Raw genomic sequence first — 281,876 nt, 5'->3', positions numbered from 1 at the left:
CTCTTGTATTCCCTACTGATTGAATCCCTGGACTAGTCTAAAACACGCTTCCAATCTCAATGGCAGAGAGATCTGAGTTGCACCTTAACGAGGGATCAGTGGAAGCGAATCTTCACCTTGACACACAAATCATCAATCAGCTCGCGATTTCAGGAGCCAAGCTATAAACTGCTTTCTCGGCGGTATACGGTCCCAGCTCGCCTACACTCTATATTCCCAGATGCTAGTCCCATGTGTTGGACATGTGGGGAGGAGGAGGGTGACCTACTACATATTTTCTGGACCTGTAAACTCCTTTCTCCTTTCTGGGGAAAAGTACTACTAGTGATTAGTAAATTCACTGATCTTATTTCAGACCTTGACCCAGCATTCATCCTTCTCCATCACAGCAACATCCCTTTAAAAACATATAAAAACTCAATACTGAGACACTTGATCACGTCTGCTAGAGCATGTATTCCCTTGCTATAGAAAAGTAACAATATCCCGACAATCACACTATGGTTCTCCAAAATAAATGAGATTATGCTAACGGACAAACTCACCTCCAGGATCAATAACTCCCATGATAAATTTTATAAAACATGGTTCTACTAGAGTTTAAATCTTCCGCTGAAAACCTTGACCTCATAGGGGAAAGCTAAGTCTATACTTCAGGAGCCTCTCTGACGTTACCCTAACCCTCTTACCCATACATCCCTTCCCCCACTTCCCTTTGTCTTTGTGTGTACTTGTGTTTTTGGTTTTAACTACTCGTTTTTTCTTTTATAGCCCTTATTTGTTAATCCACATGAATATGTAATGACTTAATATTTAAGTCAGAGTCACCACGCTGGTATATCCTAAAACACATTGAACCAATGTTCTACCAGCGACTCTACTTTGTATTGTGTTTACTTATTTCATTTTCAAATTTTTGGAAATACTGGTTATTGTTATGGTTATGTAGTCGTGTTTGACCTACTACTTGTTGCACAACTAGTACCCGGTGTTTGTATTTGTATTTCCTTTTCAAAACTTAATAAAGATAAATTTGTAAAAGGATAATCAAGTCACATTGCGTTTGATATTTGTTTCTTGAAAAAAAACTCGGTGAAAGTTTTCCGCCCAGTGTAGAAGCCTTTTTGGATACAAAACTCAAACAAAATATGCAAAAGAATTTACAAAGTCTGGAGGAAGGATCTCAGACATCAAAAAAACTAAGTTTGAAAGAGATATCAAAGACTACGAGTCAAATTCAATTTACACATGCAAATGGAACAAACCAAGAGCTACTGTTCTGAAATACAGGTCACACAATAAATTCAAAGGAAATAGAGAAGAGCGGAGGTCAGCTTCACAAATCCTAATGTGTCCATGGGTTCCTCTAATTATAATTCTCTGAGGACTAATCTGATGCATCAGTGGGATCAACTAAAGACAGACAGAACAAAAATAAATTCTCAAGTATTCCCCACAATTCAGAACAAAACAACGGGCGGGCAGAAAGTACAAACGTGCCCGGACATGTGCGTTCCATGCCGGAGTGCATCACGGTCTCCTATCTGCGAATGTGCATGTCCGGAAGCATGCGTTCCACACCGGATCGCATAATGGATTTGGATTGCATTCCACCAATATAGAAAAGTCCTCTCTCTGAGATCAGCATCATGGGAGACTAAAAACAAGCATTGCACATCCTCCCATCATACAATAGGCGTGTAGATCTACTTTATAACAACAGAAAATATGGGATGGTGGCCCACAGTAAATTCCTAAATGGTCATATTTGACCCCTATTGCATAATTAGAGATACACAAGGATCACCACACTTGTTAGTTACTAAATAGTATATGTGGGATATAACTGATAAGCAATAATTCTGATATAGAAGCTCAGATATCTCGATGAAGTACAACAATATGTGATCCCCATTCACAAGGAACTGAGTAGCAATGGGTAGAGTATAAAATCCTAAAATGTAATCCAGAATGGGGCTGTATTCATACAAAACAGGCATAGGAAATTTGCTCATTCAGTCCCTTAGAGGCTCGTGAATCCAGTCTGGAAATCCACTCACTTTCCTTTTTGAGGATACATCTATTGTGATCACCTCCAATCACATTGGGTTTAACCATCTCAATGATACAAAAGGAGATGTCTCCGGTTTCACATCTATGTACACTGTTCATGTGCCTCGCTAATGGGGTGTCGTGACCATGGTGTATATCGCCCAACTGCCCCCCACCCTCCTCCTAGACTCCCTCTTGGTCTTGCCTACATAATCTAGGGGGCAGGTGCATGTGGCCATATACACAAGTACTGAGGTTTTACAGTTGGAATAATCCCTCTGAAAAAAGTTTTTACTCATGGAGGAACTTGAGAAAGATTTACATAGTCTCATCCAATTACATGTACAACATTCTCCACATCTAAATAAACCGCAGAGAGTCTTCTATCTAGCCAAGTCCCCTTGGGTGCAGGTTTTTTGTAGAAAATATGCACTAAATGGTCTCTAATTGACCGATCCCTTTCTGAAAGTTATTGTGGGAGTAGATCCCACAGCACCCTCAGGTCCGGGTCAGCCACAAGTATATCCCAGTGTTTTCTGAGGATATTAACGATACGGTCACTCTGATTGTCATAAGTTTTTCTTACTCATGTTATCCCATCTTTTTCTTGGTCTCTTGGTTAGGTATGGAGGAGTGTCTTTCTCTCCCATTTTTCTGCAAACGATGATGCGGAATCCAAAATGTACCAGTAGTACCCTTTTTTTCCTAAATCTGGTGTTCAGGTCTATTGCCTGTATATTAAAATCTGTGACATTATGGCAGTACCTTCTCAACCATAAAAATTGGCCCATGGGTTTTCCTCTTTTTATGGGGTTGGGGTGGTGGCTATCACACTTCAATAGTTTATTAGTGCTTGAAGGTTTATGGTAGATGAATGTCCCTAGGGTCCCATCCCGTTTTTTCTTGATTGCAACTGGTAATAATTAAACTCAGATGTAAATTTCAGGCCGACTCTATTGATGTTGAGTTTCCTGACAAATTCAAAAGATTGTTCATTCGTTCCTGACCAGATGATTAAAATGTAGTCAATATATCTATACCGCACCCCAATAAATGGATGCCACCACTTATGATCATCCCTGAATATTGTGGTTTCCTCCCACCAGCCCAGGAATAGGTTAGCATACGAGAGAGCCCAGGGGCTCCCCATCGTAGTACCCCTGAGATGGTGCAAGTACTTCCTGTCAAAAAGAAAGAAGTTATGAAAAAGACAAGAGTGAATTTTAGAAGATCCTATATGAAGTCATTATGTCTGCTACACTCTATTGACCTCGATTTCAAGAAATGTCTTACTCCTCTGATACCATCCTCATGCGATATACAAAGCCTCGATATCTAGTAAGGCCTGCTCCCCTACATGCATGTATACATGCTCGAGGGTCTACATGAAGGGGAGCAGGCAAAGGTAAAACCAATCCCAGAGGGATTATTCCAACTGTAAAACCTCAGACAGTATTGTGGGTACACTGTGTGGGCATCATACATCCTGCATAAGGGGCATAATGGGGGCATTACACTGTGTGGGGGCATCATACATCCTACATAAGGGGCATAATGGGGGCATTACACTGTGTGGGGGCATCATACATCCTGCATAAGGGGCATAATGGGGGCATTACACTGTGTGGAGGCATCATACATCCTGCATAAGGGGCATAATGGGGGCATTACACTGTGTGGGGGCATCATACATCCTGCATAAGGGGCATAATGGGGGCATTACACTGTGGGGGCATCATACATCATGCATAAGGGGCATAATGGGGGCATTACACTGTGGGGCAGTAAAGGGGTCCTGTACTATGGGAACAATACGTTTCCTCCTTCCTGTCTCCATAGTTGGGTCGTATGTATCTATTACAGGAAACAGAACAAAAACCTTATGATTCTTATAAAGAGGCAACACAAGACCCCAAAAGAGTCTCGGTGCTGAAGGGGTTAATGCCCCCTGCGCCCAGTAATGGAGTCTCCACATACCTCCACCTGCAGAGCCGCCACCACATATATGGCTGCTCTGTGCGCACAGGAGCTGTGATGAAGTCACAGGAGGGGAGGAGTCAGGGGTCACATGATCAGGGGCCTCAGTGGATGCAGGACTCTGCTGTGCTGGTTGTCATGGTGCTGGATGAGCTGAAGTTTATGTGTGGGGTCAGGAGGGGTTTACAGTGTGGATGTAGCAGAGCCGCGTGTGTACGAGGTGTACGGAGCGGAGCCGCGTGTGTACGAGGTGTACGGAGCGGAGCCGCGCGTGTACGAGGCGTACGGAGCGGAGCTGCGCGTGTACGAGGTGTACGGAGCAGAGCCGTGTGTACGAGGTGTACGGAGCGGAGCCGTGTGTGTACGAGGTGTACGGAGCAGAGCCGCGTGTGTACGAGGTGTACGGAGCAGAGCCGCGTGTGTACGAGGTGTACGGAGCGGAGCCGTGTGTACGAGGTGTACGGAGCAGAGCCGCGTGTGTACGTGGTGTACGGAGCAGAGCCGCGTGTGTACGAGGTGTACGGAGCAGAGCCGCGTGTGCACGAGGTGTACGGAGCGGAGCCGTGTGTGTACGAGATGTACGGAGCGGAGCCGTGTGTGTACGAGATGTACGGAGCAGAGCCGCGTGTGTACGAGGCGTACGGAGCAGAGCCGCGCGTGTACGAGGTGTACGGAGCGTAGCCGTGTGTGTACGAGGTGTACGGAGCGGAGCCGCGTGTGTACGAGGTGTACGGAGCGGAGCCGCGTGTGTACGAGGTGTACGGAGCGGAGCCGCGTGTGTACGAGGTGTACGGAGCAGAGCCGCGTGTGTACGAGGTGTACGGAGCGGAGCCGCGTGTGTACGAGGTGTACGGAGCGGAGCCGCGTGTGTACGAGGTATACGGAACGGAGCCGCGTGTGTACGAGGCGTACGGAGCGGAGCCGCGTGTGTGCGAGGTGTACGGAGCGGAGCCGCGTGTGTACGAGGCGTACGGAGCGGAGCCGCGTGTGTGTGCGAGGCGTACGGAGCGGAGCCGCGCGTGTGTGCGAGGCGTACGGAGCGGAGCCGCGCGTGTACGAGGCGTGCGGAGCCGCGTGTGTACGAGGCGTACGGAGCGGAGCCGCGTGTGTACGAGGCGTACGGAGCGGAGCCGCGCGTGTACGAGGCGTACGGAGCGGAGCCGCGCGTGTACGAGGCGTACGGAGCGGAGCCGCGCGTGTACGAGGCGTACGGAGCGGAGCCGCGCGTGTACGAGGCGTACGGAGCGGAGCCGCGCGTGTACGAGGCGTACGGAGCGGAGCCGCGCGTGTACGAGACGTACGGAGCGGAGCCGCGCGTGTACGAGACGTACGCAGTGGAGCCGCGCGTGTACGAGACGTACGGAGCGGAGCCGCGCGTGTACGAGGCGTACGGAGCGGAGCCGCGCGTGTACGAGGCGTACGGAGCGGAGCCGCGCGTGTACGAGGCGTACGGAGCGGAGCCGCGCGTGTACGAGGCGTACGGAGCGGAGCCGCGCGTGTACGAGATGTACGGAGCGGAGCCGCGCGTGTACGAGATGTACGGAGCGGAGCCGCGTGTGTACGAGGCGTACGGAGCAGAGCCGCGCGTGTACGAGGTGTACGGAGCGTAGCCGCGTGTGTACGAGGTGTACGGAGCAGAGCCGCGTGTGTACGAGGTGTACGCAGTGGAGCCGCGTGTGTACGAGATGTACGGAGCGGAGCCGCGTGTGTACGAGATGTACGCAGTGGAGCCGTGTGTGTACGAGATGTACGGAGCGGAGCCGTGTGTGTACGAGGTGTACGGAGCGGAGCCGCGTGTGTATGAGGTGTACGGAGTGGAGCCGTGTGTGTATTGAGCGGAGCCGCGTGTGTACGAGGTGTACGGAGCAAATTTATGCCTGTACGGAGCGTAGTCGTGTGTACGAAGTGTACGGAGCGGAGCCGTGTGTGAACGAGGTGTACGCAGCAGAGCCGTGCGTGTATGAGGTGTACGGAGCGGAGCCGTGTGTGTACGAAGTGTACGGAGCAGAGCCGTGTGTGTACGAGGTGTACAAAGCAGAGCCGTGTGTGTATGAGGCGTACGGAACGAAGCCATGTGTGTATGAGGCGTACAGAGCGGAGCCGTGTGTGTATGCGGTGTACGCATGTATACGAGGTGTACGGAGCGGATCCACACGTGTACGGAGCGGAGCCATGTGTGTACGAGGTGTGCGCAGCAGAGCAGCGTGTGTACGAGGTGTACGCAGCGGAGCCATGTGTGTATGGAGCGGTGCCGCGTGTGTACGAGGTGTACGTAGCAAATTTATGCGTGTACGGTACGGAGTTATGTGTGTACGAACTGTTCGGAGCGGAGCCGTGTGTGTACGAAGCGGAGCCATGTGTGTACGACGTGTACATAGCAGAGCCGTGCGTGTATGAGGTGTACGGAGTGGAGCTGTGTATGTACGGAGCGGAGCTGTGTGTGTACAAGGTGTACGGAGCTGAGCCATGTGTATGCAGAGCCGCGTGTGTACGAGGTGTACGGAGCGGAGCCGCGCGTGTACTAGGCGTGCGGAGCGGAGCCACGCGTGTACGAGGCGCGCGGAGCGGGGCGTGTACGAGGTGTGCGGAGCGGAGCCGCGCGTGTACGAGGCGTGCGGAGCGGATTCGCGCGTGTACGAGGCGTGCGGAGCGGAGCCGGGCGTGTACGAGGCGTACGGAGCGGAGCCGCGCGTGTACGAGACGTACGGAGCGGAGCCGGGCGTGTACGAGGCGTGCGGAGCGGAGCCGGGCGTGCACGAGGCGTACGGAGCGGAGCCGGGCGTGTACGAGGCGTGCGGAGAGGAGCCGGGCGTGTACGAGGCGAGCGGAGCCGGGCGTGTACGAGGCGTGCGGAGCGGAGCCGGGCGTGCACGAGGCGTACGGAGCGGAGCCGGGCGTGTACGAGGCGTGCGGAGAGGAGCCGGGCGTGTACGAGGCGTGCGGAGAGGAGCCGGGCGTGTACGAGGCGTGCGGAGCGGAGCCGGGCGTGTACGAGGCGTGGGGAGCGGATGCTGCCCCTCTCCAGGAGCGATCACAGCAGCACGGCATGAGACGTTCTTGTACTGCACAGACTGTCCTGACAGAACACAGCTCGTCAGGACATAGCCCCGACCTCCAGCGACAGCCGGACAGTCCCATTGGATCGGGGACGGTTGGGGGGTTTCTGTATATAAGTTGTGTGTGATAATTGTAGAATTATTAATGTCTTAGCATAAAAGGATGGACCTGGGTGCTTGTGCCGGGGTCCACATGCATGGAGGGGTTGAGGCGGTGCTGGCTGTATTATGCAGACGGCATCTGCCTGTAACAGTAGTAACCAGAAACTACTAGAAACTCTGCACCAAAATGAAGCAAATCCTTATTCTGGGGACTTCGCCTTGTACGTTACACCCCCGGATCCGGTACAAGCCGGGCAGATGTTCTCATTCATGTCATTTTCTGCTTAAGGTTCTGCGGTTTTCTGGCCAACTATAAAAAAGAAAAAGCGTAAAACAATATTTGTTTCTGCTGCATTGACATAAGTACAATCTTTCATAACATATAAATCTATTACACGTCGGGTCAATGCTGTAAAGGACAGTAAAGTGCCATGGTTGTGGTTTTTGGGTCTCTCTACTTCCCTCCCAAAAATGCAATCAGAAACTTGTAACTACTGATCTCTCCACAAGAGAAAGCCGACAACTCCATCAATGGGATCATTTTATAAAATTAGGTCTTCGCAAGATGAAAATGGTCTCACAAACCACATTTTTTTTAAATGTTCATAAAAAAACCCAAAACAAACAAAAATAATAACCTTTGATTTTTTTCCCCATTTTTCAATACTTTATGTGCTGAATTGAATGTTGTCATTCCAAAGAACAACTAGTCCCACAAAACACAAGCCCTCCGTCTATGTGAATGAAAAAACAAAGTTATATTTTTTGGGAAAAAGGGGAGGAAAAAAACAAAAAATTGCTCTTGTCAGAATAATGTAATTGCTATATATATATATTTTTAAAATTTAATAATTTTACCCCAAAACTGTGATCTCTTATAATATTATGATTCTTCATGCGAGATTAATCATTAGTCTGTAATAAATCCAAACATCTGGAAGATGTAGAACAATATATCTGTGATTCTCTTCTGCCAGGATAAGCGCGTCCTGTCTGTCCTTTCTGTGATGGAGAAAACGCTTGAAAGATTCAGAAAGTCCGATGAGTTTTTGGAGCTTATTGTAAAGGGCCTTAATGACGACCTGGGAAAGAAACCACCAGAAACAAAGGATCCCACCAGGTAAGTTCTAATGATCCCATCTGATAAAATGATCAGCTTTATTTCCATGGGATTGTTCTGTAGAAGAGATGGGACCTGCAGCATTTTGATCCTGAACTTCACTATGTATAGATGTAGCAAAGCTTCATGTGACAATTCACACAGCGCATTGATAAACTGTCTCAGAAGGTTAGCTCTCATAACAGAATTAACATCACTTATAGTGGAACTAAACTTACAATTTGTTTTCAGAATTGTGAAAATTATGGCACTTTGCAAAGCACTTCATTAGTTTCTTTGGCGTCATATCCATAAAATGATGATATTAAAGTGGCCTCCAGACCCTGCTTTTCCCCAGTGCAGGAGCTTTGCTGGGGTCCTAAGAGATCAGGGACCCCAGCCCCAAAGTACATGTTTCCCCATATAACCTCCCTGTCACTTAAAAGAGGATTTATACATATATAATTACAGTATACCACTGTTACTAATCTAAAATACACTATACAAAGACCAATATTCCCAAAATTACTACTATACAAGGCCAAAATGATCCTGCTACACAATGTCCTCTACCATCACCACCACACAGTGAGTTCATATATGAAAGAAGACCCCGCAGGGTAAAAGACCATCAAAGGAGTCCAGGGAGTATAAAATCTATCATATTTATTCAGCAATAGAAAAATAGGATGATGGGGGAAGGGACACAACACATATGTGATTGTTAGACATGTAAGCGAAAAAAAGCCAGGCACGCAAGGAAGGGGCCATTCCAGGTATAATGACTGTCTATAGTATCATCATGGGTGTACTAAAATATCCCAAAATAGACACCGCATATATTCCACTGGGGGCAACAGTCATCATATGCAGGTGCATCTCACTAAATTACAATATCATCAAAAAGTTAATTTATTTCAGTTCTTCAATACAAAAAGTGAAACTCCTATATTATATAGAGTCATTACACACAGAGAGATCTATTTCAAGTGTTTATTTCTGTTAATGTTGACGATTATGGCTTACAGCCAATGAAAACACTAAAGTCATTATCTCAGTAAATTAGAATAATTAACAAAAAACACCTGCAACGGCTTCCTAAGTGTTTAAAAATGTCCCATAGTCTGTTTCAGTAGGCTCCACAATCATGGGGAAGACTGCTGACTTGACAAATGCCAAGAAGGCAGTCAGTGACACCATCCACAAGGTCCCAGAGTTCCAATTTTCCTTTGGAAATCAAGGTCCCAGAGTCTGGAGGAAGAGTGGAGAGGCCACAATCCAAGCTGCTGGAGGTCTAGTGTGAAGATTCCACAATCAGTGATGGTTTGGGGAGCCATGTCATCTGTTGGTGTAGGTCCACTGTGTTTTATCAAGACCACCGTCTACCAGGAAATTTTACAGCACTTCATGCTTCCCTCTGCCGACAAGCTTTTTGGAGATGGAAATGTCATTCTCCAGCAGGACTTGGCCCCTGTCCACACTGCCAAAAGTACCAATACCTGGTTTACAAACAACAGTATCACTCTGCTCAATTAGTTAGCAAACTCACATGACCTTAACCCCATAGAGAATCTATGGGGTATTGTCAAGAGGAAGATAAGAGACACCAAACCCAACAAAGCAGACGAGCTGAAGGCTGCTATCAAAGCCACCTGGGCTTCCATAACACCTCAGCAGTGCCACAGGCTGATCGCCTCCATGCCACATTGCCGCATTGATGCAGTAATTGATGCCAAAGGAGCCCCGACCAAGTATTGAGTGCATGTACTGAACATACTTTTCAGTAGGCCAAGACATTTTTCAAGCTGATGCTATAAAGTATTTTAATTTACTGAGATAATGACTTTTATGATTTGATTGGCTGTAAGCCATAATCAGTGGCGTACCGCCAATGGTGGCAGGCCACACCACTGCTATGGGGCCCGTGAGCCTCGGGGGAGCGAGGAGGATAGGTGAGTATTGGGGGGGTGAGAGGTTGCGGCGGAGGAGCGGGCACACGCACTAGCGGCTCCTGTAGCTACCACGTGTGCCCGCTGTTAAAGGGACATGAATATTCCCTCTTCTCCACTTCCATGGGCGTGGAGAAGAGGGAATATTCATTCTCTTTAGTAGCGGGCACGGAGGAGCGCTGAGCCATGGCTCCTGCTTACAGTGCCCGATACTAAAGAGAATGCATATTCATGCTTGTCAACGCTCATAGTCCCGGCGTGGAGAGCAGTGACTATGCCGGCAGCAGCAGCAGCTCACCTCGACAACTGAGAGCGCGCGCTACTCAGATACCAACATGAGCTGCTGGCCGACAGAACACAGCAGCTCTGGAGCAGAGGTGAGGAAGGAAGGTGAGTATAAGTGTTTATTTTTTATGTGTGCAGTGATGGGGGGGTGAGGAGGCCATACATACCAGGATTGGGGGATGAGGGGGGCCACACATACCAGGATTGGGGGATGAGGGGGCCACACATACCAGGATTGGGGGATGAGGGGGCCATGCATACCAGGATTGGAGGATGAGGGGGCCACACATACCAGGATTGGGGGATGAGGAGGCCACACATACCAAGACTGGGGGATGAGGAGGCCACAGATACCAAGATTGGGGGACATGGAAGCCATACATACCAGGATTGGGGGATGAGGAGGCCACACATACCAGGATTGGGGGATGAGGGGGCCACGCATACCAGGATTGGGGGATGAGGGGGGGCACGCATACCAGGATTGGGGGATGAGGGGTGCCATGATGCATACCAGGATTGGGGATGAGGGGGGCCATATATACCAGGAATGGGAGATGAAGAGGCCATGCATGCCAGGATTGGGGGATGAAGAGGCCATACATACCAGGATTGGGGGATGAGGAGACCATTCATATTAGGATTGGGGAATGAGAAGACCATGCATACCAGGATTGGGGGATGAGGGGGGGCCATGCATTCCAGGATTGGGGGATGAGGGGTGCTATGCATACCAGGATTGGTGGATAAGGGGTGGCCATGCATACCAGGATTGGGGGATGAGGGGGGCCATGCATACCAGGATTTGGGGATGAGGGTGCCATATGTACCAGGGATTGGGGGATGAGGGGTGCCATACATACCAGGATTGGTGATGAGGGAGCCATACATACCAAGATGATGAAATTTTCCAGTAGCTGCTGCATTTCCCACCCTAGGGTTATACTCAACTCAATACGTTTTCCCAGTTTTTTGTGGTAAAATTAGGGGCCTCGGCTTATATTCGGGTCGTCTTATTTAAAACATACAGTATTTTAAAATCAGTGAGTACGTGGTGCCCATAATACTGCAGGACTGTGTGGTGCATTATACTATATGGGGGCTGCATTTTACCCTTTTGGGTGTGAAATATACTGTATGGAGGACTATGGGGAGTGCATTATATTCTATCGAGGACCATGGGAAGTTCATTATACTATATGGAGGATTTTGGAGAGTGCATTATACTATATGAAGGATTATGGGTGGCATATTATACTATATGGAAGTCTATGTGGGGCCATTATGATATTTTGAGGGCTATATGGGGGGCCGTTATACTGTATGAAAGCAATTATACGGTGTGAAGGTTTGTGTGGGGTCCATCATACTGTATGGAGGGCTGTGTGGGGTCCATCATACTGTTTGGAGGGGTGTGTGGGGCCATCATACTGTTTGGAGGGGTGTGTGGGGCCATTATACTGTTTGGAGGGCTAGTGCGGGCCATTATACTGTATGTAGGCCCATTATACTGTATGGAGGGCTGTGTGGGAGTCACAGTTGGGGGAATCATACTGTGTTAGGGTCACCATACTTTGCCTTGGGAGTTGAAGTGGGGTACAATAAGGTCATTATACTGTTCATGTAGAGGCTAATGTGGAGGAATGCACCATGGGGGTATCATACTGTGTTTGGGGGGCACTTTTATTGGCATCATACTTCATGGGGGCAATGAAAGAGGGATCTAGGACTTCAGTAGGAGGAACATTAGAAAAGCGAAGTAAAGGCTGGAAAGTTGTGAGATCGGCTCTTCTGTGACACAGACAAATATTTCTTTATTTTTTTGGTGGGGGGGTCCAATTAGAGCTTCTGCTATGGGGCCTCATGATTTCTATGTGCGCCCCTGGCCATAATCATCAACATTAACAGGAATAAACACTTGAAATAGATCACTTTGATTGTAATGACTTTATATAATATATGAGTTTCATTTTCAGCATTGAAGAACTAAAATAAATAAACTTTTTGATGATATTCTAATTCAGTGAGATGCACCTGTATATATAAGGGGTGTGGGTGCCATCATACTATAAGGGGCTATGGGAGTCATCATGCTATATATAAGGGGCAGTGGGGCCATCATATTATATAAAATGGGGAGTGGGTGCCAGAATACAGTTTATAAGGGGCTGTGGGGCCATCATACAGTATAAAGGGAGCTGTAGGGGCCATAATATAGTGTACAAGTGGGTGTTGGGGCCATCATACAGTATATATTGGGCTGCGGGGGCCATCATACAGTACTGTATATATGGGGCTGTGAGGGCCATTATACAGGATATAGGGAGTTGTAGGGACCATCATGCCAGTTATAAGGAGTTGTAGAGACCATCATACAGTGCATAGGGAGCTGTGGGGACCATCAGACAATGCATAGGGAGCTGTGGGGACCATTATGCAGTACATAGGGAGATGTGGGGACCATCATACAGGGCATAGAGAGCTGTGGGGACCATCATACCGAGCATAGGGAGCTGTGGGGACCATTATGCAGTGCGTAGGGAGCTGTGGGGACCATTATGCAGTGCGTAGGGAGCTGTGGGGACCATTATGCAGTGCATAGGGAGTTGTGGGGACCATCATACAGAGCATAGTGAGCTGTGGGTTCCATCATACAGAGCGTAGATAGCTGTGGGGACCATCATACAGTGCATAGGGAGCTGTGGGTTCCATCATACAGGGCATAGGGAGCTGTGGGGACCATCATACAGACTATAGAGAGCTGTGGGGACCATTATGCAATGCATAGGGAGCTGTGGGGACCATCATACAGTGTGTAGGAAGTTGTGGGGACTATCATACAGTGTCTAGGGTGCTGTGGGGACCATCATACAGTATCTAAGGAGCTGTGGGGACCATCATACAGTGTATAGGGAGCTGTGGGGACCATCATACAGAGCATAGGGAGCTGTGGGGACCATCATACAGTGCATGGGGGAGCTGTGGGGATCATCATACAGTATCTAAGGAGCTGTGGGGACAATCATACAGTGTGTAGGAAGTTGTGGGGACTATCATACAGTGTCTAGGGAGCTGTGGGGACCATCGTACAGTATCTAAGAAGCTGTGGGGACCATCATACAGTGTGTAGGGAGCTGTGGGGACCATCATACAGTGCATAGTGAGCTGTGGGGACCATCATACAGTGCATGGGGGAGATGTGGGAATCATCATACAGTATCTAAGGAGCTGTGGGGACAATCATACAGTGTGTAGGAAGTTGTGGGGACTATCATACAGTGTCTAGGGAGCTGTGGGGACCATCGTACAGTATCTAAGAAGCTGTGGGGACCATCATACAGTGTGTAGGGAGCTGTGGGGACCATCATACAGTGTATAGGGAGCTGTGGGGACCATCATACAGAGCATAGGGAGCTGTGGGGACCATCATACAGTGTCTAGGGAGCTGTGGGGACCATCGTACAGTATCTAAGGAGCTGTGGGGACCATCATACAGTGCATAGTGAGCTGTGGGGACCATCATACAGAGCGTAGATAGCTGTGGGGACCATCATACAGTGCATAGGGAGCTGTGGGTTCCATCATACAGAGCGTAGATAGCTGTGGGGACCATCATACAGTGCATAGGGAACTGTGGGTTCCATCATACCGGGCATAGGGAGCTGTGGGGACCATCATACAGTGTATAGGGAGCTGTGGGGACCATCATACAGAGCATAGGGAGCTGTGGGGACCATGATACCAGTGCATAGGGAGCTGTGGGGACCATGATACCAGTGCATAGGGAGCTGTGGGGACCATCATACAGTGCATAGGGAGCTGTGGAGACCATCATACAGAGCGTAGGGAGCTGTGGGGACCATGATACAGTGCATAGGGACCTGTGGGGACCATTATGCAGTGCATACGGAGCTGTGGGGACCATTATACAGGGTATAGGGAGCTATGGGGATCATCATACAGTGCGTAGGGAGCTGTGGGGAATATCATGCAGTGCGTAGGGAGCTGTGGGGACCATAATACAGTGTGTAAGGAGCTGTGGGGACCATCATACAGTGTCTAGGGAGCTGTGGGGAACATCATGCAGTGTATAGGGATCTGTGGGGACCATCATACAGTGCATAGGGAGCTGTGGGGACCATTATGTAGTGCATACAGAGCTGTGGGTACCATCATACAGGGTATAGGGAGCTATGGGGATCATCATACAGTGCGTAGGGAGCTGTGGAGACCATCATACAGTGTCTAGGGAGCTGTGGGGACCATCATGCAGTGTATAGGGATCTGTGGGGACCATCATACAGTGCATTGGGAGCTGTGGGGACCATCATACAGTGTATAGGGAGCTGTGGGACTATCATACAATGTACAGGGTGCTATGGGGGCACTCAGGACATTATTTCTTTTAAATGGGTGCATCATCAGAAATTTCTTCTTTCACCACCCCGAAATCATCGTCCATAGACTTGAAGAAGAACTTTGTAGTTGGGTGTAGTTTGATTGTGGCTTTAAGGGGGCATTATTACTTAAAGGGGATACTCAACGGTATTTGTTGCTTGGAGGGAACACTTCAGATATTGAAACTTTCATAAGAGCATATCTGGCATTATTACTTGCTAGGTAGCACAGTGGGGTCTTTACTACTTTCTATGGGACGCTATTATTTTTATAGGTCCCTTCTATCTGGCACACAGTCTTTGTAGCATTAATTGGTGGAGGGTAATCATAGTAATGACATAATTTTTGAAGTATTGAGGTTACTATTCCACGTCGGAAGAGCAGGCAGCATGGGGAGGTTGTGCAGGGTGGGAATAGATGGGGACGGTGCTGGAAATGTGAGAAGTCAGATGGTCTTTGTACAGTGTGTTTTTTATGTAGAGGCAATGGTCATATCATAATACTATGTACTCACTGTGTAGTGTTGATGGTAGAGGACATTGTGTAGCGGGATTATTATTGCCTTGTATAGAAGTAATTTTGGGAATATTGGTCTTTCAGTTGTGTATTTTAGGTTAGCAACAATGGTGTACTGTAATTATATATGTATAGGTCCTCTTTTAAGTGGCGGGGAGGTTGTATGGGGAAACACCTACTTTGGGGCTTTGGCCCCTGATCTTTTAGGACCCTAGCAACGTCCCGGCATACAAGGGATATCGGGGGGCACAAAGTGTTCTGGACGTTTCCTTTACAGTATGAAGCATTTTCCACACAGTATCCTTCCTCTGTAATATACTCCAGGACTGGTGAGGCGCACTGTCGCTCCCTATTTCGCCATAACTCGGCCTCAGCTCTGCAGTGCTGATCAGCAGGTCTGCTTACTTGTTCTTCGGTTTCGCGCACTATGTCTTCCACTACTGGCGCCCTTGAACCCTTGCACTCATGACGCCCACTAGTACATCATATTCAGTGCTGCTTTGGGGTCCGTAACTCGGCGTCCAATCCAAGGACCCTTCTCTGTAAGGCCACTCTGTCTCATCGGTCCTAAAAAGTCGGGCGCACTTCATGGCCGCCTCATATAGAATGAATGGAGCAGCATTTTAGCATGCGGACCACCGTTCCAATCTAAAGGGGATGACGGTTCCTGTAGATTGGAGCTTGTTTTCATTGGACAACCCCTTTAATTTTTCACACCCTGTTTCTGCATTTAAGTCTATTTTTTGGTAAATATTCGATGACCTGGTGTAATTTGTGATGTGTTGTTCTTCACCTGAGGTTGTATTCACCTCATTTTATAACTTCTAAGGACCAGACTTTTTTTTAATATATCCTGAATAGAACACAATAGAATTGTATGGAAAACATTATTGTGTTCTTCACAATTCAAGGCAACGTGTCCTTATGAGATCTTTTTCTTGAAGGTATATGGCCCTCAGGTTCTTTATCACCATGCAATCTGAAGAGCCAACTTAGACTAAGAGTGGCCACCACTGGGCGTACACCATGGTGCAGCAAGGGCTAGCAATCTGTCCCTCCAATTGTGTGGGTACTTATTGCTTAGGGAATGTCAGTCCAATTCTTCTTTTTAAGAGGGTTCACTGTCTGTGCATCTCTGTGCCCGAAGAATATTAACCTGGTGTTACTGTATTACTGCTGTTCCAAGTGGCAAGCACATGGTTCTCTTAGAGACAGTGCCCTTGTTTAAACCCAAGTAGACTTGAATTGGAAAGGCCCCTGGTCTGGACCAGGACTCTGGTTGTGGACGGTGATGGCGGCATGCACGGTTTCTATGTACGTGTCTGTGTGTAGTCAGAAAAGAATTTCAGTGGTGGCCTAATAACTGCAAGGACTGACGGAGGTGTTGGACAAAGGTAAATGAGTGGCTGCAGAACGGTTGGTAAATGTGGCCACTTCATGGGAATATTGGCCACTGATGACTGAGGCCTCCCTCCTGGTTTGGTCCTGGAGCCCCCCGGCCACTTGTTGAACATCTTTCCTGTTTTTTCCTGTTACACAAGACCCTGTGTCTCCTGTATTCTGCGGCTGCGTCCCGTTCTTCAGTCTTCTTTCTGTAGCATAGTGTGTACGACGTCCTGGATACAATGTTACTGCTCCATCACAGACTGAACCCCAGAACAATTGTCATGGAATTTGGTACCAGAGTTCTCTCTGTGTATGGAGCCCCCATATTTTGTGATTACTCTTATCATTCTCACTGTGGAAGGTGAAATCCAGGAAAAAAAAACACACAAAACAATATATATATATAATTAATTTTTTTATTGAAATAGCAATAAGCAACATTGTAATGAAAATATTACTGGCCCTTTAAGAAATTAAACTATGGTCACAGTCACTCTCAGATTGGCCCCGGTGGAGACCACACAACGAGTTGCGGTCATTGGGGACCACCTGAGAGTCATTGGGACCCAAAGATCCAGAAGAAGGCAAAGAAACCCCCCAAAAGAATTCTGATTCAGGGGGGAAAAAAATTCCTTCCTGACCCCATTTCTGGCGATCGGATATTTCCCTGGATCTCGTGTATCCTGCTGCATATCGCTGTATATAACATAGGCTTACGTCATGTGAACAATGGCCAAATAGCTGTTGGCTGAGAACTCGTCCTGTATGATAAAATCTGCGATGGAGGTTCCTAATACGGCTTCCAACGAAGATGTGACATCATCCAAATGTGTATAAGAAGTAGCGAGTGATAAAGGAGACAATGGCTGGTAGGTAATAAGTCATTACCTGTCTGCCAATATCTTCTTCTGGAAGACTTCAAGATATCATCTATTACATATTACATATTATTCTGAAAGAGCACCATGTAATACCACATGTGTCCTGGAGAGGCCACTACGTCCAGCAAAACACAGCTGATTGCTGAGGGTGTTCACTGCCAGACCCCCGACTATCAACTGATCGCCTGCAAGTCCTCATTTGGGGACAGGAGTTGTTCACACTTGGCATATTTTGTGATTCATGAGGGGGGGACAGTAGCCGGATATAGACTTTTTCTATAAAGTCAGATTAAAGGGGTTTTCAGGAATGTTTTTATGTAATATATAGGAGGTTCCCAGTGGTAGAGAAAACACCCAGAGCTTTACTTTCTCCTGCTGCTCCAGCTCTGGATCTTCAGCGCTTCCTGTGCTCTATTGTGACAGGCTGCAGGGGTGATGGCTCAACTTCAGCACACATCATTGCTGCAGCCAATCACTGAGCTTAGAAGCTCTGTCAGCATGGCCCACTGAGCCAAGTGATTGGCTGCAGAGCTGCAGTCATGATGTCACCCTTGAAGCCAGTGACTAAAGATCAGCGGCAGCGGTGAAGTGCTGGAGCTGGAGCAGGAGGTAGTAAAGCTTCATCTGTTCTACTTAAGTGACGATTTATAGGATTTATATTTAAGTGATGAAAAATAATTTGCTTGTGTCGCCACTTTCCGAGATCTGAAAGCCGCGGCGTTTTCATGTTTCGGGAATGGGGCTGCGTGAGGGCTGGTTTTTTGCACCACAAACTGATGGTTATATTGATATCATTTTGGGGTATATACAATGTTTTGATTGTCTGTTATTATATATTTTTTCCTTGTTGCAACGACTGAAAATCTGTAATTCTGGCATTTTATGTAATGTTCTAGTTTCGCCGTTTACTAAATGGATTAATTTATTTTATATTTTGATGGATCTGACTTTTACAAACGCAGCGATACCAAATATGTGTATTTTTTAAATGTTTTATATTTCTTAATTTTTAATGGGGGAAAACTGGGATGATTTGAACTTTTATACTTTTTTAATTTTTTTTTACTTTTCACTGTATTTGTTCGTCTCTTTAGGGGGCTTGAACCTGCGATCATCTGATTGCTTGTGCTATATACAGCATTGCTATACATAGCAGAGATCACGGTCTCCTATGAACACTAGCAACAGGCTGGCTGTCACAGGAATCCAGTGATGACAGACACAGGGATCTTCAGTGATCAAGTCACGGGTGCGCCAATGAAGAGATGGAATGGTGCACCCCCTTCTGGCGCACATTAAATGCCGCTGTCACACACTGATAGCAAGATTTAATAGGCTAACTGTCGTGGGCAGAGCTCCGCTCAACCTGCGACTGTTAGAGGCATATGATTGCTGAATAACACAGCCATCATCTGCCGAGAAAGATGCAGACTCGGCGTGTGAGCCTGCAAGAAATGCGGGGAGCAGAATTATGACGGATATAGTCCTTCATAAGTTAAGATGCATTTCTTAGTTAAAGAGTGACCGTCATTAACTGTATTTTCTAGACTATATGACGCACTTTTTAACAACAAAAAATCTTGCTCAGTATTGTGTGCGTCCTATAGACCAGAAGCAGCGTCCTATCAAGTATGCTTATCATGTGTCTGGCACCTGCCGGAGCAGATTTCAGCTGATCGTGGGGGTGCCAGGTGTCAGACCCTCCGATCTCATACTGATCAGCTATCTTACAGATAGGTCATCAATTCTTAAGTCCCAAATAACCCTTTAAGGGGACTGGGAATGAAATCACCACCAAGGCACCAACAGAATAATAAATATGTCCTTGTATAAACTGTTGGTTCATTATAAGTCTACACAATGCAGAAATGAATGATTTATACAGGGGCATCTTTATAAACTCATTACACAGTGGTATTTCACAATGGTGGTGGTTTAGGGGCCTGAAATGAAGTGATGGGTTACCTTTAATAAATCCATGAACATTCACACACATACACACTCACCTCAACACACACATACATACACACACAGACACAAATACACACTCACCTCTATACACATACAATAAACACACGTGCACACACCCCTTCAGTGCTGCAGTGCTCGGTAGACAAACACACAGACCAGGGACACACAAACCATCACACAGCCACCCCGTTATTGATGGGGTCACAGACACACACATCTTCAGTGCTGGGGTCACAGACACACATCCCTTTGGTGCTGAGGTCACACAAACAGAAACAGACACACACCTTCAGTGCTGGAGCCACACACACAGCCCTTCAGTGCTGCATTTCAGGGGACATGTACACGTGTGCCAAACACACGTGCACACACCCCTTCGGTGTTGCAGTGATGAGGAAACAAGCACACACCCCATTAGTGCAGGGACACGCAAACCATCACACAGCCTCCCCGTTATTGATGGGGCCATAGAGACACACATCTTTATTGCTGGGGTCACAGACACACATCCCTTTGGTGCTGAGGTCACACAAACAGACACAGACACACACCTTCAGTGCTGGGGCCACACACACAGCCCTTCATTGCTGCATTTCAGGGAACAAGTACACGTGTGCCAAACACACGTGCACACACCCCTTCAGTGTTGCAGTGATGAGGAAACAAGCACACACCCCATTAGTGCAGGGACTCGCAAACCATCACACAGCCTCCCCGTTATTGATGGGGCCATAGAGACACACATCTTTATTGCTGGGGTCACAGACACACATCCCTTTGGTGCTGAGGTCTCACAAACTGACACAGACACACACCGTCAGTGCTGGGGCCACACACACAGCCCTTCAGTGCTGCATTTCAGGGGACATGTACACATGTGCCAAATACACGTGCACACACCCCTTCAGTGCTGTAGTGTTGAGGACACAAACACACACCCCATTAGTGCAGGGACACACAAACCATCACACAACCACCCCTTTATTGATGGGGCCATAGAGACACAGCCCTTCATTGCTGGGGTCACAGACACACATCCCTTTGGTGCTGAGGTCACACAAACAGACACAGACACTCACCTTCAGTGCTGGAGCCACACACACAGCCCTTTAGTGCTGCTTTTCAGGGGACATGTACACGTGTGCCAAACACGAGAGCACAAACCCTTTCAGTGCTGTAGTGTTGAGGACACAAACACACACCCCATTAGTGCAGGGACACGCAAACCATCACACAGCCTCCCCGATATTGATGGGGCAATAGAGACACACATCTTTACTGCTGGGGTCACAGACACACATCCCTTTGGTGCTGAGGTCACACAAACAGACACAGACACACACCTTCAGTGTTGGGGCCACACACACAGCCCTTCAGTGCTGCATTTCAGGGGAAATGTACACGTGTGCCAAGCACACGTGCACACATCCCTTCAGTGCTGCAGTGTTGAGGACACAAACACACACCCCATTAGTGCAGGGACACACAAACCATCACACATCCAACCCTTTATTGATGTGGTCACAGAGACACCCTTTCATTTCTGGGGTCACAGACACACATCCCTTTGGTGCTGAGGTCACACAAACAGACACAGACACACACTTTCAGTGCTGGGGCCACACACACAGCCCTTCAGTGCTGCATTTCTGGAGACATGTACATGTGTGCCAAACACACGTGCACACACCCCTTCAGTGCTGCAGTGTTGAGGACACAAACACACACCCCATTAGTGCAGGGACACACAAACCATCACACAGCCACCCCTTTATTGATGGGGCCATAGAGACACAGCCCTTCATTGCTGGGGTCACAGACACACATCCCTTTGGTGCTGAGGTCACACAAACAGACACAGACACACACCATCAGTGCTGGGGCCACACACACAGCCCTTCAGCGCTGCATTTCATGAGACATGTACACTTGTGCCAAACACACGTACACACACCCCTTCAGTGCTGCAGTGTTGAGGACACAAACACCCACCCCATTAGTGCAGGGACACACAAACCATCACACAACCACCCCTTTATTGATGGGGCCATAGAGACACACCCCTTCATTGCTGGGGTCACAGACACACATCCTTTTGGTGCTGAGGTCACACAAACAGACACACACCTTCAGTGCTGGGGCCACACACACACCCCTTCAGTGCTGCATTTCAGGGGACATGTACACGTGTGCCAAACACAAGTGCACACACCCCTTCAGTGCTGCAGTGTTGAGGACACAAACACACACCCCATTAGTGCAGGGACACGCAAACCATCACACATCCACCCCTTTATTGATGGGGTCACCTAGACACCCTTCATTTCTGGGGTCACAGACACACATCCCTTTGGTGCTGAGGTCACACAAACAGACACAGACACACGCCTTCAGTGCTGGAGCCACACACACAGCCCTTCAGTGCTGCATTTCAGGGGACATGTACATGTGTGCCAAACACACGTGCACACACCGCTTCAGTGTTGCAGTGATGAGGAAACAAGCACACACCCCATTAGTGCAGGGACACGCAGACCATCAGACAGCCTCCCTGTTATTGATGGGGCCATAGAGACACACATCTTTATTGCTGGGGTCACAGACACACATCCCTTTGGTGCTGAGGTCGCACAAACAGACACAGACACACACCTTCAGTGCTGGGGCCACACACACAGCCCTTCAGCGCTGCATTTCATGAGACATGTACACTTGTGCCAAACACACGTGCACACACCCCTTCAGTGCTGCAGTGTTGAGGACACAAACACACACCCCATTAGTGCAGGGACACACAAACCATCACACAACCACCCCTTTTATTGATGGGGCCATAGAGACACACCCCTTCATTGCTGGGGTCACAGACACACATCCCTTTGGTGCTGAGGTCACACAAACAGAAACAGACACACACCTTCAGTGCTGGGGCCACACACACAGCCCTTCAGTGCTGCATTTCAGGGGACATGAACACGTGTGCCAAACACACGTTCACACACCCCTTCTGTGCTGCAGTGTTGAGGAAACAAGCACACACCCCATTAGTGCAGGGACACGCAAACCATCACACATCCACCCCTTTATTGATGGGGTCACAGAGACACCCCTTCATTTCTGGGATCACAGACACACATCCCTTTGGTGCTGAGGTCACACAAACAGACACAGACACACACTTTCAGTGCTGGGGCCACACACACAGTCCTTCAGTGTTGCATTTCTGGAGACATGTACATGTGTGCCAAACACACGTGCACACACCGCTTCAGTGCTGCAGTGTTGAGGACACAAACACACACCCCATTAGTGCAGGGACACACAAACCATCACACAGCCACCCCTTTATTGATGGGGCCATAGAGACACAGCCCTTCATTGCTGGGGTCACAGACACACATCCCTTTGGTGCTGAGGTCACACAAACAGACACAGACACACATCTTCAGTGCTGGAGCCACACACAGAGCCCTTCAGTGCTGCATTTCAGGGGACATGTACACGTGTGTCAAATACACGTGCACACACCCCTTCAATGTTGCAGTGATGAGGAAACAAGCACACACCCCATTAGTGCAGGGACACGCAAACCATCACACAGCCTCCCCGTTATTGATGGGGCCATAGAGACACACATCTTTATTGCCGGGGTCACAGACACACATCCCTTTGGTGCTGAGGTCACACAAACAGACACAGACACACACCTTCAGTGCTGGGGCCACACACACAGCCCTTCAGTGCTGCATTTCAGGGGACATGTACACTTGTGCCAAACACACGTGCACACACCCCTTCAGTGCTGCAGTGTTGAGGACACAAACACACACCCCATTAGTGCAGGGACACACAAACCATCACACAACCACCCCTTTTATTGATGGGGCCATAGAGACACACCCCTTCATTGCTGGGGTCACAGACACACATCCCTTTGGTGCTGAGGTCACACAAACAGACACAGACACACACCTTCAGTGCTGGAGCCACACACACAGCCCTTCAGTGCTGCATTTCAGGGGGCATGTACACGTGTGCCAAACACACGTGCACACACCCCTTCAGTGTTGCAGTGATGAGGTAACAAGCACACACCCCATTAGTGCAGGGACACGCAGACCATCAGACAGCCTCCCCGTTATTGATGGGGCCATAGAGACACACATCTTTATTGCTGGGGTCACAGACACACATCCCTTTGGTGCTGAGGTCACACAAACAGACACACACCTTCAGTGCTGGGGCCACACACACAGCCCTTCAGTGCTGCATTTCAGGGGACATGTAGACGTGTGCCAAACACACGTGCACACACCCCTTCAGTGTTGCAGTGATGAGGAAACAAGCACACACCCCATTAGTGCAGGGACACGCAAACCATCACACAGCCTCCCCGTAATTGATGGGGCCATAGAGACACACATCTTTATTGCTGGGGTCACAGACACACATCCCTTTGGTGCTGAGGTCACACAAACAGACACACACCTTCAGTGCTGGGGCCACACACACAGCCCTTCAGCGCTGCATTTCATGAGACATGTACACTTGTGCCAAACACACGTGCACACACCCCTTCAGTGCTGCAGTGTTGAGGACACAAACACCCCATTAGTGCAGGGACACACAAACCATCACACAACCATCCCTTTTATTGATGGGGCCATAGATACACACCCCTTCATTGCTGGGGTCACAGACACACATCCCTTTGGTGCTGAGGTCACACAAACAGACACAGACACACACCTTCAGTGCTGGGGCCACACACACAGCCCTTCAGTGCTGCATTTCAGGGGACATGTACTCGTGTGCCAAACACACGTTCACACACCCCTTCTGTGCTGCAGTGTTGAGGAAACAAGCACACACCCCATTAGTGCAGGGACACGTAAACCATCACACATCCACCCCTTTATTGATGGGGTCACAGAGACACCCCTTCATTTCTGGGATCACAGACACACATCCCTTTGGTGCTGAGGTCACACAAACAGACACAGACACACACTTTCAGTGCTGGGGCCACACACACAGCCCTTCAGTGTTGCATTTCTGGAGACATGTACATGTGTGCCAAACACACGTGCACACACCCCTTCAGTGCTGCAGTGTTGAGGACACAAACACACACCTCATTAGTGCAGGGACACACAAACCATCACACAGCCTCCCCTTTATTGATGGGGCCATAGAGACACAGCCCTTCATTGCTGGGGTCACAGACACACATCCCTTTGGTGCTGAGGTCACACAAACAGACACAGACACACACCTTCAGTGCTGGAGCCACACACACAGCCCTTCAGTGCTGCATTTCAGGGGACATGTACACGTGTGCCAAATACACGTGCACACACCCCTTCAGTGTTGCAGTGATGAGGAAACAAGCACACACCCCATTAGTGCAGGGACACGCAAACCATCACACAGCCTCCCCGTTATTGATGGGGCCATAGAGACACACATCTTTATTGCCGGGGTCACAGACACACATCCCTTTGGTGCTGAGGTCACACAAACAGACACAGACACACACCTTCAGTGCTGGGGCCACACACACAGCCCTTCAGTGCTGCATTTCAGGGGACATGTACACTTGTGCCAAACACACGTGCACACACCCCTTCAGTGCTGCAGTGTTGAGGACACAAACACACACCCCATTAGTGCAGGGACACACAAACCATCACACAACAACCCCTTTTATTGATGGGGCCATAGAGACACACCCCTTCATTGCTGGGGTCACAGACACACATCCCTTTGGTGCTGAGGTCACACAAACAGACACAGACACACACCTTCAGTGCTGGAGCCACACACACAGCCCTTCAGTGCTGCATTTCAGGGGACATGTACACGTGTGCCAAACACACGTGCACACACCCCTTCAGTGTTGCAGTGATGAGGAAACAAGCACACACCCCATTAGTGCAGGGACACGCAGACCATCATACAGCCTCCCCGTTATTGATGGGGCCATAGAGACACACATCTTTATTGCTGGGGTCACAGACACACATCCCTTTGGTGCTGAGGTCACACAAACAGACACAGACACACACCTTCAGTGCTGGGGCCACACACACAGCCCTTCAGCGCTGCATTTCATGAGACATGTACACTTGTGCCAAACACACGTGCACACACCCCTTCAGTGCTGCAGTGTTGAGGACACAAACACCCACCCCATTAGTGCAGGGACACAGAAACCATCACACAACCATCCCTTTTATTGATGGGGCCATAGAGACACACCCCTTCATTGCTGGGGTCACAGACACACATCCCTTTGGTGCTGAGGTCACACAAACAGACACAGACACACACCTTCAGTGCTGGAGCCACACACACAGCCCTTCAGTGCTGCATTTCAGGGGACTTGTACACGTGTGCCAAACACACGTGCACACTCCCCTTCAGTGTTGCAGTGATGAGGAAACAAGCACACACCCCATTAGTGCAGGGACACGCAAACCATCACACAGCCTCCCCGTTATTGATGGGGCCATAGAGACACACATCTTTATTGCCGGGGTCACAGACACACATCCCTTTGGTGCTGAGGTCACACAAACAGACACAGAAACACACCTTTAGTGCTGGGGCCACACACACAGCCCTTCAGTGCTGCATTTCTGGAGACATGTACACGTGTGCCAAACACACGTGCACACACCCCTTCAGTGCTGCAGTGTTGAGGAAACAAGCACACACCCCATTAGTGCAGGGACACGCAAACCATCACACAGCCACCCCATTATTGATGGGGTCACAGACACACACATCTTCAGTGCTGGGGTCACAGGCACACATCCCTTTGGTGCTGAGGTCACACAAACAGACACAGACACACACCTTCAGTGCTGGGGCCACACACACAGCCCTTCAGTCCTGCATTTCAGGGGTCATGTACACGTGTGCCAAACACATGTGCACACACCCCTTCAGTGCTGCAGTGTTGAGGACACAAACACACACCCCATTAGTGCAGAGACACGCAAACCATCACACATCCACCCCTTTATTGATGGGGTCACAGAGACACCCCTTCATTTCTGGGGTCACAGACACACATCCCTTCGGTGCTGAGGTCACACAAACAGACACAGACACACACTTTCAGTGCTGGGGCTACACACACAGCCCTTCAGTGCTGCATTTCTGGAGACATGTACATGTGTGCCAAGCACACGTGCACACACCCCTTCAGTGCTGCAGTGTTGAGGACACAAACACACACCTCATTAGTGCAGGGACACTCAAACCATCACACAGCCTCCCCTTTATTGATGGGGCCATAGAGACACAGCCCTTCATTGCTGGGGTCACAGACACACATCCCTTTGGTGCTGAGGTCACACAAACAGACACAGACACACACCTTCAGTGCTGGAGCCACACACACAGCCCTTCAGTGCTGCATTTCAGGGGACATGTACACGTGTGCCAAATACACGTGCACACACCCCTTCAGTGTTGCAGTGATGAGGAAACAAGCACACACCCCATTAGTGCAGGGACACGCAAACCATCACACAGCCTCCCCGTTATTGATGGGGCCATAGAGACACACATCTTTATTGCCGGGATCACAGACACACATCCCTTTGATGCTGAGGTCACACAAACAGACACAGACACACACCTTCAGTGCTGGGGCCACACACACAGCCCTTCAGTGCTGCATTTCAGGGGACATGTACACTTGTGCCAAACACACGTGCACACACCCCTTCAGTGCTGCAGTGTTGAGGACACAAACACACACCCCATTAGTGCAGGGACACACAAACCATCACACAACAACCCCTTTTATTGATGGGGCCATAGAGACACACCCCTTCATTGCTGGGGTCACAGACACACATCCCTTTGGTGCTGAGGTCACACAAACAGACACAGACACACACCTTCAGTGCTGGAGCCACACACACAGCCCTTCAGTGCTGCATTTCAGGGGACATGTACACGTGTGCCAAACACACGTGCACACACCCCTTCAGTGTTGCAGTGATGAGGAAACAAGCACACACCCCATTAGTGCAGGGACACGCAGACCATCAGACAGCCTCCCCGTTATTGATGGGGCCATAGAGACACACATCTTTATTGCTGGGGTCACAGACACACATCCCTTTGGTGCTGAGGTCACACAAAAAGACACAGACACACACTTTCAGTGCTGGGGCCACACACACAGCCTTTCAGTGCTGCATATCAGGGGACATGTAGACGTGTGCCAAACACACGTGCACACACCCCTTCAGTGTTGCAGTGATGAGGAAACAAGCACACACCCCATTAGTGCAGGGACACGCAAACCATCACACAGCCTCCCCGTAATTGATGGGGCCATAGAGACACACATCTTTATTGCTGGGGTCACAGACACACATCCCTTTGGTGCTGAGGTCACACAAACAGACACAGACACACACCTTCAGTGCTGGGGCCACACACACAGCCCTTCAGCGCTGCATTTCATGAGACATGTACACTTGTGCCAAACACACGTGCACACACCCCTTCAGTGCTGCAGTGTTGAGGACACAAACACCCACCCCATTAGTGCAGGGACACAGAAACCATCACACAACCATCCCTTTTATTGATGGGGCCATAGAGACACACCCCTTCATTGCTGGGGTCACAGACACACATCCCTTTGGTGCTGAGGTCACACAAACAGACACAGACACACACCTTCAGTGCTGGAGCCACACACACAGCTCTTCAGTGCTGCATTTCTGGAGACATGTACACGTGTGCCAAACACACGTGCACACACCCCTTCAGTGCTGCAGTGTTGAGGAAACAAGCACACACCCCATTAGTGCAGGGACACGCAAACCATCACACAGCCACCCCATTATTGATGGGGTCACAGACACACACATCTTCAGTGCTGGGGTCACAGGCACACATCCCTTTGGTGCTGAGGTCACACAAACAGACACAGACACACACTTTCAGTGCTGGGGCCACACACACAGCCCTTTAGTGCTGCATTTCTGGAGACATGTACATGTGTGCCAAACACACGTGCACACACCCCTTCAGTGCTACAGTGTTGAGGACACAAACACACACCCCATTAGTGCAGGGGCACACAAACCATCACACTGCCACCCCTTTATTGGTGGGGTCACAGGCACACATCCCTTTATTGGTGGGGTCACAGACACACATCCCTTTATTGGTGGGGTCACAGACACACATCCCTTTATTGGTGGGGTCACAGACACACATCCTTGTAGTGCTGGGGTCACAGACACACTTCCCTTTAGATCTGGGGTCACACAAACCTTCAATGCTGTGCCTACACACACACTCACATGCACGCACACCTACCTTCTTGCTGAATCCCAAAAAGTCTTCTCAGTTGATAATTGCCGGACGTATGATAGTTACTCCACAGATCTCAGAGCAGCCTTGAGGAAGGTCAGGAAGAAAGAAAACAATGCAGCTAATAATCATCTGGAAATATCATGGGGATGAGGACACAGTCCATACAGCACACACTGCAGATCTCTTCCTGATCCTACTCTGCTGTTTGTGCTGTGACACAATGCTGTGCAGCCAGTCCTCCTCCCTTTCCGATGTGACCCGATCCCCAGCGTTCAGTGATGAGCTACTTACCTGGACTGGTCCTCTTCAAGCTGTGACACAAGATGGCTCAGGAATAGAACTTTGTACATTCTGTAGCAGTTATGATGTCATGTGAGGTCTATGATGTCATGTTCTCGGTGCTGTCATGTGCTTTGTGATGTCATCATAACGGACACTGCTGTTTTATGTATCAAGTTTACACTTCAGGAAATAAATTACTAAACAAAAAAGTCACAGACTGCAAATATCCCACAGCCCCATGTTATAATTCATGACAGCTATTTAAATGAACCTTTATTTTAATCCATATAACCTACTGCTATATGAAAAAAACCTCGAGACCTGAACTGGAATTTAAATTGTCGTGCATGCAGCATGTAAGAGCATGTTCACACATGGCCACTAACCAGAAAAGAACTAAGACAGAAATACAATACACAAACACCCTGCAGTAAATAAATAAATCGCAATAGTGCATGAAAATAATAAAGCGTACTTAGTTAACATAATTTTGATCTAAATAATGCGAAAGCCATTCCGCCTCGTAACGGTGACCCTTATGGGACAGTCCTAACTCTAATATTTAAAACTTTACCGTTATTTGTGTATTGTGTTTCTGTCTTTGTCTTCTACTGCTATGTGAGTTACAGGAAAACACTGGACTAAAATCAGTGACTGCGGTGGATTCCCCAATAAAATGTACATTTTATTTCCTTAAATAACATTTTCCTATACATACCTTACCTAATAATTGTGACATTTTGTGGAGCGTGCCAAATATTACCCTCCATTTAAAGTCTGCCAGCTGTGTTTTGTTGAACCTATTCACACTTGGTCGCAGACCAATACCACACTACAAGACCACTGCCTAAAACCGTGATTTATACAGCTGACATGTGCCCTCAACAGCCGCGGGTGGAATCGCGATCCACTTGCGGCTGTTAACATGTTAAATGCTGCTGTCTGTAGCGTCGGCGTCCCTGCCTCCTGCTAGGCAGGGACGCCGTTCCCCTCACCTCTCCGCTCCGTGCCCAGCAGCTTCCTCCCGCTCTGCTGGCAGCGCGCGCTGCTTCCCGGCCTCTGTGCTTAGGGCACGCGTGCGCGCGCGCTCTCCCTCTCTTAAAGGGGCCGCGCGCACCATCCTAAGGAGTCCCCGGCCAATGGCCGGAGGACCTCACCATATATAAGGCACCTCCTCCAAAATGGAGGTGCCCGAGCAATGTTGTTGCAAAGCCTTTCAACTCTGCTTCAGCCCTCAGGTCCCGTTACCAGATACCTGCCAGTTACCTGCCAGATCTCTGCTTGATACCTACCTGATTCCTGTCTATCTGCTTGCATTCCTGCGGTCCGACAGTCTGCCTTCCAACACCTGTCAGTCTGTCTATGGATCTGCCCGCCCGCTCACTTGGGAGCGCTCACCTGCTACCTGCCTGCTAGCCTACCTGGAGGCTCTGCCGTCACTTGCCGTGACCACCTGCCTGTCCAGAGACTCCTGCCCGCTCACCTGCTACCTGCCTGCTAGCCTACCTGGAGGCTCTGCCGTCACTTGCCGTGACCACCTGCCTGTCCAGAGACTCCTGCCCGCTCACCTGGGAACGCTCACCTGCTACCTGCTTGCTAGCCTACCTGGAGGCTCTGCCGTCACTTGCCATGACCACCTGCCTGTCCAGAGACTCTTGCCCGCTCACCTGGGAGCGCTCACCTGCTACCTGCCTACTAGCCTATCTGGAGGCTCTGCCGTCACTTGCCGTGACCACCTGCCTGTCCAGAGACTCCTGCCCGCTCACCTGGGAGAGCTCACCTGCTACCCGCCTGCTAGCCTACCTGGAGGCTCTGCCGTCACTTGCCGTGACCACCTGCCTGTCCAGAGACTCTTGCCCGCTCACCTGGGAGCGCTCACCTGCTACCTGCCTGCTAGCCTATCTGGAGGCTCTGCCGTCACTTGCTGTGACCACCTGCCTGTCCAGAGACTCTTGCCCGCTCACCTGGGAGCGCTCACCTGCTACCTGCCTGCTAGCCTACCTGGAGGCTCTGCCGTCACTTGCCGTGACCACCTGCCTGTCCAGAGACTCCTGCCCGCTCACCTGGGAACGCTCACCTGCTACCTGCCTGCTAGCCTACCTGGAGGCTCTGCCGTCACTTGCCGTGACCACCTGCCTGTCCAGAGACTCCTGCCCGCTCACCTGGGAACGCTCACCTGCTACCTGCCTGCTAGCCTACCTGGAGGCTCTGCCGTCACTTGCCGTGACCACCTGCCTGTCCAGAGACTCTTGCCCGCTCACCTGGGAGCGCTCACCTGCTACCTGCCTGCTAGCCTATCTGGAGGCTCTGCCGTCACTTGCTGTGACCACCTGCCTGTCCAGAGACTCTTGCCCGCTCACCTGGGAGCGCTCACCTGCTACCTGCCTGCTAGCCTATCTAGAGACTCTTATCCTGCTGTCACTTGCCGTGACCACCTGCCTGTCTAGAGACTCTTACCCTGCTGTCACTTGCCGTGACCATCCGCCTGTCAAGAGACTGTCCCCGTCACTTGCCGTGACCTCCTGCCCTTCTACCCAGAGACTGTCCCTGTCACTTGCCGTGACTACCTGCCCGCCTTCCCTGGGAGCCACCCGCTTCCTTACAAGGACTGCCCCTTTGTATAGTTGCTCTGAGGTTCCACCTCCCAGACCCGTTACACTGTCAATCTCTGACAGCGGCATTTAACAGCGCCGCGCCAGAAGCGCGTCACTTACCCCGCCCATCTGTGACCCCGTCACGTAATCGCGGGTCACTGATGGGTGGGCATGACAACCCTGGGTCTGCAGCAGACCCCAGTGATTGTCATGTACTGACGCTATGAGCGCCACCTAGTGGTCGACGCTCATAGCACAGGAGCATTTCTGCTACATAGAGCTGATCTGCTCATCCCCTGTATGTAGCATAGGTGATTGGACAGTTGCTGTTTCTAGCCTCCTAATGAGACTATAGAAGCAAGCAAAAAGTGTAAAAAAAAAAATGTTTTTAAAAATATAAAAAAAATTAAAAATATATAAAAGTTTAAATCACCCCCCTTTCGCCCCATTCAAAATAAAATTTAAAAATACCACCCACATACACATATTTGGTATCGCCGTGCTCAGAATCGCCCGATCTATCAATATAAAAAAAGAATTAATCCGATCGGTAAACGGCGTAACAAGAAAAAAATTCTAAACGCCAGAATTACGTTTTTTGGTCGCCGCAACATTGCAATAAAATGCAATAATGGGCGATCAAAACATCGGATCTACCCCAAAATGGTATCAATAAAAACTTCAGCTCGGCGTGCAAAAGATAAACCCGGCCCCAGATCCCGAAAAATGGAGACGCTACGGGTCTTGTAATATGGTGCCATTTTATTTTTTAATTATGGCACTTTGCAAAGCACTTCATTAGTTTCTTTGGCGTCATATCCATAAAATGATGATATTAAAGTGGCCTCCAGACCCTGCTTTTCCCCAGTGCAGGAGCGTTGCTGGGGTCCTAAGAGATCAGGGACCCCAGCCCCAAAGTACATGTTTCCCCATATAACCTCCCTGTCACTTAAAAGAGGATTTATACATATATAATTACAGTACACCACTGTTACTAATCTAAAATACACTATACAAAGACCAATATTCCCAAAATTACTACTATACAAGGCCAAAATGATCCTGCTACACAATGTTCTCTACCATCACCACCACACAGTGAGTCCATATATGAAAGAAAACCCTGCAGAGTAAAAGACCATCAAAGGAGTCCAGGGAGTATAAAATCTATCATATTTATTCAGTAATAGAAGAATAAGATGATGGGGGAAGGGACACAACACGTACGTGATTGTTAGACATGTAAGCGAAAAAAAGCAAGGCACGCAAGGAAGAGGCCATTCCAGGTATAATGGCTGTCTATAGTATCATCATGGGTGTACTAAAATATCCCAAAATAGACACCGCATATATTCCACTGGGGGCAACAGTCATCATATGCAGGTGCATCTCACTAAATTACAATATCATCAAAAAGTTAATTTATTTGAGTTCTTCAATACAAAAAGTGAAACTCCTATATTATATAGAGTCATTACAGAGAGATCTATTTCAAGTGTTTATTTCTGTTAATGTTGACGATTATGGCTTACAGCCAATGAAAACACTAAAGTCAATATCTCAGTAAATTAGAATAATTAACAAAAAGCACCTGCAACGGCTTCCTAAGTGTTTAAAAATGTCCCATAGTCTGTTTCAGTAGGCTCCACAATCATGGGGAAGACTGCTGACTTTACAAATGCCAAGAAGGCATCAACAAGGTCCCAGAGTTCCAATTTTCCTTTGGAAATCAAGGTCCCAGAGTCTGGAGGAAGAGTGATGAGGCCACAGTCCAAGCTGCTGGAGGTCTAGTGTGAAGTTTCCACAATCGGTGATGGTTTGGAGAGCCATGTCATCTGCTGGTGTAGGTCCACTGTGTTTTATCAAGACCAAAGTCAGCGCAGCCGTCTACCAGGACATTTTACAGCACTTCATGCTTCCCTCAGCCGACAAGCTTTTTGGAGATGGAAATTTCATTCTCCAGCAGGACTTGGCACCTGTCCACACTGCTAAAAGTACCAATACCTGGTTTACACAACAGTATCACTGTGCTTGATTGGTCAGCAAACTCACATGACCTTAACCCCATAGAGAATCTATTATAGAGAATCTATGGGGTATTGTCAAGAGGAAGATAACAGACACCAAACCAACAAAGCAGACGAGCTGAAGGCTGCTATCAAAGCCACCTGGGCTTCCATAACACCTCAGCTGTACCACAGGCTGATCGCCTCCATGTCACGCCGCATTGATGCAGTAATTGATGCAAAAGGAGCCCTGACCAAGTATTGAGTGCATTTACTGAACATACATTTCAGTAGGCCAACATTTCGGATTTTAAAAACATTTTTCAAGCTGATGTTATAAAGTATTTTAATTTACTGAGATAATGACTTTTGTGATTTCATTGGCTATAAGCCATAATGAGTGGCGTACCGCCAATGGTGGCAGGCCACACCACTGCTATGGGGCCCGTGAGCCTCGGGGGAGCGAGGAGGATAGGTGAGTATTGGGGGGGTGGGAGGTTGCGGCGGCGGAGGAGCGGGCACACTCAGTAGCGGCTGCTGTAGCTACCACGTGTGCCCGCTGCTAAAGGGACATGAATATTCCCTCTTCTCCATTTCCATGGGCGTGGAGAAGAGGGAATATTCATTCTCTTTAGTAGCGGGCACGGAGGAGCGCTGAGCCGTGGCTCCTGCTTACAGTGCCCGCTACTAAAGAGAATGCATATTCACGCTTATCAACGCTCATAGTCCCGGCGTGGAAAGGAGTGAATATGCCGACAGCAGGAGCAGCTCACCTCGACAACTGAGAGTGCGCGCTGCTCAGATACCAACATGAGCAGCTGGCAGACTGAACACAGCAGCTCTGGAGCAGAGGTGAGGAAGGAAGGTGAGTATAAGTGTTTATTTTTTTGTGTGTGCAGTGATGGGGCCACACATACCAGGATTGGGGGATGAAGAGGCCATACATACCAAGATTGGGGGATGAGGGGGCCATGCATACCAAGATTGGGGGATGAGGGGGCCACACATACCAGGATTGGGGGATGAGAAGGCCACACATACCATTCTTGACCCCATTTCTGGTGATTGGATATTTCCCTGGATCTCGTGTATCCTGCTGCATATTGCTGTATATAACATAGGCTTATGTCATGTGAACAATGGCCAAATAGCTGTTGGCTGAGAACTCGTCCTGTATGATAAAATCTGCGATGGAGGTTCCTAATACGGCTTCCAACGAAGATGTGAAATCATCCAAATGTGTATAAGAACTAGCGAGTGATAAAGGAGACAATGGCTGGTGGGTAATAAGTCATTACCTGTCTGCCAATATCTTGTTCTGGAAGACTCCAAGATATCATGTATTACATATTACTGTGCATATTATTTTGAAAGAGCACCATGTAATACCACATGTGTCCTGCAGAGGCCACTACGTCCAGCAAAAAACAGCTGATTGCTGAGGGTGTTCACTGCCAGACCCCCGACTATCAACTGATCGCCTGCAAGTCCTCATTTGGGGACAGGAGTTGTTCACACTTGGCATATTTTGTGATTGATGAGGGGAGGACAGTAGCCGGATATAGACTTTTTCTATAAAGTCAGATTAAAAGGGTTTTCAGGGATGAGGGGTGCCATATGTACCAGGATTGAGGGATGAGGGGTGCCATACATACCAGGATTGGTGATGAGGGAACCATACATACCAGGATTGGGGGATGAGGGGGCCACACATACCAGGATTGGGGGATGAGGGGTGCCATACATACCAGGATTGGTGATGAGGAAGCCATACATACCAGGATGGTGACATTTTCCAGTAGCTGCTGCATTTCCTACCCTAGGCTTATACTCAACTCAATACGTTTTCCCAGTTTTTTTGTGGTAAAATTAGGGGCCTCGGGTCGTCTTATTTAAAACATACCTTATTTTAAAATCAGTGAGTACGTGGTGCCCATAATACTGCAGGACTGTGTGGTGCATTATACTATATGGGGGCTGCATTTTACCCTTTGGAGTGTGAAATATACTGTATGGAGGACTATGGGGAGTGCATTATATTCCATCGAGGACCATGTGAAGTTCATTATACTATATGGAGGATTATGGGGGGTGCATTATACTATATGGAGGATTTTGGAGGGTGCATTATACTATATGGAGGATTATGGGTGGCATATTATACTATATGGAAGTCTATGTGGGGACACTATGATATTTTGAGGGCTATGCGGGGGGCCCGTTATACTGTATGAAAGCAATTATATGGTGTGAAGGTTTGTGTGGGGTCCATCATACTGTTTGGAGGGCTGTGTGGGGCCATTATACTGTTAGGAGGGCTAGTGTGGGCCATTATACTGTATGTAGGCCCATTATACTGTATGGAGGGCTGTGTGGGAGTCACAGTTGGGGGAATCATACTGTGTTAGGGTCACCATACTTTGCCTTGGGAGTTGAAGTGGGGTACAATAAGGTCATTATACTGTTCATGTAGAGGCTAATGTGGAGGAATGCACCATGGGGGTATCATACTGTGTTTGGGGGACACTTTTATTGGCATCATACATCATGGGGGGCAATGAAAGAGGGATCTAGGACTTCAGTAGGAGGAAAATTAGAAAAAAGAAGTAATGGCTGGAAAGTTGTGAGATCGGCTCTTCTGTGACACAGACAAATATTTCTTTATTTTTTTGGTGGGGGGGGTCCAATTAGAGCTTCTGCTATGGGGCCTCATGATTTCTATGTGCGCCCCTGGCCATAATCATCAACATTAACAGAAATAAACACTTGAAATAGATCACTTTGATTGTAATGACTTTATATAATATATGAGTTTCATTTTCAGCATTGAAAAACTAAAATAAATAAACTTTTTGATGATATTCTAATTTAGTGAGATGCACCTGTATATATAAGGGGTGTGGGTGCCATCATACTATAAGGGGCTATGAGAGTCATCATGCTATATATAAGGGGCAGTGGGGCCATCATATTATATAAAATGGGGAGTGGGTGCCAGAATACAGTTTATAAGGGGCCGTGGGGCCATCTTACAGTATAAAGGGAGCTGTAGGGGCGATAATATAGTGTACAAGTGGGTGTGGGGGCCATCATACAGTATATATTGGGCTGCGGGGGCCATCATACAGTACTGTATATATGGGGCTGTGAGGGCCATTATACAGGATATAGGGAGTTGTAGGAACCATCATGCCAGTTATAAGGAGTTGTAGAGACCATCATACAGTGCATAGGGAGCTGTGGGGACCATCATACAGTGCGTAGAGAGCTATGAGGACCATCATACAGTGCATAAGGAGCTGTGCGGACCATCACACAGTGCATAGGGAGCTGTGGGGACCATCAGACAATGCATAGGGAGCTGTGGAGACCATCATACAGTGCATAGGGAGCTGTGGGGACCATCATACAGTGTATAGGGAGCTGTGGGGACCATCATACTGTGTAGAGGGAGCTGTGGAGACCATCATACAGTGCATAGGGAGCTGTGGGGACCATCATACAGTGCATAGGGAGCTGTGGGGACCATCAGACAATGCATAGGGAGCTGTGGAAACCATCATACAGTGCATAGGGAGCTGTGGGGACCATTATGCAGTGCATAGGGAGCGTGGGGACCATTATGCAGTGAATAGGGAGCTGTGGGGACCATTATGCAGTGCATAGGGAGCTGTGGGGACCATCATGCGGAGCATAGGGAGCTGTGGGTACCATCATACAGAGCATAGGGATCTGTGGGGACCATTATGCAGTGCATAGGGAGCGTGGGGACCATTATGCAGTGCATAGGGAGATGTGGGGACCTTTATACAGGGCAAAGGGAGCTGTGGGGACCATTATGCAGTGCATAGGGAGCTGTGGGGACCATTATGCAGTGCATAGGGAGCTGTGGGGACCATTATGCAGTGCATAGGGAGTTGTAGGGACCATCATACAGAGCGTAGGGAGCTGTGGGGAGTATCATACAGTACTTAAGGAGCCGTGGGGACCATTATACAGTGTATAAGGAGCCGTGGGGACCACCATACAGTGTATAAGGAGCCGTGAGGACCATCATACAGTGCATAAGGAGCTGTGGGGACCATTATGCAGTGCATACGGAGCTGTGGGGACCATCATACAGGGTATAGGGAGCTGTGGGGACCATTATGCAGTGCATATGGAACTGTGGGTACCATCATACAGAGCATAGGGAGCTGTGGGGACCATTATGCAGTGCATACGGAGCTGTGTGGACCATCATACAGGGTATAGGGAGCTGTGTGGATCATCATACAATATACAGGGTGATATGGGGGCACTCAGGACATTATTTATTTTAAATGGGTGCATCATCAGAAATTTCTTCTTTCACCACCCTGAAATCATCGTCCATAGACTTGAAGAAGAACTTTGTAGTTGGGTGTAGTTTGATTGTGGCTTTAAGGGGGCATTATTACTTAAAGGGGATACTCAACGGTATTTGTTGCTTGGAGGGAACACTTCAGATATTGAAACTTTCATAAGAGCATATCTGGCATTATTACTTGCTAGGTAGCACAGTGGGGTCTTTACTACTTTCTATGGGATGCTATTATTTTTATAGGTCCCCTCTATCTGGCACACAGTCTTTGTAGCATTAATTGGTGGAGGGTAATCATAGTAATGACATAATTTTTGAAGTATTGAGGTTCCTATTCCACGTCGGAAGAGCAGGCAGCATGGGGAGGTTGTGCAGGGTGGGAATAGATGGGGACGGTGCTGGAAATGTGAGAAGTCAGATGGTCTTTGTACAGTGTGTTTTTTATGTAGAGGCAATGGTCATATCATAATACTATGTACTCACTGTGTAGTGTTGATGGTAGAGGACATTGTGTAGCGGGATTATTATTGCCTTGTATAGAAGTAATTTTGGGAATATTGGTCTTTCAGTTGTGTATTTTAGGTTAGCAACAATGGTGTACTGTAATTATATATGTATAGGTCCTCTTTTAAGTGGCGGGGAGGTTGTATAGGGAAAAACCTACTTTGGGGCTTTGGCCCCTGATCTTTTAGGACCCTAGCAACGTCCCGGCATACAAGGGATATCGGGGGGCACAAAGTGTTCTGGACGTTTCCTTTACAGTATGAAGCATTTTCCACACAGTATCCTTCCTCTGTAATATACTCCAGGACTGGTGAGGCGCACTGTCGCTCCCTATTTCGCCATAACTCGGCCTCAGCACTGCAGTGCTGATCAGCAGGTCTGCTTACTTGTTCTTCGGTTTCGCGCACTATGTCTTCCACTACTGGCGCCCTTGAACCCTTGCACTCGTGACTCCCACTAGTACAGGGGTCTCAAACTCGATAGAGTAAATGGGCCGCACATAAAAAGCAATTTAAGCTGGCGGGCCGCATTCCTTTCCAATTTAATACAGTACAAAATTATAGTTAAACAATTATTTATCTGAACTACTATAACAATTCTACATTACTGTACTATAATACTGCTAGGTTTAAACTTAACGGAAATTTGCAGGCTTACTCCACATGCTTATTTTAACAATCCAGTTTTCCACTTCAAGTGTCGCAGAATTCAGTCTGGCTGCTCAGTTGGCCGCGTTTGCCAGATACGAGAATGTCAAGATTGGGCTTGAAATCATGAGTGTCGGCCAATCGCAATGTTGCACGAAGATGTTCATCTGTAAGTCTTGACCGTAATGCTGATTTGTTCAGCTTCATTGAAGAGGAAAACTGTTCGCATACGTATGTACTTCCGAACATGACCATGATCCTGGCAGCGGCTTTAAGAAGATTTGGAAATTTTTCTCGTGTGACAAACCTATAGAGATCTGGAACAGCAATGTCCATATACTTCTGTTTAAGAACAGCGTCGCATTGCAAGTCCACAATCTCCATCTGCAGATCTTCTGAAACACAAGCAATGTCTACCGCAAACGGAGTGGCGAAGAGTGGAAATTCAGCTTCAAGATCCTGAAACTCATGAAAACTTCTATCAAACTCTTGTAGTAACTGAGAAATTATATTGGAAGAGTAGTTCAAGCGTTCGGGTTCCGCTCGTACCAGCGACTGCATAGCTGAGAAATGAGGCAAATTGCCAGACTGCAGCTGCTGGGCCACAAAGACAGCTACATCTGATTGCTTTTATACCAGCAAACATCATTGTAATCATCTGCTTTGGGCCCCGGAGCTTCAGGTTGAGTGCGTTGAGGTGTTCTGTGACATCTGTTAGAAACGCGAAGTCAGATAGAAAAGCTGGGAAGGAAAGTTGGAAAGCGTCTTTATCTTTCACGGCCATAAAAATCTATCTCCTGCCTCAAAGCAAAAAATCTTTTCTACCCTCTTCTCCGACTCAACCATCTGACCTCGGTATGATACAGCAAGTCTCCATATTCACTGTCCATATCAGACAGGAATGAAGTGAACCGCCTATGGTCAAGACCTCTTGCCCGTATAAAGTTACCAGTCTTAACCACAATGTCCATAACTTCTTTCATTTGTACACTTTTTCCGCACAGCGCCTCCTGGTGCAGAATGCAGTGTATAGCACTGAAAGGACCTGACAATGAACGCTGGCCTCGTTTTGCTTTCAATAATCCCACAACACCAATGTTTTCAGAACACATTGCTGGTGCCCCATCCGCTACCACAGGCACCAGTTTATCCCATGGCGGTCCTGCTGGGTTAATACAACCTTCAAGTTCTTTAAAAATGTCTCAAAAGGTCTTTGTGCCTTTAATTAGTAATAAATCCAATAATTCCTCGGTTATGTTTAGGTTTTCTTCAACCCCACGAATGAACACAGCACAGTATGGAGTATCTGTTACCTTCAGTAAATGGTCGTGAATGTTTTGCTCTCATGTTACTGAGTACAAAACTCGCTTTTCCAGAAGCTTCACTTGACCCGTTAATACTTGGGAAGAAGTTTCGCTGTTTTTGAAGAGACGCTTTCAGCTGCTGAAGCTTTTCCTCTCAGTTTGCCAGACATTGCTCCATACTGTCCTCCATGCTGCGTCATGTAATGTCCACGCACATTGTAGTCCTTAAGCTGCGACAAACTGAAGACAAATCAGACTCTGGGCTCTCTCTCCGACCTCTGTGACAAAATATAAGTTTCCCCACTTTTCCTGAAATATTCGTTTTTCATCAGCAATCTTGAGCTTTTTTGATGACGATGCCATTTATGATGTTAAACTGGTGCTCTGTGTATTGAAAAATATGTCTGTTAGCAACTCCGTCCTGCTCCCATAGAAATGCATAATAGTCTGTGGGCGTATGCAGAGTATGGACTATAATGGTGCTGGCAGAGCGAACATCTGCTCTGTCGTGCATCGCCTACTTGAGGCAGACACTCGGACATAGTAGACTGCGTCCAGTAGGTGTATATGTGGCGCCCCTGAGGGTTCGGTCGCCACAGAGGTATTGCACCTCATCCACAGGTGTGGTATCTCACTCTCAGGTAAGGAAGGAGTATGGCTCAGGACCCTAACACTACATCCACTACACCACATTTCCGGGGGACAGGGCGACAATGCTCCTATAGGTGAGCGCAACTGTCCCTGATCCCTGGCTGGAGTGGGGAGGAACCACTAGCGAGGGGGAACTAGGTAGTGGATGGGTGGAGGACGTAGATCCTGGGAGCACTGGAGTAGGAGCATATAAAATATTGAACCATCTTAGATCAGGGTTCGTTCAGTCAGAGGAGGAGAGTGTAGGAGCAGGGGCTCTGTAGGAGCTCTGCTCCAGAGGCGGGCCTAGTCAGGAGGCCTGAGCCTGAAGGAAGAAGGAGAGGAAAGAGGGAGCAGGAAGGCTCCAGGAAAGGAACCGAAGGGACCCCAGGGGTACGGGCCATGCAGCTGCCACCCGTACGCCCGCCGCTGCCAGGAGGTAGGGGGGTCAGGCCAGAAGAAAGGGAACCGGATCCCTCAACCAGCGGAGACTACAGGGCTCAACTGGGAACCGGAGGCTGCAGCACTTTAAGTACAGCAGGCCGCTCACACCAGCCACCAGGAAGGTAGCCACATAGGGCCAGGGGATGGAACACACTTCGCCCGCCAAGGCCCGAGGACACTGGACAGAGGTGCCGCTAGGTGTGAGGTACAAGGAGAGAGGCCAGAGAAAGGTACACAGAACGGGGTCCTGATAAGTGCTCTGGGGATACCTGAGGGTGGACTGAGTCCCTCACTGAGTACGCATAGCATGACGTGGGAAGCTATGATCTGCAGTATAACTTGGAAACTGACAACCGTGAGTAAAGACCCTGGGACTGCATCATCTTGTCTCCGTGTTTCTTACCGCTCCGGCACTCACTGCACTGGGACGCCCCGCACAACCACCATCATTCACCTGCACTGCCCTGAAGCTACACTCTTCCTGTGGGAAGTTATACTACACTTGCTGCACATACCACCAGCTTCAGTGGACTGCTCCGCAGCGGCGGTTCTCCATAACCGCAATCCACAGGTGGCGTAGTCGGACTATACATCACCTATACACATAGACTGCCACTGGTTTGACCGCCCTGGGTCACAGACCGGGTCGCCGCCACGGTGACTACGACCCCCAGCATTTACGAGGCCCGGATCCGGGTGCCCCACGGCCCAGGGGGCGCGTCAACTTTGGGGTAGTCGGCAGGATACGTAACCCACCCGTTACCATCGGGTATTGTGTGCCTAAGAGACTGTGTTTTCTACTGAATGTGGCGTCCACCCCTGAAGAACGGACGCCATTATGTGTCAGCCAAACAACAACCAAAGGTCACCTCCCATCGTGGGCCAGGTCCCAGAATGGCGCCAAAAGCGGAGCCCGCCCCAACCAGCAGTGATCATGTATGTGGATCTGTCCATCGAAGTGGGGGGGCTGCCCTTGGAGGTGACCGACAGCAGACTGCCCTGGAACCGCCCCCGAAAGGGGAGGGGAGGCCAGAAAACTGAGAGACAGGGTGTGGTCTGGACCAGTCGAGGCAGGCCGCACCCGGGAAAGGAGATGGACCGTGGCAGCTCCGGAGACCCTGCCAACGCCATGCTGCTGGCCGAAGCACCTTATACCCTGGAGGAGCTGGTGGCCAAGCTCCCCGGGAGGATACCGAGTTCCTCCGCGCCGGCATGGAAGATCTGGGCCGGAGGATGGCGAGATGCCATCGCGGACTGGAAGAAGGAGATGGAGCAGAGGATAGCGGCCCGGCAGCCAGCGACGCTGCCCAGCACTGGCAGCGCCCCAGCCTCCGAGGACCGGGATCAGGAGACCGCGTCTGACGCAGGAGCGGCCGAAGGAGCAGGTAGGAGAAGTCCTCCTGTGCCGGACGCTGTAAGCGTCGACCTGCCCCTGGGCCCCCTGGTGGAGTCGCAGATCCCGGGCGTCACCGAAGCAGCCCCACTCCCGACGCCAGAGCCAGGCTCTTTAAACCAGGGCGAGACCGCCACGTGCTCGCTATGCGCGTACCAGGACGCGCAAGTTCCAAATGCCCTCCAGACCCCGGAACCAGCTCCAGCCACCAGCGACGCCGGCCCGCTCCTAGGTCCGTTGCAGGAGCCGCCCCCTCCGACACCCGAATGGGTGTACGGGCACCCCCCCTGGGACTGGTCCATGGAGGACCAGCGGCCTTCACTCCTGTCCGCTCCACAGCCCGCCGCCGCCGCTTCTCGGTACCGGAGGAGGAGGCTTAATTTGAGTGGGAGCACTCAGGGGAAGATCTAATGGGGTTCTCTCAGGAGACCAGGGCAGCTGCAGCACGCAGCAAGGAATTCTGCCACCAACAGCTGCTCAAGTTTGAGAAGGAGCGGAAACAACGGCGTGAGTGATGGGCGCAACTTGAGGCCAGAAATCTGGAAGAGAAGGCCCGGACCGGCCATGACAAGAGAGGCTCGTGGTCCGAGAATTACTGGGACCGTGGTGAAGTTTGACTTGGACGCGGGATGGGGGTTCATCTGGGACCCGCCATCAGACACGGACCTCTTCGTAAACAGAAGGGACGTGGAGTCCCGCCTGCCAGAGGGACACCCAGATCGAGACCTGTATCCCGGGGCACCGTGTCCTACACCAGGCACCGAGGAGTCAGGGGCTGGTATGCCCTACATGTCCACCGGGTGGAGACAGAGTCCCACCATGCTGAAGAACCGGCTGGGTCAGCACGTGATGAACCAGAGTCTCCCCACAGGGAGCACCATTACTGAGTACAGTAGGTGGAGCAAGACTTTAAAAATTTAAATAAGTTACCCGTCAGGGTATGCAGAGACGCTGCGAGTTCAAGTTTATCCAGTTGCCCAGAAGGGTGTAATCAAAAGTTGAAAGGTTTCAAAGTTTCATTTAAAGTTACCTGGAACGGGTCCAAAGACTAACCGGCTGAGGACTGGGAGCAGCCACTTCTTGTAAATAGTTGCACCTCTTCAGGTGCCCCTTATTGGTTTTATAAGAACTACAACGTATACCTCAGAACAAAAACCCGTTGGAGGTGGCCGAAGACGAGGTCCAGCATCTGGATCATCTAAGCCCTGCAGCCACCCCAGGGCCTCCGTTGAGGGTTTGGGACGGGTCCCTCATGTTCCTGTTTGCAAGTTGGCACTTTATTGAGAAATGGACACCTGGTTGCAGACATCACTGTGACCGGTTGACCAAAAGTTTAACTTGAAAATGTGTTGATATGAAGAAAGTTTATTACGGAAGTGTTTTATACGCGAAAGAAATGTTTATAATGTCTAATATATGTGAAGAAATGTTTTATATGAAAAGTTTTATATGCAGAAAATGTTTTATAAGATATCAGAGAAACAGAGTTCCAGAATGCCTTATGTGTGAAAGAAAAATGTTATTAAAAGTGCATTTATAATGTTTTGATAACTAGTAACTTTAAAAGAAAAAGAGCCTCCCATAAAGGGAAGAAGTATTGTTTTATGGTCTTATATGCGGATGCATCCTAAAAGTTTGCATGTCCTAATTTACCCTGTCTTTTACTCTGTTCCAGCCCGCGGACGTGCTGTGTTTTACCAGGGGTGTGTGTGGCGCCCCTGAGGGTTCGGTCGCCACAGAGGTATTGCACCTCATCCAGAGGTGTGGTATCTCACTCTCAGGTAAGGAAGGAGTATGGCTCAGGACCCTAACACTACATCCACTACACCACATTTCCGGGGGACTGGGCAACAATGCTCCTACGGGAGAGCACAACTGTCCCTGATCCCTGGCTGGAGTGGGGAGGAACCACTAGAGAGGGGGAACTAGGTAGTGGATGGGTGGAGGACGTAGATCCTGGGAGCACTGGAGTAGGAGCATATAAAATAGGGAATCATCTTAGATCAGGGTTCGTTCAGTCAGAGGAGGAGAGTGTAGGAGCATGGGCTCTGTAGGAGCTCTGCTCCAGAGGCCTGAGCCTGAAGGAGGAAGGAGAGGAAAGAGGGAGCAGGAAGGCTCCAGGAAAGGAACCGAAGGGACCCCAGGGGTACGGGCCGTGCAGCTGCCACCCGTACGCCCGCCGCTGCCAGGAGGTAGGGGGGTCAGGCCAGAAGAAAGGGGACCGGATCCCTCAACCAGCGGAGACTACAGGGCTCAACTGGGAACCGGAGGCTGCAGCACTTTAAGTACAGCAGGCCGCTCACACCAGCCACCAGGAAGGTAGCCACATAGGGCCAGGGGGCGGAACACACGTCGCCCGCCAAGGCCCGAGGACACTGGACAGAGGTGCCGCTAGGTGTGAGGTACAAGGAGAGAGGCCAGAGAAAGGTACACAGAACGGGGTCCTGATAAGTGCTCTGGGGATACCTGAGGGTGGACTGAGCCCCTCACTGAGTACGCACAGCACGACGTCATATACGCCCGAAAATGATGCACGACAGAGCACACATTGAGTCTGTCAGCACCATTATATATTCTATGGCCCTCGTCGGCACATACGTCCAAATCCCATTTTATATTGGTTCGGACATAAGCCCCGAAGGGACCAACGAACATGGGGAAGAACACAATGTGAAAGGGGCCTCAGCAATATATGAGGCTGCTGTGTTCTGCCCATACATCGCTTAGTTCACTGCCAGAGCAGTTTTCAACTGAAAAAGGGATGTGTCGGGCGCCCGCACCCCACTGATCTCATATCACTGATTTATTCAATGAAATGGCCATTTAATCATTAAAGGGGTTTTCAGACAATTTTATTTTGATGGCCTATCATGAGGACAGGTGATGGATATCTGATTGGTGGGATGCAACATCCAGCTCCCCCCACTGATCAGCAGTTCCCGGTGCCCGTGGTATGTGCTCACTTGCGGAGCGGAACTACACAGCTCCATCAACTGCATAGTGACCACGGCTGGGCACTTCATATCCACTCTTATTGAATAGGCGTAGATTTGCATTACCCAGTTGCAGCCATTATAAAGGATAGCCCATCAATATAAAAGCAATGGCAATCCCTTTAAGTCCTGCAGAATCTCTTTATGTAGTTTCTCACCATAGCAATGCCATACATGTCAATATTAAAGAGAACCTGTAATGTCAGAAAACGCTATTTACCTGGAGATTTAGAGTCAATCTGCAGGTAAATATCTTTACAATGCTACATGGCCGTGTTACTGTAAGTGCAGCTACCAGGAAAGAATTAACTTATTTCCTCCCGGGAGCTATGGGCTTTCAGTCATAGTAGTTACATTCATCGCTCACAGCACTGCTCACCATACTGTAAGCACGCCCCAGAACTTTTGATTTTCTCCGCACAGATGCGCTGCACACTGAGTTGGCAACCCAAGTGCTGGAGCGTGCTTACAGCAACTACTCATAGTGTAGTAAGCAGGCTTAAGCAACTCCTTGCATGACTGAAAGCCGATGGCTCTTGAAAGAAATATAGTTCAGTTTCCCAGTAGCTGAACTTTTAGTAAAGCAAACAGGAAACGTTATAACACTATTTACCTGCAGATTATTCCTGTATCTGACGTTTTCAGCTATACCATTTTTGGTATATGGGTTTTTGATAATTTTATATTCTATTTTCTGACAGTATGATGGAAAAGCTCCATTTTTGGTGCGTTTATTATTTTTTATTCATCATGAGGCTATGATCACACGTTACGTTTTTGCAGTGTTTTCTCTGCAACCAAAATTTGCTCTTGCTTATAAGGGCTCTTTCACATGTCAGTATCTCCAGTATGAGTGGTGACAGTTTCCACACGTGCTGGAGACATCGATACACGATGAATGAATTGGTCTGTGCACATCTCAATGTGTTTCCACAGACCATGTGTCAGTGCGCTCCACGGGGAGAATGAGCGGCTTCGGAGCTGCGCTCAGTGAGTGACAGGACACGGCTCCTGAGCTCAGCTCCGGAGCCACTCATTCTCCTCGGCTCCTCGGCGTCAGAGGATTACAGCGGGGGACACCTAGGAGAGGTGAGTATATGGATTTTATTATTTTATTCTTAGTTTTACACAGGGACACAGCTGGAGCAGACACTACCACTACCCTCATCCTTGTCCCTGCTGGTGCTGATTGCAGCGCAGGCAAGGAATCATGATGAGGGCCGCGTTCAGCATCCGGCGCTTGGGAACAGCGCTAACTGTACGCTGATTCTCAGGCGCTGGTATGTGTGATCCTGATGTGGCACATGGGTCGCACACGGATGCAACATGTAAAACGCACACGGACACGGATATCTCCGGTAACCGAAATATATGCGAAACCGGCCTGAAAAACAGGTTTTGTGGCTTTATTTGGTGGAGATTATAGGAATCTACAGTACGTTTAATAAAGTCAGTTTTATTCACCAAAAAACTGCAAAATCAGTGTTTTCCCACTTTCTTATTGCTATGGGTGAAAAACGCTGCAAAAACGCTCTTGTTCAATGTCCCCGTTGGGGCATACGTTCGAACCCTACAAGAAAACGGGATACGGATAATTGTGCCTACAGGGCCATAGACTGTAATGATGCCGGCAGAGCAAACGTGCGTTGTGCATAATTTTCTGGAGTGCATGCCTACAGGAGGCGGACACTCAGACATAATAGACTGCATCTGAATGTCTGCTTCCAGTATGTGTACACTTCCGAAAATGATGCCGGCAGAACGCACGTTCGCTCTGTCGGCGCCATTACTGTATATGGCACCATAGGCACATATGTCTGAATCCTGTTTTGTGGGGGGGTCCGGATTTATGCCCCGATGGGGACATTGAGCATAATGTGAAAGCACAGTAAGCCAGGGATATGGTACAGATTTAGTTTAGTAGCAGAATACTTTTATTTCATATTTTATTTAGATTTTTTTTTATGTAGCTTTTAACTTTTACTTTATAGTCACTGATCTAATATCCTGCAATACTTCTGTACTGCAGAATATTAGGTCTGTCTGTCTTATATTGACAGTTCACATGTAGGACCCTGCATATTCCAGGCCCCAAAGATGGCTAACCCAAAGCCCATTACTTGGCCTCAGGTTACCATAGGCTTAAGAGTAAGACCCTCCCCTGAAATAGCCATCTAGATGCCGCTGTCACAATTGATGGCGGTATCTAAAGGGTTAAACGGCCGCGATCGGTGTTAATACCAATCGTGGCCGTTAAAGTAGGTTGTCAGCTGTGATGTACAGCTTACCTCAGCGCATGATAGTGTCGGCTCTGCATGTGAGCCGACGCTATCATCTCGCTGTACACGTACAGCCACAGCGTATGTCACCTGCAAAATCCAGCAATGGGAGGGAAAGTCACGCCTCCACTCTCTGTGCGCTGGTGTGATGTCATCACACAGCGCCAGAGGGATGTCATAACGCAGGGCCACAGCCACTACGGAGCGGCGCACTCCTCCTCTCTGCTAGGGTCAGACATGTGGTGCACTGCGGGCCGCAGATGCCTGCCTCAGGGGCCGCATGCTGCCCGCGGGCCGCGTGTTTGAGACCATTGAGTTAGCCGGATGTAACGCACAGACAAACACATACCCTCTAATCGTATGTTACTTTGTCTACTGACAAGGGTAACGGACACATATAGGCCATTATGCTCTGCGGTGTGGAACACATAACTACGGGAATGCGCAGTCACGGGTACGAGTGGCGCGGCGGCAATCAGTTTATCTGGTGTTTCAGTGTAAAGCACGTCACTTCCAGACATGCACACTAGGGGATGGACATTATCGGACCTCTAGCTCATGAGAAGTAGCGCAGGCGCAGTACATTATTGTAGACAGACTCCATTCTATATGTCCTATGACAATTCACCTTTAGGAATGGGAATGGGTTTCCTAGTCTGGGGAGGGGTTTTAGATGAAGTGGGATATTTACACATGGACATATGGCTATTAGGCACACTATGCTGAACATCATGAATTATCATCGCTGTATCAAGCCTCCTGATGAACACGTTGAGGCGGATTATTGAAACATTCTCTGATGAGTACCATACCCTTTCCTTTATATATACCCTGAGATATATTTGGTTTTATTTAATGTATCAGTGTATTTTTTGATATACACTACCGTTCAAAAGTTTTGGGTCATTTAGAAATGTCATTATTTTTGAAAGAAAAGCACATTTTTTTTCTATGAAACTAACATTAAATGAATCAGAAATACACTCTATACATTGTTAATGTGGTAAATGACTATTCTAGCTGCAAACGTCTTGTTTTTATTGCAATATCTACATAGGTGTATAGTGGCCCATTTCCAACAACCTACACTCCAGTGTTTTAATGGTACATTGTGTTTGCTAACTGTGTAAGAAGGCTAATGGATGTTTAGAAAACCCTTGCACAAGTATGTTAGCCCAGCTGAAAATGGTTTGGCTGATTTGAGAAGCTATAAAATTGACCTTCCTTTGAGCTAGTTGAGAATCTGGAGCATTACATTTGTTTGTTCTATGAAACTGTCAAAATGGCCAGAAAAAGAGAACTTTCATGTGAAACTCGACAGTCTATTCTTGTTCTTACAAATAAAGGCTATTCCATGCGAGAACTTGCCAAGAAACTGAAGATTTCCTACAACAGTGTGTACTACTCCCTTGAGAGGAGAGCACAAACAGGCTCTAACCAGAGTAGAAAGAGAAGTAGGAGGCCCCGCTGCACAACTGAGCAACAAGACAAGTACATTAGAGTATCTAGTTTGAGAAATCGACGCCTCACAGCTCCTCAACTGGCAGCTTCATTAAATACTACACGCAAAACGTCAGTGTCAACGTCTACAGTGAAGAGGCAACTCCGGGATGCTGGCCTTCAGGGCAAATTGGCAAAGAAAAAGCCATAGCTTAGAGTGGTTAATAAAAGGAAAAGATTACTATGGGCAAAAGAACACAGACATTGGACAGAGGAAGATTGGAAAAAAGTTTTATGGGCAGACGAATCAAAGTTTGAGGTGTTTGGATCACACAGAAGAACATTTGTGAGATGCAGAACAACTGAAAAAATGCTGGAAGAGTGCCTGATGCCATCTGTCAAGCATGGTGGAGGTAATGTGATGGTCTGGGGTTGCTTTGGTGCTGTGAGAGATTTGTACAAGGTAAATAGACTATCACTCCATTTTGCAATGCCATGCCATACCCTGTTGTCAGTGCTTCATTGGAGCCAATTTCATCCGACAACAGGACAATGACCCAAAGCACACCTCCAAATTATGCATGAACTATTTAGGGAAGAAGCAGGCAGCTGGTATTCTATCTGTAATGGAGTGGCCAGCACAGTCACCAGATCTCAACCCCATTGAGCTGTTGTGGGAGCAGCTTGACCGTATGGTACGCAAAAAGTGCCCATCAAGCCAATCCAACTTGTGGGAGGGGCTTCAGGAAGCATTGGGGGGAATTTCTCAAGATGACCTCAGCAAATTAACAGCTAGAAGCCAAAGGTCTGCAATGCTGGAATTGCTGCAAAGGGAGCATTCTTTGAGGAAAGCAAAGTTTTAAGGAGAAAATTATTCTTTTTAATGAAAATCATTATTTCTAACCTTGTCAATGTCTGGACTATATTTTCTAATCATTTTTCAACTCATTTGATAAATAAAAGTATGAGTTTTCATGGAAAACACAAAATTGACTGGGTGACCCCAAACTTTTGAACGGTAGTGTACATCTATAGATATAGACATGAAGTTCAAATCAAAAGACAATTTGAGGTATAAATTTCCACAATAAAGCAAGTCTTGTGTGTATAAAGTCTTATTGTGAAGGATGTGTTCTTGTTAATCTCTGAGACTATTGGAGCTGAACAGAAGCTTCAGGCCGGAGTCACACTACACGTAGACAAAATTGTCCCAATTCTCACTGATGAGAGTCGCACGAGTGATCTCCTTATGGTAATCCGTGTGTAATGCGATTGCAATGCGATCATGTGATAGATTGTCACCCATCATCAGAATGCAACGCGTTTTTTTTTCGCTGCAACTAATTCTCCAATCATTTACAGGACCATTTACAGTGTTCTATGCTACAGAATGATGATAATGTATCTATAAAAATCGGATGCCACATGGATGGTCCGTGTGGCGTCCGATTGTTTCTCACACCCATAGGCTTGTATTAGCGAGTCTTGTGCGATATACGCGTACAATCACAGCACGAACTCCGAATACGCCTGAGAAACAAAAAGGTGATGTGAGCTGCCCCATAGAATAACACTGGGCCGAGTGCTGTGCGATGTTTTATATGTTATACGGTAGTGTGACTCCAGCCTTACCTGACATATCTGCTTCTAGAAGGATGTGACATGAAAGGAGGAAGAGCAGCACAATCCTGGTGTTCTGGATGAAGGACTTGTACACGCAACCAGCTAAACACTGATAAAGAGAACAAGTAAGAGGAGCAGCCCTCCAGGGAAAGTACTGACAATGTCTGACTGTATTCACACAGCTACAGAGGAATTTATTCACACAGACACAGAGGACTTTATTCCCATAGATACAGAGGACTTTATTCACACAGATACAGTTGTGCTCAAAAGTTTACATACCCCGTAGAATTTTTCCTTTCTTGGCCTTGTTCCAGAGAATATGAACGATAACAAAAAAACTTTTTCTCCACTCATGGTTATTGGTTGGGTGAAGCAATTTATTGTCAAACTACTGTGTTTTCTCTTTTTACATCTTAATGACAACCAAAAACATCCAAATGACCCTGATCAAAAGTTCACATACCCCAGTTCTTAATACCGTGCATTGCACCCTCTAACATTAATGACAGCATGAAGTCTTTTGAGGTAGTTGTGGATGAGGTTCTTTATTTTCTCATATGGTAAAGCTGCCCATTCTTCTTGGCTAAAAGCCTCCAGTTCCTGTAAATTCCTGGGCTGTCTAGCACGAACTGCGCTCTTGAGATCCCCCCAGAGTCCCTCAATGATATTGAGGTCAGGAGACTGAGATGGCCACTCCAGAGCCTTCTATTTGTTCTGCTGTAGCCAATGACTGATCGACTTGGCCTTGTGTTTTGGGTCGTTGTCATGTTGGAAAGTCCAAGTACGTCCCATGCGCAGCTTCCGGGCTGATGAGTGCAAATTTGCCTCCAGTATTTGCTGATAACGTGCTGCATTCATCTTTCCTTCAACTTTTACCAAGTTTCCTGTGCCTTTGTAGCTCACACATCCCCAAAACATGTGATCCACTTTCGTGCTTTACAGCAGGAATGGTGTTCCTTTCATCATAGGCCTTGTTGACCTCTCTCCAAATGTAACGTCTATGGTTGTGGCCAAAAAGTTCAATTTTGGTCTCATCACTCCAAATTACCTTGTTCCAGATGTTTTGAGGCTTGTCTCTGCGGTTTGGCGTATTGTATGCGAGATACTTTGTTGCATTTGCGCAGTAATGGCTTTCTCCTGGCAACTCGACCATGCAGCTCATTTATCTTCAAGTGCCTCCTTATTGTGCATCTTGGAACAGCCACACCGCTAGTTTTCAGAGTCCTGAATTTCAGCTGATGTTATTTCTGTATTTTTCTTTGCATCCAGGACAATTTTCCCGGCAGTTGTGGCCGAAATTTTCGTTGGTCTGCCTGACCGTGATTTGGTTTTTACCTGATTTTTAGCCCCTGATTTTCCATTTGTTAATCACATTTTGAATGCTGCTGACTGCATTATCAATTCCTTGGCTATCTTTTTGTATCCCTTTCCTGTGTAATACAGTTCAACTACCTTTTTCCCGTAGATCTGTTCACAATTATTTTGCCTTCCCCATAACTCACAATCCAGAAACGTCAGTGGCTGGATGAAAGGTGCAAGAATCTGTCTGGATCCCAGATACTCACTCAGCTTTTATGCACACACACTGATTACAAGCAAACAGGTCACAGGTGAGGATGTTACCTTTAGTAGCCATTCAAACCCATTTGTGTCAAATTCTGTGTATGTTATCAGGCCAAAAACACCAGGGTATCTTTCTTCTCTGCTAGATTCCTAAAACTTAATATGGATAAAACTAAATTCATCATCTTTCCACCATCTCACTCAACCCCCCATCTGACCTGTCCATCAAAGTCAATGGCTGTCCACTCTCCCCAGTCCGCAAGCTCGCTGCCTTAGGGTAACCCTTGACTCTGATCTCTCCTTCAAACCTCATATCCAAGCCCTTTCCACTTCCTGCTGACTCCATCTCAAAAATATTTCCCAGATTCGCACATTCCTCAACCCTCTGTCAATCCTTTCATATATGACATATATGTCAGCACTGTAAAAATACTTCTGAACATTCCATAAATGGGAAGTTTCAGCACTGAAATTTCAAGGCAGAGAAAAGGTGTATAGGCCTATTCGGGGGGAAGGTGGGGGGGGGAGTTTAGAGACCATAGACACAAACTGCTAAATAGGGAATCATATTGGATTTTTATGTTAGAAACCCGAGTACCCTTTGGATTGAATCTCAGGCAGGATCTAATACTACAATATTAATAACAGTTATGTTTACAGCTTCGACATGGTATATCGCTCGTTTTTATATTTATTCTGTATTTGTATCACAAATATTTTTATTTTTTCTACATGCCAATGATACTATCTCCCGCATCTGCGCATTCCTCAGCAAACACTCTGCAAAAACACTAGTGCATGCCCTCATCATCCTCCGCCATGACTACTGCAACTTCCTGCTCTGTGGCCTCCCTTCCAACATTCTCGCGCCCCTCCAATCTATCCTAAACTCTGCTGCTCGACTAATCCACCTCTCCCACTGCTATTCCCCGGCCTCTTCCCTTCACTGGCTCCCCATTGCCCAGAGACTCCAGTTCAAAACCCTAACCATGGCATATAAAGCTATCCACAACCTGTCTCCTCTATACATCTGTGACTCCCGGTGCTAACCTGCACGCAACCTCCGATCCTCACAAGATCTCCTTCTCTACTCCCCTCTTATCTCCTCTTCCCAACAATCGCATGCAAGATTTCTCCCGTGCATCCCCCCTACTCTGGGACTCTCTACCCTAACATATCAGACTCTCGCCTACCGTGGAAACCTTCAAAAGAAACCTGAAGACCCCCCTCTTCGACAAGTCTACAACCTGCAGTAATCAAAAGAATGGTCTATTCTCATCAGGTCCATATCCACAGGTGTACACCACCAAAGCAATCACGTTAGGTAGGGGAAGGGGAAAGTAGGAAAAGTGTGGATATAAAGAAATTTTTAAAATTCATAAACTTTATTAATTTATTAAAATCCTTTAAATATAAAATTGCTCATGCATCTATAGATGCATGTAAGGTAACCATCTATTCGGTATAAAGATGGTACCCACTAATAATTTGTATAATTGCTCCACCTGACATCCATACTGAGGCTATTCCAATATATGGGGATATCACATACAGTGCCTACAAGTAGTATTCAACCCCCTGCAGATTTAGCTGGTTTGATAAGATGCAAATAAGTTAGAGCCTTCAAACTGCAAACGAGAGTAGGTTTTATGAACAAAAGCATAAATCTTACAAACCAAAAAGTTATGTTGCTCAGTTGAATTTTATTAAATTTTAAACATAAAAGTGTGGGTCAATTATTATACAACCCCTATGTTTAATATTTTGTGGAATAACCCTTGTTTGCAATTACAGCTAATAATCGTCTTTTATAAGACCTGATCAGGCCGGCACAGGTCTGTGGAGTTATCTTGGCCCACTCCTCCATGCAGATCTTCTCCAAGTTATCTAGGTTCTTTGGGTGTCTCATGTGGACTTTATTCTTGAGCTACTTCCACAAGTTTTCAATTGGGTTAAGGTCAGGAGACTGACTAGGCCACTCCAACACCTTGACTTTTTCCCTCTTGAACCAGGCCTTGGTTTTCTTGGCTGTGTGCTTTGGGTCGTTGTCTTGTTGGAAGATGAAATTACGACCCATCTTAAGATCCTTGATGGAGGAGCGGAGGTTCCTGGCCAAAATCTCCAGGTAGGCCGTGCTATCCATCTTCCCATGGATGCGGACCAGATGGCCAGGCCCCTTGGCAGAGAAACAGCCCCACAGCATGATGCTGCCACCACCATGCTTGACTGTAGGGATGGTATTCTTGGGGTCGTATGCAGTGCCATCCAGTCTCCAAACGTCACGTGTGTGGTTGGCACCAAAGATCTCGATCTTGGTCTCATCAGACCATAGAACCTTGAACCAGTCTGTCTCAGAGTCCTCCAAGTGATCATGAGCAAACTGTAGACGAGCCTTGACATGACGCTTTGAAAGTAAAGGTACCTTACGGGCTCGTCTGGAACGGAGACCATTGCGGTGGAGTACGTTACTTATGGTATTGACTGAAACCAATGTCCCCACTGCCATGAGATCTTCCCGGAGCTCCTTCCTTGTTGTCCTTGGGTTAGCCTTGACTCTTCGGACAAGCCTGGCCTCGGCACGGGAGGACACTTTCAAAGGCTGTCCTGGCCGTGGAAGGCTAACAGTAGTTCCATAAGCCTTCCACTTACGGATGATGCTCCCAACAGTGGAGACAGGTAGGCCCAACTCCTTGGAAAGGGTTTTGTACCCCTTGCCAGCCTTGTGACCCTCCACGATCTTGTCTCTGATGGCCTTGGAATGCTCCTTTGTCTTTCCCATGTTGACCATGTCTGAGTGCTGTTCACAAGTTTGGGGAGGGTCTTAAATAGTCAGAAAAGGCTGGCAAAAGAGATCTTTAATCCACACATGTGAAGCTCATTATTCTTGGTGCCTGAACTACTTCTTAATACTTTTGGGGGACCAAACAGAATTCTTGTGGTTTGAGGGGTTGAATAATAAATGACACTCTGAATTAACTTTTAACGTTTTAAAAAAAAAAAAAAAAAAAAAAATTCGCTGCAGTGCATTTCCCACTTCCAGGCTGATCTACAGTACAAATGTCACAATGCCAAGTTAATTCCGCATGTGTCAACCAGCTAAATCTGCAGGGGGTTGAATACTACTTGTAGGCACTGTACAATTGACCTCTGTCCTATATTAGAGGGACTGGACTGAGGTGTCCTAAATTTGTCCTACACTACATTAAGCCGGATTTATTAGTGGGTACCATCTTTATACCGAATAGATGGTTACCTTATATGCATCTATAGATGCATGAGCAATTTTATATTTAAAGGATTTTAATAAATTAATAAAGTTTATGAATTTTAAAAATGTCTTTATATCCACACTTTTCCTACTTTCCCCTTCCCCTACCTAACGTACAACCTGCAGTAACCCTCGCTCCACCATGCCGCTGCACGACCAGCTCTACCCTCACCTACTGTGTCCTCACCCATCCCTTGTAGATTGTGAACTCTCACGGGCAGGGTCCCCTCTCCTCCTCTACCAGTCGCTGACTCGTTTTTGTTCAAATTATTGTATTTGTTGTTTGCTATGTATACCCCTTTTAAACATTAAAAATGAGAGAATGTTTTAAGGCATTTTATTACTTTCTGCAAAGAAAAAAAGTTTACATACATTTCATTAGTATTTGGTGCCATTGCCCTTAAACTGAATGACTTGGGTCAAACGTTTGGGATCTCCTTCCACAAGCTTCTCACAATAGTTGGTTGGAATTTGGGCCCATTCCTCCTAACAAAACTGGTGTAACTGATCCAGGTTTGTAGGTCGCCTTGCTCGCACCTGCCTTTTCAGATTTGCCCATAAATTTTCAATAGGATTGAGATCAGGGCTTTGGGTCATTGTCTACTTGGAAGACCCATTTACGCTCAAGGTTTAACTTCTTGGCTGATGTCTTGAGATGTTGCTTCAGTATTGCCACGTAATCTTCTTTTCTCATTCTATCATCTATTTTGTGAAGTGCACCAGTCCCTCCTGCAGCAAAACAACCCCACAGCATGATGCTGCCACCTCCGTGTTTCACAGTTGGGATGGTGTTCTTAGGCTTCCAAGCTTCTCCCTTTTTCCTCCAAATGTAACGATGGTCATTAGGCCCAAAAAGTTCTATTTTAGTTTGATCTCCAAAAATTAAAGGAGTTGTCTAGCAGTTTTTACTGTGGCCCAAATATCCCGCAATGTATTTACCCTGTTCAGATAAGGGTTTTTGTAAGGGTTTTGCTCGCAGGCATGATGTGACCCCCGGTTGCATCCGGCTCTTCCTTCCACTGATGTCAGATCAAGTGAGGCGCGACATCAGTGACATGGTCCCCACGGTGGATGCTGGGCTGTGGGCAGGGTTACACCATACGTCACACCCAGCATCCACTGCGCGCTTACCCAATGAATGAGGATATGGAAATCATGCAGTAGATGCTGGGTGTGACACACTGGGTAACCCTGTCCACAGCCCATCACTCACTGGGGAGCGCAGCACTGAGTCACGCCCGGAACTTGACGTGACATCAGCGGTCAACAGTGGAGAGGTCAACAAAGCCTATGAAGAACAACAAAGGATATTTACAAAAACCCTTATCTGAACAGGGTAATTATATTGGGGGGCATTTGAGCCATAGTAAAAAGTACTTCCCAACTTCTTTTAGGTCTTTGTTCCTGTGTGTATTTGCAAACATTAATCTGGCCTTTTTTTATGTTTCTTTTGGAGTAATGGCTTCTTCCTGGCTCCGCTCCCTACACCTCATACACAAGCGTCTCTGCTTCGTACACCTCATACACACACGGCTCCGCTCCGTACGCCTCGTACACACACGGCTCCGCTCCGAACGCCTTGTACACACGCGGCTCCGCTCCCTGCACCTCATACACATGCGTCTCTGCTTCGTACAACTCGTACACACACGGCTCCGCTCCGTACACCTCGAACACGCGCTGCTCCGCTCCGTACACCTCGTACACACGCGGCTCCGCTCCGTACACTTCGTACACACGCGGCTCCGCTTAGTACACCTCGTACACACCCGGCTCCGCTCCGTACACCTCGTACACACACGGCTCCGCTCCGTACACCTCGTACACACACGGCTCCGCTCCGTACACCTCGTACACACATGGCTCCGCTCCGTACACCTCGTACACGCGCGGCTCCGCTCCGTACACCTCGTACACGCGCGGCTCCGCTCCGTACACCTCGTACACGCGCGGCTCCGCTCCGAACACCTCGTACAGGCATACCTCCCAACTCATGAAGATCAGAAAGAGGCAAATTTTGGCCACAACCCAATCGACACCCATTTACCATTATCTTTCTCTCCTGGCAGGAGCAGTTGTCAGAGGGGCGCTAACAGCGAGGGAAATTCAGCCAGATGGCCGAGACTGCAGTGTGTAGACCCAAATCCAGGACTGTCCACTGTATCCCGGAGAGTTGGGACTAGAGATGAGCGGATGGATTCCTGAGTCTCTGGTCCAGTGTCCAGGTCAGTGCTACCTGGCCTTTTTTAATGTTTCTTTTGGAGTAATGGCTTCTTCCTGGCTCCGCTCCCTACACCTCATACACATGCGTCTCTGCTTCGTTCACCTCGTACACGCGCGGCTCCGCTCCGTACGTCTCGTACATGCGCGGCTCCGCTCCGTACGCCTCGTACACGCGCGGCTCCGCTCCGTACACCTCGTACACACGCGGCTCTGCTCCGTACACCTCGTACACGCGGTTCTGCTCCGTACGCCTCGTACACGCGCGGCTCCGCTCCGTACGCCTCGTACATGCGCGGCTCCGCTCCGTACGCCTCGTACATGCGCGGCTCCGCTCCGTACACCTCGTACACGCGCGGCTCCGCTCCGTACACCTCGTACACACGCGGCTCTGCTCCGTACACAAGCGGCTCTGCTACATCCACACTGTAAACCCCTCCTGACCCCACACATAAACTTCAGCTCATCCAGCACCATGACAACCAGCACAGCAGAGTCCTGCATCCACTGAGGCCCCTGATCATGTGACCCCTGACTCCTCCCCTCCTGTGACCTCATCACAGCTCCTGTGCGCACAGAGCAGCCATATATGTGGTGGCGGCTCTGCAGGTGGAGGTATGTGGAGACCCCCATTACTGGGCGCAGGGGGCATTAACCCCTTCAGCACGGAGACTCTTTTGGGGTCTTGTGTTGCCCCTTTATAAGAATCATAAGGTTTTTGTTCTGTTTCCTGTAATAGATACATACGACCCAACTATGGAGACAGGAAGGGAGGAAACGTATTGTTCTCATAGTACAGGACCCCTTTACTGGCCCCACAGTGTAATGCCCCCATTATGCCCCTTATGCAGGATGTATGATGCCCCCCACACAGTGTAATGCCCCCATTATGCCCCTTATGCAGGATGTATGATGCCCCCACACAGTGTAATGCCCCCATTATGCCCCTTATACAGGATGTATGATGCCCTTATGCAGGATGTATGATGCCCCCACAGTGTAATGCCCCCATTATGCCTCTTATGCAGTATGTATGATGCCCCCACACAGTGTAATGCCCCCATTATACCCCTTATGTAGTATGTATGATGCCCCACACAGTGTGATGCCCCCATTATGCCCCTTATACAGTATGTATTATGCCCCCACACAGTGTAATGCCCCCATTATGCCCTTTATGCAGTACGTATGATGCCCCCCACAGTGTAATGCCCCCATTATGCCCCTTATGCAGTACGTATGATGTCCCCACACAGTGTAATGCCCCCATTATGCCCCTTATGCAGGATGTATGATGCCCCCACACAGTGTAATGCCCCTATTATGCCCCTTATGCAGGATGTATGATGCCCCACACAGTGTAATGCCCCCATTATGCCCCTTATGCAGGATGTATGATGCCCCCACACAGTGTAATGCCCCCATTATGCCCCTTATGCAGTGTGTATGATGCCCCCACACAGTGTAATGCCTCCATTATGCCCCTTATGCAGGATGTATGATGCCCCCCACACAGTGTAATGCCCCCATTATGCCCCTTATGCAGGATGTATTATGCCCCCACAGTGTAATGCCCCCATTATGCAGTATGTATGATGCCCCACACAGTGTAATTCCCCCATTATGCCCCTTATGCAGGATGTATGATGCCCCCACACAGTGTAATGCCCCCATTATGCCCCTTATGCAGTATGGCAGTATGTATGATGCCCCCACACAGTATAATGCCCCCATTATGCCCCTTATGCCGGATGTATGATGCCCCCCACAGTGTAATGCCCCCATTATGCCCCTTATGCAGGATGTATGATGCCCCCACACACTGTAATGCCCCCATTATGCCCCTTATACAGGATGTATGATGCCCCCCACAGTGTAATGCCCCCATTATGCTCCTTATGCAGGATGTATGATGCCCCCCACAGTGTAATGCCCCCATTATGCCCCTTATGCAGGATGTATGATGCCCCCACACAGTATAATGCCCCCATTATGCCCCTTATGCCGGATGTATGATGCCCCCCACAGTGTAATGCCCCCATTATGCCCCTTATGCAGGATGTATGATGCCCCCACACACTGTAATGCCCCCATTATGCCCCTTATACAGTATGTATTATGCCCCCACACAGTGTAATGCCCCCATTATGCCCTTTATGCAGTACGTATGATGCCCCCCACAGTGTAATGCCCCCATTATGCCCCTTATGCAGTACGTATGATGTCCCCACACAGTGTAATGCCCCCATTATGCCCCTTATGCAGGATGTATGATGCCCCCACACACTGTAATGCCCCCATTATGCCCCTTATACAGGATGTATGATGCCCCCCACAGTGTAATGCCCCCATTATGCTCCTTATGCAGGATGTATGATGCCCCCCACAGTGTAATGCCCCCATTATGCCCCTTATGCAGGATGTATGATGCCCCCACACAGTGTAATGCCCCCATTATGCCCCTTATACAGGATGTATGATGCCCTTATGCAGGATGTATGATGCCCCCACAGTGTAATGCCCTCATTATGCCCCTTATGCAGTATGTATGATGCCCCCACACAGTGTAATGCCCCCATTATGCCCCTTATGTAGTATGTATGATGCCCCACACAGTGTGATGCCCCCATTATGCCCCTTATACAGTATGTATTATGCCCCCACACAGTGTAATGCCCCCATTATGCCCTTTATGCAGTACGTATGATGCCCCCCACAGTGTAATGCCCCCATTATGCCCCTTATGCAGTACGTATGATGTCCCCACACAGTGTAATGCCCCCATTATGCCCCTTATGCAGTACGTATGATGTCCCCACACAGTGTAATGCCCCCATTATGCCCCTTATGCAGGATGTATGATGCCCCCACACAGTGTAATGCCCCCATTATGCCCCTTATACAGGATGTATGATGCCCCCCACAGTGTAATGCCCCCATTATGCTCCTTATGCAGGATGTATGATGCCCCCCACAGTGTAATGCCCCCATTATGCCCCTTATGCAGGATGTATGATGCCCCCACACAGTGTAATGCCCCCATTATGCCCCTTATACAGGATGTATGATGCCCTTATGCAGGATGTATGATGCCCCCACAGTGTAATGCCCCCATTATGCCCCTTATGCAGTATGTATGATGCCCCCACACAGTGTAATGCCCCCATTATGCCCCTTATGTAGTATGTATGATGCCCCACACAGTGTGATGCCCCCATTATGCCCCTTATACAGTATGTATTATGCCCCCACACAGTGTAATGCCCCCATTATGCCCTTTATGCAGTACGTATGATGCCCCCCACAGTGTAATGCCCCCATTATGCCCCTTATGCAGTACGTATGATGTCCCCACACAGTGTAATGCCCCCATTATGCCCCTTATGCAGTACGTATGATGTCCCCACACAGTGTAATGCCCCCATTATGCCCCTTATGCGGGATGTATGATGTCTCCACACAGTGTAATGCCCCCATTATGCTCTTTTTGCAATAGGTTTGATGCCCCCCACGCAGAGTAATGTTCCTACAGTACCACCATCCCCCCACACACAGTATAATGTTCCCATAGTATCGCCTGAGGTCCTGCAGTTGGAATAAGTCCTGAGGTTTTACAGTTGAAATAATCCCTCTGGAGTTGGTTTTCCCTCTGCCTGCTCCCCTACATGTATACCCTCGAGCATGTATACATGTATGTAGGGGTGCTGGGCTTACTAGATATCGAGGCTTTGTACAGTAATATACTGCATGAGGATGATATCCGAGGAGCATGAGATTTACCAATTATCCTTATGGTAGCATGAGACGGACTCTACAACCCACAGAAGTTGATCAGGTAGTGCAGCTCATCCAAGATGGCACATCAATGCGAGCTGTGGCAAGAAGGTTTGCTGTGTCTGTCAGCGTAGTGTCCAGAGGCTGTAGGCACTACCAGGAGACAGGCCAGTACACCAGGAGATGTGGAGGGGGCCTTATGAGGACAACAACCCAGCAGCAGGACCGCTACCTCCGCCTTTGTGCAAGGAGGAGCACTGCCAGAGCCCTGCAAAATGACCTCCAGCAGGCCAGAAATGTGCATGTGTCTGCACAAACGGTTAGAAACCGACTCCATGAGGGTGGTATGAGGGACCGACGTCCACAGATGGGGTTGTGCTCACAGCCCAACACTGTGCAGGACGCTTGGCATTTGCCACAGAACACCAGGATTGGCAAAGTCGCCACTGGCACCCTGTGCTCTTCACAGATGAAAGCAGGTTCACACTGAGCACATGTGACAGACGAGTCTGGAGATGCCGTGGAGAGAGAGACACACACACACACACACACACACACACACACACACACACACACACACACACACACACACACACACACACACACACACACACACACACACACACACACACACACACACACACACTGCTCAAAAAAATAAAGGGATTCAAGTCTGGGGAACGGGCGGGCCAGTCCATAGCTTCAATGCCTTCATCATCTTGCAGGAACTGCTGACACACTCCAGCCACATTAGGTCTGCTATTGTCCTGCATTAGGAGGAACCCAGGGCCAACCGCACCAGCATATGGTCCGACAAGGGGTCTGAGGATCTCATCTCGGTACCTAATGGCCGTCAGGCTACCTCTGGCGAGCACATTCCAAAGAAATGCCACCCCACACCATTACTGACCCACTGCCAAACCGGTCATGCTGAAGAATGTTGCAGGCAGAAGATCGCTCTCCACGGTGTCTCCAGACTCTGTCATGTCTGTCACATGTGCTCATTGTGAACCTGCTTTTCTGTGGCAAATGCCAAGCGTCCTGCACGGTGTTGGGCTGTGAGCACAACCCCCATCTGTGGACGTCAGGCCCTCATACCACCCTCATGGAGTCAGTTTCTAACCGTTTGTGCAGACACATGCACATTTGTGGCCTGCTGAAGGTCATTTTGCCGGGCTCTGGCAGTGCTCCTCCTGTTCCTCCTCGCACAAAGGAGGAGATAACGGTCCTGCTGCTGGGTTGTTGCCCTTCTATGGCTCCCTCCACATCTCCTGGTATCTGCTCCATGCTCTGGACACTGTGCTGACAGACACAGCTACACTTCTTGCCACAACTCGCACTGATGTGCCATCCTGGATGAACGGCACTACCTGAGCAACTTCTGTGGGTTGTACTGTAGACACCGCCTCATGCTACTGTACCTCTAGGGGTGAGAGCAATCGCAAAATGAAAAAGTGACCAAAACAACAGGCAAAAAGGATGAGAACAGAGAGATGGTCTTTGGTCACCACCTGCAGAACCGCTCTTTTATAGGGAGTATCTGGCTAATTGCCGATCATTTCTACCAGTTGTCTGTTCCATTTGCACAACAGCAGGAGAAATTGATTCACAATCAGTTTTGCTTCATAAGGCTATGTGCCCACGTTGCGGAAATGAAGCAGAAAATTTCTGCTTCATTTCTGCATGTCCTCTCCCGGAAAAACGCATGCGGAATTCCGCACGCGTTTATTGCGCGTTTATCGCGCGTTTTCCACATGCGGAATTGCCTTGCGTTTTTAATGCATTGCACAAGGCAATTCCGCATGCGGAAACGCAAAATTAATGGACATGCTGCGGATTTTTGAACGCAGCATAAACGCTGCGGAAAAATCCGCAGCATGGGCATAGAACTTGCGGATTCTCATTGGGGACAATGGGATGCGGATTACCAAGCATTTTACAAGCGTTTCCGCTGCGGAAAATCCGCAGCAAAAACGCTTGTAATCCGCAACGTGGGCACGCAGCCTTACTGGACAGGTAGATTTCACCGAAGTGTTATTGACTTGGAGTTACATTGTGTTGCTTAAGTGTTCCCTTTATTTTTTGAGCAGTGTGTGTGTATATATATAATATATTTACCTATTTTTATTGATCATATTAAAATTGTACATATATATATCGTGCAAGACAAATTTGTTTTGCATCAGGTTGGAGATGACTACGGAATTGCACCCAATTCCACAAATTATATACTATTATCCAAATGATCAAAGGTTCATTATTATGCCATCAAGTTTAGTTGATTTGATAATCAGAATTATACTATATCAAATAATAAAGGAGATTATTTATGAAAAATTCTAAAGTGACTAGTGCATCAAATAGATAACAATTGATCATATCATATACTGTGTATAAAAATAATAAATAAACGATACAACAAAGATACCACCTATAAAGTACTCTTGTGCCATATTTCGATATGAAATTGATATGACAAGATTGATAGATTATTAATTACTAGAGATGAGCGAATGTTTTGATGTTCCGGTTCGGCGAATAAACCTGTAACATCAAAAAATTGTTCGGGCTCCTGATCACGGACACGAACATGGCCCGAATATCTCTGGTTTCCCGCGCTGTCATCTGCGTGACATTGTGGGAATCAGGGCCTGTGATTGGCGGTAATATAGCTACCACCTGACACAGCGCTGCAGGGACTATACTGACAGCTGTCAGTGTGATACCCACAGCTTTGACAGTGACCCGCGGTAATATAACTACCGCCGGTCACAGCACTGCAGGGACCATACTGACTGCTGTCTGCGTGATCCCCGCAACTGTGACAGTCTCCCGGGGTAAAAAAGCTTACCGAGGGTGACAGGCGCCGTCTGATGGGGCTACTACCCCCATCATCCGGCGCCTCCTGTCATTGTAGACGAGCACCGCTGATGGGAGAAGTAACATCTCATCAGCGCGGTGAAAGTAAAATTTAAAAAAGTTAAAATATTTAAATAAAAATTATAAACGCATATACTCACCTATGACTTACCTGCACCTTGACCCCGATGTTCTCGTCCCCTGTAAAAAATTAAAAAACACCATATACTCTCCTTACAGCTAATCCTCGAAGCCCATCATCACCTGCAATAAAGGTAAAATAATAAACCAACCTCAATCTCACCTGTCTGCCACAGTCCATATAGCGAGGGTCCCACGACGATCTCAGTGATAGACCAGCCACATCCCGAGATATTTATACTCTCCAATCTGCGTTCTTTTTTTAAAGCTACATACAAATGTGCTCACCATCTTTTTATACAGATAATCACCAATAACATTTCATAAAAATATCACATGACCCGGAACAATTTACATACAGAATTATTAAAAAAACATGTCACTTGATCCGAGGCAACATACATATATGATCATTTATGCAAAAAACATACAACGTATATTAAAAAACTCTTTCAGTACAATGTTTTTAGAACAGACTAAATTATCCTTTAATAATGGAACATTATTTCTCTTTGCATGTTTAGTCCATTTGGATGGCATGTATTTAGGTGGAACATCCAATATGCCACACTATCTAGTAGGCGTTCTTCAAATCACCTCCTCTGGGATTGGGAAAGAGTTTTTCAATACCATACATAAAGCTGAGAGATATCTTTGCTATGGATCTGAATAAAGTGTTTGGAAGCATAAGAAACATTTCTATTAGATTCATTGACATTGAATATATCAGCTACAGTTAGGTCCATATATATTTGGACAGAGACAACATTTTTCTAATTTCTGTTCTAGACATTACCACAACTAATTTAAAAAAAAAACAATTCAGATGCAGTTGAAGTTCAGACTTTCAGCTTTCATTTGAGGGTATCCACATTAAAATTGGATGAAGGGTTTAGGAGTTTCAGCTACTTAACATGTGCCACCCTGTTTTTAAAGGGACCAAAAGTAATTGGACAATTGACTCCAAGGCTATTTCATGGACAGGTATGGGCAATCCCTTCGTTATGTCATTCTCAATTAAGCAGATAAAAGGCCTGGAGTTGATTTGAGCTGTGGTGCTTGCATTTGGAAGGTTTTGCTGTGAAGTAAACATGCGGTCAAAGGAGCTCTCCATGCAGGTGAAACAAGCCATCCTTAAGCTGCAAAAACAGAAAAAACCCATCCGAGAAATTGTACAATATTAGGAGTGGCAAAATCTACAGTTTGGTACATCCTGAGAAAGAAAGAAAGCACTGGTGAACTCATCAATGCAAAAAGACCTGGGCGCCCACGGAAGACAACAGTGGTGGATGATCGCAGAATAATCTCCATGGTGAAGAGAAACCCCTTCACAACAGCCAGCTAAGTGAACAACACTCTCCAGGAGGTAGGCAAATGAATTCTGATTTATTCAGAGCCATACTGTGTGCTCAGATCCAGCCAAATGCAGCCAAACTGATTGGTCGTCGTTTCATACTACAGATGGACAATGACCCAAAACATAAAGCCAAAGCAACCCAGGAGTTTATTAAAGCAAAGAAGTGGAATATTCTTGAATGGCCAAGTCAGTCACCTGATCTCAACCCAATTGAGCATGCATTTCACTTGTTAAAGACTAAACTTCAGACAGAAAGGCCCACAAACAAACAGCAACTGAAAACCACCGCAGTGAAGGCCTGGCAGAGCATCAAAAAGGAGGAAACACAGTGTCTGGTGATGTCCATGAGTTCAAGACTTCAGGCAGTCATTGCCAACAAAGGGTTTTCAACCAAGTACTAGAAATGAACATTTTATTTACAATTATTTCATCTGTCCAATTACTTTTGGTCCCTTTAAAAACAGGGTGGCACATGTTAAGTAGCTGAAACTCCTAAACCCTTCATCCAATTTTTAATGTGGATACCCTCAAATGAAAGCTGAAAGTCTGAACTTCAACTGCATCTGAATTGTTTTGTTTAAAATTCATTGTGGTAATGTCTAGAACCAACATTAGAAAAATGTTGTCTCTGTCCAAATATATATGGACCTAACTGTATATGTTCTGCTCTGCATTTTTTTCAATTTTCTTGCAGTACACCCCACGTACAATTTCCTGCATTCTTTGCATTCAATTCTATATACAACATGATTACTGTTGCAATATTTATGCAGCTGTGAACGTTAAACTGATGTGTATTCTCCTTATTGGAGAAATTTTTTGAGACCTGAACTAAATTACTCATGCCACAGCCATTTTGACCACATTTAAAAAATCTTTTGCAATTTAGCCATGCATGTCTTTGTCTCACAGTATTGGATCTCTTTGGGGATAAAATGTCTCTTTGCCACAATTGAACACCCTGACTTCAAAATCTCAGATATGACACTGTCATCATGCAATATGGACAAATATTTATTTATTATTTTTTTAATCTGATTAAATTGTAGACTAAATTTTAAAGCTAATGCTGGTTTCATTATCTTTTTTTCATCAGTTTTACTCTCAGAAACATCAATTAGTTTTTCTCTGTCTCTTGTAGCTACGATCCTTGAAGCTCTGTCCAGAGTCCAGGGTGGGTAACCTCTCCTAATTAGTACTGCAGTTAAGGCCCTGTCACACATAACGAGATCGCTAGCGAGATCGTTGATACGTCACGGGTTTTGTGACGCAACAGCGACATCGCTAGCGATCTCGCTACGTTTGACCGGTAGCAACGATCAGGCCCCTGCTGCGAGATCGTTGATCGTTACAAAGCTCCCTGGACCATTCCTGGGTCGTTGCACTCCCGCTGGGCAGTGTGCATCGCTGTATTTGACACCTAGCCAACGACCTCGTCCAGCGATTCAGAACTGAGACACGTAGGCGTGTATAAATTGGACTATTCCGCGCCCCTCGTCCCCGATTGGTGGTCGCTACGGCGTTCTCATTTCCGGACGCGCATAAAGAAGGCAACAGAATAGCGATTCCGTCCTTTGTTTCTGACCTCGTGCTTTATTGCAGATCCTACCAGAGTTCTCCGGGCTGCTAATATCCGTTCATTGGACTAGTGCTGATTTTTGCGGATCATTGCAGCGTTCTCCAGCTGTGACTCCGCTTTGAACATATCAGACATCTTTAGTAAGGTAGGTATTGTTTGAGGTCTCAGATGCGTTTCCATTTTTATTCTTTTATCACATTTACTAATTATCTGTTATCTTTGCTTTTCAGGGAGGGAGGGCTTGGCTTCTATTTGTATATATATATATGTATGCTTTTGCATGGGCAGATATTTTAGGGGTCTCATGCACATGCACCCACATAGTGCATTTTCTGTCATGCTCACTAACAGAATGGAATATGGTTTTCCATGATATTTTTTATATACAGTTTCAATACTTGTGTTAATTGTTTTGTTGAAAGTGTTCTCATCTTTTCATGTTATGTTTGCAGTTTGCACATCATGGACGACGGGCAGTGTGCTATTGTGGTTGCTGCATTGCTGGTTGAGGAAGCTCGGCGTCAAGATGAGGCACGAGAGCTACAGAGGCGTTCCAAACGAAAGCGTCGCATGTGGACCAGAGAGTGGCTGCAGAAGAGGTCTGAATTGTCCCACATGCAACTTGTAAGAGAGCTTCAGGAGAAGAATCCTCATGATTTCCGCAACTATCTGAGGATGTCAGAGGAATCTTTTAAAGAGTTATTGGAACGAGTTACGCCACGTATTCAACGGAAGGATACAGCGATGCGTGCTGCCATTCCGGCAGATGAAAGATTGGCAGTCACACTGAGATTCCTGGCCACCGGACGCTCACTCCAAGACTTGCATTTTTCTGCAGCCATTTCCAGGCCCATGCTCAGTGTTCTAATCCCGGAGACATGTAATGCAATTTACCACAGTCTACGTAGTTACATACAGTTTCCCAACACGGAGGAGGAATGGAAAAAGATTGCCTCTGATTTTGAGCAGCTGTGGCAGTTCCCTAACTGTGGTGGGGCTTTGGACGGGAAACATGTCCGAATCACTCAGCCACCAAATAGCGGATCCTATTTTTATAATTATAAGGGCTATTTCAGCATCATCATGATGGCCCTTGTTAATGCCAATTACGAATTTATAAATGTAGATGTTGGCATGAACGGCAGGGTTTCTGATGGTGGTGTTTTAGAGCACACACTTTTTGGAGAGCGATTGGACAACTGTGACCTACACTTGCCTCCCAACTCAGAGACTACAGGTAACCTTAATTTTGTTTTTGTCGGCGATGAAGCCTTCCCACTTCATCCCAATCTTATTAAACCGTTCCCCCAAAAAAGTCTTACCCAGGAAAGAAGAATTTTCAATTATCGTTTGTCAAGGGCACGTCGTGTTGTCGAAAATGCCTTCGGTATCATGGCCAACCGCTTCAGAGTTTTTCACACGCCAATTAACATGAAGCTTACATCAATAGACTGTTGTTTTGGCCTGTTGCACACTTCACAACTTTCTTCGTCGACGTGATGCAATTATGTACTGTCCGCCTGGCTTCGTGGACTCTGTGGACCTAGCCAATGGGGAAGTGGAGCTCGGTGAATGGCGTTCAAACGATCCTGCAATTGCAGGCCTTCAACCAGTGGGATATGGCAGAAACACCCAGGATGCGAAAACCAGCCGCGACAACTACTGCCAGTATTTTAACGGTCCTGGTGCTGTTACTTGGCAACATCAGAACTTATAGTGGGCAACTACTGACAATTATACACTACTTTCAGTTTTGTATTGATTTGTGTAATAAACTGTGTTTAACTTTGCAAAAGATTTGTTTATCATTGTTTCAATAGTAAGGGCCCGTATACACATACGTGTACTCCAGGGGCGGACATAGGAATCATGGGAGCTCATAGCAGAAGTTATAATTGGGACCCCCCCACAAAAAAAAAAAAAAAAAAAAAGAAAATAATTGTTGGGGACACAGAAGAGCAGATCCCACAACCTTCCAGCCTTTCTTCCTTTCTGAACTCCTAAATTACTCTTTCATAGCCCCATAAAAATGTGATGCCAACAAAAGTGTCCCCCTTAACACAGTATGATACCCCGATGGTGACTTCCTCCTTTTTAGCCTCCACATGCACAGTGTAATGACCCTAATGTATCACATGAGCCATGTATGAGGGAGGTGGAGTCGGAGTAATGGAAATTGAGGAGTCGGTTTGGCTTATCGACTCCGCAGCCCTGTATACCAGGATGGGAGAGCACACAGTATAATGCAGCCCCCCATAGGGTAAAAGGCAGCCCCAGTCCTCCAGTATTATCAGTACTGACTGATTTACAAAAATATATAAATACATACTTACTACTCCAGAATGGGGGAGACTGCTATGGGGTCCGCTGACTCACGGGCCCCCTACGGCCACGGGCCCCATAGCAGTTATGTGGCCTGCCACCAATGGTGGTACGCCACTGTTGTACTCGTATGTATACATCCATATACACATCCATATACACATACATATTCAGATACATAAAAATCTACACCCATATCCACACTTATATACAGATAACCAGATATACACACACATACTCACAGACACAGAAGTATGCATACCTACATAAAAATATAGATACATATTTCTACATAAAACCACCTAAACACCAGTATTCCTGTGTGACCGTCACAATAGAGACACTGCTGCGTTCTACAGACGTCGCATTATCAATACAGCGTCTCTAGTCCGACACGCTAATAATTCAAGTCACAATAGGGTTCTCTAATAAACCGCGGGTTTATTGGCGACGTTCATGCGTCGTGGGCGTGGTTACCGACGTTCATGCGTCGTGGGCGGGTCTAACGACGTAGTTGCGGCCTAGCTTATTAAGAGCATTATGGCATCCAGGGTCAGGGCATCTCCTTGGGGTAACGCTGAGGTGTGCTACCTTGTGAAGCAACTGGATGCACTTGATTATGAGTGCCGTGTGCACTCTGAGCATCCAGTGCTCCATAAGCGGGCGGTGCTGCAGAGGATCGGTCGGGGCCTGGTCCAGAGATTTGGGGTGCAGCGCTCTGCTACACAAATCCGGAAGAAGCTGGCGGACTTGAAATATAGGTCTGCCGACCGAATCGTCAGCATCCGGTCACGGACCCTGCCCCGCCGTGGTGAGTGGTTTTAAAATATGTTAGCACAATATATGGCAGCACATTAGTTACAACTGCAATTACCTTAGGTATCTAATGTTATTTGTTTTCCAGCACCTGCAGCCCCAGAGCCCCCAAGGGAGTCACCTCCAGCCCTGGAGCCCCAGCAGCACTCATCTACCGGCTCGCCAGCATCACTCCGTGATATAGGTGCAGCTTCATCTTTCGGTAATGCTTTCACATAAAATACAGTCCATACAACTTGGAAAGTATAGGGCTGTCATGTACTATTAAGTGTTGTGTCTTTCTCTAGCCGGTGGTGCCAGGGGATCCGGGTGGTCCTTAAGCTCGTCATCATCCGAGCAACCCGAAAACCGTAAGTGTTAAATACCAAACATGTACCTGATAGGCTGTGTGCCCACGATGCGTTTTTTAAGGCGTTTCTGCAGCGTTTTTGCTGCTGTGGAAACGCATTAAAAGCGCATGGTAGAAGGTCTGCCATGTTCCCCAATGATAATCCGCTGTGCTGTGCACATGCTGGCGAAATTTCCGCTGCACATTATCATTGCGGAAAAAAACGCAGCACTACCAATTATTTTGCAGAAGGGGGTTTTTTTGCGCCGCCATTGACTTGCATTATAATGCGCCAATTCCGCAATACTGCATCTGTACTTGCGTAATTAGCGCGTTCTAATGTGTGGATGGTACCCGGGTGTGGTGCATCGTGGGCACATAGCCTTAATTTGATGAATGTACAGAATTATTGGACTTAAGTTTAACTATTACCTCCGTAGAAATCCCAACACTACAAGATCTCCTGGCGTCACAACGGAGACTGAGTGAAGAGATCCACCAGCACGGAGTGATGCTGGCAAGATTTGTGGCAGCCCATGAGCGTCACGGCAGCCAGTAAATTTTTTTTTGTTATGTAGTTGATATTTTTTGGTTGGTTATATTTTTTATATTTTTATAAAAAAAAGTTAAAGTTTATATCCACTATTGTCTACACTTTGTTGTGTATCTAATCCTATCCTGTGTGATACTGCCTGACGAGTTGTGTTATCTAATCCTATCCTGTGTGATACTGCCTGAAGAGTTGTGTATCTAATCCTATCCTGTGTGATACTGCCTGAAGAGTTGTGTATCTAATCCTATCCTGTGTGATACTGCCTGATGAGTTGTGTATCTAATCCTATCCTGTGTGATACTGCCTGACGAGTTGTGTATCTAATCCTATCCTGTGTGATACTGCCTGATGAGTTGTGTATCTAATCCTATCCTGTGTGATACTGCCTGATGAGTTGTGTATCTAATCCTATCCTGTGTGATACTGCCTGACGAGTTGTGTATCTAATCCTATCCTGTGTGATACTGCCTGACGAGTTGTGTATCTAATCCTATCCTGTGTGATAGTGCCTGAAGAGTTGTGCATCTAATCCTATCCTGTGTGATACTGCCTGAAGAGTTGTGTATCTAATCCTATCCTGTGTGATACTGCCTGACAAGCAGTGCGGGGGCAGGAAAGCCCACTCCAAAGTCGACTTTCACACCCTCCTGCTTATTGATGTTATCAGCTGAAGTTGTGTGGGGGCAGGAAAGCCGTCTGAAGTCGGCTTTCATTGCCGCCTACTTATTGATGTTATCAGCTGAAGTTGTGTGGGGGCAGGAAAGCCGTCTGAAGTCGGCTTTAATAGCCATCTGCTAATTGATGTTATCAGCTGAAGTTGTGTGGGGGCAGGAAAGCCGTCTGAAGTCGGCTTTCACAGATGCCAGCTAATTCAAGAAGAAGAGAGAAGAGGAAAGAATAGGAACATAGTATGAAAACTAGAAGGAAGACCTAACATGTTGATCCAGAGGAAGGCAAAAAAAAAACATGCTCCGTTTTGGGGAAAAAAATTCCTTCCTGACTCCACATACGGCAATCAGACTAGTTCCCTGGATCAACGCCCTATCAAGAATCTAGTATATACAACCTATAATCTGAGTCAGACTCATGGTGCATGGTATGGCAGATCATTGCCAAACCATGCACCATGACTATGACCCCAAAGACTAAAAGAAGGGAAGTAGGAAGAGGAGGGGAAGAAGACCAGCTGTGAAGAAGACCAGAGGACACAGGGAGAAGACAGAAGACAGGTGATAAAGCCTGGAGCCGGAAGAGGAGAAGGGGAGGAGGTGATCACCAGTGGAGAGCAGGGATGGGAATAGAGGGTAGGGAATGGAGGGGAGGGAACGGAGATTGGGAAGGGATTGGTGGGCAGGGGAGAGGGGTCCCACCCTCGGGAAGAGGTAAAGCAGAAAATAAGGCAACAAAAAATTTTTTTTATTTCAATCAGGGTGAGATCAGAGGGCAGGGGTAAAGTTAAAAAAAAGGACAATAAACTTTTTTTTTATAAACAAACAAAAATGTGAACAATTAACAATTTAAATAAGTATTAAATTAACAATATTTACAAAATGATAACAAAAATTGAAATGAAACATCACTACAGTTCTTCATATCGATTACCTGTATTTGTGTATCCATGCCTGGGGGAAACAAAAGAATCAGAACACATGGGATACTGTGGGGGGGGGCAAGGCTTTGTGGATGCCGGATCCTCTGCACTGGTGTGCTGCGAAGTGGGTCCGGCTTATGGGTCCAAGAATGTTGTTGAAAATGGCCAGGGTCGATCAGAGTATGTACAGTAGAAGTTTCATTAAGTTCACCGGCTGCCGCTTTATTTAAAGTCTCAAACATGACCCTTTCTGCGTGCGCCCTCTGTCGGTCATCCAGCCTCTGTAGTCTCTCGCCAGCAAATGTTGCAAAGTTGTCCCGCTTGGCCTGGGTCTGCAGCAGTAGAATCTTGTTCGCCAGAGATATTAGATCTGGCGATGGCGGCAAGCTGGCCTTTCTTTTCCTTGATTTTCTTTGTCGCCGAGGCACAAGGTCTTCACTTGTAGAGGCTATAGGGTCTTCATTCGCCGATGCCATAGGTTCCTCATTTCTTGACAGCACACTCGCCTCCTCCATACCACGTTCCGTAGCCGAGATGTCGTCATCTTGCCGATGGTGCTGTGGGAACACAAAATTAAAGTTAAGATTTGGTTACAACATCCATCAGGTATGTTATGACCAGCATGGGTACACGTGCACTAAAAAACAAATATGAGGGGCGGCTAAACTATGGCATGTACATTGAAAGTATAAATGCTATTTACAGGGAAGCAAAGAAGGTACTTACATCTTCAACAGGGGAGTCAGTCCGGATGTCGGGGTCTTCTTCCGGGGTCGGCCGCATCGTACACTCTCTTCGCCGAGGTAGCTCCTGGTCACGGGTGAAGGCAAGCAAGTCATTATACCATAATGTCGGCACATAAACCTCATCTGTGCCGGTACCTGACTTCTTTGACTTCTCCACCCGGTTGAGTTCTTTCTTATATACGGTGCGTAGACCCTGGATCTTTCTCTTCACCAGCTCTTCATCCACCTTCTCATTGGGGCCATGCCTTTTAAAGAGGGCAATCAATTGCTGGTATGCCTCCCTCTTTTTCTCTCTATTGCAGTAGTCTGTTGATTTTATTTGCCAAAGGCATGGCAGGGAGCGGTAGAGGTCAATCATTTCCCTCACAAACTCTTCACTTTTGAAAGCCATCTGAAAAGGATAGCATACAGTGAGCATACATGAAACATTTTAAAACATAGTAAAAAGTACTGCACACCATTTATTGACTCCCTTAAAAATGGCCTCCAATGTATAAGCAAATGTATACTTGTATGGTGTGGCAAAAATCCACTAAAATAACTTACCACGTAAACAAAGCAATACAGCTGCCTGAAGAACCCAAAAGTCGATGTTGAGTCACAGCTAAAGAAAATCCACGAATGAATGGAATCACAGCAGTAGAACGCAACTAGGATCCAAAAATCAGGACGCTGACAAGGCTTCAACAAATCCCAGATGGACGAATCTTGCCCGGAGAACACTGCTACGATCCAAAAGCAGAGCGCAGATAGGAACAAAGGAACGGAATTGCCGCAACGTCGCCTTTTTTTAAACCCTGCCGCCAATCAGAACGCAGTAGCGTCCACCAATCGGAGATGAGTGGGCGCGGAAAGGTAATTTTATGCACGCCTTTCTGACACAGTACAGTCCCTCAAAGTGTGGATCGTTGAGTGTGGATCGTTGAAATAGCTGCTGTGTGAAAGCGTCCCAGCGACCAACGAGATCGTTAGTTAGATCGCTGGGGCGGCCGAAATCGTTGGCAAGTTCTACATGTTTGACGGCTCCCCAACGATCTCTCCAGCGATCTCAAAACCGTGACGTAGTAACGATCTCGCTAGCGATCTCGTTATGTGTGACAGGGCCTTTACCCTTGAATGAAACTGGACACAGTCCTTTTTCATCATGATACATGGAAATAACAGTCTTCAGATTAAATATCCATTGTGTTCTTGTTGGCCAAAAACTTATAGTCCTAACTCTTACACAATTAGAGAGTGAAAAATTGCATGTTTCTAAAAAATAGACCATTCAGGTGCCCCTTTAATCTTGCACAACCAGGAATAACATACCACCGAAGCTGAACAAACAGTCTTGAGTTTGGGATATAAGTTGTGAACATGGGAAATGTTTCAGGCTATAGTGTTTATTGTGGTCGTGTCTGGTGTGACAATAAAAAGGGAACACTAGAAGGGGATATTAAGTATATGCAAAAAATAGACCCTGAATGTGTGAAGTACCTTGATAAATGGCATAAAAAATTTAGATTTTATGATGAACTTACTTTGACAAAATGTGAAAATTTGGTACAAGAAATACAACAATGTAATTAGAAGGAGCAAAGAAAGTATGGTCTTGCCAGTGTGAATAAATGGGTGAGTGAAGCAAGAAAAAGAGAAAATGGTAGACAAAAGAAAAAACAGGAAAAAGGACTGAGATGATGCCCTTGTGTGATAAGGAAGATGTATGGCTGCGAATAGACCCCCACCTTATCACGCTTCCTCTCCTGCCCCGCAAGTGCAACCACCCTCTGCTCCAGAGACTGGAGACATTCCTCCTACCATAGAGTTAACTCAGACCGGGGATTTAAGTATTCCAGACCTGGATGTAGTGTCTCCTATAAGGTTAGACTATAGTTTGACCCATAGTAGTACTATCTATAGCCATTGGAGTGTGACTAGTCCCAAACTCCTTAGAATAGATGAGGCACAGAGTTACCCCATGATTGAGGTCCCCAATGGTCAAGGAGGAATGGTCCATGTGTACAGACTTTGGACTGACAAGGACATTATAGATGCCACTCAGAATATTCCTTACTAGTGATGAGCGAGCATGCTCGCCACTGCTCGGTACTCGCCCGAGCATCTCAGTACACAAGATGCTCGGAGCTCGCCGAACACTTTATAGATGCTCGGGCGGGAGCTCGGGTCCCCGTCCTGCATGTTTGGCGCTATTTAGAGCACCAATCATGCTGAGATTATCTGCTACTCACTGTAATGTCACAGCCATGGTGGTTTTGGCATTACAGTGATTGCCCAAATCGATGGGAACAGTGCTCACAGTGAAACATGAAAAGCCGGCAATTCAGCAGCGGTATACATTGGTACCCGACAATTTAGAACAGAAAGAATAGAGCATCACACATGGATTAGATAGATAGAAACATGTCAGTCACATATATAATAAGTACAGTGACAGTGTTGGTTACTGTAGTTGTCATTTAGTGTTAAAATAAAGGATTTATTAAAAAAAAATTGGCGTAGGGTTCCCCATAATTTTAGCCTCTAGCGGAGGTTAAGCAGACGGCTGGGGCAGATGTTTGAAGCCTGGGAAGGGTGTAATACCCACGGAGCTTCCCAGGCTACTAATATCAGCCCCCAGCTGAATACCTAGCCTTTACTAGCTATTAAAATGGGGGACGCCAAAAATAAAATGACGTTGGGTCCCCCCTATTTTAATAGCTAGCAAAGGCTAGGCAGCTGGGGGCTGATATTAATAGCCCAGGAAGGGTGCCATGAATATTGGCCCTCTCCCAGGCTAGAAACACCAGTTGTCAGCCGCCCCAGAAATGGCGCATCCATAGGATGCGCCAATTCTGGCACTTAGCCTTGCTCTTCCCACTGCCCTGTAGCGGTGGCAGTGGGGTAATAGGGTTGGGGTTGATGTCAGCTTATAATGCCAGCTGACATCAAGCCCAGGTTAGTAATGGAGGGGTGTCTATAAGACACCCCCATTACTAACCCTATAGTGAAAGCTTAAAAAAAAACACAAATACCCAGAATAAAGTCCTTTAATTGAAATAAAGACACAATTCTTTAATGTTGTAAATTAGACTCTACTTATCGTCACGCCCATTCCAGCTGAAGCCAACGATCTCCTGCAATAAAAGTACAATAATAAACCAACCTCATCCTTACCTTTCCATGGTTCCCAGGGCGGCTTCAGCTCTGCTACATTGACATGACAGGCTGGATCGCAGCAGAACTCTCTGGCTGTGACGGCATCCAGATGATCCGAGTTCATGTCCAATGAACTCAGCTCACCTCATGCACGTCACTGACAGCGTGGGAGAATTCTCCTGCGCATGCGGTGAGGGCAAATGACGTCACCGCTTGAGCAGGAGAATTCTTCCACGCAGGGACGGCATTGAGATGGCAGGCTGGATGGTAGCAGAACGCTGCCATCCAGCATGCCATCCTTCAGAGACACTGAGGAGCGCAGGCACGTTGTCAGAAAATACTGCCATTTCTGGCCTCCATTAAAAATTTCCTTTAGTGTGTAAGTGAAGCAATTCACAGCAGTTTACTGTTCAAACTACTTACCTACAGGCCAGGTATTTAAAACTGTGTTTTCTGCATCACACAGATTAAATATACGTTTTCAGAAAATACTGCCATTTCTGGCCTCCATTAAAAAAAAAATTTCAGTGTGTCAGCAAAGTTTTTGACACTGGTTTGCTGTTCAAAATAGTTACCAACAGGCCAGGTATTTAAAACTGTGTTTTCTCCGTCACACGGATCACATATACGTTTTTAGAAAATACTGACATTTCTGGCCTCCATTAAAAATTTGTTCCAGTGTGTCAGTGAAGCAATTGACACCAGTTTGCTGTTCAAAATAGTTACGTACAGGTCAGGCATTTAAAACTGTGGTTTGTCCGTCACACGGATCACATATAAGTTCACTCCAAATTCAGTCATTTGTCGTGAGCGTGGAAGATATTGTCCTCCATTTTAAATGGGCAAGGCACGTGGCAAGGGACGGGGAACTGGACTTGATGGTAATGATGGTGCATGCAGAGGCCGAGGCCGTAGGCAAGCTGAAATTGTGCCACAACAAACACTCACATCTGTTCGCTTGACCTTCCTGTCCCAATTAATAGGGGACTGCAGCACACCACTACTGAACCCAGAGCAGTGTCAAAAGGTTATTGGTTGGATAGCAGATAATGCTTCCAGTCACTCAGCCACCACCACCTTGTCTTCCACATGGTCAAGTCTCAGTAGCTGTGAGTCTGGACCGAATATTCCTCACCCTGAACCTCCTTCCTCCCACCATGCCGAGTGCCCAGAGACAACTGATCCCACACTTGGACACTCCGAAGAGCTGTTTACTTTCCCATTTATAGATTCGGGCCTCTCGCCCGGTCCACTTGAAGCGGCGCAAGAGGAGATCGCATGTAGCGATGCTCAAATATTTGAGCAGCCACGGTCACACGAAGGCGATGGTGGGAAAGTGTCACAAGAGGTGGACGATGATGAGACACAATAGGCAGAAAGTCAGGATTAGGACCAGAGTGCAGAAGTGGAAGATGAGGTGGTGGATGATATAGTAACTGACCCAACCTGGCAGGAGGACATGCAGAGCGAGGACAGCAGCACACAGGGAGAGGGAGGCAGAGCACCCCAACAGGCAGGAAGAAGCAGTGTGGTGGCCGCAGAAAGAAGGCAGGCAACCGTGGCAGGGGTGGCAAAACGACCAACCTGACCACCAGCAGCATGATCAGGCACATGGCAGAAAAGCACCTGACTTTGCAGGCCGAACCCCAGGGTCCAGGAACAGTGTCTGCGGGTGGCACCATTGCTTCTTCCGCTGTTGTGCATGCAAGCCAATCCCCTGTCCATGGTGCATGCGAAGATGCCTCCTGCCCTGCACCTGTCGTTGCACACTCTCAAGTAGCAGCATCAGGTAGCACGTCCACGTCCTTGTTCGATTGCAGCGTTCAGTTGTCCATACCCCAGTCTTGGAACGCAAGCGCAAATACGTAGCCAACGCCCCACAGGCCACAGTACTAAATTCCCACATTTCTCGACTGCTTGCGCTCAAAATGTTGCCTTTTAGGCTCATGGAGACGGAAGCATTCCGCAACCTGATGGCGCGGCCGTCCCTCAGTACTTGGTCCCGAGCCGCCACTATTTCTCCCGGTGTGCCGTCCCCGCATTACACAAGCACGTGTCACAAAACATTAGCCATGCCCTCAACAACGCAGTTACCGGGAAAGTCCACCTAATCACGGACACGTGGACAAGTGCTTGTCGGCAGGGATGGTACATCTCGCTGACGCAAATGGGTTAACATAGTGGATGCCGGGACCCAGTTGGACCTTGGGACGGAACACGTCCTCCCGACGCCGAGGATTGCGGGCCCTAGGTCAATCAGGGTTGCCCCCACAGTCTACAGCTCCTGCACCTCATCCTCTTCAGCCTCCTCCTCCTCTTCAGTCTCCATCTCCGAAATGACCACATCAGTCACAAGCTGGAAGCACTGCAGCACTGCCTCAGCCAAGCGGCAACAGGCTGTGCTGAAGCTAATATGCTTAGGTGACAAACCGCACAATGCTGAAGAGTTGTGGACAGCTCTGAAAGAGCAGGCAGATCTGTGGCTGACACCGCTGAACCTACAGCCAGGCATGGTTGTGTGTGACAATGGCCGGAACCTGGTGGCGGCTCTGAGGAGAGGCGAGCTCACACACGTACCATGCCTGGCCCATGTGCTAAACCTCATGGTTCAGCGGTTTCTCAAATCCTACCCGGAGCTGCCGGATCTGCTTATTAAAGTACGCCGCCTGTGTGCCCATTTTAGAAAGTCACCTACAGCTTCCGCCGCCCTTGCCGTGTTTCAGCAGCGTTTGCAGCTTCCGGCTCACAGACTGGTATGTGTTGTCCCCACGCGTTGGAACTCTACACTGCAGATGTTTTGTGAGCAGAAGAGGGCAGTTGTTGAGTACCAGCATCAACAAGGCCATCGGTATTCAGTTCAGACTCCAAACATAAGACCTCAGGAGTGGACATTGATGTCAGACATATGTACCATCCTTCAAAACTTTGAGGACTCCAACAAGATTGTGAGCGGCGATGATGCCATAATTAGCGTCACCATCCCGCTTCTCTGTCTTCTGAAACACTCTCTGCTCACAATCAAACAGGATGCATTGAAGGCGGAACAAGCTGAGATGGAGCAAGGAACCATACAGGGTGATTACACACAGCCCAGCCTCATCTCATCCCAATGTGGATTTGATGACAATGAGGAAGAGGAGGAGGAGGAAGAACAGGAGCTAGTTTCATGCACTATAGATGGTACTACCTGCACAGCTGTCATACCGTCTGTTCAGCGTGGATGGCCAGAGGACAGAGAGGGGGAGGAGGAGGAGAGCATGGTCAGTCATCCTCTTGGTGAGGACACGGAAGTCTTGCCTGTTAGCAGTCTGGCACGCATGGCTGAGTTTATGTTGCGCTGCCTTTCCCATGACCCTCGCATTCTCAAAATTTTGGGTGACAGTCATTACTGGTTGGTCACACTTCTAGATCCATGCTACAAGGAGAACTTTATATCTCTTATTCCTGAGGCGGACAGGTCTACAAAAATGGGGGCAGTACCAGAAGGCCCTTGTTGCGGAAATATTAAAAAAATTCCCATCTGAAAACGCTGGCGGCAGAGGTCACAGTTTGTTGGACAACCAAGAAGTACAGGCGAGAGAAACACAAATGTAATCCAGCAGAGGCAGGGGAACACTGTCAAAGTTCTGGGACAGTTTTTTCAGACCCTTCCATCGCACAGGCCCCAAGTGCAGGGTACTTTCACAAGGAGTGCAAAGTTTGGGAAGATGCTGAGAGAGTACCTTGCTGACCGTACCAACGTCCTCCGTGAATCCTCTGTGCCTTTTAATTATTAGGTATCCAAGCTGGATACGTGGAATGAACTGCCTCTCTATGCCTTGGAGGTCCTGGGCTGCCCTGCCGTTAGCGTTTTATCAGAGCGGGTTTTTAGTGACGCTGGTGGAATTATAACTGATAAGCGCATCCGCCTGTCAACTGGAAATGCTGACAGGCTGACTGTTATAAAAATGAACAAGGGCTGGATTGGGCCAGACTTCTCAACACCACCGAATGATAGCAGCGTAACATGAACTCAAATTCAGTGTCTTTGTTTGGGAGGTGTATTCCCATGCACCTCCTCACACCCACACATGGGTATACGCTTCCTAATTTTGGCTATTTGCTCTTGTCCTCCTCCTTCTCCTCAACCTCCACCACCATATCACCAGGGTGACCGTGGTCAGTGATGCAACACCCACATAATTATTTTAAAGGTTGTTTATGCCCGTAAAAAAAAAAAATTATACAGTATGTTCATGTGTTTTCTTACTAAGACCCTCCTCTATGTCTCTTCAAAGGGGTATTGGGTTGCGTCCAAATTTTTGGCAGCCTTTGCAGTCACTGCATACGCAATAACAGTATAGGAGACATATAATAATGGGAACAACAAAACATAGCTGGCTGATGGCTCTCTAACAATAGCGAGGGCCGACTGATGGCCTTTTAAGAATAGTAAGGGTCGTCTGATGGCCCTATAAAAATAGGCTTTATGACTTTCAGAGTCCCTCCATCATAAATAAAACAGGATGTGTCTGATAATATGTCACACACCACATTGCCAGATAAGGTTGTAAAATGTTAAAATGACATTTCCCGGTGAATGCATTTGTCTTAAAAAATAACGTAAAAAAAACCCAAACAATAGGATCATTCTTTAGTATAAAAGAATTTTAACCCCAATATTTAACCCCAATATAATCACATTGTTCAGCTCCTGCACCTCCTCCTCCATCTCCGAAAGGACCACATCAGTCACAAGCTGACAGCACTGCCTTGGCCAAGAGGCAACAGGCTGTGCTGAAGATAACATGCTTAATACTTAGGTGACAAATCGCCCAGCGCTGCAGAGTTGTTGAAAGCTGTAACACAGCAGCCTGATCAGTGGCTCTCACCGCTGAACATACACCCAGACATGGTCGTGTGTGACAATGGGCGGAACCTGGTGACGGAGAAATGACAGCCAGAGTAGATACAGTTTCCCTCTATGCCAGTCCTTTCACCGAGCTAAAGAATATGGCTGTGGTGAAATACAACTCCCACCAAGAAGCTGTTTCAGATTGAAAAACACTGTACCCACCAGAGGATTTGATTCTGAGGGCTCACCTTTCTCCCCCGCTCAAGAGCCCCATAGCAGCTGCAAAGTTAGCACTATCATGAACTCTCCTGAGGTAGAAGCCAGGGCACACCAGAAGATTCTCTGGTGGGACCGTCCAACCCTGACGAGAAGCAGTCCTGGCTAAGAAAAGTGTGGGGAAGGTTCCTGGACACTCTATGGCTGCTATTTTATGTGGATCGGACGTGCTTGTGCATGTTATTTCTCAAACCGCATTGCAGATCAGGCCATTGTCCAACTCTGTATTCATCAAATTAAATGCGCAAAGAAAGATGTTTGTGTGTCAAAGCACCACCGACAAGTGCGAGTTGATGTTGGATGGGCTGCCATTGCTTCTGCAACAAGCTGCATTAGAGAACTTCCTGGGAGAAATGACACCCAGGGTAGATATGATTTCCCTCTATGCCAGTCCTTTCACCAAGCTAAATACAACTCTCAGCAAAAAAAAGCTGTGTACTGGCTCCGTACCATCCCTGGCCACATTTACCTGTCCACGTGTTTGTGGTTAGGCGGTCCTTCCCAGTAAGTGCACTGGGGAGGGCACGGGTAATGTTGTGGGACCCGTGCTTGTGGAAGGCGGAGACTATACCGGGAGAAATAGTGGTGGCTGGGGACCGAGTATGGACACCCAGCTGCCGCTGGCATGAGATTGTGAAAAGCTTCTACCTCCATGAGCCTAGAAGGCCATATTTCAAGTGCAAACAGTTGCCCAGAAATCTGGCAGTTTAGTATTGTGGCCTGTGGGTGCGTGGGTGGCTGCATACTTGCGCTTGCATTCCAAGCAACAGAAAACTAAGCAGATGGTGGCCTCTATCATCATCATGGCCTCATCTCGGGACTATGAACTCTCCTGAAGAAGCCAAGGCCCATCGAAGGAGTCTCCGGTTCTCTGGTGGGCCCGTCCAACCCTGCCGAGAAGCAGCCCTGGCTAAGAAAAGTGTGGTGAAGGTTCCCGGGCACTCTATGGCTGATCCATTTAATGTGGATCGGACATGCTTATGCATGTTATTTCTCAAACCGCATTGCAGATCAGGCCATTGTCCAACTCTGTATTCACTGTATTCATCAAATTAAATGCGCAAAGAAAGATGTTTGTGTGTCAAAGCACCACCGACAAGTGCGAGTTAATGTTGGACGGGCTGCCATTGCTTCTGCAATAAGCTGCATTAGAGGACTTCCTGGGAGAAATGACACCCAGGGTAGATACGGTTTCCCTCTATGTCAGTCCTTTCACCAAGCGAAATACAACTCTCAGTGGTCCTTCCTAGTAAGTGCACTGGGGAGGGCACGGGTAATGTTGTGGGACCCGTGCTTGTGGAAGGCGGAGACGATACCGGGAAAAATAGTGCCGGCTGGGGACAGAGTATGGATAACCGGTTGCCGCCGCCATAAGATTGTGGACAGCTTCTGTCTCCACGAGCCTAAAAGGCCACATTTCAAGTGCAAGCAGCTGTCAAAAATATGGCAGTATAGTATTGCAGCCTGTGGGAGGGTGGGTGGCTGGCTGCATACTTGCGCTTGCATTCCAAGGAATGGGGTAGGGACAACTGAACGCTGCACTGTGACAAGGACGTGGACAGTGATTGTTGCAAGTCTGCAACGACAGGTGCATGGCGGGAGGCATCTTCGCATGTGCCCAGGATCACTTATGATGGGCACACTTTTAGGCAGTGACCTGGGAGTCAGAAATGCTTCCAGAGGTCTTCCCCATGCTGTTCCCATGTCTTTTCAGCACTGTATGCATGTGTCTGATGATGTGTCACACGCCACATGGCCAGATAAGGTTGTAAAATGTTAAAATGACATTTCCCAGTGAATGCATTTGTCTTGGTTGAAAGCAATTCAAAAGTGCAAAAACGCTACGTGTGAACATAGCCCAAGGTGTGGAGGAGTATTTTTGTTTTTGGTTATTTATTTTGCCTTATATACAAGTCATTACCCTGGAAAGGAAGTTCCTTAACATATTTCCCAGTAAAATACATTTTGGTTTCGTTTTTGTATGTTTTATTGTGAGTCCGTAAAAGTGGCGTAATACCTCTGACAACATTGTTTACAGCAGTGACCTGGGAGTCAAAAATGCTTGCAGGGGTCTTTCCCATGTCATTTGAGCACTGTTCCCATCGATTTGGACAATTTTTAGACCCTCTGCAGACCGCCGGGGGGAGCCGCCTGAAAAATACTCGAGTTTCCCATAGACTTCCATTGGACTCGTTGCTCGGATCGAGCACCCGAGTATTCCAATTTGCTCGACCCGAGCAACGAGTACCCGAGCATTTTAGTGCTCGCTCATCACTAGTCCTTAATGATTAATTTCTTACATTCTAGAGTTTTCTTACACCAAACTGTGGAGTAGTGAGAGACAAGGATGGTGAGAGATGTAACCAAGATATTGCAGCTATGGAGAAAAGATATCAAGGAAAATGAAATCCATCAATGCTTCCAGATTATTGTTGCATAATTTTAAGAGATGATCCGATACAGTAGTACAAGAAACAAGCAAAAAACAGTTGTCACTGAATGAGGACTAATTTTGTAGTGCAATTTCTGTAATTGTTTAAAATTTGCAATAGGGTTTAGACAGGTTTTAGTTATTTGAATTGTTTCTAAGTTTTCTCTACATAAATATCAGAAAATTGGCATAATAAAATATTCTGCATCTGTATATTTACAAAAATAATAATGTTTCAAAGTATTGAAACTTTTATCATTAATTATATGCAGCAGTAAAAGGAAAACTCATTGTTCAATTTAAATTCAGGTCAAACTCATTAAGAAATGGCACAGTTCATAACGGAACCTGACAACTTTTAAAAATATGTAAAACAGTGTTACATGATCTGAAAGGTCCATGAGCTAGGTTCTTCAGCTGCTCAGTCAGGACGTGCAGCCTCGGGACAGGTCCCGATACCTTCCTCTCCTCCTCTGCACCAAACAGATAAGTGTTGGGCTTGAGGAGAGAGCAGTTCTCTCACTGATCAGGAAGGACATGGTCTGATTGTTCTCGGTCACAGGAAGCTATCTCCAGTCTATAGGATACACTCACTTATTAGCAAGAATTTTTCTTGCTAAAAGTGTGTCTTTTCAAGTAAAACATTTTCCACATTAAGGATATAAAAAAGGCTTCTCCCCTCTGTGACTTCTCTGATGTATATCAAGATGCGCTTTCCGGTTAAAACATTTCACACATTCTGAACAGGAAAAAGGCTTCTCCCCTGTGTGAGTTCTCTGGTGACTAAGAAGATGTGATTTCTGGTTAAAACATTTTCTACATTCTGAACAGGAAAATGGCTTAACCCCTGTGTGAGTTCTCTGATGTCTAACAAGATCTGATTTCTGGTTAAAACATTTCCCACATTCTGAACAGGAAAAAGGCTTCTCTCCTGTGTGAGTTCTCTGATGTCTATCTAGATCCACTTTCCGGTTAAAACATTTTCCACATTCTGAACATGAAAGAGGCTTATCCCCTGTGTGAATTCTATGATGTTTGATAAGACTTGATTTCTCTGTAAAATATTTCCCACATTCTGAACATGAAAAAGGCTTCTCTCCTGTGTGAGTTCTCTGGTGCTTAACAAGATTTGATTTCTGGTTAAAACATTTCGCACATTCTGAACAGGAAAAAGGCTTCTCCCCTGTGTGAGTTCTCTGATGTGTAACAAGATCTGATTTCTGGTTAAAACATTTCCCACATTCTGAACAGGAAAAAGGTTTCTCCCCTGTGTGAGTTCTCTGATGTTTAACAAGAACGGATTTCTGGTTAAAACATTTCCCACATTCTGAACATGAAAAAGGCATCTTCCCTGTGTGAGTTCCCTGATGTCTATCAAGATGCGCTTTCCGGAAAAAACATTTCCCACATTCTGAACAGGAAAAACGCTTTTCCCCTGTGTGAGTTCTTTGTTGATTAAGAAGACTTGCTTTCTTGTTAAAACATTTCATACACTTGAAACAAAAAAATCTATTCTTTGCTGTGTGAATTTTTTGATGTTTAAGAAAAAACTTTTTGAGGGGAAAATTATTTCCATATTCTGACCGTGGAAATGGCTTCTTAGCTTTAGGATTAGTTTGCTTTTTAATGCTTATTTTGTGACTTTGATTTTCCTTAGTAGTTAGTAATGAATCAGAAGATAGGACCTGTTCCAAATGATCAGATGACAGATCTTTACTGTGAAGGGATGATGGTATATTTGGAGTAATAGCATTCCCTTCAATTGCATGCTGTGAGATCTCAAGCTCATCTGATTTGAAAATTGAAGATGTCAGCTGTCCCTCTGATCTTCTAGTACAGTCATCTAAGTAAAAAAAATAAAATTTGAATAAAATATTCTTGAAATTTATATTTTTGAACATTTCTACTTAAACTGTTGGTACAAATGGCAAGTTATGTAAAAATTTTGAATCATTCACCAAGACAATGACAGTTCACAGTCTAATAGAAAACGTCATAGCATGAACCAGTAGAGCTTGGTGTTCAACTGTTTGTTCATCATGCTTCCCAAATATGAAATATGAGAAAATGATACCAATAAAAATTTCTACTCATCTCACAAAAAACAAGCCCCCACTCAGGTCCATCATCTGTCAATGGAAAAACAGAGGTTTCCACATTATTAGTGGCTCAAAAACTCTTAAAAAGCCACATGGCTTCCATAAACCAATCCAGCAAAATCTGCTCTTCCAAAGTTAAATTTGCTCCCTACTTAACTCAAATGTAAAGCACTACACCCTACTAAAGCTCATGCATAATGCCAGAAGCTGTCTGATACAGCATTGTTCTCCGCTGGTTAAGTCCTCTGTGTTCAGCTCCCGTGTTGTGTATTTTCTTCTTCATTTCTTCTTGTGATCCCAGCCCATTTACTGACTACTATTGTGTCTTCTGAATTTGTATTTTTTCTGCCCTCCTGGTTCTGATTCGGTAACCTGACTATTCTTCTTGTAATCTCACACCACAGAACAGCAGGCAACACCAAGTCCAAGCCTAGGGGTCTTTGTGTAAGTATAGATCCATGTAGAGGGGTGTGATGAAAGCCGGCCGGTGGGTGCAGCTCTCTGGCGCCCCCTTACCTCTTAGGTCAGTCAAGGTACTGCACCTAGAGAAAGTAGTGCCAGGAAGCTGCAACCAGCGCAGGGAACACGGTAGAGTGTTCCCTTCAACGTCACTAAACCGTAACGTCACTACACAGCACAACTCGCTAGCGCCCTCTTAGCCTCAGGTCAGTCAAGGAACTGCACCTAGGATAAGCGGTCGCCAGGGAGACTGTCCTGTAACCTACTGGGTATCGGGGCCCTCTGTAGTGAGGGCGGTATATATATCTTCCTTGGCCGCGCCAGGAATATATATATCTGAACCTCCGACCGTCACTACCAGCCTTCCCCAATCCCCAGTTGGTATGCTGCCACCAGTCCCTATTTTAGATATACGCCCAGTCCGTGAATGGGCCTATATCGGGTCAGGAACCAACCCTGGGTAGCGTTTTTGGCTTGAGCCGAGCTCACACGGACGTGCGTTCGTTATGCAGAATAAAAGGCAGGCCCACAATTACTTGAGGTAATTGATTATAATAATACACTAGATACACGATATACAACTAAATATACACAGGTATAAGGTCAGGCTAAACTATACAACAATGGAATACAACACACAGAATCACCCAAGCATATCAGTTACCGGTTTCTTGATTCTCTTGTGACGCAGGGAGAGGATTCTGCGGTCGCAGGCACGGTTCTTTGTTACAGGCTGAGGCCTACCACCGCATGGTCAAACTGCTCCTCCCCTTGGTGGCCTCAGCTGGTGCTCAGATGTTCAGCACCCCACTCTTGGGTCAAGACTCACTTGTCTCTTGTCTGTCCTGCTATCTTACCTGCCCCGTCCCGCCCACTGCTGGTGAGGTCAGCTGGCTCAGTCTCCACCCTCAGGTCTAACTTCGATCAGAAGCCCAAATTCTAAGGAACCCAATAACTTCTTCTGGGATGGTCTCAGGATACCCCCAGGGGTTCCCATGGATTCGGGCCGCCGTAACCGACCTTTTGATATCAATTATGATACCATACGGTCCTCAGGAATGGCTCAGCGCTATATCTTGGCTTCCAGAGCACGTACAAACGTCTACCGCGGAGGCTTGTGTGCGCAATGGCTCCGGGACGCCGTGATATTTTTTTATTGGCCCATCCCACGCAACATGCGTGTACTTTTCATGTTTCTATATCTTATGCCTCCATGCTTGTGACAGACAAAGAAACTAGTCCTATGGGACAAATGGTCAGGTACAGATAGACGAAGCACCCCCCCCTGCTGGCTGTGTTTCCTCTCGAAGTCTTTGAAGCTCCTAGCATTCAAGTGTTAAGTAGGCCCCGGGGCTTCTTATCTTACAGGAGCCTGGATGGGGGGAAACTATCTAGTTGACGTTTTAACAGAAGGTCCCAAGGGTGGGGGCTGCTGAAGTGTGGCCATCCCTGGATATGATTTATCATTACCAAGATGGCGGCTACAGGTTCATCACACCTCCCCCTATACGAGGGCGCGAGGGGGTAGCACATTCCTGTGTTCCCCCGTGCGTCCTTCTGCACCCTCCCCTTGCCGGGATAACCCGTCAGCGTTACCGTGGTCACGGCCTCTTCTGTGGCGAATGGAGAAGTGGTACTGCTGGAGAGCGAGGCTCCAGCGTAGCAACCTGCCATTCGACCCAGAGACCGTGTGTAACCAGCTGAGGGGGTTGTGGTCCGTCTCCACGGTGAAATGGCTCCCGTACAAGTAGGGCTGCAGACGCTGCAGGGCCCATACAATTGCCAGGCATTCTTTTTCCACCGTGGAGTAAGCCTCCTCCCGGGGCAGTAGCTTCCTGCTCAGGTACAAGACAGGATGTTCCTGGCCTGTCGTGTTGACCTGACTTAGCACAGCACCGAGGCCAAAGTCACTGGCGTCGGTCTGTACCACAAACGGCCGGTCGAAGTCGGCAGCTTGCAGTACAGGGGAGCTACTTAGGGCGGCCTTGAGTGCCCCGAAAGCTGTCTCGCAGGCGACTGTCCAGTCGACTGCGACGGGCAGCTTCTTCTTGGTGAGGTCCGTCAGGGGCTTGGCCAGGGTGCTATAGTGTGGGACGAACCTCCTATAGTACCCGGCGGTCCCCAAGAAGGACATCACCTGCTTTTTGGTCCTAGGAGTGGGCCAGGATGCGATGGCATCCACTTTCCCCGGTTCTGGCTTCAGAACCCCCCCGCCTACCCGGTGACCCAGGTAGAGGACCTCACTCATGCCCAGCTGGCACTTTTCCGGCTTGATGGTCAAGCCTGCCCGGTGGATCCGACCGAGCACCTGCCGCAGGTGCTCTAGGTGATCCTCCCAAGTGGGACTGAAGACTGCAATATCGTCCAAGTACGCAGCCGCGTACCCTTCAAGTCCCTCAAGCAGCGTATTGACCATCCGCTGAAAAGTGGCAGGGGCATTCTTCATGCCGAATGGCATCACTGTGGACTCGTACAGTCCAAAAGGGGTGATAAAGGCAGAGCGTTCCCTTGCCGCGGGGGTCAGAGGAATCTGCCAGTACCCCCGGCTCAGATCCATGATGGTCAGGTACTTAGCCCCGGCCATCCGATCGAGCAGGTCATCGATGCGTGGTATGGGGAACGCATCGGTGGCCGTTACAGCGTTGAGCCCCCGGTAGTCCACGCAGAACCGTGTAGTTCGGTCCTTCTTTGGTACGAGGACTACAGGCGAGGCCCACGCGCTGCTGGATGCCTGGATCACCCCCAGCTTCAGCATCTCGTCTATCTCTTGGCGCATGTTTCCCTGCACCTCGAAAGAGACCCGATATGCTGAACGCCGGATCGGCGGGTGATCGCCAGTGTCCACGTCGTGGACAGCCATCTCAGTCCTTCCGGGCAGGCTGCTGAACAGCCCCCGGAAGGGGTGCAGGGTGGTCCCCAGCTGGGACCGTTGGTCCTCCGTGAGCTGGTGGCCAACCCCCACATCCTCGATGGACCCACCCGCCTTGGCTTGGGTGAGCAGATCCAGGAGGGTTTCTACCTCTCCTTCCTCGGGAAGGTTGCACACTGGGTGGGCAGTCGCTTCCCGCTCATGATGAGCCTTCATCATGTTCACGTGGAAGGCCTTCCTCCTTCCACGGGCGTGATCCAGGGTGACCAGATAGGTGACGGCGTTGAGTTTCTGGTGCACGAAGTAGGGACCTTCCCAGGCTGCCTGAAGCTTGTTCTGTGGTACGGGGACCAGTACCCACACCTTTTGACCCACCTGGTAGGTCCTCTCACAAGCATTCTGGTCGTACCACCGCTTCTGGTCGGCCTGGGCCTGGGCCATATTGTCCTGCACCAGCTTTGCCAAGGCCATCATCCTGTCCCGGTGGCGCACGACATACTCGATGACCGACACCTCGGGGGTGGCCAAATCCCCTTCCCATGCTTCCTTCACCAGAGCCAGGGGGCCCCATACCCGTCGCCCGTACAGGAGCTCAAAGGGGGAGAACCCCGTTGAGGCCTGCGGAACCTCCCGGTAAGCAAATAGGAGGTGTGGGAGGTAACGCTCCCAGTCTCTCCCGTGGGAGTCGACCAACATCTTAAGCATCTGCTTTAAGGTGCCATTGAACCGCTCACACAGGCCATTAGTCTGTGGGTGATACGGGCTGGCCACCAGATGTTGCACCTGCATTTGCTTACAGAGGGACTCCATCAGCCGCGACATGAACTGGGTCCCTCGGTCGGTGAGCATTTCTTGGGGGAAACCCACTCTGGAGAAGATCTCCAGTAAGGCGGTAGCCACCTTGTCGGCCCGAATGGACGACAAAGCTACCGCTTCCGGGTACCGGGTGGCATAGTCCACTACCGTGAGTATGAAGCATTTCCCGGAGTGGCTGGGAGTGGACAGAGGTCCAATAAGATCCACAGCAACCCTCGAGAAAGGCTCTTCGATGATTGGCAGAGTTACCAGTGGGGCTTTGGGGCGCGGCCCCGCCTTCCCCACCCTCTGACAGGTGTCACACGAACGGCAGTAGGCACCCACCGCGGCTCCCATCCCAGGCCAGTAGAAATGCTGAGCTATCCTGGCCTTGGTTTTAGCGATCCCTAGGTGTCCGGCCATCGGAATCTCGTGTGCGATCCGCAACAATTCCGCCCTGAACGGATAGGGTACCACTAACTGTCGGTCCCTGGGCCACGCCTCCGGTGAACCCTGCTGGACCGTTACCCGGTACAGCCGTCCCTGGTCCCAGACCACACGCTCGCAGTCCGACTCCATGGGAGGCTGTGCCGCCTGTTCCTTGAGAGCTTTCAGGCTGTCTGCTTCCAACGCAGCCTGAAATTCCTGACTTGATGTGGCCAGAATCGACGAAACTGCCACATCCTCTGTCAGCCCCTCCGGGCATGTCACCTGGCCGCCGTCTGACCCGGCAGACACTTGGTCAGAAGTGGGGAAGCCGTCGGACCTCTGCAAGGCTCCTTGGGCTCCGGCGCTCCCACTCCTGGTGACAGCGGCTATGACCGCTGTGACCGTGGGTAGTGCCTGCTTCCCCTCTGTTTCTGACCAAGCCGCCCGATCAGGCAGGCTTCCTAGGCCTTTGGACATCTCGGATGTGGGGAACTCCTGCCCTGGGGTCTTACCTGGCGGCTCCTCTCTTGGGACACCCCCACCCCCCATGGCCTGTTCCTCCCCCTGCAGTGGGCCTATACTCAGCAGCCTGGATACCCCTGGGAGCCCTACACTGCCGGTAGCTGCCCCCCTCTCCATCCCTGAGCTTCCCTCTACAGAATCCTGCCCGCCCCCTCCCTCACCGGAGGACAAGAGGTCACGGCACGCCGGCTGAGCACCTCTGCGGGCATCCCCACACTCCCCACCTGCTTTCACTAACCCTGTTTGTGTTGTGTCTGTGCAGGTGTTACCCTCAGGTTTCACTCCCTCCTCCTCAGCAGGACGCACACTACATACAACATGGTTGGCATTAGCAGCAGACAAATCAATACACTCTTGGGGGGCCGAACTTGGGGGTTCAGAGGGTACATACTGCGATACTAGACGCCCCAAGTCGGTCCCTAATAAAACATTTGCGGGAATATTTGGCGTTACTCCCACCTCCCGCATCCCCCTCCCGGCACCCCAGTCCAAATACACCATGGCAACGGGAAGTGCCGGCTCCACGCCTCCAACCCCGGAGACGGAAAGAGTCTTTCCTGGTACCAAGTCCTGGGGGGACACCACCTCAGGCCGTACCAGTGTTCGTTCAGCGCCAGTGTCCCGCAGTCCCATGACCGCAGAACGGCCTATGGTGACGGGTTGGATGTTGTCCAGGGACCTACCACCACCCCCTCCCACACACAAAACATTGGGCGCTCTCTGGGACTGGGATGGGGTCTTTTGGCGCTGGGGACACTCAGCCCTAAAGTGTCCTGGTTTGTTGCATAGATGACAACGTCTTACGTCTGGTCCTTGCCTGGAGAGGGCAACAGGGGGATACACCCCTTGTGTTCTAGGGGCCGGGGAAACAGGGGCATGACTGGGCTTACCCCCTCTCCAGGTGCTGCTGGCAGACTTCTTCAGCTCAGGCGTCCTGTTATTGGCATACTCGTCTGCCAGGGCGGCTGTAGCAGAAGCCCCTGTTGGTTTTCGGTCACGGAGGAACTGTCGGAGGTCCTCTGGGCAGTTCCACAAGAACTGCTCCGTGACGAACAGTTCCTGGACCTCCTGGCGGGTAGTAAGCGCTAGACCCGAGGTCCAGTGCTCTGCGGCTCTCAACAGCGCCCGCATATGATCGGTCCAGGTGTCCTTGGGGCCACGCAGCAGGCTCCGGAACTTCTGGCGGTACGACTCGGGAGTGAGGTTGTACTGCCGGATCAGGGCCCGCTTGATGCAGTCGTAGTTCTGTACCTCCCCGGCAGGTAAGTCCCCCAAGGCATCCAGGGACTTACCCCTCAAACGGGGGGTCAGGTATCTGGCCCACTGATCCCGGGCCAGATGGTGCTGAAGACAGGTCCGTTCAAATGCCACCAGGAAGGAGTCCAGGTCCCCATCCTTCTCCAGTAGAGGGAAGTCCTCAGCTCGGACTTTGGACGACTTGGTCTCCTGATGGGTTGGTTGCTCTAGCGGAAGCCCCCGCTGGGCCAGGTCCAGTTGGTGCTGGCGCTCCGCAGCTCGCTCTGCACGCTCCGCAGCCTCCCGGCGCTCTGCAGCTTCACGCTCCGCAGCCTCCCGGCGCTCTGCAGCTTCACGCTCCGCAGCCCGCTCCGCAGCTTCGCGCTCCTCCTCCGCTGCCTTCTCTGATGCTGCCAGGAGGGTTTTGTAGACGGCATCGCCATGAGACTGGAGACTTGCCATAGCCGCTTGTAAAAGGGCTTGTGATCTGGACAGGCTGGGCTGGGTAGGTGGTGGGCAGCCCACTGCGGGACCGTATACTGGGGACTGGCTCTCTGAGGTGCCCGGGCTGGACTCCTCCTCGCCATGAGTAACAATGTCCTCCCCTCCTGCCACACGGACCGTAGCATTAGCCTCCTGCAGGGTCTTGCTCCTGGTGCCGTCTGCCATCTTGGTAACCGACACCGCTGCAACCCTGAGTTTGCACACACCTTGTTATACTTTTAGCCTGACCGTCTAACGTTGGGCTGACCTTAAGACTCCAGCAGTGGAAGTTACCACTGGCAGTCTTTAGTGCCTGGGAGTAGGGGTCCCACAACACTATTATTCTGCAATCCCACCGCTCTGCCACCAATGTGATGAAAGCCGGCCGGTGGGTGCAGCTCTCTGGCGCCCCCTTACCTCTCAGGTCAGTCAAGGTACTGCACCTAGAGAAAGTAGTGCCAGGAAGCTGCAACCAGCGCAGGGAACACGGTAGAGTGTTCCCTTCAACGTCACTAAACCGTAACGTCACTACACAGCACAACTCGCTAGCGCCCTCTTAGCCTCAGGTCAGTCAAGGAACTGCACCTAGGATAAGCGGTCGCCAGGGAGACTGTCCTGTAACCTACTGGGTATCGGGGCCCTCTGTAGTGAGGGCGGTATATATATCTTCCTTGGCCGCGCCAGGAATATATATATCTGAACCTCCGACCGTCACTACCAGCCTTCCCCAATCCCCAGTTGGTATGCTGCCACCAGTCCCTATTTTAGATATACGCCCAGTCCGTGAATGGGCCTATATCGGGTCAGGAACCAACCCTGGGTAGCGTTTTTGGCTTGAGCCGAGCTCACACGGACGTGCGTTCGTTATGCAGAATAAAAGGCAGGCCCACAATTACTTGAGGTAATTGATTATAATAATACACTAGATACACGATATACAACTAAATATACACAGGTATAAGGTCAGGCTAAACTATACAACAATGGAATACAACACACAGAATCACCCAAGCATATCAGTTACCGGTTTCTTGATTCTCTTGTGACGCAGGGAGAGGATTCTGCGGTCGCAGGCACGGTTCTTTGTTACAGGCTGAGGCCTACCACCGCATGGTCAAACTGCTCCTCCCCTTGGTGGCCTCAGCTGGTGCTCAGATGTTTAGCACCCCACTCTTGGGTCAAGACTCACTTGTCTCTTGTCTGTCCTGCTATCTTACCTGCCCCGTCCCGCCCACTGCTGGTGAGGTCAGCTGGCTCAGTCTCCACCCTCAGGTCTAACTTCGATCAGAAGCCCAAATTCTAAGGAACCCAATAACTTCTTCTGGGATGGTCTCAGGATACCCCCAGGGGTTCCCATGGATTCGGGCCGCCGTAACCGACCTTTTGATATCAATTATGATACCATACGGTCCTCAGGAATGGCTCAGCGCTATATCTTGGCTTCCAGAGCACGTACAAACGTCTACCGCGGAGGCTTGTGTGCGCAATGGCTCCGGGACGCCGTGATATTTTTTTATTGGCCCATCCCACGCAACATGCGTGTACTTTTCATGTTTCTATATCTTATGCCTCCATGCTTGTGACAGACAAAGAAACTAGTCCTATGGGACAAATGGTCAGGTACAGATAGACGAAGCACCCCCCCCTGCTGGCTGTGTTTCCTCTCGAAGTCTTTGAAGCTCCTAGCATTCAAGTGTTAAGTAGGCCCCGGGGCTTCTTATCTTACAGGAGCCTGGATGGGGGGAAACTATCTAGTTGACGTTTTAACAGAAGGTCCCAAGGGTGGGGGCTGCTGAAGTGTGGCCATCCCTGGATATGATTTATCATTACCAAGATGGCGGCTACAGGTTCATCACAAGGGGTTAAAGGATGATGGGCAAAACTTTGACTATAGACAATAACACATCTAATGAAAAGATAAAAAAAAAAAAAAAAAAGAGTAACTAGTGGTGAAACCTATCTAGGATAATTAGAGTAGCTACTGGCAATTTAAACTATAGTAAGGGCCAATATTTTCTGTCAGATGAGTATCAAGAAGAAATATACATTTAATGAGAACTTTTTATAATAGTGCAGAGCTGAAGTGTCTTAAATTAAGAACTCGGGCATTCGGAAGAGACAATGGAGACCTTTTTTGAAAGACTACCTGGGAGTTACAGACTCACATAAGTGAGGCAGGCCAATCCCACCACAATCAAACTATCATACATAATGAACTTGTAAAAAAAAAAAAAGACAATAAAAAAAACACGTTACATCCCCAACAAGAATGTATGTTTGGGGGAAGGGGGAGGACTCCAACACTAAACCAGAGTTGCACTTATTTATGGTAGACCGTTGGAGCTACTATGAGTCCTGACCATAAGAGTAGAGAAAGTATTAGTGCTCCCCATTTCAGGATAAATTGCATCTAAATTCTTTAGGATCGATAATATAATTTATGACGTGGAGTGAATCCATGAAACCAGGGCTCGAGTCATGCCAACTTATCTCCTGCAGGCATGAGTAAATTTTATTACAGCCATCAGCCACTCACAGCTTAGAGATATATCATGGCACAGGTGTAATGTTTTTTGTATACTTGATCTATTTGAAGTTATTTGGTTTAAAAACAAATTGAAAAAAGTCAGGGTAAAGGGAAACTCTGTTGTTATTCTACAGAAATTCACACTCGGCCCTCACTGCACGTTTAATGTTGCCGATCATAAAAGCGAGGTTTGGTCATAAAGACTGGACCTGGTCTTGTTGGAACCATATGAGCACATTCAGCCGCACAGAATGGAGAGAAGGTAGATTCATCTAATAAGATATCAGGATTCTAGGAAGCAGACAGCATCATCACCCTCCACTTTCTCCTACAGGCTCATCATAATATTTTTCTTCAAGTGATTTTCTGACTTGTCAGCACATTCTACGTACGCTGTCATTTAGCTTTGTAGTTTACAGACCTGGGCAGGTAAAAGTCAGGATCTTCTAATTTCAGTTGGAGGTGGATCTTCCAGGTTGTAAGTTGTATAGAAAAGGGCTTTCAATGCCCAAAGTCATTTGAACAATTTTTGGTGGAAGAGAAGGTTTTGGTCTAGATCCAAAATGGTGGTCACACGATTGTGATATGGCCAGCCTACATGACCAGTAAACCATCCACAGCCTGTGACTGAGAAGAATCTGTGACTTCTCTTCATTTAGTGGTTACTACTCACCTGGGTAGTCATATGTAGGAATCTCTTCTTTACAGAGGTCATCACCCCTCACATATGTCTCTGTAGTATTAATATGGAACAGATCTTCATCCTGAAAAAAATATTGTACAAGTCACAGACAGATGGAGAAGTCACATCTATGATCAGCACTAATCCTGCCATCTCCACCGTTCTCATTACACAAGTATAAACCATATAATACTGGAGGATAAACCAAGATAAATAGGGGAGATCTCGTGACACCTTCTCTCCATCTACCTGATCCTGAGGAACATTGAGATCTTCTTGTTTACAGTCCTGTGGAAGAAGAGGATGGGGACATCTCTCTGGTGTTGTCCTCTTACTGGATAGATCTGGAGGAAACACATACAGGAACTGAATTCATTCTTTACATACAGATAATTATAGGCTGTGTGTATTCAGTCCTGTCTATTACCTGGTGATGTGAGGGGCTGGGGAACCTCTATCATGATGTCCTTGTACAGATCTTTGTGTCCTTGTAAATACTCCCACTCCTCCATGGAGAAATAGACGGTGACGTCCTGACACCTTATAGGAACCTGACACATACAATGACAGAGTTATCCCCCAATCCCTTCATAGCTTTACTATAAAATGTCTCAGCATTCCCAGCAGTGTCACCTCTCCAGTCAGCAGCTCAATCATCTTGTAGGCCAGATCTAGGATCTTTAGGTCATTCATGTTCTCATGTACCAGGTGATGAGGTGGAAGCCCTGTGATTGGGCTCAGGGTTCTTCCTAATCCCTCAGACACATGGTCCTGACAACGCTCACTAGAGGTCTTCTCCATTATTGTGTAGTCCTGTTCATGGAGAGACACATTAATAAATCTCACTACAGACCTTTCCAGAGTCCTCACCTCTCCAGTTCTGTCCATCTTTCATTGCCATAGATAAGAATGATGTAATGTGGCATAATCAGAATCTCTCACCTCTCCAGTAAGCCAGAAGAGGATCTCTAGGGTGATTTTTAATATTTTCTCAGCCATCTTGTCTGTGTCCATAACTATCTTTGATGGGTAAATCAGAAAAACTCTAATATAGAAGATATTCACTGAGAGGATCTAATATTGTAGAGACCTAAATGAGAAGTTGAGCAGATGTAACATCAAAAAATCCTGTGTACTAATACAATTACTGGAGATAATAAGGGAAACATTTGAGATTTATTTTTTACAGTATTTAGATTTCGTCTTTACATATTCTAATAAAACCTATATATTTTAGGCCACAGACAGCAAGCAGTTTCTTCCTTGCAGTCAGCAGCTGAATACTTTTCTTATAGACTCATCTACCTTATTGCTAATTCTTGTCTCATTTACTGACACTGGAATCAGCATTAGCAATACTGCAGGAGATATTAATTACACATGACATGAGAAATAACTACTTCATGATGAGGACGACATCTTCATCTTCTACTACAGCTCCAGAAACATATTTAGCCAGAGTCTGTCACAAACTACATCCCCAACGGCCGTCTATATATTTCCTGTCTTTACCGGACTGTCATCTTCTAACAAGTTAGAGCTCAGGTCTGATTCACACACAGAAGTTTGAGGCATTTCTAAAAGCTTGTTTGTTTGCACAAATACCGTGGACAAAAATTATTTGATAGCAGTCTCACCAAGACAGGAGTTATTTGATGCCAAAGTCTCCATGTACAGTGTTTTATGAAGTCTATTTCTGGCCTTAGGCTGTCTTATATTACAAGAAAAATTCCATAAAAAAGCAGATATTAACATTTTGTTAATTATTTTAAAACAAATGTTTAACATGTTAAAAAGTAACTCTTTTGGGCACCAGAACATAGATGTGCACTGCAGGGATGGCACAGGTGCGGCTGCTACACAAACCCTGGCAGTTTAACCACTTGCTGCTGTCAAGAGCAAACATGGCATCTAAGATGGTTTGACAGAGTTCGGCTGAGTGCCCCTCCTCTCCCAAGTACTTGATAGTATGGGGCTCCCTAGTTACTACGATACTTAAATAACCAATAATGGTGTCTGGGCCCGCAATGTAGAAATGTCTATTAGGATGGGCCTGAGGCAATGTCCAATAAGTTACTTTTTAATGCCCCATACACATTACACTAAAGTTGCATGAAAGCACTGATTTCCGGGGTTCGGTAGACTATATACATTATTTGGTGGCCTCCCAACAGATGATGTCAGGGCAGAGAAGGATCTGGCATCCTGAATTTCAGAGGCTAATCCGTTTGTTCTTCCTGCAGATAATCTTCCAATAGAGGAGTCTGGAGGTGACTTTCTCATATAGACCACAGGAAAGCTGGAATATTTGTGTGTACGGAGAAGTCAGAAGAGATAGCAGTCTGCCAAATGACCGCTCAGCCAACACTTATCTCGTGTATGGGGCCGTTAGTATTACATACATACAGCTGACACCTATCGGGTGGCAATATTCCCTTGTTCTCCTGTGTGCCCATCTAGCTCAGAATGAGGGCTCCCAGACAGTATGATTGCCCCCCCCAATTCCTGATATTTAAAAACAAACAAAAAAACACACCACACACACACACACACACGGCTAAATGGTGGATCAGGGACCCTTCAACTCCCTGATTCACTGTTCTATTCAATGGTATCACCATCATGGGAATGTGGATATCACTGAAATTGTGATGATGGGTAAGGAGAGCGTGCTCGGTGCCGAGCCGTCTCAATTCATAAGCACCATACAGGCCGCATGGGCGGCCACTATGGATGATACGGTCTTACCAACTATTGTGTGGCAAATATCTTATAGATACTGGGTTCATTATTATCTGAACCAACAATGGGGCTAAGTGAGTATTCATTCATTAGCTGTGGGGTACTCCGTGGGGTAGATGGTACCATATTGTGTGTGAAGGGGACAATACTGTGGGAACTCCCCCCTAAAATAAAATACTAAACCTTTTTTAAATATATGAATTGAAAACTGGGACTAACAACATATATATTTACTTATACTAAAAACTAGCAAAATTACCTGCTGAATGGCTTGTTGTGGATGTACATAAACAGATGTAAGCAATGATGCTGCTGAACAATTGAAACAGTCACTACTGTACCCTATCCTGTACCTAAACAAAGCTGATATTGCCTAGCTGCCGAGGTTAGCACCCTAAGGAACGACAATGGCGCCCCCGCTCACTGGTGGCTGTCCTTCAGAAGCCCTAGTTAACTCTGACATACAGTTAGGTTCATATATATTTGGACAGAGACAACATTTTTCTAATTTTGGTTCTAGACATTACCACAATGAATTTTAAACAAAACAATTCAGATGTAGTTGAAGTTCAGACTTTCAGCTTTCATTTGAGGGTATCCACATTAAAATTGGATGAAGGGTTTAGGAGTTAACATGTGCCACCCTGTTTTTAAAGGGACCAAAAGTAATTGGACAGATTAAATAATTGTAAATAAAATGTTCATTTCTAGTACTTGGTTGAAAACCCTTTGTTGGCAATGACTGCCTGAAGTCTTGAACTCATGGACATCACCAGACGTTGTGTTTCCTCCTTTTTGATGCTCTGCCAGGCCTTCACTGCTGTGGTTTTCAGTTGCTGTTTGTTTGTGGGCCTTTCTGTCTGAAGTTTAGTCTTTAACAAGTGAAATGCTTGCTCAATTGGGTTGAGATCAGGTGACTAACTTGGCCATTCAAGAATATTCCACTTCTTTGCTTTAATAAACTCCTGGGTTGCTTTGGCTTCATGTTTTGGTTCATTGTCCACCTGTAGTATGAAACGACGACCAATCAGTTTGGCTGCATTTGGCTGGATCTGAGCACACAGTATGGCTCTGAATACATCAGAATTCATTCGGGTGCTTCTGTCCTGTGTCACATCATCAATAAACACTAGTGACCCAGTGCCACTGGCAGCCATGCATGCCCAAGCCATCACACTGCCTCCGCCGTGTTTTACAGATGATGTGGTATGCTTTGGATCATGAGCTGTACCACGCCTTTGCCATACTTTTCTCTTTCCATCATTCTGGTAAAGGTTGATCTTGGTTTCATCTGTCCAAAGAATGTTCTTCCAGAACTGTGCTGGCTTTTTTAGATGTTTTTTTAGCAAAGTCCAGTCTAGCCTTTTTATTCTTGATGCTTGAGTGGCTTGCACCGTGCAGTGAACCCTCTGTATTTACTTTCATGCAGTCTTCTCTTTATGGTAGATTTGGATATTGATACTCCTACCTCCTGGAGAGTGTTGTTCACTTGGTTGGCTGTTGTGAAGGGGTTTCTCTTCACCATGGAGATTATTCTGCGATCATCCACCACTGTTGTCTTCTGTGGGCGCCCAGGTCTTTTTGCATTAATGAGTTCACCAGTGCTTTCTTTCTTTCTCAGGATGTACCAAACTGTAGATTTTGCCACTCCTAATATTGTAGCAATTTCTCGGATGGGTTTTTTCTGTTTTTGCAGCTTAAGGCTGCGTTCACACATTGCGTATTTTCGCGCGCTTTTTTGCGCGTGCTTTTTCAAAATACGCAATGTGCCTTGTGTCTGCCAGCAAAGTGAATGGGAAATTCACTTTGCCGTTCAGACACTGTGTTATTTTACGCAGCGCGAAAGCGCAGCTGCATAAAGAATTGACATGTCAATTCTTTACGCAGCTGCGTCCTGCGTTCTCCTCCTTATGCCCATTATAAGTGATGGAATTACGCAGCGGTGTTCACACACTGCGTAATTCCATAGCTTTTTTACGGAGGCGCAGGATGGATACTCACCTATCCAATGTCAGGGGAGAGGCGTCCGCTCCGGTCCGCTCCAATCCCGCGCTTCCAGCATCTGCCGGTGAGCCGATCAGCTGTTAGCTAACCGGCTTGTAACCGGACGGTCAGCGGATTACAAGCCGGTCAGCTGACAGTCTGCTGATCGCTTCACGGCAGATGCTGCAAGCGCGGGACGGAGCAGACGCGTCTCTCATCCATCGAGTAGGTGAGTATCCATAGTCTGTACATACACTGCTAGGGACACACACACACACACGACACATAGACACACAGGACACATAGACACAGACAGTACACACACGACACACAGATACAGACAGTACACATGTCACACTGAAATGAAGTGTGACATTACACATGTCACCCTTCATTTCACACTGCGTTTTTTGCTGCGCTTTTTTATGCAGTGTGTGAATGGAGGTGCTTTTTTTACCTGCGTAAAAAAACGCAGGTAAAAAAAGCAGGAAAATACGCGATGTGTGAACGCACCCTAAGGATAGCTTGTTTCACCTGCATGGAGAGCTCCTTGGACCGCATGTTTACTTCACACCAAAACCTTCCAAATGCAAGCACCACACATCGAATCAACTCCAGCCCTTTTATCTGCTTAATTGAGAATGACATAACGAAGGGATTGCCCACACTTGTCCATGAAATAGCCTTGGAGTCAATTGTCCAATTACTTTTGGTCCCTTTAAAAACAGGGGGGCACATGTTAAGGAGCTGAAACTCCTAAACCCTTCATCCAATTTTAATGTGGGCACCCTCAAATGAAAGCTGAAAGTCTGAACTTCAACTGCATCTGAATTGTTTTGTTTAAAATTCATTGTGGTAATGTCTAGAACCAAAATGAGAAAAATGTTGTCTCTGTCCAAACATATATGGACCTAACTGTATATAAAAAAAAAATGTCTCAAGGTATATACAGGGTGGTCCAAAAGTAGGTGGACAGAAAGTGTAATAAGGTTATGAAGGGGGAGAGTTATCAAGCATGGTGTAAAGGGAAACTGGCTCAGTTGCCCTTAGCAACCAATCAGATTCCACTTTTCATTCCTCACAGACTCTTTGGAAAGTGGAAGGTGGAATCTGATTGGTTGCTAAGTTATCTAGTTTTCACAGATAGATCTCCCCCAAATCTGTTTTCTTTTCAGATAATTCAGATAACACATAATGGCTAATAATTTAAATACAGATCAAAGAAAATGGATTTTAACAGAGTATTGGAAATCTCAAAATGCTGAAACCGTTAGAGCAAATTGGGTTGAAACATTGGGTACCCAAGCCCCAAAGAGACAAACCATATACCACATTCGTGACAAATTCAATGCCACTGGCTCAATCCTTAAAGCTCCAAAAACTAGTCGACCCAAAACAGTCTGTACAGAAGATAATAAACAACTTGTTGCTGAAACATTTGTTCAGAGTCCAAAAAAGTCCACAGAAGAGCCTCTTTGGAATTGGGATTTTCATGAGCTTCTATCATGCGAATCCTGAAATCTATTGGGTGGAAAGCTTATTGTCCACGTCTAATTCATGGTTTATTGAAGGATGAACCAGACAGGCGGCTACAATTTAGTGAGATTATGCTTAACGAAATTGAAGAAAATCCAGTAATTTTAGATAACATTATGTGGAGTGATGAAGCTTCTTTCAGAATATCCGGCCATATTAACAGACATAATTGTATTTACTGGTATAATGAGAACATGCATTTAACATTAGAGCAACAACTAAATGAGCCTGGTGTCAATGTTTGGGGTGGTATTTCAAGTTTTGGTGTTTTTGGACCAATATTTTTTGATGGAACAGTCATAGGAGATAAGTATCTCGAAATTCTAATAAATCAAGTTGTTCCCCAGTTACAGCAACAGCCTAATTCAAATGACCTTTATTTCCAACAAGATGGGGCACCTCCACATTATTCAAGAGTAGTCCACGAGTATCTTGATGAAACATTTCCTAATAAATGGATTGGCCGAAGAGGCCCACTTGATTGGCCGGCACGTTCACCAGACTTGACCCCAATGGATTTTTTCTTTTGGGGAGTACTCAAGGACAAAGTTTATAATCGAAAACCAAACAGTGTCAGTGATTTGAAAAATTACATAAGAGATGCATTTCAAGAAATTAATACCCAAAGAGACTTGTGCAAAAAAGTTTGTTGAAGCGTAAGAGGCGACTTCAAAGCTGTGCAAATTGTAATGGAAAACAGTTTGAGCACCTGCGTTGATAAAATTTAAGGGCTTTTGTATTATTGTTCAGAATATCTAATTGTCAATGTTATGCTTGTGTTAGTAAATATAATTTTATATATAAATCAAAATAAATGTTATTATTTTCTGTCCACCTACTTTTGGACCACCCTGTATAAAGGAAAGGGTATGGTACTCATCAGAGAATGTTTCAATAATCTGCCTCAGCGTGTTTCCCCAACAGGCTCATTGGGCTTCATACAGGGATGATAATTCATGATGTTCAGCATAATGTGCCTAATAGCCAGGTGCCCATGTTTAAACATTCCACTTCATCCAAAACCCCTCCCCAGACTAGGAGACCCATTCCCATTCCTAGAGGTGAATTGTCACAGGATATACAGAATGGAGTCTGTCTACAATAATATACTGCACCTACGCTACTTCTCATGAGCTAGAGGTCTGATAATGTCCATCACCTAGTGTGCATGTCCAGAAGTGACGTGCTTTACACTGAAACGCCAGATAAACTGATTGCCGCCGCGCCACTCGTACCCGTGACTGCGCATGTCCGTAGTTATGTGTTCCACGTGGGAGAACTTAATGGCCTATATGTGTCCGGATCAACACCCTTGTCAGTAGATAAAGTAACATAAGGTTAGAGGGTTTCTGTTTGCCTGTGTGTTGCATCCGGTCACCTGTTTACAAGGGAATAATGGGGCATCATACATACTGAAAAAGGGGCATAATGGGGGCATTACACTGTGTGGGGGCATCATGCATACTGCATAAGGGGCATAATGGGGGCATTACACTGTGTGGGGGCATCATACATACTGCATAAGGGGCATAATGGGGGCATTACACTGTGTGGGGGGCATCATACATACTGCATAAGGGGCATAATGGGGGCATTACACTGTGTGGGGGGCATCATACATACTGCATAAGGGTCATAATGGGGGCATTACACTGTGTGGTGGCATCATACATACTGCATAAGTGGCACAATGGGGCATTACACTGTGTGGTGGCATCATACATACTGCATAAGTGGCACAATTGGGCATTAAACTGTGTGGGGGGCATCATACATGCTACATAAGGGGCATAATGGGGGCATTACACTGTGTGGGGGGGCATCATACATACTGCATAAGGGGCATAATGGGGGCATTACACTGTGTGGGGGGCATCATACATACTGCATAAGTGGCACAATGGGGCATTACACTGTGTGGGGGCATCATACATACTGCATAAGGGGCATAATGGGGGCATTACACTGTGTGGGGGGCATCATACATACTGCATAAGTGGCACAATGGGGCATTACACTGTGTGGGGGGCATCATACATACTGCATAAGGGGCATTACACTGTGTGGGGGGCATCATACATCCTGCATAAGGGGCATAGTGGGGGCATTACACTGTGTGGGGGCATCATACATCCTGCATAAGGGGCATAGTGGGGGCATTACACTGTGTGGGGGCATCATACATCCTGTATAAGGGTCATAATGGGGGCCTTACACTGTGTGGGGGCATCATACATACTACATAAGGGGCATAATGGGGGCCTTACACTGTGTGGGGGCATCATACATCCTGCATAAGGGGCATAATGGGGGCATTACACTGTGTGGGGGCATCATACATACTGTATAAGGGGCATAATGGGGGCATTACACTGTGTGGGGGCATCATACATCCTGCATAAGGGGCATAATGGGGGCATTACACTGTGGGGCCAGTAAAGGGGTCCTGTACTATGAGAACAATACGTTTCCTCCCTTCCTGTCTCCATAGTTGGGTCGTATGTATCTATTACAGGAAACAGAACAAAAACCTTATGATTCTTATAAAGGGGCAACACAAGACCCCAAAAGAGTCTCCGTGCTGAAGCGGTTAATGCCCCCTGCGCCCAGTAATGGGGTCTCCACATACCTCCAGTTGCAGAGCCGCCACCACATATATGGTTGTTCTGTGCGCACAGGAGCTGTGATGAGGTCACAGGAGGGGAGGAGTCAGGGGTCACATGATCAGGGGCCTCAGTGGATGCAGGACTCTGCTGTGCTGGTTGTCATGGTGCTGGATGAGCTGAAGTTTATGTGTGGGGTCAGGAGGGGTTTACAGTGTTGATGTAGCAGAGCTGTGTGTGTATGAGGTGTACGGAACGGAGCCGCGTGTGTGCGAGGTGTACGGAGCGGAGCCGTGTGTGTACGAGGTGTACGGAGAAGAGCCGCGCGTGTACGAGGTGTACGGAGCAGAGCCGGGTGTGTACGAGGTGTACGGAGCAGAGCCGTGCGTGTACGAGGTGTACGGAGCGGAGCCGGGTGTGTACGAGGTGTACGGAGCAGAGCCACATGTGTACAAGGTGTACGGAGCAGAGCCGCGTGTGTACGAGGTGTACGGAGCAGAGCCGCGTGTGTACGAGGAGTATGGAGCGGAGGCGCGTGTGTATGAGGTGTAGGGAGCGGAGCTGCATGTGTACAAGGTGTACGGAGCGAAGCCGCGTGTGTACGAGGTGTACGGAGTGGAGCCGCGTGTACGAGGTGTACGGAGCAGAGAAGCGCGTGTACGAGGTGTACGGAGCAGAACCGCGTGTGTACGAGGAGTACTGAGCGGAGCTGTGCGTGTACGAGGCGTACGGAGCGGAGCCGCGTGTGTATGAGGTGTATGGAGCGGAGCCGTGTGTGTACGAGGTGTACGGAGCGGAGCTGCGCATGTACGAGGCGTACGGAGTGGAGCCACGCGTGTACGAGGCGTACGGAGCGGTGCCGCGCGTGTACGAGGTGTATGGAGCGGAGCCTCCTGCCGGGCAGAGACGCCGTTTCCCTCACCGCTGCAGTCCCAGTCTGGCGTCCTCCAGCTCCCCTGCACCTGCTGCTGCTGTTCCACGCACCGCGCACAGCTTCCCGGGCACTGTGCTTACGCCGCGCGCTGTCCTAAAGAGTCCCCGGCCAATTGCCGGAGGACCACTCCTATATAAAGCACCTCCTCCAAAATGGAGGTGCCTGTGGAAGGTTGTTGTTTGTGTGCTAACACTGTCGTCAGCCCTCAGGTCCCGCTGCCTGTCAGTCCTGCCCGCCAGCCTGTCTGTCGGCCGTGCCTGCCAGCCTGTCTAGCAGCCGTGCCCGCCAGCCTGTCTGTCAGCCGTGCTCGCCAGCCTGTCAGCCTTGCCCGCCAGCCTGTCTGTCAGCCGTGCCCGCCAGCCTGTCAGCCGTGCCCGCCAGCCTGTCTACCCGGATCACTTGTCAGGCCACCTGCCGTGCTCCCCAACCCATATCACCCATCTGGCTACCTGCCGTGCCCGCCTGCTTGCCAACCCGGATCACCTGTCAGGTTACCTGTCGTGCTCTCCCTCTGTACCTGTCAGCTTCAGCCATCTGACCCGTGGGAGTCGCCTGCTCTCACACAAGGTCGGTCCCAGTGTGGCACCTGGTCCACCTGCCCGGTCCCTCCTTCGTTCACGGAGTCGACTAGGCCGCCGTGCGACCAAGGTCGGTCCGAGTAGGCACTTAGTTACGCCCCTTTGGTCCCTCCTTGCATCCCAGCATAGAGGTTCCACCACCCGGATCCATAACAGTTTTCACAGGCCATGGAACCCGGTGGCTCCCAGGCTCCTTCGCTCTCTGACCTGTACCAACAGGATACTATCCTGTCCTATCTGCGGACAGTCAACTCCCTTCTGGACGCGCTGTCCACCCCTACTGTGTCCGCCTCTATCCAAGCGGCACCCGCTCCAGCGGCACCTCACCCTGGGCGCTGTAGACCCTGGCTCTCTGCACCTCCACGTTTTGGTGGTGATCCCGTACTATGTCAGGGCTTCATAAATCAGTGCACGCTGCAGTTTGAACTCCTGACACACCAGTTCACCTCCGACAGGGCCAAGGTGGCTTTCATCATGTCTCACCTCACCGGAGAGGCGTTGGCGTGGCTTAACCCTCTGTGGGAAAGAGGGGATCCTCTGGTGTCCGATCTTCAGGCTTTCCTCGCGGCCTTCTGGAAGGTGTTCGATGAGCCCGGACGAAAATCTCTTACTGCCTCCTCACTTCTCCGACTCTGCCAAGGGAGTCTCACTGTGGGCCAGTATGCCGTACATTTCCGAACCCTCGCATCTGAACTTGTCTGGAGCAATGAGACCCTGGTGTTCACCTTTTGGGAGGGCCTTTCGGACGGATCAAGGATGAGCTAGCCGGTCGTGACATACCTCCCTCCCTGGACGACCCAGTGTCATTAGCTACCCAGATTGACATTCATTTCCTGGAACGCACTAAGGAGATGAACCGTGAGAGGAAACCTCCGCGCCTTGCTCCCGTCCTCCAAAGTCCAGTCTCGCAACCTGCACTCCCCCGGGTGTCTTCTCCAGAGCCGATGCAAATTGACCAAGTCAAGATGGTCAAGTCTCGCCAGGAGACCCGTCGTGCTGAGGGGAGTTGCTTCTATTGTGGCAATAATTAGCATCTTATCCGCTCTTGCCCGGTGAGACCAGGAAACTCCAGTGTCTAGAACTGCTCGGAGAGGTCGTCTTAGGCAAGAGTTTTTCCTCTCTGCCCTTGACTCTGTCCGTTTCCGTTACCAGTGGTGAGACCCGCTTTTTTGAGACTACCCATCTTGATTCCGGAGCCGCTGGGAATCTCATCCAACAGGCCGTTGCGCAGCATTTTCAGATTCCTACCATACGTCTGGCGGACCCTTTAGCAGTCTCCTCTGTGGATGGAAACATTCTCCCTGAAACCATCTTGCTGGTCACTGAGCCGGTAACTTTTCAGGTGGGAATTCTGCACTCTGAGAAGATCTCCTTTTACGTACTGTCCGGTCTCTCTCCTCCCATCTTGCTTGGCCTGCCTTGGTTACAAAGACATGAGCCCGTCCTGAACTGGAGCTCGGGAGAGGTGCTCCGTTGGGGTCAGGAACGCCATAAGATCTGTCTGGTTCCAGTTCGTCCTGCTCAACCCCTGTCTACTCCGGCTAACCTACCTGGCCTGCCAGCACCCTACTGGTCCTATGCGGATGTTTTTGATAAAAAGGAGGCAGAGACACTACAACCTCATAGGCCGTATGATTGCCCCATCGATCTAATACCTGGTGCTTCACCTCCTCGCGGGTGAATCTACCCCTTGTCGCTGGCCGAGACCCGTGCCATGTCTGAATATATCGAAGAAAATCTTGCTAGGGGATTTATCCAGAAATCCACCTCTCCGGCTGTAGCAGGATTCTTCTTCGTCAAGAAGAAGTACGGCTCTCTTCGTCCTTGTATCGACTATAGGGGCCTCAACCAGATTACCATCAAGAATAAGTACCCCCTGCCTCTCATCTTGGAGCTGTTTGACCGCCTAAAGGGCGCAAAGGTCTTCACTAAACTCGACCTGCGTGGGGCGTGCAATATGGTCCGGATACGCCAGGGAGACGAGTGGAAGACTGCATTCAACACCCGGGATGGTCACTACGAGTACCGCGTGATGCCTTTCGGTCTCTGTAATGCTCCAGCCATCTTCCAGGAGTTAGTAAACTATATCTTTCGAGACCTCCTGTATTCCTGCGTGGTGGTGTACCTGGACGATATCTTGGTGTTCTCCCCTGATCTGCCCTCTCACCAGAGGGATGTTCGTCAGGTACTGCTGAGGCTCCGGAAGAATCGCCTGTATGCTAAGTACGAGAAATGCCTCTTTGAGCAGACCTCACTGCCATTTCTGGGGTATATCAACTCGGAGACCGGACTGCGGATGGATCCCCAGAACATGTCTGCTGTCTTAAAGTGGCCCCGACCGGAGGGGTTGAAGGTTATTCAGCGGTTTCTGGGATTCACTAACTATTACCGCCTCTCCATTCCTCATTTCTCCTCCCGGACAGCTCCCATCTCTGCTCTTACCCGTAAGGGAGCAAATCCCAGGGAGTGGTCTCCTGAGGCAGAGAATGCCTTTATCTCTCTTAAACAAGCCTTCTCCTCAGCTCCTGTGCTACACCGTCCTGATGGCAATAAACACTTCTTCCTGGAGGTTGATGCCTCTTCCTGTGGAGCCGAAGCAGTGCTCACCCAGAAATCCTCGTCCCGGCGAATGGTGACCTGCGGCTTCTTCTCCAAACTCTTCTCTCCGGCCGAGCGTAATTACTCCATAGGAGATCGAGAACTGCTGGCCATCAAATTAGCGGTGGAGGAGTGGAGCTACTTGCTTGAGGGGGCTCTGCACCCGGTGGTCATCTACACTAACCATAAAAACCTCATTTATTTGCAGACCACCCAGAGACTTAACCCTCGTCAGGCCAGATGGTTTTTGTTCTTTGCTCGATTGTGCTTCAATCTCCATTACCACCCAGCAGACAAGAACATTAAAGCCGACGTTCTATCCCACTCTTTTCTGTCTTCCGAACTGGAGGAGGAGCCTCTACACATCATTGATCCCTCCAGAATAATGACTATTGCTCCATTTGACCTGTCTCATCTACCTCCTGTTAAGACCTTTGTAGCGGCTCAAGATCAGAAGAGGGTCTTACTCTGGGGCCATTCATCCAAACTGGCTGGCCATGCCGGCCAGAGGAAGACACTTCTGCTCATTGCCCAGCACTATTGGTGGCCCACCCTGCACAAGGATGTTGCGGATTTTGCCTCGACTTGTTCCTATTGTGCCCTTAACAAGATACCTAGGCACCTTACAGCCGGTCACCTCTTTCCTCTTCCCGTGCCTTCCGCTCCGTGGCAACATATTGCAATGGATTTCATCACGGGTCTCCCTGTATCGGCCGGTTGTACAGTCATTTGGGTGGTCGCCAACCGCTTCTCCAAGATGGCTCACTTCATCCCTCTGCCTGTTCTTCAGTCTTCACCTGTGCTGGCTAAGGACTTCATCCGTCAAATCTTCCGTCTCCATGGCTTACCCCTCCACATTGTCTCGGACCGAGGAGTTCAGTTCACTTCTCGCTTTTGGAGAGCCACGTGCAAGCTGCTGGATGTCTCTTTGGATTTCTCTTCAGCCTATCATCCTCAGTTCAATGGTCAAGTGGAAAGTATCAATCAGATCCTTACCAGCTTTCTTCGGCACTTTGTCAACGCTCACAATAGCGATTGGGTTGAGCTCCTGCCCTGGGCCGAGTTTTCCTATAACAACCATGTGAGTGAGTCCTCTGCTAAGTCTCCGTTTTTTATGGTCTACAGTCAACACCCCCGGATTCCGTTTCCCGTCTCCGCTGCAGTGGACAATCCTGCCACGGAGTCTCTCGTCAGTGAATTTTCTGTTATTTGGCAAGACACTAGATCTGCGCTTCTTCAGTCCTCCGAGCGGATGAAGAAGCATGCTGATAAGAGACGTATGGATCCGCCTCAATTCCGTCTGAGAGACAAGGTCTGGCTTTTCTCCAAATATGTCCGTCTCAAGATACCATTATATAAGTTGGGTCCACGGTTCATCGGTCCGGTCGAAATTCAGAACCAAATAAATCCAGTGGCTTGCAAGCTGAAACTCCCGGCCTCCTTACGGATTCCCAACTCCTTTCATGTGTCTATCCTCAAACCTGTTGTCCTTAATTCTTTCTCTGACGATCCAGGTACCTCTCCAGCTCCAGTCTCCGCTGAGGACGTCTTTGAGGTAGAGAACATTTTGGCCACCAAGAGGGTAAGAGGAAAGACTTTCTTTCTTGTGGATTGGAAGGGGTTTGGAGGTACCTGTGCAAGTTTGTTGTTTGTGTGCTAACACTCTCCTCAGCCCTCAGGTTCCAGTGCCCGCCAGCCTGTCTGTTACCTGTGCCCACCAGCCTGTCTATCACCCGTGCCCGCCAGCCTGTCAGCCGTACCCACCAGCCTGTCAGTCAGCCGTGCATGCCAGCCTGTCTGTCAGCCGTGTCCCGTCAGCCTGTCTGTCAGCCGTGCCCGCCAGCCTGTCTGTCAGCCGTGTCCCACCAGCCTGTCTACCCGGATCACCCGTCTGGCTACCTGCCGTGCCCGCCTTCTTGCCAACCCGGATCACCCGTCCGGCTACCTGCCGTGCTCTTCCGCTGTACCTGTCAGCTTCAGCCATCTGACCCATGGGAGTCGCCTGTTCTCACACAAGGTCGGTCCCAGTGTGGTACCTGGTCCACCTGCCCGGTCCCTCCTTGGTTCACGGAGTCAACTAAGCCGCCGTGCGACCAGGGTCGGTCAGAGTAGGCACTTAGTTACACCCCTCTGGTCTCTCCTTGCATCCCAGCCAGAGGTTCCACCACCCGGATCCGTAACAATGTCATGTGTTTGGAAGCTTCTCAGACACACCTGTGGATGTATTTTAATGCACACCTGAAACACACTCCCATAATGCTGCACAAAGAAGCAAAGTCTAAAGAAATCAGCCAAAATACCAGAAAGAGAATTGTGGACTTGCACTTGTCTGGCTCATCCTTGGGTACAATTTCAAGATACCTGAAGGTGCCTTGTTCATCTGTACAAACAATTATACGCAAGTACAAACAAGATGGGAATGTCCAGCCATCATACCGCTCAGAAAGGAGATGGGTTCTGTGTCCCAGAGATGAACGTGCTTTAGTCCAACATGTACATATCAACCCAAGGACCAAAGCAAAAGACCTTGTGAAGATGATGGCGGAAGCTGGCAAGATTGTGTCAATATCCACAGTGAAACGAGTACTATATCAACATGGGCTGAAAGGCCACTCTGCCAGGAAGAAGCAATTACTCCAAAAGAAACATAAAAAAGCCAGATTAATGTTTGCAAATGCACACAGGAACAAAGACCCTAATTTTTGGAGACGTCCTGTGGTCTGATGAAACTAAAATTCAACTTTTTTGGCATAATGACTATTGTTACGTTGGGAAGAAAAAGGGAGAAGCTTGGAAGCCTAAGAACACCATCCCAACTGTGAAACATAGGGGGGCAGCATCATGTTGTGGGGTTGTTTTGCTGCAGGAGAGACTGGTGCACTTCACAAAATAGATGGCATCATTAACAAAGAAGATTATGTGGCAATACTGAAGCAACATCTCAAAACATCAGCCAGGAAGTTAAAACTTGGGCGGAAATGGGTCTTCCAAATGGACAATGACCCCAAGCATACTGCCAAAATGGTAACAAAGTGGCTTAAGGATAAGAAAGTCAATGTTTTGGAGTGCCCATTACAAAGTCCTGATCTCAATCCTATTGAAAATTTATGGGCAAAGCTGAAAAGGCAGGTGTAAGTAAGGCGACCTACAAACCTGGATCAGTTACACCAGTTTTGTTAGGAGGAATGGGCCCAAATTCCGACCAACTATTGTGAGAAGCTTGTGGAAGGATATCCCAAACGTTTCACCCAAGTCATTCAGTTTAAGGGCAGTGGTACCAAATACTAATGAAATGTATGTAAACTTTTGACTTTGCAGTAAGTAATAAAAATGCCTTAAAAACATTCTCTCTCTCTCTCATTATTCTGGCATTTGGCAAATATAAAAAATTATGATAATCCTAATTGACCTAAAATGGGAAAGGTTTATTTTTATTTCATGTCAGATATTGAGAAAAACATGCATATGTGTCTTTTTATATAGTGTATGTAAACTTCTGATTTCAACTGTATATATTGTATCATGTGCCCCCCAAAAATCTGCACTTTATTCCTCGTTTTTGAGTTAGTTACTCAAATATATACCGCTGATGTCAATACAACGCATTTTTTTATTCTAAGGCCCCGGTCCCACTATCAGTATTCGGTCAGTATTTTTTCTCAGGATTGGGGGATAAATGCAGGAATTGGTGACTTGTTTCTATTATACCTTTTCTCTGATTGTTCCTCACCTCATTTAGTCTCACTCCTGAGAAAAAATACTGACCGAATACTGACCAAATACTGATAGTGGAACCGTGGCCTAAGATCGCTAGTGTTTCTAGTTAGGTAAGGATGAGGTTGCTTTATTATTTAACTTTCATTGCAGGGGACATTGGCTTCAGCTGGAATGGGCATTATGGTAAGTAGGGTTTACTTTAGAACACTAAAAGGTCTCTGTGTTTATTTCAAATAAAATATTTTATTCATGGTGCTGTTGTACACTGCTCAAAAAAATAAAGGGAACACTTAAACAACACAATGCAACTCCAAGTCAATAAGACTTCTGTGAAATCTACCTGTCCAGTTATGAAGCAACACGGAATCAATTTCTCCTGCTGTTGTGCAAATGGAACAGACAACTGGTAGAAATGATCGGCAATTAGCGAGATACCCCCTATAAAGGGGTGGTTCTGTAGGTGGTGACCACAGACCATTTCTCTGTTCACATCCTTTTGGGCTGTTGTTTTGGTCACTTTTTAATTTTGCCATTGCTCTCACTCCTACAGGTACAGTAGCATGAGGCGGTGTCTACAGTACAACCCACAGAAGTTGCTCAGGTAGTGCAGTTCATCCAGGATGGCACATCAGTGCGAGCTGTGGCAAGAAGGGTAGCTGTGTCTGTCAGCACAGTGTCCAGAACATGGAGCAGATACCAGGAGATGTGGAGGAAGCTATAGGAGTGCAACAACCCAGCAGTAGGACCGTTTCCTCCTCCTTTGTGCAAGGAGGAACAGGAGGAGCACTGCCAGAGTCCTGCAAAATGACCTCCAGCAGGCCACAAATGTGCATGTTAGAAACCGACTCCATGAGGGTGGTATGAGGGCCCGATGTCCACAGATGGGGGTTGTGCTCACAGCCCAACACCATGCAGGACGCTTGGCATTTGCCACAGAACAACAGGATTGGCAAAGTCGCCAATCGCACCCTGTGCTCTTCACAGATGAAAGCAGGTTCACACTGAGCACATGTGACAGAGTCTGCAGACGCTGTGGAGAGCGATCTGCTGCCTGCAACATCCTTTAGCATGACCGGTTTGGCAGTGGGTCAGTAATGGTGTGGTGTGGCATTTCTTTGGAGGGCCGCACAGCCCTCTATGTGCTCGCTAGAGGTAGCCGGACTGTCATTAGGTACCGAGATGAGATCCTCAGACCCCTTGTGAGACCATATGCTGGTGCGGTTGGCCCTGGGTTCCTCCTAATGCAGGACAATGCCAGACCTCATGTGGCTGAAGTGTGTCAACAGTTCCTGCAAGATGAAGGCATTGAAGCTATGGACTGCCCCGCCCGTTCCCCAGACCTGAATCCGATTGAGCACATCTGGGACATCATGTCTCACTCCATCCACCAACGTCACGTTGCACCACAGACTGTCCAGGAGTTGGCGGATGCTTTAGTCCAGGTCTGGGAGGAGATCCCACAGGAGACCTTCCGCAACCTCATCAGGAGCATGCCCAGGCGTTGTAGGGAGGTCATACAGGCATGTGGAGGCCACACACAATACGGAGCCTCATTTTGACTTGTTTTAAGGACATTACATCAAAGCTGGATCATCCTGTAGTGTGTTTTTCCACTTTAATTTTGGGGGTGACTCCAAATCCAGGCCTCCATTGGTTAATAAATTTGATTTCCATTGATGATTTTTGTGTGATTTTGTTGTCAGCACATTCAACTTTGTAGAGAACAAAGTATTTAATGAGACTATTTCATTCATTCAGATCTAGGATGTGTTATTTGAGTGTTCCCTTTATTTTTTTGAGCAGTGTAGTTATTTCACATATCACTTTCACTATGGTGTTAGTAATGGGGGCGTCTTATAGACGCCTCTCCATTACTAAGCTGGGCTTGATGTCAGCTGGCCTTACACTGTGTTCCAAATTATTATGCAAATAATATTTTCTCAGATTTTCCCAAATTACCTATATGAATTGCAGTCATTGTAATTTTCCAGTCAAATAACTATTAGAGTACAATTGAAAGGTTTTTGTACAAACTGCCTATGATGGACAGAATAGCCTCCCAGAGCTGTTGCTTAGATGTGAACTGCCTCCCGCTCAGGGGAGCATGGGGGCCACACCATAAGTTTGTCCCCTTTTATGCCCATAGCAGCCAGAGATGCAGATGTGTTATGTGCAGCATGAGACGGGGCATTATCATGCATGAAATGATCTCGATGGTCCAGATGCATGGAGTGGAGGATGGCTGGTTGATGGACACCCCATGCAAACACGGCTACGGCGCTAACAAGGAGGAGGAGGTGGAGTAATGTTTTGGGCTGGAATCATGGGGAGAGAGATTGTCGGCCCTTTTAGGATCCCTGAAGTGGTAAAGATGAATTCCATAATGTATGTTGAGTTTCTTTATGTTGAGTTTATGTTGAGTTTGATTTGGGAATGTTTAGCTTGCAAAAAAGAAGACTGAGAGGAGACTTAATAGCTGTCTACAAATATGTCAAGGGCTGTCACATTGTAGAAGGATCATCTTTATTCTCATTTTCACAAGGAAAGACTAGAAGCAATGGGACGAAACTAAATGGGAGGAGACACAGATTAGATATTCGAAAAAACTTTTTGACAGTTAGGGTGATTAATGAGTGGAACAGGCTGCCACGAGAGGTGGTGAGTTCCCCTTCAATGGACGTCTTCAAACAGAGGCTGGACAGACATCTGTCTGAGATGATTTAGTGAATCCTGCTTTGAGCAGGGGGTTGGACCAGATGACCCAGGAGGTCCCTTCCAACTCTACCATTCTATGATTCTATGATTCAAACAGCACTTCCTTCCATGGTTCAAGAAGAAGAACCGTGCATTCCGCAGCAAGATCATTTTCATGCATGATAATGCCCAGTCTCATGCTGCACATAACACATCTACATCTCTGGCTGCTGTGGGCATAAAAGGGGACAAACTTATGGTGTGGCCCCCATGCTCTCCTGACTTCAACCCCATTGAGAACCTCTGGAGCATCATCAAAAGGAGTGTCTATGATGGCGGGAGGCAGTTCACATCAAAGCAACAGCTCTGGGAGGGTATTCTGTCCTCATGCAAAACAATTAAAGCAGAAACCATCGAAAACCCGACAAATTCAATGGACGAGAGAGTTCAGAAGCTCCTTTCGTAAAAGGGGTCCTATGTGCAAATGTAACATCACCTAGAATAAAGTTTTGAGTTGAAAACTGTTTGATTTCAGTTTGTAATAACCTGCTAATGCTTATAATTTCAAAAATGACCATTTTTTTGTTCTTTATTAAAATGAAAAGGTTGAAAACTCTGCTGTGCATAATAATTTGGAACATGCATTTTGAGTGCAGTTTGAGTTTTTTATTTTTTTAAAAATATACTGTTATCATAGGCAGTTTGTACAAAAACCTTTCAATTGTACTCTAATAGTTATTTGACTGGAAAATTACAATGACTGCAATTCATATAGGTAATTTGGGAAAATCTGAGAAAATATTATTTGCATAATAATTTGGAACACAGTGTATAAGCTGACATCAAACCCAGCCCTATAACCCCACTGCCACAGCTACAGGGCAGTGGGCAGAGCGGAGGCTAAGTGGCAGAATTGGTGCATCCTATGGATGCGCCACATCTGGGACAGTTTAGGGATGCTGTTTCTAGCCTCGGAGGGGGCCAATATTCATGACCCCTTCCTAGGCTATTAATATCAGTCCCCAACTGTGCATCGCCTGTGCTAGCTGGTAAAATAGGGGGACCCCACACCAAGGCTTCCAAAAAAAGGCTTCAAGACCCCACAAAAAGCCCTTCCCAGGTTTCAAAAATCTGCTCCAGCTGTCTGCTTAACCTCTGCTAGACTATAAAATTACGAGGGGCCCCACACCAATTTTTTTTTAATAAATCCTTTAATTTAACAATAAATGACAAGTACAGTAACCAACACTGTCACTGTACTAATTATATACATGACTGACACCTTTCTATCTATTCTATGTGTATAGCTATTCTTTCTATTCTAAATTGTTGGGCACCGATGTATTGTAAAGGCCCCGTCACACTTAGCGACGCTGCAACGATCCCGACAGCGATACGACCTGTCAGGGATCGTTGCTGCGTCGCTATGTGGTCGCTGGTGAGCTGTCAAACAGGCAGGCTCACCAACGATCAGGGGAGCAGCGACATCGTGGAAAGAATCTTTCCACAATGTCCTGCTCCGGTTACCAGCCTGCTGAAGAAGGAGCAGGCTGGTAACCATGATAAACAGCGCGTTACTAGGGGCACACGCGCACTTAGTAACCCGTTGTTTATCATGGTTACCACTCTGCTACGGTGAGTGGGAGGTTACCGCTCACTTTAGCAGTCTCGTAACCATGATAAACAACGGGTTACTAGGTGCACGTATGCCCCTAGTAACCCTATGTTTATCATGGTTACCAGCCTGATCGCTGCTCCCGCTGGTCACACACAGCGATGTGTGCTGACCAGCGGGAGGGCAACGACCAAAAAATGGTCCAGGACACTTTGCAGCGATCAGCGACCTCACAGCAGGGCCTGATCGCTGCAAAGTGTCACACATAGCGACATCGCTGGTGAGGTCGCTGTTGCGTCACCAAAACCGTGAAACAGCAGCGATCTCGCTAGCGATCTCGCTATGTGAGACGGGGGCTTAACTGTATGCGGCTGATGAATTGCAAGCTTTTAAAGAGACGGGTGCGTGAGAATCGGACGGCACTCGCATGGTCTGAGTGCTGTGCGATTTTTTTCACACACCCATTGACTTGCATTGGCGAGTCTCGTCCGAGATATGTGGCAAAACGCAGCATGCTGTGAATTTTTTCACAGCCCGATTTCAGCTGATAAAAAAAAAATGGCAGATGAGATGTCACTCATTCATTAACATTGGTCCGAGTGCAATTCAATTTTTTATTGCTCTTTCCCAACTAAAGCAGAGAGGGAAAGCGCGCGGTGGATGCTGGGCTGTGATGTGCGATGAAACCCCGACCACAGCCCATCACTCAAGAGGGAGTGCATCACTTGCTCACGCCTGACTGCAGCCGGAACTTGAGGTGACATCAGTGGATGTCGGAGCCAGCTGCAGCCGGGGTCACGTGATACCTGGTGAGCGGCCAGCAATAGCGCCGCTCACAGGCAATAAAGAACAAGCAAGGTATTTACAAAAAGACTTGTTGGCACAATTTAAATCCATGGGGGCATTGTTAATAGTAGTGGACAACCTCTTTAAGGTCTGGAGGGAGGTCGAAAGGTATCTTTTGGTAGATAGTGACTGGACCAAAAGAGTTGGTAACCTCAGACGTAGGAAGGCTCCTGTCTTTAGGGTGGGGGATTTTGTGTGGTTGTCCTCAAAAAATCTGCACTTAAAGATAATATCTAGAAAGTTTGCACCTAAATTTGTAGGTCCTTATAAAATTATTAAAATTTTAAATCCTGTGACAGTTAAGTTGCAGCTTCCTATTGCCTGGAAAATCAATAATTCTTTCCATTCTTCTCTTTTAAAAAAATTTGAGGGGACCTCAAGACATAATTGAGGTGGATTTGGAAGGGTATCGGGATTATGAAGAAAGGCGAATTCTTGGTTCCAGGTGGGTCAGGTACCGTCTGCATTATCTCTTCAAGTGGAAAGATTATGGTCCTTAAGATAATTCCTAAGTTAATTTGGGGTGTTATGGATAAATATATGTATGATTATGGAAGCTATATGAAAATGGAACTCCATACTTTTATGTATTAAGAATTACAGACAATCCAAAATGCCCTCCTCCTGCCCGTACCACATTGTACCAACAACCTTATATTGATCAAAGATCCACATACTACGTGGAACATGGAATTATGGAAAATCCCTAATGATTATTGACTAACATATTAATCTGATAATAAGAGCTTGCTAATGATCTTTATTTCTTTTAGGGAAATTACAGAATAATAATAAAAGATAAGTGACCATATTGATTGACCTTTGAACCTTACGTGCAAGACGGACTTAATTGATTTAATTGAGAGTCAGCTTGACTTAATTGTTTACATATTAAAAAAAATGACCCATTAGCGACAGATGTCAGCCATAATTATGAGATAAGGCAATGAGGTAATGTGTGGAAAGGTACCTGATTTTTCCTATAAAAAGCCTATTTGAGACACTACTCAGTGTTCATTTGGGATTTCTCCGACCGTATAGATCCTATATACAATTTGACGGCAGACAACTAAGACGAGAACACACACATTTTGTGTGCCACTAACAGGGGGATCTTCATGCGATCAGATAGACAGATTATTGGGTGGGACTGGGGAAAACCCAACAGTCATGGTACACGTTGGTACCAATGACAAAGTTAGAGGGAGGTGAAAGGTCTTTAAAAATGATTACAGGGAATTAGGAGAGAAGCTGAAGTACAGTTGTTTTTTTTCAGAAATACTGCTGATACCACTACGTCACTAGAAAGTCAGCGGGAACTTAAGGAGATAATTGTCAGGAAGAAAGGGTTTGGGTTAATGGAGAACTGGGCTGACTTTTCTGTCGGCTACAGGCTGAACCTCAATGGGGAGAATGCAGATGTGCTGGGGAAAAAAATGGTCAGATGGATGGAGGAGCTTTCAAACTAGAATCTGGGGGAGGGAGGGTAGCCGTGCAAATAAGGGGGTAGAATAGACAGAGTGAGACATTCAAGGAAAGTAAGGAGGCGAGTAACAGTAATAAATGTGCTAATAGTATTAAATGTCTGCAGGCAAATGAAAGAAGTCTTGAAAACAAAATGAATTAGAGACTCTTAGGTCAGCCACAGATTACAGAAACCTGGTTGGATGAAAGCCATGACTTGGTGTCAAACATAGAGGGTTACACTACATTCAAACGGATAGGAAAGAAAAATAGGTAGACGGGTGTGTATTTTCATTAAAACCAACTTAAGACCTCAAGCTCAATGACGACATGGGGGCAGCTTCGACAATGTACAGCACACATGCCCAACTCTTGGTGATTATATTTGACCCACGACACCAGAACCACACCTATGTGGGGCCATTATTCTACATGGAGGACTTTGTGGGGCCCATTTAACTGTATGGAAAGCTATGTGGGGTCAATCATACTGTATGGAGGATTATGTGGGGCCCATTATTCTGCATGGAGGACTATGTGGGGCCCATTATACTGTATACTGGTTGGTCCACAACTTTGTCCAAGTTTTTTATTTTGGCCCTCTGCATGTTTTGAGCTTTACATCCCTGATGTAAAATCAGTTTGGGTAAATGTACATGGAAATGGTAATAATGGAAAGCTGCTAATTGGACTTTGTTACAATCCTCCTAATATAGCTGAACATGAAGAGGATGATATGCTGCAACAAATTAAAAAGGCAAGAAAAACAAGTCATGGTCAAAAGTGTTGGATCCCTTGAAATTGTTCCAGAAAATGAAGTAATTCTCCCAGAAAATTATTGCAATTACATGTTTTGTTATACACATTTATTTCCTTTGCATGTATTGGAACAACACAAGAAAACACAGAAAAAAAAGGCAACTTGAACATAATTTCACACAAACCCACATAAAATAGGTCGGACAAAATTGTTGACACCTTGCCAAAATTGTGGGTAAACAACTTTGTTTCAAGCATGTGAAGCTTGTTCAAACGCAATTGTCGCAAATAACAGGTGTGGGCAATATGAAAATCACAAATAAAACCAGATAAAAAAGGGAGAAGTTGATTCAATCTTTGCATTGTGTGCATATATGATCCACACTAAGCATGGAGAAAACAGAAAAAGGAGAAGAGAACTGTCGGAGGACTTGAGAACCAAACTTGTTGAAAAATATCAATAATTTCAAGGTTATAAGTCCATCTTTAGAGATCCGGATGTTCCTATGTCCAAGGTGCGCAACATATAATCAATAAATTTACAACACATACAGTCAAATATGGTGGCGCTTCAAAGATGTTTTTGGGTTGTTTTGCTGCCTTTGGTCAGGTACCTTGATCATGTGCAAGGCATCATGAAATCTGAAGATTAGCAAAGAATTTTGGGGCACAATGTAGTGCCTAGTGTCAGAAAGCTGGGTTTGCGTGCTAGGTCATGGGTCTTCCAGCATGACAATGACCCCAAACATACAGAACTTCAAGAAGCACCCAGAAAATGGATGGAAACAAAGTCCTGGACAGTTCTGACCAGCAATGAATCCGGATCTAAATCCCATTGAACACCTGTGTAGAGATCTTAAAATTGCTGTTTGGAGAAAAATATAAAAATCTGAAAGTCCTCCGTGGTTGATACCATCTTTTCAGTTAGCCATTAGTCAGTAAGCTTTTGAGACTACTCTGGTCTCTTCATCAGACAAAGTATAACACAAAATCTGAAGAGTCACATATTTATACACAACAGGGCACAGGAATAATGCAATAGATAAGATAAGAGACTTGAAGCAGAACTATCAGCATGGGAGAGGGAGAAGCAGTTGTGGCCAGAAGTAGATCTATTCTTTTTTCTTTTATTGTGTGGCGATGAGAATTCATCCTTGTTTTAAATTTTTGCCCTGTCTCCCCTACATACAGACCCCCAGTTGGACATTTGGTATATATAATTAAGTAACTACATTAGAGGTGATGCAGCTGAAAGTACCTGGAATCTTGTAATCCTGATGTGAGTTGGGAATCTTTATCTTGTCCATGGTCATTATAAATGGACGGGTTTTACATATACAGTTGGCGAGAATGAATTTTATAAGTTTCACCACAAAGGTGAAACTATCCTCCCGGTCAGTTTGCTTTCCCTCCCAGTGCCTTTTCATTCTAACAATGTTAGGTTTCTGGGAGATTATACTTGTTCCTTTTATTTTTGGTTAGCTTGCCTTCTTTGCCCTATATGAATGTGTTTTTGTTTCGCACTCAGGGTTTTCGTATTTTACTTCATACTTTCCTTTTCCCTTGTTGATAGTGTGTTTCTGCCTCCCCTCTGGTTCCTCAGGAGGTGTGAGAAATTCCTCAATGGCTTATTAGTTAGTTAGGTGTGTGGTGGCGTTTTTAGTTGTGCAGCTAGGGCCTTTCTTGTCTCTACAGAGACTAGTTGGGTGTAGTTGCGGCATTCTCCCCTGTGTGGATTCTCCGATGGTTATCAAGATGCGCTTTCTGGTTAAAACATTTCCCACATTCTCGACATGAAAAAGGCTTCTCCCCTGTGTGAGTTTTGTGATGTTTGGTAAGAGTTGATTTCTCTGTAAAACATTTCCCCCATTCTGAACAGGAAAATGGCTTCTCCCCTGTGTGAGTTTTGTGATGTTTGGTAGGAGTTGATTTCTCTGTAAAACATTTCCCACATTCTGAACAGGAAAATGGCTTTTCTCCTGTGTGAGTTCTCTGATGGTTGATAAGAGTAGATTTCTCTGTAAAATATTTCCCACATTCTGAACATGAAAAAGGCTTCTTCCCTGTGTGAGTTCTTTGATGTTTATAAAGATATGATTTGTGTCCAAAACATTTTCCACAATCTGAGCATGAAAAAGGCTTCTCCTCTGTGTGGGTTCTCTGGTGCTTAAGAAAACTAGATTTCTGGTTAAAACATTTCCCACATTCTGAACAGGAAAATGGCTTCTCTCCTGTGTGAGTTCTCTGATGGTTGATAAGAGTTGATTTCTCTGTAAAATATTTCCCACATTCTGAACAGGAAAATGGCTTCTCCTCTGTGTGGTTTCTCTGGTGCTTAACAAAACTAGATTTCTGGTTAAAACATTTTCCACATTCTGAACATGGAAAAGGCTTCTCCCCTGTGTGAGTTCTCTGATGTATATTAAGATTTGATTTCCTTGTAAAACATTTTCCACATTCTGAACATGAAAATGGCTTCTCCCCTGTGTGAGTTCTCTGATGGTTGATAAGAGTTGATTTCTCTATAAAACATTTCCCACATTCTGAACAGGAAAATGGCTTCTCTCCTGTGTGAGTTCTCTGATAGCTGATAAGAGTTGATTTCTCTGTAAAACATTTCCCACATTCTGAACAGGAAAATGGCTTCTCTCCTGTGTGAGTTCTCTGATGGTTGATAAGAGTTGATTTCTTTGTAAAATATTTCCCACATTCTGAACAGGAAAATGGCTTCTTCTCTGCGTGGTTTCTCTGGTGCTTAAGAAAACTAGATTTCTGGTTAAAACATTTTCCACATTCTGAACATGGAAAAGGCTTCTCCCCTGTGTGCTTTCTCTGATGTATAATAAGATTTGATTTCTGGTTAAAACATTTTCCACATTCTGAACAAGAAAAAGGCTTCTCCCCTGTGTGAGTTCTCTGATGTATATTAAGATATGATTTCTGTACAAAACATTTCCCACACTTGGAACAAGAAAATCTATTCTTTGCTGTGTGAATTTTTTGAGGTTTAATAAAAGACTTTTTGGGAGGAAAACTATTTCTATATTCTGAACGTGAAAATGTCTTCTTTGCATTAGAAGCAGTTTGCTTTTTAGTGCTTATTTTGTGACTTTGATTTCCCTTAGTAATCGGTAATGAATCAGAAGACAGGACCTGTTTCAAAGGATCAGATGACAGATCTTTGCTGTGAAGGGATGATGGTATATCTGGAGTAATGGCATTCACTTCAATTGTATCCTGTGGGATCTCAAGATCATCTGATTTGAAAATTGAAGGTGTCAGGTGTCCCTCTGATCTCCTGGTACAGTCATCTGCCAAGAAAAAAACCAATTATTATTTTTTAATAAAAATCCTTGAATTTTATATTTGAACATTTCTACTTAAACTGTCCATAAAAAGGCAAGTTATATAAAAAAAATTCACTTATTCACCAGGACAATGACTGTCTAATAGAAAACCTCATAGCATGAACCAGTAGAGCGTGGTGTCCAACTGTTTTTCATTCTGTCTCCCAAATATGGAATAAAAAGCCAACAATGTTATGTAAGTGATAATAATACCAATAAAAACTTCTATTCGTCTCACAAAAAACAAGCCACCACTCAGGTCCATCATCTGTCAATGGAATAACAGAGGTTTCCACATTATTAGTGTCTCAAAGGCTCTTGAAAAGCAACATGGCTTCCATAAACCAATCAAGCAATAGCTGCACTCCCAAAGTCAGATCTCCCCCTCGCTTCTGAGCTTTGCAGTATTTGACATTACCATAGTGAGAAGAACCCTGTTAATTTACGTTGTGTGTCTCCTGGAGAACAATCTGGCCACTATGTGTTGGGTAATAAAATAGTATATTTGCACTTTTCACTCTCCAACATCCACTGCGTGATAATTTCTGGAAAGTGACTGTGGAGTCAAAATAGTCACTACTCCTATAGATTAATTCACTGAGGGTTATAATTTCCAAAATGGAGTCACTTTATGGGGATTTCTACTGCTCTGGTTTTCTGCCATTTTGTCATATTAGGGCTTCTGCAAAAGGTGTGTGTTACGGGTCCGGGTGGTGGAACCTCTGTGCCACGGTGCAAGGAGGGACCCAGAGGGGCGTAACTAAGTATCAATTCGAACCGACCCCGGTCGGACGGCGGCTAACGACTCCGTGACCAGGGAGGATCCGGGCAGAGGGACCAGGTGCTACTCTGGGGACGACCTTGTAAGAGAGCAGGTGGCTCCCACGGGTCAGATGGCTGGAACTGACCGGTATGACGGATGGACACAGCAAGCAGGCAGAAGTCTCTGGTTAACTGACAGGTGGTCACGGTATGTGACAGCAGAGCAAGTAGTAGTCTCTAGGTTTACCAGGCAGGTGGTCACAGCAAGTGACGGCAGAGCCTCCAGGTAGGCTAGCAGGAAAAAGGCGGGTGCTCCCAGATGAGCGGGCAGACAGACAAGGCAGGTAACAGGCAGGTAACAAGTGGGCGCTCCCAGGTGAGCGGGCTGACGGACACAGCAGGTAACAGGCGGGTGCTCCCAGGTGAGCGGGCTGACAGACACAGCAGGTAACAGGCAGGTAACAGGTGAGCGCTCCAGGTGAGCAGGCTGGCAGGCTCGGCAGGTAACGGGCAGATAACAGGCTGGCAGGCAGGACGAGGAGTCAGGCTAGCAGCGGGACCTGAGGGCTGAAGCAGAGATAAGAAACTGTGCAACAACTTTTGCTCGGGCACCTCCATCTTGGAGGAGGTACCTTAACTATTGGAGGTCCTCCGGTTATTGGCCGGGGACTCTTTAGGACGGCGCGCGCGGCCCCTTTAAGAGAGGGGAAGCGCGCGCACCCTAAGCACAGTGCCCAGGAGAGAACGCGCGCAGGCCGCAGCCGGAAGAGGAGCGCAGGAGGACGCCGCGCGGGGAGAGGGGAGGTGAGAGGGACGGCGTTTCTGCCTGGCAGGAGGTAGAGACACTGATGCTACAGTACCCCCCCCCCTTTATGCCCTCTATTTTTTAGGCTGGCAAGAAATTTTTCAAGGAGAAGCGGGGCGTGGATGTTCTCCCTGGGTTCCCAAGTGCTCTCCTCTGGGTCAAACCCCTTCCAATCCACCAGAAAAAAGGTTCTCCCTCTTACCCTCTTGGTGGCCAGAATATTCTCTACCTCAAAAACGTCCTCAGCAGCAAACGGAGCAGGAGGAGTACCTGAATCATTGGAGAAAGAGTTAAAGACAGCAGGTTTGAGGAGAGATACGTGGAAGGAGTTGGGAATGCGTAGGGTGGGTGGAAGCTTCAACTTGTAGGCCACTGGATTGATCTGTTTAAGGACCTGAAATGGACCGATGAACCGAGGGCCCAGCTTGTAGGAGGGTATTTTGAGCCGCACATGTTTGGAAGAGAGCCAAACCTTGTCTCCCGGACGGAATTGAGGTGGATCCAGACGTCTTTTGTCAGCAAATCTCTTTATCCGCTCAGAAGACTGAAGAAGTGCGGACCTAGTATTCTCCCAAATAGTGGAAAAGTCACTGACCAGGGACTCCGCAGCAGGGTTGTCCACAGAAGCGGAGACGGGAAACGGAATCCGGGGTTGTTGGCCATAGACGATAAAGAACGGGGACTTGGAAGTGGATTCGCTCTCATGATTGTTATAAAAGAATTTGGCCCATGGCAGGAGGTCCACCCAATCAGAATGGTGGGCATTGACAAAGTGCCGGAGGTAGCTGGTAAGGATCTGGTTGATCCGCTCTACTTGACCATTGGACTGAGGGTGGTAAGCGGAGGAGAAATCCAGGTTGACATCCAGCAGCTTACAGGTAGCTCTCCAGAAGCGTGAGGTGAACTGAACCCCTCGATCCGACACGATGTGGAGGGTTAGGCCATGGAGACAAAAGATATGGTGAAGGAAGTCTTTAGCTAGCTCAGATGCAGACGGGAGACCAGGCAGAGGAATGAAGTGGGCCATTTTAGAAAAGCGGTCCGCGACCACCCAAATGACTGTACAACCGGCAGAAACAAGGAGATCGGTAATAAAGTCCATAGCGATATGTTGCCACGGGGCAGCAGGTACGGGAAGAGGCAGGAGATGACCGGCTGGTAAATGTCTGGGAACTTTGTTGCAGGCACAAGATGAACAGGCTGAGACGAAGTCTACCACATCCTTACGCAGGGTAGGCCACCAGTAATGCCGGGTAATGAACTGGAAGGTCTTCTTTTGGCCAGCATGGCCAGCTAGTTTAGAAGAATGGCCCCAGCGAAGAACCTTCTCATGGTCTGGAACCGCTACAAATGTCTTACTGGGTGGAAGACGAGTTACATCCAAGGGGGCCACATTTATCACCTTGGAGGGATCGATGATGTGCATAGGCTCCTCCTCTTGATCGGAGGACAGGAAGGATTGGGACAAGGCATCGGCTTTGACATTCTTGTCCGCCGGGCGGAAATGCAGGATGAAGTCGAAGCGGGCAAAAAACAAAGACCACCGGGCCTGACGCGGATTGAGTCTTTGGGCATTCTGGAGATATGCCAGATTTTTGTGATCCGTATAGATGATCACCGGGTATAGAGCCCCCTCAAGCAGGTAACGCCACTCCTCCAGCGCCAATTTGACGGCTAGCAATTCTCGGTCTCCTATGGAGTAGTTGCGCTCAGATGAGAAGATTTTGGAGAAGAAGCCGCAGATTACCATTCTCCTGGAATAAGATTTTTGGGTGAGCACCGCCCCGGCTCCGGAAGAGGAAGCACCAACCTCCAGGTAGAATTGTTTATTACAGTCCGGACGGTGCAGTACAGGGGCAGAGGAGAAGGCTTGCTTTAAGGAAAGGAAGGCCTCCTCGGCTTCGGGCGACCATATCTTGGGATTTGCTCCCTTACGGGTGAGCGCAGATATGGGGGCCGTCCGGGACGAGAAGTGGGGAATGAAGAGACAATAGTAATTGGCGAAGCCCAAGAATCGCTGAAACGCCTTCAACCCCTCCAGACGGGGCCACTTTAGGACAGCAGAGAGTTTCTCGGGATCCATTCGCAAGCCTGTCTGGGAGATAACATAGCCTAGGAATGGAAGAGAGGTCTGTTCGAAGAGGCACTTCTCGTATTTAGCATAGAGGTGGTTCTGCCTGAGCCTAAGCAGGACCTGACGAACATCCCTCCGGTGTGTGGGAAGATCCGGAGAGAAGACCAAGATGTCATCCAGGTATACCACCACGCAGGAGTAAAGAAGATCACGGAAGATGTCGTTGACCAGTTCTTGGAAGATGACGGGAGCATTGCAGAGACCGAAGAGCATCACACTGTACTCATAGTGACCGTCCCGGGTATTGAATGCCGTCTTCCATTTGTCTCCTTGCCGGAATACGGACCAGGTTATATGCTCCACGTAGATCCAGCTTCGAAAAGATCCTGGCGCCTTTAAGGCGATCAAACAACTCGGAGATGAGTGGCAGGGGGTATTTATTCTTTACCGCGATCTGATTGAGTCCTCTATAGTCAATACAGGGGCGTAGCGAGCCATCCTTTTTCTTGACAAAGAAGAATCTGGCTCCAGCCGGGGAGGTAGACTTCCGGATGAATCCCCTAGCCAGATTCTCTTCAATGTACTCAGACATGGCCCGGGTTTCGGCCGCAGACAACGGGTAAATACGGCCACAGGGTGGAGTGGCACCAGGTACCAGGTCGATCGGGCAATCATATGGCCTATGAGGTGGCAAAGTCTCTGCTTCCTTTTTACCGAAGACGTCAGCATAGGGCCAAAAAGGAGCCGGAAGACCTGGTAAATTAGCTGGGGTAGGTGGTGGACGAACCGGAACCAGGCAGGTCTTGTGGCAGTCCGGCCCCCACCGGAGTACTTCACCGGATTGCCAGTTCAACACGGGTTCATGTGTCTGGAGCCAAGGCAGGCCTAGCAATAGGGAGTGAGAGAGTCCGGGTAGCACATGGAAGGAGATTTCCTCAGAGTGCAGCATTCCCACCTGCAGGGTTATGGGTTCCGTGACGAGCAAGATGGTTACCGGAAGGAGTCATCCATCCACGGAGGCGACTGACAATGGTTCAGCCAGAGACTTGGTGGGAATACGGTATTTCTCAACCAGGGACTGGGAAATGAGGTTTCCAGCAGCTCCAGAATCCAGGTGGGTGAGTTCAAAGTGACGGTTCCCTCCCCAGGAGATAGAGACAGGCAAACTCAGGGATGGAGAGGGCTTACTTTTGTCTAGGGCGACCTCTCCGAGCGGTCCTAGACACTGGAGTTTCCCGGCCTCTCCGGGCAGGAACGGATCAGGTGCTCCTTACTGCCACAATAGAAACAGCTCCCCTCGGCTCGGCGTGACTCTTGGCGAGATTTGACCATCTTGGTCTGGTCGATCTGCATGGGCTCGGGTGAGTGCGCCCGGGGTGTGACCGAAGAGGAGACAGGTCTCTGGAAAGTAGGAGCAAGGCGGGGAAACCCTCTCTCACGGGTGGTCTCCTTGGTGCGTTCTTGAAACCCTATGTCAATCCGGGTAGCCAGCGACAACAGGTCATCCAGGGTGGTAGGAATGTCCCGACCGGCGAGCTCGTCTTTAATCCGACCGGAAAGGCCCTCCCAGAAGACGGACACCAGGGCCTCGTTATCCCAGGCAAGCTCAGAAGCAAGGGTGCGGAACCGTATGGCATATTGGCCCACGGTGAGACTCCCTTGGCGGAGACGTAGCAGACAGGAGGCTGATGAGGTCTTACGTCCCGGTTCATCGAAGACTTTCCGGAAAGCAGTGAGGAAAGACGATAGGTCGGACACCAGGGGATCCCCTCTCTCCCACAGGGGATTTAGCCAAGCCAGTGCCTCCCCAGTGAGATGGGACATGATGAATGCCACTTTGGCCCGGTCGGAGATAAACGGATGTGCCAAGAGTTCAACGTGCAGGGTACACTGGTTTATGAAACCTCGAGCCAAGGCAGGGTCTCCACCAAAACGAGGCGGTGCAGAAAGCCGGGGACCGGGGCCGGATACCATGGTATTGGTGGGCAGTGGAGCTGCCGGGGTGCGAGTCGTGCAACTAGAGGCGGGTCCTGGTGGAGCAGTCAGTGTGTCCAGGCGGGAGTTGACATTCCGCAGGTGGTTCAGGATGGATTCCTGTTGGGATCTCTGAGGGGAGACTTTGTGGTATAGGTCAGAGAGCGAGGGAGCTTGGGTGCCACCGGGTTCCATGGCCCGAGCAAACTGTTACGGGTCCGGGTGGTGGAACCTCTGTGCCGCGGTGCAAGGAGGGACCCAGAGGGGCGTAACTAAGTATCAACCCGAACCGACCCTGGTCGGACGGCGGCTAACGACTCCGTGACCAGGGAGGATCCGGGCAGAGGGACCAGGTGCTACTCTGGGGACGACCTTGTAAGAGAGCAAGTGGCTCCCACGGGTCAGATGGCTGGAACTGACCGGTATGACGGATGGACACAGCAAGCAGGCAGAAGTCTCTGGTTAACTGACAGGTGGTCACGGTATGTGACAGCAGAGCAAGTAGTAGTCTCTAGGTTTACCAGGCAGGTGGTCACAGCAAGTGACGGCAGAGCCTCCAGGTAGGCTAGCAGGAAACAGGCGGGTGCTCTCAGGTGAGTGGGCAGACAGACAAGGCAGGTAACAGGCAGGTAACAGGTGGGCGCTCCCAGGTGAGCGGGCTAACGGACACAGCAGGTAACAGGCGTGTGCTCCCAGGTGAGCGGGCTGACAGACACAGCAGGTAACAGGCAGGTAACAGGTGAGAGCTCCAGGTGAGCAGGCTGGCAGGCTCGGCAGGTAACGGGCAGATAACAGGCTGGCAGGCAGGAGGAGGAGTCAGGCTAGCAGCGGGAACTGAGGGCTGAAGCAGAGATAAGAAACTGTGCAACAACTTTTGCTCGGGCACCTCCATTTTGGAGGAGGTGCCTTAAATACGGGAGGTCCTCCGGTTATTGGCCGGGGACTCCTTAGGACGGCGCGCGGGGCCCCTTTAAGAGAGGGGGAGCGCGCGTGCGCGCCCTAAGCACAGTGCCCGGGAGAGAACGTGCGCCGGCCGCAGCAGGAAGAGGAGCGCAGGAGGACGCCGCGCGGGGAGCGGGGAGGTGAGAGGGACGGCGTCTCTGCCAGTCAGGAGGCAGAGACGCCGATGCTACAGTGTGTCCTATCTCGTCTGGGGCATCTACTTCTCCTCCTGCTTCGACTTGTGTGACGTCTGCTTTTGACACCAGGCGCCGCCTTATTCATTCAGCAGGCAGCGCTGGTGATGGAAGAGACGTCAGAACCAGAAGCTCTGGAAGGCACGCTCTGCGCAGCCACTAAGATTAGGGTTGCTGGGACCTGTAGTACCATCCAGTCTGGCAGTATGGGTGTGTGTGCTGTCCAGCTGAAGTAATCTGCTCCCTGCTTCAGCCATTTGGAGAGCACCACACCCTACTAAAGCTGGAAGAATATTGCCGGAAGCTGCCAGATACAGCCTTGTCCTCCTCTGGTTCAGTCCTCTGTGCTCAGCTCCCGGCTTGTGTATTTGTTTCTGTTGTGACCTCGGTCCGTTTACTGACTACTCTTGTGTCTTCTGATTTTGTATTTTCTCTGCCCTCCTGGTTCTGACCCGGCTACCTGACTATTCTTCTTCCCATCTCACTCCACAGAACAGCAGGTAACACTGTGGCTCAAGCCTAGGGGTCTCTGTGTAAGTCCAGATCCATGTAGAGGGGTTAAAGGGTGATGAGCAAAGTAATTTGTGAAATCGGTAAACGGAGTAGATAAGACAAGCCTGTTTGTGGTAGCCATCTTTTGAGCTGCCAGGTGACCATGACCAGTGCCCCTAATACATTGTGTCTGAAAACTATTCCAGCAAAATCTGCATTCCTAATAGCTAAATGTCGCTCCTTCCCTTCTTAACCTGCCATGTGCCCAGACAGTAGGGTACAAGCGTATATAGGGTATTGTCAGACTTAGGAGAAGTTGGAAAATAATTTGTAAGGTCCATTTGTTTTCTATTATCTTTTGTGAAGAATTTCAAAGTTATCACCACATAAAGTGACACATGTTAGATTAGAAGAATGGGTCTGATTAGGAACACAAAACTGTCTGCAGGAAGGAGTAGAGAAAGTATTAGCGCCCCCATTTCAGGAGAGATTGTGCAGTAATCTGAATTCCTTAGGATTGAAAACATAATGGAATTTATGATGTGGAGTGAATCCATGAAACCAGGGCTGGAGCCAACACATCTCCTGCAGGCGTGAATAGATGTGTATTACAGCCATCAGCCACGCACAGCTTAGATATGTATCATGGCACAGGTGTAATGTTTTTTTATGTACGTTATCGCAATCCTATTTGAAGTTAGTTGGTTTTAAAATAAATTGAACAGTCAGGATAAAGGGGAGGTCTGTTGTTATTGGACAGAAATTCACACTTGGCCTCACTGCACATTTAATGTTGTAGATCATAAATGTGAAGTTTGGTCATAAAGACTGGACCTGGTCTTGTAGGGACCATATGAGCACATTCAGCAGCACAGAAGGGAGAGAAGGTGGATTCATCCAATAAGATATCAGGGTTCTAGGAAGCCAACAACATCATTACTCTCCGCTTTCCCTAAGAGGTCCATCACAATATTTTTCTTCATGTGATTTTCTAATTTGTCAGCAAAATCTACGTTCGCTGTCATTTAGCTTTGTAGTTTACAGATCTGGGCAGGTAACGGTCAGCATCATCTAATCCCAGGGGGTAAGTTCTATAGAAAAGGGCTTTCACAATTTGCCAAAGTAATTTGAACATTTTCGGATGGAGGAGAATGTTGTGGTCTAGAGGCAAAATGGTAATCACACGATTGTGATAAGGCCGGACTACACCACTGATAAAGCAGCCACAGCCGGTGACTGAGAAGAATCTGTGACTTCTCTGTATTTAGTGATTACTACTCACCTGGGTAGTCATATGTAGGAATCTCCTCTTTACACCGCTCATCACCCCTCACATATGTCTCTGTAGTATTAATATGGGTCAGATCTTCAACCTGAAACAAATATTATAAAAGTCACAGACAGATGGAGAAGTCCCATCTATGATCAGCTCTAATCCTGCCATCTCCACCGTTCTCATAACACAAGTATAAAACATAATAATGGTGGATAAAACAAGACTGAATACAAAACCTTTACAGCCGTCTACACATCATAGGGGAGATCTCATGACACCTTCTCTCCATCTACCTGATGATCCTGAGGAACATTGGGATCTTCTTGTTTACAGTCCTGTGGAAGAAGAGGACATGGACATCTCTCTGGTGTTGTCCTCTTACTGGATAGATCTGGAGGAAACACATACAAGGACTGAATTCATTCTTTACATACAGATAATTATAGTCCGTGTGTATTTAGTCCTGTCTATTACCTGGTGATGTGTGGGGCTGGTGAACCTCCATCATGAAGTCCCTGTACAGATCTTTGTGTCCTTCTAAATACTCCCACTCCTCCATGGAGAAATAGACAGTGACATCCTGACACCTTATAGGAACCTGACACATACAATGATACCGTCATCCCCCGATCCCTTCATAGTGTTACGGTTTAATGTCCCAGCATTCCCAGCAGTGTCACCTCTCCAGTCAGCAGCTCAATCATCTTGTAGGCGAGTTCTAGGATCTTCTGGTCATTGATGTCCTCATGTATCAGGGGGTGAGGTGGAGGCCCCGTGATTAATCTCTGGTTATGGAGATACACATTCATAAATCTCACTCCAGACATTTCCAGAGTCCTCACCTCTCCAGTTCTGTCCATCTGTTATTCCCATAGATAAGAATGATGTAATGTGACGTCATCAGAATCTCTCACCTCTCCAGTAAGTCGGAAGAGGATCTCTAGGGTGAGGCACAATATCCTCTCCGCCATCTTGTCTCTGTCCATATCCATCTTTGATGGGTAAATCAGGAAAATTCTCTTCTATAGAAGATCTTCACTGAGGGATCTGATATTGTAGAGACCTGAATGAGAAGAAGATAAGTTGATGGAACATCAGAAATATCCTGTGTAATAATACAACTATTGGAGATAATGAGAGGAAACATATAAGGAGATTTATTATTTTACAGTATTTAGTTTTCTTCTTTACATCTAGTAATAAAACCTTTATATTTTAGGCCACAGACAACAAGCAGTTTCTTCCTCGGAGTCTGTAGCTGAACACGTTTCTCATAGACTCATCTTCCATAAAGCTAATTCTCACCTAATTCTCTGACACTGGAACTGACATTGAGAATAACCTCGGCACTCAATGGTTCTTATAGAAAAAATTTTTTTAATGCAGTCCAAAAGCAAAAGTAAACGTTTCGGTCGATCTGACCTTAATCAAGAACTATTGGAAATAGCACAAAGAACAAAACAATAAATAAAAGAATAATAATAAATAATAAAATAAAAAAGCATATACAAATGGATCATAGCACAATAACATGATAATATCTCTTGTTTAACATGAACAATAAACATGCTGTCAAACAGTGTATAATATTTCGTCAAACCCCATTAATGCGGATACAACATCATAGTATAGAGCAAGTATATATACAAATTGAAGAGAGGTGACACCTACTAGACTGCTGGATGGTGTTCAAAGGTAGGAATTCAAAAGTGTGGAGATATGGTGACACTGGATGCTTGGATCTGCAGAAAAGAGCAGAGAGTGGCAGACTCAGAGTTAACAGCTGAGAGGGACTGTGGAGGCAGAGATAGACCGATTAGAGCTGGACGTAGCCTACCTGTGACCCCTAGTTCCTGGTTATAAAGTGGTGCTGCACGTAGTGGTTTAGAGGAACGCGGTGTCCACCGCTAGTTCCTGGTGCTGTGCGCGTTGTCAGGGGCAGGATGGTATCTAAAGGCGGGGGGGCGGGAATAGTGAGGGTGGCTGACCAATCCCGCAGTGCTGTGTAGTGTGAACTCCGGAAGTGCACGTGTGACGTCACCGGAAGGGACGCGCTGCTCCCAAGAAGCTGTGAGTTCCACAGGCCGGTGTAAATGCGTTCCAGTGAGCCGGAAGTTTGAGTGCAAGGGAGAGAGAACGTGCGTTCCACCAGTATAGAGCATAAGACCCCATGGGCATGAGCCAGAGCCTTTGTTGGAGTGGAGAAGGATCCAGGAGAGGGGACAAGAGGAATAATCTGCAATAAAGGAGACAATATTTGAGTAGGATATGGAGATCAAAGCATGTATATTATTGACCTATTCAAATTGAAGACCACATTTCCAAACATAAAATACATTTCAACATAGGGTCACATAAGATCCCTGGGTGACAAGTTTCTCTATACCAATTGTTCAATGAGAACCAAATTCCAAACATAAAAAAACCTTATATAAACGCCAGTAGGTCATAGTCCCTATTAAGGCCTTTCGGCTCTAAGGACTGTAATTCATGAATCCAGAAGGCTTCTCTACGTTTGAGAAGGCTCACTTGGTCGCCCCCCTCTGACGTGGTGTAAAAACTTGTTCCAATACCTGGTACTTGAATTGAGAAATACTATGTCCTGCCGTGATAAAGTGTTGGGGAATGGGTAACATTAGGTTTTTGCACAGAATTGTGGACTTCTGCTTTGAAATCCTATCCCTTATGGGCTGTGTCATCTCCCCCACATAGATTCGGCCGCATGGTCATTTAATAAGATATACCACATATGAACTGTCACATGTAAAGTACCCTTTGATGTTGTACATCTTGCCAGTTTGTGGGTGATGAACAATGCTACCCTGTGGACATTGTTGCATTGACGACATTGGAATGTGCCCATTTGGGATTCTGCAAGAACGGTTGTGCGGGACCTTGGTACGCTACGCCCAAATCGGCACGTACCAGAGAGTCTTTAATATTGGTTGCTCTCTTAAAACACGGTAGGAAGGGTTGATGGAACGCAGGGATCGTGGGATAGCCGGTTTGTAAGATGCTCCTGTGTTTCCTAATGGTTTTATGCAAGATGAGGCTAAGGGGTCGAACGTATGAACGAAGGGGATTCTGTCCTTAGTGTTTGGAAGATCAGTTCTGGAATTACACGCCTAGGGATGCAAGAAGCTAGGTGGATAGCCTCATTCAGTGAATTTGGTCGACATTTCTTGTAACCTCTGACTGCAGATAGTTTCACTGGACACTATCCGTTTGACCCTCTGAAATTGTGATGTAGGTATAGATTTCTTCATCAACCTTGGATGATTGCTAGAAAAGTGTAATAGGCCATTGCAATCGGTCGGCTTGGAATAGAGGTCAGTTGTTAGGTGGCCCTGTGTATCCTTGATCACCATGGTATCAAGGAAACTAACCCGGCTTGAATCATATGTCATGGTAAAGCTCAAATCTGTCCATGCGGAGTTCAGTGTGGAGAAAAAACTAAGGATTCCAAGGGACCCCCCATATGCAAAAGATGTCTTCTATTAAACGTTTCCAGAGAATGCAATGTTCTTGAAAAAGTGGATTAGAGTAGACCACCTGACTCTTGAAGGCTGCCATGTAGCTCCTTGGGCAGTTCCTTTGAGCTCAGGATTCTCATTTGGTCTGACATGCACTGTGAGCTGTGGGGTCTTATATAGACAGGTGTGTGCCTTTCCAAATCAAGTCCTATCAGTTTAATTAAACACAGTTGAACTCCAATGAAGAAGTAGAACCATCTCAAGGAGGATCACAAGGAAATGGACAGTATGTGACTTAAATATGAGTGTCTGAGCAAAGGGTCTGAATACTTATGACCATGTGATATTTCAGTTTTTCTTTTTTAATAAATTTGCAAAAATTTCTACATTTCTGTTTTTTTCAGTCAAGATGGGGTGCAGAGTGGACTTTAATGAGAAAAAAATGAACTTTTTAGAATTTACCAAATGGCTGCAATGAACAAAGAGTGAAAAAATTTAAAGGGGTCTGAATACTTTCCATACCCACTGTATAAACAGGAACTAGGGGTCACAGTTATGCTACATCCAGCTCTGTTCGGTCTATCTCTGCCTCTACAGTCCCTCTCAGCTGATAACTCTGAGTCTGCCACTCTCTGCTCTTTTCTGCAGACCCAAGCAGCCAGTGTCACCATATCTCCACACTTTTGAATTCCTACCTTTGAATATCATCCAGCAGTCTAGTAGGTGTCAGCTCGCTTCAATTTGTATATATACTTGCTCTATACTGTGATGTTGTATCTGCATTAATGGGGTTTGATGAAGTATTATACACTGTTTGACAGCATGTTTATTGCTCAGGTTAAACAAGAGATATTATCATGTTATTTCGCTATGATCCATTTGTATATGCTTTCTTATTTTATTATTTATTATTATTTTTTCATTTATTGTTTTGTTCTTTGTGCTATTTCCAACAGTTACTGATGAAGGTCAAATCGACCAAAACGTTTACTTTTGTTTTTGGACTGCATTAAAAAAAAAAAAAATTCTATAAGAACCATTGAGTGTTTAGGTTATTCTCAGTTACAGTATGGGTTTGGACCCTACTCGAGCACCTCTGTCCGGTAGTGCAGCGGTTATTTTCTTATCCTGCTGCGCCTGTATGCTTGCACATCGCAGTGATATGTCATCACTGACCTTTTTATATAATGCGGATGAGACATCTACCATTCTCGCAAAAACCAGCATACCAAGTGACTTCCTAAGGGTCCCACCTAAGGAAACCAGAGGCCGGGACGTGGAAAGGCAACACCGACATCTGATCAACATAGAGCAGCACTGTGAAACTCTAACAGAATACCTAAGGGTCCAAAGGATCCCTAGGGGGCTGAGAGTGCCAATACGTCCCACCTTGTTTTCCGATCAATCGGATTACTGTACCAAATTTGAACTGATTTTGAATAAGTGTTCATTTGATTTGATGACGCCAACAGTCGATTTTTTACATAAGGCTATCAACTCAACGAAGGACCAAATCAAAAACATCGAGTCACGACTCTCCTCTACAGTCAGCACTGAAGAATTGACAACCCTCTAGGGTAAGATCAAAGACAACACTGACTGCCATCGGAGAGACACTGAGGCAAGGAAACAAAGAAAGTTCTTAAGAGATACAGAGGATTACGATCTGAACAGAGTTTACCGATGTCAGGACAGATCTTTCTCTGGGAGAAATCCTAATCGATTCAACAGATCATTCACCGAGCTTTCCTCTTCCAGATCGGAACTAGACAGGTGAGACCCATATGTCTCTTCTTCTCATTTTTTAGGACAACCAAGGCGACGTCAAACAACAAGAAGAAGACGAGAAGAGGCGGAAAACATGAGAGGCAACACCGACTTCATCAGGGTGACTCGGTCCCAGGCGCCGCCACCTGGTGGTAAATATTTCCTCTTATACACTTAGCACTGCCCAGCTATCAGTACTACAAAAAGGTCTCTCCTTTTATTCAGTTAATAGATACAATACCTTTAACTTGGATATAGAACTGCAGCGGTTTTACCGCTCTTTACGCCTGAAAGCACATTTCGCTCAAACTGAAATGTCCGGCGTTAATAACTCTAGTAGCATCCATCCCAATCCAGCTATAGCCATCACATCCAGTAGTTTGGGCCTCCGCACAAAAGGCTCCTACAGACCACCCATGCCCTTGAAACGTTTATCAGCTTTGTGGACACTGCTTTTTAGGAATTACGCTCCAAAGTTGACAGGGGTAAACTACACTATGAACCCAATTTGTCCTCCCTTGATCAACAGGCTTTGAGAAGTCTCAAAGAGGACAAAAATTTGGTCATAAAACCAGCCGACAAGGGAGGAGCAATTGTGGTCATGAATAAGTGTGACCAGGGCCGGCTCCAGGTTTTTCTGGGCCCCGGGCGAAAGCGTCTCAGTGGGCCCCTTTAACACATACCACGATTCATGATGCAGAGATACGGCGGAGAAATATATATATATAATAGTACAATGCAAAGATTTCACTTCTTACATTACATGAGTAATATCTATTGTAAATTCCACAATAGCTCAGAAACCGGTGAATCGCTCCATACAGAATACTGGCCCCCATATAAGGCTCCATACGGAATACTGGCCCCCATATAATGCTTCATACGGAATACTGGCCCCCATATAAGGCCCCATAAGGAATACTGGCCCCCATATAAGGCCCCATGCGGAATACTGGCCCCCATATAAGGCTCCATACGGAATACTGGCCCCCATATAAGGCTCCATACGGAATACTGGCCCCCATATAAGGCCCCATACGGAATACTGGCCCCCATATAAGGCCCCATACGGAATACTGGCCCCCATATAAGGCTCCATACGGAATACTGGCCCCCATATAAGGCTCCATACGGAATACTGGCCCCCATATAAGGCTCCATACGGAATACTGGCCTCCATACGGAATACTGGCCCCCATATAAGGCTCCATACAGAATACTGGCCCCCATATAACGCTCCATACAGGATACTGGTCCCCTTATAAAGCTCCATACAGGATACTGGCCCCCATATAACGCTCCATACAGGATACTGGTCCCCTTATAAAACTCCATACAGGATACTGGCCCCCATATAACGCTCCACACAGGATACCGGTCCCCTTATAACGCTCCATACAGGATACCGGTCCCCTTATAACGCTCCATACAGGATACTGGCCCCCATATAATGCTGCATGCAGGCTGTTACCCCCCACATAATGCCCCATACAGGCTGTCCCCCCCCTTATAATGCTCCATGCAGGCTGTTGCCCCCCACATAATGCCCCATACAGGCCCCCCCCCTTTTAATGCTCCATGCAGGCTGTTCCCCCCTACATAATGCACTATGCAGGCTGCCCCCCCCTTTATAATGCCCCATGCAGGCTGTTCCCCACCTTATAATGCCCCATGCAGGATGTCACCCCCCCTCTTTATAATGCCCCATGCAGGATGTCCCCCCCTCTCTTTATAATGCCCCATGCAGGATTCCCCCCCCCTCTTTATAATGCCCCATGCAGGATGTCCCCCCCTCTCTTTATAATGCCCCATGCAGGATGTCACCCCCCCTCTTTATAATGCCCCATGCAGGATGCCCCCCCCCTCTCTTTATATTGCTCCATGGAGGATGCCCCCCCCCTCTTTATACTGCCCCATGCCTCCATACATTAAAAAAAAAATCAAATACTCACCTCCCTTCTCCTCACCTGCTACCTGCTACCTGCTGCCCGCTGCTCGGGTCCGAACTCCAGCGTTGTCGGCGTTGTCCCGCTCAGCGCTCCCTGTGACGGCTCAGGGGAGGGCGCGGTGTAAAGAAGTCACCGCACCCTCTGACCTGAGACGTCACAGGGAGCGCAGAGCAGGAAGACAGCTGATCTGCGGAGGCACGGGGAGAGGTAAGTATCCAGCTGCCGGGGCCCTGAGCAAGCGGCGGAGAAGGGCGGGCGCTGACACCGCTCTCCTCCGCCCATAGCCCAGCGGGTTGCGTGACCGCCAGTGGGCCCCTCTGCCTGCTCAGGGCCCCGGCACTTGCCCGGGTGCTGACGCCGGCCCTGAGTGTGACTATGTCAGGGAAATAGAGCGTCAATTTAGTGCCCAGACTACACATCGCTGATTGCCCCATGATCCCCTGCCCCAATACAGCACTTTAATATCTTCAGTCATTAACCACTTCATTATGGCGGGAGTCATTGAAATTAAAACAGGTGAATTCCTTTCAAAGAAACATTCTATTACACCGTTTTTTTACGTCTTGCCTAAGATTCACAAAAGTGTAACAGATCCATTGGGGAGGCCGATTGTGGCCTCCACAGAGACACTTCTATCCCCATTGTCTATTTTCCTTGAAAAAGTCCTTACGCCCCTCATTCAACAGAGTCCATATTTCCTACTGGACACAGGAGCTTTCCTCTCTATACTCACTGAACTCAAACAAGGTCCCAACTAGGGCTATCCTAGTCTCTTTTGATGTAAAAAATCCATATACATCTATTCTCCATGACCAAGGAATCAGGACAGTATAGAATCTTCTCATTGAGTCACACACGGATCGACAGGTAGTTGATCTGTGCAATGAATTACTCACTTTGGTTCTTACCAATAATTATTTCTTGTTCCAGGACACCTACTGTATTACCTCCAAGTTAAGGACACTGCGATGGGCTCTATTGTGGCCCCCCCATATGCAAATTGATACATGTCAGCCTTCGAGAGTCAGGTGGTCTACTTTAATCCACTTTTTCAAGAACATTCCATTCTCTGGAAACGTTTCATAGACAACATCTTTTGCATATGGGGGGGTCCCTTGGAATCCTTAGAGGTTTTTCTCCACACTGAACTCCGCATGGCCAGATTTGAGCTTCACCATGACATATGATTCAAGCCGTGTCAGTTTCCTTCATACCATGGTGATCAAGGATACATAGGGCCACCTAACAACTGACATCTATTCCAAGCCCACCGATTGCAATGGCCTATTACACTTTTCTAGCAATCATCCAAGGTTGATGAAGAAATCTATACCTACATCACAATTTCAGAGGGTCAAACGGATAGTGTCCAGTGAAACTATCTGCAGTCAGAGGTTACAAGAAATGTCGACCAGATTCACTGAACGAGGCTATCCACCTAGCTTCTTGCATCCCTATTCGTCGAATTCCAGAACTGATCGTCCAAACACTAAGGACAGAATCCCCTTCGTTCACACGTTCCACCCCTTCACCTACATCTTACATAAAACCATTAGGAAACACAGGAACATCTTACAAACCGGCTATACCACGATCCCTGCATTCCAACAACCCTTCCTACCGTGTTTTAAGAGAGCAGCCAATATTAGAGACTCTCTGGTACGTGCCGATTTGGGCGCAGAGCACCAAGGTCCCGCACAACGGTTATTGCAGAATCCCAAAATGGGCACATTCCCATGTCTCCAATGTCGTCAATACAACAATGTCCTCAGGGGTAGCATTGTTCATCACTCACAAACTGGCAAGATATACAATATCAAAGGATACTTTACATGTGACAGTTCATATGTGGTATATCTTATTAAATGACCATGCGGCCGAATCTATGTGAGGGAGACGACACAGCCCATAAGGGATAGGATTTCAAAGCACAAGTCCACAATTCTGTGCAAAAACCTAATGTTACCCGTTCCTCAACAATTTATCACGGCAGGACATAGTATTTCTCAAGTCAAATACCAGGTATTGGAACAAGTTTTTAAACCACGTCGGGGGGGGCAACCGAGTGAGCCTTCTCAAACGTAGAGAAGCCTACTGGATTCATGAATTACAGTCCCTAGAGCCGAAAGGCCTTAATAGGGACTATGACCTACTGGCCTTTATACAAGGTTTTTTTTTATGTTTGGAGTTGGGTTCTCATTGAACAATTGGTATAGAGAAACTTGTCACCAAGGGATCTTATGTGACCCGATGATGAAATGTATTTTACTTTTGGAAATGTGGTCTTCAATTTGAATAGGTCAATAATATACATGTTTTGTTCTCCATATCCTACTCATATATTGTCTCCTTTATTGCAGATTATTCCTCTCTGGCACACTCTTGTCCCCTCTCCTGGATCAGGCTCATGCCCATTGGGTCTTATGTTCTATACTGGTGAAACGCACGTTCTCTCTCCCTCAAACTTCCGACTCACTGAAACGCATTTACACTGGCCTGCGGAACGCACAGCTTCTTGGGAGCAGCGAGTCACTTCCAGTGACGACACACGTGCACTTCCGGAGTTCACACTACACAGCCCTGTGGGATTGGCGGCGATTGGTCAGCCACCCTCACTATTCCTGCCCCCCCGCCTTTAGATACCATCCTGCCCCTGACAACGCGCACAGTACCAGGAACTAGTGGTGGACACCGTGTTCCTCTAAGCCACTACGTGCAGTACCAACTTATAACCAGGAACTAGGGGTCACAGTTATGCTACGTCCAGCTCTAATCGGTCTATCTCTGCCTCCACAGTCCCTCTCAGCTGTTAACTCTGAGTCTGCCACTCTCTGCTCTTTTCTGCAGACCCAAGCAACCAGTGTCACCATATTTCCAGACTTTTGAATTCCTACCTTTGAATATCATCCAGCAGTCTAGGAGGTGTCACCTCTCTTCAATTTGTATATATACTTGCTCTATACTATGATGTTGTATCCGCATTAATGGGGTTTGACAAAATATTATACACTGTTTGACAGCATGTTTATTGTTCATGTTAAACAAGAGATATCATGTTATTGCGCCATGATCCATTTGTATATGCTTTTTTATTTTATTATGTATTATTATTCATTTATTTATTGTTTTGTTCTTTGTGCTATTTCCAACAGTTAGTGATGAAGGTCAGATTGACCGAAACGTTTACTTTTGTTTTTGGACTGCATTAAAAAAACATTTTTCTATAAGAACCATTGAGTGCCGAGGTTATTCTCAGTTACAGTACAGGTTTGGACCCAACTCGAGCACCTCTGTCCGGTAGTGCAGCGGTTATTATCTTATACTGTCATTGACATTAGCAATTCTGCAGGAGATATTTATTTCACGTGACATGAGAAATAACTACTTCATGATGAGGCAACATCTTCATCTTCTACTACGGCTCTAAAACCATATTTGACCACAGTCCATCACTGACTACATCACCACCGGCCGTCTATATGAACGTTTCCCGTCTTCCCCGGACTGTAATCTTCTATCACGTTAGATCTCATGTCTGATTCACACACAGAAGTTTGAGGATTTTATGAAAGCTGTTTTGTTTGCACAAACACCACGGACAGAAAAGATATGATGCTAAAGCCTACATGTATAGTGTATTATGGGGTTTATTTCTGGCCTTAGGCTTTCCTATATTACAAGAAAAACCCCAGAAAAAAGGAGATATTAAAATGTTTCAAGAGACAATTGGCCCCAACAATTCTTGTAAAAAAAAAAAACATGCAAAAATCAGAAGACACATTTTGTCCTCTTTTAACACGTTAAACATTTGTTTTTGGTTTTATATGAACTCTTTTGGGCACCAGAACATAGATGTACACTGCAGGGATAAAATCCCTGGCAGTTTAACCACTTGCTCCTGCAAAAAGCAAACATGGCATATAAGAAGGTGTGACAGAGTTCAGCTGAATGCCCCTCCTCCCCAAGTACTCGATAGTAGGGGGCTGACTAGTTCCTACAATACTTAAATGCCTAATAATGGTGTCTGGGCCTGCAATGTACGAAAGTCTATTAGGACGGGCCAGAGGCAGCGTTCCAAAAGTTACCTTTTAACGACCCCATAAACATTTGACTACAGTTGCATGGAAGCACTGATTTTGGGGGTTTTGGTTGGCTATAGGGGGCCTCCCTACAGTCAGTCATACAAACCACAGGAAAGCTGGAATATTTGTGTGTATGGGGGAGTCTGGAGAGATAGCCGTCTACCAAATGACTGATCAGCCAACACTTAGCTCAATTAGTGATAATACACGGCACTACAGTAGTACAGTCATCACCGGAGCAATCAGAGACTTGTATGTTGTATGATCGCACTAAGGAGAGTTGTTAAAAAAAAGTTTAAAAAAAGTTTTAAAGTGAAAATATCACAGTTTTAGCAAAAATAAATATTTGTCACTATAGGGAAAACATCATATAATGGGAAAATGGAGAGGGAGGTCAGCTCACTGTTTATTCAATGTACGTTGTCTGAAGATCACCGCATGGAGCCGCCCTGGTCAGGGACATTTCAAGTTCAAGGTTCAAGTAGAGAAAGGAGGAGAGATGGATTCTCCAGCATGGTCTATATTGTTAAAACCTCACATTTATTGTGAATTCATAAAACCTGTTGTGATGGCATACCACCAAGTGCCCACACACCAAACCAATGCTTATTCCTGATTTACAACATGCGAGTCTCCGTGATACTTTTATATCCTTCCCTTTCCTGGGTGTCTATTGATTACTGAGTACTTCTCAGACAATTTAACCCTGTATTGTATGGACGAAAAAGATAATACACAAATACAACTCATGCATGAGACATTCAATAAAATCACTGGAAATCAAAGACAAATACAATTAATTGTACTGTAATATTAATCCTGTCTGATGTTCATTCCCTGTGGGGCTCTAGTGTGTAATTTAAAAATCCAATATGACTTTCTATTTAACATTTTTCTTTTCACATCTCCACCTCTTAATGGTTTATAAGACTTTTCTATTCCTAATATCTGAAGGATCTGATATCCCCTTTATGTTTTTGTGAAAAGTGTCTTGAAACCACAGACACGTTTAATGATTGTCTAATACATTTTTTTAGCAGATCTGACGTGCATCCCACATATTGTAATTAACTCTCTATACACTCTATTAAATAAATGACCCCTATAGTGTTACAACTGATGAAATTGTGTATTGCAAATTGCTGTCCCGTTAGATTTTCTTCAAATGTGTCAGCTTTATTAACATAGTTGCATGTTTTACAGGGTGTATGTCCACATTTAAAAAAAAACCTTATAAGATAACCAAGTCACCAAATACTGGCCGATAAAGACACACTTTGTCACTCTCGTACTCCCTTCTGATTGAACCACTGGACCAGTCTAAAACACGCTTCCAATCTCAATGGGAGAGAGATCTGGGTTGCACCTTAACGAGGGATCAGTGGAAGCAGATCTTAACCTTGACACACAAATCATCAATCAGCTCGCGATTTCAGGTGGCCAGCTATAAACTGCTGTCTCAGTGGTATAGGGTCCCAACTCGCCTACACTCTATATTCCCAGATGCTAGTCCCATGTGTTGGACATGTGGGGAGGAGGGGGGTGACCTACTACATATTTTCTGGACCTGTAAACTCCTTTCTCCTTTCTGGGGAAAAGTTCTACTAGTGATTAGTAAATTCACTGATCTTATTTCAGACCTTGACCCAGCTTTCGTCCTTCTCCATCACAGCAACATCCCTTTAAAAACATATAAAAACTCGATACTGAGACACTTCATCACGTCTGCTAGAGCATGTATTCCCTCGCTATAAAAAAGTAACAATATCTCGACAATCTCACTATGGTTCTGCAAAATAAATGCGATTATGTTAACGGAGGAGCTCACCTATACGATCAATAACTCCCATGATAAATTTTATAAAACATGGTTCTACTGGTTGGAGTTTAAATCTACCGCTGATTACCTTGACCTCATAGGGGAAAACTAAAGGTACCGTTACACTTCGCGACGCTACAGCAATCCCGACAACGATACGACCTGGCTGGGATCGTTACTGCGTCGCTATGTGGTCGCTGGTGAGATGTCAAACAGTCAGATCTTCCCAACGACGCAGCAACGATACGGTGACCCGTAGGGACCTGCATGACGATGTTGACGGTCGTTGGGACCCTGTCACATAGCAGCTACTCTGACGATTCAGACCTCGATGAGAAACGACTTCCCAGTTCTGAGTCGCCAACGAGGTCGTTGGTAAGGTGTCAAACATAAAGATGCATGCTACCCAGTGGGACCTCAACGATCAAAAATTGGTCCAGGCCATTTCGACACGACCAGCGATCTCACAGCATGGCTCTGGTCGCTGCTATGTGTCAAGCGTAGCGAGATCGATGCTGAGGTCGCTGTTGCGTCACAAAACTTTTGACTCAGCAGCGATCTCGCTAGCAATCTCGCTTAGTGTGATGGGGCTTAAGTCTATACTTTAGGAGCCCCTCTGATATTACCCTAACCCTCTTACCCATACATCCCTTCCCCCACTTTCCTTTATCTTTGTTTGAATTTGTGTTTTTGGTTTTAACTACTCGTTTTTTCTTTATAACCCTTATACACCCCCAAAATTAAAGTGGAAAAACACACTACAGGCTGATCCAACTTTGATGTAATGTCCTTAAAACAAGTCAAAATGAGGCTCAGTATTGTGTGTGGCCTCCACGTGCCTGTATAACCTCCCTACAATGCCTGGGCATGATCCTGATGAGGTTGCGGATGGTCTCCTGTGGGATCTCCTCCCAGACCTGGACTACCGCCAACTGCTGGACAGTCTGTGGTGCAATGTGACGTTGGTGGATGGAGCGAGACATGATGTCCCAGATGAGCTCAATCGGATTCAGGTCTGGGGAACAGACGGGCCAGTCCATAGCTTCAATGCCGTCATCTTGTAGGAACTGCTGACACACTCCAGCCACATGAGGTCTGGCATTGTCCTGCATTAGGAGGAATCCAGGGCCAACCGCACCAGCATATGGTCTCACAAGGGGTCTGAGGATCTCATCTCGGTACCTAATGGCAGTCAGGCTACCTCTGGCGAGCACATGGAGGGCTGTGCGGCCCTCCAAAGAAATGCTACCCCACACCATTACTGACCCACTGCTAAACCAGTCATGCTGAAGCATGTAGCAGGCAGCAGATAGCTCTCCACAGCGTCTCCAGACTCTGTCACGTCTGTCACATGTGCTCAGTGTGAACCTGCTTTCATCTGTGAAGAGCACAGGGCACCAGTGGCGACTTTGCCAATCCTGGTGTTCTGTGGCAAATGCCAAGCGTCCTACACGGTGTTGGGCTGTGAGCACAACCCCCATCTGTGGACGTCGGGCCCTCATACCACCCTCATGGAGTCGGTTTCTAACTGTTTGCGCAGACACATGTACATTTGTGGCCTGCTGGGCTCTGGCAGAGCTCTTCCTATTCCTCCTTGAACAAAAGCAGAAGTAGCGGTCCTGCTGCTGGGTTTTTGCCCTCCTACGGCCCCCTCCATGTCTCCTGGTGTACTGGCCTGTCTCCTGGTAGCGCCTCCAGCCTCTGGACACTACGCTGACAGACACAGCAAACCTTCTTGCCACAGCTCGAATTGATGTGCCATCCTGGATGAGCTGCACTACCTGAGCAACTTCTGTGGGTTGTAGAGTCCGTCTCATGCTACCACGAGTGTGAAGGCACAATCAACATTCAAAAGTTACCAAAAGATCAGCCTGAAAGCATTGGTACTGAGATGTGGTCTGTGGTCCCCACCTGCAGAACCGCTCCTTTATTGAGTGTGTCTTGATAATTGCCAATAATTTCCATCTATTGTCTATTCCATTTTCACAACAGCATGGGAAATTGATTGTCAATCAGTGTTGCTTTCTAAGTGGACAGTTTGATTTCACAGAAGTTTGATGTACAGTACAGACCAAAAGTTTGGACACACCTTCTCATTTAAAGATTTTTCTGTATTTTCATGACTTTGAAAATTGTACATTCACACTGAAGGCATCAAAACTATGAATTAACACATGTAGTATTATATACTAAACAAAAAAGTGTGAAACAACTGAAAATATGTCTTATATTCTTGGTTCTTCAAAGTAGCCACCTTTTGCTTTGATGACTGCTTTGCACACTCTTGGCATTCTCTTGATGAGCTTCAAGAGGTAGTCACCGGAAATGGTTTTCTCTTCACAGGTGTGCCCTGTCAGGTTTAATAAGTGGGATTTCTTGTCTTATAAATGGGGTTGGGACCATCAGTTGTGTTGTGGAGAAGTCAGGTGGATACACAGCTGATAGTCCTACTGAATAGACTGTTAGAATTTGTATTATGGCAAAAAAAAAGCAGCTAAGTAAAGAAAAACGAGTGGCCATCATTACTTTAAGAAATGAAGGTCAGTCAGTCCGAAAAATTGGGCAAACTTTGAAAGTGTCCCCAAGTGCAGTTGCAACAACCATCAAGCGCTACAAAGAAACTGCCTCACATGAGGACCGCCCCAGGAAAGGAAGACCAAGAGTCACCTCTGCTTCTGAGGATAGGTATATCCAAGTCACCAGCCTCAGAAATTGCAGGTTAACAGCAGCTCAGATTAGAGACCAGGTCAATGCCACACAGAGTTCTAGCCGCAGACACATCTCTTCAACAACTGTTAAGAGGAGACTTTGTGCAGCAGGCCTTCATGGTAAAATAGCTGCTAGGAAACCACTGCTAATGACAGGCAACAAGCAGAAGAGACTTGTTTGGGCTAAAGAACACAAGGAATGGACATTAGACCAGTGGAAATCTGAGCTTTGGTCTGATGAGTCCAAATTTGAGATCTTTGGTTCCAACCACCGTGTCTTTGTGCGACGCAGAAAAGGTGAACGGATGGACTCTACATGCCTGGTTCCCACCGTGAAGCATGGAGGAGGAGGTGTGATGGTGTGGGGGTGCTTTGCTGGTGACACTGTTGGGGATTTATTCATAATTGAAGGCATACTGAACCAGCATGGCTACCACAGCATCTTGCAGCGGCATGCTATTCCATCCGGTTTGCGTTTAGTTGGACCATTTTTCAACAGGACAATGACCCCAAACACGCCTCCAGGCTGTGTAAGGGCTATTTGACCAAGGAGAGTGATGGGGTGCTACGCCAGATGACCTGGCCTCCACAGTCACCAGACCTGAACCCAATCGAGATGGTTTAGTGTGAGCTGGACCGCAGAGTGAAGGCAAAAGGGCCAACAAGTGCTAGGCATCTCTGGGAACTCCTTCAAGATTGTTGGAAGACAATTTCCGGTGACTACTTCTTGAAGCTCATCAAGAGAATGCCAAGAGTGTGCAAAGCAGTCATCAAAGCAAAAGGTGGCTACTTTGAAGAACCTAGAATATAAGACATATTTTCAGTTGTTTCACACTATTTTGTTAAGTATATAATTCCACATGTGTTAATTCATAGTTTTGATGCCTTCAGTGTGAATGTACAATTTTCAAAGTCATGAAAATACAGAAAAATCTTTAAATGATAAGGTGTGTCCAAACTTTTGGTCTGTACTGTACTTGGAGTTATATTCTGTTGTTTAAGTGTTCCATTTATTTTTTGAGCAGTGTATGTTAATCCACATGAATATGTAATGACTTAATGTTTAAGTCTGAGTCACTACGCTGGTATATCCTAAAACACATTGAACCAATGTTCTACCAGTGACTCTACTTTGTATTGTGTTTAATTATTTCATTTTGTTTTCAAATGTTTTGGAAATACTGGTTATTGTTATGGTTATGGGGTCATGTTTGACCTACTACTTGTTGCACAACTAGTACCCGGTGTTTGTATCTGTATTTCCTTTTCAAAACTTAATAAAGATAAGTTTATAAAGGATAACCAAGTCACAATGCGTTTGATATTTGTTGCTTGAAAAAAACTAGGTGAAAGTTTTCCGCCCAGTGTAGAAGCCTTTTTGGATACAAAACTCAAACAAAATATGCAAAAGAATTTACAAAGTCTGGAGGATGGATCTCAGACATCAAAGTTTGAAAGAGATATCAAAGACAAGGAGTCAAATTCAATTTACACATGGAAATGAAACAAGCCAAGAGCTACTGTTCTGAAATACAGGTCACACAATAAATTCAAAGGAAATAGAGGAGAGCGGAGGCCAGCTTCACAAATCCTAATGTGTCCATGGGTTCCTCTAATTATAATTCTCTGAGGACTTATCTGATGTATCAGTGGGATCAACTAAACACAGAAGGAACAAAAATAAATTCTCAAGTATTCCCCACAATTCAGCACAAAACAACGGAGATGGGCGGGCAGAAAGCACAAAGGTGCCCGGACATGTGCGTTCCATGCCGGAGTGCATCACGGTCTCCTATCTGCGAATGCGCATGTCCGGAAGCATGCGTTCCACACATATGGTATTGGATTGCATTCCACCAATATAGAAAAATCCTCTCTCTGAGATCAGCGTCATGGGAGACTAAAGCAAGTATTGCACATCCTCCCATCATGCAATAGGCGTGTAGATCTACTTTATCACGACATAAAATATGGGATGGTGGCCCACAGTATATTCCTAAATGGTCAAATTTGACCCTTATTGCATAGAGATACACAAGGAACACCACACTTGTTAATTATGAAATAGTAGATGTGGGATATAACTGATAAGAAATAATTCTGATATAGAAGCTCAGATATCTCGATGAAGTACAAGAATATGTGAACCTCATTCACAGGGAACTGAGTAGCAATGGGTAGAGTATAAAATCCAAAATGTAATCCAGAATGGGGCTGCATTAACACAAAACAGGCATAGGAAATTTACTCATTGAGTCCCTTAGGGGCTCGTGAATCCAGTCTAAAAATTCACTCACTTTCTTTTTTGAGGACACATCTATTGTGATCACCTCCCCTCACATTGGGTTTAACCACCTCAATGATGCAAAAGGAGGTGTCTCCGGTTTGACCTCAATGTACACTGTTCATGTGTCTCGCTAATGAGGTGTCCCGACCATGGTGTATATCGCCCAAATGATCCCCCACTCTCTTCCTAGATTGCCTCTTGGTCTTGCATACATAATCTAGGGGGCAGGTGCATGTGGCCATATATACAAATCCTGAGGTTTTACAGTTGGAATAATCCCAATGGTAAAAAGATTTTACTCGTGGAGGAACTCGAGAAAGATTTACATGGTCTCATCCAATTACATGTACAACATTCTCCACATCTAAAGAAACCGCAGATTCTTTTATCTAGCCAAGTCCCCTTGGGTGCAGGTATTTTGTAGAAACTATGCACTAAATGGTCCCTAATGGACCAACCCTTTCTGAAAGTTATTGTGGGAGTAGATCCCACAGCACCCTCAGGGCCGGGTCAGCTATAAGTTTATCCCAGTGTTTTCTGAGGATATTAAAGATACAGTCACTCTGATTGTCATAAGTTTTTCTTACTCGTGTTATCCCATCTTTTTCTTGGTCTCTTGGTTAGGTATGGAGGAGTGTCTGTCTCTCCCATTTTTTTGCAAACGATGATGCGGAGTCCAAAATGTACCAGGAATACCCTTTTTCCCTGAATCTTGTGTTCAGGTCTATTGCCTGTATATTAAAATCTGTGACATTATGGCTGTACCTTCTCAACCATAAAAATTGGCCCCTGGGTATTCCTCTTTTTATGGGGATGGGGGTGGTGGCTATTCCACTTCAATAGTTTATTAGTGCTTGTAGGTTTATGGTAGATGAGTGTCCCTAGGGTCCCATCCCGTTCTATCTAGATTAGTACATCCAGGAAAGGCAACTGGTAATAATTAAATTCAGATATAAATCTCAGGCTCACTCTATTGATGTTGAGTTCCCTGACACATTCAAAAGATTGTTCACTCGTCCCTGACCAGATGATTAAAATGTAGTCAATATATTTGTACCATACCCCAATATATGGCTGCCACCACTTATCATCATCCCTGAATATTGTGGATTCCTCCCACCAGCACAGGAAAAGGTTAGCATTAGTGTTGAGCGAGTATGTTCTATTAACCCTTTCGCCGAGTATGCTCGGGCCGAGCTCCAAGTATTTACAGCTGCTCGGTGATAAGGTTAAATCACTCCCGTGTGCATGATTTGCAACTGTTTGACAGTTTTATTACATGTGAGGAATGTGTAAGAAATAGACATTCCTTACATGTAATAAAGCTGTCAAACAGTTGCAAATCATGCACACGGGAGCGATTTAACCTTATCACCGAGCAGCTGTAAATACTCGGAGCTCGGCCCGAGCATACTCGGACAGAACATACTCACTCAACCCTAGTTAGCATATGAGGGGGCACAGGGGCTCCCAATCGCAGTACCCGTGAGCTGGTGGAAGTACTGCCTGTCAAAAATAAAGAAGTTATGAGTAAGAGTGAATTTTAGAAGATCCTCCATGAAGTCATTATGTCTGCTACACTCTATTGATCTCGATTTCAAGAAATGTCTTACTCCTCTGATACCATCCTCATACTGTATATTACTGTACAAAGCCTCGATATCTAGTAAGGCCTGCTCCCCTACATGCATGTATACATGCTCGAGGGTCCACATGGAGGGGAGCAGGGAAAGGGAAAACCAACTCCAGAGGGATTATTCCAACTTCAGGTAGTCAGGCAGTACTGGAGGAACATTATACTGGGTGGAGGCATCATACATCTTGCATAAGGGGCAAAATGGGGGCATCATACATACTGTATAAGGGGCATAATGGGGGCATTACACTGGGTGGGGGGCATCATACATCCTGCATAAGGAGCATAATGGGGGCATTACACTGTGTGGAGGCATCATACATCCTGCATAAGGGGTATAATGGGGGCATTACACTGTGTGGGGGCATCATACATACTGCATAATAATAATAATAATAATTTTTATTTATATAGCGCCAACATATTCCGCAGCACTTTGCAATTAAGCGGGGACATGTACAAACAATAAATTCAATACAAGGTGAGACAGTTTAACAGTTACAGTACATCAGGAGTGTGGTCCCTGCTCGCAAGCCTACATTGTACAAGGAAATGGGGGGACACAATAGGTGGAAAGTGCTTGTTATTTCAGGTCAGGCAATTATAATAAGTCGGGATTGTCATATAAAGCTGTATGATCCGGTCATCAGCCTCTATGTTCAAGTGCAATACTCAATTACCGAGTGCAGTTATCGTGTGCATGGAGGGTGTGGAGACAGATGAAGTGAGGGAACAGATTCTGAATAGTATTTAGGAGGGAACAGGGGAAAGTTAGTTTACTGAGTATTTGAGGTGGTAGGCTTGTTTAAAGAGATGGGTTTTTAAAGCGCGCTTGAAGATATCGGGACTAGGCATCAATCGGATCGTCTTGGGTACAGCATTCCAGAGAACTGGCGCAGCACGAGAGAAGTCTTGGAGATGGAGGTGCGAGGTTCGGATTATGGAGGATGTTAGTCTTAGGTCATTTGTGGAACGGAGGGCACATGTAGGATGATAGACTGAGATGAGAGAGGAGATATAAGGTGGTGCATAACTGTGGAGAGCTTTGTGGGTGAGATCGATGAGTTTATTGTGGACCCTGTAGCGAATGGGTAACCAGCGTAATGACTGGCACAAGGTGGAGGCATCAGTGAAGCGGCTGAACAGAAATATGACCCTGGCTGCCGCATTCAGGACAGATTGGAGAGGGGAAATTTTGGTAAGAGGGAAACCGATCAGAAGAGAGTTGCAGTAGTCCAGACGAGAGTGAATAAGAGCGACAGTAAGAGTTTTAGCATTTTCAAAAGTGAGAAAAGATCGGATTCTGGAGATGTTTTTAAGATGCAGGTGACAAGAGCGAGTGAGTGATCGGAGATAGGGAGTAAAGGAAAGGTTAGTGTCGAATATGACCCCAAGGCAGCGGGCGTGCTGCTTGGGAGTTATGGTTGAACCCTCCAAGGTAATTTCGATGTTAGGTAGAGTTAGGTTAGTAGAGGGGGGAAACACAAGAAGTTCAGTTTTGGAGAGATTCAGTTTAAGATAGAGGGAGGACATGATGCTAGACACAGCAGACAAACAATCCTTGGTATTTTGTATTAGGGTAGGGGTGATGTCAGGGGAAGAAGTGTATAATTGGGTGTCCTCAGCATAGAGATGATACTGGAACCCAAATCTGCTGATTGTTTGTCCAATAGGGGCAGTGTATAGAGAGAAGAGGAGGGGGCCTAGGACTGAGCCCTGCGGAACCCCGATAGTAAGGGGATGAGGAGGGGAAGAGGAGCCGGCAAAATATACAGTGAAGGAGCAGTCAGAGAGGTAGGAGGAGAACCAGGAGAGAACGGTTTCCTTGAGGCCTATAGAACGGAGCATAGTGAGGAGGAGCTGGTTATCCACAGTGTCAAATGCTGCAGAGAGATCCAGGAGAATCAGCAGGGAGCAGTGACCTTTGGATTTGGCTGTTAGTAGATCATTAGAGACTTTACTGAGGGCAGTTTCAGTGGAGTGTAAGGAGCGGAAACCAGATTGTAGAGGGTCAAGGAGAGAGTTAATCAGAGAGATAGCGGATTAGGCGGGAATGGACCAGGCGTTCCAGGACTTTAGAGATGAAAGGAAGATTAGAGACAGGTCTGTAGTTAGCAGCGCAGTTCTGGTCCAGGGATGGCTTTTTAAGTAAAGGCGTTATGATGGCATGTTTAAATAAGGAGGGAAAGATACCTGAAGAAAGAGAGAGGTTAAATATTTTAGTCAGGTGAGTGGTGACCATCGGTCAGAGGAACTGCAGGAGATGTGAAGGAATGGGGTCACTGTTGCAAGTTGTAGGCCGAGAAGAAGCGAGGAGCTGGGTAACTTCTTCTTCTGTGACAGGCTCAAAGATGGCAAGTGAGCTTGAAGTGCGGCAGGGAAGGGGATCCAGGCACTGAGGAGATTGGGCTGAGATGTCCTCATGGATGTGGTTGATTTTTCAAAGAAATAAGTGGCCAGATCCTCCCCGCTGAGGTTGGTGGTGGGGGCCTGTGCTTTAGGTTTCAGGAGGGAGTTTAAGGTTTCGAAAAGTCGTTTTGGATTGTTGGACATTGAAGTGATGAGGGTGGTGAAGTAGGATTGTTTGGCCAGATGAAGGGCAGAGTTATAGGTTTTGAGCATGAATTTATAGTGGATGAAGTCCTCTGCTAAAAGAGATTTTCTCCACTGACGCTCAGCACACCTTGAGCAACGTTGAAGAAAACGTGTTTGCATCGTGTGCCAGGGCTGCCGTTGCCAGCGTCGGATCTTTCTGCGAGTAGAAGGAGCTGCTTCATCTAGGGCACTCTTCAGTGTATTATTGTAGTGTGACAATGCTAAGTCTGGACAGGAGAAGGAGGAGATGGGGGCTGAAGATGTGTGGAGATTGTTCATAAGCTGCTGGGTATTAATGGTACGTGTATTCCTATAAGTGTGGTAAGTGGGGGTGTCCCGGGTGAGGAGACAATTCTTAACAGAGAAGGAAAGAAGGTTATGGTCCGAGAGCGGGAGAGGGGAGTTGGTAAAGTCATCCAGCAAGCAGAGACTGGAAAAAAACAGGTCCAGAGTATTCCCGTCTTCATGGGTAGGAGAATTAGTAAACTGTGAGAGACGGAATGAAGAGGTTAGAGAAAGTAGATGAGAGGCAGATTGGGAGAGGGGATCATCGATGGGGAAGTTAAAGTCGCCCATGATGAGGGTGGGGATGTCACAGGATAGAAAGTGAGGAAGCCAGGTGGCAAAGTGATCCAAGAACTGGCGGGAGGAGCCTGGAGGGCGATACACAATTGCCACTCGCAGGGAGAAGGGTTTAAAAAGAGTCTGATGGTGTGGACTTCAAAGGAAGGAAACATAAGTGAGGGAACTGGGGGGATGTCCTGGAAAACACATGGTGAGGAAAGGAGCAGACCAACACCTCCATCCTGTCTGTTGCCAGGTCTGGCGGTATGTGAAAATTTCAGCCCACCAAACGAGAGAGCAGCAGCAGCGGTGGTGTCTGGCTGCTGAATCCAGGTTTTTGTGATAGCCAGAAGGCTAATGGAATTAGAGAGGAAAAAATCATGGCTGTAAGTTAGTTTGTTACACACAGACCGTGCGTTCCAGAGAGCACAATGGAAATCGATAGGAGAGGGCATGCACTGAACGGTAATAAAATTAGCAGGGTTTCTATATGCAGCTGGAGGAGAGTAATGTATGCTAGTGGAGGGGGGCCCAGGGTTGGGGGAGATGTTTCCTGCGACTAGTAGAAGGATAAAGAAGAGAAAGAGCAGGTGGTCTAATGATTTGTATGAACGTTTTGAGTGCTGTATGGAGGTAGAGGATGGCTTGCAGTGGGTGAGGAATGTCAGTAGAGCCTCAGAGTTATACATGGGAGAGGGGAGAAGGGAGGGGTTGATATAGGGAGAGTGCACAAAATGTGTTAAAGGGCAGGCGAGTTGTGAGAAAGCAGAAGTGAAAACAAATAAAAAGCAGATTGATAAGACTAATGCATAATGCAGTATGACTGACCGAGAAGCATGTTTGTATGAATATCTTATGCACCTTACCTGTCTCCTGCCCTGTCCAACTGTCATGTATAACTACACTTTTAACTATTGCACTTCAAATCTATTGCACGCGTGACCCAGCACGCGTGCTATCCCGAGCCAGAGCATAACGGGCATAATGGGGGCATTACACTGTGGGGGCATCATACATACTGCATAAGGGGCATAATGGGGGCATTACACTGTGGGGCCAGTAAAGGGGCCCTGTACTATGAGAACGATACATTTCCTCCCTTCCTGTCTCCATAGTTGGGTCGTATGTATCTATTACAGGAAACAGAACAAAAACCTTATGATTCTTATAAAGGGGCAACACAAGACCCCAAAAGAGTCTCCATGCTGAAGGGGTTAATGCCCCCTGCGCCCAGTAATGGGGGATCTCCACATACCTCCACCTGCAGAGCCGCCACCACATATATGGCTGTTCTGTGCGCACAGGACCTGTGATGAGGTCACAGGAGGGGAGGAGTCAGGGGTCACATGATCAGGGGCCTCAGTGGATGCAGGACTCTGCTGTGCTGGTTGTCATGGTGCTGGATGAGCTGAAGTTTATGTGTGGGGTCAGGAGGGGTTTACAGTGTGGATGTAACAGAGCCGAGTGTGTACGGGGCATACGGAGCAGAGCCGCGCGTGTACGAGGCATACGGAGCGGAGCCGCGCGTGTACGAGGCGTACTGAGCGGAGCCGCGCGTGTACGAGGCGTACTGAGCGGAGCCGCGCGTGTACGAGGCGTACTGAGCGGAGCCGCGCGTGTACGAGGCGTACTGAGCGGAGCCGCGCGTGTACGAGGCGTACTGAGCGGAGCCGCGCGTGTACGAGGCGTACTGAGCGGAGCCGCGTGTGAACGAAGCGGAGCCGTGTGTGTTTGTCAGTCCTCACTTGTGGGGGCCAATAGCTATGCCCCCAAGGTGTGAAGAACATACAACCCCCTAAAGTGACCCCATTTCAGACACTGTACCCACCAGGGAAGTCATCTGAGGGTGTAATGGGCAGGGCCGGTGTCAGCACCCGGCGGACCCGGGCAAGTGCCGGGGCCCTGAGCAGGTGGGGGGCCCACTTGCCGTCGGGCACCCCGTTGCGCTATGGGACCCGTGAGCGGAGGAGAGTGGTGCCAGTGCCCGCCCCACCCCCGCTTGCTCAGGGCCCCGGCAGCCAGCACAATACTTACCTCTCCCTGTGCCTCCGCAGCAGATCCGGTCTCTTCCGCGGCTGCTGCACTGTGACGTCTTTACACCACGCTCTCTCCTGAGCCGTCACAGCGCAGAGTGGTAAGTCGCTGAGGAGCCTGGAGCAGCGGCAGCAGGTAAGGAGAAGTGAGGTGAGTATTTGATTTTTTTTATTGTATGGAGGCATGGGGCATTATATGGTGGGGTGGGGAGGGGGGGGTGTGACATCCTGCATGGGGCATTATAAGGGGGGGGGTGACCTCCTTTATGGGGCATTATAAGGGAGGGGGGGTGACATCCTGTATGGGGCATTATAAGGGGGGTGACATCCTGTATGGGGCATTATAAGGGAGGGGGGTGACATCCTGTATGGGGCATTATAAGGGAGCGGGGTATGACATCCGGCATGGGGCATTATAAGGGAGGAGGGTGTGACATCCTGCATGGGACATTATAAGAGAGGGGGGGGTGACCTGCATGGGGCATTATAAGGGAGGGGGGTGACCTCCAGCATGGGGCTTTATAAGGGGGGGTGACATCCTGCATGGGGCGTTATAAGGGAGGGGGGTGTGACATCCTGCATGGGGCATTATGGGGCATTATAAGGGAGGGGGAAAGTGACATCCTGCATGGGGCATTATAAGGAGGGGGGTGACATCCTGCATGGGGCATTATAAGGGAGGGGGGGTGACATCCTGAATGGGGCATTATAAGGGGGGGTGACATCCTGTGTGGGGCATTATAAGGGGGGGTGACATCCTGTATGGGGCATTATAAGGGAGGGGTGTGTGACATCCTGCATGGAGCATTATAAGGGGGGGTGTGACATCCTGTGTGGGGCATTATAAGGGGGGTGACATCCTGCATGGGGCATTATAAGGGAGGGGGTGTGAGACATCCTGCATGGGGCATTATAAGGGAGGGGGTGTGACATCCTGCATGGGGCATTATAAGGGAGGGGGGTGACATCCTGCATGGGGCATTATAAGTGAGGGGGGGGTGACATCCTGCATGGGCCATTATAAGGGAGGGGCAGTGACATCCTGTATGGGGCATTATAAGGGAGGGGGTGTGACATCCTGCATGGGGCATTATAAGGTAGGGGGGGTGACATCCTGCATGGGGCATTATGTGGGGGGAACAGCCTGTGTGGGGCATTATGTGGGGGAAACAGCCTGTGCGGGGCATTAAGTGGGGGTAACAACCTGCATGAGGCATTATGTGGGGGGAACAGCCTGCATGGAGCATTATGTGGGGTCACAGCCTGCATGGAACATTATATGGGGACCAGTATTCTGTATGGAGCGTTATATGTGGGGCCACTATCCTGTATGGAGCGTTATATGGGGGCCAGTATACTGTGTGGAGCGATTCGCCGGTTTCTGAGCTAAAGAAGAATTTACAATAGATATCGCTCATGTAATGTAAGAAGTGAAATCTTCGGGCTTGTACTATATATATATATATATATTTATCTGCGGTATCTGTGCATCATGAATCGTGGTATGTGTTAAAGGGGCCACTGAGACTCTTTCACCTGAGGCCCACAAAAACCTGGAGCCGGCCCTGGTAATGGGCGTTGTTATCCCACAGGGGTCTCACTGATTTCTTTACCACTCGTTTGTGTGTAAATAATATTACATTTGCTTAGAGCCGCAGCGAGGGGTTCAGCCAGGGGCGGACACACCGCCGATGCAGCTGCACCCAGGCCCAGAGGTGGAGGGGGTCCCATGCAGGAAGGGGCGTAGTGCTCAGGCAGTAGACCACGATCAGTCAAGGGGCCCGATGCTGCTTAACCTTGTCCACTCCCACCCATCATGATTTTTGATACCCAGGGCAGAGTGCGCCCATTGAAAAAGGGGACGTGTCATGCAGGAGAGAGGCCGCTGGCCAATGAACGATTCCTCATCAGACTGATAAGAGCGCTGATTGACTGCTTTGTCTGTCCTCCTGCAGGGTCTTACAGGGGGTCTTCTGCCTCCTGCTGTTCCTTTCCCAGCAGCATTTCCTCAAAGAGTAGAGGGTGGGGGAGGAGAGTCGGACATCAAACAGCACGCAGGGGCAGGAAGCTGAAATCAGTCCTGTCTGCTGTGTCCCCTCCTCCACAGTGCATTCTGCAGCCCTCTCCAGAAGACCCCTATATCATAAAAGATTAGTATATGAGTGTATGTATATGTGTGCAGGGCTGCCACCAGGAATTTCAGGTCCCTTACTGGCAAAATTTTCGGGCCCCGTGAGACTCCACCCAGGCTCCACCCCAGCTCAGCCTTCACTCCTCGAGCCTTCCATAGTCACACCGCCCACTCTTGGAAAAACTCCACTTATGCACCACATCCTCAGTAATCACACATTAAGGGTATGTGCCCATGGTCAGGAGCCACCTGCAGCCCCAAAGCTGCGGGATAGCCGTGCGGCTTCTGCCCTTATTTTATGCAAATGAGTGGTGCTGTAATGACCGGAATGCCGGTCGAATGTGTATGAGGAATGCGGCGCTGCTATGAATGACTCCGACCTTTGTATAGTGGCAAATAACTTTCTTTTTACTGGTCACAAAAATGACAGGGTTAAACAATTCTACAAAATATGGGCCACAACAGCCACTAACACAAAATACAAGTTATGCAGCCCGAGAGAGCCCAAGTGCCAATCTCGCGGGGATGAGCCAATCTACCCCTGGGCTATGCCGCTCCCACCCTTATTCAGTACAGGGCCTACCCAGGACGTTACCGCGGACGTGGCACGTGGTCCTCCCAGGAATATAACCTTACACCCCCCTCCCACACTAATACAATGGGATCTGGGTACCCTTGTTTTCCCCTTAGTTCATAACAGGGCTCCTTTGTAGTATCCACGTACACAGTCTTAGTATGTCCATCAGCAGTGATATACACCAGGCAGTTCTCAGCACTACTGGAATCACTAACTAGCTTTCCCTAACTGACTACACAGTTGGTGACCGGTCACATATCTCAGTTACTCACAGGGCACAGCCTCTCCTTGGACACACAGTATGGCCCCAGTCTGTATAAGCTCTCCAACATCAAAACAGCATTCAGACGCCTGTCGCCTTCTTTCTGGACTACCTAGATCAGTGTTTTCCCGAGCTTTTTCTTTACTTGTTTCTTGCTGACCCCTAATGGCCGGACTAAGTCATTGCAGGAGAAATTTACACTGTCATAAAAAATGAGCTCATTACCAGAAAGATATGTCAACATGTTACACTCCACCCCACTTACAATTTGGCGTCCCGACAAATGGTTTCATACCACTCATATGTAACACATACTCCTCAGGATTATATCGTATTGGGGGAACACCAGCTGTGCTCCTCTCCGATCTCCGCAAACCAGTACCAGCCGAGCTTGATGGAGGGTCCACCGCATCTAGTGGAACAGTAACATCAGGGGCGGTGTCTGGAACACCTGGAACTTGCGCTATCGGACTCTGCACGTCCGATGGTCTCACCCCGAAGTCATCCCAACAGTCGCATTCAACATTGCTCGGTGCAACTGCCGTAGGTGGCGCAGGTGACTCAGGGTGACAGGCAGGTGTGTCGGACATACACCTCTTTAGCCAGTTCCGGTGCATTGTGCGACGGGGTCCAATGCACCCTTCAGGAACCACTGTGTACACACTTCCCCCTGGGAATACCCTTTCCACTACTGTGTAGGGCGTTTCCTCCCACCTGTCGCTCAACTTCCCTCCCGGACGCGTGACTTGTACTAGCACCTTATCACCTACCCGGAACTCATCTAGGTGCAACGGCCCCCGATCTCGGTGGGGATGATCCTGCACACGGTCTTTTACTATCCGGTGGATTTCACGCAACCTTCGGCGATGATCCTGGACCCACTCACTGGCTGTATGATATTCTGGTTCATCGGGTACAGTGAGACTAAGTTCTTTAATCTTTCGCCCAGGCCGACTGAACATCATCGCGTACAGAGTGAATCCTGTGGTGCTATCGACCCGATTGTTATAGGCCCACATAAGTTCTGGGAGGAACTCAGTCCATCGCTCCTTCTGCCTCTGTTCAAGCGTTCTCAGCATCTGAAGCAGGGTTCGGTTGAACCGTTCACAGGCCCCATTTCCCTGCGGATGGTAGGGCGTTGTCCGGGATTGCTGAATCCTATAGACTTGCAGCAACTCCGTTATGAGTTGACCTTGGAAGCAAGCATCTTGATCTGAATGTATCCTTTGAGAACATCCATAAACCTGGATGAAATACTTACAAATTGCCTCCGCTGCAGACTTAGCAGTCTGATCCTTGGTGGGGACAGCGACGGCAAACTTAGTAAAGTGATCAGTCATGACCAGACATGACTGATGACCACTTCTGGCGTACCCAATTGACAAATAATCCACCATTAGCATTTCCAGTGGGGCAGACGTCACGATTGTCTGGACAGGAGCCCTCTGCTCTGGGGACTTATTCAGCTCACATGCCCGGCACCTACCACACACCTCTCTCACAACTTCTTCTAAGCCAGGCGTGTACACGTACCGGTGCAGCCAACGATAAGTCTTCTCAGGCCCGAAATGTGCACCCCGTGTATGAGCTTCCTGGGCAATGTCCGGAGCCACTGAAGCTGGAATTACTACCTGCAAAGGGTACCCCGGCTCCGCTGCTATGTAGATCCAGCGATACAGTATCCCCTCCGCTATGACCAATCGATCCCACTGCCTTAGCAGCTTTTGTCCTTCGGCTCCCAGCTGGGCTCTTGCTCTCCCATCGGGCCAGGACTTTTGACTCAGCCATTTCTTTACTCATGACAGTTCGGAGTCTGCATCCTGTAACTCAGCCCACTCTTGACGAGTCTGGCCCAGCAACGTGGCGACCCGTGTCGCCACCCCACTTGAACGTGCCACGTCCACAAACACAGGCAATCGCCTCAAATAGGGGATCTCAGTATCCTCGAGGTCTTCATCCACCCCATGCTCGGGTGCGCCCCGGGTCACTCGTGATAATGCGTCAGCATTGGAGCTCTCTTTACCCGAACGCAACCGAATCCGGTAATTAAACTTGGACATCCGAGCTACCCATCTCTGCTCCAGGGCTCCAAGCTTAGCGTTTTCCAAGTGTGCAAGCGGATTATTGTCCGTCATCACGAGAATCTCAGAACCAGCTCATGGCCCACACCAGGGCCAACATCTCCAGCTTAAACGAGCTGTAATTGTCCGGATTTCGCTCGGTGTCCCGTAGAGACCGGCTAGCATACGTGATGACCCTCTTACGCCCATCTTGTTCTTGGGCTAACACAGCTCCCAGAGCATGGAGACTTCCATCCGTGTACAGGGTGAACGGTTGGTCAAAGCGAGCATACGCCAATAAAGGTGCCTGTACGAGGGCGGCCCTGACCCGATCAAATGCCTGTTGCTGTCGGTCAGTCCACCGAATTGGCTGATTCTTGGGCCCCTGTGCCGTCCCTCTCAACAACTCATTCAATGGTTCAGCCACCTTAGCAAAGTCCTTCACAAACCGACGGTAGTATCCAGCTAAACCTAGGAACGCTCGTATTTCTCTCACGGTCTTGGGACGGGGCTACCCCTGAATGGTCTCAATTTTACTAGGTGCTGGTCGCACACCCTCAGCAGACACTTCATGCCCCAGATACTCGATCTGTGTCTGGAACAAGTAACATTTCTTCGGCTTGATCTTAAGTCCATTGTCTCTCAGTCGGTGCAACACTTGCCGGAGCTTCTTCAGGTGGTCGTCGAACGAATCTCCAAATATAATCACATCATCCAAATAGATCAGCACGGAATCGAAATTGTAATCGCCCAAGCAGTATTCCATTAACCGCTGAAATGTTCCTGGAGCATTAGTCAGTCCGAAGGGCATTCGATTAAATTCGTACAGTCCCATCGGCAAGATGAATGCTGTCTTCTGCCGATCTAGAGCTACCATGGGCACCTGCCAGTAGCCGCTGGCCAGGTCAAGAGTGGAGAAGTACTTCACCTTTCCCAGGGCAGACAGGGATTCCTCGATCCGGGGCAATGGGTAAGAATCACGTACTGTATGCGCATTCAGCTTACGGTAATCAACACAAAACCGTACGGTCCCATCCTTTTTCCAGACCAGCACGACCGGTGCGGCCCAAGGACTTTGACTTGGCCGGATCACCCCATTATCCAGCATCTGCGCCAGCATTCCTTTGACCTCCTGATAAAGACTCGGTGGGATCTGGCGATATCTCTCCCGAATTGGGGGGGGTGTTTCCCGTGGGTGCTCCACAGCCTTGGTGCAACCAAAGTCTTCATCTCCCCTGGAGAAGGCAGCCTGATATTCCCACAGCGCAGCCTCCAGTCTGCGAGCCTGTTGGGGAGTCAACTGGGACTCATCCACTCCCATTATTTCCATAATCCTTCTGCCATTCCACTCAGGTGTGGGGGATTCTTCAGCTGTCGTCTGCATCGACAGGGTCCAGGCGGTCCGGCGGTCTGCCCTCAGTGTGAACTGGCTTTTGGGGATGACTCCTTCACCACACACATACATGTCAGCCAGATTTGTGCCCACTGCCAGAGTCACCTCATGATTCTGCAGATTCAGACATCTCACTGGTACACTTCCATCTTGCACAATGGCCAGTGTTTGGGCTATCATCGGGCTATCAGTATCTTCTGACTGTCCCACCGGTTCCAGAATCACCTCCACACCATTCAGTTTCCTGTGCGTCCCTACCGGCATCAACACAAGCTTCTCTTGACCCGGAGCGATTACAACGGCAGACCCACGTGGGACATACACCGCTCCCACTGCTCTTCCTTCAGCCGAACTCTTTTGAATGCCGCACGAACGGACCACCTGTTGCAGGGCCCTCTGAGTGGCTTTGTGGGGTGTCGCTCGTTTCCAGTATCTTGGACCATCACACTCAAACAAAAGGGAGTCCAGTTCTCTCAGGATATTCATTCCCAGAACCACCAGGAGATTCGGCCTCGCCTGAGTCTTCACGAGCACCACTCCTTTGGTTCCCAACTCCTGGCCGCACAGCTGTACTCTCATCCAAGCGATGCCTGCCACTGGAATTTCTTCATTAATAGCGGCCTTCAGCCTTAGCAGGTGTCCTGACTCCGTTTTGACAGTCTCTTCGAAGTGCGTCTTGAAAAATTCCATCGGCATGGTCGTCACCTCCGATCCGGTATCCACCAAGCACGCCACCTTTTTTCCTGCAAACTGCACATCCAACGTGGGACTCTCTGCAATCAGATCCTCGGAACAGACATTGGGCACTGATTTTCATTCCTGCCTTGCCGTATGCCCAACTACAGCAAGGGCCTCTCTTTTACCGATGCCGGGACTTCAGCTGGCAGACTCCTCGGGCAGTACCGCTGCATATGCCCCAGTTCATGGCATCGCCAACATTGAAGTGGTCTTCTTGCCCTACCTCCGGATACCTCAGGTCTAGGAGCAGTCTGCGTCCTTCCTGAGGTATAGGGGGGTTGATCATAAAGGGGAATAGAGGGATTCGTCAAGGCCGAGCATATCGGAGGCGTTCCCCGAACTTGCATCTATTGTACCTGTTCCGTCAGGTTTTCCACGGTTTTCTGCAAAGCAGCCAGCTGTGCCTGAACAGGATCTGGTCTCGGCTCTCTTGTGTTAGCCACTTGCAGGCTATTCCACTGCAGAGCAGGCTTCACTTCCAAAGTCCGTGCTACCGCCTCTTCCTGTATTTTGGCATAGGTGACACCAGGGGTATTCCGCGCCTTCAGCAACAATTCGTTCCTTAGCGCCTCACTCCGTATCCCCTCGATGAACTGATCCCGAAGAATGCTGTCGACATCGGCTTCAGTACCCACGGTTACAGGCGACTTCTTTTTGATCTCTTGATGCAATTCCTCCAGCGCTATAGCATACTGGATCAGGCTTTTCCCGTCTCTCTGGGTCCGGGCGAAAAACTGTACTTGTAGTTGCCCTGCTGCCGCCACGTGATCAAATGCTTTCCCTAGTATCCGGATGATGTCGTCGACTGTTTTTCGCCTATCCTCGGATTTTAACATGACAACTTTACGGGCATCCCCCTCCAGAGCATTCAGCGTGACTTCCGGTTGCAGCTGAAAGCTGACACCGTGCAAGGCAATAGCATTCTTCACCCTGCCTACCCAATCACTGAACAGCAAGTTATACCCATCAAATTTGGCCAGGTGGTTAAGTAGCACGCCCATTGCAGAGCAACCAACTAACCGGTCTCTACCGGTCACAACGGGAGAAGGGGGGTGGCGTACTACAGTGGACGCGGCAGCACCTTCCGCGCTACTGTCACCATTCATGACGAGCACCGTATTCTGCCGACTACGCCAAGATGTAACGACCGGAACTCCGGTCGCATGTGTATGAGGAATACGGCGCTGCTATGAATGACTCCGACCTTTGTATAGTGGCAAATAACTTTCTTTTTACTGGTCACAAAAATGACAAGGTTAAACAATTCTACAAAATATGGGCCACAACAGCCACTAACACAAAATACAAGTTATGCAGCCCGAGAGAGCCCAAGTGCCAATCTCGCGGGGATGAGCCAATCTACCCCTGGGCTATGCCGCTCCCACCCTTATTCAGTACAGGACCTACCAAGGACGTTACCGCGAACGTGGCACATGGTCCTCCCAGGAATATAACCTTATACCCCCCTCCCACACTAATACAATGAGATCTGGGTACCCTTGTTTTCCCCTTAGAGAACACTCATATATATTTTACCAACGCGTTACCTATACAGTGTACAGTTTCTCTTCTTACAAGAGCAAAGAGAAATCTCTCAGACTTAATGCATATGCAAACAGTTAACAAACTAAACCTTTAGCTAGACTCTGATCTCCGGCCACAGGGTTTGATCTGCTTCTCCTTCTCACCAAGCTCTCCAGCACATCCAGGTGTCAGCAGGAATTAGAATCAATCTCAGTGTCAAAGTGTAGTTCACAACAGGGCTCCTTTGTAGTATCCACGTGCACAGTCTTAGTATACCAGATCCTTCACAATCTCTGGATCATGCCTGCTCAGTCCATCAGCAGTGATATACACCAGGCAGTTCTCAGCACTACTGGAATCACTAACTAGCTTTCCCTAACTGACTACACAGTTGGTGACCGGTCACATATCTCAGTTACTCACAGGGCACAGCCTCTCCTTGGACACACAGTATGGCCCCAGTCTGTATAAGCTTTCCAACATCAAAACAGCATTCAGACACCTGTTGCCTTCTTTCTGGACTTCCTGGATCAGTGTTTTCCCGGGCTTTTTTTTACTTGTTTCTTGCTGACCCCTAATGGCCGGACTAAGTCATTGCAGGAGAAATTTACACTGTCATAAAAAATGAGCTCATTACCAGAAAGACATGTCAACATGTTACGGTAGTCATATGTAGGAAACTCCTCTTTACACCGCTCATCACCCCTCACATATGTCTCTGTAGTATTAATATGGGTCAGATCTTCACCCTGAAACAAATATTGTAAAAGTCACAGACAGATGGAGAAGTCACATCTATGATCAGTTCTAATCCTGCCATCTCCACCGTTTTCATTACACAAGTATAAAACATATAATACTGGTGGATAAAACAAGACTGAGCACAAGACCTTCACAGCCGTCTACACATCATAGGGAAGATCTCATGACACCTTCTCTCCATCTACCTGATGATCCTGAGGAACATTGGGATCTTCTTGTTTAGAGTCCTGTAGAAGAAGAGGACGGGGACATCTCTCTGGTGTTGTCCTCTTACTGGATAAAACTGGAGGAAACACATACAGGGACTGAATTCGTTCTTTACATACAGATAATTATAGGCTGTGTGTATTTAGTCCAGTCTATTACCTGGTGATGTGAGGGGCTGGGGAACCTCCATCATGACGTCCTTGTACAGATCTTTGTGTCCTTCTAAATACTCCCACTCCTCCATGGAGAAATAGACGGCGACATCCTGACACCTTATAGGAACCTGACACACACAATGATACCGTCATCCCCCTGATCCCTTCATAGCGTTACTGTATAATGTCCCAGCATTCCCAGCAGTGTCACCTCTTCAGTCAGCAGCTCAATCATCTTATAGGCGAGTGCTAGGATCTTCTGGTCATTGATGTCCTCATGTATCAGGGGGTGAGGTGGAGGCCTCGTGATTGGGCTCAGGGGTCTTCCCCATCTCTCAGACACAGGGTCCTGACAGCGCTCACTAGAGGTCTTCTTCACTACTGTGTAATCCTGGTTATGGAGAGAGACATTAATAAATCTCCCTCCAGACATTTCCAGAGTCCTCACCTCTCCAGTTCTGTTCATCTGTTATTCCCATAGATAAGAATGATGTAATGTGACGTCATCAGAATCTCTCACCTCTCCAGTAAGCCGGAAGAGGATCTCCAGGGTGAGATATAATATTTTCTCTGCCATCTTGTCTCTGTCCATATCCATCTTTGGTAAATCAGGAAAATTCTCTTATATAGAAGATCTTCACTGAGAGGATCCAATATTGTAGAGACCTGAATGAGAAGAAGATGAGCCGACGTAACATCATAAAAATCCTGTGTAATAATACAATTACTGGAGACAATAAGGGAAATATATGAGGAGATTTATTATTTTACAGTATTTAGTTTTCTTCTTTACACCTAGTAATAAAACGTATATATTTTTGGCCACAGAAGACCAGCAGTTTCTTCCCCGCAGTCTGCAGCTGAATACTTTCTCACAAGATGGTGGTTTGATGGTTATTATGAGATGGTTGTCTGTTCTCGGCCCCGACCCTTTCACAACTCCTGTCTCCTGGTTTAATCGAAGAGAAACACATAATGAGAACCTGGCTTACACCTCTGGGTTGTCACAGATGCGGCATTGATAAATGTCCACCATGTAAATATGCCGAACACAAGAAATAGATTTAATCACATTAAATAAAACATTTCATTACACAATGGATCACCTGCAGCAGTGAATTTGTAGTATATTGTATTCAATGTCTGGGATGTAATGTCAGATATGTCGGCTGCACCTCCCGTAAATAAGGCAGAGAATTAATGAGCACATAGGAGACCCCACTAATCCCGCAGCTATTAACCCTTCCAACGTTTCCACACATTTCCTCTGAGAACACAATGGTGACTTCAAGAACTTTCAGTTTTGTGGCAGTGAAAGGGTAAATCGTTCAGGTGTCGGGGAGATGGCAGAGGGGCATTGCTGAACCGTGAAGCTTCCTGGACACTGAGGGTAAATCCATCGTACCGGAGGGTATAAAGAGAAGGACCGATCTGATCTTACATTACCAGACCGGTGAAGGGGCCATATTGTGATGACTGTAAGATGATTGTGTTTTATCATTGTCTTTCTTTGTATAATATCTATTACATCTATTAATGCCGCCATTCATCCTGTGCACAGGAGCGGCTGCTCCAGAGACATTTATATCCTGCTCGGGTTTCATTCTTACCTTCGGTTCTGGGTAAGAAGTATCACTCCGAAACGCGTCACCTCCACCTTAATCCTCTCTGGATTCTTTCCTCCAATGTTCTGATGACGTCCCATCATTATTGTGACATAAGGTTATAAAATGAAGGAATAAAGGTTTTATGTTATTTGAGGTCCTGGATCGTCCTCTATGTGTGGACGGTTATCACTACTATCTACATTACTGTGTATTCTATCACAAACCACAGGAGTTTTGTTGGCAATAATAAAAAGGCAAATATTTTATTAAACATATACAGACATGGGACATACAAGAAGGAACAACCCGGCATGAGAAGTGGGGCTGCATAAATACATATATGTAGATACACCAATCATAAAGAGTAAAAGTAACAATGGATAAAAACAAGTGCCACAATATTAAACCCTTCGTGGGATAGTTGTCTGAGTGCTGTGTACGGAAAAAGTCTAAAGAAAATCTAAAGTTCTAAAGAACATTTTGTATATTTAGTATAACAAATCGTATCAGCACATAGACTCCTAAGATCAAAATTCAGATCATGATATTGCACGCTTACCCATTGTTAAATAGCAGCCACACAAGAAAAAAATCCCCAACGCACGTTTCGCTTTGTGTATTTGATCGCTTCCTCGGGGGGAATGCAGAAAAGGACCTTCCATGCCGATTTAAGTATGTTCAGGACCTGCGATCACATGGTCACAGTGGACCAATCACGTAATGGTATATCGGCGCATGCGCACTGAGCCGTGTGCGTCAGCCGCACCGCCCACGGCTATCAAGGCAGACTGCACGTGTCCGGAAGAGCAGGGTGAGTAACCATGGCTCCCAGACAACAAACAGGCTCCATAAAGATGCCGGGGGCGGAGCGGGGACAACAGACAGCGCAGCACACACGCACACACCATTAAACACAGATTAATGGCAACAACTAATACATATATTTATAAGAGAAAGCACCAAATGACAATTGTAAATCCAGTCAGAGTGGTATGACTTCATAAATTGAAGGATGATGCCAATTCATGATGCAGGATAATAAATCAAGCTATGGAAGAAAAAGAAAAAAATAAATATACACAGGACAAGAAGCATAATAAAACATTAAAAATGTGGAAACATAAAATAATAAAAATAAATGTACCAAAGGGTTACTGTTGTTCACAAAAACGGGGCGAAGCTTAACGTTTCGTTAAGGCCATTGGGAAACATAGTTCCCAGTTCTATTATCCATTTGGCCTCTCTCTGAGCTAAAAGTTTTTTTATATTGCCTCCTCGGATGCCACCATGGATGGCCTCAATTCCCCGTACCATGAAGGTTTTGGGGTTACTATCATGATGTTGCCTAAAATGGCGTGGGATAGTTTTTAAAGAAGGGATGTCTGTCACCGTCCTTGCTGCACCAATGTCTCTCACATGCTCCCTAATCCTCACCCGCATTTCTCTAGATGTGAGTCCGATGTATATTTTTCCACACCCGCAGGTTGCATGGTATACAACATTAGAGGTCCCACATGAGATGAATTCATTAATCTTATAGTTGCGGTTTCCCGAGGAATTAGAGAACTCAGTACTGCGAGAGACATTGGTGCACGCCAGACAGTGACCACATGGCACGCATCCCTTTCTTGGTCCCCTTGACCCAAAAGGATTAGGTCTGGGCGCAACATAGTGACTTTTAACCAGAATATCTTTAATATTTCTGCATCTCCTGGAAGTCATAAGAGGAGATGCTGAAATATACGGAGCCAGTGAAGGTTCAGTCAATAAAATCGACCAATGTCGTTGCATAATTGTTCTCATAAGTGACCAGTCTTGATTATATGTGGAGATAAATCTAGGTGGTCCAAAATTTTCCTTTGATTTAATAATGGGGCCTAACAATTTATTACGTGAGGTAGCCCTCGCTCTCCTATACCCTTGTTTAACACAACGTTTGCTGTAACCTCTCTCCGCAAACCGTTGGAAAAGGTCCATAGCCTGTTCCTCAAATTTAGCCTCAGAAGAGCAAATCCGCTTCATCCTGAGAAATTGACCAACTGGGACAGCCCTGACTGTAGAAACATTATGTGCTGAATCGGCATGTAATAATGCATTCACTGATGTGGATTTTCGATAGACATCAGTTTGGATATATCCTTGTTCGTCTACCCCAAGGGAGATATCCAAAAAATCAATTTTTTTAGCACTATATTGGAAGGTCAGTTTAATGTTAAAGGGGTTGTCATTAAGTTGGTCCATGAATTGCTCCAGCTCAGAGGCGGTGCCTTGCCAAATAATGAAAAGATCATCAATATATCTTAGCCAGCACTGCACATGGCTGGCGGCCCGCGCCCCCGCATCACCAAACAAACACCTCTCCCAGAAACCAAGGAAAAGGTTTGCGTACGCGGGTGCACAGGCTGCCCCCATGGCAGTGCCGCGTCTCTGCAAATAAAAAGTGTCTTTAAAAACAAAAAAATTGTGTGTTAACACAAACCGGAGCAACTCAAGGACCAAATCACCCAATTGGCTGTCCCAGTTTGAACTCCCCAGGAAGAAGCGGACCGCTCTAATGCCATCTTCATGGTCAATGCAGGTGTAAAGGGATTCAATATCCGCAGTAACCAACAACATATCTGATTCCACAAAGATCCCGTCCACCCTTCCCAGCACGTCCGTCGTGTCCCTAACAAATGACGGTAAGGTTTCCACCATAGGTTTTAAATAGTAATCTATAAACTTACATACTGGTTCACATAACCCATCTATTCCTGACACGATCGGACGGCCAGGAGGGTCAACGGGATCCTTGTGGACTTTTGGAAGGAGGTAAAAGGTTGGGATTTTTGGGTATTTAACCATTAGTCCCTCAAAAATTTGTTTTGTGATAATCCCTTGATCAAAGGCTTCGCAGAGTATGGAGTGCAGCTGAGCCGAAAAAGAAGCGAGGGGTGAGAAAGCTAGTTTTTCATAAGTGTTTCTATCTCTCAGTTGTCTGAGAGCCTCTTTCTCATATTTGTTTATAGGCCAGATAACAATATTTCCCCCCTTGTCCGCAGCCTTGAAGACTACATCATCAAGTGCCTGCAGCTCCTTCAAGGCTTGTCTTTGTCTGTAGCTAAGATTACCATGTCTTGGTTGTGTAGAGATTTTCTTGAAATCATCCAAAACTAATTTAGTGAAGATTTCAACAGCTGGACATAGGGACAAGGGGGGAAACCTCGTTGATCTGGGTATAACATCCTGAGGAAACATACCTTGTTTCTCAATACTCTGCTCTTGTAATAATTCCTCCAAAATGGAGAGGGCCTCCCGCTCAGCTGTACTATCCAGGCCAAAATCCAATGTACCACGATTATGTAGTTTTTTCATGATCAATTTACGGGAGAAGATATAAAGATCTTTCATGGCTGTAAACAGATGAAATGGGTTAGTTGGTGCAAAGGACAGACCTCTACTCAGTACTTCGCATTGTTCGCTGAAGACATCCCTTCTTTAAAAACTATCCCACGCCATTTTAGGCAACATCATGATAGTAACCCCAAAACCTTCATGGTACGGGGAATTGAGGCCATCCATGGTGGCATCCGAGGAGGCAATATAAAAAAACTTTTAGCTCAGAGAGAGGCCAAATGGATAATAGAACTGGGAACTATGTTTCCCAATGGCCTTAACGAAACGTTAAGCTTCGCCCCGTTTTTGTGAACAACAGTAACCCTTTGGTACATTTATTTTTATTATTTTATGTTTCCACATTTTTAATGTTTTATTATGCTTCTTGTCCTGTGTATATTTATTTTTTTCTTTTTCTTCCATAGCTTGATTTATTATCCTGCATCATGAATTGGCATCATCCTTCAATTTATGAATTCATACCACTCTGACTGGATTTACAATTGTCATTTGGTGCTTTCTCTTATAAATATATGTATTAGTTGTTGCCATTAATCTGTGTTTAATGGTGTGCGCGTGTGTGCTGCGCTGTCTGTTGTCCCCGCTCCGCCCCCGGCATCTTTATGGAGCCTGTTTGTTGTCTGGGAGCCATGGTTACTCACCCTGCTCTTCCGGACACGTGCAGTCTGCCTTGATAGCCGTGGGCGGTGCGGCTGACGCACACGGCTCAGTGCGCATGCGCCGATATACCATTACGTGATTGGTCCACTGTGACCATGTGATCGCAGGTCCTGAACATACTTAAATCGGCATGGAAGGTCCTTTTCTGCATTCCCCCCGAGGAAGCGATCAAATACACAAAGCGAAACGTGAGTTGGGGATTTTTTTCTTGTGTGGCTGCTATTTAACAATGGGTAAGCGTGCAATATCATGATCTGAATTTTGATCTTAGGAGTCTATGTGCTGATACGATTTGTTATACTAAATATACAAAATGTTCTTTAGAACTTTAGATTTTCTTTAGACTTTTTCCGTACACAGCACTCAGACAACTATCCCACGAAGGGTTTAATATTGTGGCACTTGTTTTTATCCATTGTTACTTTTACTCTTTATGATTGGTGTATCTACATATATGTATTTATGCAGCCCCACTTCTCATGCCGGGTTGTTCCTTCTTGTATGTCCCATGTCTGTATATGTTTAATAAAATATTTGCCTTTTTATTATTGCCAACAAAACTCCTGTGGTTTGTGATAGCATACATATTTATCGTATGGAGTGGCATATATTTCCACTTTCTCATATTTTGGGACCCAAACTTGGGTAGAGTGGTTTATTACTATGCACCTGATGAATATATGGTTAACTGTCTATCTTTCTGTGTCCTTCACAGCAGATTCAAAGGGTAATATGGACTTTAGGGCCCGTGATCAGGCGTGGCTCCTTAAATTAAATGAAGTGTTCAAGGATGACTCTGGCTTTATGATTGATACCAGTGACAAGGGTTTACAACAAACGGTGGTGAGACTTAAGAGCCTTTTAAATAAAAGGATTAAAATATGGTGGAATCGTGCCTTCCTCGAGAAGTATATTCAAAGAGGATTAATTCCCCGTGGATTGAGGGTGCAGGTGTTCCCGTCCTTCCCTCTGGAAGATGATGTCTTCAAGTCCAAATGGGAGGACTTGGCAGACTCATGTGCAAAAGGTTTTATGGAACTACTATGTAACTTTAATCAAACTACATTGAATAGCCTCGAAAACGAAATAGAGGAATTACAGGAGATCTTAAAAAAGGAATTATCAGCTGACGCATTGAAAAAACTCAGTGAAGAGTTAGATCATGATCTCCAATTATGGGAGAAAGAAATTGTATCTACCAAAACTAAGAAGTTCCAGAGAGACTTAAATGACAAAGCGACCAGTCGGGTTTATAAGTGGAAGATGAATACTAGTCGATCACGTACTATTTATTACACTAGACCTGGATCTCGCTCCAGATCAGGATCGAGTGTATCCCTTACATCTGTGGATGAAAGTCAAACAAAGACAAATATGGAGGGAAATGATGGCCAAACCCCTATTTTTAGATACAACAAAACTAGATTGGCCGCTAAACGTAAGAATTTGACAAACAATCAACAGGATAAAAAAACTAAGACAAGCCTACAGGTAATTAATTTATCATCACATAATCTCAGTTCAGCACAATGCGAAGTACTGAGTAGAGGTCTGTCCTTTGCACCAACTAACCCATTTCATCTGTTTACAGCCATGAAAGATCTTTATATCTTCTCCCGTAAATTGATCATGAAAAAACTACATAATCGTGGTACATTGGATTTTGGCCTGGATAGTACAGCTGAGCGGGAGGCCCTCTCCATTTTGGAGGAATTATTACAAGAGCAGAGTATTGAGAAACAAGGTATGTTTCCTCAGGATGTTATACCCAGATCAACGAGGTTTCCCCCCTTGTCCCTATGTCCAGCTGTTGAAATCTTCACTAAATTAGTTTTGGATGATTTCAAGAAAATCTCTACACAACCAAGACATGGTAATCTTAGCTACAGACAAAGACAAGCCTTGAAGGAGCTGCAGGCACTTGATGATGTAGTCTTCAAGGCTGCGGACAAGGGGGGAAATATCGTTATCTGGCCTATAAACAAATATGAGAAAGGCTCTCAGACAACTGAGAGATAGAAACACTTATGAAAAACTAGCTTTCTCACCCCTCGCTTCTTTTTCGGCTCAGCTGCACTCCATACTCTGCGAAGCCTTTGATCAAGGGATTATCACAAAACAAATTTTTGAGGGACTAATGGTTAAATACCCAAAAATCCCAACCTTTTACCTCCTTCCAAAAGTCCACAAGGATCCCGTTGACCCTCCTGGCCGTCCGATCGTGTCAGGAATAGATGGGTTATGTGAACCAGTATGTAAGTTTATAGATTACTATTTAAAACCTATGGTGGAAACCTTACCGTCATTTGTTAGGGACACGACGGACGTGCTGGGAAGGGTGGACGGGATCTTTGTGGAATCAGATATGTTGTTGGTTACTGCGGATATTGAATCCCTTTACACCTGCATTGACCATGAAGATGGCATTAGAGCGGTCCGCTTCTTCCTGGGGAGTTCAAACTGGGACAGCCAATTGGGTGATTTGGTCCTTGAGTTGCTCCGGTTTGTGTTAACACACAAAATTTTTTTGTTTTTAAAGACACTTTTTATTTGCAGAGACGCGGCACTGCCATGGGGGCGGCCTGTGCGCCCGCGTACGCAAACCTTTTCCTTGGTTTCTGGGAGAGGTGTTTGTTTGGTGATGCGGGGGCGCGGGCCGCCAGCCATGTGCAGTGCTGGCTAAGATATATTGATGATCTTTTCATTATTTGGCAAGGCACCGCCTCTGAGCTGGAGCAATTCATGGACCAACTTAATGACAACCCCTTTAACATTAAACTGACCTTCCAATATAGTGCTAAAAAAATTGATTTTTTGGATATCTCCCTTGGGGTAGACGAACAAGGATATATCCAAACTGATGTCTATCGAAAATCCACATCAGTGAATGCATTATTACATGCCGATTCAGCACATAATGTTTCTACAGTCAGGGCTGTCCCAGTTGGTCAATTTCTCAGGATGAAGCGGATTTGCTCTTCTGAGGCTAAATTTGAGGAACAGGCTATGGACCTTTTCCAACGGTTTGCGGAGAGAGGTTACAGCAAACGTTGTGTTAAACAAGGGTATAGGAGAGCGAGGGCTACCTCACGTAATAAATTGTTAGGCCCCATTATTAAATCAAAGGAAAATTTTGGACCACCTAGATTTATCTCCACATATAATCAAGACTGGTCACTTATGAGAACAATTATGCAACGACATTGGTCGATTTTATTGACTGAACCTTCACTGGCTCCGTATATTTCAGCATCTCCTCTTATGACTTCCAGGAGATGCAGAAATATTAAAGACATTCTGGTTAAAAGTCACTATGTTGCGCCCAGACCTAATCCTTTTGGGTCAAGGGGACCAAGAAAGGGATGCGTGCCATGTGGTCACTGTCTGGCGTGCACCAATGTCTCTCGCAGTACTGAGTTCTCTAATTCCTCGGGAAACCGCAACTATAAGATTAATGAATTCATCTCATGTGGGACCTCTAATGTTGTATACCATGCAACCTGCGGGTGTGGAAAAATATACATCGGACTCACATCTAGAGAAATGCGGGTGAGGATTAGGGAGCATGTGAGAGACATTGGTGCAGCAAGGACGGTGACAGACATCCCTTCTTTAAAAACTATCCCACGCCATTTTAGGCAACATCATGATAGTAACCCCAAAACCTTCATGGTACGGGGAATTGAGGCCATCCATGGTGGCATCCGAGGAGGCAATATAAAAAAACTTTTAGCTCAGAGAGAGGCCAAATGGATAATAGAACTGGGAACTATGTTTCCCAATGGCCTTAACGAAACGTTAAGCTTCGCCCCGTTTTTGTGAACAACAGTAACACTTTGGTACATTTATTTTTATTATTTTATGTTTCCACATTTTTAATGTTTTATTATGCTTCTTGTCCTGTGTATATTTATTTTTTTCTTTTTCTTCCATAGCTTGATTTATTATCCTGCATCATGAATTGGCATCATCCTTCAATTTATGAATTCATACCACTCTGACTGGATTTACAATTGTCATTTGGTGCTTTCTCTTATAAATATATGTATTAGTTGTTGCCATTAATCTGTGTTTAATGGTGTGTGCGTGTGTGCTGCGCTGTCTGTTGTCCCCGCTCCGCCCCCGGCATCTTTATGGAGCCTGTTTGTTGTCTGGGAGCCATGGTTACTCACCCTGCTCTTCCGGACACGTGCAGTCTGCCTTGATAGCCGTGGGCGGTGCGGCTGACGCACACGGCTCAGTGCGCATGCGCCGATATACCATTACGTGATTGGTCCACTGTGACCATGTGATCGCAGGTCCTGAACATACTTAAATCGGCATGGAAGGTCCTTTTCTGCATTCCCCCCGAGGAAGCGATCAAATACACAAAGCGAAACGTGCGTTGGGGATTTTTTTCTTGTGTGGCTGCTATTTAACAATGGGTAAGCGTGCAATATCATGATCTGAATTTTGATCTTAGGAGTCTATGTGCTGATACGATTTGTTATACTAAATATACAAAATGTTCTTTAGAACTTTAGATTTTCTTTAGACTTTTTCCGTACACAGCACTCAGACAACTATCCCACGAAGGGTTTAATATTGTGGCACTTGTTTTTATCCATTGTTACTTTTACTCTTTATGATTGGTGTATCTACATATATGTATTTATGCAGCCCCACTTCTCATGCCGGGTTGTTCCTTCTTGTATGTCCCATGTCTGTATATGTTTAATAAAATATTTGCCTTTTTATTATTGCCAACAAAACTCCTGTGGTTTGTGATAGCATACATATTTATCGCATGGAGTGGCATATATTTCCACTTTCTCATATTTTGGGACCCAAACTTGGGTAGAGTGGTTTATTACTATGCACCTGATGAATATATGGTTAACTATCTACATTACTGTGCTGGAACTAGGAGAGGAATAATGGCGTTGTGTGAGGACTTCTCTGGGCTTCTGTCCTTCATCCTGCAGTCGTCTGAATGGATCTAATGTGGACGGGAACCAGCTAAGCCGCATTCTGTCCACAGCTGTTCACACCACACAGAGACCCCAAAAGAGCCTCCGTGCTGAAGGGGTTAATGCCCCCTGCGCCCAGTAATGGGGGATCTCCACATACCTCCACCTGCAGAGCCGTCACCACATATATGGCTGCTCTGTGCGCACAGGAGCTCTGATGAGGTCACAGGAGGGGAGGAGTCAGAGGTCACATGATCAGGGGCCTCAGTGAATGCACAGTGTGAACTGTGCGGCTCCTGTACAGTGATATCCGGAGTGAAGACGCTACATGGAGACGTCTCCGCAGTCAGTGACATTTCCGGCATTATTTGCCCCTCACTACGGGCACAATTACCCCGCGCCGCCTTTTCTACAGTTTTATGTGAGGAATGTAAAGTGGGATTTTCCTGCTTGGAGACAAATAGACGACACATGAGGTGATTATTACCAGTTACCGGACGTCTACTATATGGAGGCATATGATTGTGCTATCCACTTCATACCAGGAGCTAAAAGGCAGAAATCTCGTATGTTTAACCCCTTCCAGGTAGGGCGGCTTTGAAAAGACTATGTTCAGAAGAGTCTGGCTAAGGGTTCGTTCACATCAGCGGATTATAAATCGCTCCAATGTTCATCTCGAATAGTTAGACGAGTGTCATGCGAGTGTGCGATGTTTTTCTCGCCTGCATCCATATACAATGCGTTATTAACATCGTCTTTTACTGACTATAATCCTCTATGTAACTAAAAGCTGATTACAAAACTAAGAAAACAATCTTATATACAGTTATCGATAGAAAGATGTTAGAGATATGATAGATAATAGATAGATGTCCTGCAGATATATCATTTCACAACCCCCTATATGTTATAAATTTGCGCCCTTTAGAGCCTTTCATCTGGAGCTAAAGGGAGTTGAGCCTTGTTTAACCTAATAAATAATTAAAAAACAACAACATGGGTTCCCTCTATTTTTTTGTAACCAGCAAAGGTAAAGCAGACAGCTGAGAGCTGATATTATCAAGTTGGGAAGGTCCCTTGTTATTGGGCCCTCCCCAGCCTAAAAATACCAGCTCATAGCTGCCCCAGAAGTGGAGCATCACATGAGATGCACCAATTATGGCTTTTTGCCTTTGCTCTTCCCAATTGCCCAGATGCATTGACAATTGGTGTAAAGTATCTTGGGGTTAATGGCAGCTGTGGTTTGTCAAAAATCACAGCTGGCATCAAACTCTGGTGATAGTAATGGAGAGGTGTCTATCAGACAAACCCATTACTGACCCAGTAATCAAAAATAAAAACACCCACGAAAAAATACTTAATTTGAATAAACACTCCTCAACACCTTTCCTGGTTCACTATTTTATTAAACCCCCCCCCCAAAAAAAAAGAAGCATGCAGGTCCAACGTAGTCCACCGAATCCGACGATGATGGGCATTCCCACCATATATGTAACACAGACCCGTCTGCACCACCACACCGCCAGCACAAGTTCGAAGATGCTACATAGCATAGTGCGACAATGGTGCCATCTAGATAAAATCTTATCGTTTTTCTCCTGGGCACGGCAAGTAATAGATAATTTGTGGGAGAGTGTGAATGTTTTTTGCCTATCCTTCTCTGAAATTTGACGACCCAATTCCTTCTCCCAACCCCAGTAAAGGGTAGAGGGTCATTGCTGGTGTCCATTTGTGTTGCTCTGTGTATGCAAGATAGTTTAGAACAAGGACCTACTTGAGTGATTATGGGTTCAAACGGAGTGAGTTCATCCTTTATACTAGTAACATGTGAGAATTTATAAATGACCTGAGCTGAAAAAAAGTCAGGCAGGATAGACTCCTAATTGGAAAGGAGCCACGAAGTTCTATAAAGGAAGGAAAAGAGCCTGATCCCATGAGAACATGTCTCAATCTAACCCCATCAGATCAGTCCCAGATTAGAAATGAGCCCGTACCTGAAGCAGAGGGAAAATCTGGGTTGCCAAACAAGGGCATTAATGGACCCAACCTACGTGATATAGATGATGAGATTAAGACTTGATCCCATGTTTTCAAAATGTGTTGAATGGGTATTGGTAATTGTTTAGTTTGTACATGTATTTAGTCAATCCAAGGTAGAGATGTGAGTATCCACGGATAGAGGTCCCCTTCCAGTTTCACCCATTGCTTATGTTCCACAGACGTAAACCAGTCCACTGCTCTAATAAGAATCAAAGATTGATGGTAATTTTTTTAGATCAGGCATACTAGTACCCCCTTTATTTTTGGAACATCACAATATTTTAAAACGTATCCTAGACCTCGACGTTCCCCATACTACCTAATAGCGTTGTCGAAATGGGAGAAAAAGGTCTGAGGAACGCAGACAGGAACGATCTGGAATATATAAAGAAGTTTTGGCAAAATGTCCATTTTATCACATAAATACAACCAAACCAGGACAAGGGTCTGAATTTATAATTCATTAAATTTTGAAGAGTTTGTTCAAGGACAGGGATATAATTTAAACTATACAGATCATCCATGTTGCCTGGAATTTGTGTACTGAGGTACTTAGATGTGTCTTTCTGCCACTTAAAGGGAAAGTTAAAAATTAGCTGTTGTCTTATGTTATTGCTTCTGATTTAGAGTAGTTGACTTTAAAATCGCTTACTTGGCCAAATTCTTCAAATTCCTTTAGTATAGAAGGGAATTAGATAATTGGGTTTGAAAATAGAACAATAGGTCATCTGCGTATAGAGCTAGTTTACAGTGATGTGAGCCTATAGTAACTCCACTAATATCTGGATTTTTTTGTAATGCTACCGAGAAATGTTCCATCACCAATGTGTATAGGAGAGGCGATAAGGGACACTCTTGCTTTGTCTAATTTTTAACAGAAAATGTGTCATAGAAGGCCGTTTACCCTATCGCTTTAGGGTCAGTGTAAAAGGATAGAATTTTAGATAATAAAAAAGAGCCTAACCCAATTTTTCGTAAGGTGCTCTTCAAGAAAGTCCAGTGCATTCTGTCAAACCCTTTTTCAGCGTCCACAGAAACAAGGCACATTGGGATCCCGTATTTTTTTGCACGTGAAACTAACAATGTTTTATTTGTATTATCACGCACTTCTCTACCCTTAACGAAGCCAACCTGATCGTTGCTAACAATTGAGGGTAAGTAGTGGGAGAGCCATGATACAATTATATTAGAGAATATGGTGACATCTACACTAATTAATGAAATTGGATGAACATTAGGGCAGGCATTTAGTTCTTTTCCAGGCTTTGGTAAAACTGTTATGTGAGCATCAAGTGATTGGGGGGCAAAGTGGAGTCTTCTGAGATATTATTGAACACTAATGGTAACAACAGAGGTGCAAACATGTTATAAAATCTATTATTGAATCCATCTGGCCCAGGGCTCTTCCCGATAGGACAGGCCATTAAATCATTCCCTACCTGTTGTTTAGTGAAAGCTTTGTCTAGTACCTCCTGCTCAGGGGTCTGTAAGGAAGGAACGGCAGTGTCCATAATATATTTGTCAATTTTTGTTTCAAGAAAATTAGGTGGCATGTCGTGGTATTTTCCATGAATATTATGAAGTGAGCTATAACAGCAATGAAATGCGTCAGCTATGTCAGTGGGGTTATGAATTTATAGCAGTGCGGCTCCTTTTGTTTTGGATACATACAGCTCTGGCAAAAATGAAGAGACCACTGCAAAATTTTCAGTTTCTCTGATTTTTCTCTTTATAGGTATATTATAGAGTAAAATGTACATTGTTGTTTTAGTCTATAAACTACTGACAACAGGTCTCCGAAATTCAAAGCTAAAAATGTTGTATTTATTTGCAGCAAATGATAAAGTGTCAAAATACTAAAAAATAAACACAGTGTTTTCAGACCTCAAATTACTCATGATTTAAATGTGAAATCAATATTTGGTGGACTAACCATGATTTTTAATCACAGCTTTCATTCATCTTGCCATGCTTTCCACCAGTCTTTCCACGCTTTCCAATAGAAAACTGTTCAGTGGTCTCTTAATTTTTGCCAGAGCCGTATGTCCTTTACATCCGTGGATGAAACTTCCTTGTCAATGAGAGACCACATTTATCTGTGAATTCATACGAGTACCTTCACATGTGATCTTGATATTTTGTATATGTTTGATCTAGTAAAGACCTTCGCTCCTTTCTTTTTTTCAATCAGATAATTTTTATTTAACAAAACAAAGAAAGACCAACATTTTGTTTTTGTCATATAAACTTTGTGACAAAAAAAATAAAAAGAAAAAAAAACCAGTAAACAATACAACAACCGGTTTACAATGATATAAATCCCAATATCGCTCTATAGTACAAGGTTTTGGAATAGTAATTTTACATTTGTACATAAATATCTGAATACTTCCGGATGGCTTTTTTTCCCCTATTGGGACGTCAAAAGAAAAATAATCTATCTAAGAAGGGGCAATTGTGTGGACTGAGACAATTATTATTTGCTGACACCTTGGGTATAAGGATATAAATTCCTGGTTTACTGCAGGGATATGTACAAATGGTCCAATATAGTATTTCTGAAGCAATACCTGGGGTAATTAACCATTGCTCCCATATGTGTATGGATTTCTTGAGAGCGTTCCTTTTTATATAAGCTCCACTTTCCAACCATAGAGTGTTATTTATCCTGGATTTTAGTTCTGTTATCGTTGGGGGATAATTGTCTATCCAATGTAGGGCCAACAACTATCTGGCTTGGAATGATATTCTTGAGCTAGCTACTGCCATATGGGAGTCTGGATCTACGTCCTCTCCCAGGAGTTCTAGGATACAGATTTTAGGTTCCAACTGAAGTTGTATCCCAAATACAGATAGTACAAGAGCGATCGCTATGTTCCATTAGTCGCCAATATTTACACATTCCCACATCATATGCATCAGGTGGGTGTCCTTTTGACCACATCTAGGACATGTGTCATCCGTTTGTATTTCAATTTTAAATAAAATACTTGGGGATCTATATACCCTATGAATGAGAAGAATTCGGGACAATCTTTGTGACTCTGACAATGAAAGTTTCGGTGTCAAATCCAGTATTTCCCCCATTGCTCCTCAGATAAGGGACCCTCATCCCCATCCCATGTCTTAACTATCAAAGGATATTTATCCAAATGTAGGGCCAGTAACTGCCTATAAATAAGGGATATTAGACCTTTTGTATCTAACGATGTAGTAATGGTGTCTATTGAGTAATGTCAATCAGTATGGCGTTTATTCTAGTTGTGAACTATATGAAGATGTATTTGCAGATATTGATAAAACACCCTATGCAGAAGGTTAAAATCTGCTTTTATTTGTTCAAACATCTTGAATAATCCATCCCTCAAGAGTTTTGACACCAAGCATATACCCTTATCCTCCCACTCACTAACATTTTTTAGTTTATGTAGCTCTGGTAAGTTATAGCTGTGCCATAAAGGAGTATAGTTTGTGTACTTTCCAATCCCCAGAATATTTTTACCCCTATCCCACGCCTTATATATTAACTTTAGTGTAGGACATTTTAAGTCATTTTCTCGAGGAGGCCCCATATCTAGTACTGAGAATGGAAGCTTCCACTTTGTTCCTTCCATAAGTAGGTGCCCTGAAATTACACAATATTTTCAAGTACCCCATCCATGAAACTACTTTAGCTCCCTTCTAGTGTTAAGCAGGTCTACATATACCTGGAGGGAAGCAGATCGTTTACGTTGTTTGAGCGGATTGATCTCCTTGACAAGCAAATGGGAGACTTTAGCTGTTCTCTCCTTTTTTTAGCCTTTATCTATGTTTTATTATTATCCCTCTGGGGACACATGTGAGTGCTTCCCATTTAAATGGTAAGGCAGTTTCATCATGCTCATATATTTGAAGGAGTCTATAGTCTCAAGAAGGTCTGAGACACAGAGTGAGTCTTTCAGCAGATTATCATTTAGGTTCCAACATGTGAAGCCTTGGTGGAGTCTGGCATAGTCAGATTACAATATACAGTAGCATGATCTGACCATACAGTAGTTCGTACCTGTGATGTAGGTTGCCATGTAGGCAAGTGACGGCTAATTAAGAAAAGGACTATATGGCTATGCATATTGTGTAAAGGAGAATAATAGGTATAATTCTTTACGTCTGGATGTAGTATCCTCCATACATTGCCCGGTTGAGACCGGAGCACGTTTAGCAAAGCTTTTGTTTGTGTTTTAGATTGGTGACTCCAGCCCAGGGACGCGTCTAAAGAAGGATCCAAGACAAAATTAGAGTCACCGCCAATGATGATAAGGTCCTCCGCAAAATATTTTAGCTTGTTTAAGTAATGACGACATGTCTTAATTTATTCACAATTAAGGAGACAGAAGTTTTCTAAAGTCAAAATTTTTAGTAGATGGAGATCTTAACAAACACATACCTCCCCTCCGTGTCAGACAGTGTTTCTACAATAGTATGCAGCAGTGATCTGTGGTGGCCTATACTCAACACCTTAGACTTCAAAACTGCATTTTTCTGGGACACCAAGATGAATAATATCTATTAGTAATCTGAGGTACAGTATATGATCGCCTCTAAAGTGTGACTCCTGAAGAAAGAAAATGTACGTGCTGTTTATGCCTACGATAAAACACTTGAGCTCCTTTCTCTGGAACATTAAGTCTCTGACATTCAATGAACAAGTTTTGAGTTGTGCCATATTATATGAAAAAAAGGGGAATGGAAGAGAGAAAGATTAAGAGCAAAGAGGAAGTATAGACGGTAGATAGTAACGTCTACCTCTCAGTGTCTAAGAAGTATAGATTATGACTATATCAAAACAGTAGGAAATTGCGAAACAAGCAGATCCCAATGCAAGTCCCTAACTGGGGGTGATCTTTACAGGCGTAAGTCAAACTTTCAGTTCTAGGATTCCCATTAGGTGTAACCATGGAATATATAGCGAGTAAAGTAATACAGCCTGATATTACAGTAGTATCATGTGAACTCAACTTATATCCTGGTCTAAGATCTTATATGAACTTAGACATTCTATATAGTGGAAGAGTGTCACCTAATGCTCTATTTAGATATATCTTATTATATGCTTAAAGAAATAAGTAAGCATCTGCAAACTGTCTCTCATCAGGGAAGACAAGATTAATTTCAGGAGCTCATATGATTGGCAGGTTCCTTTCCCGTCTGGCTGCATCACCATCAAGTTCCTGATCCATTGAACGCCTTCTGTGACGTGCTGGAACTCTCTGTGGCAATGGTGGAGCAGGTGGCCAGTCAGATATATGGATTCTGGGAATGTCCAGGACATCACAAATAGGTCTCATGTTGCTTGGATCTTTGAAAATATACAGCTGGAATGGGTACCCCCAGGAGTACATCAGGCCATTTTCCCGGATGGCATCAAGTAGTGGTTTCAATACCCTTCTTTTAGCAAGTGTCATTCAGGATAGATATGTGAGCAATTATATGCGTTTTCCATTTAAATCACCAGGATCCAACTCCTCTGCTTTCCTCACAATGGCCTCTTCTACATTGAAAAAAATGTATGCGAGAGATAATGTCCCTTGGATGCTCAAAATCTGGGCCACGATTGCCTATTGTACGGTGCGCCTTATAAATCTCCAGCTTCTTATCAATAGGATCACCAAGGATATTATTGAATAATGATCGCAGTGTTGGCATAATCACTTGTGCGTTGATGCTTTCAGGTATACCCCTTATCCAGATATAATTGTGATTTTCTTGATCATCAACCATATTAAACAGGTGGTTTATTTACTGGCTGTGAAGATCCAGTGTTAGTTTCTGAGCATTATAATGGCCTCTAACTGGGACGATATTATCCTCTAATCTCTGTACCTTGTCAGTAAGCTGTGACAGGATAGAAGTGAGGGGATGTATTTCAGTATTGTATGTGGTCTCCAGCCTCTGAATATATTGCTCCATATCTTCTTTAGTAGGGATAGACGCAATCTGATATACAAATAAGTCATGTTGTTCCCCATATCAGAATAACCTGTGGCTGGGGGGTAAATGTCCCTGTGAAGCAAGCACTGCTCAGTATGTGCTTTGGTGAGAGTACAGGGAGATTTGTGGAGCTGTTTTTTTGTGAGGTCTACATTAAGAGAGAAGTTGGTGCAGGACTTACTGTCTGGAGCTGTCTGGCATCATGAGGGTTAAGGCTGCTTCTTTTTCCACGCTGAGGTGAGGCAGTAATAGCTCCGGAGCAAGAAGATAAGACCTTCCATAAGAAACGCTGCATACCAGACATGCTGACAGAGGTGGAGGACCTCCGATTAACCTCTGATCTCTTCTTTCTTTCCCATATCGAAAGTCATGTTTGAGGCTGTAAATTGCTTATAATTCCCCCAGGAGCACGGTCTGAAGAGAGTGCTCTCAGTGTGTGCATCCTCTTGGTGCTATGTCCAGGCCATGTCCTTCCTGTTGATGTACAATACGTCTGAAGGTGGCGGTGATTGGGAGCAGGATTGTGCGATTTAACATCCTTACGGAAATGCGAGTTGTGACACCAATGGAACGGCGGCAGAACAGGAAGTGCGTATGAGTGTTTTTATTTTAAAAAGGCCAAACATGAGGAATGAGAAGAAGTTGTCCTAGTAGTGGACAACCCCTTTATGAAGATATAATTTTCGGTTAAAAACGAAAAAGACTTCTCCCCTGTGTGACTTCTCTGAAGTTTGTCAAGGGTTGATTTCCGTGTAAAACATTTCCCGCATTAAAAACATGAAAATGGCTTCTCGTCTGTGTGAGTTCTCTGGTGAATACGAAGTGATGATTTCTTCACAAAACATTTCCCACATTCTGAACAGGAAAAATGTTTCTTCCCTGTGTGAGTTCTCTGGTGCTTAACCAACTCTGATTTATCTTTAAAACATTTCCCACATTCTGAACAGGAAAAAGGCTTCTCCCTTGTGTGATTTCTCTGGTGTATAACCAAATCTGATTTCCGGCTAAAACATTTCCCACATTCTGAACAGCAAAAAGGCTTTTCCCCTATGTGAGTTCTGTTGTGATTAACCAAACCTGATTTCCGGCTAAAACATTTCCCACATTCTGAACAGGAAAAAGACTTCTCCCCTGTGTGAATTCTCTTGTGCGTAACCAAATCTGATTTCTGGATAAAACATTTCCCACATTCTGAACAGGAAAAAGGCTTCTCCCCTGTGTGAGTTCTGTTGTGATTAACCAAACCTGATTTCCAGCTAAAATATTTCCCACATTCTGAACAGAAAAAAGGCTTCTCCCCTGTGTGAGTTCTCTTGTGCTTAAGCAAATCTGATTTCTGGATAAAACATTTCTCACATTCTGAACAGGAAAAAGGCTTCTCCCCTGTGTGAGTTCTCTGGTGTATAACCAAATCTGATTTCCAGATAAAACATTTCCCACATTCTGAACAGCAAAAAGGTTTTTCCCCTGTGTGAGTTCTGTTGTGCTGAACCAAAACTGATTTCCGGCTAAAACATTTGCCACATTCTGAACAGGAAAAAGGTTTCTCCCCTGTGTGAGTTCTCTTGTGCTCAACCAAACCTGATTTCCAGCTAAAATATTTTCCACATTCTGAACAGGAAAAAGGCTTCTCCCCTGTGTGAGTTTTCTTGTGCTCAACCAAATCTGTTTTCTGGCTAAAACATTTTCCACATTCTGAACAGGAAAAAGGCTTCTCCCTTGTGTGAATTCTCTGGTGCTTAACCAAAACTGATTTCCAGCTAAAATATTTTCCACATTCTGAACAGAAAAAAGGCTTCTCCCCTGTGTGAGTTCTCTTGTGCTCAACCAAAACTGATCTCCGGCTAAAACATTTCCCACATTCTGAACAGGAAAAAGGCTTCTCTTCTGTGTGAGTTCTCTTGTGCTCAACCAAATCTGTTTTCCGGCTAAAACATTTTCCACATTCTGAACAGGAAAAAGATTTCTGGTTAAAACATTTCTGACATTCTGAACAGCAAAAAGGCTTCTCCCCTGTGTGAGTTCTCTGATATTTGATTAAACTTGATTTCTCTGTAAAACATTTTCCACTTTCTGAACAAGAAAATGGCTTCTCCTCTTTGTGACTTCTCTGGTGATTAACAAGATTTGATTTCTGGTTAAAAAATTTCCCACACTTGAAACAAAAAAATCTATTTTCTGCTGTGTGAATGCTTTGATATTTAAGAAAAGACTTTTCTAGAGAAAAACTATTTCCATATTCTGAACATGAAAATGGCTTCTCTGCTTTAGGAGCAATTTGTTTTTTAATGCTTATTTTGTGACTTTGATTTTCCTTAGTAGTCGGTAATGAATCAGAAGACAGGACCTGTTTCAAATGATCAGATGACAGATCTTTGCTGTGAAGGGATGATGGTATATCTGGAGTAATGGCATTTACTTCAATTGTATCTTGTGTAATCTCAAGATCATCTGATTTAAAAATTGAAGATGTCAGCTGTTCCTCTGATCTCCTGGTACAGTCATCTGCCAAGAATAAAACCAATTATTATTTATGAATAACATATCCTTAAAATTTGTATTGTTGATTATTTCTACTTAAACTCTCTGTAAAAATGAACTTTGTGTAAAAGTATCATTATTTAGCAAGAAAACATATCACAGAAAAAAATCAGCCTTACCAACACCAAATCAGTTAACAAATGCATTAGCATTTTAGTGTTGGTTGGGTGTACTGAGGTGTCTGTCCATGTGGGGTGCACTTATATAGTGCTGGGCAGCCTTCCTGATGTAATAGTATGGGCATCATTAGGCTACGCCAGACACTGTGCATCTCACCTACCTGTGTGACTGGCGTCCTATGCAAGCTTCTTCTGTGTGCATCTTTAATACCACCCCCTCCATGAATTGGTATGATTGTGAGTGGTTGCTCCATCAGTATTTTGCACCTGCGCTGCCCCCACCTTTATCATGGGGGTCTGTGGCATCCTGCTAGTGCATTTGTTATATGATTTGGTGTTAGTAAAGCTGTATCTTTTTCTGTGATTTTTTTTTAATTTTGCCCTATGTTAGCCGTCATTATTCATCAAGACAATAACAGTTCACAGTCTAATAAAAAACCTCATAGGATGAACCAGTGGATCGTAGTGTTCAACTGTTTGTTAATTCTGCCTCCCAAATATGGAATAAAAAGCCACCAACCAATGTTATGTAGGTGAAATAACACCAATAAAACTACTCATCTCACAAAAAACAAGTCCCCACTCAGGTCCATCATCTGTCAATGGAAAACCAGTGGTTTCCACATTATTAGTGGCTCAAAGGCTTTTGAAAAGCAACATGGCTTCCATAAACCAATCCAGCAATATCCGCTCCCCCAAAGTCAAACCTCACCTTCACTTGAAAGCCTTGCATGTGCACAAAACACATTTAGCATCCATGTATTTTGTAATGCATACACCCGGACTGACTGGCGTGTGCGTGTTTAGTGATTCCACTGTGCCATGAACCGGAGAGTGCCTGGAGGGGCGTAACTAAGTATCTGCCAAGGTCGCACGACGGCATACGATGCCAGTGCACCAAGGAGGAACCGGGCAGAGGGACCAGGTGCTACTCCAGGTCAGACTCCGCACACCGCTGTTAACCCACACAGGGGAATACTGGAACAGGCAGGTTAGGCTGGCACACAGACTGGTGGGTATAGGCAGACAAGGCTGGAATGCAGACGGGTGGATGCTGGCGAGCATGACTGGTATGCAGGCAGGCAGGTACTGGCTGGTACGACAGGCTGGAGCACAGAGTGGATAGGACCCAGTTCAGACTGGGACTCAGGAACAGAACCGCAGATGCGGTGGACAAACACAGCAGAGTGAGACCGCCCGGAGCGGCAAGCAAGAGCAGAGCAAGACGAGACCGCCAGTAGCGGTGAGTGAGAGTAGAGCAGGACAAGGCCACCTGGAGCGGTGAGCAAAGGGTCAGAGCAGGGCGAGACTGCCGGAGCAGTGAGCAAGGAGTCAGAGCAGAGCGAGACTGCCGGAGCAGTGAGCAAAGGGTCAGAGCATAGCGAGACTGCCGGAACAGTGAGCAAAGGGTCAGAGCAGAGCGAGACTGCCGGAGCAGTGAGCAAAGGGTCAGAGCAGAGCAAGACTGCCGGAGCAGTGAGCAAAGGGTCAGAGCAGAGCAAGACTGCCGGAGCGGTGAGCAAAGGGTCAGAGCAGGCTAGAACTGCCGGAGCAGTGAGCAAAGGCAGAGCAGGCTAGAACCGCCAGAACGGTGAGCAAAGGCAGAGCAGGCTAGAACCGCCGGAGCGGTGAGCAAAGGCAGAGCAGGCTAGAACCGCCGGAGCGGTGAGCAAGGCAGAGCAGGCTAGAACCGCCGGAGCGGTGAGCAAGGCAGAGCAGGTTAGAACCGCCGGAGCGGTGAGCAAGGCAGAGCAGGCTAGAACCGCCGGAGCGGTGAGCAAGGCAGAGCAGGCTAGAACCACTGGAGCGGTGAGCAAGGCAGAGCAGGCTAGAACCACCGGAGCGGTGAGCAAGGCAGAGCAGGCAAGAACCACCGGAACGGTGAGCAAGGCAGAGCAGGGGGGACAGGGCTCTGTTCACATGGAACAGACAGGAAGGGAATGGCAGAACCAGATACCCACAGGGTACTTGCAGTGAAGTAGCGAGTGGACCACAAACTCACAAACGGAAGTACAGTGACAATGAGCAGGAGTTAGGTACGAGTTCAGACTCTGCAGAAAAAGGGAAGGTACAGACATAGAGAAAAATAGGAAACAGGCTAGGAGAGTATTCAGACAAGAACAGACACAACAGCAAGATACAGGAGCGGGTCTAGGTATGCGGCCCCTAGAAGGCGGAAAGAACAGGCTAGGAGCGTGTTCAGACAGGAACAGGCAAGATACAGGAACGGGTCTAGGTATGCGGCCCCTAGATGGCGGAAATAACAGGCTAGGAGATAGTTCAGACAGGACACAGTTCAGACACGGGAACTGATACCGCAAGGCAGGAAACAGACAGGACCTGGCACATCAGTGACTAGAAGCCAACTGACAGAACACAATACTCAGGCGAGGATTCCAGGGAGGAGCTGGGTTAAATACCAGGTGACAGACAGCAATAGGCTGAGGACGCATTAGGGGTGTGTCTGCAGCAGCTACAAGTAACAGGAAGTTCAGCAGGCGTCGCCCTAAGCAGACAGAGCAGAGCAGAGCAGACAACATGGAAAGATGCCAAAGTCTGGACTGGAAATCAGGTACGCGCTCTTGCACAGTGGGAGATGAACCACTATGCAAGGACGCCGCCAGGTATGTTACATATTTGACATTACTATAGTGAGAAGAACCCACTTAATTGATGGTGTGTGTCTCCTGGAGCACAATCTGGGCACTATGTGTTGGGTAATGAAATTATATATTTGTAATTTTCACTCTCCAACATCCACTGCGTGCTAATTTCTGGAAAGTGCCTGTGGAGTCAAAATAGTCACTACTCCTATAGATTATTTCACTGAGGGTTATAATTTCCAAAATGGAGTCACTTTATGGGGATTTCTATTGCTCTGGTTTTCTGCAATTTGGTCACATTAGGGCTTCTGCAAATGGTGGGTCCCATCTCCTCTGGGATCTGCTCCTGCGACGTCTGCTTCTCTAACCAGAAGCCGCCTTATTCATCCTGCAGGCGGCGCTGGTGATGGAGGAGACATCAGAACCATAAACTCTGGGTGGCGCAGGCTCTGTCCAGCCACTAAGATTAGGGTGCCTGGGACCATTAGTACTATCCAGTCTGGCAGTATGGGTGTGTGTGCTGTCCAGCTGGAGTAATCGGCTTCCTGCTTCAGCCAACTGGAAGCACTGCACCCTACTAAAGCTGGAAGCATATTGCCGGAAGCTGCCAGATACAGCCTTCTTCTCCTCCTCTGGTTCAGTCCTCTGTTCTCAGCTCCCGGCTTGTGTATTTGTTTCCTGTTCGGAGAATCTCTAATCCCGTTTATTTTACTTAGCATTATATATTGTTTTGAGTATATCAATAGCCAATCACCTACAGCCATACTACAGGCTTAAACCAATGTTAGTACGATTATTACGGAAACACACATATGGTCATATTATTGTTAGTTCGGCACATGATGGAAAGTTACAAGGTTATACATCCCGGCTCAGACTAGTTAGATAACAGGAGCAGGGTGTTTCATAGAATGTTCTTGAGAGAAAAGGTTCTTGTGAGAAAATTGCATGTGAAGCTGGAGAAAAGAATGAAAGAATGTATGCTATGCAAGGTGTAATAATAACATGATTTTAGAAGCAAGCACAAAATGAAGTAACTATAGCATGAATATCGATATGTCCTTTACATCAACCTTGTAACATAATAATTTGACACTCACTTGGTCAAATGTGAAGGGTCATTGCTGCCCTACCTCAACAGCTTGGTGCCGTAACTCGGATCCCTAACCAGGGAGGCCCCACCACCTCTGGACATCCACAAAGAGAGACTTGCTTTCGGCCTCCCCCACTGGAATTGGGACTGATCATCCCCCACAAAAGCCACGATAAGTGCACGAGTTCTTTACTAGTGATACTGACCATTTGGTGTGGTTTCCACGTGGTGCATGGTTGTTTGCAGTATCTCCGGATGTCTTGGTTGGATATAGTCAAAGGTGAGACTATAGGGGTGTAGTTCCATTAGGGGTCTGATATTGATAACTTTTAAAGCAGAACCACCTCGGATTGACAAGTGAATATTGTATGAATCTTCCTTAACTTCTGACAAAGATTCTTAGGAGACTGAACACTATTAGTATAAGTCGCGGCAGGTGATAGAAGATTGGGTAGGACACACACACAGATATAAGTATGTCGAGTGTCCGGACGGCTGCAGACGCGAGCTCTCCTCCTTTCACCTAGTACTGTACGTAACTTCCCCGAAGGGAGGGGTGAGTCAGTGGAACAGTTGAGGCCGGCTGGACTCATACTCTGCACAAATCAAGGATCTTTGTTAGTCGAAAGGCAGAAGTGCAGTGATTAATCAATGTTTCCGTGGAGCAGAAAGAAAGTGTCTCCCCCTCAGGAGGGAGAGGATGTGATGACTATCATGGTCGGTCGAGAGGGGAAAAGATCATTTAAGAATGCACCAAAAGTGTTTAAGGTGTTAAATTTTCCCATGGAGGGGAGACTTCAGCCTACATTGTGGGACGAAGGAATCCGGCAGAAAAGGGGAAGACTAGTTGACTGTGGATTGTTGGAAGATGCTGAAAAGTTTAGGAAAGTTGCACATGAGATTTGTGGTGATGGATATGTTCAAATAGAGGAGGAGATGAAGCCTGGTTATTTCAATTATCTTTATGTCAAGAAAGGAAAATTATCTAGCACTGTAACAAAGACTGGCTGTTTTGTGCTACAAAATGAAGCTGATGGGAAAAAGGTAGAGGAGGAAGAAGATTCCCCTTCCCAACTTATGTGTCCACAAACTGAATCAGAAGCCCCTAAAGAAGCATCCCCTACCCCCACAAATGTAGCCGTACCCCAGCCCCTGAATCCGGAAACTGAGCAGTTTATACCTAAGGAGATTAAATACCCTGCACTTCCCACTGGTGGCCAGCCACCACCATATAACCCAGATGGCTGTCTTTGTAATGTGTGTTGGGTCCACCAATCTGGGATGGCGCGAGACATAATAATAATGGAACCCGCAGACCCAGTGCTGTAGCACCAACCTTCCCATTACTTAACGCTGACGGCGGGTATTATAAACCATTGCCCCCACCTGCTCCCGCCATGGTCCACACTCCATTCGGGGAGACCCAGGGACCTCCGAACTCTACCCTATTCACCCTCTTCCGAACTGGGGAAATAGAACATGGACACGAGTACCAGGAGGTGGCGTCTGTATTACTGAATGGTCCTTCGGAATTTTCCACTATACTGAGAATAGGCATGGGGAGTATACCGCAACAGCAAGTTGGGATCATTGTAAACGCAGCAAATGCAAATCTACAGCATGGGGGGAGGGCTAGCAGAAATATTTTGTATTGGGGGATTTACAATACAAACTGCATCCAACGATTACATCCGTGACCACGGTCCATTAACAGAAGGAGAAGTGATGGCTACAAGAGCGGGACAGCTATCATGTCAGTATGTTATACATGCGGTGGTACCAAAATATGATCCTCTGGATGTACCCAGGTCACAACACCTGCTTACAGAAATAATTCAAAACACCATAGCATACGCATCACAGCTTCATGTGGTCCCAACCCTAGCCCTGCCATTTATTTCCACCGGTATTTTTTGACATCCAAAACAAGATGTGGCCAAAATAATAGTCGGGGCTATAAAGCAACATCAACACGCATCCAACTAAATTGAGAGAGATAAGACTCTTGGCCATCGACAGGGATCTCGTTGATTATGCCGCTCAACTAATCAAACCCGATATCTGGTCTCCCCCAGTGTTCCCCTACCTCCAAGATCTCCCAACAGAGAGTACTCATGCTGATTTTCTTCCACCTTCACCCCCTCTCACAAAGATGGAGGAAATGGAGGAAGCGGACCACAATACCAGCCCACCCAAATATTCCCAGTTTACCCCAGTACAGACGGATACTCTGTGTAACCGTCTCCCGGATCCCGAACATTCCCCCATGGCTTTTTAAAGGGGCATGTCTGCAAACAGAGAGATATAGTCAACAACAAGGCAAGATCCTTTACACCTGCTCCATGTAAAAGCCGGTGAAGGATATTATCCCATGGTAGAGGCTGATGTCTCATATAATAGAGCATTAGACGCCAATACGTAATGAGAGTGGGGTTGACTTCTGTCAAGCCCTAAAATATAGGCTCTGGATAAGTTGGCTGATCAATCCACTACCCTCACAGATGTCACTCAAGAGAAGGGAGAGTCGGCTGAGAAGTTTTATGGGGGCCTTATACAGGTCTATAAGGACCTTGGGTTCTCCTTACATACTAAAAGTCATTGCCAGCTGTTAGTATCCACCTTTATCCAGGGGTTACGGACTGAAATCAAGGACGTGATATTGGCTGTACGACCAGATGTTGTGTCAGCCACCCCAGGAGATGCCCTAAAGGTAGCAAAAAGCTTCCAGAAAAGTGTCGCCCGGACCGCTTCTGCGGTTAAGCCTAAATCCAAACCCGCTGCAGTGGCAGTTGATGCATCCGCAGTACCCGCAACACAGTATCCTCCCTTACAGCCCCACTATTACCCCATGGTGGTACCTGATCAGCGAGTAATGTATCCCGGGAAAAGGCCAGTAGTGAATTCCTGTCATCAGTGTTGGAGGTGTGGCCGGACGGGACATTTCCAAAGGGACTGTCACACCCCTGCTAGCCAGTGCACCGCCCAAGCCCCCCTATCTAGAAATAGGACGCACGTCCCACGAGACAATGTCCCCCAAAACCATCCAGTCTGAAATGGAGGCCAACCAGAGTCTGCCATCGTGATGCCCGTAACCACCCCCGGGCTCTGTTCATCTGTAGTTCTCCCAATAGGAGGAAATCCGGTGAAGTTCATGGTAGACATTGGGGCGGCCAACTCCATTTTAAAATCCACTGAATTGCCTCAGGGTCTCCCAGTCCAATTTTCTAACGACAATCTAATATTGATCGGTGTAGATGGCAGACCTAACAAACACACTCTCACTAAACCTATTCCGATTGGCCCATTTCCGGAAGTAATGGCACAATTTGTCATATCCCCGACCTGCCCGGTAAATCTTTTAGGAGCAAACCTAAATTCTGATCCCGAATTCAATACCAGGACAATGGTCAGATGATCCTTACTTTAAAGGATCCAAATTCTGATGCACACATAGAGGAGGTCTGCATCTTACGGGCGCTACCCACGGTTATGATTAACATATCAAATACGATTGGAAATCTCCCAAAAGATCCCAGGTTAGCTCCATACACAGAGGAAATCCCTTCTCATCTGTGGTCACAAGGCCCAGACGACATTGGGAGATTGCCGGTAGAACCAATACAGGTGTACCTCAAGCCCGAAGCGCCCTTTCCCAAGGTTCGCCAGTACCCGCTCACACATGCACAAGAACAAGGTCTACACCAGCAAATTCACACCTTGTTAGAGAAAGGGGCACTAATCCCCTGTGTCTCCCCATGCAATAAGCCGTTGTTCCCCGTAAGGAAAAAATCCCAACCGGGGCTGCCGCCCGCTTATCGATTGCTGCAGGATTTGAGGGCAGTAAATGCAGCGACAGTCGTGGAAACTCCTGTGGTGCCTAACCCACATACACTTCTCTCACAAATACCATCTACCACAGCCTGGTTTACAGTAATTGATTTAGCAAACGCCTTTTTCAGCATTCCACTACATAAAGACTGTCAGTTTCTGTTTGCATTTACATATCAGGGAAGGCAATTGACTTGGACGGTGATGCCGCACGGAGCGCAGAATAGCCCTAATCAGTTTGCAAAGAACATGTCTAGCTGTCTGCAGCTGTGGCAGCTGGACAACTCTGAGGTAGTACTATTACAATACGTTGATGATCTTCTTTTGTGTCCCCCCACGGAGCAAGTGTCCATCAGGGCCAGTGTTAGCCTCCTCAAGCATCTAGCAAAACTGAATTGTCGAGTCTCAGCCTCGAAACTTCAGTTTTGCCTCGGTCAAGTGGTTTTCTTAGGCCACTGCCTTACTCAGGGTGCCAGACATCTCACAGAAGAAAGAAAGATGGCCATCTACCTAGTACCATTCCCAAAAGATCCCATAGAGGTGCAACGGGTCCTCGGACTATGTACATATTGCAGACAATGGATCCCAGGAGCCTCACGTCTGATGCAACCCCTATATGATGCATTAAAAGAAGACACTCTGGCTGGTGTAAACAACAAGGACCACCAAGAACTGCTGCAACAAGCCTTTGAGCAACTAAAATCAAGGCTAATGACAGTCCCTGCCCTTGGAAACCCGGATTATGCTCAACCTTTCCATTTGTATGTCTCCGAGACAGGAGGGCATGCAGCCGGGGTTCTCACGCAGAGACACTGTACAAAGCAGCGCCCGGACGTTTATTACTCAGCGCGTCTGGACCCGGTAGCCAGGGCCTCCCCCAGCTGTCTACAAGCGGTTCATGCCACACAGCAGTTACTTGAAAAAACGACGGACATCATCCTTGGACATGAGACTCACATTTATGCTCCACACGATATTGCGGCTGTTTTGGCTTTACAGCAACCTAAACATCTGTCCACACAGAGACACCTGCGGCTGCAGTGTACGTTGATTTTGCCAGAAAATGTGAAATTACACCAGTGCACCACCATCAACCCGGCCACCCTGCTACCAGCACCTGAGGGAGAGGGGAAAGAGGCTCCACCACATGATTGTCTGGAAGAAAATTACTGCGGAGTCAACTCCACTTGTTTTAGTGGGGGGAAGTACCCTTGGATGACCAAGAACTTACGTTATATACGGATGGATCCAGATATGCTGACACCTCTGGCAGGTTTCATACTGGATATGCTGTCACAACTGAAGATACATTGGTAGAGGCTGCAGCCTTACCTCCCAGTATGTCAGCACATGAAGCAGAGCTCAAAGCTCGGATTGCTGCTTGTTAACAGGCCGAAGGAAAACATGTGAATATATTTACTGACTCGAGATACGCCTTCGGGATTGCACATGACTTTGGGGAGATCTGGGCAAGGAGAGGCTTTGTCACGACTGCAGGTTCTCCTGTGAAAAATGCTGAAAGCGTCAGACAATTGATGGAAGTGGTACAACTACCAAGACAGTTGGCTGTCGTAAAGGTAAAAGCTCATACCCAACCAGATGCCCCTGAAGCAAGAGGTAATGCACTTGCTGATCTCCATGCTAAGCGAGCAGCTCTTCTTCCGACATCCATGTCCATGGCTGTTACGTGGCAGCAGACCAAACAGCTAAATTCCGTGCCAACCCAGGATTAACTTGCAGAAATTCATCAACCGGTCCCTCCAATCACAAAGCTACGCTGCACATAGCAAAAAGTCTCTAAAGAAGAACGAGTCACGGAAGGAGGCGGGAGCTAAATTGATAGATGGGCTATGGAAAAAGGGACAACTGTATTGTTTGCCTCTACTCCTATATCAGGCCTTTGCAGCCTTGGCCCATGGACCGGTGCATCGAGGGAAGAATCAAGCTTTGCTACTGGTACAGAAACTCTATTGGGCCCCATGAATTTCCACCATGTTGAGCGCACAAAACAAAGTTTGCACAATATGCCAAACCTGCAACCCAGGCAGATTACAGAATGTACCGACAAAACACCTTGCTAAACCAGAGTATCCGTTCCAATGATTGCAAGTTGATCATATCACTCTCCCTAAAGCAGGACGATATGAATACTGCTTAGTGGTAGTTGATATGTTTTCCAGCTGGCCAGAAGCATTTGCTGTTCCAAATATGACTGCCAAGACTACCGCCAAGAAACTGGTCTCTGAAGTTGTTTGCCGGTATGGAGTCCCAGAAGTTATTGAAAGTGATCAGGGACCAGCCTTTTCCTCATGCGTATATCAAGAAATACTTACCATGATCGGATCAACAGTGGTGCTGCATACTCCTTACCATCCACAGTCAAGCGGCAAGGTGGAGAGATTGAATGGCACACTGAAAAGGCAATTGATCAAAATGATGCAGGAGACTACGGCCCAGTGGCCTGAGCTCCTTCCCATTGCACTATATCACATACACACCACCCCCATAGGGAAACATAAACTGTCACCCTATGAGATACTATTTCGGTCACAACCAGCTATAGCTCGATTTACCCCACACCGATTATCAGAAGAAACAGATCATGTTGTGCAATATGTGATTCAGCTTGCCAAAGCCTTAACTAACACCCATGCGTTAGTATCATCTTCTATTCCAGATCCAGCTGATGCAGAAGGTTATCATAACCCTCAAGCCCGGAGATTATGTGTATGTGAAGAGGCATGTTCGGAAACACGGACTAGAACCATTGTATGACGGACCATACCAAGTGCTCCTTACAACCCAAACAGCAGTAAAACTTGAAGGGAAGTCAACATGGATCCATGCTTCACACTGCAAACGTCAACCATCCTGAGATGTTTTATGATAATATGTATGGTTAGACTAGTCAATACCTGGAATAGCCTACAACAGAGTACTGACCCTTTTAATAACAAGTTCATTACTCACCACCAGATTTTGGTACAAGAATTGAGTCAATTAGAGAACAACCCGATCAGTGACTATTGGATATGTACTCACTCACCAGTTTCAGCCACTAGTATGCCTTTTCTGGCGGTCCCATTCACTCTGGAAGAAATACTAAACTGGCCCAATTGTAGCGACGCCCTTGCTAATAACGCTACTAAGTTTAGTAGATTATGGAACACCACTGTATCTCCCCTGGTGGCAAGGAAATCTTACTGCTACCAGTAGACACCTACAATTTCTTGCCCTTAAAGGAAACAAATGGGTGCCCAGAAACAAGTCTTCCTTGACTAATTTAGGCTTCATACCAACTGAAGGTCTACAAATCAGTTTTAATGCTACTCCTAGTACGGCAGATGCTTTTAAACTGTCATTGTTGGAAAGATACATTCATAATCACTCATGGGTACATGCAAATCTGTTTATAAAAGGTACCAATGACACATGTTATAAAATATCTGGTAACATCCCTTGCAATGAATCTTCTGAATATAAGCCTAGTGATCCAACATGTGGCAATCCGGATATTGGATACTGTAGCCCCCTGGGACAAATGCCTTCATGGTGTATGTTATCAAATAACACCGCTTTTATCGATTTGGTACATAAATTAGTATTACAGCACTCTGCTTTATGGGATCAGCCATCAGCCACATATTGGGTCTGTGGGAATAATGCGTATAAATGGCTCCCAGTCAGAGTAGGGTGGACTTGTACGTTGGCCCGGCTTACTCCAGCCACTTATCTTATTCCCCATAGTAAAGTAGATATGAGAGCCATCCACGCCCATCAGGAAGACCTCATTTAGTACAAATGAGTATACCCAATAAGATAGCCAGTACTGTCTTCCTCTACCCTATTGTAACACAAATGTGGGACAAATTAGTGGAAGTCACTGACTACTTAGATGACCAGATTTGGAGTGTGCTGGAAGTAATTAATACTACTGTTGCAGTGCAGAATCAACATATTACAGTAGCTAATCAACATACTTTAGTGCTGGACTATTTGACAGCAGCTCAAGGAGGGATGTGTCAGGTTATAGGCCCAGCCTGTTGTCACTATATTGACCCCGACTCTACCATACGGTTAAAGACTAAAATGGAAGACATTAGGAAACTCAGGGAAGAATATAACAAACATAACGAATTGATCAAAGACAGTTGGTGGTCTGATACATTCTCCTTTTTAAATCCTGCTAATTGGTTTAAAGGGATTGGTGGGTGGATTGCTGGAATATTACAAGGAATGTTGCATATTGTTGCTTGGATCTTGTTAATATATGTCTTACTAAAACTAGTCTTTTATTGTATCCCATTTTGCATGAGGAAAACCTGCCAGTCATCAGAGAGCAAGGAGAACGCTGTTAACCGACATCCAGTGCTACTGTACACGGACCTCCCAGATGTGACCAGCATTGAGGACCTGGACGACAAGGGAATGATGACCTTCACCCGCACGCCCCGACCAAACTCACGTCTGAAGATCAGAGCTTTATGATTATATCAACCAACAAGGGGGGATGGACATGCCGCGACAGCCTCGATTGGTAACAAGGGCACTAATTGAGTGAAGACCAATGTCCCTCAGGCTCAAAGCATGACCCTGGGATAGCACCTCTAATGTTGATAATAACATAATTTTTAGGGGGGAAAATGTAAAGGACATAATGATATTCATGCTATAGCAACTCCATTTTGTCTGCTTGTTTCAAAATCATGTTATTATCACTCCTTGCACAACATACATTCTTTCCTTCTTTTCTCTCGCCTCATCTTTCCCACACTAACTTTTCTCACAATAACATTTTTTTTTTTGTCAGACACTCCGCTCCTGTTATCTAACTAGTTTAGGCCAGGATGGACCTTGTAAAATTCCATCGTGCTTCGAACTACTGTGACCATATATGTGTTTCCGTAATAATTGTACTAACATTGGTCAGCCTGTAGGTGATTGGCTATTGATATGCTCAAAACAATATAAAATGCTAAGCAAAATAAACGGGATCAGAGATTCTTTGAATCCTCCCAATACAGAACATTGTTTCCGTTTGGTTTTCTGTGGATTGCAATCAACATAATAATTTGACACTCACTTGGTCAACCATGAAGGGTTATTGCCCTCAACAAATCAATGAAACCAGGGCTCGAGCCATGGCCACACATCTCCTGCAGACGTGAATAAATGTATATTACAGCCATCAGCCACACACAGCTTAGAGATATATCATGGCACAGGTGTAATGTTTTCTGTTTAGTTTATCACAATCTGGTTTGAAGTTAGTCGGTTTAAAAAGAAATTGAAAAGTCAGGATTAAGGGTAAAACTGCTGTTATTTTACAGAAATTCACACTTGGCCCTCACTGCACATTTAATATTTTCAATCATAAAAGTTAAGTTAGCTCAGGGAGACGGGACCTGGTCTTGAGAGAATGTTGTGGTCTAGAGGCAAAATGGTGATCACACGATTGTGATACGGCCGGACTACACCACTGATAAAGCAGCCACAGCCGGTGCCTAAGAAGAATCTGTGACTTCTCTGCATTTAGTGGTTACTACTCACCTGGGTAGTCATATGTAGGAATCTGCTCTTTACACCGCTCATCACCCCTCACATATGTCTCTGTAGTATTAATATGGGTCAGATCTTCACCCTGAAACAAATATTATAAAAGTCACAGACAGATGGAGAAGTCACATCTATGAGCAGCTCTAATCCTGCCATCTCCACCTTTCTCATTACACAAGTATAAAACATATAATACTGGTGGATAAAACAAGACTGAGCACAAGACCTTCACAGCCGTCTACACATCATAGGGGAGATCACATGACACCTTCTCTCCACCTACCTGATGATCCTGAGGAACATTGGGATCTTCTTGTTCACAGTCCTGTGGAAGAAGAGGACGGGGACATCTCTCTGGTGTTGTCCTCTTACTGGATAGATCTGGAGGAAACACATACAGGGACTGAATTTATTCTTTACATACAGATAATTATAGGCTGTGTGTATTCAGTCCTGTCTATTACCTGGTGATGTGAGGGGCTGGGGAACCTCCATCATGACGTCCTTGTACAGATCTTTGTGTCCTTCTAAATACTCCCACTCCTCGATGGAGAAATAGACAGCAACATCCTGACATCTTATAGGAACCTGACACATACAATGATACAGTCACCACCTCGATCCCTCCATAGCGCTACTGTATAATGTCCCAGCATTCCCAGCAGTGTCACCTCTCCAGTCAGTAGCTCAATCATCTTGTAGATGAGTTCTAGGATCTTCTGGTCATTGATGTCCTCATGCATCAGGGGGTGAGGTGGAGGCCATGTGATTGGACTCAGGGGTCTTCCCCATAATTCAGACACAGGGTCCTGACAGCGCTCGCTAGAGGTCTTCTTCACTAGTGTGTAATCCTGATTATGGAGAGACACATTAATAAATCTCACTACAGACATTTCCAGAGTCCTCACCTCTCCAGTTCTGTCCATCTGTTATTCCCATACATAAGAATGATGTAATGTGACGTCATCAGAATCTCTCACCTCTCCAGTAAGCCGGAAGAGGATCTCTAGGGTGAGGTGTAATATTTTCTCAGCCATCTTGTCTCTGTCCATATCCATCTTTGATGCGTAATTCAGGAAAATTCTCTTATATAGAAGATATTCACTAAGAGGATCCGATATTGTAGAGATCAGAATGAGAAGATGATGAGCCGATGTAATATCATAAAAATCCTGTGTAATAATACAATTACTGGGAATAATAAGGGGAACATATGAGGAGATTATTGTACAGTATTTAGATTCCTTTACATCTACTAATAAAACCAACAGTGGTGTGAAAAAGTGTTCGACCCTTTCCTGATTTCTTATTCTTTCACACTTAAATGTTTCAGATCACAAAATAAATTTAAACATTAGACAAAGGTAACACAAGTAAACACAAAATGCAGTTTTTAAATGAAGGTCTTTATTATTAAGGGAAAAAGAAATCCAAACCTACAGAGCCCTGTGTGAAAAAGTGATTGCCCCCCCCCCAACTCCCCATTAAAACATAAATTAACTGTGGTTTATCACATCTTTGGGAAGCGGAGTTCAATTTCGCTAGCCATATAGAGGCCTGATTACTGCCACACCTGTTCTCAATCAAGGAATCACTTAAATAGAACCTGCCTGAAAAAGTAAAGTAGACTAAAAGATCCTCAAAAGCTAGCCATCATGCTGCGATCCAAAGAAATTCAGGAACAAATGAGAAACAAAGTAATTGGGATCTGTCAGTCTGGAAAAGGTTATAAAGCCATTTCTAAAGCTTTGACATGCCAGCGAACCACAGTGAGAGCCATTATTCACAAATAGCAAAAAACATGGAACAGTGGTGAATGTTCCCAGTAGTGGCCTGCCGATCAAAATTACCCCAAGAGTGCAGCGACGACTCATCCTAGAGCTCACAAAAGACCCCACAACAACATCCAAATAACTGCAGACCTCACGTGCCTCAGTTAAGGTCAATGTTCATGACTCCACCATAAGAAAGAGACTGGGCAAAAATGGCAACTCCCAGAACTGGAAGTTGACCCGACATCACTGATGTCCCAATCTCAATGATTGACCGGGCTGTGGGCGAAGTTTCATCACTTCATAGCCCAGCATCTCGCGGGCTTGCGGCACTCTGTTAATGAAAGCAGTGAAGAGAGAGCGCACACGATGCTGGGCTGTGACATGTGGTGAAACGCCGCCCACAGCCCAGTCAATCAATTCCGGAACTTGACGTGAAGTCACCAGACATCAGAGGCAACTGCAGCCGGGGGTCACATGATGGTGCTAAGAGGACAACGATAGCGCTGCTCACAGGCACATTTGGAAACACAAGGTATTTGAAGAAAGCCTTATTTCCTAGGTTTAAATCCATCTGCCAACTACACATTGCAGTGGATAACCTCTTTAATGTGACCATTTCTTAATGTTTTGATACACATGTCCAACTGTTCAATGTTTCAGTACTGTAAGATGGCCGCCGGACAGGTGTGACGTGCAGAAGTAGTGCTGCTGCTTTAAAAGCATTCAGCAACTATTAGAAGTAACACAAGCACAGGAGACAGGAAGTGTTGTGCTCCAGAAGCATCCACCAACTAGAGGGGTTAACACAGTCACAGAAGAAGGGGAGTGTTTTAGCAGAGCCCCAGGGGGATTGTGGGGAAGTTGTTTACTCTCTGTCCAGAGCCGAAGAGAAAGGTGGCTTATGATCTGTATCTCATAGAAGGCAAGAAAACAGAATTCAGGTCAGGTGGGAAGCTAAACACAGGTCAGATAGACTCCCTGAACTAACAGTGTGGAGCATTGTCGACCAGGAAGATAAGGACTGGAAGTAATCCTGTCATAGGGATCGTCTCCCTCATCAAACACCCCCCCCCCATCTCCATGCAGGATAAAGAATGCTGTGTACAATTGAGTCCTTGTGAAGGAAAAGCCTGTGGTTGTGTATGCATTTAAACTGTGCTACAGGATAATAGACTGTGTACTGCTGAGTTGCAAAGAAGATTGTACTGTTATTACTGGAGCCTGTTGCTCAAAGAGACATGTACATTGCATTGGCCATACCTCATTAAATGTTACTGTTCTACCGTTTATGAGGACTCTTTCAAATGTGTCTGGTCAGCAATTGAATCTGTCCTGTGCCTCAGAGAAGCTGCAGCCTATGGTCGCCCGGAATAACTGTTCCCCCAGAATTCCAACGAATTCATGTAATCGGTCTCGCCCCTATCTGAGCTTAGGCGGCGTGCATGTAACACAGGTGCTTGAGGGGAGATATATATCATCGAGGTTGGTAGCTTCGGTGATGTAAGCCTTGGAAAGCAGACTCAAGGACAGATAGTGCTGAGGGTTAATAGGGCGTATCAGGGCCGAGTTTACGAGCAGTCAAAGAGTGGGGCTCACATAGTCCCAGCCGGGGGTGTGGTATGGCAGATAAAATGAAGACCAAGTGTCTCATTCAGTGTCTGTGACTGGAACTGTGGAGACCTACAGGCTATCTGCTAAAGGACACTGACCTGAGTAGGCGAACCCACAGCACTGTCTGAACTATTTACTTTCTGTTTTTCACTGTGCTGGAAAAGGGCGTTGTAATGCACACGCCCGGGCTGACTGGCGTGTGCGTGTTTAGTGGTTCCACTGTGCCATGAACCGGAGAGTGTCTGGAGGGGCGTAACTAAGTATCTGCCCGATCCGACCAAGGTCGCACGACGGCATAAGACGCCAGTGCACCAGGGAGGAACCGAGCAGAGGGACCAGGGTCTACTCCAGGTCAGACTCCGGACACGGCTGTTGACCCACACCGGGGAATACAGGAACAGGCAGACTAGAGCGCAGGCTGGGTAGGGTCCAGTACAGACTGGGAGACAAATTCGGAGCCGCACATGCGGTAAACAAACAGAGTAAAGCGAAACCGCAGGTGCGGTAGTCAAGGCAGAGCAGAGCAGAACCGCAGACGCGGTAGACAAGGCTGAGCAGAGCAGAACCGCAGACGCGGTGGACAAGGCTGAGTAAGGCGAAACCGCAGACGCTGTGGACAAGGCTGAGTAAAGCGAAACCGCAGCCGCGGTGGATAGGGCTGAGCAAAGCGAAACCACAGACGCGGTGGCAGGGCTGAGCAAAGCGAAACCGCAGACGCGGTGGACAGGGCTGAGCAAAGCGAAACCGCAGACGCGGTGGACAGGGCTGAGCAAAGCAAAACCGCAGACGCGGTGGACAGGGCTGAGCAAAGCAAAACCGCAGACGCGGTGGACAGGGCTGAGCACAGCGAAACCGCAGACGTGGTGGACAGGGCTGAGCAAAGCGAAACCGCAGACGCAGTGGACAGGGCTGAGCAAAGCGAAACTGCAGACGCGGTGGACAGGGCTGAGCAAAGCGAAACCGCAGACGCGGTGGACAGGGCTGAGCAAAGCGAAACCGCAGACGCGGTGGACAGGGCTGAGCAAAGCGAAACCGCAGACGCGGTGGACAGGGCTGAGCAAAGCGAAACCGCAGACGCGGTGGACAGTGCTGAGCAAAGCGAAACCGCAGACGCGGTGGACAGGGCTGAGCAAAGCGAAACCGCAGACGCGGTGGACAGTGCTGAGCAAAGCGAAACCGCAGACGCGGTGGACAGGGCTGAGCAAAGCGAAACCGCAGATGTGGTGGACAGGGCTGAGCAAAGCGAAACCGCAGACGCGGTGGACAGGGCTGAGCAAAGTGAAACCGCAGACGCGGTGGACAGGGCTGAGCAAAGCGAAACCGCAGACGCGGTGGACAGGGCTGAGCAAAGAGAAACCGCAGACGCGGTGGACAGGGCTGAGCAAAGCGAAACCGCAGCCGTGGTGGACAGGGCTGAGCAAAGCGAAACCACAGACGCGGTGGACAGGGCTGAGCAAAGCGAAACTGCAGACGCGGTGGACAAGGCTGAGCAAAGCGAAACCGCAGACGCAGTGGACAGGGCTGAGCAAAGTGAAACCGCAGACGCGGTGGACAGGGCTGAGCAAGCAAGAACCGCCGAAGGGGCAAGCAAGGCAGAGCGGAGGGGACAGGGCTCAGTACACATGGAACAGACAGGAAGGGAAAGGCAGAACCAGATACCCACAGGGTACTTGCAGTGAAGTAGCGAGTGGACCACAAACTCACAAACGGAAGTACAGTGACAACGAGCAGGAGTTAGGTACGAGTTCAGACTCTGCAGAAAAAGGGAAGGTACGGACATAGAGAAAAACAGGAAAGGGGCTAGGAGAGTATTCAGACAAGAACAGACACAGCAGCAAGATACAGGAGCGAGTCTAGGTATGCGGCCCCTAGAAGGCGGAACGAACAGGCAAGGAGCGTGTTCACACAGGCCTGGAAATACTGCCTCCAGGATAGGCAGAAGACAACAGGCTAGAAGATAATACAGACAGGACACAGTTCAGACACGGGAACTGATACCAAAGGCAGGAAACATAAACGGGACCTGGCATATCAGTGACCAGAAGCCAACTAACTGAACACAATGCTCAGGCATGGGTTAATTGGAGCAGCTGGTTTAAATACCAGGTGACAGACAGCAATAGGCTGAGGACGCACAAGGGGTGTGCCTGCAGCAGGTACAAAAAGCAGGAAGTGATCGGGCGCCACCCTTAAGCAGCAGACACAGAGGCAAACAGACAGCATGGAGGGAAGCCAGGCTGGCAGACTGGACTGGAGATCAAGTGCACGCCCTTGTACAGTGGGAGATGGACCACTATGCAAGGACGCCGCCAGGTATGTTACAGTACCCCCCCCTTACGCCCCCTCTTCTTCAGGCCTGCCAGAATCTTCCGCAGGGAATTCGAGGGCCAATCCTTCACTTCAAGGAGATCACTTCCACTGTCCACCGGAAAAACTGGTCTCCTCTGGGTAGCTAGGATGCTTCCTCCTATCCAGCCATCCTCAGCAACAGACGAAACGGGTGGAGTACCAGGAACAGCACACAAGGAAGTCTCTCTCCACATATTTTCAGGTGGCACCCCAGAGGGTACAGAAGACAACTGGAAGTCCTCCACCGGGTTGGAGGGGGGCAGAGACTCGGGGGTAACCTCCGCTTCGGAGTACACTTGTTCAGACTCACTGGATGAAGCAGGCGAGGTATCAGGTACCGAGTATAGGAGAGTCTCTGTTCCTTCGCTATCAAGTAGCACCCCGAAGGGTTCAGGAGACACCTGGAGGTCCTCTGCCGGGTCAGACGAGTGCAGAGACTCGGGGGTAACCTCTGCTTCAGAAAACACTAGGTCGGACTCACTGGACGAAGCAGGCGAGGTATCGGGTGCCGAATATAGAAAAGTCTCTGTCCATTCACCACCAGGTGGCACCCCGAAGGGTTCTGGAGACAACTGGAGGTCCTCCGCCTGGTCGGAGGGGTGTAGAGACTTGGGAGTAAACTCTGCTTCGGAGTACACTAGGTTGGACTCACTGGACAAAGCGAGCGAGGTATCAGGTACAGAGTATAGGAGAGTCTCTGTCCTTTCGCTACCAGGTAGCACCCCGAAGGGTTCAGGAGACAACTGGAGGTCCTCCGCCAGGTCGGAAGGGTGAAGAGACTCATGGGTAACCTCTGCTTCGGAGTGCAGTAGGTCGGACTCACTGGAAGAAGCGGGCGACGTATCAGGTACCGAGTATAGGAGAGTCTCTGTCCATTCGCTATCAGGTAGCACCCCGAAGGGTTCAGGAGACAACTGGAGGTCCTCCGCCTGGTCGGAGGGGTGTAGAGACTCGGGGATAACCTCTGCTTCGGAGTACACTAGGTCGGACTCACTGGAAGAAGCGGGCGAGGTATCAGATACCGAGTATAGGAGAGTCTCTGTCCATTCGCTATCAGGTAGCACTCCGAAGGGTTCAGGAGACAACTGGAGGTCCTCCGCCTGGTCGGAGGGGTGTAGAGACTCGGGGATAACCTCTGCTTTGGAGTACACTAGGTCGGACTCACTGGACGAAGCGGGCGAGGTATCAGGTACAGAGTATAGGGAAGACTCTGTACATTTGCTACCAGGTAGCACCCCGAAGGGTTCTGGAGACAACTGGAGGTCCTCCGCCTGGTCGGAGGGGTATAGAGACTCGGGGTTAACTACCGCTTTGAGGTACCCATTGTCAGGCTCACAGGACGGAGCCGACGAAGTATCGGGTACCGGGTGTAGGGAAGCCTCTCTCCATTTGTCATCAGGTGGTATCCCGGAGGATTCTAGGTGGGCAGAAGTCTCTTCGGGCAGGAGAACAGGTGCGCTACCCATGCATATTACCCGTAGGGGCTGCTCTGGGATACAGGGAAATGAAGCTTCAGCAGGGACTTCAAGGTTGGAATCAGGAGGTCTTTGGGAGGACAGACCCAGGCGTGACGGCTTGCCTCTACGCCTAGCACGTCTGGACTGCCTCTTGAGGTTGGGAGAAGTATTCCGAAGAGCGTAGTCATCCTGTGTGGATTCTGGATGGGCAGTAGTCTCTTCGGGCAGGAGGACTAGTGCGCTACCCACACACATTACCCATCGGGGCTGCTCCGGGATATTGGAAAGTGAAGCTTCAGCAGGAGCCTCCGGGTTCGGATCATCGAAGACCATTAGAAAGGCCACCAGGAAGGCCATTATGTCCAGGACGATAGGATCCTGTGCGTCCCATAGGGGGGTAATCCATTTCAAGGCATCACCCGCTAGGTAAGACATCATGAATCCCACCTTAGCCCGATCGGTGGGAAAACAAAGAGGGTAGAACTTGAAGTGTAGCATGCATTGCTCCACAAATGTACGACTCTGTCTTGGATCCCCATAGTAGAGTGGCGGATCCGCAGGAACGAGTGCAGAAAGATCCATCTGGACGGGTGCGTAATTCGCCTGGAACTCAGCTAAACAAAAAAAATATATATTTATTTTTTTTTATTTATTTTTAATGCACATATTCGCTGGAAAACGTCTCAGAGAGCGAAGGCCGTGGGGCTCAACGGGAACCATGGCATGAGCATGCTGTAATGCACACGCCCGGACTGACTGGCGTGTGCGTGTTTAGTGGTTCCACTGTGCCATGAACCGGAGAGTGTCTGGAGGGGCGTAACTAAGTATCTGCCCGATCCGACCAAGGTCGCACGACGGCATACGACGCCAGTGCACCAGGGAGGAACCGAGCAGAGGGACCAGGGTCTACTCCAGGTCAGACTCCGGACACGGCTGTTGACCCACACCGGGGAATACAGGAACAGGCAGACTAGAGCGCAGGCTGGGTAGGGTCCAGTACAGACTGGGAGACAAATTTGGAGCCGCACATTTGGCAAACAAACAGAGTAAAGCGAAACCGCAGGTGCGGTAGTCAAGGCAGAGCAGAGCAGAACCACAGACGCGGTGGACAGGGCTGAGCAAAGCGAAACCGCAGACGCGGTCTACAGGGCTGAGCAAAGCGAAACCGCAGACGCGGTGGACAGGGCTGAGCAAAGCGAAACCGCAGACGCGGTGGACAGGGCTGAGCAAAGCGAAACCGCAGATGCGGTGGACAGGGCTGAGCAAAGCGAAACCGCAGACGCGGTGGACAGGGCTGAGCAAAGCGAAACCGCAGACGCGGTGGACAGGGCTGAGCAAAGCGAAACCGCAGACGCGGTGGACAGGGCTGAGCAAAGCGAAACCGCAGAAGCGGTGGACAGGGCTGAGCAAAGCGAAACCGCAGACGCGGTGGACAGGGCTGAGCAAAGCGAAACCGCAGACGCGGTGGACAGGGCTGAGCAAAGCGAAACCGCAGACGCGGTGGACAGGGCTGAGCAAAGCGAAACCGCAGACGCGGTGGACAGGGCTGAGCAAGGCGAAACCGCAGACGCGGTGGACAGGGCTGAGCAAGCAAGAACCGCCGAAGGGGCAAGCAAGACAGAGCGGAGGGGACAGGGCTCAGTACACACGGAACAGACAGGAAGGGAAAGGCAGAACCAGATACCCACAGGGTACTTGCAGTGAAGTAGCGAGTGGACCACAAACTCACAAACGGAAGTGACAGTGACAACGAGCAGGAGTTAGGTACGAGTTCAGACTCTGCAGAAAAAGGGAAGGTACGGACATAGAGAAAAACAGGAAAGGGGCTAGGAGAGTATTCAGACAAGAACAGACACAGCAGCAAGATACAGGAGCGGGTCTAGGTATGCGGCCTCTAGAAGGCGGAACGAACAGGCAAGGAGCGTGTTCACACAGGCCTAGAAATACAGCCTCCAGGATAGGCAGAAGACAACAGGCTAGAATATAATACAGACAGGACACAGTTCAAACACGGGAACTGATACCAAAGGCAGGAAACATAAACGGGACCTGGCATATCAGTGACCAGAAGCCAACTGACTGAACTGGAGACTGGACTGGAGATCAAGTGCACGCCCTTGTACAGTGGGAGATGGACCACTATGCAAGGACGCCGCCAGGTATGTTACAGGCGTCTTTTTGTTAGCTTATGCTGAGTGGTTTATGAAGTTCTAATAAACTAGCCTGGACATTTTAATGAAACCGGTGCCTTGCTCAACCGCAGCTGAGTGAGTAGAAACCCTACAGTACTTTTTGCACAACTTGCTGTTCTCTAACAAGGAGCCTAATGGCAAAATTCACAACAAGTGTTTGATCCATGAATCGCCCAAAAAATGTAGGCGTTGAAATTGAAGCAGGATGTTTTCAGATGAAAGTGGTCACTGAGCTTTGAGTGTCACCGAGTGTCATCATCAGCAGGTTGCAATAGAGATACAGAGAGAGTGGAAAAGTCACAGAAAGGCAGAGAAGTGGACATCTTTTGGCCACACCCCACACTGATGACTGCTTCATTGTGAACAATGCCTTTCGGAACTGGATGATGAACGCCACACAACTGCAGGCACATTTAAGGGAGGTGAGAGGCACCCAAGTGTCATGTCAGACCATTCGAAACAGTTTACATCAGTGTGGTCTGCTAGGGTACCTGACCACACCACCAGGCACAGGCGTCATCGACTTGCATGGGCCAGGTAGCATCTACGCTGGACGAGGGAACAGTGGACTTCAGTGCTGTTCATTGGTTAAAATCGATTCACGCTGAGCAGAAATGATGGCTGTCAACGATGTTGGAGACATCAAAGAGAGTGCTATTCATCAGCGACTGTTGTTGCCAGTGAGGGTTTTGTTACAGTGTGGGCAGGTGTGTCTAGTCAATACAGAACTGCCCTACCAAACCAAACTGCCAAAGAATGGGTGGAAAAGATCTATAAATGCCCTAGCGTTTCCCTCTCTATCTGCACACCTACCTAACGCGGAGGTTGGCACCCTGTCCTGCGCAATGGCACCCCCACTCATCGGTGGCTGTCCCTGACTATATGTCCCTATTACACCTCTATTTCAAAGAAAGGAGTTAAGGACATTTGCTTATTCAGGCCATTCGGGTGTACCGTTGTGAGGTTGAAAATCCAACGGGTCTCCCTCTGTAAAATCGACCTATCCCAGTTACCTCCTTTCACCGGAGATGTAATTTTCTCTACCCCCATAAATAGGATCTTCCTTACATCTCCGTGATGCAGTAGGTTGATGTGATTAGCGACCAGTGTGTCTTTTTTATTCCATATATCTCGTATGTTTCCCCACCCGCCTACGAAATTCTCTTCTTGTTTTTTCAACGTACTCCACCATATTCTCACATGTGCCCTTATAGATGATGCCCTTAGTGCGACAATTTATGAAGTGCCGAATGGAGTACCTGATACCAGTAACATTGCTTCTGAACATTGCCTGACTGGATCGATTCACACATCTTACATCTTACCCCACATGTGAAACACCCTTTGATTCCTCTATCCAACCAAGTTGGGGTGGTTCTCAGCTGACACTGGCTACGCACTAGCCTATCCCTCAAAGATTTACCTTTTCGGTATGTGATTTGTGGGTAAGGTGTGATCTCATTCTCCATGTCTGTGTCCATCTTTAATACTCCTTTGGAGGATTGATCTAATCTCCTCTCTATTGCAATATCTCATGACGAATCGTGTAGTTTTCACTTTGATCAGGTTTTTTAACGCCTTGTTGTATGCCTCCCTCAAGGCTCTTTCGAGGTAACCTCTGTCTTTAAACCTTATCTTGAGGTCATCTGCCTGCTTCTTGAAGGACCACAAGGTAGAGCAATTCTGGTGCATTCTTAAATATTGTCTCTTGGGGATTTCCCTCCTGAGGGGGGCCGGATGGTTGCTCTCCCACCTCAGGAGGGAATTTGTGGCCGTTTCTTTCCTATGGGTCTTAGTGATAATTTCACCCTTGGAATTGATCTCAATTTTAATGTCCAAAAAGGCCAGGCTAGATGAATTCAACTCATACATAAAATGTAATCCAATATTGTTGACATTGAGTTTCTTGACAAAATCCTTGAACGTCTCCGCAGTGCCCTTCCAGATGACAAAGATATCATCAATGTAGCGGAGCCACATGATAATACTCTCCTCAGGGCACTGCGAAGTGTCACCAAAAACAATAGTTTCCTCCCACTAGCCCAGGAGCAGGTTGGCATATGATGGTGCACACGGGCTGCCTATCGCGGTGCCCCTGAACTGGTGGAAGTACTCCTTATTGAATAAAAATACATTTCTGGTACAGTGCTTTCATCCCGGACTGGTTATGTCTCTCTTACTGTCACCCCCTGGTAGTCAAATACCGCGTCCAGAACGATCTGATCTATAAAACTGTCACACTAGTTAACCCCTTCAGTGAACAGTGTAAAAAATAAAAAAGGTGGCAAAAACCCATAGAATAAAGTCGTCCACATGAGGAATGGCATAAAAAATAAATAAAAACAATTCTTCACCTGCTGTTTATTTGTTCATTCTTCCTCCCAAAGATCGCAATAAGGCATGGCGCACATTTATCCTGCGCTCTACGCTGAGCGCTTACAACAGGGTTTCCGTGTAGATCTCTGAAATATGTGATTCAGACGGAAAACCCAATGGAAGATTCCCTATAATAAGGCAGATTAAGACACTGTGGACTCAAGTCTGTCCTATGATTTGGCAGTGTCCATATTTTTAAGCGTGCATAAAAGCGCAATAGACCAAAGTTTTGTGTACTTCTGGAAAAAAAGACAACGCTAAACAGAGACGAGATGGAGTCGACAGTAACTCTGCTGCCTCATTATAGTGAATGGGTTTTATCTGAATCATGTCATTCAGAGATTTACAGTGGAGGGAAATAATTATTTGATCCCTTGCTGTTTTTGTAAGTTCGCCCACTGACAAAGACATGAACAGTCTATAATTTTAAGGGTAGGTTAATTTTAACATTGAGAGATAGAATATCCAAAAAATAAAATCAAGAAAATCTCATTGTATACATTAGATAATTTTTTGTATTTTGCAGTGAGAAAAAAGTATTTGATGCCCTACAAACCATTATGAGTTCTGACTCCTACAGACCAGTTAGATGCTCCTAATCAACTCATTACCTGCATTAAAGACAGCTGTCTTATATAGTCACCTGAAAAAGACTACTATCCACAGACTTAATTAATCAGTCAGACTCTAACCTCTACAAAATGGGCAAGACCAAAGAGCTTTCTAAGGATGTCAGGGACAAGATTATAGACCTGCACAAAGCTGGAATGGGCTACAAAACCATAAGTAAGACGCTGGGTGAGAACGAGACAACTGTTGGTGCAATAGTAAGACAATGGAAGAAATACAAAATGACTGTCAATCGACATCGATCTGGGGCACCATGCAAAATCTCACCTCATGGGGTATCCTTGATCATGAGGAAGGTGAGAGATCAGGCTATAACTACATGGGCTGGAATTTGTTAATGATCTCAAGGCACCTGCGACTACAGTCACCAAGAAAACCATTGGTAACAGATTACACATTAAAGGTTTAAAATCCTGCAGTGCCCTCAAGGTCCCCCTGCTCAGCAAGGCACATGTGCAGGCTTGTCTGAATTTTGTCAATGAACACCTGGATGATTCTGTGAGTTATTGGGATAAGGTGCTGTGGTCAGATGAGACAAAAATTGAGCTCTTTGGCATTAACTCAACTCGCCATTTTTGGAGGAAGAAGAAGAATGAGTACAACCCTAAGAACATCGTCCCAACCGTGAAGCATGGTGGGGGAAACATTATACTTTGAGGGTGCTTTTCTGCAAAGGGGACAAGATGACTTCACCTTACTGAAAGGAAGATAGATGGGTTCATGCCCCATAGAAAACTTATGGAGGGAGTTGAAGCTCTGAGTTGCCAAGCGACAGCCTCAAAATCTTAATGATTTAGAGATGACCTGCAAAGAGGAGTGGACCAAAATTGCTCATGACATGTGCGCAAACCTCATCATCAACTACAAACAACGTCTGACTGCTGTGCTTGCCAACAAGGGTTTTGCCACCAAGTATTAAGTGATGTTTGCCAGAGGGATCAAATACTTATTTCTCACTGCCAAATGCAAAAAAATATATAATTTATACAATGTGATTTTCTTGATTGTTTTGGATATTCCATTTTTTAATGTTAATATTAACCTACCCTTAAAATTATAGACTGTTCATGTCTTTGTCAGTGGGCAAACTTGCAAAAACAGCAAGGGATCAAATAATTATTTCCCCCACTGTAGATGGAAACCCCAATGTAAGTGCTCAACGTAGAGCGCAGGATAAATGTGATAGAAAATGTTATGTAAAATGTTTTCAAAAAATGCTTCAATTCAATCTACAAAAAATGCAAGTCCCCGCTCAGGTGCGTCTTCTGTCAATGGAAATATAGGGGGCTTCCACGTTACTGGTAGTACAAAGGCTCTGCAAAAGCCTGTGCTAAACAATTAAAGATGGCTCTGTAGGGGTTATTAATATACCTGAATACATTGTGTACCTCTTGTTACCCTATCACAGCACTAGTTGTATTTTGTCAACTTGGATTTAGTCTCTACCAACCATATATGTGGTGGCGGCTCTACAGGTGGAGGTTAATCGCCTCCAAGATTTCTTCCGAATATCCCTCATCCTATGAAATTCTGTGCCTCAACACGTCCGATTATCCACCACACTTTTATCCTTCAGATGGAACCTGAAAATACATCTCTTTAAACAAGCTTACAGCCTGCCATGACCTTGCTTGCTGCCACCTCAACAACACCGGAGCTACTGCAACCCCCCAACCTACTGTCTCCTTCCCCATCATCCAGTAGAATGTAAGCCCACAAGGGCAGGGTCCTCTTCCCTCTGTACCAGTCTATCATTGTTAGTTTGCTTACTGTAAGTGATATCTGTATTTTGTATGTAACCCCTTCTTATGTACAGCGCCATGGAATCAATGGAGCTATATAAATAATAATAATAATTTTGTATTTGTATAGCATAACCTCAGCAACTAGCCATAGAGGATTTTGAATGAGACCAAATATCTTTATTTCTGGAGTTTTCATAAGATTCCATATGGTCCCACTCGGGGGAGACATTAAAAAATGAACTGACACTACTAACAGATATGTGGTGCTCATACATGCACTATGCTCTTTTTATTTATATGTATGAAGTAATCATATAGTTAGTGTTTATTAGATATTTCTCCATATGGATCTATATATGTATTTTCACATCTGGCATAAACTATAAGTAAAACTTTTTTACCTGTTACTTGTTCATTTGCAGTAGATTTCCCTTTTTTAATTCTGGTTTTGTTTTTAATTGTTGTCTTTTTAATATATGTTCAATAACATAATTATTACAGTTTGTTGTATGGGAGTTGTTCGTCTTTGGCTTATTATAACATTATGTGAAGCACCTGTGTGTTCCAGGTGCTCACCACAAAACTAGATAAATTCCTTGAGGGGTCTATCTTCAAAAATTGTGTCCCTTGTGGGGGGTTGCCACTGTATAGGCACATCAGGGGCCGACATGGGGTATGCTCTCGATTCCAAAAATTTTTGCATACAAAAAGTCAAGTGGACTCCTTCCCTTCCGAGCCCTGCCATACACCCAAACAGTAGTTTTCCTACCACACATAGGATATCGGCTTACTCAGGAAAAATTGCACAACAAATTGTATGATGCACTTTCTCCTGTTACCCTTTTGAAAATGCAAAATTTGGGGGTAAAGTAACATTTTTGTGGGGAAAAGTAACATTTTAATTTTTTCCCTTTGCCATTGCTTTAATTCTTCACACACTGGTCAGAATTGAAAAAAGTGACCTGTAAGGAAGGTGAAACAGACTCTGGGGTGAAAGGGTTAATAAGACTTACAAGTAGAACCGGTCCAGAAAGCAGAAGATCCAGCAAGTATCTGCCACATATTGCTGCAAATCCTCCGAATGTCATCACTAGCATCTACATTACTGTGCTGGAGCTAGGAGATGAATAATGGCGTTGTGTGAGGACTTCTCTGGGCTTCTGTCCTTCATCCTGCAGTCGTCTGAATGGATCTAACGTGGATGGGAACCAGCTAAGCCGCATTCTGTCCACAGCTGTTATCTCACTGTTCACACCACACAGAGACCCCAAAAGAGTCTCCGTGCTGAAGGGGTTAATGCCCCCTGCGCCCAGTAATGGGGGTCTCCACATACCTCCACCTGCAGAGCCGCCACAACATATATGGCTGCTCTGTGCGCACAGGACCTGTGATGAGGTCACAGGAGGGAGGAGTCAGGGGTCACATGATCAGGGGCCTCAGTGGATGCTCAGTGTGAACTGTGCAGCTCCTGTACAGTGATATCCGGAGTGAAGACGCTACATGGAGACGTCTCCGCAGTCAGTGACATTTCCGGCATTATTTGCCCCTCACTACTGGCACAATTACCCCGCGCCGCCTTTTCTACAGTTTTATGTGTGGAATGTAATGTGGGATTTTCCTGCTTGGAGACAAATAGACGACACATGAGGTGATTATCACCAGTTACCCGACGTCTACTATATGGCGGCATATGATTGTGCTATCCACTTCATACCAGGAGCTAAAAGGCCGAAATATTGTATGTTTAACCCCTTCCAGGGAGGGAGGCCTTGAAAGACTATATTCAGAAGAGTCCGGCTGAGGGCAGAGACAGACGGCCGTACTTCTCCTGCGAGGATCACATCATAAATCTCGTACTGGCCGACACCTCTCCTGACCTGAGCTTGACAGCTACATAGAAATACATCACGCTGTCATGTTCAGGTCAGGAGAGGTGCGGGCCAGTCCATTCAGTGCGATGCGATCCTCGCACAAGTTATATGGCCTTGTGTGTCTCTGCCCTAAGTGTCATATACGTCCATCCACCTCGCCGTGAGGGTTTGTCTTGTTAAAAAAAGGATGGAGAGTTGCATCCGTACTTGGATTTTAGAGAGATTAATAAAATCACGGCTCACAATTCCTATCATTTACCCCTTATACCGGACCTGTTTAAGCAATTATCTGGAGCTAAATGGTTTTCCAAACTTGACTTGAGAGGGGCATATAACCTTATACACATACATCAGGGTGACGAATGGAAGACCGCATTCATTACGCCTCAGTGCCATTTTGAAAATTTGGTGATGCCATTTGGGTTAACCAATGCACCTTCAGTCTTTTAAAATATCATAATATTTTTTGCTCACTAGTGGGTAGACTTGTGGTGATTTACCTGTATGACATATTGATTTATTCACATACTCTGGAGTAGCATCACGAGCATGTCAGAGAGTTTCTTCAGGCTCTACGTGGCAACCATTTATTTGCTAAACTGGAGAAATGTCAATTTGAGGTCCAGCAGATAAGGTGACTGTCTTGACCGATCATAAGAACCTGTTGTATGTTGACGATGCTAAGTGCTTAACCCCTTAACCCCCGAGGGTGGTTTGCACGTTAATGACCAGGCCAATTTTTACAATTCTGACCACTGTCACTTTATGAGGTAATTACTCTGGAACGCTTCAACGGATCCCCCTGATTCTGAGAATGTTTTTTCGTGACATATTGTACTTCATGATTGTGGTAAAATTTCTTCGATATCATTTGCGTTTATTTGTGAAAAAAACGGAAATTTGGCAAAAATTTTGAAGATTTTGCAATTTTCAAAATTGGAATTTTTATGCCCTTAAATCAGAGAGATATGTCACACAAAAGAGTTAATAAATAACATTTCCCACATGTCTATTTTACATCAGCACAATTTTGGAACCAAAATTTTCTTTTGTTAGGGAGCTATAAGGGTTAAAAGTTGACCAGCGATTTCTCATTTTTCCAACAAAATTTACAAAAACATTTTTTTAGGGACCACATCATATTTGAAGTCACTTTGAGAGGTCTTTATGACAGAAAATACCAAAAAGTGACACCATTCTAAAAACTGCACCCCTCAAGGTGTTCAAAACCACATTCAAGAACTTTATTAACCCTTCAGGTGCTTCACAGGAATTTTTGGAATGTGGAAGAAAAAAATGAACATTTAACTTTTTTCACAAAAATGTTACTTTAGACCCAATTTTTTTTATTTTCACTGGGATAACAAGAAAAAATAGACCCCAAAATTTGTTGTGCAATTTCCCCTGGGCACGCAGATACCCCATATGTGGGGAAAAAACACTGTTTGGGCGCACGGCAGGGCTCGGAAGGGAAGGAGCGCCATTTGACTTTTTGATTGTAAAATTTGCTTGAATAATTAGCGGACGCCATGTTGCGTTTGGAGAGACCCTGTGTGCCCAAACATTGGAGCTCCCCCACAAGTGACCCCATTTTGGAAAGTAGACCCCCCAAGGCACCTATCTAGATGCATAGTGCGCACTTGGAACCCCCAGGTGCTTCACAAATTGATTTGTAAAAATGAAAAAGTGAAAAAAAAAACACTTTTTCATTTTTATGAATCAATTTGTGAAGCACCTGGGGATTCCAAGTGCTCACTATGCATCTAGATAGGTGACTTGGGGGGTCTAGTTTCCAAAATGGGGTCACTTGTGGGGGAGTTCCAATGTTTGGGCACACAGGGACTCTCCAAATGCAACATGGTATCCGCTAACAAATTGTCGGCTCAATTTGTTAGCGGACACCATGTCGCGTTTGGAGAGCCCCTGTGCGCCTAAACATTGGAGCTCCCCCACAAGTGACCCCATTTTGGAAACTAGACCCCCCAAGGCACCTATCTAGATGCATAGTGAGCACTTGGAGCCCCCAGGTGCTTCACAAATTAATCCGTAAAAATAAAAAAGTGTTTTTTTTTCCACTTTTTCATTTTTACGGATTAATTTGTGAAGCACCTGGGGGTTCCAAGTGCTCACTATGCATCTAGATAGGTGCCTTGGGGGGGTCTAGTTTCCAAAATGTGGTCACTTGTGGGGGAGCTCCAATGTTTAGGCACACAGGGGCTCTCCAAACGCGACATGGTGTCCGCTAACAAATTGAATGGAAAATCGGCTCAAATTGTTAGCGGACACCATGTTGCGTTTGGAGAGCCCCTGTATGCCCAAACATTGGAGCTCCCCCACAAGTGACCCCATTTTGGAAACTAGACCCCCCAATGCACCTATCTAGATGCATAGTGAGCACTTGGAACCCCCTGGTGCTTCACAAATTGATTTGTAAAAATGAAAAAGTGAAAAAAAAAAAAAAAAAAAACACTTTTTCATTTTTATAAATCAATTTGTGAAGCACCTGGGGGTTCCACGTGCTCACTATGCATCTAAATAGGTGACTTGGGGGGTCTAGTTTCCAAAATGGGGTCACTTGTGGGGGAGCTCCAATGTTTGGGCACACAGGGACTCTTCAAATGCAACATGGTATCCGCTAACAAATTGTCGGCTCAAATTGTTAGCGGACACCATGTTGCATTTGGAGAGCCCCTGTGTGCCCAAACATTGGAGCTCCACCACAAGTGACCCCATTTTGGAAACTAGACCCCCCAAGGCACCTATCTAGATGCATAGTGAGCACTTGGAACCCTCAGGTGCTTCACAAATTGATTCATAAAAATGAAAAATGTTTTTTTTTTCACTTTTTCATTTTTACTAATCAATTTGTGAAGCACCTGGGGGTTCCAAGTGCTCACTATGCATCTAGATAGGTGCCTTGGGGGGTATAGTTTCCAAAATGGGGTCACTTGTGGGGGAGCTCCAATGTTTGGGCACACAGGGACTCTCCAAATGCAACATGGTATCCGCTAACAAATTGTCAGCTCAAATTGTTAGCGGACACCATGTCACGTTTGGAGAGCCCCTGATGTGCCTAAACAGTGGAACTCCCCCACAAGTGACCCCATTTTGGAAACTATACCCCTCAAGGATTTTATTAAGGTGTATAGTGAACATTTTGAACCCAGAGGTACGACACAGAATTTTCTAACATTTGGTCATCATATTGAATAAGTTGTCATTAGCCTTGAGCGCAAGTGCTCGCTACTTGAGTTTCCATTGGGTACTCAGGTATGCACCATGTACAGCGTGTGCTCGATTGACATGCTCGAGTCCCTGCTCCTCATGTTTCATGGTTATTAGACACCCAAAAAAAAACATGCGGGGATCGCTCGTGCATGGCAGGCAATCCCCGCAAAGTTTTTTTGGCCGCGAAGCATATGGGGCGGAGACTCGTGCATGTCACTCAAATACCCACGATACTCAATGCATACCAGAGCACCCGATTCAAACTCAAGTAGCGAGCACTTGCGCTCAACACTAGTCGCCATATCGTCATCTTTTTTTCTTACTTTTGAAAAAAATCCCAACCCCATCACAACCCTAACCCCAAACCCAGCCCTAACTCTAGGCCAACCCTAGCACAACCCTAACCTGAGAGTTTATTTTTTACGCCGTTCCTCGTGCGGTATAAGTGATTAGACGACTTTATTCTTCTGGTCGGTGTGATTACAGCAATACCAGAATCATATGGGGTTTTTATGACTGACAGCTGTCACACACTAAAAGACGCATTTTTTGTAAAATCTAGTTTTTGCATAGCCATATTTTGAGAGCTATAATTTTTCCAGATTTTGACAGACAGTCATGTGACGGCTTGTTTTTTGCGGGATGAGTTGACGTTGTTATTGGTGCCATTTTCAGGCACGTGACATTTTTTGATCGCTTTCTATTCTGATTTCTGGAAGGCAGAATAAACAAAAAACAACAATTCAGGAATTGTTTTTTTTTTTTTTTTTTATTCTGTTCCGCGTATGGTAAAATTGATAAGGCAGGTTTATTCTTCGGGTCAGTACGTTTACAGCGGTACCACATTTATATAGTTTTTCTATGTTTTGCACTTTTACATAATAAAAGCAATTTTATAGAAAAAATTATTTTTTAGCATAGCTTTATTCTGAGAGCTATAACTTTTTTATTTTTCGGCTGATGGAGCTGTATGGTGGCTTGTTTTTTGTGGGACGAGATGACGTTTTCAGCGGTACCATTTTTATTTATATTTGTCTTTTTGATCGCGTGTTATTCCATTTTTTGATTGGCAGTATGGTGATAAAGCATTGCTTTTTGCTTCATTTTTTATTTTTATTTTTACCGTGTTCACTGAAGGGGTTAACTAGAGGGACAGTTTTATAGGTCAGGTTGTTCCGGATGCGGCAACACCAAATATGTGTACTTTTATTGTTTTGTTTTTTTTTTTAATAATAATAATATATATTGATGGGTACATTATATTTTTATTTTTGGTGGATTATTTTTTTTATATTTTTGCAATTTTTTTTTATATTTTTTTTCTCACTTTCTGATAGTTTTTATACTTTATTACTTTGTCCCACTCTGGGACTTTTTTTTCTCTGATCGCCTGCATGGCACAGGAATGCAGCACCATCCCTGTGCCATGCAGGCTGTCAGCGCTGGACAGGGAGAAGATTGTTTGGAGGTTCACTGTGCATGTCCAAAAAATCTTCCTGCTGTCTGGTGACCCGGATGTTGTCATGACGACATCGGGTCGTCATGGCAACATCCTGGAAGCCACGGCAGACAGCGCTGGAAGCCAGAAGAGGAGGTGAGTATCTGCGATCACCTCCCCTGGCCTCCGCAATGCTGCGATCGACTTCGATCGCAGCATCGCGGGGGTTAATGTGCTGGGAGCGGTGCGTGACCGCTCCCTGCACATAGTACCGGGTGTCAGCTGTGACAATCAGCTGACACCCGGCGGCGATCGCGCCCGCACAGCCTGTGTGCGCGTGCGATCGCCATGACGTACTAATACGGGTCTGGCTCTTAAGTCCCAGGGCACAGACGCGTATTAGTATGTCAAATGTTGTTAAGGGCTTAAACACCAGACGGGCTTGGTGGGCCTTGTATTTTTTGCCCGGTTTGATTTTGCCATTACTTATCTTCCCGGCTCTACGAATGTCAACACGAAATTCAAGTCAAGATTCTTAGTGAAGGGGTGGGGAAGATCTCAGGCAGCACATTCAGGATGCTCAGGGCAGTGCGCAGGAAGGTTTACCTATAAATAAGCTTTATGTACTGCCCTCTTTAGTCATAGATCTTCTTAATGAAGTACATGATTCCTTTTTCGCTGGCCATGTGGGTTCTTCTGCCTCTTCAAGATCACTTTCTGGGTCTTTTTAGTGGCAGAATGCTCTTAAGGATATTGAAGAGTATGTCTGAAAATGCAAAGTCTGAAAGTCTGTGCCAGGGCTAAAGCCTCTAGTTATCTCTTCCCTAACGATGTTCCATTACAAACCTGGACCCACTTGTCTATGGACTTTGTCACTGATTTGCTTAACTGGTGGTATTACTGTCATGTGGGTGGTGGTAGACCGTTTTAGCAAAATTGTTCTTTTGGTCCCACTTCAAAACATGTCAACTGCTAGGATCTTAGCAACTTTGTTAATTTCTCAAATCGTTAAATTTCATGGTGTTCCCAAAAACATAATTTTCGTTTGAGGAGTTAAATTTCTGGCTAGTTTTTGGCTTAGTTTTTGCTCCAGATTGGGTATCAATCTGTTTTTTCTCTTAGTGTATCATCCCGAGACTAACAGTCAAACAGAAAAGGATGAACCAGGAAATAGAGCAGTATTAGGGATGTTTTGTCTCCTCTAATCAGGAAGACCGGGTGGAATTTCTGTCCCATACCAAGTGTGCTCTAAATAACCATTCCTCTAAGACTACCGGGACCTTGCTTTTTTTTAGCTGCTGTAGTTTGTAGTGTTTGGGAATTTTTCAGAATTACAATACTCCATGTCAGAGGAGGAGAGATTTTGTCCCCAATTAATTAAGGTCTGGAGGGAGGTCAAAAGGGATCTTTTGGTAGCTAGTGACCAGGCCAAAAGTGGTGCTAACCACAGAGGTAGGAAGGCTTCTATCTTTAGGGAGGGAGATTTTGTGTGGTTGTCTTCAAAATATCTGCACTTAAAGATCACATCTAGAAAGTTTGTGCCTAAATTTGTAGGTCCTTATAAAATTATAAAAATTTTAAATCCTGCAAGTTAAGTTGCAACTTCCTATTGCCTGGAAAATCATAATTCTTTCTATTCTTCTCTTTTAAAAAAAAAATTGATGGGGCCTCAAGACATAATTGAGGTGGATTTGGAAGGGTGTAAGTAGTATGAGGTAGGGCGAGTGCTTTGTTCCAGGTGGGTCAGGTGCCGTCCACATTGTCTCGTTAAGTGGAAAGATTATGGTCCTTAAGATAGCTCTTAAATTAATTTGGGGATCTTCATGTGATCAGATAGACAGATTATTGGGTGGGGCTGGGGAAAATCCAGCAGTCATGGTACGCATGGGTACCAATGACAAAGTTAGAGGGAGGTGGAGGGTCTTTGAAAATGATTACAGGGAATTAGGAGAGAAGCTGAAGTACAGGGTCTCCAAGGAAGTGTCTTCAGAAATACTTCAGATTCCACTATCATCACTAGAAAGTTAACTGGATCTTAAAGAGTTAAATAAGTGTCAGGAAGAAAGGGTTTGGATTCATGGAGAACTGGGCCAGCTTCTCTGTCAGCTACAGGCGCTACGATAGGGACAGGCTGCACCTTAACGGGGAGGGTGCAGCTGTGCTGCGGGAAAAAATGGTCAGATGGATGGAGGAGCTTTTAAACTAGGATCTGGGGGGAGGGAGGGTGCTTGTGCAAATAAGGGGATACAGTAGACAGAGAGACAGTAGGGGTCAATGAGGATTTTTGGGGGCTAGGACATTCAAGTAAATTAAGTAGGCGAGTAGGAGTAATAAATGTTTGCTGGCAAATGCAAGAGGTCTTACAAACAAAATGAATGAATTAGAGGCTCTTGTGTCAGTCACAGATTACAATGTGGTGGGCATTAGGGAAACCTGGCTAGAAAGCCATGACTGGGTGACAAACAGAGGGTTACACTACACTTAAAAAGTTAGGAAAGAAACAAAAGATAGAGGGATGGGTATTTTCGTTAAATCCAATTTATAACCTGTGCTCAATGACGACAATGTAGAGCCAGTATGGGTAAATCTACATGGAAATGGCAATAATGGAAAGCTGCTAATTTGCGATTGCTACAAGCCTCCTAATATAGCTGAACATGAAAAGGATGATATGCTGCAACACATTTAAAAGGCAACAAAAACAAGTCATGGCCATAGTGTTGGCTCCCTTGAAATTGTTCCAGAAAATTATTACAATTACACATGTTTTGTTATACCCGTATATTTCCTTTGTGTGTATTGGAACAACACAATAAAAAAGAGAAAAAAAGGCAAATTGAACATAATTTCACATAAAACCACCAAAAATGCGCCGGACAAAATTGTTGTCACCATGTCAAAATTGTGGGGTGTGGGTAAACAACTTTATTTCAAGCACGTGAAGCTCGTTCAAACTCAATTGTGGCAACATGAAAATCACACCTGAAATCAGATAAAAAAGGGAGAAGTTCATTCAATCTTTGCATTGTGTGCATGTGTGTGCCACACTAAGTATGGAGAACGAAAGAGAAGAAGAGAACTGTTTGAGGACTTGAGAACCAAAATTGTTGTAACCTTGAAATTGTTGATATTTTTCAAGTCCATCTCCAGAGATCTGGATGTTCCTTTGTCCATGGTGCGCAACATAATCAACACATTTACAACCCATGGAACTGTAGCTAATCTCTCTGGATGTGGACAGAAGAGAGAAACTGACGAAAGGTTGCAACGCAGGATAGTCCAGATGGTGGATAAGCAGCCCCACTAAAGTTCCAAATAAATTCAAGCCATCTTGCATGCTCAGGGTGCATCAGTGCCAGTGTGAACTATCAGTCAACATTTGAATTAAATGAAACGCTATGGCAGGAGACCCAGGAGGACCTCACTGCTGACACAGAGGCATAAAGAAGCTACACTGCAGTTGGCCAAAATGTACATGAATAAGCCAAAATCCTTCTGGGGAAGCGTCTTGTGGACAGATGAGACCAATATAGAGTTTTTGGTAAAGCACATCATTCTACTGTTTAAACAAAATGAAGCCTACAAAGAAAAGAACAGAACACAGTAACTACAGTCAAATATGGTGGAGGTTCAAATATGTTTTTGAGTTCTTTTGCTGCCTCTGGCACTGGGTGCCTTGACTGTGTGCAAGGCATCCTGAAATCTGAAGATTAAGAAAGGATTTTGTGTGGCAATGTAGTGCCTAGTGTCAAAAAGCTGGGTTTATGTTCTAGGTAATGAGTCTTCCAGAATGACAATGACCCCAAGCATACATCAAGAAGCACCCAGAAATGGATGGAAACAAAGTGCTGTAGAGTTGTGAAGTGAACAGCAATGAGTCCGGATCTAAATCCCATGGAACACCTGTGTATAGATCTTAAAATTGCTGTTTGGAAAAAAATATTAAAATTTGAGAGTCTTCAGTGGTTGATACCTTTGTTTAACTGAAAAGATGGTAACAAATTACAAGCTTTCGAGACTACTCAGATCTCTTCAGTAGACATAGTATAACACAAAATCTGAAGAGTCACATATTTATACACAACAGGGCACAGGAATAATGCAATAGATAAGACAAGTGACGTGAAACAGAACTATCAGTATGGGAGAGGGAGAAGCAGTTGTGGCTGTGAATATTGGAACGGTTCATTGAGAAGCAGTATAAAAGTTTTATTGCCCTGTGATTGAGATCTGGTCCATGATTGTGATGCCCCCAAACAGTCTGAGGAGCACATTCCTTAGTTGATGTAGAAAGACATATATCCATGTGACACATTAATTCCTGCTCCCTGAGTGTGTCAAAGATTGTCATAAGTTTGTAATTCCACATTTTTCCGTCTGAGATTTGAAGTTACCTTTTAATACAAGTAATTTCATGTCCATGATGCTGTGATCAGGGATAAAAAAATGTTAGGCCACAGGTAGATCTAATCTTTTTTCTTTTATTGTGTGGCGATAAGAATTCATCCTTGTTCTAAGTTTTTGCCCTGTCTCCCCTACATACAGACCCCTATCTGGACATTTGGTACATATAATTAAGCACGCTACATTAGATGTGATGCAGCTGAAAGTACTTGGGATCTTGTGGTTGTCTCCTGATTTGAGTTGGGAATCTTTATCTTATCTGTGTTCATTATAAATAGACAGATTTTACATTTGTTTCTGGTTGCAGGGAAAGGTTCCTGTAGCTGTTGGTGAGGACATGGAGCTTCTGAAATGATGCTTTTTAGTTTTGGGGGCTGCCTAAAACACAGAAGTGGGGGATCTGGAAATATAGATTGTAAGCGGGCATCTTTTTGTAATAATGGTTGTAATTTCCATGTAGCTCTACTTAGCACCCCCCTAATTGGATTTTAGGGGACTATTAGAGGCACCAGATTGCTTTCTTGTTTAGTTTTGTAATGTAGGAGATGATTCCTTGATATTCTGGTGGCTCTTGCAATCTGGTTTTCAATTCTTCTTGTATGGTATCCCTCGTTCAAAAAAGTCCTTCTGAGGCCACCAAGGTGTTGTCTCTGTCCATAGGGTTGGAACATATCCGATTGTATCTTGTCACGGGGTCCTTCTCCAACATCACACAATCAACAGAGCAAGAGAAGATTGAACAATTCCAAGACCTTTATTATAGGCAATACTGAAAGGTCCATATACAATCCACCACACAGAGGATAAAAATAGTCCATAAACATGAATGCAGTCCGGTAATGGTACTAACGCCCTGGGAGATGAGAGTCCAACAATCCAGCAGACAGAGGATAAAATAGTCCATATGTTTCTCCATATATATTCCTTCAAGAAATATTTCCAAAGTCATCCAGGCTTCTCCCATTCTCTCTGGCATGCTGTCCTCACATCCTCGTCCCATACAGAATCCCACCAGTGTCTCTCCTGGCTGTGATATTTAAAAGTCCCTTCTCCTCATTCACAGGTCAGGGGGGGAGGTCCCATTGCTGGTATTTCCATTACATTGCAAAATCAACAAGCTAGCCTGGTTCAATATGTCATTAGCATTTTAGCAAACAGCATTATTCACTGACCCTGGGCAAAGATAACAGTACAATAAACTGTGGGAGCTGATATCAGATGATAAATACCAGCTATTCATCAATTAACAAATATCAACTCATCCTACAAGAGAAGTCAACATTAGAGGGACACAGAGCAACAAGAGAACACTATGAAAATCAGTAAAATATAACTATACACAAAAAGATACCCACATATCATATCACACCATCACATATCTAATGGGTTGGTTGTAGACAATAGAGTTTTATTATGTGTTTTGGATGGAGACTGACCCATGTAGAGGGACAGGGCCATCTCTATTTCATTGTTCAATAGCTTGAAGGTGTCTAAAAAGTTAAATTCAGTACAGGAGTGAATAGTTGCGTGATGAGTTGATGGTGGGATGAAATATATTAAAGTGTTGTGAGGAGTCTGCTCTGTGGTAGGCGCTGGTTCATACAGGGATGCAGTGCGCAGGTTCAAACAAACTGGTGGTTTATTAAATGTCCATAAACCAGGCAGGAAACAAAACATAACAGCCTATTTCAGGTTCCAAAAAGGTATAACAGAACAAAACACAAAATATCTAGTCCATACAGCGCGGCCTCAGTCGTTTAAATGCAGATGCCTTTCTCTGCCTTCAGCAAGGTCTGAGCAGCACATGCAAGGTCTGCTCACTTTGCACAACACACACACACAGACTGAGACAAGCTCAGCTGTCTTAAATCAGGCCTTCCAAGACCTGGACTGGAGGTAAGTGAGCAGCTGATCACCCCAGCTCTTTTAGATGCCCGTAAAACACGGCCCTATAATCCGAGCCCATTAAATACCTCTCAGCACTATGTGTGCTGCAGCCTACTTTTCCGAGTCCTACATTATTATTATTATTTATTATTATAGCTCTATTTATTCCATGGCGCTTTACATGTGAAAAAGGGGTATACATACATGAACTATTACAAAGATCTTTAACAAAACGTGACAACAACTGGTACAGGAGGAACGAGGACCCTGCCCGCGAGGGCTCACAATCTACAAGGGATATCAACAAAAAGCAAGGATCCAACAACAAACATCCAAATAGGAATCTGAATGTGTGTTAAAACTTCATGTTTATTAGAATTCCTTTAAAATCATGCTGTTAAAATTATAAATCCAGGGGATATCTACAAGGGATAGTTCAGCATACAGTAAGTGAGGGTAGAGCTAGTCGTGCACCAGTATGGTGGAGCAATGGTTACTGCAGATTGTAGGCTTGTCGGAAGAGGTGAGTCTTCAGGTTCCTTTTGAAGGTTTCCATGGTAGGTGAGAGTCTGATATGTTGGGGTAGAGAATTCCAGAGTAGGGGGGATGCACGGGAGAAATATTGTACGCGATTGTGGGAAGAGGAGATAAGAGGGGAGTAGAGAAGGAGATCTTGTGAGGATCGGAGGTTGCGTGCGGGTATGTACCAGGAGACTAGGTCAGAGATATAAGGAGACAGGTTGTGGATGGCTTTGTAGGCCAGGGTTAGGGTTTTGAACTGGATTCTCTGGGCAACGGGGAGCCAGTGAAGGGATTGACAGAGGGGAGAGGCCGGGGAATAGCGTGGGGACAGGTGGATTAATCGGGCAGTGAGCTTGAGGGACTGGGTAGAGTGGGCAGCCATTGACGTTGATAGATAGGTCAGGCGGGGGGATGAATGAGATGGCGGAAAGACCATGAATTCTGTTTTATCCATGTTAAGTTTTAGAAATCTGTCAGAGAAGAAGGATGAGATGGCGGACAGACATTGTGGGATTTTGGTTAGTAGGGAGGAGATATCGGGTCCAGAGAGGTAGATCTGTGTGCCGTCAGCATAGAGGTGGTACTGAAAGCCATGAGACTCTATGAGTTGTCCTAGCCAATGGTGTAGATGGAGAAGAGCAGGGGTCTTAGGACTGAACCTTGGGGGACATCGACAGATAGGGGGTGAGATGAGGAGGTGGTGTGTTAGTGGGAGACACTGAATGTCCTGTCTGTTAAGTATGAGGAGATCCAAGATACGGCCAAGTCTTTGATGCCAAGAGATGAGAGAATTTGTAGTAAGAGGGTATGGTTCACTGTGTCGAAGGCAGATGACAGGTCTAGGAGGAGGAAGACAGAGTAGTGTCGCTTGGATTTGGTGGTTAGTTGGTTGTTGGTGACTTTAGTCAGGGCAGTCTCAGTAGAATGGTGCGGTCGAAAGCCAGATTGGAGGCGGTCAAAGAGAGAGCAGGAGAAGAGGTGGGAAGACAGTTCAGAATGGATGTGTTGTTCCAGTAGTTTTGAGACGTAAGGGAGAAGTGATATGGGGCAATAGCTAGTCAGAGAGGATGGGTCAAGGGAGGGCTTTTTGAGGATGGGTGTGATCGAGGCATGTTTGAAGTATGAGGGGAAAATACCAGTTGTTATTGACAGGTTGAAAAGGTGGGTAAGGGTTGGGATGAAGACTGTGGTAAGGTTGGGGATGAGATGGGACGGGATTGGGTCAAGTTCACAGGTGGTGAGGTGTGATTTGGAGAGTAAAGAGGAAAATTGGTCTTCCGTACATCACCAAGGCTTGGCACCTTGAGGACACTTACCTCCCGTCCACGACATGTCCAGCTGCAACCTTACAATCCCTCCCCCATCTGCCCACCTTTGGCACCTTCTGCCACCATACAAAGACCCTTGATAAGGTATCATCATTCCCATGTTTTTTCCCAGGCCTATGCTCCACCTGGAAACTAAAAATAAATAAAAAGGGAGCGCAAATTGCGCTGTTACCAGATTAAGTTGTGAGAAAACAGAAATTTCTCACCTTTCTGGGTTGTGAAATGCATAACACATGTGGTATGTATAATGGAGGGCTGCAGGCAGCACTGAATCCACAGAGGGATAAACAACAGAAAGCCAGAAAAAGATTTGCGCACTGTGGAGCCATTTTACTTCCCATTGCTGTACCAGTCTCCTGTAGATAAATGTTGTTATGAAATTCAAATAATTGTGAGTGAGGATGAATTTTGTAAGTTTCACCACAAAGGTGAAACAATCCTCCTTCTCTGTTTGCTTTCCCTCCCAGTACCTTTTCTTTCTACCAAGGTTAGGTTTCTGGAAAGTTATACTTATTCCTTTTATTTTTGGTTCTCATTAGCTTGTCTTCTTTGCCCTATATGAATGGGTTTCTCACTCAGGGTTTTTCATATCTTACTTCACACTTTTCTTTCCCTTTATTGACAGTGTGTTGCAGCCTCCTCTCTGGTATGAGAAACTCCTCAAATGCCTATTTAAGGGTTAGGTCCTAGGTTGTGTTTTTAGTTGTGCAGCTATGGCCTTTCTAATCTGTACAGAGACCAGTAGGGTGCAGTCGCGGCATTCTCCTCTGTGTGGGTTCTCCCGTGGCTATCAAGATGCACTTTCTAGTTAAAACATTTCCCACATTTTGAACATGAAAAAAGCTTCTCCTCTGTGTGACTTTTCTGATGTTTCTTAAGAGATGATTCCCATGTAAAATATTTCCCACACTCTGAACATGAAAAAGTTTCACCCCTGTGTGACTTTTCTGATGTGTATTAAGAGTTGATTTCCGTGTAAAATAATGTGAGTCACAACACTGCTGGAACAGCACCAACACGGGACCCGAGTATGAGTTTTTTTATTTTATCAAGGCCAAACATGAAAAAAGGGTTGTCCTAGTAGTGAACAACCCCTTTAAGAAGATCCAATTTTCGGTTAAAACGTTTTCAACATTCTGAACATGAAAAAGGCTTCTCCTCTGTGTGATTTCTTTGAAGTTAATTAAGAATTGATTTCCAAGTAAAACATTTCCCACATTAAGAACAGGAAAAAAGCTTCTCACCTGTGTGACTGCGCAGTCTGGTGCTTAACAAAATTTGATTTCTGTATGAAATATTTCCTACATTCTGAACAATAACGGACGGACGGGCTTCAGCACATAACATTGATTCAGGTAATGCCATTCATTAGCTTTTATCCCTTTGTCCACGTGACATAGTGATTGCGCTTCATACTTTTTGACAGCTGTTTCTGTTCCCTATGGGCACCTTTCTACACTATTAACAATATTGGTTGTAGTTTTAAGTTCTCCATAAGGTGGCAGCATGGTCATTACACAGCACCATACAAATTAATAGTGACAATTGCTTCACAGACATAGGTATTTTTCAATGCTATTATTAGATTCATTTTTACTTTTACATGTCATGAGATAGCAATATAGTCACATTTGTGAATAACATATTGTAAACTAGTGATTCATGATTTTTGGTGACATTGGGATATAAAAAGTTTACACATATACTGTTTAGATTGCATATTTATTAGCCCGTCCATATTTGTGAAGCACTGTGATTAGTTTAATCATGTTTTAAATAATGATTTTTTTCCAATAAAATTTGATTTTATGGTTCAAATACTCGTTTAAAGACTTTTCTTAAGGGGCTTACGTCCCGTCTGAGAAGAGGAAATGTATTCTGAACAATAAGAATATAATTTAAGAAAATAAAAAAGGCTTTTACCCTGTGTGACTTCTCTGGTGACTAAGAAGAGATGATTTATCTACAAAACATTTCCCACATTCTGAACATGAAAAAGACTTCTCCCCTGTGTGACGTCTCTGATGTTTCTTAAGAGATGATTTCCGTGTAAAATATATCCCACATTCTGAACATGAAAAAGGCTTCTCCCCTGTGTGAGTTCTCTGATGTATATTAAGATGTGATTTCTGTACAAAACTTTTCCCACAATCTGAACATGAAAAAGGCTTCTCCCCTGTGTGGATTCTCTGGTGCTTAACAAAATCTGATTTCTGGTTAAAACATTTCCCACATTCTGAACATGAAAAAGGCTTCTCCCCTGTGTGAGTTCTTTGATGTGTAAAAAGAGTTGATTTATCTAGAAAACATTTTCCACATTCTGAACATGAAAAAGGCATCTTCCCTGTGTGAGTTATCTGATGTCTGATAAGCTTTGATTTCTCTATAAAACATTTTCCACATTCTGAACATGAAAATGGCTTCTCCCCTGTGTGAGTTCTCTGATGTGCATTAAGAGTTGATTTCTTTGCAAAACATTTCCCACATTCTGAACATGAAAAAGGCTTCTCCCCTGTGTGAGTTCTCTGATGTGTGATGAGATGTGTTTTCTCTGTAAAAGATTTCTCACATTCTGAACATGAAAATGGCTTCTCGCTTCTGTGGATTCTCTGGTGGCTATCAAGATTTGTTTTCCATTTAAAACATTTCCCACATTCTGAACATGAAAAAGGCTTTTCCCCTGTGTGGACTCTCTGGTGATTGAGAAGAGATATATTCTTCACAAAACATTTCCCACATTCTGAACATGAAAATGGCTTCTCCCCTGTGTGAACTCTCTGGTGACTAACAAGATCTGATTTCTGGTTAAAACAACTCCCACACGAAAATCTATTATCTGCTGTGTGAATTTTTTGATGTTTAAGAAAAGACGTTTCAAGCGGAAAATGATTTCCATATTCTGAATGTGAAAATGGCTTTTTTGCTTTAGAAGCAATTCGTTTTTTAATGCTTATTTTGTGACTTTGATTTTCCTTAGTAGTCGGTAATGAATCAGAAGATAGAACCTGTTTCAAAGGATCAGATGACAGATCTTTGCTGTGAAGGGATGATGGTATATCTGGAATAATGGCATTCACTTCAATTGTATCCTGTGAGATCTCAAAATTATTTGATTTGAAAATTGAAGACGTCAGCTGTTCCTCTGATCTCCTGGTACAGACATCTGCCAAGAAGAAAGCAAATTATTATTTTTTTTAATAAAGTATCCTTGAATTTTATATTTTTGAACATTTCTACTTAAACTGTCAGTAAAAATGGCAAGTTATGCAAAAAAATTGAATTATTCACCAAGACACTGATAGTTCACAGTCTAATAGAAAACCTCATAGCATGAAGCAGTAGACTGTGGTGTTCAACTGATTGTTCATTCTGCCTCCCAAATATGGAATAAAAAGCCACAAAAGAATATTATGCAGTCAAAAATAATACCAATAAAAACTTCTATTCATCCCACAAAAAACAAGTCCCCACTCAGGTCCATCATATGTCAATGGAAAAACAGAGGTTTCCACATTATTAGTGGCTCAAAGGCTTTTGAAAAGCAACATGGCTTCCATAAACCAATCCAGCAATATCCGCTCTCCCCAAAGTCAGATCTCCCCCTCACTTCTGAGCCTTGCAGTGCCCCCAAGCCACATTTAGCCTCCATGTATTTGACATTACTATAGTGAGAAGAACCCACTTAATTGATGTTGTGTGTCTCCTTTAGCACAATCTGGGCACTATGTGTTGGGTAATGAAATAATATATTTGCAATTTTCAATCTACAACATCCAGTGTGTGTTAATTTCAGGAAAGTGCTGTGGAGTCAAAATAGTCACTACTCCTATAGATTATTTCACTGAGAATTATAATTTCCAAAATTGAGTCACTTTATGGGGATTTCTACTGCTCTGGTTTTCTGCCATTTTGTTATATTAGGGCTTCTGTAATTGTGTCCCATCTCCTCCGGGATCTGCTCCTGTGACGTCACTAGGAGCCGCCTTATTCATCCTGCAGGTGGCGCTGGTGATGGAGGAGACGTCAGAACCAGAAGTTCTGGGTGGTGCAGGCTCTGTCCAGCCAGTAAGATTAGGGTGCCTGGGACCAGTAGTACCATCCAGTCTAGCAGTATGGGGGTGTGTGCTGTCCAGCTGGAGTAATCTGCTCCCTGCTTCAGCCAACTGGAAAGCACCACACCCTACTACAGCTGCCAGATACAGCCTTGTTCTCCTCTGGTTCAGTCCTCTGTGCTCAGCTAACGGCTTGTGTATTTGTGTCCTGTTGTGACCTCGGCCCGTTTACTGACTACTGGTGTCTTCTGATTTTGTATTTTCTCGGCCCTGCTGGTTCTGACCCGGCTACCTGACTATTCTTCTTGCCGTCTCACTCCACAGAACTGCAGGTAAGGCCACAGCCCCACTATCAGTATTTGTTCAGGATTCGGTCAGTATTTTCTCTCCGGAGTGGGAGCCAAAACCAGGTGAGGAACAATCAGAGAAAAGGTATAATAGAAACAAGTCACCAATTCTGCATTTATCACCCACTCCTGGTTTTGGCTACCATTCCTGAGAAAATACTGACCAAATACTGATAGTGGGGCCGTGGCCTTACACCGTGGCCCAAGCCTTGAGGTCTCTGTGTAAGTCCAGATATATGTGTAGGGGTTAACTCCTTTACCCCCCCAAAGCCTGTTTTCACCTTCATGACCAGTCCAAATTTTACAATTCTGACAAGTATCATTTTATGAGGTAATAACTGTGGAACTGACAAATAAAAACTGGAAAATGCCACTGCTCCTTCACACGCGGCAAGTTCAGCCGCAGGCAAGCCACCGGCCGGGGCTCCCTGCGTGCTCATGCCGCCAGCTCCACATCCAAGTAATCAGCACTGACAGCTTCAAGCATCGGACATCAAAACGCCGACGCAACGAGTTATTGCGGACCTTCTCACATAGGTCCCGCTGCTCGTCTCTCGTGGACTGTCATTCAGGAATGTTAATGGACAGTAATTAACTTCTAACTTGCATACAAGCATCGGGCAATAAAACGCTGACACAGTGAGTTATTGCGGACCTTCTTACATAGGTCCCGCTGCTCGTCTCTCGTGGACTGTCAGTCAGGAATGTTAATGGACGGTAAGTAACTTCTAACTTGCATACAAGCTCTAAACACATGGTGTGTATGGTGTATATGCAAAATCGTGCAGGTCCATGTAAACCTCATTGGTTGTATATATATATATATATATATATATATTTTTTTTTATCGGTTTATATGCAAATTTTTCTTCATTTGTGCGGTCATTGGATTGATTATATATGATATAGCATAACCAGTGAGGTATTGTTTTTTGATATACAGATTGCTATTATATGGCTATTAAACTGCATTGATGTCATTTATACAGTCTAGATTGACCAATAAGGATCAGACTGCAGGATCCTCCACAACATATACAGTACAGACCAAAAGTTTGGACACACCTTCTCATTTAAAGATTTTTCTGTATTTTCATGATTATGAAAATTGTACATTCACACTGAAGGCATCAAAACTATGAATTAACACATGTGGAATTATATACTTAACAAAAAAGTGTGAAACAACTGAAAATATGTCTTATATTCTAGGTTCTTCAAAGTAGCCACCTTTTGCTTTGATGACTGCTTTGCACACTCTTGGCATTCTCTTGATGAGCTTCAAGAGGTAGTCACCGGAAATGGTCTTCCAACAATCTTGAAGGAGTTCCCAGAGCTGCTTAGCACTTGTTGGCCCTTTTGCCTTCACTCTGCGGTCCAGCTCACCCTAAACCATTCAGGTCTGGTGACTGTGGAGGCCAGGTCATCTGGCGTAGCACCCCATCACTCTCCTCCTTGGTCAAATAGCCCTTACACAGCCTGGAGGTGTGTTTGGGGTCATTGTCCTGTTGAAAAATAAATGATGGTCCAACTAAACGCAAACCGGATCGAATAGCATGTTGCTGCAAGATGCTGTGGTAGCCATGCTGGTTCAGTATGCCTTCAATTTTGAATAAATTCCCAACAGTGTCACCAGCAAAGCACCCCCACACCATCACACCTCCTCCTCCATGCTTCACGGTGGGAACCAGGCATGTAGAGTCCATCCGTTCACCTTTTCTGCGTCGCACAAAGACACGGTGGTTGGAACTAAAGATCTCAAATTTGGACTCATCAGACCAAAGCACAGATTTCCACTGGTCTAATGTCCATTCCTTGTGTTCTTTAGCCCAAACAAGTCTCTTCTGCTTGTTGCCTGTCCTTAGCAGTGGTTTCCTAGCAGCTATTTTACCATGAAGGCCTGCTGCACAAAGTCTCCTCTTAACAGTTGTTGTAGAGATGTGTCTGCTGCTAGAACTCTGTGTGGCATTGACCTGGTCTCTAATCTGAGCTGCTGTTGACCTGCGATTTCTGAGGCTGGTGACTCGGATAAACTTATCCTCAGAAGCAGAGGTGACTCTTGGTCTTCCTTTCCTGGGGTGGTCCTCATGTGAGCCAGTTTCTTTGTAGCGCTTGATGATTTTTGCAACTGCACTTGGGGACACATTCAAAGTTTTCCCAATTTTTCGCACTGACTGACCTTCATTTCTTAAAGTAATGATGGCCACTCGTTTTTCTTTGCTTAGAATTTGTATTATGGCACGAAAAAAGCAGCTAACAGTCTATTCAGTAGGACTATCAGCTGTGTATCCACCTGACTTCTGCACAACACAACTGATGGTCCCAACCCCATTTATAAGGCAAGAAATCCCACTTATTAAACCTGACAGGGCACACCTGTGAAGTGAAAACCATTTCCGGTGACTACCTATTGAAGCTCATCAAGAGAATGCCAAGAGCGTGCAAAGCAGTCATCAAAGCAAAAGGTGGCTACTTTGAAGAACCTAGAATATAAGACATATTTTCAGTTGTTTCACACTTTTTTGTTAAGTATATAATTCCACATGTGTTAATTCATAGTTTTGATGCCTTCAGTGTGAATGTACAATTTTCATAGTCATGAAAATACAGAAAAATCTTTAAATGAGGTGTGTCCAAACTTTTGGTTTGTACAAACTTTTGGTCTGTACTGTATACAGTGCCTACAAGTAGTATTCAACCCCCTGCAGATTTAGCTGGTTGACACATGCAGAATTAACTTGGCATTGTGACATTTGTACTGTAGATCAGCCTGGAAGTGGGAAATGCACTGCAGCAACTTTTTTTTTTTTTTTTTAAATGTTAAAAGTTAATTCAGAGTGTCATTTATTATTCAACCCCTCAAACCACAAGAATTCTGTTTGGTCCCCCTAAAGTATTAAGAAGTAGTTCAGGCACCAAGAATAATGAGCTTCACATGTGTGGATTAAAGATATCTTTTGCCAGCCTTTTCTGACTATTTAAGACCCTCCCCAAACTTGTGAACAGCACTCAGACATGGTCAACATGGGAAAGACAAAGGAGCATTCCAAGGCCATCAGAGACAAGATCGTGGAGGGTCACAAGGCAGGCAAGGGGTACAAAACCCTTTCCAAGGAGTTGGGCCTACCTGTCTCCACTGTTGGGAGCATCAGCCGTAAGTGGAAGGCTTATGAAACTACTGTTAGCCTTCCACGGCCTGGACAGCCTTTGAAAGTGTTCTCCCGTGCCGAGGCCAGGCTTGTCCGAAGAGTCAAGGCTAACCCAAGGACAACAAGGAAGGAGCTCCGGGAAGATCTCATGGCAGTGGGGACAATGGTTTCAGTCAATACCATAAGTAACGTACTCCACCGCAATGGTCTCCGTTCCAGACGAGCCCGTAAGGTACCTTTACTTTCAAAACGTCATGTCAAGGCTCGTTTACAGTTTGCTCATGATCACTTGGAGGACTCTGAGACAGACTGGTTCAAGGTTCTATGGTCTGATGAGACCAAGATCGAGATCTTTGGTGTCAACCACACACGTGACGTTTGGAGAGTGGATGGCACTGCATACGACCCCAAGAATACCATCCCTACAGTCAAGCATGGTGGTGGCAGCATCATGCTGTGGGGCTGTTTCTCTGCCAAGGGGCCTGGCCATCTGGTCCGCATCCATGGGAAGATGGATAGCACGGCCTACCTGGAGATTTTGGCCAAGAACCTCCGCTCCTCCATCAAGGATCTTAAGATGGGTCGTAATTTCATCTTCCAACAAGACAACGACCCAAAGCACACAGCCAAGAAAACCAAGGCCTGGTTCAAGAGGGAAAAAGTCAAGGTGTTGGAGTGGCCTAGTCAGTCTCCTGACCTTAACCCAATTGAAAACTTGTGGAAGGAGCTCAAGAATAAAGTCCACATGAGACACCCAAAGAACCTAGATAACTTGGAGAAGATCTGCTTGGAGGAGTGGGCCAAGATAACTCCACAGACCTGTGCCGGCCTGATCAGGTCTTATAAAAGACGATTATTAGCTGTAATTGCAAACAAGGGTTATTCCACAAAATATTAAACATAGGGGTTGTATAATAATTGACCCACACTTTTATGTTTAAAATTTAATAAAATTCAACTGAGCAACATAACTTTTTGGTTTGTAAGATTTATGCTTCTGTTCATAAAACCTACTCTCGTTTGCAGTTTGAAGGCTCTAACTTATTTGCATCTTATCAAACCAGCTAAATCTGCAGGGGGTTGAATACTACTTGTAGGCACTGTATATAGTGCATGTGGTTTACTTTGTTTTTTCATAACAATATTTACGGGTACATATATATATATATATATATATATATATATATATATATATATATATATATATATATATACACACACACACACACACACACACACACACACACACACACACAATGGGTGCAGAAAGTGTTCAGACCCTTTGCTCAGTATTGAGTAGAAGCCCCCTTTTGATGTAGTACAGCAATGAGTCTTCTCAGGAATGACGCAACAAGTTTTTCACACTTGGATTTGGGGATCCTCTGCCATTCTTCCTTGCAGATCTTCTCCAGTTCCGTCAGGTTGGATGGTGTACATTGGTGGACAGCCATTTTCAGGTCTCTCCAGGGATGCTCAATTGGATTTAGGTCAGGGCTCTGGCTGAGCCAGTCAAGAATGGTCACAGAGTTGTTCTGAAGCCACTCCTTTGTTATTTTAGCTGTGTACTTAGGGTAATTGTCTTGTTGGAAGGGGAACCTTCGGCTAAGTCTGGAAGAGGTTTTCATCCAGGATATCTCTGTACTTGGCCGCATTCATGTTTCCTTCAATTGCAACCAGTCGTCCTGTCCCTGCAGCTGGAAAAACACCCCCATAACATGATGCTGCGACCACCATGTTTCACTGTTGGGATTGTATTGGGCAGGTGATGAGCAGTGCCTGGTTTTCTCCACACATACCGCTTAGAATTATCACCAAAAAGTTCTACCTTCGCCTCATCAGACCATAGAATCTTATTTCTCATAGTCTGGGATTCCTTCATGTGTTTTTGAGCAAACTCTATGCAGGATTTCATGTCTTGCACTGAGGAGAGACTTACAGTGCCTACAAGTAGTATTCAACCCCCTGCAGATTTAGCTGGTTGACACATGCAGAATTAACTTGGCATTGTGACATTTGTACTGTAGATCAGCCTGGAAGTGGGAAATGCACTGCAGCAAATATTGCTTTTTTTTTTTTTTTTTTTTTTTAACGTTAAAAGTTAATTCAGAGTGTCATTTATTATTCAACCCCTCAAACCACAAGAATTCTGTTTGGTCCCCCTAAAGTATTAAGAAGTAGTTCAGGCACCAAGAATAATGAGCTTCACATGTGTGGATTAAAGATCTCTTTTGCCAGCCTTTTGTGACTATTTAAGACCCTCCCCAAACTTGTGAACAGCACTCAGACATGGTCAACATGGGAAAGACAAAGGAGCATTCCAAGGCCATCAGAGACAAGATCGTGGAGGGTCACAAGGCTGGCAAGGGGTACAAAACCCTTTCCAAGGAGTTGGGCCTACCTGTTTCCACTGTTGGGAGCATCATCCGTAAGTGGAAGGCTTATGGTACTACTGTTAGCCTTCCACGGCCTGGACAGCCTTTGAAAGTGTCCTCCCGTGCCGAGGCCAGGCTTGTCCAAAGAGTCAAGGCTAACCCAAGGACAACAAGGAAGGAGCTCCGGGAAGATCTCATGGCAGTGGGGACATTGGTTTCAGTCAATACCATAAGTAACGTACTCCACCGCAATGGTCTCCGTTCCAGACGAGCCCGTAAGGTACCTTTACTTTCAAAGCGTCATGTCAAGGCTCGTCTACAGTTTGCTCATGATCACTTGGAGGACTCTGAGACAGACTGGTTCAAGGTTCTATGGTCAGATGAGACCAAGATTGAGATCTTTGGTGCCAACCACACACGTGACGTTTGGAGACTGGATGGCACTGCATACGACCCCAAGAATACCATCCCTACAGTCAAGCATGGTGGTGGCAGCATCATGCTGTGGGGCTGTTTCTCAGCCAAGGGGCCTGGCCATCTGGTCCGCATCCATGGGAAGATGGATAGCACGGCCTACCTGGAGATTTTGGCCAAGAACCTCCGCTCCTCCATCAAGGATCTTAAGATGGGTCGTAATTTCATCTTCCAACAAGACAACGACCCAAAGCACACAACCAAGAAAACCAAATCCTGGTTCAAGAGGGAAAAAGTCAAGGTGTTGGAGTGGCCTAGTCAGTCTCCTGACCTTAACCCAATTGAAAACTTGTGGAAGGAGCTCAAGAATAAAGTCCACATGAGACACCCAAAGAACCTAGATAACTTGGAGAAGATCTGCATGGAGGAGTGGGCCAAGATAACTCCACAGACCTGTGCCGGCCTGATCAGGTCTTATAAAAGACGATTATTAGCTGTAATTGCAAACAAGGGTTATTCCACAAAATATTAAACATAGGGGTTGTATAATAATTGACCCACACTTATGTTTAAAATTTAATAAAATTCAACTGAGCAACATAACTTTTTGGTTTGTAAGATTTATGCTTCTGTTCATAAATCCTACTCTCGTTTGCAGTTTGAAGGCTCTTACTTATTTGCATCTTATCAAACCAGCTAAATCTGCAGGGGGTTGAATACTACTTGTAGGCACTGTATGTCGGTCCACTGGTGGAGGACTGCAGTGACTTTGTGAAACTTTCTCCCATCTCCCTGCTGCATCTCTGGATCTCAGACACAGTGATCTTGGGGTTTTTCTTTACCTCTCTCACCAAGGTTCTTCTCCCACGATTGCTCAGTTTGGCTGGACGGCCAGGTCTAGGAAGGCTTCTGGTGGTCCCAAACTTCTTCCATTTAAGGATTATGGAGGACATTGTGCTCTTAAGAACCTTGAGTAATGCAGAAATTCTTTCGTAACCTTGGCCAGATCTGTGCCTGCCTTGCCACGCTTCAGTATAAACAACCAAAGGTTTAGCTTTGCTTAACATGAACATCACAGCTCCAGAGCTCGTGCCTCCAGGCCCTCTCCACACTAAATGCTCTGAAAGGCCGGGAGCCCACTAGCATAAGGTATCTGATCCGATATGCTAATGACATTCAGCTCATGCTCGCTGCGAGCGGGAGTCGAATGTCAGTGCTCTGATCCTCTAGCACAGAGAGGATCGCAGCACAGCTGCGGAGGGAATGGAGAAATCAATTTCTCCAACTCCTCTGTTGCTGGTGTCGGAGGGAATCGAACTGCGCTCGGGTGATATCCGAGTGCAGTGCGATGTTTCACACGCACCCAAAGTCTTATATATGTGTGTGTGATCTGAATCCAGCATGCTGCGATTTTTTTTCAGCGCGATCGTAATCTAATCGGTGCTGGAAAAAAAAACGCCACTGAGCCCACCACCGATTTTTGCAATCCGATCGGATGGCAGAGGGGGCTCTGTCCCTCTGCCTGTCTTCTAAATGCTGCGATGGATGTCAATCACAGTAATTCGGGGGTTAAAGTGCTGGGAGCGGTGCCCTGAGTGTTGGGTGTCAGCTATCAGATCAGCTGACAGCCAGTGGCGATTGTGTGTGCATAGCTCCTGGGCACACAAAATCGCCTGGACGTATACATAAGTCAAGGTCATGAAGGTGTTAAAGGGTGATGAGCAAGACAATCCCTGGGATTTGGAAAACGGAATAGATAGAGCCAAGCCTGTTTGTGGTGGCCATTTTTTGAGCTGCCAGGTGACCACGAACAGTGACCCCAATACATTGTGTCTGCAAACTATTCCAGCAAGATCTGCATTCAAATAGCTAAATGGCGCTCCTTCCCTTCTTAACCTGCCATGTGCCAGACAGTAGGGTACAACCGTATATAAGGTATTGTCAGATTCAAGAGAAGTTGGAAAATAATTTGTAAGGTCCATTTGTTTCCTATTATCCTTTGTGAAGAATTCCAAAGTTATCACCACATAAAGTGACACACGTCAGATTTGAAAAATGGGGCCTAATTAGGAAAACAAAACTGGCTGCAGGAAGGGGTTAAATCAGAGTATTTTGGACACTAACTACTATAGTCAAAACTGTGAGTATAGACAACAACACATCTACTGAAATGATCAAACTCAACAGTCTTCATCAGTAATAAATAAGTAACTAGTGGTGAAACCTCTCTGGGGTAATTGGAGTATGGGGCTCAATGGCTCTTGGCAATCTAAAATTTCTATTTATTTTTCAAGTGATTTTCTCACTTGTCAGCACGTTCTGCGTACGCTGTCATTTGGCTTTGTAGTTTACAGATCTGGGCAGGTAATGGTCAGCGTCTTCTAATCCCAGGGGGTCAGTGGACCTCCCAGGTTGCAAGTTCTCTAGAAAAGGGCTTTCACTGCCCTAAGCCAAACCTGGGCAAAGTGCGGCCCGCACATCCGGCCCTCTGGCTGCTCGAGTCCAGCCCACGGACTGAAATGGCCGAGGGGCTGGAAAACAGTGGCCTACGGGACGCACCACGCCCTCCCCCACCGCCTGCTCGCCGGCCGTCTGCTGTCTCCAAACTCTCCATCCGCGCCGACTACATTGGTGGAGGAGGGGCCTTTGGCCCCTTCCTCCACAAATCAGTATGTGAAGCAGCGGAGAGGGCAACAGAGGCAGAGCGTCGGGTGAAGCGAGGTGAGCATGGGCTCTCATGCCGAGCATGGGGCAGGCCATTGGGCTCTCATGCCGAGCATGGGGAAGGCCATGGGGCTCTCATGCTGAGCATGGGGCAGGACATGGGGCTCTCATGCCGAGCATGGGGCAGGCCATGGGGCTCTCATGCCGAGCATGGGGCTCATGCTGCATATGGGCAGGCTGTGTGGAGCTCATGCTGTATATGGGGAGGCTGTGTGGGGCTCATGCTGAATATGGGCTGTGTGGGGGCTCATGCTGTATATGGGGAGGCTGTGTGGGGGCTCATGCTGTATATGGGGAGGCTGTGAGGGGGCTCATGCTGTATATGGGGAGTCTGTGAGGGGGCTCATGCTGTATATGGGGAGGCTGTGTGGGGGCTCATGTTGTATATGGGGAGGCTGTGTGGGGGCTCATGCTGTATATGGGGAGGCTGTGTGGGGGCTCATGCTGTATATGGGGAGGCTGTGTGGGGGCTCATGCTGTATATGGGGAGGCTGTGTGGGGCTCATGCCGTATATGGGGAGGTTGGGTGGGGGCTCATGCTGTATATGGGGAAGCTGTGCGGGGGCTCATGTTGTATATGGGGAGGCTGTGTTGAACTCATGCTGTGTATGGGGAGGCTGGGTGGGGGCTCATGCTGTATATGGGGAAGCTGTGTTGAACTCATGCTGTATATGGGGAGGCTGTGTGGGGCTCATACTGCATATGAGCAGGCTGTGTGGGGCTCATACTGCATATGAGCAAGCTGTGTGGGGCTCATGCTGTATATGGGGTGGCTGTGTGGGGCACATACTGCATATGAGCAGGCTGTGTGGGGCTCATGCTTTATTTGAGGAGGCTGTGTGGGGGCTCATGCTGTATATGGGGAGGCTGTGTGGGGGCTCATGCTGTATATGGGGAGGCTGTGTGGGGGCTCATGCTGTATATGGGGAGGCTGTGTGGGGGCTCATACGATATATAGAAGGGGCTGTATTCAGGTTTAAGTGGTATATAGTTAGAGGTCAGCATGCTTAATTCAGCTCCATATTAATGTAATTAATTGATGCAATTAATTATTAATTATATTAATATTATCATTAATATATTGATATTAATATTGAGCAGAATTAATTTCAGCCAATTGGTTCGGCCCTTCACAACAGTCACGATCTCTAATGTGGCCCCTCGGGAAAATGAATTGCCCACCCTTGCCCTAACAGTTTTTGGGTGGAGGAGAATGTTGTGGTCTAGCGGCAAAATGGTGATCACACGATTGTGATACGTCCGGACTACACCACCGATAAAGCAGCCACAGCCGCTAACTGAGAAGAATCTGTGACTTCTCTGCATTTATTGGTTACTACTCACCTGGGTAGTCATATGTAGGAATCTCCTCTTTACACCGCTCATCACCCCTCACATATGTCTCTGTAGTATTAATATGGGTCAGATCTTCACCCTGAAACAAATGTAAAAGTCACAGACAGATGGAGAAGTCACATCTATGATCGGCTCTAATCCTGCCATCTCCACCGTTCTCATTACACAAGTATAAAACATATAATACTGGTGGATAAAACAAGACTGAACACAAGACCTTCACAGCTGTCTACACATCATAGGGGAGATCTCATGACACCTTCTCTCCATCTACCTGATGATCCTGAGGAATATTGGGATCTTCTTGTTTACAGTCCTGTGGAAGAAGAGGACGGGGACATCTCTCTGGTGTTGTCCTCTTACTGGATAGATCTGGAGGAAACACATACAGGGACTGAATTCATTCTTTACATACAGATAATTATAGGCCGTGTGTATTTAGTCCTGTCTATTACCTGGAGATGTGAGGGGCTGAGGAACCGCCATCATGACGTCCTTGTACAGATCTTTGTGTCCTTCTAAATACTCCCACTCCTCCATGGAAAAATAGACAGCGACATCCTGACACCTTATAGGAATCTGACACATACAATGATACTGTCATCCCCCTGATACCTTCATAGCGTTACTGTATAATGTGCCAGCATTCCCAGCAGTGTCACCTCTCCAGTCAGCAGCTCAATCATCTTGTAGGTGAGTTCTAGGATCTTCTGGTCATTGATGTCTTCATGTATCAGGGGGTGAGGTGGAGGTCCCGTGATTGGGCTCAGGGGTCTTCCCCATCCCTCAGACACAGGGTCCTGACAGCGCTCACTAGAGGTCTTCTTCACTACTGTGTAATCCTGGTTATGGAGAGACACATTGATAAATCGCACTACAGACATTTCCAGAGTCCTCACCTCTCCAGTTCTGTCCATCTGTTATTCCCATAGATAAGAATGATGTAATGTGACGTCATCAGAATCTCTCACCTCTCCAGTAACCCGGAAGAGGATCTCTAGGGTGAGGTGTAATATCCTCTCCGTCATCTTGTCTCTATCCATATCCATCCTTGATGAGTAAATCAGGAAATTCTCTTATATAGAAGATCTTCACTGAGAGGATCCGATATTGTAGAGACCTGAATGAGAAGATGATGAGCCGATGTAACATCATAAAGATCCTGTGTAATAATACAATTACTGGAGATAATAAGGGAAACATATGAGGAGATTTATTATTTTACAGTATTTAGTTTTCTTCTTTACATCTACTAATAAAACCTATATATTTTAGGCCACAGACAACAAGCAGTTTCTTCCTTGGAGTTTGCATCTGAATACGTTTCTCATAGACTCATCTTCCATAAAGCTAAATGAAAAATAATTACTTCATGATGAGGACGACATCTTCATCTTCTACTATGTCTCTAGAGACATATTTAGCCAGTCGGTCACTGACTACATCTCCACCGGTCGTCTATATGTTTCCCGTCTTCACTGGACTGTAATTTTCTATCACGTTAGATCTCATGTTTGATTCACACTCAGAAGTTTGAGGCTTTTATAAAAGTTTGTTTGAAAAAGCATGGAGACAAGAGATATTTAATGCCAAATTCTCCATATGTATTTTTCTTTCTCTGGATATGATGGGATATTTTTTAACATTTTCATGCAGGTTTCCCTACATTGCATGAAAAACACCCCAAAAAAATAAAATTGGGGATGGAGGTACTGGGGGAACATTATACTGTGTGTGGGAACCAAGAAAGGGGCACTGTACTATGGGAGCAATACATGATTCCTGCACAAAAAATCACCTCACAATTTGTCTATCTTCAGGGTAAATCACTATCTAACCATTTGATTAGAGCTGATACTATTAAGCTAAAGTTTCTAAACAGACTTTCTTCAAATCCATAAAGGGGCACTTTTCCGTGTTTTTCATGCCAGAACTGTTGGAGGATTATTAAAGGTGATAGTTTTCCCACCAATTAGTCCCCAGCGCGACTTTTGATCACCCAGGGCAGCGCGCCGTCATCTGTGCGTCCTGCTCATCTCTTGTTGGGACCTGTAGATTATTTTTTTGCTCCTTCATTCACAGTCGGAGCCGGCAGAACTTTCTCATTTCTTTGTAGCTTCACTATACGACATCCGGCTTTTCTGTAAGGCCGTGTTCATACAGTGCAGAAATACTGTGTTTTTGGCTTTCTGCAAGATTCGCACCAAACTACAGAATAACAATCTTCTCTAATTATTGCCGCATTTTTTAGGCCTTTTCCTCCTTATTTATCACAAGGGGGCACAATTCTCATGAAATCACATCCACTTTGCTTGGACAGTTAGGCCGGTTTCACACGTCCGGATATTTCCGGTACAGGAAAAACCAGTACCGGAGATATCCGCAGCCGTGTGTGGCACACGTGTGGCAACCATGTGCTGCCCGTGTGCCGCATCAGGAGCACACATATCGGCGCTTAGGAATCAGTGTACAGTTAGCGCTGTTCCTCATCATTGTTTCCTGCTGGCGCTGTGATCAGCACCAGCAGGGACAATGATGAGAGTAGTAGCTGTAATCCATGGGACAGATCACTCGTGCAGCAAGCGGGCCCCAGAGCTGCCCTCAGCAAGTGACAGGAAACCGCTCATGAGCTCAGCGCAGCTCTGGGGCCCGCTCGCTGCAGGAGTCATTCTCTTCAGTTCCTCGGTGTGATCGGTCGCATGGATTACAGCAGGTGACACTTAGGTGAGAATATGGATTTTTTTTTTTCTATTTTTACAGGTGTAGAAACCGGGAGCAGACTACTACTCTCATCATTGTCCCTGCTGGTGTTGATCGCAGCGCCAGCAGGGACCAATGATGAGGGCAACGTCCAGCACCCCCTGGCGCTTGGGAACAGCGCTAACTGTACACTAATTCCCAACTGCCGGTATGTGTCACATGGATGGCATCCGGGTGCGGTATGTGTTTATATGGATCCTTTGACTTGAATGGAGCTGTGTGATCCGTGCTGACGGCCAAAAACGGATATGTCTACACGTGGATCACACGGACACACGCTCCGGAATGTGATTCCATGAAATATCAGCCCTCTGTGGTCTGAAGACGCTGCAGAAATCTGCGGTTTTGGTGTATTTTTTCTCTATAGGCTTCTTCTGAAAAAAAAAGCATGAAGAAAAAAACACTAGCATTTTTAAGTGCAGAATCAAAGCTTTTCTGTACTAATAAAAAAGCATTAAAAACGCATCTTCACATCTGCACCAAAATTGCATCAAATAAGCAGGAAAACGCATAAAAGAAACGCAGCAAATACCAATAGTCAGAGAAGATTGTTACTGCGTCATGTGCTGCAGACATCTACAGAAAACGTGCAGAAAAGAAGCATTAAAGAAAACGCCGCACTTAATCTACATGTGAACACGGCCACAGCGTTACGCTGTTAATACATTTCTTATAAGTTTAATAGAGAAAAAATATCAATCACGCCATTTACTGATTCCCATAAAGTGAAGTGAATATTATAAGTGTAATTTATGCGCTTCACAGGGAGGAGCTACGAAGATGTCCGAGAGGGGAGTATGAGCCGGAGAACAGCGGAGACGGGACGGGACAGTCCCACAGAATACGGGACGGGACAGTCCCATAGAGTACGGGACGCTGGGAGCTGTGCCACAGAAACCGCTGAGAAATAATCATCTAATGCTGCGATTCCAGGATTATTCTAGAGGGAATCGGCTGCGATATCCCCTGTGCAATATATATCTAGTATTAATGCTCCAGTAATGGGGGATCTCCACATACCTCCACCTGCAGAGCCGCCACCACATATATGGCTGCTCTGTACGCACAGGAGCTGTGATGAGGTCACAGGAGGGGAGGAGTCAGGGGTCACATGATCAGGGGCCTCAGTGGATGCAGGACTCTGCTGTGCTGGTTGTCATGGTGCTGGATGAGCTGAAGTTTATGTGTGGGGTCAGGAGGGGTTTACAGTGTGGATGTAGCAGAGCCGCGTGTGTACGAGGTGTATGGAGCGGAGCCGTGTGTGTACGAGGCGTACGGAGCAGAGCCGCGTGTGTACGAGGTGTACGGAGCGGAGCCGCGTGTGTACGAGGTGTACGGAGCGGAGCCGCGCGTGTACGAGGCGTACGGAGCGGAGCCGCGCGTGTACGAGGCGTACGGAGCGGAACCGCGCGTGTACGAGGCGTACGGAGCGGAGCCGCGCGTGTACGAGGCGTACGGAGCGGAGCCGCGCGTGTACGAGGCGTACGGAGCGGAGCCGCGCGTGTACGAGGCGTACGGAGCGGAGCCGCGTGTGTACGAGGCGTACGGAGCGGAACCGCGTGTGTACGAGGCGTACGGAGCGGAACCGTGCGTATACGAGGAGTACGGAGCGGAACCGTGCGTGTACGAGGCGCACGGAGCGGAACTGTGTGTGTACGAGGCATACGGAGCAGAACCGTGTGTGTACGAGGTGTTCAGAGCGGAACCGTGTGTGTACGAGGTGTACGGAGCGGAACCGTGTGTGTACGAGGTGTACTGAGCGGAACCGTGTGTGTACGAGGTGTACTGAGCGGAACCGTGTGTGTACGAGGTGTACTGAGCGAAGCCGGGCCTGTACGAGGTGTACTGAGCGGAGCAGCGCGTGTACGAGGTGTACTGAGCGGAGCCGCGCGTTTACGAGGTGTACTGAGCGGAGCCGCGCGTGTACGAGGCGTACGGAGAGGAGCCGAGTGTTCGAGGCATTCGGAGCGGAGCCGCGTGTGTACGAGGTGTACGGAGCGAAACTGCGTGTGTACGAGGCGTGCGGAGCGGAACCGTGTGCGTATGAGGTGTACGGAGCGGAGCCACGCGTGTCCCCGCTTTCCCCCACATTTCCCAGAATAATGCAAAGTCACGTCCAATTATTATGGGATTCAATAGGTCCTTAACGACCGCCACTTCATGAGATGTGGTGCCACAGTCCGTGTTTACATCCACCGGGGCCATTGGCCCAGGAATCAGTCCATGAGGGAGTGTGGCCCTTATCAGGGTCTCCAAACTTCCTGAGTCCAATAGTCCAGAGACTTGTGCCCCCTTTACTGACACTGAGCATGCCTGAGGGCCCTTGCCATGTTGAGAAAACGCGTCGCAGGCAGGGTAGGCAAAATAAGAGCAACATCGGCCCATGTTGCAGTCCATTGGCTCAGAGTTTACGGAACACCGGGCGGCAGTATGGCCAGGGGTATGACATCTCCAACACACTATATTATGAGGTGGGACGTTGGGCAGCAACTCAGACCCCTCCTGAACTCTATGACGCCCCCCAGGTGTGGCGCTAGCTACCTTCTTTTGGTTGTCCGCTGCCTTTTGAGAACCCCAGTATTGAGAGACTACGACCCCTTGTTTTTCCAACGGACTCTCAACCGCCTGGTATCTTTCCACCAACCCCACCAAGTCATCGGCATTATGGGGATCTCCCTGAGCAACCCAGGATTTCACCAACTTCGGAAGAGAGTGTATAAAACTGTCTATAATGACCTTCTCCACCATCTGTGCTGGGGAAGAAGATTCAGGTTGCAACCACTTTTGGACCAGGTGTAGGAGGTCGAACATCTGGGACCGGGGAGGTTTGTCACTGCAATAGGCCCAGTAGTGCACCCATTGCGCCCTGACAGTCAGAGTCACTGCTAAGCGTGCCAAAATCTCAGTTTTCAACTTAGCGTACTCTTTCGCGTCCTGCAAGGCCAAGTCATAGGCCTTCTGCGGCTCACCTGTCAAATGTGGCGCCAGCACCTCCGCCTACTGCTCCGGAGACAATTTTTCCCGCTCTGCCACCCTCTCAAAGACAGTCAAGAACGCCTCAACGTCATCACCCGGGGTCTTCTTTTGTAATGCTCTTCTTACCGTCTTCCTGACGTATGAGTCATCACCTGGATCTGAGGATGTGGCGGTCGTCCTGCCATGGATCTGCTCTGCCAAGATTTTCATTTGTCTTTGCTGCTGTTGGATCTGCTGCATCAGAAGTTTATTTGTTTCCTGCTGCAGCATGCTCTGCTGGTACTGCTGCTGGTGTTGCGCTTGTTGCGCCTGCTGTGCCTGCAACAAATGTTTAAGCAGGTACTCCATTTTGTCTGGCGACACTTGCTGGCTTATGGCGGACTTCACCCAGGACATATACGTCTTCTTGCAGCAGTCACACTGCTGCTTGGGATCTGTGCCCGTGCTTCTAGCACCAATTGTAGGGATTTGTACTCACTGAGCCACGTTGGAGGTAGGCACAGATTCACACAGTGATGCAGTCCGCGGGTTCAAACAAACTGGTGGTTTATTTAGTGTCCATACAACAGTGAGGAAACAAAAGTAACAGCCTTTTCCTGGCACAAAAAGGAATAACAGAACAAAGCTCAAAATAACAAGTCCATGCAGCACGGCTTCAGCCGTTTAAACAAAGTGCCTTCCTCTGCCTCCTGCAGAGTCTAAGGAGCACATGCAAGGTCTGCTCACCTTGCCCAACACACACAGACTGATAGAGACAGGCGCCGTTGTCTTAAATCAGCCTTCCAAGACCTGGACTGGAGGTAAGTGAGCAGCTGTTTCCCCACCCCCCAGCTCTTTCAGCTGCTCGTAAAACCGGCCCTGTAATCCGGGCCAATTAAATTCCTCTCAGTACTATGTGTGCTGGAGCCGGCTTCTCCCAGTCCTATATCACCGAAGCTTGGTACTTCGGGGACACATACCTCCCGTCCACGACCTGTCCGGCAGCCACCTTACAATATATATATATATATATATATATATATATATATATATATATATATATATATACAGTACAGACCAAAAGTTTGAACACACCTTCTCTCTTAAAGATTATTCTGTATTTTCATGACTATGAAAATTATACATTCACCCTAAAGGCATCAAAACTATGAATTAACACATGTGGAATTATATACTTAACAAAAAAGTGTGAAACAACTGGTGCGGGGGTGCTTTGCTGGTGACACTGTTGGGGATTTATTCAAAATTGAAGGCATACTGAACCAGCATGGCTACCACAGCATCTTGCAGCGGCATGCTATTCCATACGGTTTGCGTTTAGCTGGATCATCATTTATTTTTCAACAGGACAATGACCCCAAACACACCTCCAGGCTGTTTAAGGGCTATTTGACCAAGAAGGAGAGTGATGGGGTGCTACGCCAGATGACCTGGCCTCCACAGTCACCAGACCTGAACCCAATCGAGATGGTTTGGGGTGAGCTGGACCGCAGAGTGAAGGCAAAAGGGCCAACAAGTGCTAAGCATCTCTGGGAACTCCTTCAAGATTGTTGGAAGGCAAGAAGTCCCACTTATTAAACCTGACAGGGCACACCTGTGAAGTGAAAACCATTTCTGGTGACTACCTCTTGAAGCTCATCAAGAGAATGCCAAGAGTTTTGCAAAGCAGTCATCAAAGCAAAAGGTGGCTCCTTTGAAGAACCTAGAATATAAGACATATTTTCAGTTGTTTCACACTTTTTTGTTAAGTATATAATTCCACATGTGTTAATTCATAGTTTTGATGCCTTCAGTGTGAATGTACAATTTTCATAGTCATGAAAATACAGAAAAATCTTTAAATGAGAAGGTGTGTCCAAACTTTTGGTCTGTACTGTATGTGTATAGGGTCAGTATGTATATATTCTGTACTGTATGTGTATAGGGTCAGTATGTATATATTCTGTACTGCATGTGTAGATTTATAAAGATAAGTGATATAGTGATCGTACACCTCGTACACACACCGCTCTGCTCCGTACACCTTGTACACGCGTGGCTCCGCTCCGTACACCTCGTACAAACGCGGATCCGCTCCATACATCTCGTACACACGCGGCTCCGCTCCGTACACCTCGTACATGTGCGGCTCCGCTCCGTACACCTCGTACATGCACGGCTCCGCTCCGTGCACCTAGTACATGTGCGGCTCCGCTCCGTACACCTCGTACACTCGTGCCTCCGCTCCGTACATCTCGTACACACACGGATCTGCTCCGTACACCTCGTAAACACGCGGCTCCGCTCCGTACATCTCGTAAACACGCGGCTCCGCTCCGTACTCCTCGTACACACGCGGCTCCGCCCCGTACATCTCGTACACACGTGCGGCTCTGCTCCGTACACCTCGTACACATGTGGCTCCGCTCTGTACACCTCGTACACACGCGGCTCCACTCCGTACACCTCGTACACACTCGGCTCCGCTCCGTACACCTCGTACACGCGCGGCTCCGCTCCGTACACCTCGTACACGCGTGGCTCCGTACACCTCGTACACGTGCGGCTCCGCTCCGTACACCTCGTACACGCGCGGCTCTGCTCCGTACACCTCGTACACGCGCAGCTCTGCTCCGTACACCTCGTACACACACGGCTCCGCTCCGTACACCTCGTAAACACACGGCTCTGCTCCGTACACCTCGTACACACACGGCTCCGCTCCGTACACCTCGTACACACGCGGCTCCGCTCCGTACACCTTGTACACACACGGCTCCGCTTCGTACACCTCGTACACACGCGGCTCTGCTCCGTACACCTCGTACACACGCGACTCTGCTACATCCACACTGTAAACCCCTCCTGACCCCACACATAAACTTCAGCTCATCCAGCACCATGACAACCAGCACAGCAGAGTCCTGCATCCACTGAGGCTCCTGATCATGTGACCCCTGACTCCTCCCCTCCTGTGACCTCATCACAGCTCCTGTGCGCACAGAGCAGCCATATATGTGGTGGCGGCTCTGCAGGTGGAGGTATGTGGAGACCCCCATTACTGGGCGCAGGGGGTATTAACCCCTTCAGCACCGAGACTCTTTTGGGGTCTTGTGTTGCCCCTTTATAAGAATCATAAGGTCTTTGTTCTGTTTCCTGTAATAGATAAATACGACCCAACTATGGAGACAGGAAGGGAGGAAACGTATTGTTCTCATAGTACAGGACCCCTTTACTGGCCCCACAGTGTAATGCCCCCATTATGCCCCTTATGCAGGATGTTGATGCCCCCACACAGTGTAATGCCCCCATTATGCCCCTTATGCAGGATGTATGATGCCCCCACACAGTGTAATGCCCCCATTATGCCCCTTATACAGGATGTATGATGCCCCCACACAGTATAATGCCCCCATTATGCCCGTTATGCAGTTTGTATGATGCCCCCACACAGTGTAATGCCCCCATTATGCCCCTTATGCAGGATGTATGATGCCCCCACACAGTGTAATGCCCCTTATGCAGGATGTATGATGCCCCCACACAGTGTAATGTCCCCGTTATGTCCCTTATGCAGTATGTATGATGCCCCCCACACAGTGTAATGCCCCCATTATGCCCCTTATGCAGTGTGTATGATGCCCCCCACACAGTATAATGTTCCCATAGTACCACCTGAGGTTTTACAGTTGGAATAATCCCTCTGGAGTTGGTTTTCCCTTTGCCTGCTCCCCTACATGTAGACCCTCGAGCATGTATACATGCATGTAGGGGAGCAGGCCTTACTAGATATCGAGGCTTTGTACAGTAATATACCGCATGAGGATGGTATCAGAGGAGTAAGACGTTTCTTGAAATCGAGATCAATAGAGTGTAGCAGACATAATGACTTCATGGAGGATCTTCTAAAATTCACTCTTACTCATAACTCCTTTGTTTTTGACAGGAAGTACTTCCACCAGCTCAGGGGTACTGCGATGGGTAGCCTCTGTGCCCCCTCATATGCTAACTTATCCCTGGACTGGTGGGAGGAATCCACAATATTCAGGGATGATGATAAGTGATGGCATCCATATATTGGGGTATGGTACAAATATCTTGATGACATTTTTATCACCTGGTCAGGGACGAGTGAACAATCTTTTGAATTTGTCGGGGAACTCAACATCAATAGAGTGGGCCTGAGATTTACATCTGAATTTATTATAATAATAATTTTTATTTTTATAGCGACAACATATTCCACAGCACTTTACAATTTTAGGGGGGACTTATACAGACAATACAGACTTTACAGAATAAGCATAACTCAGAAATTAAAAGGAGTGAGGGCCCTGCTCACAAGCTTACAGTCTGTAAGGAAATAGGGGAGACACAAAAGGTAAAATGTACATATATTGTATAATACAGCCTTAATATACTAAATAGGGTAAGTACATAACACCACATGAACTGGTCGCCAGCCAGTATGTGCCAGTATTTTTGAAGAAAATTTTAATATGGGCCAAACTGGGACAGTTAGATAAGTGTGTTGAGGTGATAGGCCAATCTAAAGAAATGGGTTTTTACGGCACGCTTAAAACTGTGAGTATTGGGAATTAATCAAATTGTCCTGGGTAATGCATTCCAAAGAATTGGTGCAGCATGCGAGAAAACTTGGAGACGGGAGTGAGAGGTCCAGATTATGGAAGATTTTAGTTTTAAGTCATTAGCAGAACGGAGGGCACGGGTAGGGTGATAGACTAACACGAGGGAGGTGATGTAGGGCGGTGCAGAATCGTCAAGAGCTTTGTGGGTAAGAGCAATAAGTTTATATTGAACTCTGTATTGGATGGGCAATCAGTGCAATGACTGGCACAGGGAAGAGGCATTGTTGTATCGGTTGGTGAGGAATATGACCCTGACTGCTGCGTTCAGGACGGATTGGAGAGGGGAATGTTTAGAAAGAGGGAGACCGATAAGTAAAGAGTTGCAATAGTCCAGACGAGAATGAATAAGAGCTACAGTAAGAGTTTTTACAGAGTCAAAGGTAAGAAAATTTCTGATTCTAGAGATGTTTTGGAGGTGTAGATGACACGAGCGAGCGATTTGATGTGAGGAGTGAAGGAAAGATCTGAATCAAGTATGACCCCAAGACAGCGGGCATTTTGCTGGCGAGTAATGATGGAGCCACAAACGGAGATGGCAATATTGGGCATAGGTAGGTTAGTGGAGGGAGGAAATACGAGTAGTTCAGTTTTTGACAGATTCAATTTTAGATAGAGGGAGGACATAGTATTAGAGACAGCGGAAAGACAATCACTGGTATTTTGTAATAATGCAGGGGTGATGTCCGAAGAAGAGGTGTATAATTGGGTGTCATCAGCATAGAGATGGTACTAAAAACCGAATCTGCTGATTGTTTGTCCAATAGGAGCGGAATATAAGGAGAAAAGAAGGGGGCCTAAGACTGATCATTGAGGAACCACGACAATAAGGGGAAGGGGAGAGGAAGAGGAGCCAGCAAAAGACACAGTGAAGGAGCAGGCAGAGAGGTAGATCCACAGTGTCGAATGCTGCAGAGAGATCCAGGAGAATCAGCAGGGAGTAGTGACCATTAGATTTGGCTGTTAGTAGATCATTAGACATTTTAGTGAGTGCAGTTTCAGTAGAATGTAAAGAGCGGAAACCAGATTGTAAAGGGTCAAGAAGGGAGTTATCTGAGAGATAGCAGATTAGACAGCAGTGGACCAGTCATTCCAGGAGTTTAGAGATAAAGGGAAGATTGGAAATAGGTCTGTAGTTAGCAGCACAGTTCTGGTCGAGGGATGTTTATTTAAGTAATGGATGTATGCTGGCGTGTTTAACCCCTTTATGACCCAGGGCATATTAGTACGTATCTGTGCCCTGGGCCTGATGCGTATTAATACACCCTGGCGATTTCGCCCACACACAAGCGGTGCGGGCGAGATCGCCACCGGGTGTCAGCTGATTGTTACAGCTGACACCCAGTGCTATGTGCAGGGAGCAGCCCCGCACCGCTCCCGGCACATTAACCTCCAAAATGCGATCGAAATCAATCGCAGCATTCCGGTGGCAAGAGGAGGTAAGCTCGATACTTACCTTGTCTGCCGGCGTCCAGCAGCATCGGAGTCCGGTCCCGGATGTTGCCATGGTGACCCGACGTCATCATGACAACATCTGGGACACCAGGAGGCAGGAAGTTGCTTTGGTCATGCACAGTGCACGACCAAAGTAACTTCTCCCTGTGCAGCGCTGACAGACTGCATGGCATAGGGAGCTGCTGCTCTCTATGCCATGCAGCCGATCAGGCTGCAAAAAGTGAAAATCCCATAGTGGGACAATGTGTAAAAGTAATAAAAATGTCAGAAAAAATTAAATTAAAAATATATATATATATATATTGTACCCATAAAAAAATAATCTTATGAAAAAAAAAATAAACCAATAAAAGTACACATATTTGGTATCGCCGCGTCCGGAACGACCTGACCTATAAAACTGTCCTGCTAGTTAACCCTTTTAGTGAACACGATAAAAAAAAAGCAAAAAAACGAAACATAAAACCATGCTTTATCATCATACCGCCAAACAAAAAATGGAATAAAACGCGATCAAAAAGACAAATGTAAATGACTGTCGGCCGAAATATGGAAAAATTATAGCTCTCAAAATATGGCGATGTAAAAACTAGTCTGCAAAAAAATGTGTCTTTTAAGTGTGTGACAGCTGTCAATCATAAAAACCCGTTATGAATCTGGCATCACTGTAATTGCACCGACCCGAATAATAAAGTCGTCTAATCACTTATACCGCACGAGGAACGGTGTAAAATATAAACTTTAGGGTTAGGGTTGTGCTAGGGTTAGGGTTGGGGTTGGGCTAGGGTTGGGGTTGGGCTAGGGTTAGGCTAGAGTTAGGGTTGGGCTAAGGTTAGGGTTGGGGCTGGGATTTTTTCAGAAGTAGAAAAAAAAAATGACGATAAGGTGACTAATGTTGAACGCAAGTGCTCGCTACTTGAGTTTGCATCGGGTGCTCGGGTGACATGCTCGAGTCTCCGTCCCAAATGTTTTGCAGCTGTTATACAGCCAAAAAAACCTTGCGGGGATTGCCATGCACCAGCGATCCCCGCATGTTTTTTTTTTGGTGTCTAATAACCGTGAAGCATACGGGGCGGGGACACGAGCATGTCACTCGAGCACCCGCGATACATGGTGCATATCTGAGCACCCGATGCAAACTCAAATAGCGAGCACTTGCACTCAAGACTAATGACAACTTATTAATATGATGACCTAATGTTATCAAATTCTGTGTCGTACCTCTGGGTTCAAAATGTTCACTATACCCCTTGATAAAATCCTTGAGGTGTGTAGTTTCCAAAATGGGGTCACTTGTGGGGGGTTTCCACTACTTAGGCACATCAGGGGCTCTCCAAACGCAACATGGCATCCGCTCTCGATTCCAGACAATTTTGCATTCAAAAAGTCACACAGTGCTCCTTCCCTTCTGAACTCTGCCGTGCGCCCAAACACTGTATTTTCCCCACATATGGGGTATTGGCTTACTCAGGAAAAATTGCACAACAGTTTTTGGGGTCCATTTTCCCCTCTTACCCTTGTGAAAATAAAAAAATTGGGGCTAAAACATAATTTTTGTGGTAAAAGTTAGATTTTTTTATTTTCACGGCTCCATGTTATAAACTTCTGTAAAACACTTTGGGGTTCAGGATGCTCACCACACATCTAGATAAGTTCCCTGAGGGGTCTAGTTTCCAAAATGGTGTCACTTGTGGGGGGTTTCCACTGTTTAGGCACATCAGGGGCTCTCCAAACACAACATGGTGTCTGCTAATTATTCAAGCAAATTTTACATTCAAAAAGTCAAATAGCGCTCCTTCCCTTCTGAACCCTGCCGCGCGCCCAAACAGTGGTTTTCCCGCACATATGGAGTATCGGCTTACTCAGGAGAAATTGCACAACAAATTGCATAGTGCAATTTCTCCTGTTACCCTTATGAAAATGCAAAATTGGGAGCTGAAAAACATTTTTGCTGAAAAAATGTGAACATTTTATTTTTACGGTTCAATGTTATAAACTTCTGTGAAGCACCTGGGTGTTCAAGTTGCTCACCACACATCTAGATAGGTTCCCTAAGGGGTATAGTTTCCAAAATGGGTTCACTTGTGGGGGGTTTCCACTGTTTAGGCACATCAGGAGCTCTCCAAACGTAACATGGTGTCCGCTAATTATTCAAGCAAATTTTACATTCAAAAAGTCAAATGGCGCTCCTTCCCTTCCGAGCCCTGCTGTGTTCTCAAACAGTGTTTTTTCCTCACTTATGGGGTATCTGCGTGCTCAGAGGAAATTTCACCACAAATTTTGGGGTCCATTTTTTTCTGTTACCCCTGCGAAAACAAAAAAATTTGGGTCTAAAGTAACATTTTTGTGAAAAAAGTTAAATGTTAATTTTTTTCTTCCACATTCCAAAAATTCCTGTGAAGAACCTGAAGGGTTTTTAAACTTCTTGAATGTGGTTTTGAGCACCTTGAGGGGTGCAGTTTTTAGAATGGTGTCACTCTTGGGTATTTTCTGTCATAAAAGCCCTTCAAAGTCACTTCAAATGTGATGTGGTCCCTAAAAAAAATGGTTTTGTAAATTTTGTTGTAAAAATGAGAAATCGCTGGTCAACTTTTAACCCTTATAGCTCCTTACTAGAAAAAAAATTTGGTTCCAAAATTGCGCTGATCTAAAGTAGACATGTGGGAAATTTTATTTATTAACTATTTTGTGTAACATATCCCTCTGATTTAAGGGCATAAAAATTAAAATTTTGAAAACTAGTTAGGTGAGTGGTGGCAGCTGGAGAAAGGGACTGAAGGAGATGTGAAGGAATAGGGTCACTGGTGCAGGTGGTAGAGCGAGAGGAAGCAAGGAGCCTTGTCACTTCTTCTTCCGTTACTGTTTCGAAGTCAGAAAATGAGCAAGATACAATGTGGGAGGGAGGAGCATGCATAACATGTGGGGATTGAGAAAAAAATTTCCTGTCGGATATGGTCAATTTTTTCTTTGAAATAATTGGCGAGATCGTCAGTGCTGAGGTCGGTGGTTGGGGCCTGTGCTTATTGATTAAGGAGAGAGTGAAAAGTGTCAAACAGGTGTTTAGGATTATTGGACCATGAGATGATTAGGTTGTCAAAGTAGGTTTGTTTGGATAGGTGAAGGGCGGCTTTATAGGTTTTAAGCATAAATTTATAATGGAGGAAATCTTCGGCCAGACAAGATTTTGTCCACAGCCGTTCGGCACACCTGGAGCACCACTGGAAAAAATGTGCTTGCAGCGTGTTCCAGGGTTGTCGCCGTCTGTGCCGAGTTGTTCTCTGTGTAGGAGGTGTGCCTTCATCCAGGGCGCATTGCAATGTTTCGTTATAATGCTTCAGTGCAGAGTCAGGGCATGAGAGGGAGGAGATTGGGGCCAATGATCATTGCAACGTTTTCATAAATTTCTGGGTGTTAATGGCATGTATATTTCTATAAGTGTGGAAAGTAGGGGTGTCTTGAGCAGGGTGACAGTTCTTGACAGAGAATGAGAGAAGGTTGTGATCAGAGAGTGGAAGAGGAGAGTTAGTAATGTCATGTATTGAACAGAGCTGGGCGAAGATCAGGTCAAAGAGTATTTCCATCTTTATGTGTAGGAGAATTAGTAAGCTGTGAAAGGTCGAAGGAGGAAGTTAGCGATAAAAGATGAGCGGCAGATAGGGAGAGGGAATCGCTAATTGGGATGTTAAAGTCTCCCATGATGGGGGTGGGGAAGATCCCAATGTTCCTCAGGATCATCAGGTAGATGGAGAGAAGGTGTCATGAGATTTCCCCTATGATGTGTGGACGGCTGTAAAGGTCATGTCTTCAGTTCTGTTTTATCCACCATTATTATGTTTTATACTTGTGTAATGAGAACGGTGGAGATGACAGGATTAGAGCTGATCATAGATGGGACTTCTCCATCTGTCTGTGACTTTTACAATATTTGTTTCAGGGTGAAGATCTGACCCATATTAATACTACAGAGACATATGTGAGGGGTGATGAGCGGTGTAAAGAGGAGATTCCTACATATGACCACCCAGGTGAGTAGTAACCACTAAATGCAGAGAAGTCACAGATTCTTCTCAGTCCCCATCTGTGGCTGCTTTATCGGTTGTGTAGTCCGGCCATATCACAATCGTGTGATCACCATTTTGCCGCTAGACCACAACATTCTCCTCCGTCTGAAAATATTCAAATTTCTTTGTGTAATTGTGAAAGCCCTTTTCTATAGACCTTACAACCTGGAGGATCCACCAACCCCCTGGGATTAGGAGATGCTGACCGTTACCTGCTCAGATCTGCAAACTATAAAGACAAATGATCGCGTATGTAGAATGTGCTGACAAGTTAGAAAATCACTTGAAGAAAAATATTATGATGGGCCTGTAAGAGAAAGCGGAGGGTAATGATGCTGTTGGCTTCCTAGATCCCTGATATCTTATTGGATGAATCTACCTTCTCTCCCTTCTGTGCTGCTGAATGTGCCCATATGGTCCCTACAAGACCAGGTCCAGTCTTTCTGACCAAAGATCACTTTTATTATCGACATTAAATGTGCGGTGAGGGCCAAGTGTGAATTTCTGTACAATAACAGCAGAGTTTCCCTTTATCCTGACTTTTCAATTTCTTTTAAAACCAACTAACTTCAAACAGGATTGTGATAAACTATACAGAAAACATTACACCTGTGCCATGATATATCTCTAAGCTGTGCGTGGCTGATGGCTGTAATATACATTTATTCACGCCTGCAGGAGATGTGTTGGCATGGCTCGAGCCCTGGTTTCATGGATTCACTCCACGTCATAAATTCCATTATGTTTTCAATCCTAAGGAATTCAGATCACTGCACAATCTCTCCTGAAATGGGGAGCACTAATACTTTCTCTACTCTTCTGGTCAGGACTCATAGTTGCTCCAATGGTCCACCATAAATGAGTGCAAGTCCAGTTTAGTGTTGGATTTCTCCCTTCATACATACGTTGTTGTTGGGGATGTTACATGTTTTTATATTCTTTCTTTTTTTTACAAGTTCATTCTGTATGATAGTTTCATTGTGGTTGGATCAGCCGGCCTCACTTATGTGACTCTATAACTCCCTGGTCGTCTTTCAAAAAGATCTCCATTATCTCTTCCAAATGCCCGAGATCTAAATTTAAGATGCCTCATCTCTGCAGTATTATATAAAAGTTCACTTTAAATGTCTAATATTTCTTCTTGACACTCATCTGACAGAAAATATTGTCCCTTACGATAGTTTAGATTGTAGTTACTCATTTTTCCCTGATGAAGACTGTTCAGTTTGATCATTTCAGTAGATGTTTTATTGTCTGTAGTCACAGTTTTTGACTTCAGTAATCCTCTGATTTAACCTCTTCCTGCAGCCAGTATTATGTTTCTAATCAGACCCATTTTTCAAATCTGACGTGTGTCACTTTATGTGGTGATAACTTTGGAATTCTTCACAAAGGATAATAGAAAACAAATGGACCTTACAAATTATTTTCCAACTTCTCTTGAATCTGACAATCCCCTATATACGGTTGTACACTACTATCTGGGCACATGGCAGGTTAAGAAGGGAAGAAGCGCCATTAAGCTATTAGGAATGCAGATTTTGCTGGAATAGTTTGCAGACACAATGTATTGGGGGAGCTGGTCTTGGTCACCTGGAAGCTCAAAAGATGGTTACCACGAACAGGCTTGTCACTATCTACCTTTTTTACAGATTTCACAAATTACTTTGCTCATCGCCGTTTAACCCCTCTACATGGATCTGAACTTACACAGAGACCCCTAGGCTTGGGCCACGGTGTTACCTGCTATTCTGTGGAGTGAGATGGGAAGAAGAACAGTCAGGTAGCCGGGTCAGAGCCAGGAGAGCAGAGAAAGTACAAAATCAGAAGACATAAGAGTAGTCAGTAAACGGGTCGGGGCCACAACAGGAAACAAATACACAAGCCGGGAGCTGAGCACAGATGACTGAACCAGAGGAGAACAAGGCTGGATCTGGCAGCTTCCGGCAATATGCTTCCAGCTTTAGTAGGGTGCGGTGCTCTCCAAATGGCTGAAGCAGGGAGCAGATTACTCCAGCTGGACAGCACGCACACCCATACTGACACCCTGGATGGTACTACTGGTCCCAGGCTCCCTAATCTTAGTGGCTGGACAGAACCTGCGCCTTTTACTCCATATTTGGGAGGCAGAATGAACAAACAGTTGAACACCACGCTCCACTGGTTCATCCTATGAGATTTTCTATTAGATGGTCATTGTCCTGGTGAATAAGTGAATTGTTTAATATAACTTGCCTTTTTTACAGTCAGTTTAAGTAGAAATGTTCAAATATATAAAATTCAAGGATTTTTTATTAAAAAATAATAATTGGTTTTCTTCTTGGCAGATGTCCGTACCAGGAGATCAGAGGGACAGCTGACACCTTCAATTTTCAAATCAGATAATTTTGAGATCTCACAGGATACAATTGAAATGAATGACATTACTCCAGATATACCATCATCCCTTCACAGCAGACCTCAATCATCTGATCCTATGAAACAGGTCCTGTCTTCTCATTCATTACCGACTACTAAGGAAAATCAAAGTCACAAAATAAGCATTAAAAAACAAACTGCTCCTAATGCAAAGAAGCCATTTTCACATTCAGGATATGGAAATAGTTTTCCTCTCAAAAAGTCTTTTCTTAAAAATCAAAAAATTCACACAGCAGAGAAAAGATTTTCTTGCTCCAAGTGTGGGAGATGTTTTAATCAGAAATCAAGTCTTGTTAGGCACCAGATAACTCACACAGGAGAGAAGCCATTTTCCTGTTCAGAATGTGGGAAATGTTTTACAGAGAAATCAACTCTTATCAAACATCAGAGAACTCACACAGGGGAGAAGCCTTTTCCATGTTCAGAATGTAGAAAATGTTTTAACCAAAAATCATATCTTAATATACATCAGAGAACTCACACAGTGGAGAAGCCATTTTCATGTGCAGAATCTGGGAAATGTTTTGCAAAGAAATCAAATCTTTTCCAACATCAGAGAACTCACACAGGGGAGAAGCCTTTTCCATGTTCAGAATGTGGAAAATGTTTTACAGAGAAATCAACTCTTATCAACCATCAGAGAACTCACACAGGAGAGAAGCCATTTTCATGTTCAGAATGTGGGAAATATTTTACTGTGAAATCAAATCTTATCAAACATCAGAAAACTCACACAGGGGAGAAGCCTTTTCCATGTTCAGAATGTGGAAAATGTTTTAACCAGAAATCTAGTTTTCTTAAGCACCAGACAACCCACACGGGGGCAAAGGCTTTTTCATGTTCAGATTGTGGGAAATGTTTTGTACAGAAAGCGCATTTTGATAACCACCAGAGAACCCACACAGGGAAGAATGCCGCAGCTACGCCCAACTAGTCTCTGTACAGACAAGAAAGACCCTAGCTGCACAACTAGAAACGCCACCACAGACCTAACTCCCTAATAAGTCGTTGAGGAGTTTCTCATACCTCCTTAGGAATCAGAGGGGAGGCTGCAACACATTGTCAACAAGGGGAAAGGAAAGTATGAAGTAAAATACGAAGACCCTGAATGAGAAACAAAAACTCATTAATATAGGGCAAAGAAGGCAAGCTAAGGAGAACCAAAAATAAAAGGAACAAGTATAATCTCCCAGAAACCTAACATTGTTTGAATGAAAAGGTACTGGGAGGGAAAGCAAACTGACCGGGAGGATAGTTTCACCTTTGTGGTGAAACTTACAAAATTCATCCTCACCAACTGTATATGTAAAACCCGTCCATTTATAATGACCACGGACAAGATAAAGATTCCCAACTCACATCAGGACCACAAGATCCCAGGTACTTTCAGCTGCATCACAATGAACTTAATTATATGTTCCAAATGTCCAACTGGGGGTCTGTATGTAGGGGAGACAGGGCAAAAACTAAAAACAAGGATGAATTCTTATCACCACACAAAAAAAGAAAAGAAAGAATAGACCTACTTGTGTCCACACATATTTACGGCCACAACTGCTTATCCCTTTCCCATACTGATAGTTCTGCTTCACGTCACTTGTCTTATTTATTGCACTATTCCTGTGCCCTGTTGTGCATAAATATGTGACTCTTCAGATTTTTGTGTTATACTATATCTGATGAAGGACCTGAGTAGTCTCGAAAGCTTACTGACTAATGGCTAACTGAAAAGATGGTATCAACCACTGAGGACTTGCAAATTTTAATATTTTTCTCCATACAGCAATTTTAAGATCTCTCCACAGGTGTTCAATGGGATTTAGATACGGATTCATTGCTGGTCAGAACTGTCCAGAACTTTGTTTCCATCCATTTTCTGGGTGCTTCTTGAATTATGTTTGGGGTCATTGTCATGCTGAAAGACCCATGACCTAGGACGCAAACCCAGCTTTCTGACACTAGGCACTACATTGTGCCCCAAAATCCTTTGCTAATCTTCAGATTTCATGATGCCTTGCACACAGTTAAGGTACCTAGTGCCAGAGGCAGCAAAACAACCCAAAACATCTTTGAAGGGCCACCATATTTGACTGTATGTGTTGTAAATTTATTGATTATGTTGCGCACCTTGGACAGAGGAACATCCGGATCTCTAAAGATGGACTTATAACCTTGAAATTATTGATATTTTTCAACAATTTTGGTTTTCAAGTCCTCAGACTCATGCGAAGATTGAATCAACTTCTCCCTTTTTTATCTGGTTTTAGTTGTGATTTTCATATTGCCCACACCTACTATTTGCGACAATTGTGTTTGAACAAGCTTCACATGATTGAAACAAAGTTGTTTACCCACAATTTTGGCAAGGTGTCAACAATTTTGTCCGACCTATTTTATGTGGTTTTGTGTGAAATTATGTTCAAGTTGCCTTTTTTTTCTGTGTTTTCTTGTGTTGTTCCAATACACACAAAGGAAATAAGCGTGTATAACAAAACATGTAATTGCAATAATTTTCTGGGAGAATTACTTCATTTTCTGGAACAATTTCAAGGGATCCAACACTTTTCACCATGACTTGTTTTTGTTGCCTTTTTAATTTGTTGCAGCATATCATCCTTTTCATGTTCAGCTACAGTGGTGGCCAAAAGTATTGGCACCCCTGCAATTCTGTCAGATAATACTCAGTTTCTTCCTGAAAATGATTGCAATCACATTCTTTGGTCTTATTATCTTCATTTAATTTGCTTGCAAGGAAAAAACACAAAAGAGAATGAAGCAAAAATGAAATCATTGATCATTTCACACAAAACTCCAAAAATGGGCCAGACAAAAGTATTGGCACCCTCAGCCTAATACTTGGTTGCACAACCTTTAGCTAAAATAACTGCGAACAACCGCTTCCGGTAACCATCAATGAGTTTCTTACAATGCTCTGCTGGAATTGTAGACCATTCTTCTTTGGCAAACTGCTCCAGGTCCCTGATATTTGAAGGGTGCCTTCTCCAAACTGCCATTTTGAGATCTCTCCACAGGTGTTCTATGGGATTCAGGTCTGGACTCATTGCTGGCCACCTTAGAAGTCTCCAGTGCTTTCTCTCAAACCATTTTATAGTGCTTTTGGAAGTGTGTTTTGGGTCATTGTCCTGCTAGAAGACCCATGACCTCTGAGGGAGACCTAGCTTTCTCACACTGGCCCCTACATTATGCTTCAAAATTTGTTGGTAGTCTTCAGACTTCATAATGCCATGCACATGGTCAAGCAGTCCAGTGCCAGAGGCAGCAAAGCAACCCCAAAACATCAGGGAACCTCCGCCATGTTTGACTGTAGGGACCGTGTTCTTTTCTTTGAATGCCTCTTTTTTTTTCCTTTACACTCTATGTTGATGCTTTTTCCCAAAAAGCTCGACTTTTGTCTCATCTGACCATAGAACATTCTTCCAAAACGTTTTAGGCTTTCTCAGGTAAGTTTTGGCAAACTCCAGCCTGGCTTTCTTATGTCTCGGGGTAAGAAGTGGGGTCTTCCTGGGTATCCTACCATACAGTCTCCCTTTTCATTCAGACGCCGACGGATAGTACGGGTTGACACTGTTGTACCCTCGGACTGCAGGGCAGCTTGAACTTGTTTGGATGTTAGTCGAGGTTCTTTATCCACCATCCGCACAATCTTGCGTTGAAATCTCTCGTCAATTTTTCTTTTCCATCCACATCTAGGGAGGTTAAATACTTGAAGAAAGAAATACGACCATATCAACCCAAAATAATAATAAAATTTAACTTTTATTCATAAATAGTATAAAAAGTTACTTCATAATCAATATAGGGCACAGTACAAGAATACATAAAAACACATATCATGTATGATGACCATCTCATTGAAGGGACGATCCAGTCCACATGTAATAGGCTCCGAGGCACCACAGCAAAAAAGCATATATATAGTCCTTCATATAACAGACCAATAAATAGGATTATCAAATGACCACAGTTCATAACCTATACTGTCAGGGTGCCATATACCTAGGCTAAGATATACCTTCATCATATCAAATGCCACATAAGGGACACTAGTAATAGCCACTATAGCACCATTATAATCGAGGTATAACAGCTAGAATGGTTCAGTTAATAGAGTTATGTTGACAGGGTGTATACCAAGCGAGTATAAAGATAGGTGAGTAAAAAACAAGTGCTGCGTTATGTAGGGGAGAATTACCTGGGCCACAAGCTGTGATGTCAGGGCACCCTCACGTGGACCGCTCGTCCACCCCAACGCACGTTTCGGCGTTTGCCTTCTTCAGGGGGTGTCAACTTCCTCTAGGGGCGTGTATATTTAAATGTTGTGTTGGCCAATCGAGTGAAGGGGGTGGACCCGCAGTAATGCGCGCAGCGTCCCCGCTACCAAGCAACCGGTGGCGCGGGCGTCATGCAAGGGATCACGTGATGGTCACATGGACCCAAGCGATACAGGTCCTTGCATAGAGACGCCAGGCGGCACGGGGTACTCAGAAAGCGGCGACACTCGCGCGTAAGGTCCTTAAACCTCCCATAGTCAGGAACCATAGCAAGAGGTATAAGCTCAATTAAATGACATATATACTTCCACTACCACCACATAGATATATAGGTAGATCGTATAATAGAGACAGTATCCCAACCAAATGAATTAACAATATGGCAATCTGCATACAATATATCATCACATCAAGTAGTATATATAACAATATGACAAAATGCCTATACAGATCATGTTCAATCCCATATATATATAGAGAGAGGAATGTGGAAAAATCATATTGTCCTAGCATTAATATATAGTAGGTGGAATATCAAAAGATAACATCCTATATATCACCATGATTAAATCAAGGGGGACAATATCTAATGTAGGGGTAGCGAACTTCTCAGATATAACTTCCATTTAAACCAATTAACATATAAGGATCTTCAAACGCGAAAGGAAGATCCACAATATATATACACTGCAGTAGTCGTTCCCGGATGAAATAGATTATTCAGTATATTCTTATTCACATATTCATCCATATGATATCAGCCATAATGAAGAGACAACACGCCAGAGGAAGTAAACTGCAAACGGATGATGAAGAATACTAAAAATAATAATAAAAAAATTTTAAAATCATAAAAACCACAACAAAATATGTGACAGGGGAGAGATTAAAGAAAGGGAGCGAAGCTGAGATTCTCATTCAGTCCATTGGGATGTACAGTATTTAATCGCCAAATCCATCTAGATTCGAGCTGAGCCAAGCTTTGGCTCAGTTTACCTCCACGAATACCAACTCTTAACGCATCTATCCCACGAACCCTCAGGAGGGAGCTATCGCAGTCATGATGGAGTTTAAAATGTTTAGGTATAGTCCTGAGTGTGGAGGGATCCGCGCAGTCGATCGCCGCCAATATCCCCAATACATGTTCTCTTATTCTCACTTTGAGTTGGCGCGTTGTTAGGCCAACATAAATAAGCCCACAGGGGCAAGTAGCATAATAAATAACAAAGCGTGAGATACATGTAATGCGGCTCCTTATTTCATAGGTTTTCGTGCCAGCTGCATTGGAGAAAATATTGGTTCTATCCATATTGGGGCAAGCGACGCATCGACCGCACGGAAAACTACCACATTCAGGACCCGATGCACCAAAAATTGTAGACATGCCAGACACAGTTTGGTAGTGACTATGTACAAGATAGTCACGGAGATTCTTGGAGCGGCGTACAGTAATGGGTGAGCGATCAGGAAGGATTTTTGACAATACCGGATCTATCAGGAGGATGGGCCAAGCTTGAGTCAAGCATTTCCTCATCCGTCCGAATTGTCCATGGTAGTTTGTTATAAATCTAGGTTTGTCATTGATCTTAGGATTTCTTTGCAAATAAAGCAAATCGTACCTATTCGAATATTTAGCGTGATGGTACGCTCTTTTAACCACCCGTTTACTGTAGCCCCTCTCATAGAATCTCTTCTTCATGTCCTTGGACTGTCTAACAAAATCTTCATCACTGGAACAAAGTCTGCGGAGACCCAGAAATTGCCCAGTGGGTACAGATCGAACCATCCACGGGGGATGGGAGGACGATGCGTGGAGCAACATATTCTTGGAGGTATACTTTCTATAGATGTTTGTTTGTATCAAATTATTATGATCCCTTGTAAGGGTAACATCAAGAAAGTTCACTGTGTCAATATCCCAATTGAAAGTAATATAGATATTCATCTCATTAGTGTTGAGGAGTTGCACAAATGTTTGCAAGTCCTCAACCGAACCCTGCCAGATCAGCAGGATATCGTCAATGTAGCGCGTCCAAAAAGGGACGCGATCCATTGACGCCCGCCGATCCGGCAGGGAGAGGCCCCTCTCCCACAGCCCCAGGAACAAATTAGCATAGGCCGGCGCAAAAGATGCACCCATTGCAGTACCCTGGAGCTGTAGGTAGAAGGACCCCTTAAAAGTGAAAAAGTTGTGGGTAAGGGAAAATTCCAAGAGGCACATCACCAAGTCGACAATATCTCTCGGTAGATTAGAGGTATTGAGGAAAAAAGCGCAAGCTCTTAGACCATCCACATGCTTGATATTAGTATAAAGTGATTCCACATCACCCGTCACAAGAATCATTTCTGGGTCCAAATACAATCCATCAACTTTCTTAAGTAGATCACATGTATCTAAAAGAAATTCTTTATTGGTCTGTTATATGAAGGACTATATATATGCTTTTTTGCTGTGGTGCCTCGGAGCCTATTACATGTGGACTGGATCGTCCCTTCAGTGAGATGGTCATCATACATGATATGTGTTTTTCTGTATTCTTGTACTGTGCCCTATATTGATTATGAAGTAACTTTTTATACTATTTATGAATATAAGTTAAATGTTATTATTATTTTGGGTTGATATGGTCGTATTTATTTCTTCAAGTATTTATCTATGTCGAACGACTTAACCTATATTCCTACCATTAGGTGCTAGCCATTGAGCAGTATATATATTATCTTTAATATTCACCAATTGAGAAACTTATATTGGATCTAGGGAGGTTAGCCACAGTGCCATGGGCTTTAAACTTCTTGATGACACTGCGCTTGGAAGACACAGGAACATTCAGGTCTTTGGAGATGGACTTGTAGCGTTGAGATTGCTCATGCTTCCTCACAATTTGGTTTCTCAAGTCCTCAGACAGTTCTTTGGTCTTCTTTCTTTTCTCCATGCTCAATGTGGTACACACAAGGACACAGGACAGACGTTGAGTCAACTTTAATCCATGTTAACTGGCTGCAAGTGTGATTTAGTTATTGCCAACACCTGTTAGGTGCCACAGGTAAGTTACAGGTGCTGTTAATTACACGAATTAGAGAAGCATCACATGATTTTTCAAACAGTGCCAATACTTTTGTCCACCCCCTTTTTTAGGTTTGGTGTGGAATTATATCCAATTTGGCTTTAGGACAATTCTTTTTGTGTTTTTTCATTGAAGACAAATTAAATGAAGATAATAATACCAAAGAATTTGTGATTTCAATCATTTTCAGGAAGAAACTGAGTATTATCTGACAGAATTGCAGGGGTGCCAATACTTTTGGCCACCACTGTATATTAGGAAGCTTGTAGCAAAGTCCAATTAGCAGCTTTCCATTATTGCCATTTCCATGTACATCTACCCATACTGGTTTTAAAATGCAGAGGGCCAAAATGAAAAACTTGGACAAAGTTGTGGACCAACCAGTATACAGAATAATGGGCCCCACATAGTCCTCCATACAGAATAATGGGCCCCACATAGTCCTGCATACAGTATGATTGGCCTCACATAACTTTCCATACAGTATAATGGGCCCCACATAACTTTCCATACAGTATAATGGGCCCAACATAACTTTCCATACAGTACAATGAGCCCCACATAGCTTTCCATACAGTATAATGGGCCTCACATAGTCCTCCATGCAAAATAATGGCCCCACATAGGTGTGGTGGTTCTGGTGTCGTGGGTCAAATATAATCACCAAGAGTTGGGCATGTGTGCAGTACATTGTCGAAGCTCCCCCCCATATCGTCATTGAGCTTGAGGTCTTAAGTTGGTTTTAACGAAAATACCCCTCTACCTATTTTTCTTTCCTATCCATTTCAATGTAGTCTAACCCTCTGTTTGTCACCCAGTCATGGCTTTCACCCAGCCAGCTTTCTGTAATGCCCACCACGTCGTAATCTGTGGCTGACCTAAGAGACTCTGATTCATTCATTTTGTTTTCAAGACTTCTTGCATTTGCCTGCAGACATTTAATACTATTAACACATTTATTACTGCTACTCGCCTCCTTACTTTCCTTGAATGTCTCACTCTCTGTCTACTCTACCCCCTTATTTGCACAGCTACCTTCCCTCCCCCCAGATCCTAGGTTGAAAGCTCCTCCATCCATCTGACCATTTTTTCCCCCAGCACATCTGCATTCTCCCCATTGAGGTGCAGCCTGTCCCTATCGTAAAGCCTGTAGCCGACAGAGAAGTCAGCTCAGTTCTCCATGAACCTAAGCTCTTTCTTCCTGACAATTATCTCAAGTTCCCGCTGACTTTTTAGTGACGTAGTGGAATCAGCAGTATTTCTGAAGACACCACCTGTACTTCAGCTTCTCTCCTAATTCCCTGTAATCATTTTTAAAGACCTTTCACCTCCCTCTAACTTTGTCATTGGTACCAATGTGTACAATGACTGCTAGGTTTTCCCCAGCCCCACCCAATAATCTGTCTATCTGATCGCCTGAAGATCCCCCTGTTAGGGGCACACAAAATGTGTGTGTTCTCGTCTTAAGTTGTCTGCCGCCAAACTGTATATAGGATCTATACGGTTGGAGAAATCACAAATGAAAACTGAGTAGTGTCTCAAATAGGCTTTTTATAGGAAATATCAAGGACCTTTCCACACATTACCTCATTGCCTTATCTCATAATTATGGCTGACATCTGTCGCTAATGGGTCATTATTTTAATATGTAAACAATTAAGTCAAGCTGACTCTCAATTAAATCAGTTAAGTCTGTCTTGCAAGTAAGGTTCAAAGGTCAATCAGTATAGTCACTTATCTTTTATTATTCTGTAATTTCCCTAAAAGAAATAAAGATCATTAGCAAGCTCTTATTATCAGATTAATATGTTAGTCAATAATCATTAGGGATTTTCCATAATTCCATGTTCCACGTAGTATGTGGATGTTTGATCATTATGAGGTTATTGGTGCAATGTGGTACGGGCAGGAGGAGGGCATTTTGGATTGTCTGCAATTCTTAATACATAAAAGTATGGAGTTCCATTTTCATATAACTTCCATAATCATACATATATTTATCTATAACACCCCAAATTAACTTAGGAATTATCTTAAGGACCATAATCTTTCCACTTGACGAGATAATGCAGACGATACCTGACCCACCTGGAACCAAGAATTCGCCTTACTTCATACTCCCAATACCCTTCCAAATCCACCTCAATTATGTCTTGAGGTCCCCTCAAATTTTTTTAACCGCTTCCTGACCGCCCACTGTACATAAACGTCGGCGATGCCTGGGCTCTGTGCAGCGCCGACGTTTATGAACGGTCGGCGGTCCCGCAGCCCTCAGGACCCCCAGGGTCCTGCAAGTGCTGCGGTTGCGGTTCAGAGCGACAGCTCTGACAGGGGACATCTTTGGGACCTGATTGGATCAGGTCCCAATGGTGTTAATTAACCCTTTGCTATCTTCTACAGTACAGACCAAAAGTTTGAACACACCTCATTTAAAGATTTTTCTGTATTTTCATGACTTTGAAAATTGTACATTCACACTGAAGGCATCAAAACTATGAATTAACACATGTGGAATTATATACTTAACAAAAAAGTGTGAAACAACTGAAAATATGTCTTATATTCTAGGTTCTTCAAAGTAGCCACCTTTTGCTTTGATGACTGCTTTGCACACTCTTGGCATTCTCTTGATGAGCTTCAAGAGGTAGTCACCGGAAATGGTTTTCACTTCACAGGTGTGCACTGTCAGGTTTCATAAGTGGTTTCATAAGTGTGCAGAAGTCTGGTGGATACACAGCTGATAGTCCTACTGAATAGACTTAGCTGCTTTTTTCTTTCCATAATACAAATTCTAAGTAAATAAAAACGAGTGGCCATCATTACTTTAAGAAATGAAGGTCAGTCAGTGCGAAAAATTGGGCAAACTTTGAAAGTATCCCCAAGTGCAGTTGCAAAAATCATCAAGCACTACAAAGAAACTGGCTCACATGAGGACCGCCCCAGGAAAGGAAGACCAAGAGTCACCTCTGCTTCTGAGGATAAGTTTATCCAAGTCACTAGCCTCAGAAATAGCAGGTTAACAGCAGCTCAGATTGGAGACCAGGTCAATGCCACACAGAGTTCTAGCAGCAGACACATCTCTACAACAACTGTTAAGAGGAGACTTTGTGCAGCAGGCCTTCATGGTAAAATAGCTGCTAGGAAACCACTGCTAAGGACAGGCAACAAGCAGAAGAGACTTGTTTGGGCTAAAGAACACAAGGAATGGACATTAGACCAGTGAAAATCTGTGCTTTGGTCTGATGAGTCCAAATTTGAGATCTTTGGTTCCAACCACCGTGTCTTTGTGCGACGCAGAAAAGGTGAATGGATGGACTCTACATGCCTGGTTCCCACTGTGAAGCATGGAGGAGGAGGTGTGGTGGTGTTGGGGGTGCTTTGCTGGTGACACTGTTGGGGATTTATGCAAAATTGAAGGTATACTGAACCAGCATGGCTACCACAGCATCTTGCAGCGGCATGCTATTCCATCCGGTTTGCATTTAGTTGGACCATCATTTATTTTTCAACAGGACAATGACCCAAACACACCTCCAGGTTGTGTAAGGGCTATTTGACCAAGAGGGAGAGTGATGGGGGGCCACGCCAGATGACCTGGCCTCCACAGTCACCAGACCTGAACCCAATTGAGATGGTTTGGGGTGAGCTGGACCGCAGAGTGAAGGCAAAAGGGCCAACAAGTGCTAAGCATCTCTGGGAACTCCTTCAAGATTGTTGGAAGACCATTTCCGGTGACTACCACTTGAAGCTCATCAAGAGAATGCCAAGTGTGTGCAAAGCAGTCATCAAAGCAAAAGGTGGTTACTTTGAAGAACCTAGAATATAAGACATATTTTCAGTTGTTTCACACTTTTTTGTTAAGTATATAATTCCACATGTGTTAATTCATAGTTTTGATGCCTTCAGTGTGAATTTACAATTTTCATAGTCATAAAAATACAGAAAAATCTTTAAATGAGAAGGTGTGTCCAAACTTTTGGTCTGTACTGTATATGCCGCGATTTTTAGTGATCGCGGCATATAGAAGATAGTGAGCGGAGAGGGAGTCGTCAACTTACCTCTCCGACGGCCCCCTGATGTCTTCCAGGACCTGCCGTTGTTATGGCAGCCGGAGGTCACATGACCACCTCCGGATCTGCCATATATGGTGTCCTGCTAGGCTCAGCCTGCAGCTGAACTCTAGCAGGAGACACTGACTGTGAAACAGTCAGCAAAGATCTCATGCAATGCAATACATGTCTATTGCATTGCATGAGATTAGTGATTAGAAAAATAAAAATTAATGTCCCATACAGTAAGTAAAAATGTAAAAAAAAGAGTCAAAAAATGTTTTCAAACTGTTAAAAATAAATCACAAAATAAATAAAAATAAATAAATAAAATATTAAACCAATAAATCCGTATATTTATGTAAAAACAAAAAAAGTACACATATTTGGTATCGCCGCGTCCGAAACAACCCGATCTATAAAATTGTCACACTAATTAACTCCTTCTGTGCACACCGTAATAACGGCCAAACAAAAAGTGGAAAAAAATGCGATCAAAAAGCAAAATGGAAATAAAAATGGTACCGCTGAAAACGTCATCTTGTTCCCCAAAAAAGGCCGCCATACAGCTCCATCAGCTGAAAAATAAAAAAGTTATAGCTCTCAGAATAAAGCGATGCAAAAAAATTTTTTTTCTATAAAATAGTTTTATTGTGTAAAAGCGCCAAAACATAAAAAAATATACAGTAAGTGTAGTATCACTGTAAACGTACTGACCCGAAGAATAATGCTGCCTTATCACTTTTACCACATGCAGAACGGCATAAAAAAAAACTCAAAAAAGAAATCCTGAATTGTTGGTTTTTGTTAATTTTACCTCCCAAAAAAACGGAATAGAAAGCGATCAAAAAATATCACGTACCCAAAAATGGTACCAATAAAAATGTCAGCTCGTCCCGCAAAAAACAAGCCATCACATGACTCTGTCGGCCGAAATATGGAAAAATTATAGCTCTCAAAATATGGCGATGCAAAAACTAGATTTTGCAAAAAAAAAAGCGTCTTTTAGTTTGTGAGGGTATGTGCTCACGTAGCGTTTTACAAGCGTATATGCTGCGGAAGCATAAACGCTTCAAAAACGCATGGTAATCTGCCCCCCATGGTCCTCAATGACAAGCCGCACTGTCAATGCCCATGCTGCGAATTTTTCCGCAGCGTTTATGCTGCGCTCAAAAATCCGCAGCATGTCTATTAATTTTGCGGACACGCAGCGTAATCGCCGCCATTGACTTGCATTGGACTGCGTGACATCCGCATCACTACATGTGCACAAGCAGATATCACACGGTTCAATGTGCGGATGGTACCCAAGTCTGGAGGAGAGGAGATTCTCATCCAGACCTGGGCACCATAGAAACTGTGAAAAAAAGAATTGAAAATAAAGTTTATACTCACCTTCCGATGTCCTCCCGGTGTTATCTCTGCCGCGTCCGCTCTCTTGCATTGCTCCCGCTGTTGTGAAGGACCTGCCATGACGTCACTGAGTCATGTGACCCATCACATGGCTCAATGACGTCACCGCAGGTCCTTCACACCATCGTGAGCCGCCCAACACACCTTACGCGGCGGAGAGAACACCGGGAGGACACTGGAAGGTGAGTATAAACTTTATTTTTTACCATTTTATTCTTTTTTTTTAACTAACTTGGTCACACTACTATAAATCCATGCCGGTTGCATGGATTTATATAATGTGAACAAGTTGTCAAGCACTTTTCCAAGTGATGCTAAAATCGCTTGGAAAAGCGCTTGATAACTCGCATGCAGAAATGCATGCAAAGACGCTTTACAAACGCTTCTACCTGGCGGGAAAAATGTATGTAAAATCCGCATGCGTTTTTCCTGCCAGGGAGAAGCATGAAAAATATGCTTAATTTCCGCAACGTGGGCACATAGCCTGACAGCTGTCAGTCATAAAAACCCAATATAAATCTGGTATCTCAGTAATCGCACCGACCCGAAGAATAAAGTTACACTGTGTTCCAAATTATTATGCAAATAATATTTTCTCAGATTTTCCCAAATTACCTATATGAATTGCAGTCATTGTAATTTTCCAGTCAAATAACTATTAGAGTACAATTGAAAGGTTTTTATACAAACTGCCTATGATAACAGTATATTTTTAAAAAAATAAAAAACTCAAACTGCGCTCAAAATGCATGTTCCAAATTATTATGCACAGCAGAGTTTTCAACCTTTTCATTTTAATAAAGAACAAAAAAATGGTCATTTTTGAAATTATAAGCATTAGCAGGTTATTACAAACTGAAATCAAACAGTTTTCAACTCAAAACTTTATTCTAGGTGATGTTACATTTGCACATAGGACCCATTGTTCGAAAGGAGCTTCTGAACTCTCTCGTCCATTGAATTTGTCAGGTTTTGGATGGTTTCTGCTTCAATTGTTTTGCATGAGGACAGAATACCCTCCCAGAGCTGTTGCTTAGATGTGAACTGCCTCCAGCCATCATAGACACTCCTTTTGATGATGCTCCAGAGGTTCTCAATGGGGTTGAGGTCAGGGGAGCATGGGGGCCACACCATAAGTTTGTCCCCTTTTATGCCCACAGCAGCCAGAGATGCAGGATGTGTTATGTGCAGCATGAGACGGGGCATTAATATTATTAATAGCCTAGGAAGGGTTCATGAATATTGGCCCCCTCCGAGGCTAGAAACAACAGCCCTCAGCCGCCCCAGAAGTGGCGCATCCATAGGATGCACCAATTCTGTCACTTAGCCTCCGCTCTGCCCACTGCCCTGTAGCGGTGGCAGTGGGGTTAATAGGGCTGGGGTTGATGTCAGCTTATAAGGCCAGCTGACATCAAACCCAGCTTAGTAATGGAGAGGCGTCTATAAGACGTCCCCATTACTAACACCATAGTGAAAGTGATATGTGAAATAACTACACTGCTCAAAAAAATAAATCTTACCAGCTTCCGCCATCATCTTCACAAGGTCTTTTGCTTTGGTCCTTGGGTTGATATGTACATGTCGGACTAAAGCACGTTCATCTCTGGGACCCAGAATCCATCTCCTTTCTGAGCGGTATGATGGCTGGACATTCCCATCCTGTTTGTACTTGCGTATAATTGTTTGTATAGATGAACGAGGCACCTTCAGGTATCTTGAAATTGTACCCAAGGATGAGCCAGACAAGTGCAAGTCCACAATTCTCTTTCTGGTATCTTGGATGATTTCTTTAGACTTTCCCATGATGCTCCACAAAGAAGCAGTGTGTTTCAGGTGTGCATTAAAATACATCCACAGGTGTGTCTGAGAAGCTTCGAAACACATGACATTGTTACGGATCCAGGTGGTGGAACCTCTGTGCTGGGATGCAAGGAGGGACTAGAGGGGCGTAACTAAGTGCCTACTCTGACCGACCCTGGTCACACGGCGGCTTAGTTGACTCCGTGAACCAAGGAGGGATCGGACAGGTGGACTAGGTACCACACTGGGACCGACCTTGTGTGAGAACAGGCAACTCCCATGGGTCAGATGGCTGAAGCTGACAGGTACAGTGGGAGAGCACGGCAGGTAGCCTGACGGGTGATAGACAGACTGGCGGGCACGGCTAACAGACTGGCTGGCGGGCACTGGAACCTGAGGGCTGAGGAGAGTGTTAGTACACAAACGACAAACTTGCACAGGCATCCCTTCCAATCCACAAGAAAGAAAGTCTTTCGTCTTACCCTCTTGATGGCCAAAATGTTCTCTACCTCAAAGACGTCCTCAGTGGAGACTGGAGCTGGAGCGGTACCTGGATCGTCAGAGAATGAATTAAGGACAACAGGGTTGAGGAGAGACATGTGAAAGGAGTTGGGAATCCGTAAGGAGGCCGGGAGTTTCAGCTTGTAAGCCACTCGATTTATTTGGTTCTGAATCTCGACCGGACCGATGAACCGCGGACTCAACTTATATGATGGTATCTTGAGACGGACATATTTGGAGAAAAGCCAGACCTTGTCTCCCAGATGGAATTTTGGCGGATCCAGACGTCTCTTATCAGCATGCTTCTTCATCCGCTCGGAGGACTGAAAAAGCGCAGATCTAGTGTCCTCCCAAATCACAGAAAATTCACTGATGAGAGACTCCGTGGCAGGATTGTCCACTGCAGCGGAGACGGGAAACGGAATCCGGGGGTGTTGACCGTAGACCACAAAAAATGGAGACTTAGCAGAGGACCCACTCACATGGTTGTTATAGGAAAACTCGGCCCAGGGCAGGAGCTCAACCCAATCGCTATGGTGAGCATTGACAAAGTGCCGAAGAAAGCTGGTAAGGATCTGATTGATACTTTCCACTTGACCATTGGACTGAGGATGATAGGCTGAAGAGAAATCCAAAGAGACATCCAGCAGCTTGCACGTGGCTCTCCAAAAGCGAGAAGTGAACTGAACTCCTCGGTCCGAGACAATGTGGAGGGGTAAGCCATGGAGACGGAAGATTTGACGGATGAAGTCCTTAGCCAGCACAGGTGCAAACGGAAGACCAGGCAGAGCGATGAAGTGAGCCATCTTGGAGAAGCGGTCGGCGACCACCCAAATGACTGTACAACCGGCCGATACAGGGAGATCTGTGATGAAATCGATTGCAATATGTTACCACGGAGCGGAAGGCATGGGAAGAGGAAGGAGGTGACCGGCTGTAAGGTGCCTAGGTATCTTGTTACGGGCACAAGAGGAACAAGTCGAGACAAAATCTGCAATGTCCTTGCGCAGGGTGGGCCACCAATAGTGTCGGGCAATGAGCAGAAGTGTCTTCCTCTGGCCGGCATGGCCAGCCAGTTTGGATGAATGGCCCCAGAGTAAGACCCTCTTCCGATCTTGAGCCGCTACAAAGGTCTTACCAGGAGGTAGATGAGACAGGTCAAACGGAGCAACAGTCATTATTCTGGAGGGATCAATGATGTGTAGAGGCTCCTCCTCCAGTTCGGAAGACAGAAAAGAGCGGGATAGAGCGTCGGCTTTAATGTTCTTGTCTGCTGGGCGGTAATGGAGATTGAAGCAGAATCGAGCAAAGAATAAAAACCATCTGGCCTGACGCGGGATAAGTCTCTGGGCGGTCTGCAAATACGTGAGGTTTTTATGGTTAGTGTAGATGACCACTGGGTGCAGAGCCCCCTCAAGCAAGTAGCGCCACTCCTCCAGCGCTAATTTAATGGCCAGCAGTTCTCGATCTCCTATGGAGTAATTATGCTCGGCCGGAGAGAAGAGTTTGGAGAAGAAGCCGCAGGTCACCATTCGCCCGGACGAGGATTTCTGGGTGAGCACTGCTCTGGCTCCGGAGGAAGAGGCATCAACCTCCAGGAAGAACTGTTTATTGCCATCAGGATGGTGTAGCAGAGGAGCTGAGGAAAAGTCTTGTTTAAGAGAGATAAAGGCATTCTCTTACTCAGGAGACCACTCCCTGGGATTTGCTCCCTTACGGGTAAGAGCAGAGATGGGAGCTGTCCGGGAGGAGAAATGAGGAATGGAGAGGCGGTAATAGTGAATCCCAGACACCGCTGAATAGCCTTTAACCCCTCCGGTCGGGGCCACTTTAATACGGCAGATATGTTCTCGGGATCCATCCGCAGTCCGGTCTCCGAGTTGATATACCCCAGAAATGGCAGGAAGGTCTGCTCAAAGAGGCATTTCTCGTACTTAGCATACAGGTGATTCTTCCGGAGCCTCAGCAGTACCTGACGAACATCCCTCCGGTGAGAGGGCAGATCAGGGGAGAACACCAAGATATCGTCCAGGTACAGCACCACGCAGGAATACAGGAGGTCTCGAAAGATATAGTTTAGTAACTCCTGGAAGATGGCTGGAGCATTACAGAGACCGAAGGGCATCATGCGGTACTCGTAGTGACCATCCCGGGTGTTGAATGCAGTCTTCCACTCGTCTCCCTGGCAGATCCGGACCAGATTGTACGCCCCACGCAGGTCGAGTTTAGTGAAGACCTTTGCGCCCTTTAGGCGGTCAAACAGCTCCAAGATGAGAGACAGGGGGTACTTATTCTTGATGGTAATCTGGTTGAGGCCCCTATAGTCGATACAAGGACGAAGAGAGCCGTTCTTCTTCTTGGCGAAGAAGAATCCTGCTCCAGCCGGAGAGGTGGATTTCTGGATAAATCCCCTAGCAAGATTTTCTTCAATATATTCAGACATGGCACGGGTCTCGGCCAGCGACAAGGGGTAGATTCGCCCGTGAGGAGGTGAAGCACCAGGTATTAGGTCGATGGGGCAATCATACGGCCTATGAGGTTGTAGTGTCTCTGCCTCCTTTTTATCAAAAACGTCCGCATAGGACCAGTAGGGTGCTGACAGGCCTGGTACGTTAGCCGGAGTAGACAGGGGTCGAGCAGGACGAACTGGAACCAGACAGGTCTTATGGCATTCCTGACCCCAACGGAGCACGTCTCCCGAGCTCCTGTTCAGGACAGGCTCATGTCTTTGTAACCAAGGCAGGCCTAGCAAGATGGAATGAGAGAGACCGGACAGTACGAAAAAGGAGAGTGCAGCATTCCCACCTG

At 46.2% G+C, this 281,876-nt stretch overlaps 2 protein-coding genes and 1 pseudogene across 2 annotated transcripts; 1 reads left to right on the top strand and 2 right to left on the bottom strand.

The window, feature by feature from the left end:
- Positions 1 to 85,498: 85,498 nt before the first annotated feature.
- On the bottom strand, positions 85,499 to 257,518 carry LOC141182695 (uncharacterized; annotated as a pseudogene).
- LOC141182607 (uncharacterized) lies at positions 165,955 to 169,871 on the bottom strand. The gene is made up of 6 exons (XM_073660768.1): positions 169,675 to 169,871; positions 168,585 to 169,013; positions 168,276 to 168,455; positions 168,069 to 168,192; positions 167,888 to 167,985; positions 165,955 to 167,689 (listed from the first exon to the last, which is right to left on the bottom strand). Exons 2-6 carry the CDS (start codon positions 168,660 to 168,662, stop codon positions 167,471 to 167,473), a joined length of 699 nt encoding a protein of 232 aa, XP_073516869.1. The 5' UTR covers positions 168,663 to 169,013; positions 169,675 to 169,871; the 3' UTR covers positions 165,955 to 167,470.
- Positions 257,519 to 261,398: 3,880 nt separating the features above from the next.
- On the top strand, positions 261,399 to 270,691 carry LOC141182603 (uncharacterized). The gene is made up of 2 exons (XM_073660765.1): positions 261,399 to 261,491; positions 263,855 to 270,691. Exon 2 carries the CDS (start codon positions 263,941 to 263,943, stop codon positions 264,877 to 264,879), a length of 939 nt encoding a protein of 312 aa, XP_073516866.1. The 5' UTR covers positions 261,399 to 261,491; positions 263,855 to 263,940; the 3' UTR covers positions 264,880 to 270,691.
- The last annotated feature ends 11,185 nt before the right edge of the window (positions 270,692 to 281,876 follow it).

Source organism: Phyllobates terribilis, unplaced genomic scaffold (assembly GCF_046119375.1).
Source record: "Phyllobates terribilis strain yellow unplaced genomic scaffold, ASM4611937v1 Scaffold_35__1_contigs__length_13245226, whole genome shotgun sequence".
Classification (NCBI taxonomy): domain Eukaryota; kingdom Metazoa; phylum Chordata; class Amphibia; order Anura; family Dendrobatidae; genus Phyllobates; species Phyllobates terribilis.
This window is presented reverse-complemented; position numbering and strand designations above follow the sequence as displayed.

Excerpts from the sequence above, each read along its gene's own strand:
- LOC141182603 (XM_073660765.1), top strand. The coding sequence starts at position 263,941 with ATGAATGACATTACTCCAGATATACCATCATCCCTTCACAGCAGACCT.
- LOC141182607 (XM_073660768.1), bottom strand. The coding sequence starts at position 168,662 with ATGGATATGGACAGAGACAAGATGGCAGAGAAAATATTATATCTCACC. Across the intron at positions 168,193-168,275 it reads TTGAGCTGCTGACTGAAGAG|GTTCCTATAAGGTGTCAGGA; the intron begins GTGACACTGCTG and ends TGTGTGTGTCAG. Across the intron at positions 167,690-167,887 it reads ATGTTCCTCAGGATCATCAG|GGTGAAGATCTGACCCATAT; the intron begins GTAGATGGAGAG and ends TATTTGTTTCAG.